General features: G+C 39.5%; 1 protein-coding gene across 4 annotated transcripts; it reads left to right on the top strand.

Moving 5' to 3' along the window:
- The first annotated feature begins 46,240 nt into the window (after positions 1 to 46,240).
- On the top strand, positions 46,241 to 284,448 carry LHFPL6 (LHFPL tetraspan subfamily member 6). 4 transcript variants are annotated; one of them, XM_055317474.1, is made up of 5 exons: positions 47,283 to 47,462; positions 47,808 to 48,061; positions 48,433 to 49,011; positions 253,052 to 253,150; positions 283,332 to 284,448. In XM_055317474.1, exons 3-5 carry the CDS (start codon positions 48,627 to 48,629, stop codon positions 283,448 to 283,450), a joined length of 603 nt encoding a protein of 200 aa, XP_055173449.1. In that variant the 5' UTR covers positions 47,283 to 47,462; positions 47,808 to 48,061; positions 48,433 to 48,626; the 3' UTR covers positions 283,451 to 284,448. The 4 variants fall into 4 exon arrangements, with proteins under 4 accessions (XP_055173451.1, XP_055173449.1, XP_055173450.1 ...); XM_055317476.1 differs by lacking the exons at positions 47,283 to 47,462; positions 47,808 to 48,061 and adding an exon at positions 46,241 to 46,367; XM_055317475.1 differs by lacking the exon at positions 47,808 to 48,061.
- Positions 284,449 to 287,483: the final 3,035 nt, after the last annotated feature.

The following is a 287,483-nucleotide window of genomic DNA, read 5'->3' as shown; positions in this document are numbered from 1 at the left end:
CTGACAAAATCACTTATCCCAATTCTGACAAGTAAAGAAGAAATGCCCCAACTAGCAAAAAGAAAAGAAAAGACCCTAAAGACTCTATGAATTCAATAAATACATAGGATTAGATGAAGAAACTTAAAGTGCTACTGAGGGAACATTAAGAAGAGGGAGGGAGGGACCAAGAGAAAGAGAAACTGGAAACAATCAGTGTCCATCAGTAAAGTACTGAAAAAATAAATTATGGTCCTTTCACTCAGTACAATGCTATGCAACTTATCTGCTATGAAGGAAATTTAAATACTAATGTGGAAAGAATTCCAAAATATAATATGTAAGGAAAGCAAGGTCCAATACAGTGTATATAGTGTGATCCCTTGTAGATACATGTAAATTTAAGCTTTTTCATTTTTTTCAGGATGGTATTCCTGTGCAAGGGAGGCTCTCACTTTTTATTTTGTACTTTTCCAGATGGATTGAAAATTTCTAATTTTACCCATGTGCTACTGAATATATTAACAGAGATTATTAAGGTAGGGGTAATTATGGCCTACTTTGCTCACTAAAACTTCTCTGAATTTACAATTGCAAAAAAAAACAAAAACAAAAACATTTGAAAATTAGAATAATATGTGGTAGTATGAAGATGGAAATTACTATACAATTTAAACATTTAAAGCCATTTGTATGTTTTTAATCGTTTAAGTATCATATGTTCTATAAGACTATAAATTATAAATCAGGTGCCAAAAATCAGTATTTTTCAGAAGTTAAAATAAATACTTGGGTGAGCTTCATTAGAAACATGTTATATATGTATATATATATATATATATATATATATATATATATATATATATAAAGTTGAACATAAAGGCTTTCTTTTCATGAAAATGTGAAAGATAATTGTGTATATTGAGCCCTTTAATATACTAGAGCACTAAAAGAATTAAAAGGCTCTGATTTAAATACTAGAGCACTAAAAGAATTAAAAGGCTCTGATTTAAATATTTTACTTTAATGGGAAAATAAATACATGCATGTGAAAGAGTAAAGCATTCTTACATACCTACAGAGGAACCATGCTGTGGAGTAAAATGTGGAGATTCTTACCTTCCAAGTAATGGTTGGAGGGCCCTCTAAAATCCCCTTCTTCTCCTTCAGATGATTATTTAAACTTTCTTGCCCGGGACCCCTGGGTGGCGTGGCGGTTTAGCGCCTGCCTTTGGCCCAGGGCGCAATCCTGGAGACCCGGATCGAATCCCATGTCGGGCTCCCGGTGCATGGAGCCTGCTTCTGTCTCTGCCTCTCTCTCTCTCTCTCTCTCTCTCTCTCTCTCTCTCTGTCTCTCTGTGTGTGTGACTGTCATAAATAAATTTTAAAAAATTTAAAAAAAATAAAATAAACTTTCTTGCTCTTTAGCTTCTGAAATAAGTGGAAGTCATATAATAGTGGTCACTGTGACTTCATCAAAATATTATATGGCATTTATTAAGCCACATCTAGTGAGTCATAGAATTTTCAACCCTCTATATTTTTCACTGTATTATTAGCAAGGCACCTGATAGTTAACCTTCAAATTTACTGATAATCAGACTCAATGCTAGATCTTTTTAATATACTATTCTTGACAACTACCCTGCAGCATAATGATCATTATCATATCATCATGTATTTAGTACTCTGTTATTGATAGGTAATCCAACACTAAGAAAATCTTTCCAAGGATATATGGCTAACCTTGGATCACATAGTTAATTCTAGGTAAATTGGCAGTTAGTTATCAAATTCTATTACTGCTTCCTCAGTTTTGGTTTTGAGTTGTGCACACTTCTCACTTGAAATGTAGGCAAAAACTTTTGCAGCTAAACATTCAAATCTGTTCTATACTGGTATTGATTTGACACTGTTCCTAATATCTTCACAATAAGACCAGCATTATTTTTCTAAAACAGATTTGGTCCTATCATTCTTTGCTTTAAAAACCATGCCAGTGGGATCCCTGGGTGGCGCAGCGGTTTGGCGCCTGCCTTTGGCCCAGGGCGCGATCCTGGAGACCCGGAATCGAATCCCACGTCGGGCTCCCGGTGCATGGAGCCTGCTTCTCCCTCTGCCTGTGTCTCTGCGCCTCTCTCTCTCTCTCTCTCTGTGACTATCATAATTAAAAAAAAAAAAAAAATTTAAAAAAAATAAAAATAAAAAAATAAAAACCATGCCAGTATTTATTGAAGAAAAGAACTGTTTAGTATGGTACACACAGGCCTTCATAATCAGATCTTACATTATCACTCTAGTCTTATTTCTATCCATTTGCCTGTGATTGCAACACTCTAGCCACCTGTGTTTTCCAGGCAACAAACACATCACAAACTATTAAATCTCCATATGTTGGCTCATACAACCCATTCTTCTGGGAATGTCTGCTCGTCTGAAACTAGTGAAATCCTATTTGTCCTTCCATATAAATTCTTCTGTTTGTACCTTCACAAAGCTCCCACTTCTCCTTGGGGAAAATTAGTTCATTCCTTAATAAGATTCCCATAGAACTTAATATACAACACCTATTATAACTTGTTATATGATTTTTAAAAACTGATTTATATACATGCTCTTCTCCCACAAGTCTCTTAATACTTGGATGATGGAGACTATGTCATTCATTTTTGCCTTGCTAGTTCCTGCCATGATGTCTTGTACACACTTGCTTGTTTACCAAAGGCTTACTGAATGAAAAATATTGAATGAAGTTTTACGGCTTTATAAGTTAGAATTCTTAATTGCAATTAATAGGAGTTGCCTGTGGATGACTTAAAGAGGAATTTATTTAACAAAAGGATACTGGCTAAGTCTCAGAAGAAGAACCATGCTTGGAAAAGAGGGAGAAACAAAAGGAGACAGGGCATAGGTAACAACTGCCAAAATCACTCCACACAGCAGCTCATCATGGATTCCACTATCATTATTGCTGAAGGCTGGGATCCACAGGTCACTGCACCCACACTCCTGACCTTACACGTAGGATGCCTCTATGGCACAATGGCCAATGCTGTCTCTGGAGGCCATATTGCTTAAAATTTTACTGTTCCTGGAGAACGCCCCACTGTCTCCGCTTTTTGTGCCACTTTCTCTTGTTTCAAAGGCTAGGATAGGTGCTTCTCATTGGCAGAGCTTAGGTGATAGATTTGTGCCCATTGTCAAAAGAGCTGAGAAAGTGAATAATACTCAAAAATAGAATATTCATGTATATTCATATACTGTGTAACCCCACTCTCACACATATACTCCAATATATATGGCAAATATCCACCCAGTTTATCCTTTCAGGTGGATAATACTCAACATGTACTCTTCCTCCCATACTCATCCTTAAAAAAACATTTTTGTCTAATTTAATGCAATTTATTTTTCACATAATCAAAACCTCACTTACTTTATCCTCTAGGGAACAACCTAAGATTGAATCTTTTTCTATTTAGCTCAAAATCAAATTTCTCTCTGGCTTTGTTATAGTCTTTCCCCAATATCCTGTAACATGTGGATTAAGCTGTAAAGTAACCACCAAATACCCATCTTTTAAAAAATGTTATTAAAAAAAAACCAAAAACAGAATAGAAAACAGGGTTAAATGTCAGTTTTTCTGTCTGCAAGTGTCACAAAGCTGTCATTGGAATTTATTATTTCTGTTCTTTCCATCATCCCTTTGTCTTCAGTCAATACACCCCTGGATCAAAGTTCTTTATCCATTGTGGTGACCCAAAGTGCCATGCTGAAAGAAGCAGGGCATTTGATGGATCTGGCTGTATTAAGTTACTGTACTTTTTAAAATTATGCACCAGGACACGGAAGTCCTAGGAAGTACTCAGAGAATTCTTTAGGTTCTGTCCTTATTTCTTTCTAGCTATACTACATAGTAAAACCCAACCTCCCCTTTATGGTCAAGATTAGTTACTTGGCACAACCATATAACTCCATTTTTTGTCTGTTCACAAAAGAGGCTCAGAGTAGAAATGGTTGACACTCCGGTAAGTTTATTAGCAAATCTTATAAAACCTTAAAACTGCCCTTTGGATTCAGTGTTCATGCTGGAGTTCTCTTTCAAATATGACCATATTCATGTGGGTGTGGGACTGCAAGTGATACATGTGTAGAGGTGAAACATTCATTTTAATGCTTAAAGTTACATAAATCTTTTCAAGAAAAAAAAAAGTGCCACTAGGAGTCTCATCATCCATTTCAGCTGGAACAACTGTTCCTACCCCTGATATGTGTAAGATCTCTTTCCTAGGGCCCTGACACTTTTAATGACAAGATGTAAGTTATCCAATATCATACATCTATTCTCATACTTTCAGAAGACAGCAGACCTTCAAGCAACACAGAATTCCAGAGTCAGCATCAGCAGCAGTGCCAGACTTGGAGATAAAGAGCAACATTTTTGAGAGTGAGTAATAAATATAGTAAGAGATGCTATTTCTACCTACTTCCTTTATCCTTAGATCATATATTCTGGCTATGAGAGAAACAGGACAAATACTGAACTCCAATTTAGAGAAAAGCATGTACCCTAAACTTATGAGATGTTATCTTCTGGCTGTTGTGGTAATGAATCAATAATAGTTTCTATCACTATTTTGTAGTTACTTCTTCATAATGGAGTATATCATAAGACTGATGAATTTCATAGGCATTACATCATTTCTTCCACTGTAAAGAAGCAACACTGCACGTGAAATTATAATGGTAAATAAGGCATTCAGTAAGTCCATGAATGGTAGTAAAAGGAGGCAAATTCTAGTTCAGTAGAACAAAATTATTTCTCCCTACATGAGGGAAGGAATCTAATTATGCAAAGGCTACTAGTCTTTCTGGGGCTTGTTAATATACTAGAGACTCAGATTTGGCTGCAGCTGGGTAATTTGGGCACTCAACAAAAGTGTTAGGCAGATAAAAGGAAATTCACATTTTTGCAAATGCCATTGTCACCGTTTTACTTTGATCTTGGGCACAAGTGAACAAACTTGTGGGTGGTTAGGAAGGATGACTGACATCCATAGAGTTGGTCATTTCTTTGTTTGATTATTAAGAATTTCCATTGCAGTGAAGGCCACATGGTCCTCCAAAGCCTTGCCATTAATATAATTTTTTAAGATTTTATTTATTTATTTATTCATTTATTCATTTGAGACACAGAGAGAAAGAGAGAGAGAGAGAGAGAGAGAGAGAGAGCATGCGCCCACATGCACAAGCCGGGAAGAGCAGGGGACGGGAGAGAAGCAGACTCCCCTATACAGGGCTCAATCCCAGGACTCAGGGATCATGACCTGAGTGGAAGTCAGATGCTTAACCGACTGAGCCATCCAGACGCCCCATTCATACTTCTTACGATTTGCCTTTCCTGCTCAGTCTTCAATTTTTAGGTGTTAAGGCTTCTCACTTTGAAATAATATCCTGATTTTTCTGTTCTCTTTGGTATTTCATGAATTTTGAAAGCTGCCTCAAGTGTCTCATTTTATTTTTGATTCAGACATATTTCTTGTAGTTGTTCTTGTCCTTCAGTTTGTCCCTAGAACTCTCTGAAACCTTAGCAGTCATGGGTGTAATGATCTCAAACCTTTTAGCAACAAAAGGATTTCAAGTCTTCTTTAAATGTAATTGGGTGTAATGATCTAGAACCTTTTAGCAACAAAAGGATTTCAAGTCTTCTTCAAATGTAATTGGCAGGAAGGATAACGGTGTGATTGATCTACCAGAGGCATGGGTAACACCTCTTGCCCTTTCTTCACTAAGTAAAACTCCCTCTTCACCCGTGCAGCCTCCTCTGGGCTGCCTGCATCACTTGGAGTTTGGGGGCTGCAAAGTAACAGACAGGGTAACTTACTGGAAGGATAAGAAGGCTCAAGGGGCTGAAGGGAAGGCTGAAGACTCCACTGGGAACCAGTAGCAATAGAAGATCCCAGTGGCTAGAACCACTTGGTTATTGGGACACTCCTGCTAGTTCCGTTTTGCTTGTTTGTTTTCATTTTATTGTTGTTGCTTTTAATTTCGCCTTTGCTTAACTTTAGAAGTCCTGAGGCAAGTCCACTTCAACCACATGCCCAGCCATTGGTTAGGACATCATGATTTACAATCCTTACCTGACAGCATGCAATACCAGAAAGATAGTTCTGGCCAACCTAACAGCTCTAAATTTGTGATCTGGGCAACAGATAAGGAAGCAATCCAAATAAAAAAGGTGTAAAATCAACTAGGTAGTAATATTAGTTATAGCCACAGAACAGGGGAGTGGTGAGGACTGTCCTACAGATTTCATTAACTTTGAGCTGACAGCAGAGGTTAATTGCAAATGGGTGGGGTAAGAGATATAATTAGACAATTAAATTTATGAAGGAGATACAGTAAGAGTTGTGTCAGAAATTATGAAGAAACCTCCCCCCTTGTAAATAGGGCCAGCCCTAATCCAGAGGCAGCCCATCCAGTCTTCTTCCTGAAATTTTAGCAACTAAAAGCATTCTGTTTACAATAAGAAAACCGTTCCCCCACACACACACACCCTGATTGGAATGTCCCTGAATAGGTTCATGTTGACCCTCCCCGAAATCAACCTGGATGCCATGCGACTCCCGCGGTTCTTTTGTCTTTAGGCAGTTTCTTTCCTTTTGCCTTTTAAAAGATCCCTGTAATTGCTAATCGGGGCTCTTTTCCTCCTCGGAGGTGGAGAGCCCATTTGCGCAAACGTTCAATAAACCCTCTTGCTAATTGCATCTGCCTGTCTGGGGTCTGGGTCTCTGGGGCGTCCACCGGGCCACGTTGGCACCCGTGAGCCAGGGTCCAACAATTATAGTAAAAATAAAATGGCTAAGAATAGCCAGATGAAACCATTTGTGAGAAAATGCAAGGATTTGAAAAGCCTCCTTTCTATTTGAATAGGTTTGATATTTTAACAGGCAGCTCAGGTAGTTATTCTGGAAATCACCACTAGGTTCCAGGTCCCTGTCCAGAATCTCTTATCACCACCTGAAATTTTTTAAGAGATGATAAAAAATTTAGTAACATCAGGAAGATATAAAAATAACCAGAGAAAAAATAATGATAAAATCAAATCCTTGGAATCAATATATCTATACCAAATTTGGAACATCAAGGGCAAATCTAGGTGACCACAGCTGCAGAAAATAAATGAAAGAGAAAATGGGAAATTGAAAAGTATATAATTGTCTGAAAAATGTGTGTGCCCTCTTCTTAAATCTGATATATTTAATCTGGCATGTTAAACTTACAATTTTAATTCAAAGTGTTTTTTGTAATTTTAAATTTAATAGGTACAATACTATCTGATAAATTTTTAACAGTATTTATTAATTTAAATAACTCGGATCATCAAATCTTTATTATTAGGTTTATTAACTATCATTTAGGTACTTAAGAAAATTTTTTGTGTTAGATTTCTAATTCCAGTTATCTGTTTAAAGTACTTTAGAAAACCAGATATATTAGGTATTTTTTAAGTTGAAAAGTTTCAGCTAATTAAAACAATCACATTTATAAAGACCTTAAATATTTAGGAGAACATACAATTTGCATGAATTTAATGTGAAATGTGAAACATAATATATGACTTAAATTTATAAGTTGTACTTAAATGCTTGGGGAAATTTAATATCTTAAAATTAGAAACTAATTGAATATTAACTAACAATCAGAAGATTTCTAAGTGGATTTATTTTGTATATAAGTTGTATCTACAACTTACACTTAAAAGTTATTATGTTGGGGATCCCTGGGTGGCTCAGCGGTTTGGCACCTGCCTTTGGCCCAGGGCGCGATCCTGGAGTCCCGGGATCGAGTTCCGTGTCAGGCTCCTGGCATGGAGCCTGCTTCTCCCTCTGCCTGTGTCTCTGACTCTCTCTCCCTCTCTCTCTATGTCTATCATGAATACATAAATAAATACATAAATAAAATCTTTAAAAAAAATAAAAGTTTATTATGTTGACTATTAATGAAAATGAATACAGATGTGAGAATTACTTTCTATTTTTTTAATTTTTTTATTGGAGTTCAATTTGCCAACATATAGCATAACACCCAGTGCTCATCCCGCCAAGTGCCCCCTCAGTGCCCATCACCCATCACCCCAAACCCCCGCCCACTTCTCCTTCCACTACCCCTTGTTCATTTCCCAGAGTTAGGTGTCTCTCATGTTTTGTCACCCTCACTGATATTTTCACTCATTTTCTCTCCTTTCCCTTTATTCCCTTTCACTAATTTTATATTTCCCAAATGAATGAGACCATATAATGTTTGTCCTTTTCCAATTAACTTATTTCATTCAGCATAATACCCTCCAGGTCCCTCCACATCGAAGGAAATGGTGGGTATTTGTCATTTCTAATGGCTGAGTAATATTCCATTGTGTACATAGACCACAGCTTCTTTATCCATTCATCTTTCGATGGACACCAAGGCTCCTTCCACAGTTTGGCTATTGTGGACATTGCTGCTATAAACATTGGGGTGCAGGTGTCCCGGTGCTTCACTGCATCTGTATCTTTTGGATAAATCCCCAACAGTGTAATTGCTGGGTCGAAGGGCAAATCTATTTTTGACTCTTTGAGGAACCTCCACACAGTTTTCCAGAGTGGCTGCACCAGTTCACCTTCCCACCAACAGTGCAAGAGGGTTCCTCTTTCTCCACATCCTCTCCAATATGTGTTATTTCCTGCCTTGTTAATTTTCCTCACTCTCACTGGTGTGAGGTGGTATCTCATTGTGATTTTGATTTGTATTTCCCTGATGGCAAGTGATGCGGAGCATTTTCTCATGGTCTTGTTGGTCATGTCTGTGTCTTCCTCTGTGAGATTTCTGTTCATGTCTTTTGCCCATTTCATGATTGAATTGTTTTTTTCTTTGCTGTTGAGTTTAATAAGTTCTTTATAGATCTTGGAAGCTAGCCCTTTATCTGATAGGTCATTTGCAAATATCTTCTCCCATTCTATAGGTTGTCTTTTAGTTTTCTTGACTGTTTTTTGTTTGTTTTGTTTTGTTTTGTTTTTTTGCTGTGCAGAAGCTTCTTATCTTGATGAAGTCCCAATAATTCATTTTTGCTTTTGTTTCTCATGCCTTCATGGATGTATCTTGCAAGAAGTTGCTGTGGCCAAGTTCAAAAAGGGTGTTGCCTGTGTTCTCCTCTAGGATTTTGATGGAATCTTGTCTCGCATTTAGATCTTTCATCCATTTTGAGTTTATCTTTGTGTATGGTGCAAGAGAGTGGTCTAGGTTCATTCTTCTGCATGTGGATGTCCAATTTTCCCAGCACCATTTATTGAGGAGACGGTCTTTTTTCCAGTGGATAGTCTTTCCTGCTTTGTCGAATATTAGTTGACCATAAAGTTGAGGGTCCACTTCTGGATTCTCTATTCTGTTCCATTGATCTATGTGTCTGTTTTTGTGCCAGTACCACACCGTCTTGATGACCACAGCTTTGTAGTACAACCTGAAATCTGGCATTGTGATGCCCCCAGCTATGGTTTCCTTTTTTATATTCCCCTGGCTATTCAGGATCTTTTCTGATTCCACAGAAATCTTAAGATGATTTGTTCCAACTCTCTGAAGAAAGTCCATGGTATTTTGATAGGGATTGCATTAAATGTGTAAATTGCCGTGGGTAACATTGACATTTTCACAATATTAATTCTTCCAATCCATGAGCATGGAATAGTTTTCCATCTCTTTGTGTCTTCCTCAATTTCTTTCAGAAGTGTTCTGTGGTTCTTAGGGTATAGATCCTTTACTTCTTTGGTTAGGTTTATTCCTAGGTATCTTATGCTTTTGGGTGCAATTGTAAATGGGATTGACTCCTTAACTTCTCTTTCTTCAGTCTCATTATTAGTGTATAGAAATGCCACTGACTTCTGGGCATTGATTTTGTATCCTGCCATACTGCCAAATTGCTGTATGAGTTCTAGCAATCTTGGAGTGGAGGCTTTTGGGTTTTCTATGTACAGATCATGTCATCTGCAAAAAGGGAGGGTTTGACTTCTTCTTTGCCAATTTGAATGCCCATAATGTCTTTTGTTTTCTGATTGCCGAGGCTAGGACTTCCAGTACTATGTTGAATAGCAGTGGTGAGAGTGGACATCCCTGTCTTGTTCCTGATCTTAGGGGAAAGGCTCCCAGTGTTTCCCCATTGAGAATGATATTTGCTGTGGGCTTTTCGTAGATGCTTTTAGATGTTCATAGATGTTGAGGAATGTTCCCTCTATCCCTACACTCTGAAGAGTTTTGATCAGGAATGGATGCTGTATTTTGTCAAATGCTTTCTCTGCATCTATTGAGAGGATCATATGGTTCTTGTTTTTTCTCTTGCTGATATGATCAATCAGATTGATTGCTGTATGAGTATTGAACCAGCCTTGCATCCCGGGGATAAATCCCACTTGGTCATGGTGAATAATCTTCTTAATGAATTGTTGGATCCTATTGGCTAGTATCTTGTTGAGAATTTTTGCATCTGTGTTCATCAGGAATATTGGTCTATAATTCTCATTTGGTGGGGTCTTTGTCTGGTTTTGGAATTAAGGTGATGCTGGCCTCACAGAATGAGTTTGGAAGTACTCCATCTTTTTCTATCTTTCCGAACAGCTTTAGTAGAATAGGTATCGTTTCTTCTTTAAACATTTGATAGAATTCCCCTGGGAAGCCATCTGGCCCTGGACTTTTGCGTCTTGGGAGGTTTTTGATGACTGCTTCAATTTCCTCCCTGGTTATCGGCCTATTCAGGTTTTCTGTTTCTTCCTGTTCCAGTTTTGGTAGTTTGTGGTTTTCCAGAAATGTGTCCATTTCTTCTAGATTGCCTAATTTATTGGTGTATAGCTGCTCATAATAAGTTTTTAAAATCGTTTGTATTTCCTTGGTATTGGTGGTGATCTCTCCTTTCTCATTCATGATTTTATTAATTTGAGTCTTTTCTCTCTTATTTTTAATAAGGCTGGCTAATGGTTTATTTATCTTATTAATTCTTTCAAAGAACCAACTCCTGGTTTTGTTAATCTGTTCCACAGTTCTTCTGGTCTCTATTTCATTGAGTTCTGTTCGAATCTTTATTAATTCTCTTCTTCTGATGTGTGTAGAATCTATTTGCTGTTTTTTCTCCAGCTCCTTTAGGTGCAAGGTTAGCTTTTGTATTTGAGTTCTTTCCAGTTTTTGGATGGATGCTTGTATTGCGATGTATTTCCCCCTCAGGACTGCTTTTGCTGTATCCCAAAGATTTTGAATGGTTGTATCTTCATTCTCATTAGTTTCCCTGAATCTTTTAATACTTCCCTAATTTCCTGGTTGACCCTTTCATCTTTAGCAGGATGGTCCTTAACCTCCACGTGTTTGAAATCCTTCCAAACTTCTTGTGATTTAGTTCTAGTTTCAAAGCATTATTGTCTGAAAATATGCAGGGGACGATCCCAATCTTTTGGTGTTGATTAAGACCTGATCTGTGACCCAGTATGTGGTCTATTCTGGAGAAAGTTCCATGTGCACTTGAAAAGAATGTGTATTCAGTTGCATTTGGATGTAAAGTTCTGTAAATATCTGTGAAATCCATCTGGTCCAGTGTATCATTTAAAGCTCTTGTTTTTTGGAGATGTTGTGCTTAAAAGACCTGTCGAGGGTAGAAAGAGCTAGATTGAAGTCACCAAGTATAAGGGTATTATTATCTAAGTATGTCTTAACTTTGGTTATTAATTGATTGATATACTTGGCAGCTCCCACATTCGGGGCATAACTATTCATGATTGTTAAGTCCTCTTGTTGGATAGATCCTTTAAGTATGATATAGTGTCCCTCTTCATCTCTTACTACAGTCTTTGGGATAAACTTTAATTTATCTGATATAAGGATGGCTACCTCTGCTTTCTTTTGAGGATCATTTGAATGGTAAATGGTTCTCCAACCTTTCATTTTCAGGCTGTAGGTGTCCTTATGTCTAAAATGAGTCTCTTGTAAACAGCAAATAGATGGGTCCTGCTTTTTTATCCAGTCTGAAACCCTGCACCATTTGATGGCCTCATTAAGCCCATTCACGTTCAGAGTTACTATTGAAAGATAAGAATTGAGTGTCATCATGATACCTATTCAGTCCCTATTTTTGTGGATTGCTTCCTTGGACTTCCTCTTTCTTTTATGGGATCCCCCTTAATATTTCTTGCAGAGCTGGTTTGGTGGTCACATATTCTTTCAGTTCCTGCCTGTCTTGGAAACTCTTTAACTCTCCTTCCATTTTGAATGAGAGCCTTGCTGGATAAAGTATTCTTGGCTGCATGTTCTTCTCATTTAGGACCTTGAATATATCCTGCCAGCCCTTTCTGGCCTGCTAGGTCTCTGTGGAGAGGTCTGCTGTTAATCTAATACTTCTTCCCATAAAAGTTAGAGATCTCTTGTCTCTTGCTGCTTTAAGGTTCTTCTCTTTATCTTTGGAATTTGCAAGTTTCACTATTAAATGTTGAGGTGTTGAGCGGTTTTTATTGATTTTAGAGGGGAGGGGGATCTCTCTATCTCCTGGATCTGAATGCCTGTTTCCCTTCCCAAGTTAGGGAAGTTCTCAGCTATGATTTGTTCAAATACACTTTCTGGACCTCTGTCCCTTTCAGCGCCCTTGGGAACCCCAATTAAATGTAGATTTTTCCTTCTGAGGCTGTCATTTATTTCCCTTAACCTATCCTCATGATCTTTTGTTTTTCTCTTTTTTCCTCAGTTTCCTTCCTTGCCATCAACTTGTCTTCTATGTCACTCACTCTTTCTTCTACCTCATTAACCCTCATCATTAGTACCTCCAGTTTGGATTGCATCTCATTTAATTGATTTTTAATTTCGGGATGATTAGATCTAAATTCTGCAGTCATGAGGTCTCTTGAATCCTTTATGCTTTTTTCCAGAGCCACCAGTAGCTTTATAATTGTGCTTATGAATTGTCTTTGTGACATCGAATTGTAATCCAAATTCTGTAACTCTGTGGGAGAGAGTATGGTTTCTGTTTCTTTCTTTTGTGGTGAGTTTTTCCTTCTAGTCATTTTGCTCAGTGCAAAGTGGCCAAAACATGTTGTACTGGAAAAAGGAGAAAAATAGAGAAGAAAAAAAAGGAAAAAAAAGGGGGGGGGAATAGAAAACAGAAAACAAGGGGTAGTATTCTCTGATTCTATATACTGTAAATCCCTCGACTTCCCCTGGAACTTTCCAGTGCTGCTTGGTCAATGACTTGCTTTTCCCCTGTCCTTCTAGCTGGTCTTCTGGGGGAGGGACCTGATGTGCTGATTCTCAGGTGTGTGTACCTGGGGGAGCTGCCCAGCCCCCTGCCAGGTGCACAGGCTCAGTGGGAGCTGTTTATCCTGTGAGGCCCCTGCTCAGTCCCAGGTACAAGGTGACACCAGGAGGAACATCAACAGTGGTGGCGGTCAGCTCTCCAACTCTGGAGTCAGCTCCAGCAGTAATTACCACAGCTCCCAGTCCTCAGGGGCCTGGATGCTCCGGGGTCGGGGGTGCCAATCTGCACAGCTCAGGGCCGCCCAGCGGCAGGAGCGTCCTCGCTGTTCTGTGTCGTCCCAGCCTCCACCTGTCAGAGGGGAGCACCGGATCCTGAGCTGTGTCCCGGTGCCCTGGGCTCCCGGGCCTGCACCGCTGGAATCGCTCTCCCAGTCTGTGCACCCCCCTCCATGCAATCCGCCACCTGAGCCGTCAACACCGAGCTGCTCCCGGGGCCCCACCGTGCGTGCTGCAGCCCTTTAGGGAGCTTGGCCGCCGGGTGTGGCCACTCTCCCCCAGGGCCCAGGTCCTCTGTTAGTGCCCCCGGGAGCCTGAGGGCATCCCCGCCCCTCCTGGGGTCCTGCCCGAGCTCCCTGCCAGCACCTTTCCGTCGGGGAAGGTTGGTGAAGCTCCTGCTTCTCCGGGATGGGCCTTACCTGTCCTGGGGACGCTCCTGGGCGGCCTGAGCCCGGCTCCTTGCAAGGCCCCTCCCCCTTGGATGCTTTTTTATTTCTTTTTTTTTTTCCGTCTTCCTACTTTGATAGAACCGCAAACTCTTCTACTGTAGGATTCCAGCTGTTCTCTCTTTAAATCTCAGACTGAATTCGCAGGTTTTCAGGATGATTTGAAAGTTATCTAGGTAAGGACAGGTGACGTGGGGATCCTAATCTTTCGCCATCTTGCCCCGCCTCCCCGAGAATTTCTTTCTGATGCAAAAGCTATCCATATACATTTAAGAAAAAAAAAAAAAAGAAAAACACAAAAAACAAAACCTCAATTATCAAAAAATAATTCTCCAAAACAATTGATGTATTGTTACCACAGGAAGGGAGAATGAAGCTTGATGGCCCAAAGCTACAAAAATTCACCACACTGCGTCTAATCTGGAACTCAAGAACCTTAGTCCTCCATGGAGCCCATTTGAAAACTACTAGTGAAGTGGTAGGTGCTCTGGTCTCGGTGTCAGAAAACTTGATTTGAGTCTCACCTTGACACAGTATGACATCAGGCAACTCACCTTTGGCCTGCAAATCTTAGTCTCATCTGCAGAATACTGCAGCACCACCTGAATCACTAAATAATGATGATCTGGTGAAATAAAATATGTGCAAGACTTAGTATATAACCTGTAAAGTGACACATACTTGCCACGTTTATTCTGAGCTATTGTACACCACAATCAGTGGAACTAAACAATGATCTTTCATTTTTGCCCATCTTATGCAATGGTTTCACATTTTCAGGCAAAGCACCTGTAGTTTCATGCATTTTCTTTTTTTTTAATTTTTATTTATTTATGATAGTCACACACACACACACACAGAGAGAGAGAGAGAGAGAGAGAGGCAGAGACATAGGCAGAGGGAGAAGCAGGCTCCATGCACCAGGAGCCCGACGTGGATTCAATCCCGGGTCTCCAGGATTGCGCCCTGGGCCAAAGGCAGGCGCCAAACTGCTGCGCCACCCAGGGATCCCTTTCATGCATTTTCTATCCTTTCAGCTTCAAGTTCCATGGGGCACACACATAAACACGCACTTTCATAGTAAGTTGTAAGCATCCTCATACTTTCTGGAGCTCTGATTGTGGCCTCTTTCCCTATATGTATTCTCCAGAAGCAAGCTGCTATGGTGTTTATTTATCAATTCCCATAGTCCTCATCTGCAGGGGTGCCAGCTAGCCTCTGTCATTTAACACTTACCACACTTAATCACTGGATAGTAATGTCTCCAATTTAAATAGCCACAGTTAAAATTGTCATTGTTGCACTTCTGTGCTGCAGCTTTAGGATATAAAGTATGTATTTTCTCTTCATTTTACTTGGCCTCCTCTTGTTGCCATTCTACATAGACCTGCCTAAGAGCCTTTAGCTTTTAATTGACTGCTATTGATTTTCTTTTCAGAATATATGAGCCCACGACCTCTTAGTTAAATTAAGCAGTCCACCTGTCACAGGGAATCTGATCTCTGTCGAACTTCTGCTTGAGTTTCCCAGGTACCTATACTGTGCCACCCTGTCCTCTGTGCCACATTCTTTTCTTCCCTTGGCTGGCAGCATGTAGTCACTCTTTTGCTCTTCTCCAGAGCCTCATCTTCCAAAAATGTTCCCAGCCAGGCCAGGTGGTCCTTCCATGTACTTGCAAATCACCCTACAGATGGTTCTGTAATAGCACATCTCCCATTATATATCATTATCAATACATTTTTATTATCCCCACAATCTGTGAGCTCCCTGAGGATAGAGACAATCTCATTTATCTTTGAATACTTGGCACTTTGTGCAGTTTCTGAAATGCAGTGGGAGTTGATTAAGCATTTTTGGAGCAAATTAAAAATTAATATGAATAAATGGATAGACTGATTTATTTAAATAAACTGTGACCCAAATTGAAGAAAGTCTTTTCCATTCTAAAACAAACTGAAAACATAGCATTTCTATATTTGTCAAGTTCCTCACCCGGCATTCAGTTATTTGGAGGAGAAACTCGTGGCTACCTTTGGTTTGCCTCTGTGACTCCGCTCATTTTCTCCAGTAATGCATCACTTATTGGAGTCCTCTAGGTCTTACCTCCACAATATCTACAGCATCTAGCTTCTTCTTCCCACTTCCACAGCTTTCTCCTTTACTCAAGTCCTGAATTATCTCAACAATTTATCAGTCACTTCCCTTCTTTCTCCTTTACAGTTCATTATCAAATAATCTCTTTTTTGGCACATTGGTACCATTTTTTCCCCTCCAGTTCTTGATATTTCTTGATGCATTGATGTATCACTTCCTGGATCAAATCCTTTAATAAAACCCTAGTCCAAAATGTAGAGTAGTAGTTTCTTAAAATTTGAAAAATGATCACCCCCTCCCAGGTAAAACATTTTGAGAATGTGCTGTGTAGAGCTATGCACATATTTATAACTGTATGTTTAAGTTATGACTGTCATGATGTATTAGATATGTTCTTAAACAGGCATAAAAATGTAAAAAGTTGAGCTAAGGGATAATAAAAATATTTGCATAATTACTTTATTAATGTTTCAAAGAACTTTCTTGCTCTCTAAGTTATATCACTAATATTATATATATTTATTTAGTAAGCATATAATATAAAATTTATGCTTAACTTTTTTATGTGAGTAGCTTTTGTGTGTATTTATACATATTTATGGCATATATATGGTTTATTATTTCTGGAAACTTTGGTTAATACTTTGGTTAATACAGTAACTGAGGTTGCTGTTCAGTTTATTTCAATGCCTACTTTAAGGGCTATCATGGAAAAAAGAAAAAAAAGCTTCCAGATTTCACAAAGACATAATGTATACCACACCATTCACAAGAAGGTTCACTGTAAATAAAATTGGATCTACATCCATATTTCAAATATGACTTTTTGGAAGATATTTCTTGTTGGATCTATGTTTTGTAACAAGACCAAAGAATATCTTGCCTTTAGTGTAAAAGGAGTGTCAGCTCTGCCACTTTTTCTTTATCCGAGATTTTATTATTAGTATCATCTTCAATCTGTGGGTTCTTAGAAGGAATCCTTTAAAACTATAAGTCATTTTGTGAGTATGCATTTAGTTAAAATTAGATGATGTAGTCTGTCAGTTCATTTACCACAGCTCCCAAATCTGCAACTCCCTGAAAGGTAGGTAGTATGCTACAGTGAGCAGCTCACTGGAAACTAGCCTCTCAGCATTCTGGGGCACCCTCTCTGCCCTCAGAATGCCTCCCCTACTGTCCATGAAATAAGACATATGACCTTGAAATATGGTTAGTGAGAGAACCAGTCAAGAGGGTGAATTTTAGTAATGCTTACTTTTTTTTTAGTTTTTAAGATTAAAAATTAAAACTCACTGAAGTTTTGATGTCTCCTCACACCCCAGGGTATGCTCTTACATACCTCTCAGAGCTCACACCCCACCTTGGAGAACACTGCTGTCTCTAGCTTCCAAGTACTCTGTAATTTGACCCTAAGCCATCTTAGAAATGAAACCTTTTATTTCACTCACACCACTGCACCATCTTTATTTTACGCTGCACTCCAGGTGTTTTATTCCTTATTTCTAAACATACCCGATATTTTTGTCTCCACTGGGCATATGCCCTCCCTTCTATCCTGAATGTTCTCCCCACTTTACCACAGTATCTCTACCTATCAAGTTTCTCCTCCATGAAACCTCTTTCCATTTGGGTGTAGTTCCTCTGAACTGAACAAAAGTTCACAGAACTTGAAGATTCTCTTTGGCACATGAATTAGAAATAATTATGTGCATGTATTATCTCTTCTATGAGCAGATTATAAACACCTTAAGAAAAGGCACTGGGGTCTCATTAATTTTTCTGTTCCTAACAATCATCCTACAAACTTCCTGACATGCAGTACACATGCATTAGGAGTCATTGTGATACTATAGAACAATATGAAGTTGGAAATCATAAAGACCTGACTTGCAGAAGAATTAGCATTTTTGTGAAAATTTTGGAAACAAAATTACCTTCCATCATTTAGAGCCTCCCAATAAAAGAATAGTTATACATTCATTCTCACCGGAAATGCCAATAGGAGCCAGCTGATAACCCCTCAGGGACATGCAAAAGAGACTTTTCCATTTGGTGGAAATCAAATTAAAGTTCCTTTCAGTGGCATGACTCTATGATTTGGAGGAGAAAGAAATACCAAATCTCTAAAGGTGATTTCCAAAGAGAAGGCTGTTACATTTTAAAAGTCATTTGCCGGGGAGGGGCAAGATGGCGGAAGAGTAGGGTCCCCAAGTCACCTGTCCCCACCAAATTACCTAGATAACCTTCAAACCATCCTGAAAATCTACGAATTCGGCCTGAGATGTAAAGAGAGACCAGCTGGAACGCTACAGTGAGAAGAGTCCGCGCTTCTATCAAGGTAGGAAGACGGGGAAAAAGAAATAAAGGAACAAAAGGCCTCCGAGGGGGAGGGGCCCCGGAGGAGCCGGGCTGAGGCCGGGGCGAGTGTCCCCAGGACAGGAGAGCTCCGTCCCGGAGGAGCAGGAGCTGCACCAACCTTCCCGGGCGGAAAGGGGCTCGCAGGGAGGTGGAGCAGGACCCAGGAGGGCGGGGATGCCCTCGGGCTCCCGGGGACACTAACAGACACCTGCGCCCCGGGAGAGTGCGCCGAGCTCCCTAAGGGCTGCAGCGCGCACGGCGGGGCCGGAGCAGCTCGGAGGGGCTCGGGCGGCGGCTCCGCGGAGGGGGCTGCGGGGCGGGAGCGCGAATCCAACAGCGCAGGCCCCGGGGCACAGGGCGCCGGGACACAGCCCAGGATCCGGCCTCCCCCGGGACAGGCAGAGGCCGGGAGGGCCCAGGACAGCAAGGACGCTCCTGCCCCGAGCTGAGCAGATCAGCGGCCCCGCCCCGGAGCCTCCAGGCCCTGCGGACAGAGAGCCCCATAGTTCCTGCGGAGGCTGAATCCAGGCTTCCAGAGTTGCCATAGCAACTGCTGCTGTTCCTCCTGGGGCCCCACGGGGTAAACAACCCCCGCTGAGCCCGGCAGCAGGCAGGGGCAGAGCAGCTCCCCCAAGTGCTAACACCTGAAAATCAGCACAGCAGGCCCCTCCCCCAGAAGACCAGCTGGACGGACCAGTGATACTGCCCCGTGTTCCAATACAACTTGTTTCTGGCCACTCTGCACTGAGCAAAATGACTAGAAGGAAAACCTCACCTCAAAAGAAAGAATCAGAAACAGCCCTCTCTCCCACAGAGTTACAAAATCTGGATTACAATTCAATGTCAGAAAGCCAATTCAGAAGCACTATTATACAGCTACTGGTGGCTCTAGAAAAAAGCATTAAGGACTCACGAGACTTCATGACTGCAGAATTTAGATCCAATCAGGCAGAAATTAAAAATCAATTGAATGAGATGCAATCCAAACTAGAAGTCCTAACGACGAGGGTTAACGAGGTGGAAGAACGAGTGAGTGACATAGAAGACAAGTTAATGGCAAAGGGGGAAACTGAGGAAAAAAGAGACAAACAATTAAAGGACCATGAAGACAGATTAAGGGAAATAAATGACAGCCTGAGGAAGAAAAACCTACGTTTAATTGGGGTTCCCGAGGGCGCCGAAAGGGCCAGAGGGCCAGAATATGTATTTGAATAAATCCTAGCTGAAAACTTTCCCAATCTGGGAAGGGAAACAGGCATTCAGATCCAGGAAATAGAGAGATCCCCCCCTAAAATCAGTAAAAACCATTCAACACCCCGACATTTAATAGTGAAGCTTGCAAATTCCAAAGATAAAGAGAAGAACCTTAAAGCAGCAAGAGACAAGAAGTCCCTGACTTTCATGGGGATGAATATTAGGGTAACAGCAGACCTCTCCACAGAGACCCGGCAGGCCAGAAAGGGCTGGCAGGATATATTCAGGGTCCTAAATGAGAAGAACATGCAACCAAGAATACTTTATCCAGCAAGGCTCTCATTCAAAATGGAAGGAGAGATAAAGAGCTTCCAAGACAGGCAGGAACTGAAAGAATATGTGACCTCCAAACCAGCTCTGCAAGAAATTTTAAGGGGGACTCTTAAAATTCCCCTTTAAGAAGAAGTTCAGTGGAACAATCCACAAAAACAAGGACTAAATAGATATCATGATGACAGTAAACTCATATCTGTCAATAGTAACTCTGAACGTGAACGGGCTTAATGACCCCATCAAAAGGCACAGGGTTTCAGACTGGATAAAAAAGCAGGACCCATCTATTTGCTGTCTACAAGAGACTCATTTTAGACAGAAGGACACCTACAACCTGAAAATAAAAGGTTGGAGAACCATTTACCATTCAAATGGTTCTCAAAATATACCCTAAAAACTATAGAACACTTCTGAAAGAAATTGAGGAAGACACAAAGAGATGGAAAAATATTCCATGCTCATGGATTGGCAGAATTAATATTGTGAAAATGTCAATGTTACCCAGGGCAGTTTACACGTATAATGCAATCCCTATCAAAATACCATGGACTTTCTTCAGAGACTTAGAACAAATTATTTTAAGATTTGTGTGGAATCAGAAAAGACCCCGAACAGCCAGGGGAATTTTAAAAAAGAAAACCATATCTGGGGGCATCACAATGCCAGATTTCAGGTTGTACTACAAAGCTGTGGTCATCAAGACAGTGTGGTACTGGCACAAAAACAGACACATAGATCAATGGAACAGAATAGAGAACCCAGAAGTGGACCCTGAACTTTATGGTCAACTAATATTCGATAAAGGAGGAAAGACGATCCACTGGAAGAAAGACAGTCTCTTCAATAAATGGTGCTGGGAAAATTGGACATCCACATGCAGAAGAATGAAACTAGACCACTCTCTTGCACCATACACAAAGATAAACTCAAAATGGATGAAAGATCTAAATGTGAGACAAGATTCCATCAAAATCCTAGAGGAGAACTCAGGCAACACCCTTTTTGAACTTGGCCACAGTAACTTCTTGCAAGATACATCCACGAAAGCAAAAGAAGCAAAAGCAAAAATGAACTATTGGGACTTCATCAAGATAAGAAGCTTTTACACAGCAAAGGATACAGTCAACAAAACTCAAAGACAACCTACAGAATGGGAGAAGATATTTGCAAATGACGTATCAGATAAAGGGCTAGTTTCCAAGATCTATAAAGAACTTATTAAACTCAACAGCAAAGAAACAAACAATCCAATCATGAAATGGGCAAAAGACATGAAGAGAAATCTCACAGAGGAAGACATAGACATGGCCAACATGCACATGAGAAAATGCTCTGCATCACTTGCCATCAGGGAAATACAAATCAAAACCACAATGAGATACCACCTCACACCAGTGAGAATGGGGAAAATTAACAAGGCAGGAAACAACACATGTTGGAGAGGATGTGGAGAAAAGGGAACCCTCTTACACTGTTGGTGGGAATGTGAACTGGTGCAGCCACTCTGGAAAACTGTGTGGAGGTTCCTCAAAGAATTAAAAATAGACCTGCCCTACGACCCAGCAATTTCACTGTTAGGGATTTACCCCAAAGATTCAGATGCAATGAAACGCCGGGACACCTGCACCCCGATGTTTCTAGCAGCCATGTCCACAATAGCCAAACTGTGGAAGGAGCCTCGGTGCCCATCAAAAGATGAATGGATAAAGAAGATGTGGTCTATGTATACAATGGAATATTACTCAGCCATTAGAAACGACAAATACACACCATTTGCTTCAACGTGGATGGAACTGGAGGGTATTATGCTGAGTGAAGTAAGTCAATCGGAGAAGGACAAACAGTGTATGTTCTCATTCATTTGGGGAATATGAATAATAGTGAAAGGGAATATAAGGGAAGGGAGAAGAAATGTGTGAGAAATATCAAAAAGGGAGACAGAACATAAAGACTCCTAACTCTGGGAAATGAACTAGGGGTGGTGGAGGGGGAGGAGGGTGGGGGGTGGGGGTGAATGGGTGACGGGCACTGAGGGGGACACTTGACGGGATGAGCACTGGGTGTTATTCTGTATGTTGGTAAATTGAACACCAATAAAAATTAATTTAAAAAAAATAAAAGTCATTTGCCATATTTCATTTACCATTTCCATTCTTATTTATTGACTAACTCTTATATAAGATGCCATTTTAAACACAAGAAGTGTTTGAATTTTAGGTTTTGGTAAGTTTGTTCATATTGCATATTAACTAGTTTTACATATTAACCAATTCAGTAATTGATAATAAATAAGCCAACTTTAGAGGATTGGCTATCCTGTTGATAACAAGAATTATTAAATCAATTAATTCAGTGTAATATCATCCAGCCATGTTCTGTAGGCACAGACAATGAAGGCAACTTAGGTAATGGAAGTTACATCATTTTTTGCAGGACTGGTTTTTTCATCATCCATACTCAGTTTTTTGACTACGTAGCAATCAGAAAAAAGTAGTTACGAACACTGTCTATGACTAAGACTGTTGCTAACTAACCTACCAGCAGAAAAGCATAAAATACACAGGCACATGCACACACACACATATACATGTCAATGGTGCTTGAAACACTCATCATGAGGGTCTCTTCTGAGAGATAATGTGCTGGTACACTTTTTAATTAAAGCTGATGCTCCCTGAAGTTATTTGTGGTATTCTTATAGTCTAGCTTGAGAAACACAAAGGATGGGTTATGAGATTAAGAAATAGTAAGAGTGAAAGGACCCTGAAGTCGCTTGAAAATAGAGAAACACCCATGATGTAGATGAGGTGGAAGAGAGGTCATATTAATTCAGAGTCATTCATCATGACTACACTATGCATAACCACCCTTAGCTCCTAAAGAGCCCCAGCCCTGGGAGTACATGGTCCATCAGCAATCAGAACCAACCTTTTAGAACGTTCTAAATTCTGCCACCTTTGGACACCAGAGAATTCACCTATCAGTGAGTCTAATAAAGAGTACAGACAATTCTCCATTTTATTTAACCAAACCTTTAAATTACACTTACCTACCATGTTTACTCAATCATCTTCCCCATTTAATTTTCCCCAGTACAGTGGAAAGCACAATTAACTAACTCAGGATTCAGCAAATCATAGTGTAAGCTTTTTAAAGGTGTTGATTTTTTATCTTTGGCACAGACCCGCTGCATCTCTTTGGAGTGAGAGGGAGGAAGATCCATGTTAAAAAGGAAAAAATGAACAAGGAAGGAAGAAAGGAAGGAAAGGAGGAGGGAAAGGAAGAAAGAAAGAGAAAATGTTTTAAAAGGAAGGAAGGAGGAGGAAAAGAAATGCTCCCTATGTAATTTTTACTATTAACCAATTTTGGAAATCTCTAATTCAGTGGTTTTTCAAAGTGTGGTTCCTCCATCAGAAACTTCAGCATCATCTGGAAACATACTAGAAATGCAAATTCTTAAACAACATTCCCCTCCCGTGCCCCAGACTCAGGGCATCAGAAGCTCCAGGGTGGGGGCTCAGCAATCTGTGTTTTAGCAAGTCCTCTAAGTGACTCTGTGACACACAGACACTAAGGTCTGTATTTTACTGCTCAGGCTTAAAATTAAAGCATGTGTGTTTTTTAGTGAAGGCATATCCAAATACGACAGGCCCCAAAAAGAAGCTTCATCCCTGCTATAATTTTGTGCGCTCTTTCCCTTTCACTCTGGCGGTCTCTCTCTCTTTCTCTGGTTCTCACAATCTTAGGGAGATTATGAAAAAATAAGTAAACATAAAAAGTGGAATTTGTATTATGGTTAATGCATGCATGCCTCAACAATTTTCTTTGTTTATAGTTAAGAGGACTTGAGGTTAAAGAACATGTGGTATTCACCTATATACCCTACTGCAAAGATCAGTATAATGCCTTACACATTCGTATATATTTATTAATGAACATTTAAACTATTGCCTTATAGAAAGCAAGTTTTCTGTTTGGAATTTACAAACACATCCAGTTAGGGTGGCGGATCTTTAATTTCTGTTCTGTGGGCACATGCTCATCTAATGTGACAAATATAACATGTATGTTTATAGCTTAAACATAATGGAAGTTAATTATCACAATCAAGAATAGCAATTCAAACTAAGTATCCTACTAGTTTGTGATCAACAGCATAATTTTCCTATATGAAGGAAAATCAGATTCTCAGTTCAGTCCTAAGTTCTTAAAACTTTAAGTACTTAAGTAAGTACTTAAAACATGATTCAGTAAATCATGGTTGATAATGATAAAATTGGTATCAGGGTTATCATGCCTTTAAGTAAAGATTCATCAGAAAATTTTGTATCATTCCTGGCAACCTAAAACAAATTTAGGCTGGTCAGATAATTGGAAAATATTTGCTAATAACTAACATACTAGAAAAAGTACATAACATGTTTTTACTGAAATATGATGGGATTTTTAAAATGCTAAGACCATACAATCAAACACATGCTTAATAGCATTTTTTTCATGATCACAGATTTATGGCTCAGTTAATCAATATTTGAATTATATGTATGTAACTCCATTGTTAAACCATTTCCCTATAACCTACAAATTAATATTAATGAGAAATCCAATAGCATTCAGCAGCAGCATTCTGTCACTGTGCTAGAGTAATTATTGATTTTAATTTTAAATATTAATGCAATGCAATTTTTTGTCAGCTTAAAGCAATAATTGCACAGAAACAGCAAGACCTAAGTCAGGTGAGATTCTATTGCAGGAGATTTGATAGCAAAGCTGTCAACAGTGACTGCTTAGCAAAACTTGAATTGTACTCTCCAGCAACTGGCATATGATTATGAATGATTACATCCCTCATAATGAATAGCTGACTCCTGGGGTTATTTGGTTTGCAGCTTTCAGCCCATCTGTTTAAAGAGATGGAGTGGTTCCTTCTGAACAAGAAATTTGATCATGAAACTAAGGAACAGAGCCACCAAAACAGCTGGTGCTTGGTACCAGGAGAGAGAAAAGATGGGGAGGAATGACAATAGATGAACAGCAATCGTTGTGAAGTCCCAGCATCTTAGTGTGAGAGATCTGATAAAACATGTACCACATATTATTGAGCCCAGCCATACTCTTTATTCTGAAAGAGGCAAAACAGTATGCTCTAATAATCTCAGGTTAGAGAAAACAAATTTCTCGTGAATCAAAATGAGTTGATTCCAAAGCCTGATTAACAAATTATAGGACAAAAAGCAACCGGATCCTTTCACCCCCACACAGGGGCCCCAAACTAGGAGGGAAGGAAAGGAAGGAAGTGCCGCTGGAGCTTGGCTAGCCCAGGGATTGCAGACAGAGGTGACCACAGACCCTCCCACGGATGCTTAGCACACACTGTTATGAACCATCCCAGATGGTTACTCCCCCAGCCAGTTACTCTCCTCTCAGCCTTCTGGTAGTCCTTCAGGCATAGGAAGAATTGCAGTAAATTATCTGATAGTCTTGCAAAAGATCCTCAGATCCCACTCAAGTTTCACTAAAGACATAGTTCGGAATTGCATGATGTCTTTAGTTCTCAAGTCTCTTTATTCTCCTCCTGTCTGGGACAGTTTCTCCACCTTTTCTAACTTTTATGACTTTAACACTTCTGAAGATTATCAGCCAGTTATTTTATAGAATGTCCCCACGTTCTCTGTTTCCTCATTCAGTATGTGTTATTGGTAGATCTATCACTGCAGTTGTTGTTATGTTCTTATTGCATCTCAGGTGGTACAGCATTTTAATTGTCCAATTTACTAATGGTGCACAACTTGATCATTTGATTAATGTGTTGTCAGTGAGTATTCTTCACTGAAATATTATGCTTTTCCCGTTTATATTTAATAAATGTTTTATAGGAAGTAATTTGAAACTATGTAAATATCCCATTTTTTGTCAAACTTTAAACTTGTTTGTTTAGGACTTAGAGTTTTTTTATTTTATTCAGTGAGTCATAATCCATTGCTATTATTATTTATTTTTATGCTCAAATTATCTCAGACTTGGCCAGTGGGTAGCCATCCAAATTGGTTCCTGTGTCTTTTGATACAATCCCATCTGAATTTGTGCTTGCTTCCTGTCATAATACTATATTCCAGGCTCATCTCATAATTTCCCTGCCTACATCAATATCTATATATCCATTTACATATATTGAAAACGTGAGTTCACATCAATCATTTTATCTCCAGTCAACACCACGGGGATCATTTTAGCTTTCTATCTTTCTGTGATTATAACTCCCTTCTCAAACAGTAAGAGACTTGGCCTTAACTATCCCTAATATTACTTATTTGCTCAGTCCATCCTACATAAACTAACAGAAACTGGGCAAAGAATTTAGGCAGGCAATTCACAAATGAGAATATCTAATTGCCAAGAAGCATATAATCAGAAATCACTAATAATCAGAAAATGCAAATTCATGGGCACTTGGTTGGCTCCATTGGTTGAGCATCTGCCTTCGGCTCAGGTCATGAGACTAGGCTCCCCACTCAATGAAGAGCCTGCTTCTCCCTCTCTCTCTATGGTTCCCCCTGTTCTGCTCTCTCTCTCTCTCTCTCTCTCTCTCTCTCTCTCTCCCCTCTCTGTCAAATGAATAAATAAAATATTTTTAAAAAGAATGCAAATTCAAACCACAATGAAATTTCACTACACACCCAAGTGGGTGAGGATGGAGAACACAATATCACTTTATGCTAGTCAGGTATACTTTTTATTTTTATTTTTTTAAGTAGGCTCCATGCCCAGTGTGGAGCTTAATGTGGGGCTTGAATTCATGACCCTGAGATCAAGACCTGAGCTGAGAATGAGAGCCAGAAGCTTAACTTCCTGAGCCACCCAGGCGCCTCTATGCTAGTCAAGTATAAATTAGTCCAACCATTTTGGAAAAGATTTTGGAATTCATTATAAAATTTGATAGAACAATTCCACTATTAAAGTACATTCAAAGAGTGATTGATCTTTGTAACGAATCAAACTGAAAGCTACCTGAAAGCCCATCAACTTCTGAATACATGAATAAATTGTGGAATATTCATACAAAGAAACATTAGACAGCGATAAAAAGGAACAAACTCCAAAAGATACCCAACAACACAGACTAATTTCACCAACATAACATTGAGCAAAAGAAGGATGACCTTAAATGATGGCATCATATGAGATTTTACAAAAAACTAGACAGAACAAAGTGTTGACAGAGGTGGTAAAACTCAGTTTGAACAGTGCTTGTTGGAAGAGGTGAAGGAAAGAATTATATTTGAGGAAGGGCAGGGGACATTTCTGGAATGCCATAATGCTCTACTTGCAATTTTCTATAGACATATTTTATGGTTTAAAAATGTTCAAAATTTATCGGCCCTTCCAGATGCCAATAATTAATGTAAGGTCTTCTTCTGTGATGTATCGGATTCAAATTCTTAGTCAGTCTTATAAGCTCTCTTAAGTCAGTCCTAATTTATTCATCCAGTCTCATTCCTTAGTTCTCTATGATATGTATTCTATAAACAACCAAGTCATTGCCAAAGAAAAATTGGGAAAAGTCAAGAACAGGCAATTCAGAAAGAAGAACTATGGTAAAAACCACTTTAAAAAGCAATTAAATAAAGATGCAAATCTTCAATATTGATTCCTTACTTATCAGATTGGCAAAATAATGACAACATCCAGTATAGTAAAAGTGTGGGGAAATAGGAATGCCCATTGAAATCTAGATAAGAAGAATAATGAAAGAAAAACATTATAATTGGGTGATAAAGAAATCAGCTGAAAGCAATGAAATGATGTGAGTTGAAAAATATACCCAAGAGGCAAAAGGGAGAAACCAAGTTCAATCAATACTGGAAAAAAGAATATAAGAGAAATACCAGATTGTGCAATCAAAGCAATACATGAACTTATATTTTTTTCCTTAAAGTCATCATCCTTTTCCCAAAGTGCTTTGACAATGGTCGGTTCCCTCCTTGTTTGACTCTAAAATTCTTTGGCAGGAAACAGGGTTTCCATAAAAGAAATTTAGAACAGAAAAAAAAAAGTCTAATGATGAAGTTAATCCTCGAATAACTTGAGATGGGAATTATATATGACCCTTCTGAAATACAAATATTGTCTTGATTATTTCTTAAATCTACCAAATATAAGCAATGAGAGATTCACTTAAGCACTGAGAAGTCCAGCAGAGAAGTAGCTAAGTGAGAGTAGGTAGGAGAACAGAGGATAGTTCCAGGGAAGGAAATAACATGGTCAGATCTACTCACAAAGCTAACTAAATACAGGCAACATAATGACAAAGATTGTACTTTCTAGTCTTCCAATTCTCCATGTCTAGTTTGGGGCTCCCTTCTTTTTGTCCTTTTATAAAAGAGTTAAATACACTAAGGTAAGGCTGTCCCCATATTGTCTAAGACTTCTCAGGGAAGTCTAGTCCCTTCCACATTCCATTCTTTGTAGCTATTTCTCATTCTTTCAAGTTCCCTCTGCTGAAATCCTAATGGATCGACATTATCCCTCTCAGTGGATGCATTTTAACCAGGACTCTGTCGAATTAAGGAGGAGACTAGATAATGCTCTTTAAGTTGTCAGAAGAGATATATATGGTGGGGCTTTTGTATGAGTTCCATTTATGAACTTCATCTACAAGTAATTCTTGAATCTTCCTCAGTATCTTGGCATCTGGAAACTGGAAACTAAACGAGGGAAAAAAAATTCCATCAAAGTGAGACAGTCTCCATATTTTTGTCTCAAGATTTATAAAAAGAACAATGATTGCTCATTGGAACTATCATTAGAAGTCAAAGTCAAGGACTGCTCAAAATCAAGTGATGAAATAGAAGCTTTAATTTTAGAACAAGCCAGGTGGCTTTCTCCTCTAATCTGATATGCTCTGTTCAGTTAAGGAAGAATCCTATCCTCACATCTTATCTATCCAACAGTTTAAAAGGATCCAATGTTATCATTTACATTAAGACTTACATCACTAATAATAAATGTGTTACTTTCTAAGAGATATTTGCATTTTGAATAGAGATAACTCTTTTTTAGTTAAGAAGAAGAATGTTCAGTGCTGGAATTTATGGAGATCAGTTCCAGGTTGGAGGACAAAAGTCTCTTCTCAAAAACTATTGGAACAGGTTTATTTTGATAGTAGTCTTGACATATTACTTAAATCAGAGGTTGCAAACTGGCACACATGGACCAAATTTGGGCCACATACATCTCACTTAGCCAGCACAGAATTTTTACAAAATCTAAGTCAATACTTAAAACTTAAAAATTTGAATTTCCAGCCTCTCTCTCTCTCTCTCTCAGGAGGAGGAGGAGGAGGAGAAAAGAGTATTTTTATTACTGTCCTTTTTTTTTTTTTTTTTTAAAACAAAGGTGAATGTATTGCTTCTTTTTTTTTTTTTTTAAATTTTATTTATTTATGATAGGCACACAGTGAGAGAGAGAGAGAGGCAGAGACACAGGCAGAGGGAGAAGCAGGCTCCACGCACCGGGAGCCCGACGTGGGATTCGATCCCGGGTCTCCAGGATCACGCCCTGGGCCAAAGGCAGGCGCTAAACCACTGCGCCACCCAGGGATCCCTTATTACTGTCCTTAAATTTCCATAAGGCAACAGTCATTTGGAACAAAGATAGTTCTGCCTCTTTCAATAGGCCATGAACTTTCCAGTTTGCCACAATTCACATCACATCCTTGCTCCCATGCAAATACTGAGGTCAAATGTCAGTTACTATTTATTATCAAGCACCATTTTGCTTCCAGTAGAAAAATATTCATTTCTTTGCATTTTCCAAAAGTAGAAAAATAAGAGACAGAGAAGGCCATTTGACTTTTCCTATATTCAGGCCTACTTTACTCATTTCTACTTATCTGCAGGTCTCTGTAGGCGTTTGAGTTTGAGATTTTTAATTTAAGTAACTTAGCATGCCTTTACACATTGAACCATTCGACCAAAAAAAAGTTCAGAATGAAACATATTGGATAGAAAAATTTGTAAGACAAGAGATGGGAGAGTCATTTTATATATAGCAAAAATATGAATGTATATTTCTAATATTTATTATCTCCCCCTCCCCCCAAAAAAAAAGGGAAAAAGAAAGCATGAGAAGTACTATAGAAATGCAGAGGTGGAGAAATGTGCTCCCTGGATACAGAGGGAATCCTAGAGGAAGGACTCACAAAGTAATTATTGAGTCAAGCCTTAAAGGATGAGAGGAATTTTTCCCAGCAGAGAGAATTTTATCACTTCATGATGAAGTCTGGGAGTAAATACTGGAACTTATTCTTTCCCATTTCCATTTTTTTTCTTGTGCCATTCATTACAGTTTTCCACACTTGAGTCCTCAATGTATGAGTTCCATTTATGAACTTCATCTACAAGCAGGATAACATGGGTACATGAAATCCAACAATATCGCTGTCAGTCACACCCAACAGAAGCATTTCTATTAGAACTTGCAGCTGACAAACTAAGGGTGTAGAAAGAGTCCTGTGGTTGGAACTGCTTCTTCCTCCCTCTGTGACTTTGAGCAGGATGAAACTTCTTTGAGTCTTGGCTTCCCCTTCTATACATTGTACATGGAAAAATTTCATCTCTCTTGTCTTGCAGAGCTCCTATGGAAGCTTAAAGGAAAGTATATGAAAATCCATTTTAATCTATGACATGTTCTTCAAATATGGGTATGATCCTGAAGAGTATCCAGCATAGAAATGGACACACAGAAGGTACTCGATATTTTTAAAAAATAATTTTTTGTAAAAAAATAAAAAATAAAAAAAATAATAATTTTTTGTTTGTTTTGAATACTTGGAAATTTACAGAAAATCTGCAAAGAGAGTTCAGAGTATTCCTATATATCCTTCACCTGGTTTCAGTTTTCTGCTAATGTTTTCATCTTACATTACTGTGGGACATTTGTTAAAATGAAACCAACATTGACACCTTACTATTAGCTAGACCCCAGATTTATTTGGATTTCTGCTAATGCCCCTTTTCTGTTCAGGATCCCTTCCAGGACACCCTATTGACTTAGTCATGTGCTTCCTTAGTCTCCTCTGGTCTGGCAATTGCTCAGTCTTCCTTTGTTTTTTAATAAGCTTGGCAGTTTTGAGAACTATTAAACAGGTGTTTTGTAGAATTTTCCCCAGTCTGGGTTGCTCGGTGGTGATTAGACTGGGGTTGTGAGTTTGGGGAAAGAATACAGAGGTGAAGTGCCCTTTACTCACATCATATCTGATATCCAAATGTCACTGGTAACATTCACAGTGGTCACCTGAAGAAAGTGTTGTCAGCTGCCCCTCTCCCACTGTAAATTACTATTTTTTCCATTCCCTACTCTACCTTTGTGAGCCACTGAGTCCAGCCCGCCCTCAAGAGAGTAGAGGTCAGGGGGCAAATTCCACCTCCTGTATCTACATACATTATTTGGAATTCTTGAGGAAACTTCATAGTTTTTGAATCATCAAATAATAGAAATAGAAATTGATGTGAGATTCATTTTTTATTCCCTGCATACTTAAGCTCTGGTAAGAATGCTAAGATTAGACTTTAAGCCAACCTGCAGACAATGGGTGAGGGAATGAAGAGTCCCTAAAGACCTACAAAATCCACAAGATAGAAAATGAGCCTCTTTATGCCTGAGAGTTAACTGTAATTGCAGCCACGTCAGTGCCAGGGAGCCGAGCTTCCTAGTGTGGCAAGCCATACTGCAGGTCACCAGCAGATAGCGCTGTTGAATAACAGCCGGGCAGTTTCCTGCTGCCAGGCTGTACGAGTAGCAGGGTGCTATACTCAACTATTTTAGTTTGCCCCTGGAAAGCTATCTCTAAATTTTAATAATAAAAATAACATTTATTTGGTTTCTGAAAACTGATCAAGATACTGTCTGTGGTTTCTATGGCAATTCTAAAGCCCGAAATCAATTTTTATGGGAACAATCTCTTTATGTGATTGTACCCAGATGTTAGGCTCTATTCTCACAATGGTCAACAATGTGAAGAATTAGGAGCTCCTAGATATTTTTGCAGACTAGTATGCTTTGTATTTTACCCACAAGGGTCATTAATTGTATTAGCTAGAACTGGTATAAATCAGGAAGGGGTATAACACTTATGAGCTGATGTTTCTTAATAAGGATTTGGGGATGATCTTGACATGTCTTCCCCATAGAACCCAAATATATATGTTCCCCTAAGCCAGATTGTCAATAGACTCAGAGATGGGGAGCGAAAAAAGGAAAGAAAGAAGGGGGAGGGCATGGAGTAGAATCGGACTTGATTAGAGGAAAGAAAATAGACACAATCTAGCTTTGGGGGGACTTCAGCCTCAGATTTCCTGAGTTGAGAGAAAATGTGTATTTCTACGACATCCCCAGTGTTCACTTTTCATTAATGTATTAAGTATCAAAGATGATTTCCACTGGAAAACTTTTTGGGGCTACCATTTTGTAGTATTTTATATCCCATATGGATTGAATTTTATAGTGTGTCAAAGTTGGGGTACATTTTGACAATTTTATTTATATGAAAAACTTAGTCAAAATCTGTCTTCTTTTTTGAAAGAAAGTATGGAAAACCTAACAGATTGTGTATTGAATAATTATGTTTAAAAAGAAATCTCACCTTAACTTTTATACAGCAATCCATCTTAAAAAGACATACCTTTTTTGGTAGGTTTGAATGTGTTGGCTTATTTGTTTCTGAGAGAATTCTAAGAATAGAAAAGAAGTCTCACTAAAATAATGGTTCAATTGCTTCTATGTATTGAGCAGTGACTATGTGCTTAGCACTGTTAAGTACTTTACATACATTATCTCATTTAGTCTTTAGAATAACACTATGGCAAGGTATTATTATTTCCATTTTACAGATAAGCAAATTAAATTTTATAGAGGCTAAATAACCTACTTATCCAAGATGAGAAAAACCAGTAAGTGGCTGAGCCCAGAATCTGGCTGCTCTAAATCATAACAGGCCTTCCTCCCCATAGGATTTTTTTTTTTTAAGATTTTATTTATCTATTTGAGAGAAAGAGGGAGCATGAGCAGGGGGAGGGGCAGAAGGAGAGGGAGTGAATCTCAAGCAGACTCCCTGCTGAGTGTAGAGCCCAATGCATGGTTCGATCTCATGAGCCTGAGATCATGACCTAAGTCAAAATCATGAGTTGGACACTTAACTGATTGAGTCACCCAGGCATCGGCCCTATAGGAGGTATTTCCATGGCTAAATCAAATTCAGATCAATCTTAACTTGGTGGCAGCAAGTCATTATGCTGTATCTTATACTTCTATTTATCTTTATTATATATCAACATTTAATCCAAGATACTCTAGAAAATATCTAGAGTAAAACCAAAACCAAACAAAAACAAAAAACAAACAAAAAAAACCCCTAATATCTTCATATAAAAGAAGAAAAGCAATTGGATTTAGGTACATTATCCTTCGTTCTGACCCTCAAAAGGGTTTTGGTCTTTGCATGCTCTTTGGCAAATTAATTGTACCCCGAAATTCATCTTAAAAGGGTATGTCGGGGAGCCTCAGTGTCTCAGGTGGTTAAGCTGCCTTTGGCTGAGATCATGATCTCAGGGTCCTGGGATCGAGCCCTGGTGTCAGGTTGAGCTTCCTGCCTAGTAGGAAATCTACTTCTCCCTCTCCCTTGGCCCCGCCCCCCTGACTCATGCTATCATGTTCTCTTGCCCTCTCTCAAATAAACAAAACCTTTTTTATAAAAGGGTGGGTCAGACATTCATTGCAGGTTTGAACATGTTGGATTTTTTGTGACTTAATGAATTATAAGATGGCAGAAGAGAAATTCTACAAAATCTGTCTAGGGAAGGGAAATGATTCAAAACTGATGGCTTAGATTAATTTATCACATTGGAAAGCTTGACATCAGGTTGTTCTGACATTACCCAGTACTGGCTAGTGCAACTTAACTGTTTTTAAGGCTTCAGGGTGTTATTATTATTTTTTTAAAGATTTTATTTATTTATTTATGAGAGAGAGAGAGAGAGAGAGAGAGAGAGAGAGAGAGAGAGAGAGAGACAGGCAGAGGAGAAGCAGGCTCCATACAGGGAGCCTGACGTGGGATCCTGGGTCTCCAGGATCAGGCCCTGGGCCAAAGGCGGTGCTAAACCACTGAGCCACCGGGGCTGCCCAGGTGTTATTTTTATATGTGTAGGAACAAGAAATAGGAAAAACTTAATCCCTAGCAAACGGATGCCTCTTTCACCTGTATACCTCCTGGGGTTTGTTGAATCCTTGAGAAGTTTACCTCATATAGTTTTGGCTAACATGTTACAACAGGGCAATTCCAGATACTGGCCTGATTGGCTACTGATAATCATGTTCTCAGTCTCATTACAAAACCATGCAGGTCTTTTTTTGTTTTGTTTTGTTTGTTTGTTTGTTTGTTTTTGGAGGAGAAAACAATAGGATGATTAGATCCTTTGTTTTACATTGTAACTTGCTTAAGGTCAAGCACAATTTAGCAGCTAAATAGAACCCAGAACTGCATGTTCCTGACTTCAAGCTCCATGTTTAGATCTCCTATTAGAGTTTGTACCTCTCTTTTTTCTGCCTCTTTACAGACTAAAATGAAGGTTAGGAGCATCAGTCAAAACCCAAATGTTTATTCTCTGTCTCTTCTGTTTAACTCAAAGGCTCCTTTGAATCAAGAAGACCAAGTCTTTCCCTTCTTCACCACACCATCATTGTTTTCCAAGCAACACTCAGGCTCAAATAAGACTTAGAAGACTTTTGGATCAAAGGAAAGTGGTAAGTGAAGACTTAAAATTTAGCAGTGAGTACATTGTCCATAATTTCTGTTTATGCATGATGGCTATGAAAAAACAATAGCCACCTATGTAAAAACAAAAGAAGAAAAAGAATTGAATTGGCAGGGAGTTTATAGCAAAGATAGAACTTGGGCTTCTCTTAGCCTAATGCCATTTTCTATATACCAGTGAGTGAACCAAGTCTGCTCCCATGTTAATGTGTTAGGAGTGGAGATACTGGGATGCTAATCAATTTCTTTTTTTTTTTTTTTAAGATTTTATTTATTTATTTGTGAGAGACACACAGAGAGAGGCAGAGACATAGGCAGAGGGAGAAGCAGGCTCCCTGTGGGGAGCCAGATGCAGGACTCAATCCCAGGACCCCAGGGTCATGCCCTGAGCCCTTGAATGAAGGTAGACATTCAACCACTGAGCCACCCAGGTGCCCCAATACTAATCAATTTCTAACAGAAAAGTCACACAAGGCTGGGCTGTAATCCAAGTCACCCATAAATATCTTTTTTTTTAAATTTAAATTGAAGTTGCCAACATATGGTATAACACCCAGTGTTCACCTCATCATATGCCCTCCTTAATGCCCATTGCCCAGTTACCCCATTCCTCCACTCACCTCCCATTCTGCAATTTTCTGTTTGTATCCCAGAGTTAGGAGTCTCTCATGGTTTATTTTCTCTAATTTCTTAAGAAAAACTACTGAAGTTCCAGTCTCTGGTTTGCTTTCTGCCACCAGGAGGCCTTTGGTATAAAGAAATAAACATATAACATTCAGGGAAGTCACATTCTAACATAAGCACTACCATTAATTCAAGATCTACTCCTCACGAGATATCAGAAAGGGAGACAGAACATAAAGACTTCTAACTCTGGGAAATGAACTAGGGGTGGTGGAAGGGGAGGAGGGCGGGGGGTGGGGGTGAATGGGTGACGGGCACGGAGAGGGACACTTGACGGGATGAGCACTGGGTGTTATTCTGTATGTTGGTAAATTGAACACCAATAAAAATTAATTTATTAAAAAAAAAAAAAAGATCTACTCCTCACTAAAATGAATAAGTTGATTGGTTCATTTCACCTCAGACAAGTGGTCGGGCGACAGAGAACAGCCTTCTTAGGCAAAAGCCTGTCCATGGTTAATGTGCCATGGGTTAATGTGCCATGATGGAACTGATATCTGGGTCATAGTCTAGTCTAGATCCAGACTCTGAATCTGAGTCCAGGTCTTTGACTCCCCATTTAGCATTTTTTATTCAGCTGGATGCTCTGGGTTTTGATTTTGATAGAAGCTGGGTCTGATTCATCTTGGAAAAATACCTTTTTTTTTTTTTAAGACAGCAGAGTGGTGTATCTTATATATTCTTTCTTAAACCACTAATGTGGGCTTATTATTTTAATATTTTGGGTCAGAGAGTCTCTTAGAAGATATGGAGCTCATGGTAAATGGATGAAAAATTGTTTTTAAATCAATGTCCCTTGGAACATAATGTAATAATGTATTTTAAATAAGTTTGTTTTCTTTTTTAAAAACCAGTCTGAGGTTTGAGCCAGTAAACACCTAAGGAAGGTGCAAATCTAAGTCTCTGAGCAAGAGAACTATTTTTTTTTAACTGGGTCTCAAGAAGGGGATATTATCATAGTGCTTCTGGCTGTGATCACCCCCAGAGAATGAACACGAGTAAGACAAAGGAGACAGCTGAAATGCTCAAACAATACAGTGAAGAGACTTGTTTCCAAGGGCAACCTGAGAAAGAGGTGCTATGGGGTCCAGAAAAAGTTTAGGGTGCAGGAAGGAGCAAATGAAGGAGGGGTCCAGGAAGAGAGACCCGACTGGCCATGACAAATGGCTGTAGGTAGGAAGAAGGTAGCCACCCCTGTAAAGCTCCCCACTGCAGGGGGCTCTGGGAGTAGAAGGCCCAATATTTCATTTTAGGTTAATTGTTTGCAGTGCTAAAATGCAACCCTCTCCCAGGTCATCCAGGAAGCCATTAAAAACACTGCCACCAGGCAGCCCCGGTGGCGCAGTGATTTAGCGCCGCCTGCAGCCCAGGGTGTGATCCTGGGTGTGATCCTGGAGACCAGGGATTGAGTCCCACATCAGGCTCCTTGCATGGAGCCTGCTTCTCCCTCCGCCTGTGTCTCTGCCTCTCTCTCTCTCTCTCTCTCTCTCTCTCTCTCTCTCTCTCTGTGTGTGTTTCTCATGAATCAATCAATCAATCTTAAAAAAAAAAAAAAAACAACACTGCCACCTAGTGCAGATAAAGATGAAGAGATCTTTTACCAATTAGGGTTCCAGAGGAGAATCTTGGGGCAAGACTCTGTGAGACCCACAGCTCAGCATGAAGGGACAAGAGATTCTCCAAGCAACTTGCAGAAATAGGTAGGGGGCTCACTGGATATGGCTTGGAGCCATTACAGAAGGGTTCAAGAGAAAGTTGACCCCAGAATGCTACAAGGGAACAGAAAAGAGTCTAGTAAGACTTCAGACCAGATCTGGGTTGTAGATATGCTCTTTGAATGGACATGTACTGTGTTGCAGTTCACAAGTTTTTGAAATGTATGTTCCCTTCAGGGACAACTCCTACCCCTCCTTACTCTGATCTGAAATATGCTTCTTCCTAAGCAGTTCAGTCCTGTGGGTTAGATTTAGTTATTTTGTGTTTCAGAGAGCTCCTTCAGTTGATAATAGCCTCCCACTTCTATTAAACATTTTAATTATGTAAGTGATCTAGGTTATTTGAGGCAGATTAGAAAATACAGATAAGCCAAAAGAAAAGTGTCTCAGTCTTACCACACTTTACAATGTATATGTAATTAAAAAAAAATGTATATGTAATTGCTTGTTTGAATTACAACAGTTAAAACTTTACCTGCCCCAATCAAGGAGCAGCTGATTTGGTTAATATAATTGTAGCTATCTAAGGATTTCATGTTCTGAACTTTCAGTTGTTATAGAATGGAAATGTTTGCAAAGCACATCCTAAAATTTAGCACCTTTAAAGAACATGAGATGTATAATGCTGTCTTTTTTTTTTTAAGATTTATTTATTTGAGAGAGAGAAAGAGAGAGTGAGTGGGAGGGCCAGAGGGAGAGGGAGAGAATCTCAAGCTGACTCCCCAATGAGTGTGGAGCCCAAATGGGGCTTGATCTCATGACTCTGAGATCATGACCTGAGCCGAAACCAAGAGTTGGATGCTCAACCCACTGAGCCACCCAGGCACCCCTGTGGCCTTTTTGAGGATCTGATGATATTCTTCTATCAGTTATGGTATCAAGTATTTTTTATGGTGTTTATTCAGCACTGTTCTGATCAGCTTAGGTTCCCACAGGAGGATACGATTGACTTGTTTGAATGATTCTGTGGGCTGGAAGGGAGCTGAAAACCATTAGGTTGAGGACCAGGTGAGGCACAGCTGATTTGGCTAACAGGGAAGCTAGTTCGGTGACCAGCCTTTCCTTCTGGGTGGGAGGTATATCTGGCAAGAGTACGGGACTCACAGCTAGGCCTTTGGGGCCTACTGAGGCTCAACGTTATCAAGGCAGCCCATGAAATCTTAGGCCTGACCCTCCCTGTATGCGCCTGCTGTGTGCTCAGCAGGAGGAATAAGGTGGAGCTTGAAGAGCTGGCAATCAAGTTTAGGACACAAACTCACAACCAAATAATTACACTGCATTGTCATCAGCTCTACATTAGAAGCATGGAGGAATGACTGGCTAATTGCCGGGGGCCCTTGAAGAAAGGCATCATATCCAACATCAGTTATGATTGCGAGTGGTTACTATAGGAGCTGGCAGACGGCAGAGAAACATAGCTCATTGCCCTGCACACGGTGAATGTCCCTTTGACTGCTAGTGCTTCCAAGCTGACATGTCTTTTTCATGGCCCGCTATTCCTCACGTAGTAACAGTTTAGCCACGGGACCCATATTTTCCCATGCCTCCCAGACATGGTAACAGCCCTATGCTTATGCCTTCAAGGTAGAAGACACAGAATTGATATTTATCCCTCTCTCCCTGGAAACAAAACAAAACAAATAAAAACCAAAACAGAACGGTTGTCTTCTGTTTTTCCCTGCCCTGGTTCCTCTCCTCCCCCCTCTTTCTCTCTCCCTCTTCCTCTTTCACTCTCCCCCTCTCCTCCCCTCCTCCTCGTTCCTCTCCTCCCCACCCCCAGCTGTTATCATCCCCATCAACTTTTAATGTCTGTCTGCTGAACTGCTTGATGCTGTATACTGCTCTTAATTCTATTTTTATTCCTGCATCTTCCGTTCCTTGTCACCTTGCTCATGCTATTTAGCTTTTAACCTGCAGAGAGATTGATCTTCGGAAGACATAAGGAGCCAAAGAGCGTTCTCCTCTCTTCTACACGTGTACATATGTTCTAGTTGGCAAGTTGACAAAACACAATCTTTGACTCTTCAACTCAGTGCTAACTGCTGGAAGTCAATTCCTGTCTTTTCTCTCAACCCCATTAGTACAGACTTGATGCTGCTGCCATATTGGTCACAAAATAGTCTTTTTTTTTTTTTAAGATTTTATTTATTTATTCATGAGAGATAGAGAGAGAGAGAGCCAGAGGGAGAAGCAGGCTCCATGCAGGGACTCCAGGATCACGCCCTGGGCCGAAGGCAGGTGCTAAACCACTGAGCCACCAGGGAATCACAAAACAGTCATTTTTAATTAGTATTTCAACATGCTTACATTCAGTTTGTGATCCTGATAGTCACATCAGGATCTCTGATGGGGGCCAATAAATAGTGCTTCTCTTCTCCGATGCAATGTGGACAAATTGAGGGAAAAAATAGGCAAGTGGAGACCAAAAGATCATGGTTATTACTGAGGGAGTCTAAAACAGAGGATGTAGCTTAGCGAGAGGTAAACAGGCCTGCTAAATGGGCCCCTGAGTTTAGCAGATTTGCTAACTCTCTAAGGCTTGGCCTCTCTAGAGTCTTGCCCTGTACGGGAGATTCACACATGTAAGAAAGGTACTGCTAACAGAGCGCACAAAGGGGGTTCCTCCCAGAGCCTCCAATTACTCCAGCTGCTCAGATGAGTCGAGAGAGACTAATGCGCATTTAAGAAAAAATTCTCCTGAGGAAAACTAAAGCACTGGGGGGAAAGCATTTCTCCTCTACTATTTCACAATAGCTGTAATGTGAAATTGTGTACTTCAGAAAAACCAGCGTTTTTAAACTACTCTTTGTATCGTAATACTAAATTAACTGCTTGAGTTTTGGTTTTTCTTCTCTTAGATCATTCTATTAGTATATTCAATACTTGCGACGCACCTTATTTTGATGAAGGGGATGATTTACAAATTTAAAGTGCTGTAGAAACACATCTTTGTGAATTCTCTCATAAGGTATGACTGATTGGTAGCAAAGAGTATTACAAAATAATTCTTATCTCTTATCTCATTGTACTTATCTTTCTACATATTCTGGGAAAATTAAAAAAACAAAGGGTTGCAGAAGGGGAGGTGGGTGGAGGGATGGGGTAACTGAGTGACGGGCATTAAGAAGGGCACATGATGAGATGAGCACTGGGTGTTATACTGTATGTTGGCAAATTGAATTTAAATAAAAATTTTTTAATAACCCATAAAACACAGTCATAACACTGAAAAACCCGAGGTGATTTTTGCTACAAATAGAAAAAAGAAGTTAAAAGTAGCAAAAGCATGACACTGATTCAATATTAAACGTAATTATGTACTATCTGAAAATGCTCACTGGGTCATTTAGCAAAAAAATATATATAATGTATTGTGGACATTTTCCTTTTAATGACTTAATGTGAAATATTTGCTATGTTAAATGCAATTTGACACTTCACATTTTTTGCTTATGAATAAGTTATTGATTTAAAATTTGTATGCTGTTTTAGTCATAAAAGAATAATACAGAAAAATTATATGACACTTTAGATTGCTAAAGTAGTCTGCAAACTTTAAATGAATAATGGAGACAGCACCCCTGGGAGAAGGCCACAGACTCTATGCGCCTTATTTCCATGAGAGTTCCTGGGGAGTAGTCATACAAATCACTATGTTTAGAAATTGTACATAACTACACACACACAAAATTTCTACAGGGAAGAGGGTGTTTGAATCTATCAAACACCTGACAGAAAGCTCATAGAAAATGAAATAGGCAAGCCTCCTATAATAGGATGTTAGGGCAGCTATTGTAAATGTATGCATAAATGTGTATGCAGAGAGAAAGAGAATACTAAAAGCAATACATGATCTCACCTAGAGACTACTTGAAATGGAGACCAGGAAACCTGAGAGCTCACTTGTCCTTTGAGTTCTTTTTCCCTTCTATAAAAGATGGACACAATGCAGTAAAATACTATAGAAACACCCATTTAAATTTGTCTTAAGAATGGATTCATGGAGTGCCTGGGTGGCTCAGTGAGTTAAGCATCTGCCTTCGGCTCAGGTCATGATCTCAAGGTCCTAGGACTGAGCCCCTCATTGTCAGGGTCTCTGCTCAGTGGGGAGTCCCCTTCCCCCTTCACCGCCTCCTGCTCGCATGTGCTCTCTCTGATAAATAAATGAAATTTAAAAAAAAAAAAAAACAAACCAAGAGAGATTCATGAAGGGCAAGGGTAGTTCAGAAACACACAAAGGAAGAAACGGGCAAAAAGAATGAACGTGCCATGATTGCTAATTGTTTATTTCACACCCTCTGTTCTGAGAACTGTGATGAGTTTTGCAGCTAGTGGAGCCACTTTTTGGGTGTTTCCCTGCATCTGTGAAGGAGCAAATGCTATATTCTGATAGAGAACTGATAAACTGTAGGTCAGGAGCAGTTAAAGAACCCCCTCCTCCCAGGCTCTATTTAGAGCCTCACTTGTGTTATGCACTGATTCTCTTTTACATCCTCTACCTTCCTGCATCTCTCTCTTGCTGGCCTGTATTCAAAGGTTCTTCCTGTAGCAGGTCATTTGATAATGCTGAGAATTTGTCTTGTTTAATTTCTTTTTTTTTTTTTTAAAGATTTATTTATTTATTCATGAGAGACACAGAGAGAGGCAAGACACAGGCAGAGGGAGAAGCAGGCTCCCTGCAGGGAGCCCTATGCAGGACTGGATCCCAGGACCCTGGGATCATGACCTGAGCCAAAGGCAGATGCTCAACCACTGAGCCACCCAGGCATCCCATGTCTTGTTTAATTTCTTAAGGTTAGGACTTTAAGGGGAAGTATTTTGTAAACTATATTCATGGCTATTCCTGTTTCTATTGCCAGATTTTAAGAAGCATATACCAATACATGACAATGAATGCCCACTGTAACCACCATTTGCTAGAGAAAGAATTGTTCCCTAGCACTATTCTGTCCTTTCTCTGCCCTGCTTAGTGTCTTTGCACTCTTCTAATCCATTTTACCATGGTGCTGGCTCTGGGACCACAAGAGAACAGGTCATCAATAGTCTAGCGGGTGTATGTTTGTTGCCAATAACAGGAACTTAAACAACTAAGAGTTATTGGTTTCACCCAAAAGATGTCTGAGGATTATAGAGCAGCCTAGTGAATATATACCAAGGATCCAGATTCTTGGTGCCATTTTATTCTATCATTATTAGCATGTTGGCCTTTGTCATCATCCGTGTCATGCCATGGCTGAAGAATGGCTTCTGTGCTTCTGGGTGCCATCATATCTGTTTTCCAGGCTGGAAGAAAGAGGGAGAGAATGGAGGGTGCTGGCACCACTCCACTTTCATCTCATTGGCCAGCACTGTCACCTGGCCACTCAAACTTCAAGGGAGGCTGGGGAATGGAGATTTTAGCTTTCACTGCTTCTATTGGAGAGAAAGAGTTAGAAGAATGTACTTTGAAACAGGCATTGTGGCAGCCCTGGTGGCACAGTGGTTTGGCGCTGCCTGCAGCCTGGGGTGTGATCCTGGAGACCCGGGATCGAGTCCCACATCGGGCTCCCTGCATGGAGCCTGCTTCTCCCTCTGCCTGTGTCTCTGCCTCTCTCTTTCTGTGTCTATGAATAAATAAATAAAATCTTAAAAAAAAAAAAGAAACAGGCATTGTATTAGCCAAATTGTGCTTTTTTTTTAAGATTTTATTTATTTATTCATGAGAGACACACACACACACACACACAGAGAGAGAGAGAGAGAGAGAGAGAGAGAGAGAGGCACAGATACAGGCAGGAGAAGCAGGCTCCCTGCGGGGAGCCCAATGTGGGACTCGATCCCAGGACCGCAGGGTCACGCCCTGAGTTGAAGGGAGATGCTCAACTGCTGAGCCACCCAGGTGTCCCCAAACTGTAGCTTTTATCACAAATGTCAACTGAGAGGTTTCCTATCCAACCTTTCCCCAATGGTCAGAAGTGATTGATTCCATGGTGTTTCCTCTATCCAACTATCATACTCCTTCCCTAATTTTACATAACATATCATATTTGTTTAAAAATTAAATATGCGGGCAGCCCAGGTGGCTCAGTGGTTTATTGCTGCCTTTAGCTCAGGGCCTGATCCTGGAGACCCAGGGTCGAGTCCCAAGTTGGGCTCCCTGCATGGAGCTTGCTTCTCCCTCTGCCTCTCTCTCTCTCTCTTTCTTTTTCTCTCTGTGTCTCTCATGAATAAATAAATTTTTAAAAAATCTTAAAAAAATTAAATATGCACTCTGTAGGCTGTACTGGAACAAGAATAATAATCACAATGATATTGATTTGTTCATTAATTCTCTCAGGTAATGTTCAGTTATTGGATCTTTATCTTTAACAGCGAAGCACATGGGTACAGTTCTGTGTTCCCTGTCACTGAGCATATGTCTTATCTGGACAGTGCTTTATCGATCAGGAATGCTTTCACTGGTGACAAGCAGAAGATTCAAATAACAGTAATTTAAACCATTTTAACAATCTATAATTTGCTTTTAAGAAATTTAAAAGGAGATGTGTGGCCCCACCATGTTAGGGTGCTGGGATTATGTCTCTGTGATTCCCCTCATGATTGAAGAAGGCTGCCACAGCTCCAAACACATCATCCTTCAAGAATGTGTCCAAAGACAGCCATTCTCTTTTATCAGAGAATACAATCTTCCCTAGAGGCCTCCTCGGCAGACTTATTGGCTACAAGGGTCATGTGGGTCACCACTAGCTTTAGGAGAGGTTGAAAGGGAGGTATTTACCTAGTGAACAAGGTGAAGGAGTTGGGAATTAATCTTGAATGGCCAACCAGGAGTGTTACCATAGATGCCTTACAGCTACATGATCTCATCTTATGACTCAATGGGACTACTGTCCTACACACTAGAAACTCAAACTTGGAATAAGAGGTAGGAGCAGCATTCTGCTATGTGGGAACTTCTGGTTGGGAAATAATTTAAAGATCCTTTGAAGTTGCAAGTTTAATACAAGGGTTTTAAAGATATTATAATGCATTTTGCCTATAAAGTATACATGTAAGAACCCAAGGAGTAATTCAAAAGATTTTGTAGTTTGGAAAGATAATTACATGGTGGAATGAGAAGAGAAATCAGAATACATGGATTCTAGACTCAGCTTTGGTTAACACACTAGAAGGATTCTGAGCCTCTGCTTCCTCATCTGTAAAATGTACTTGAAAAAAATCAGGTGATTCCTAGACTCCTTCTCAATAGTGCTATGGGCTAGAAGAATGTTAAAAACCTTCTGTTACAGAGGTACCTAGGTGGCTCAGTTGGTTGAGTGTCTAGCTCTTGTTTTTTGCTCAGGTCATGGTCTTGGGGTCATGAGATCAAACCCTACTTGGGCTCTGTGCTCAGCATGGAGTCTGCTTGAGATTTTTTTCTCTCCCTCTCTCTCTGCCTTTGCCCCTCCCCCCCAAATACAATTTTAAAAAACATCTATTACAGTCTCTTTTTATAAATGAAAGAACTCAGGCTTGGGAGGGTCACCATTTGTCCAAATTCATTCATCTAATTTAGAAATTTGGGTCCTAGCATATAACACACTATACTTTAACAAATGTTGATATTGCATCTTTTTTTTTAAAAAAAATATTTATTTATTCACAAGAGACAGAGAGAGAGAGAGAGAGAGAGACAGAGACAGAGAGAGTCAGAGACATAGGCAGCAGGAGAAGCAGGCTCCATGCAGGGAGCCTATGTGGTACTCGATCCTGGAGGATCATGCCTGAGCCAAAGGGCCATCCAGGCATCCCTTGATATTGCATCCTAATAGACCTTTTAAAAAATTCAACCTCTTCGTCTACTGTTTCATTTTAGGCAGAATCTCTCCAGTAGGATTTTACTCTATTTAGTAGAAATCAGATAATGAGTTATTTTAAAGCCCACATTTTAGCTGTAAGTTCTCAGAGTACTTAACCTCTCTGTAAAATAATAATTACACCTCCTTCATAGTCTTTTTTCCCCTTCCTTTTTGAGGACTAGATAAAGTAATCTGAGGAAAGTTAGTGTAGGGATTGACACAGCAAAGATGTCATCCCAGCCATCTACCTCAGTGCTTAAAACTTCCCCAAGCTTGAAAAATGTTCCAGACCAATTTCCCCAGCAGGTTGTGTGGAGGCTGTCCAAATCTCATGATTGTAATTTTGTCTTTATATGGTTTTATCTTCTACCTTCACATTATATAGATCTGAAGGCTCTGGGTAATAACTAAGGGCATGGTACATAACTGGAAGTCAGACCCATCATTTGCACCACCGCGGAGCTCAGTAACCAGCGATTTGTATGAGACAATTTAAATCACTTGAATCAGGGATTCTGAACCTGGTGGATGGGCCACAGGGGAACAGGGAACCACCTGACATTTCACTGAAACAGGTTTTCTTAACCTCAGCACTATTTACATTTTGGGCTAGGTACCTATGGGGGGTTGTCTGGTGCATTTTAAGGTGTTCAGCAGCATCCCTGGCCTCTATCCACTAGATGCTAGTAGCACCTCCCTCCTCATGATAATCAAAGCCTTGCCAGGGGCACCTGGGTGGCCCAGTCAGTTGAGTATTTGAGCCCATCAGGTCATGATCTCGGGGTCATGGGATTGAGCCTGGGCTGGGCTCCCTGCTCAGTGCTGACACTGCTTGTTCCTTTCCCTGCTCCACGTTGTTCTCACATGTTCTCTCTCAAATAAGTAAACCAAATATCAAAAACAACAACAACAACAACAACAAACTTCAGATCTTGCCGGATGTTTCCTGGGGTGCATCACCTCCCGTCTCTCCTTTGGGAACCACTATGATAAAGCTTAATATGTATATGTGTGTGGTTTTTGTTTTTTTTTTTTCTGAGAGGCTTATCAGTCTCTGCATATTCTTAAAAAGTTCTATATGACCTCAAAAGGGTTGGGGCGGATTACTGAAATCCTTTCCATGGGATAATGAGAGAACACACATCTCCAGCTGTCGTTGTGGGAACAACGCACAGAATCATGGCTAACTGAAATGATGCTATTTACTATGAAATGTTATTCATACCTATGCATTTATTACTTTCAACTACTTAAAAAAAAAAAAACACTTCACACACTCCTCTGGGGAAGTGTCTGCTTCGCATGTTGCTATTCCCAGATGGCGGGATTCTTAGGACACGGTCTTCCGCCGCCTCGCACCGTCCCCGTCCCGTCCCCGTCCTGCCCGCAGCTCTGGACTCCGGAGACGGTAAGCGCAAGGGGCAAGCGGAAAGGAAGGAAGGAAAGAGAGAGAGAGAGAGAGAGAGAGAGAGAGAGAGAGAAATCTCGCGGCGGTATTGATTGCGGGTGGCTGGATGGGGAGGTGCGGGGAGGGGGTGGGGGTGGGGTGGGGACCCTCGGGCGGCTCCGGGGCGTCCCCGGGGGCTCGCGGGCTGCCGCCTCCTGCCCGCCCCCTCGGGCCCCGCGCCGCCGCCTCTCCGCGCACCGGCCTTGCGCGCTCCTTGCAAGGGCCACGGCGCAGGCTGTCCTCGGGCCCGAGGGCCGCTTCCCCGGCGCCCCGGCCCCCTTCCTCCGCGCCGCAGCCCCCGGCAGCAAGCGGGCGCCGGAGCCGAGCCGAGCCCGAGCCCGAGCCCGGCCCGGGAGCGCCGAGAGGGCGGGGTTGGGCCCCACCTGTGGGTCCGCGCGCCTCCCGCCCTGCCCGCGGGGGTCGCCGTCCGCCGGCCGCGGAGAAGGGGAGGGGGAGGGGGAGGGGACGGGGGGAGGGGTGGGGAGGGGAGGGGCGGCGCGCGCCCCGCCTGCCAGGGGGAGCTCCGCGGCCCGCGCGTGGCCCCCGCGCCCCGCCGAGCCGCCGCGGGAGAGCCTGCCCCTCCGGCCGGACGCCGCCCTCCGCCCTCGGCCGCGGGGCCAGCGGCGACGAGGAGGGGCGCTGCGGGCGCCGTGGGTGACCCGCCCGCCAGCCGCCAGCCGCGCGAGTAGGCGCCGGCGCGGTCCGCTCCGCGCTCCGGGTCCCCGCCGCGGCTCGGGCTGCGCGGGCTCCGACCCCCGGAGCCGGGCTGCGCGCCCCCCGCCCCTCCCCGCCCCTCCGGGGCCCACGCTGGGCTCGCCCCGCCCCGCCCGGCCCCCCAGCTGCAGCCGCGGCCCCGCTCCCCCCTCCCCTCCCCTCCCCGCCGCCCGCCCCTCCGCGCCCGCGCCCGCGCCCCCCAGCCCCGGGCCGGGCCCACCGAGCTCCTCCGCTGCCGCCGACGCCGGCCGCGGTGGGCAGGATTCAAAGAAGAAAAAAGTGGTGGAAGCTGCCCGGGAGGGACGCGCCGGACTGGAAACGGCGGCGGGTGGAGAGGAGACGGTAGGGGCGAGGGCCGGGCGGGGGAGCCGAGGGACAGGGACCCGGCTGCGGGCACGCAGGAGCGGCAGTCGGGGCCCGGGGGCCCGGGGGCAGGGCTCGGCCCCGCGCTCCTCCCTGCGGAGGCCGGCGGGACCGCTCGGGACCTTCCCCGCGGAGAGGGGCGGGGGCAGCCCGCGGGGAGCCCGTGCGCGCTCGGCCGGGTGAGCTCCAGGCGGAGCCCCGGGAGCCGGGCTACTTTTCAGACTAGACGCGGGGTCATTCGGCGGGAGACACGGGCCTAGCAATTCTGCTGGAGCCAACGAATCAGAAGGAAGTCACGCCTGGGCTTTGTTTCATTGACACTAGCGGAAAGGTAAAGACGGAAGGAAGGAATCCACACAGACCACTGAACGAGCCCAGCGAGCGCCCAGTAGCTCCGTCCGTCCGCGCTGGGAGCCCGGACGGCCCGAAGCATTTGCTGAATTCACGGTGCTCTGCAATCGCGAGGACCGCCCTAATTATTTTCTTCGGGCTCATGCACAGTGAATGCACCTAAAGGGACACGGAAAAGTTGCTACAAGTTAGGAACATGGACTTGCAAGCCAAATAAACAAACCATGGTATGGTTCACTTTATTTTAATATTTGGAATTATGTTTACTGGCAGTAAAAATGCTACATTACTTTTACCGCGAGCATGCGAAACGAATTCACTGACTTGGCAAATAGAAGCCATGCATTTCTTTAAGTAAATAGCTGTCAGAGTTAATCTGGGAGCATTTATAGGACATAGAGGCTTGAGAAGGCTTTGAGCTACTTTGACAAAACCTGGACTGTGGAGAAGTTTACAGAGAGAATTAGTTCTTCCCGCTTCTGAAGTGTTGAGGCAAGTTTGGACGTTTTATTAATGAACAGCTGCAGACCAACTGAACTGGTGGTGTCGCTTCTCTAAAGACCTTTAACTTTTCTAATGTTTATCATTGTTTTGCCAGGGACCATCATCTTTACTACAGAGGATGGGAAGTTGATGGCCAGTAAGATTGAAGATCCATTCTGTTCCTAGACACCCCTGCCCGCATCACAGAACTGTGGATTGCCTGCCGTTCCCCGGTGGTTGCACACCTTCACTCACTCCTGCAATCCCAGAACAGTTACTTTGGGTCCTCTTTGCCCTATCTGTTGAAACATGGCATCCAGCCTGACTTGTACCGGGGTGATCTGGGCTTTGCTCTCCTTTCTTTGTGCTGCCACCTCCTGTGTGGGGTTCTTTATGCCTTACTGGCTCTGGGGGTCACAGCTGGGCAAGGCTGTGTCCTTTGGTACTTTCCGGAGGTGCTCCTACCCTGTGCATGATGAGAGCCGGCAGATGATGGTGATGGTAGAGGAATGTGGGCGCTATGCCTCCTTCCAGGGCATCCCCAGTGCAGAATGGAGGATCTGTACCATCGTGACAGGCCTGGGCTGTGGCCTCCTCCTCTTGGTGGCTCTCACTGCCCTCATGGCTTGCTGTGTGTCGGAGCTCATCTCGAGGACCGTGGGAAGAGTGGCTGGAGGAATTCAGTTTCTGGGGGGTAAGTGACTTGTTCGATTTGACTTGATTACTGGAATCCCAGAGCAGTATTGAAAATTATGTTCCAGTTGTCTGCAGAAATCCTTATAATTGGCACTTGTAATGCTCTGGAGAAAGAGACATGGGATAGCTTTGGAGATAGCCTGCCAAAGTCAAGATTTTTTTTTTTTTTTTTTTTTATCGGAACTGTTTTACAACTTCAAGAGATCTTAATTTCTGACCCTCCTTAGACATATATACATCATTGGCCTGCTAAGGACAACCTATATGAGGCAGTAACATTGAGACTGTTTAAATGATAGTTTAGATTTTATGACTTCCTGCTCTTCTTGTTCAACAGTAAGCAATTAGATTATCTGTGTCTTACTGGCGTCTTCAGGTCTTTAGAGATGAAGTAGAAAAGATCTTTGATTCAACATTGCTGTTATAAGCGTTTAATTCTCTTTGGCAGGTGTAAAATTGACCCTTGCCCAGTCTTAAACTATATTTCTAAATAAATGACTACTGTTTTAAATGAGAGATCAGTTTTACATGAACGAGTGTAGATTTCACTATGCTTACAAATACAGCTATAGGCGTAATTATCTTGTTAGGATTTAACTTCCCTGGATGCTCTTCCTGTGAAGGAAAAAAAAAAAAAAAAAAGCAAATACTGTGTGCTTGTCCCAGATGGACTGGAGAGTCTCACTAACACCAGAAAAGGTTTGATTTCTATTTGGGTTTCCTCCAACAAGTATTACTTCAATATCTCTGGTCATATGGTTTTAATTATACTTTATATATTTTCCACTGTGCTTTTCACCTCCATTCTTCAAACTGACGGGTTGAACTTGTCTGATTTATAGTCCACCCTGCTAAAATATGACAACCTGCGGATAGCACAGAATGAAGGGAAATAGGAAGCCAGGAAAACATATAAAAATGTATTTGTAACTTCATTACAAAGTAAAAGTCTGTTCCTCTTCCATTTGGGGTTTTCTTACAGTCTTGTGAAGAATACAGAAGAAGAAGAAAAAAATTAAAATGGATAGTTCTCGGGTAGGCTCTGTATATTGGAGGAACCCCAACAGATGATTGTGGGTTATTTGATACAATGCTTTCAGGTAACATTTTGAATAAGAAAATCCTTGCACTAAAAAGGCAAGGGGCAAAGAAGGTTTGTGTTTTAAAATAAATGACAAGAGTTGTTTGCGGTTCTTTATTCCTCTACTGGATGTAATATATACATTTACATAGAAGTAAAGTAAAATGATTAGAAAACACAAAGAAGTTGTTGAAAGCTGAGATATAAATACAGAATTTGAAAATTCTTCGATACCACAGATTTCAGAAATAGAATTAATGCCAGGAGTATTTAAAAAAAAATTTTTTTTCTTTAAGGTTAAACTTGATTTGCTGTTTGTGTTTCACTTGGCTCAGGAAAAATGCATAGGCAGTTTCTTTTTCTCCGCTTATGGTAAATATCACTTTCCATTTTTCCTTCATTTTAGGGCAGGGACTGCTATTATTTCTGGCAGAACAGGAAAATACAAAGAGAAATCAGTTTTTATTGATTATCTTTAAATGTGTAATGAAGGAAGGCAACAGTAAGTGAATCTGAGACCCATGAGATTTATGCTTCCCTCTGTAAGTGATGTATAGATTTTTTTGGAATAATATAGAGCTAAATGCTCTGTCTTACAGAAAACTCAAAGGGAAAGATCACTGGGGAAGTTATGTGTATTTTTAAATGGACCTTTTCTCCCTTTGTACATGCTTTTCATGAACTCTGCTTGGCAAGAGTCACTGACATTAAGCTAGGACATAGTTTATTATTAGCAGTTGGTATTCTCTCATTTCTCATATATCTTTCTCCTACCTGGTAAAAAATAATTATGAATGTAAGACCTAAAAGGTTTTTCTGATTCAGACCTCTTGAGAGCACAAGTAAGTAAATACATCCCATTATTCAAGTTAATAGTAAATTTGAAATGAGAAAATAACCTGAGTTATGGACTAGGTTCTGAAAAATCTGCCATTCATCACTATTGTTTAATGGTAGACGAGTTGAAAAACAGCCTCAAAAATAATTATTTCCATTATTCATCTCATAATTGTTTGGGGTTTTATACATAAAAACTTAAGTGATACATAATTTTATTTTATGAAGTGTTTCATAAAGTGAGTGGGTTTCATTAAAAACTGCAAAATACCAAGCTGGTGAGTTCTTTGAATTCTGTAGGTGGCCGTGCTTCAGAAATACAGTCAACATGCAGCGTACTCTGCTATAAGGCGGATTCGCTTACTAAAAATGATTCACTCAGAAGGGTTATGTTTAGCTAAAGTTAGAGTTGCTCCAAAAACAACAGGAAGCAGAAGAATGGTAAAGTACAGAGGCGTCCTGCTTAACCCTGCCTGCTGTGTTTAGAGTTTGCACATATGGTGTAACATCAGGCAGTAAAACCCCTGCAGTACTTTGGAACTAGTTAAAGGACAAAGTGTCAACCTTAATTTTGAATTGTCTTGCTATGGTTGGTTAGAGGTTAAAATGTCACCTGTCAACTGGCAGAGCATAGCAAGATAGAACTGTTGCATATGACATTTGCTCCCATAGAGGAGTCCTTCAAGGAATCAATGACTTGTGCTTTTCTTGTGGCAGCTTGTACATAAACTTTAATTGCCACATCTCCATCTTACATTTTAAGTCATGTTTCCGTCATAATTTTTAAAAACTGGCTTCAATGGAGTTTTACTCTCAGTTGAGTTTTTAAAAGGCATGCAGAGAGCCTTGGAGAAGTACAGTGTGGAATAAAAATGGGTGCATGCCTATTGGATGGTGATGGTGCTCTGAGAAAACAGGTTTTCACGTTGGATTTATATTTGTTGAATATAAAATTGTGTGCTTTCAAATAGTGTTGTAGTCATGAAGTCCTCCCACAAAGTTTTTAAACATTAATGTCACACTTTTTAATGCATGTGTTGGGAAAATGCCTGACTTGCGTGCCCTGTAAATAAAACATGGGGGAATGTTGTAAAGACATATCAGGTCTGCTGTAAGTTCTGTAACTGGTGCTTGTGAATGTCAGGATCTGAATGTGTTGATTTTTGCCCTAAGGAAGTACTGTTGCTGCTGTAATAAGGGGGCACGGGAGGGAGTCCTACATTTATACTCTTCCACATTTATCCTGAATGTGTGTCACATGTATGTATAAAATGGGTAGAGGATGCTAATCGATAGCAAACGGTGACCTTTCCAGTTTGGAGGGTGTTCTGTTTCTAAGAAGCCAGGGGAAGACCATCTTCTCAGCTAATTGATAGTTAAGTGCTGCTGAAGACAGTAATGATGATGAAGTGTTCCTCTGAGCATCGCTTTCTCTGTCTGCTGAAAGCATCATTGCCTTTCCAGAGTCCCTTCATGGTAGGGTCCCACCTGGACCTGTCTGTCATCCCTTTACGATGAGGGCTTGTGACTCTCCTTCCCCTGCTCCATGTTAGGCCTGACTTGTCACATGATATGCCACATTATGCTCTCCTTCCTTTCTGGTTATCTGTCGAGTGACCACTGAGGAGTAAGATAAATGAGAAGTGTTGGCATATTAATGGGCATACTGGCTTTTTAGTGACTGTATCTTAACTGAAAGAGGTTGCTCTGATTTTAAGAAATCAGAATACTTCTGAGGCCAGGTGGGGGAGGAGGCAGGGCTCTTTTTCTTCCTCTTTGAGTTACACCTTATGATTGCTTACTACTGTACTCCTGCTCCTTTCGTCTCCCCCCTAACCAACAAGGTAAAGTCCGGGTGAGTTGTCTTGAGATCTGAACCTACAGTTCTCAAACTTTACCATGCATCAGGATCACCCGGGGCTTTAAAAACAGATTTCTGGGGCCTCCCCAGGAACTTCTGATTCAGTAGGTTTGGTGAGCAGCCTGATACTTTGCATTTCTAACAAGTTTCCAGATGATGCTGGTTCTGAGCCCATACCTTGAGAACCCTGTTCTCGGTTAACCATTTCATATTATAGAAGTATGGGACTTCTGGTAGATGGTTTACTTTCAGAACTTAGTTGATATTCAGTTGTGTTACAATCTGACATAGATTTCTATAATTGGGCTGTGGAAAGATACCGTCTGTGTAGCGTCTTCTTAGCTGAGGGACGTCCTTGTTACAACTCTCCTGTTTTTGTCACAGAGAATCATTTTCCTGAGGTTCTCGTTCTGAATACATACTATATACATGTTATAATTATGATATGTATGTTATATAATATAGACTGTGTGTGTGTGTGTGTGTGTGTGTGTGTGTGTGTGTATACTTTCATTTACCATTGCCCTATGCCGGAAACAAGATTTTATAGATGGAGAACTCAAAATAACACCTTGACACACCCTCTGTAGTTTTTATGCAGTGGGTTTTCTGTCATGGATTGCCAGTTGAAAGATGTGAAGTCTAAATTGCAGACTGGAAAGATGGGCAAAGACCACCCTTGATGAACTCCATGAAACCACGTCTAGCAAAAGCAAAGATTAGGCCTGCAGGACACTCAGGAGCCAGCCGGTCAGAGCTTCTGCCGGTAGGCAAGATGGCACTTAAATTGGCTTCGACTAAGGTAAAGGTCTCCTGGTCTTAGCCATCTCTAGGGAAAAAGATGATGTGTTCTGCCTGAAGACAGGTACTTTCCAGGGCCACGAGCCACACCTTTCCTCCCAGCCATATGTCCCACATACACTGCTTATCTAGAGGTACAGGGTGCAGATGGAAGCTAGGCAGTGTGGCAGTGCGAGCAGGGCTTTGCCAGCCAGGAAGGGGCGAGAGGGGTCAGCACTGTGGATAACCGAACCAAATGCCACAGGTACTGTCCACTCTGAGCTCTGGACTCGTTAAAGGCAGGGATGTCAATGAATTAGCTGATTTTTTTTTTTTAGCTCATCTTTTTAAAGATCTAAAACACCAAATTTTATATGTTTGTATTTAATGTTTTAAAATTACATTTTCAAATAGTCATGATCACCATGTAAAGTTTTCTTGTACATTTTTTTTTAACCCAGGAGAACTCTTATTTTATTTTATTTTATTTTATTTTATTTTATTTTATTTTATTTTATTTTATTTTATTTTATTTTTTGGGAACTCTTATTTTAAAGGCTTACTTTGAAAAGTTTTTCAAGGTTTTCAAATTTTCCTGTGAAACTTTCAAGTTCTCCATATCAATAATTAACGTCAAAATTCAGTACAATGCTCTTTGAACTCTCTAGTGGGCCTGAAAGCACCCTGGGAGTTTATTTCTCCTGGGGGGTCCAGCTCTGACCCCGAGAATCTGATTTGGCAGGTCTGGGTGGGGCACAGGTAAAGCACTTTTAACAGAGTCCCCAAGGGTTTCAGAACACAGATGGTCCCCAGGCCACATTTTGAGAAACATAACCGATTTTGTTCACTTCAAACCCCATATGATATCAATATTTGGGCATAGGCTTACGTCTACTGCTAAGCTAAGTGTGGAGTATCAATCTCCTTCTATCCATAGTTACCTCGGGGATAATGTGATATGTGCAGTAAAATTTCACGATTAGCAGGAACAGACCAGTTTATAGCTGTGTTCTTTCTGAGCTCACAGGTCTTAGGTGTTACTGGTGGACATCAGCCCTGTGTATACACTCAGAAAGCAGAAGAACCAAATCTTCCATGCTATGCTTAGATAAAGACTATTTTGATTTGTGACTCCACCTGCAAATTTCAAGTCTGCCATTGTTTCCTATGCTGTGTTTGCATCCTGCAGCTGCAAATGCATTGTTGCTGGTTTATGTTCTGTTTTTGTTTTTTTTTGGGGGGGGGGAGGGGGAGGAGACATTTTGATTAGTTACCAGACTCCTTTGAACTTCACCATGAGTCTCCTCCAGTTGTGCTTTAAATTTAGAGTGGAAGCTGCCAAGAGAGAAGCAGTCTGGGATCATCTGACCCAGAGTAGTAGAAGCCAGGTTTGCATGCGCCCATTGGCTAGGCCTCCCCTGCCCCATCTTGCAGACACAGACGTCATACAGGCTCCAGGAGCTCTGGCCCTGTTCTGAGGTTCACTCTGTGACTGCTTACAGCCACAGCTGCTGAACAGTCCCAACTGTTCTGTGGTCCAGTACTGAACTGTTGGTTTCTTTACTGCCAAGTGTACTCAATTTTTACCTGTTTTGAGTGACAGGTTTTTTACTTCCTAAGTTTATATTTCTGAAAAAAAATGCTAATGGTAGTAATTAATTAAGATGGTGGAATAAAGGGTTATTCATTGCACTTGGGCCTATCATGCAAACAGCTGTGCAAGACCTTTAACCTAGAATTATTTCGATTGATGTTTTTGACAGGGTCCAAGTCTTCATTTACTTTCTACGGAGTAGAGTCTTTCTAAGAGAGTCGTTTGATTTTTAGCTTACTTCCCTTTGTTATCACCAGCTAACATACCTGTAGCTAGATACCACTGGAGCCATACTAGGGTTAGTATGGGTTAGTTAGCCTCTCTGACGCAGAGATTGCACACTGGTGAACTGTTATATAAAAGTGTGTTGTCACAAAGAAAGCAAACTGAGGAACGTGATTCATAACCATTCCCATAAAATACCTCAAAACACATACTCTGGAGAGCTTTACATCATCCTATATGATATCATGAGGTGCATATAGTCATTATTGGTACACTGTGAGTACTTGATCTCTCCTGCTACCTCCAGCTGGGTAAGAGTGTCTTATGGCGTGTGCTGGGTGTGGTCAGAAGGAATACCAGAATACCAGCATCGGTTCAAAAGTTATTCATGAATGTCATTAAAATTCATCTTTTTTTTTTCTTAAGATATCACCCTCCATGTGTTCTGAGGACACTAATTCCTGGGTGTACCAATAGATGTTTACAGGAAAGAATAAACAGGAACAAGTAGATTCGAGAAACATTTGGTTATGGGAAGTTAATCCATTTCATTACAGCAGAGAATTCAGTATGTTGTCGATTACCATCTCCCCAGAGGAATGGGGACAGCATAGTATTAAGTGTTTAATTTATTTAGGCCCAGCGCCCTGAAGGGACCAGTACTGTGTGGAACTTATTCTGTTCTCATTTTACCCCATTGAGGCAGGCAATTTATTCTTTCTCGCAGCTGAGAACACTGAACTTTAGAGAGTGACACCCAAAGGTATCTCATTAGTTTTTGTTTGTGCTGTGAATGCTATCACCCATGATAAAGTGTTCGTTGAAATTCCACCTTGTATCATGCAGAATTCAGAATATCTGACCATGGTGGATCATAATGTCTTTCAACCTAGGTAAATATTTTTTGTTGTTCCTTGGTCCTCCCTCTATGTTTGTAGTGTGATAAAACCACTTTTAGTAACATGACTTGGCAACTTATTGCCAGTTCTCAAAAAATGCATTGCAGGGGCACCTGGATGGCTCATTTGGTTAAGTGTCTGCCTTTGGCTCAGGTCACGATGCCAAGGTTCTGGGTTGGAGTCCCATGTTGGGCTCCCTGCTCAGTGGGGAGTCTGCTTCTCCCTCCTCTTCTGCCCACCCTCCTCACCCTGCTTGTGTGTGTACGCTCTCTCTCAAATTAATAAATAACATATTTAAAAAAATGCATTGCAGGTTAACAATAATGTGATATGCAGGAGAGACGCCATTAGGGGAAAATGCCAGAACACTTGACTAAAGTTTTTTTTAACAATTACTTAACAGAAGAATGTTATCTTCCATTATTATATGCTGACTGAGTTTCCTAGTGTAAGTACCCCAGCGTTAGAAGCCTTTGTAATAATCCTTTGTTAAGGCTAAAGATAATGTTAATTCCAGAGGACACATTTCTTAGATAACAAAACCAAGGACCTTGTATCTTTCTATAGAAATGAAGGATAATGTTTGACATTGTCAATCTTTATCATTAAAATGTTTGTGATAGAAAAAAAGAGAGTTCTAGGTAGATCACTCTGAGAAGTCTAGGTATTTATTAGGGACTTCTGAATGGTTATTTTTAGAAGATCATGAGGTTTCAATGTTGTTCTAGTTCTGGTGCATTGATATTGCTGACTAATTATTGTGGGATCTAGGTATTTTTTCTTTATACGGTAAATGTCATACTGGCTAGTGATTTGGTTTTACAGTTCATGAAGCTCAAAGGTAATGTAAGCTCTGGAATGACCTGATTATAACTCTGGTAAATAATTTACCTTTCCTGTGTCTTATACTTTCAATAATCAAGCAGTACTAGGTACTTTGATATACTGAAACATGTATAAAAATATTGTATAAAAAGAAATTTCCATTTTATGGTTCTCTGTTTTTCTCATATGTCTGATGCCTTCAAATAGCGCAGGAACCAAGATTTATGATTTTCTTCTGGCCCTACAGTGACTGGAATAGTAAATGACATCTTACAGGTTCAGTTAATACTTGACGATGAATTATTTAGTTTTAATTATTTTTTAGCAACATTTTTATTTATATGATGTGATCTTGTTCTTTTCTACCTCACAGAAATATTTCAGAGATGAAATAAAATAATGCCGTGAATATGAAGACATTTAAAGCAGTGTCTCCTTATGATGTCTCTGAATAATGTTAGTCCTTTGGGAAAAAAAGTGTTCTGTGTTGAAATGATGCTGCATAATACAACTCTCTCTTCAAGCACATTTTAAAAGCTCTGGGTGAGCTTTGTTCATTTTCTGCAATAAAGAAACCAGCTGCTATGGTTTAAAAAATTTTGGCCACCCCACCCCAAATCATTTGTTGAGGTCCTAATTCACCATGAGATGGTAGCAGTAGGTGGGGCCTTTGGGAGGTGATGTGGTCATGAGGGTGGAGCCCTCATGAATGAAATAAATGCCACTGATAACAGAAATCAGAGACAGCTTCATTTCTCCTTCTGCCCCTCAAGGATCCAATGAGAAGAAGGCTCCCATCCAGCCACACTGACACTTTATTAAGTTTCTGGTATTTATAAGCCATTCAGTCTGTGATATTTTGTTATTGCAGCCCCAGTGGACTAAGATACTAATCACAGCCTTACGCTGTGATTCACAAACTTATTTGGGAATAGCAGAATCCTATTTACCTGTGATAGGCAATAAGATCTTTTTGAATTAATAGACAACAGAATAAGCTTTGGAAATGTTGAGTTAAGATACATTGTAAATCCAGTGGACTAGTGTTTATGGACATTTAACAGTATTGAGTGCCTATTATATGCCAAATAACGTCTAGCCGTTTGGATACAAATTGAGATAAGGTCCCTCCTATTAAGGAGCCCACAGTCTTTTTTACAGTTTTTTTTTAATTGAAGTATACTTAACATTTAAGTTGTATTAGTCTTAAGCGTACAACATAGTGATTCGACAATTCTATATATTACTTGGTGCTCACCACGATAAGTATACTTATCATCTGTCACCAAACAACATCATTACAAATATTATTGACAATATTCTCTATGCTGTACTTTTCTTACTCTTGACTCATTTATTTTGTAACTGGAAGTTTGTATTTCTTAATCTTTTTTACCTGTTTCATGTATCCCCACCCATCCATCTCTCCTCTGGCAATCACTAGTTCTCTATTTATGAGTCTGATTTTTTTTTCTGCTTATTTGTTTTTTTATATTCCACATATAAGTGAAATTGATGATATTTGTCTTTCTCTGTCTGAATTATTTCACTTAGCATAATGCCCTTAGGTCTTCCATGTGTCACAAATGGCAAGATTTCATTCATTTTTATGGCTCAGTAATATTCTATAGTATATATTTACCACGTCTTCTTTATTCATTTATTGGTGGGCACTTGGGCTGCTTCCATATATTGGCTATTGTAAATGATGCTGCAGTAAACACAGGAGTGCATAGTTCTTTTCAAATTACTGTTTTTGTTTTCTTTGGGTAAATACTCAGCAGTGGAATTACTGGGTCATATGGTATTTCTATTTTTAATTTTTTAAGGAACTGAGGAGCTCACAGTCTTGTGGAGGGAAACCAACATGTAGGGTGTAATTACAATCTAAAGGACTCGTGATACCTACACACACTTCCACATTTTATTGAATACAGTGATTGACTGATGAGTCTCACTCAGCAGCCAAGCCAGGTGTTTGCCAGCCTCATAACAGTGTGCCAGTTATTTTCTATCCTACGCTTCTCCCACTTGTCTCTCTATTGCAGGAGTCCGCATTTCCCAGAACTCTTGGCACCTGGCGTCTGGATCATTTCAGCCAATGGGAAGCCCTTTTGGAAGACAGGAAGCAGAGAGAAGCCAGGGTATTTCTCCCTCTCTAGCTCTTCCATGGGTAGTGTCCGTGGCAGCAATTGTCTCTTTTCTTGGAATGCTCTACCTTTTATGGCCCCAGCTTCCTTCAGGAAGCCACTGTGATAATTCTACTCCAGCTCAATTCTTCCAGCCCCTGGTAATGCCATCTTTTCCCAGCATCACTCCAGTTTAATGCATGGCAGCAGTTTCCTGCTGTCACCAGTTTCTGGGTCGCCTCCTTATCTCCTGTTTGGTTTTTTGGCTCTTCCATCATCTGTGTAACCAATTTACTGTGCTATATTAAATCATCCATGTTTAAAATACCTCAGGACAGCTTCTGCGTCCCTAGTTGGACCTTTGCTAAAATACAATACATAATTCAAATTCCTACCTCAGGCAAGTGGAGGATCATGTCATACTGTGAACTTTTGGGATTTGTAGTGAATAGACAAAAATCACAGATGTTTAATCAAGAATCGCCACAGTCCACTGAAGTATGAACAAAATGCTGGAGGGACACAGCAGAGGGAATGACTTTCTGTCTGGAGCGGTCTGCAAAGGCTTCACAGCAGAGGTGCTAGTTAAGCTGGTTCTGGAGGGTGAGCAGAAGATTCCCTGGGCCCTCAGGCAGGGGAAACACCAGGTTCTCAAAGCCAAGGAGTCATGAAAAGATCTGATGTGAGTTCAGAGAATGGTACCATATTATAAGGAATGGGGGCAGGTCTGATGCGCCCCAAGATGGAAGTGGAGACTACAGGTGGAGTCAGGTTTGTGGAAGTCCTTGTTTATATTCCATGGTGAGGATTCTATACTAACCAAACCAAAGCTCTTGAGTGGTTATGGGTAGAATTGACTTAGGAACTGTATCATCTGTAATCTAGTAGCCACGAGGAGTAAGATTGATTTGGGGAATAGCCAAAACCAAGGAAAGGGAGTGAGAAGCCTGTAACAGCAGTCTTAGCCAGAGGTGGTGGGAGCTTTACTGAAGTTGCTGGAATAAAGAGAACAAGAGTTTGAAGACATTTCTGAAGTAGAAGGTAAATAGGTTTTGCTGCTCCTCTTTTTAAATGGATAGATGAGTGAATGAATGAATGTCTCAGTAATATTGTATTTCTATTTATATAAGAAACCAGGCCTTTTCAAAACATTTTTTAAAATAATAAGTATTGTTGTCACCACAACAATGTATGTACGTAGATATAATTTATTACACAGCCCCACAACGTGGATATTTCTGTTTTAGAATTGTGTGTATGTTTGTGTGTTAATGAGGGTTGTGGACTGCGCTCAAGAGTGTTTGGGGGCTTCAGAGAGGAGGATTGTGATGACATCTGAAGTCACTGTTGGTGTTATTAAACTTTGCTGGCTTCTCCCAAGCATTCTCCTCTTCTGTCCCTAAAAGTGCAGGAACTAATGAATGTGTAAATATATAAACAAGATGTAGGTGTAAGATTGATTGCATACATCTCAGTTTTGTAGAAATTGTTGACATTCCCAACTATGCCTTTATTTTATTTATAAAGAAATAAGTGAATGCTGTTGTCAACAGGTTTATGACAAAAATTGCTGTCAGGTACCTGTACTAAATGACTCTTGTAGCTTCAGACCTGATCGATTCCTGTCCTGGCTTAGCTAGTCATGGTACCGTTGCATATTAAGGCAGAGCAAGAGTGGAAACTAGGTATTGCTTGAACCTATGAGTTCATATTCTCTGTGATTATTATCTATCTTCCCTGAATCAGCTGCATTGAGGGCCATGAGGCACCAAATGTAGTTTTGTCATTCCGGTGTAATTTATCATTCTCGTATATTGGTCATATCAAATTTGGAAAAATAATAGCCCTTATACTCTAAAATAGTATAATTCTGTGATTGAATCTAATCCTCACCTGTTAGAATGCTTCTTAGTGAGGTGAGAGTCACTGTGTAAAATGCGGATGTCTTCCTCTCAGCTCTAGAGTTGCACTAAAACATATACCCTCATGTTATCTTAGGTTGACATTACCTGGATCATCCTCTCAGCCAGCCATAAATGTGCCATCTATATGGGTAGCAAACAGATAGCAGTCAATGATGTTGGATAGAATTAGGCACATACAGGAAACATTGGATTCTCTACGGAATCATGACTTTCCAGGGTAAGTGTGGCTGGAACAGGCAAATGGTTCACAGAGTCCAGATAGCTTTTCCTCACTCCTGGCTACAAATGACTTCCCATAACAGTCCAAGCTCCCCATATTATTTTTCCTTCCTATGTGTACACCATTGTCTTGGATACAAATATCAGATTTTCCATGTTCTCTTCATGTCTAGAAAGGACCTACAAGGACAGTTATTATTTTCTATGATGCGACATATGCTAGGATGTCATTTTTTTTTTCTGTTTGTTTTGTTTTTCCCATTTGGTGTTACATAACCTAATTTAAATGGAAAATTGTAATCCTTAAGTAAAGCTAATTCCTTTATGGTCTCTATAGTTATTTCTAAGTAAGAATTAATTCCTCTAGAAGTGTTCTGAGGAAGAATATCAATTTTAGCTCCAAGGGAAGTTACCCTGGTGTTTACAAGGCTTAAAAGTATAGACAACATGAAGAAATATTTACTATAAGTTGTGCTTTTCTCATTTATTCAACAAATAATTTTTTAAAAAGATTTATTTATTTATGATAGACATAGAGAGAGAGAGAGAGGCAGAGACGCAGGAGGAGGGAGAAGCAGGCTCCATGCCAGGAGCCCAATGTGGGACTCGATCCCAGGACTCCAGGATCGCGCCCCGGGCCGAAGGTGGCACTAAACCACTGAGCCACCCAGGGATCCCCTCAACAAATGATTTTTAAGTGCTTGCTCTGCGTCGGGCTCTGTTCTAGCTGGAGATAGAATGCTGACATGGTAACGTATGGTTCTTGTCTACCTAGAATTTTAGTAAGAGAGATGAACATTAATCAAATACTCCCCCAAAATGAATATAGAGATACAAACTTGATGAATGTTAGGAAGAAAAAGTATATCATGGACAATCATGACCTAGATAAGGTGCCAAGGAAGGCTTTCTAAGACCTGGCAGGTTTGAGTTGAGGCTTGAAACGTGGAAGAGGAGGAGGGAAGAGCATGCCAGGGAGGGAACCTCAAAGCCTACCAAGTGAGCATGCAGGTTGCCCTTGAGGCACTCAGGGCAGAAAGCATGAGGGAGGGTGAGTAGACGAGGCTGGAGAGGGAGAGGCTGGAAGGATTAGTGTTAAGGATCTGGTACTCGAGATATTCCTGAGATCAGAAACCAATAAAGAATGTTTGTGCAGGGAGATGCTGTTTATCCCTGTTCCTGCTTATATAAGAACTCTGTTCATTTACGGCACGTTACTGGAGAGTTAGTTGAGAGGTAGCTAGCTGGAAAGCTCCTGGATTCTTTTCATGTATACTAGGCCTTTTGAGGTAGAGGTAATAATCATTTGTATATTTTGAAAAGAGAAAAAATCATTGTGGAATTTTTCTGTGTATTATTTGAATACATAGGTAGATCCAATGTCTAGGTATTTGGTTAGGGGATAGAACTGCTAAAATTGTGCACCCTTCAAAGGAATGGAATGGAATGAAAAATGAGTGGAAAAAGGTACCAATATGTAATTTTTTTCCATGTTGCTGTATCTATTATGTTTACACTTTTCCTTCATGGCATTTGGTACACTTGTGATTACTTAATCTTTACAATTATGTGTATAATGCCTTTCCTAATTGGTTGTAATACCTCAAGGACAGGGACCTCCTCTGTTTTATTTACCACAGTATCCCTAGAGTCTAACAAAGTGCCAGAGAGAAAATAGGCAATGAGAATTTTCTGTCTGCTTGATACTTAATATAACGTGCTCTGTTTGGAAATCTACTGTATATATATATATTTTTTTTTTAATTTAATTTTTTTTTTTATGATAGTCACAGAGAGAGAGAGAGAGAGAGAGGCAGAGACATAGGCAGAGGGAGAAGCAGGCTCCATGCACCGGAAGCCCGACGTGGGATTCGATCCCGGGTCTCCAGGATCGCGCCCTGGGCCAAAGGCAGGCGCCAAACCGCTGCGCCACCCAGGGATCCCCTACTGTATATATATTTTGAGTCCAGTTCAACTTTGCAGCTATTGATCAAGCTCCTGTTTTGCAGAATGGCACAGGTACTAGGCCCCATGTTAGATACTTACTGGAATCTGACAGTGTCTGATGTCAAAAGGCACAAGCTCTAATATGAGAAATTTTACTGACAAAAGTGATACAGGTGCTAAGAGGATTCAGAGAGATGTTATTTGGTTGATGTCCTCAGGATCTTGTTTATTGACCAGGCCATGGAACAGGTGAGCTTCTGCTAGCCTTAGCTAAACTTCTCTATAGACCTTGAATCTTTTCTCCTAAGCCCATTGAAAAAGTAAAAAAGGACCAAGGCAGGGTACAATGACTACTATGAAATGTTTTGCTACTGATCCAATGCTTTCATAAAATGCTTTCCCAATCATTGGAGGTCAGCCTAGGTGGCAGCATGATCACTGAATTATGATCTTCTCCTACCTTGCTTTATTGGGTCCACTCTTGGCCTAATTTCCTTGTTTCCTTACCCTCCCCATCCCTCAGTAAAATAGAGTCTCACCAGACTGCACTTCATTTGAGTGGGCCTTAGGGATCTACAGAGTGAGGCTCTGGACTCTAGGAAATATAAGATATAAAAGGTAAGATGGAATATAGTCAATGTGATTTGGCAACTGATTGTTGGTGAGAATGAACCTCATTGGTAACTCTCTATTTTCATGTCTTTGTGCCTCTTGGAACAAGCCTGCCATTATGAAGAGTGAGGTGTCCGTAGGAGGCATGTTTTGGGAGGCAAGGTTATGAGTTTGGTTCTGGACAGTTTGTGGTTCAGGTTCTGTGGGACTTTAAGGTGGAAGGTCAAGTGGGTGGCTGGTTAAATGTCACAGTTAAATACATAGATTCAGGAAAATATGTCTTTGAAAACCTTCGTATGAGAGAGTACTACTTCATTTACTTTTAATACAGCATGGCTTAAATCCTGACACTTCTTTTTGCCATGTGGCAGTCCTGGTTAGAAATCAAGCTTCTAGCTGTGTCTAACTTAATCATTGATTCTACACGCCACCCCTTGGACAGTGTCAGCTGCTTAACGGCTACTCTGCTGGTGAGATTAGAGAAGCTTGCACTTTGTAAAACTAGATTTTGTCTTTCTGGAAACGAAATCACAAGAAAAGCCAAATAGGAAAAAAAAATTCTATATGGTATTTGTTAACAAAAAGGTGCTTTGGAGAAGAAAGAGTCTAGAAATGACCACATAGTTAAAAAAAATAAAAAGCAGAAGTGCAATAGTTTAACTTTTTTTTTTTTTTTTTTTTGGTGTCATGCATAAAGATGGCATTCTATTTTGATTGCCTGGTGGAAGAAAGTCAGTTTATCTCATCCACCCACTGGTGGCTATCCTGATTATAGCCTCCTGGTAGGCCACCATTTAGAATTCAGTTTGGCTGCCTGTGCCCTTGACACTCAGTAGGTTTCATTAAATTACACAGCAGTGAGCTCTTCTTCCCTGTGTGGCACCGTTTTATGTACATTGAACTTCAGTGTAATTTCAGACAATTATGCTTTGTGTGGAGTGGTTTTACCATAATCATATCACTGTCCAGTTAGGGCCGATCTGGGACTCTGAATCTGATGAGATTTTAAGATGGTAGAAAATATTGGATGAAGGAAATGTTTTTATTTCTCTATACTTGCTCTATTTAGCTTGTTAGGCTTGTAAATTGTGGCAGATTGTTTTTGTAGCATTACTTACAGCATAAGATTAGAATAACAACAGTTTCCCCCACATGGGATGCTTCAGAATTTTACATGCAATCAGATCCTGGAAAAAACTGTGTCTGTGAGACTGTAAGTAAATGAAATGTTAGTACTTTTCTTGTATTAGCAAGTCTTCAAGTACTGCCTTCTGTTCATGTGTTTGCATTATTCTATGGCCATATGTTGTGTGAAGCAAGTGAACACAGGATCTATATGGACAGGGTTGAACTCCATCACTCATCAGCTTCATGATCTTGGGCAAATTACTGCCACTCAGCCCCAGTTCTTTCAACTAGGACTAATAGCAGCCCCAACTCATTGGGGTTTTGTGGAATTTAAATATGTGTAAGTCATGTAATACCTTAATATAATAGATGCTCAGTAAATGGTGGCTATTACTCCTAGCTCATTTGGCTTAAAATTTCAAACCTAACTTTAACTTAAGAAGCTAATATGCTTCATTCATTACACACATATTTATTGATTCCTGCTCCGTGCTAGGGAATATTCTAGCTAACGAGGATAAAGTAATAAGTAGAAGCAGATCAGTAAAGACCTATAAAGTGAGAGCTTTGGCTATATTTCCATCTACTTTTAGCTTGCTTTGTACACTCCTGCGTTTCTTCAACCAATTGAACTAATAATCTTATCTAACTGGTGTCTTATTACTCTGAACCTCATAAACAGACTTTGTATCTGGTTGTATTTGATAGATTATTATTTGAAGTGAAATTGATATTTGTATAGGTATTCTCAACAACTGGCCAAGTGGGTTCCTTCCCTCTCTCCTTCCTCCCTGGCTTTTCTTTTTTTCTTTTCTTTTTCTTTCTTCTAAAGCATATGCCCCCATATTGTGGGTTTTCTCCATCACGGGGAAATTTTTTTATATGATCTGCAGATTCTGTGACATTTCTTCCTTTAACCCTCCACGTCTTCTCTGATACACCCCCATGTATTTGTAGCCTGATTACTGCTGTCTATATTTTTATCTCTTTTGAATAACCAGAGACTAACTGAAAGCAAAAAAAAAAAAAAAATGTTCTTTAGAGTTCCAAGTCAACTAACGTCAGCTACTTTTAATATGGCATTTTGTAATATACAAACAGTTTTGTACACAGTTTCTCCTTTAGTCTTAAAATCCTGCTGCAGCTTTGTTCTGGAAACTGATCACTACTATGGGACACAAAGAAGTAAATGTAATACAGGTCTGTGACCTCAAGGAGTTTATAAATTCATGGCTTTGGTCACTCGACTCTCCCTCAAAAAGATGTCATTGTTATTCTATCAACAGCAGGCTTCAGTACTGTGTTATATAGCCAGATCATTACTTTATCTTTACAAAATGAACCTTGCCATTGATATTTGCACGTATGTGTTGAAGTGATGTTCTCTAAGATTAGAGCTCAGTACAGGAGTTGGGGAGTTTTCATTTCTGATCCTCAGGGGAATTGAGCTGAGTAAAATAAAAAGAAAATATGTTTGATCATTATATATAATTCTTTAAAAACTACCAAGTATATTGTACAAGGAAGATGAAATGTATTTTGGTATTGAAGGTAGAGATGGGGCAGAAGAATGTGCCTTAACCCAGTAAATTATTTTGACATCAGAGGCTGAATCCTCTAGAATGACGAGATATTTTATTGTCTTGAATATGCTACGAGAAAGTTACTGTTAAATGTAATTATGTGGGATTGAAACATGCTACTATTACAGTCATGATCTCTGAGTAATCACTTTAAAAGTCATTTGGCATTAAATATTGGCATTAAATATTATTCTCAATTGGTGTCATGGCACACCATCATGTTATTTCAAATGACCCCAGAGGACCTGTGCCAGTGGTGAATGTCTGTCATTCTGGGCTCCCTTCCTGCACACCTGCCTTCCTCCCATCCATCCTCACGTGGCCTCCAGAGCAATCCTCTTGGCTGTGATCATGGACCTTCATTAAATACCTCTGTTGCTCCCTGTAGGTGAAGGACCTTCTCTGCTGTGTTCCCAAGCTCCATTTGTCACATTACTGCTCACTGACATCCTTCCTGTGCATCCCACTTTGACCAAACGGGATTTTATTGTGTTTCTTGTGCATTTTCTACATAATCCCACTTTTGTGCCTTTGCTGACACTGTTTCCTTCACCCTCTTTTCCTTTTTACCCAGACCCAGAATCTGTCTTTCAAGGACTGATTGGAATGTTGGCTTCTTCCTAAAGTCTCCTCTGATTGTACAACTTGAGAGAATCCTGCCTTTCTTGAGTTTCTTTGGAACTTATCTTTTTTTTTTTTTTTTTTTCTCCTGGTGGAGGCCTGGGGAGTGTGCTCTCTACTATGTATGTTTGCCAGCCCTCCAGCTATAGTCTCTCAGCACACTCTGTACCTGTCACCATTGTTGCATTCATTTGGCTGATATTTTGCTTAAAATCATCCTGGACAATTATAAACCTAGGTATTCAATTTGGAATCTATGACATGTTTGCCCGGTGTTCTCTATGTTACTCTGTTATTAATCTCCCCTTTTCTTTAGGCTAGGTCACTTCTTGTGTCTAATACTCTCATGCCTCATAACAGAAGACAGATTCCATGGAATTTTCTGTTTTGGAGGCCAATAGGCCTCTGCTGAAAATAAAGATCTGTTTAAATGTAGATATTCCTGATCAGGTTAATTTCAAAAGATGATCTCCTGTGGCCTCTGGGTGGCTCAGTCAGTTAAATATCTGCTTCTTGATCTCAGCTCAGGTCTTGATCCGAAGGTTGTGAGTTCAAGCCCCATGTGGAGCCAACTTAAAAAGAAAGAAGATGGTCTTGTTTTACCTGTTCCTGTTTTAGTTACATTCAAACCAGCAGACAGCACTAAAATAGCCAGCAATAGAAAATGCTACTGTGATAGTTCACAGCCATTACTCCATGTTGATTTAGGCATTTTTGTCAGGGTCTTTAGTAGGATGCTTTTGTCCTGCCACTCCATGATGATTGATTCAGTCGTTTACTTTAGATAAAAACCAACTTGTTTGCCCCTCTTCTGAAAAGGAAAAAGAGAAACTGTCAGTGATATGGGTTGAGACATGCTGCCAGTGTGTATTTTAAAGGTGGTGAATGTAGGAGTAAGACTACTTCTTTTTATTTCGATCTTTATTAATGGAGAGCATGTCTTATCTGGTAAACTCCCAGGGCATTCTTGCTTCCATGTCACCAAACATTTCTATTTCAAAATCCTAGCAAATGTAGCTATCAATATTGGGGCTGTTGGGAGGAAACCCATAAGCCATCAATTAATGTGGATAATGTGATATTCGTTAGGGCTGCCCTGCCAGACAGTCTGGTAGATGATCACAGTACACCTAATGGGCAGTAGCTCTTGGGGGTACGTCAGACTCAGCTCTTTGGAGATAAGTAGAACACTTGAGTGTGCCCATTTGGATGCTTTCCTTTAATTTGTATTTTAAAATTCTTTGTGCTCCTTTCCAAAATGGTAACTTTTCAGATGTGTAAAATGATTTCCTGAAACTGTTAGCTGCAGGTGGCCCTCAAGTGTTACCAGGCTTTGCTTAGTGCCTCGTCAGTGTGTAGCATGGAGGAAAGAAGGAGAAGGCTCTTTAGAAAACTCAGAGGAGCAGCAAAGTTGAGTATATTTTTTTCAACGTAGGACTAGATCCTTTTTAACTGCCCCATGGGATTTTTTTTAATAAATTAATTTTTTATTGGTGTTCAATTTACCAACATACAGAATAACACCCAGTGCTCATCCCGTCAAGTGTCCCCCTCAGTGCCCGTCACCCACTCACCCCCACCCCCCGCCCTCCTCCCCTTCCACCACCCCTAGTTCACTTCCCAGAGTTAGGAGTCTTTATGTTCTGTCTCCCTTTCTGATATTTCCCACACATTTCTTCTCCCTTCCCTTATATTCCCTTTCACTATTATTCATATTCCCCAAATGAATGAGAACATACACTGTTTGACCTTCTCCGATTGACTTACTTCACTCAGCATAATACCCTCCAGTTCCATCCACGTTGAAGCAAATGGTGGGTATTTGTCGTTTCTAATGGCTGAGGAATATTCCATTGTATACATAGACCACATCTTCTTTATCCATTCATCTTTCGATGGACACCGAGGCTCCTTCCACAGTTTGGCTATTGTGGACATTGCTGCTAGAAATATCGGGGTGCAGGTGTCCCGGCGTTTCATTGCATCTGAATCTTTTGTGCCCCATGGGATTTTTGTTCAAGTTTTAGATGTCTGTTTAGCATTTAAATATTTTTTCTTATTTAAATGCTATTATTTTTCACAGTTCCATTTTTTTTTTACCCTGTTAACTCCACGGGGAAGACTCTGTTTTATTAAGAGTTTCTCACATCTTTAGTACCCAACATGTCTCATCCACTGAATGGATGATTTCTATTCTGTTAGTAAGGAGGGAAGGATAGCTGATTAATAATGTTCACACCTCTCATACAGGACTGGTGATATAATTTGCAGGGTCCAGTGGGGAAGGAGAATGTAGGGCCCCCTTTTCAGAAATTAATAGGAATTTCAAGATGGTGGTGGCGAAGCACTGAGACTGGCTGTGGCCCCGTGCAGCTCCACAGGCTGCACACCATGAAGCTGCCCTGCTCTAATGCAGAGAGGAACCAGGGGTTTGAATCCCCATCTTTCTTGTTTTTGCTTATGAATTAAACATATTGTATTCTCTCATTTCTAGTTAATAGTGTGAAAGCTTTGTTTCTTTGATTCCTTTTTTTTTGTTTCTTTGATTCCTAATGAGATAGTAAGACCAAGTGCTTAATAACTAGTACCTGTCACAGCACAAATTTGAATTAATGCTTAATTTACCATCTTTGAAGTCAGCTTGTGCCAGTTTTCTTAGCATAAAATGTAAAACAGCAAACTCCACCAACCTGAGCAATCTGTTCTCATCCATGGTGCTAGTATTTTACTGACTTCAACTGTGTTGCACTAGTAAATCATTCTGACCCAAATCTAGTCTGTATGAACTCTAGTAAAATGATTATGAATTTGAACAGTGAAAAATGAGCTTATTTTTTCTGTTAGCTTTACATAGGGATGAGTGTAAAATGGGGTTGCCAAAGAGTCACTTGTCCCAAGAAGAGGTAAGGGAAACCTTTACATTTAAAATAATCCCCTGAGGTAAGGTTTACTTTACAAGCGAAATTGAATTGTAATAAAGCAAAAGGAAGAGATATCTCTTCCAGGGCTACTTGCACCGTACATAAAGCTGAATGCAAAGTAAATGCTGGCCTCTCTGTGGTCTCTGAAGACTTACAAGTAAATTGGTGATTTCTAATCAGACTTGTCAGCATAGATTATCCATCAGCTGCTAAAAGTAAATCTGAAGATCAGGAGCTGCCCATAATCTGTACTGGGCTGCCCCATCGCTAGAAATGAGCCACAAGGAGAAACTGTGCAGCTGGGCAGAGGGAACCGGACAGGGCAGAGGAAGATGCATGCTCCCTCCAGACCTGGCCGTCGTGTCCTTCCCACCTCCCAACTTGAACTTTTTGAATGCCAAATTGCTACCAGTGTCCTTTGCTGCTTCTCATCCTTTAGTCAATTGCCTTTGTGACATGTCACTTATGACCAAAAGATAAACCTTTTGGGGGTGCCTGGGTGGTACAGTCAATTAAGCATCTAACTCTTGGTTTCCAATCAGGTCACGATCGCAGGGTCGTAGGATTGAACCCCATGTGATGTTCTGTGCTCAGTAGGGAGTCTGCTTGAGATTCTCTCTCCTTCTCCCTCTGCCTTTCCACTTGTCTGTGTGCTCTCTCCCTCTAAAAATAAGTAAGTCTTTTTTTTTTTAAGGATAGACTTTTTGGAATTAAAATGAGGCTGAGAATAAATTTGGCCACCTATGCTTCTTGATTTCTGGGCATAAAAAGTTAGTATGAAGGAGGAAAATGTGACCATAATGATATGTCATGGCTATCTGTGGATTTTCATGATACTAGTCTTTAATTTGTATTGATAATGAAGTACTAGTAGATTGAGAAAAATGATTTTAAAAAATCATTACTTCACCATATGCTAAAGTGTGAAATGCCAGTAAGTACACCAGCAGCTTCTGAGATGATTGTTCTGTGTGCATTAGCTGGATCACAGTCCGGGGTTTATTAACACATTGTCTTTCTGCCTTCACATCTATGCTCTGTGCTCTGCTAATTCCGGGAGAGGTAATATAGCTCTGGTCACCCACGTATGTGATCATGATTGTATTTTCATTTGATGAAGCAGACCAGGGAGGAGGCAATAGAAGTAAAACCTGTTGGATCCACCTCCTTACCTGAGAAAGGAAGGCACCACATCCTGAATCCTTCTCGTGCCTTGCCCCCACTATTCATGAGCAGTCTGTCAGCAGGGACCTCACCTGGTCATCATCCAACTAAATACGGATACTGGACCTTGCTCTTCAATGGAGCTGGAAGAACAAGATTTAAGCACACAAAAACAGATGAATTATCTAAATAATATGAAATATCAATTATATACTCATTGTAGGCTGGACACTTTTATTTGTAATCTGTACCCCATTTCTGTAAGGGAAGATTGGCACTATTACACAGATGGGAAAGCTGAGGTTTAGAGGGGTCAAGAGCATGGAGCAAGCGAGTGACCAAGCTGGAATTCAAACATGAATCGAGTGAGCCCCAGACTGTTCCTCTCCCCACTATAGCATGTTCCTTCCCTCTCCATGACACAGATGAATTGTGGTAAAACTGTTCCTGTTCTGTTGAGACACACCTCAGTTTCCCCAGCGATGATCGGAGAAGGTGCCATGAACCATGTGTAGATTTCAAATGAGGCCTGGGAACATCTATGACTTGAATAATTGAGAAATTGAGGAAAAAAGATTTCAAGCTTCCTTTTTTATATTTTATATGTATTTCCTATAGAGTATCAAAAAGATGAACTCATAAATATTATGAACTCATAAATTATAGTGTTAGGATTTACTAGATTCAAAATTATTTCAAATACTTTCTTATAGGGCAAAGTAGAATAAAGAGGCACTGTCATTTAAAAATTCATAGATTTAAAAATATTTTTAAAGAGTTTATATAAATCGAGACTTATAAATTTTCTATTCATGACTGGTTGCTTTTCCTTAGATGCAGATATTTACTCTTAAATTTAAACTGTTTTAATAATTATCAGTCTCTCAAAATGGTCTCCTTTGTATTTTTTTAAGCTTCTAAGTATTTCTTTCTTTTTTTTTTAAAGATTTATTTATTTATTCATTCAGAGAGAGCGAGAGAGAGGCAGAGACACAGGCAGAGGGAGAAGCAGGCTCCACGCAGGGAGCCCGACACGGGACTCGATCCCGGGTCCCCAGGATCACACCCCGGGCTGCAGGCGGCACTAAACTGCTGTGCCACCAGGGCTACCCCGAGCTTCTAAGTATTTCTTAATCTTAAAACAAACTATATAGGAGCAGTTCTCTTTATAAAACACATTTAAAAAGATGTCTTTATTTTGAAGGCTAAGATCTGTTATATATATAATAATATATATGTATATTATTTACAGTAGTATATATTATTATAAAATAATCTACTCCAGGAATTAATTTGTTTCACCTACTTGTTTTTTTTTTCCTTAATAGATATAGGAGTAATAAGAAGAAGTAATGAATTTTTTAAAAACATTTTATTTATTCATGAGAGACACAGAGACATAGGCAGAGGGAGAAGCAGACTCCCTGTGGGGAGCCTGATGGGGAACTCAATCCCAGGACCCCAGGATCATCACCTGAGCTGAACCACTGAGCCACCCAGGTGCCCCAGAAATAATGAATCTTTATTCTCCATTTTCTCCTATTTTTACAAGGAAAACTCCATTGAAAAATCTATCTATCCCCAATATTATTGCACGTAGGATTGTATACCATACATTTTTAGAAATCTCCAAAAATTGTACATATGGCTTTGGTTAGATGAAAACAACCTGTGTATAATACTCTTAGTTTCAATCCTGGTTATTTTTTCTTTTATGAGTGTAAGCTGCCTAGGAAGTTTGCCATCATCAGACATTGGATTGTGTCCCTTACCTTTAATCTCAGTGACATCATTCATTACTTTCCTGAACTCCCTTGCCCTAACTCTATGACCAGTGGCTGAAAGATCACATGGACATGGAGGAGTAGACACTAATGGTCACTAACTGACATTTTCCATTAATCCTGTAATTAGGATCAAGATAGCTTTTTTCCACTGGTGTTTGATGGCGCAGGCATGAAAGCTCACAAGGTTAAGGTTTGGCAATTTGTACAGTAGTAGCTGAGGTTTAGTGTGGAAGGTGACGATCACAGCTAAGACAGGAAGACAGAAAGGTAGAGGAGACACAGAACAGTCAATATACTATAGAAATGAGCAGAAGGAAGACAAGTGGCCAAGACTCCCCTTTGCAGAAAATCGGACTGTGATGTGTTGGCCTTTTCAAAAAAAAGCTTTTGCCTTTTAGAAAGAGGTTTTTGAATAGCAGGTGATGAAATACTGTATAATATTGTTAGGTCTGTCACCTCTATAGGTCTGTCACCTCTGAATTAGGGCTTCTTCTTTAAAAAAAAAAAAAAGATTTTATTTGTTTATTCATGAGAGACACGGAGAGAGAGGCAGAGACATAGGCAGAGCTGGAGAAGCAGGTTCTTGTAGGGAGCCCGATACAGGGCTCTATTCCAGAACTGCGGGATCATGCCCTGAGCCAAAGGCAGACGCTCAACCACCGACGCCATTCAGGCGTCTCTGAATTAGTGCTTCTTATGTCACACATTTATAGGTTTATGTCTGGGCCTTGCATGTGTGTAGGTGCACATATTGCTGGAAAGGGGTCTCAGATTTTCATCTTGACTCCCAGCGGGGACTGTAACATACAAAGTTTTAAAAAACAACTCTGAGCCTTAGGGGAGTAGCTCTTTAGACTGCTCTGTGTCTTAAATGTTTTATTATATATTTGATCAGATGCAGCTTTAGAGGACTTTCAAGTATTTCTATTAAAGCTTATTATCTTGCTGTCTGATTATTACTTATGTAAGGCACAATACTACTCTACTTGCGAATTCCTCGTCCTGTGGTATAATATTCTCCAGTTTATTTTCCTCCTTAATTTGTTTTTTATTTAATAACATATTTAATAAATATATCCAAAGGAGTATCATTCTACCATGTAATAAATATAAAAGTTATTAAGGACATATTTACATTCTTTATTTCATACTTAGTCTGTGCAATTCAGTGGTCATGAAAATTGCAAAATAACCCATAAAAATGTGAGAGATACAGTTTTAAGAAAAAAGCTAGACACAGATGTGAATGTGGACCTTGAACATTGCTGTGCCATCCTATTTATTCATCAGGTCAAGAACTAGAGTAGAAAATGGAAAACGGAAGCCATGATTTCTTGGGGTACGAAATTGTGAGGAATTGCCATTCCTCATTTTTTAATGTGCTAAAAAACACAATGTAAAAGTTAACATCTTTTTAAAAAATGTTTATTTATTTTAGGGAGAGTAGGGGAAGGGCAGAGGGAGAGGGAGAGAGAGAGAATCTCCAGCAGACTCCCTGCTGAGCACAGATCCAGAGTTGGGGCTTGATCTCATGACCTCTAGATCATGACCTGAGCCAAAATCAAGAGTCAAAAGTTTAACAGACTGAGCCACCCAGATGCCCCATAAAATTGACCATCTTAACAAGTCAGTTGTATTAACTATAAGCACCTTATTTTGTAACTGATATTCAGAACGTTTTTTGTCTCACCAAACTAGGACTCCATCTATTGAACAACAATGTCCCTCCTCCCACCCCCTGCAACCACCATTCTGTTTCTGATTTTGATTTTGATTACTCTAGGTACACCATAAAAGTAGAATCAGGTGGTGTTTGTCTTTTATTTTCACTTAGCGTGATATCCTCAAGTTTCATTCATGTTGTAGCATTTGACAGGATTTCCTTCATTTTTAAGAATCAATAATATTCCCATTGTGTATATATGCCAAATTTTCTTTATCTGTTCAACTGTTGATGGGTATTTAGATTGATTCCTCCTCTTGGCTATTGTGAATAATGTTGTACCCAATATGAATGTTTGAGATTCTATTTTCAATCCCTTTGGAGATGTACTCAGAAACTGAGTACATGGATCCTGTGGTAATTCTGTTTGTAGTATTTTAGGAAACCTCCATACTGCTTTTCATAGCAGCTGCACCATGTTTCATTACTACCAATGCTGCACAAAGATTCCCATTTATCCATATCCTTGGCAGCACTTGTCCTTTTCTGTTGTGTGTTTATTTATTACATTTATAACCTTTTATATATATTTTCACAAACATTGATTCTTCATCCTGATTTGTAGAAGGAGTCATCTCTTGAGAGTTCCTAAAAAGAATAAGCTTGGCTAAAATTTGGACTATCCAAAATAGTTTTTTGTTGTTTACATTTTCAGTCGAATGGTTATATGGTTGTCCTAATGGGAATTGAGGCTTCTTGTTTACTGTATCTGACTGGATGAGAAGGGAAAGAATATAAACCGTGAGTAAAAGAAATTATAGGGTTTTTCTTACTTCGAACATTCCCTTCAAGAGATATCCTCATTTATTTTAGGCTGTGGTCTGAAACACTTAAAAGGAAAATACCACCATCACCACCACCACCACCACCACCACCCACACACACACACACACACAATTGTTACCAGACTGATATGACTTAAAATGAAACCATCTTATATCTGCCATATCTTCAATCTGGTTAAATAGTTTCCACAAATATTAATTATGTGATTATTTTCCAGCTTAGCTCTTTGGTTATCATTCTATCATATAACGTTCTACCTCCACCTCTTCTTTTCATTGTTTTTATGAATCCTGCTGGATATTTAAAAATTATATAAGTCTTCTAAGGCATGAAGTAAGATTTCAACTCTAGATTTTTGGAATGTAGAAGAAATCACTGTGGGAAGTATGAGTTTTCCTTGCTTCATGTCCCCAAAGCCTTCCAAGAACGTGACAGGAATGAATGGGAGATGAAAATGAAGAATGATCAGTTTACTGCTGATAGGTCCCGATACAACTTTGGCTCCCTGTGTTCTGTTTCTGAAGAATTAACAAAGCAATAAAGAATTTTGGTTGAAGAGGGCTTTGGATTCAGAGTGCCTTTAGGTTGTGACAAACACTCTTTACGATTTAACCTTGTAAGCTTAACTTGACAGACAAGGTCCTCCTTAAGGCTCTTTTGAGGGACTTGAACTTGAACTTGATATGATGGGGATACATTGAAGGGTTTAAGAAGTATAAAGTTATTGTTATGTGTGTTTCAGGTAGATGCCTTCTGTAGAATAGATTTATAAAGATCCAGGGCAGAGGATCATTAGGAAACCAGTGGGAGAAAAGATGAGGATCTAAATTAAAGCAGCATGAGAAGTTGAGAAGAGGACTTGGATCTGAATCTGTTGAGGAGAGGAAATTATCAGGGCCTGGTATTGAGAATGAGGCTATGGTTGTGTCACCAACTAAAATAAAGAGTTCAGGGGGTAAAGGTATATTGAAGGAAATTGGTGATTTCAATTTTGAATACTATTCTGTTTGCAGTGGGGATGTCTTGCAGGCAACTAGACAGGTGATGGTTACACACAAAGGTGACATTGTGGCAAGATATAAATTTTGTACTTGTCAGTAGCCAGTGATGTTAAAGCTTGTGAGAGTAAATGAGATCATTAAGAAAGCAGGTAGAAGCCCATAGACCACTAAGCATAGTGTATGCTAACTAAGATATGCCTTGTAAGAGTTACAAACATGACATTACAAGAGTCCAGGAAAGGTCAAGGTAAAAAATACTTTTTTTTTTTTGGGTGGATGATGAAGAAAAGTTTAAAAGTAGCACGTGTGTGGGCCTTTGACCACGAGGTAAATTTTAATAATAGAAAAGATTAAAATATTAATAGTTAATATAAACTATTAAAGATAACTTTCAGGGAAGGAGAGAAGAATCTGTGAAGGTGGAAAATTGTAGAATGTGTTTGGGAACCGATACACGGTATAATTTGTTGGTGTGATAAATATAAAAGGAGTAAAGAAAGATTACACTTGAAAAGCTAAATTGGAGATAGAAACTACACACATGGTTTTACATTATGCCCTTGTTCCCCTTCTGTCTACTATTTCATAGAGTTATGGAATTTTATTTTATTTTTAAAGATTTTATTTATTTGAGAGAGAGAGCACAAGTGGGGGAAGGGGGAGAGAGAACGGGAGAAGCAGATTGCTTGCTGAGCAGGGAGCCTGGCATGGGGCTGGATCCAAGGACCCCAGGATCATGACCTGAGCTGAAGGCAGACACTTAACTGAGTGAACCACCCAGGTGCCCTGACTTACGGAATTTTAAAGAGATAGACACCTAAGAGTGGATCTATCTCTGGCCATTCTGAGTCATCACTTCTAGGCAGAGTCATCCTGCACTTGAACAAGTGTGAAGACTTCTAAAAATTGTTTCACCCATTTTACAGCCATTCTGTTTATTTGTGTTTTCATTATTTCATTATTTAAGCTTGTGCTTTCCTCTCACTTCTGTTGTTTCTAGTTGGACCTCTGGACCTCTGTACATTCAAGAAGATTAAGATATTAATTAATAGCACTCTTCTAAAATTATTTTTCAATCTGTTTGAACCTGCTTTATTGTCCTGCCATCCAGTCTACATTTCTCCATCTTGACCATAAATAATGTTATCAAATATCCTGCAAAAATGAAGACACATTATGTCTGTAGCATTTTCTTAACTCATCAAAACTAAAGATGAGGTGAATTTAACAGTTTATTTTTAGTGCTATAGTGTTATTTTCTGGTAAACTTTCTCTTGAGTAAATCTTTTAGACCATTTGGTTAATAGTTAAATCTGTAATTTTTTGAGGGGTTTGCAATGTAAAATTATTGATCAGCTTTTCCAAAAACTAAAGTTTTTCCCTTTTGAAAATGAGAGCAATCATTTGAAAGATTCTAAGACCTAGCTGTCTAGATTGTGCTTTTTGACATCTTTGTCATCAGTTCATTGGTAATAGAGCCCTTATAAATTATAAACTCATAAATCACCATATTTGACACATATTAAAAATATTTGTAAAAACCTTTGTGGATAAACACTGCATAGTTTGAAAACCCAGAACCATTCTGATGTTTATAGTTTCCAACCACCATCCATTTATCCATTCATCTGTGCACCAGCAAGATTTATTTGATTTATATTTACTATGCCAGTCACCAAGCTAAAGACTAAGGATATTGGTGAGCAAAGCAGACATGATCTCTACTCTCACAGATTTTACTTGGCTGAGGTTTTAAATTTTCAAGCTGTAGTGAAAACCAGTATGGAAAATGGTTTAAAGCACCAATGAAAATGGTTAACTGTTCAGGTTGTGGACAATAGGTGAAGGCTCAACAAAAAACCCTTTCTGCTTGTTGAATCTTCTTATCATTGCCTGATAAAGTCAGCTCGATTCTAGGCAGTAAAGCAAGATTCCTTCCCTAGAGGTTTTATTAGCCTCTACCTAATCTGGATAGAGCAAACTGTGGTGGAAGGGATGGGGGAAGAGCTAGAGCTAGGAGCTTCTGAGATGGGCCAGAAGGCATTTTGACTTAATGCCATCATACCGAAGAGAGTGAAATACAAGATATGAAAACAATTTTTAATGCTTTCCAAATTTATTTCTAGGATAAAACATTCTGTTTATAGAACTGAGATAAAACTGGCTAGTTGGTATATGTAGCTTTTAGAAATGATTTGATTTGGATTAGACTTTTCTATTCATATAGACAATATGTATGTGTGATGCTTCGCTTTATTGACATAGGTTTATACTTTTTTTAAGACTAAAATTGAAGCAACATTTTCAGAACTGACCAAGTGATTGTCCTGAATAAACTGAGCAACTACATTCCAAACACTATGCAAGTTTACCCAACATTCATATATCATGAAGAGTGTTTTTCTTGCCTAAGTTTATGTTGTATATCCTATTCTGGGCTTTTGTATGGCCTATTTCAGCTTTGTATTGCTTTCTTTCAACATTTCATAAGAGGCAATATTTCCTATTCTCTATCATTACAAAAACTATGACAATACATGCCATGCATTTAAAGCAACAAATGGGGGAAAAAAAGGGAAAAAAATAAAGCAACAAATGGCTATCTAGAAATTTTCTCTACCCAACGCTACTTTCATGTATAAAATTTAGTATGTTTTGGCTTTTATGGAGTTTAATGATAGGGGGAAAAGAGCTCAACAATGTAACTAAGGCCATTTGTTCAAGTTCTTCCCATAGTGGAAAGGAAGAATGAAAAGTTATATTAATGAAGCATTCTCATTATTCTGGAACAGATATTGGCAAGCATTTTTCTGTAAAGGGTCAGATAGTAAATAAATTTGGCTTGTGGGTCCCTGGGTCTCTGTAAAAACTACTCAAGTCTGTCTTTGGGGTGGGAAACCAGCCCAAAAGCAATTTGTAAATGAATAGCAATAATTATATTCCAATAAAACTTTATTTACAAAAGCAAGCTGCTGGCAGGATTTGGCCTCTGCTGTTGTTTTCCTGATCCCTGCTGTAGAACCAGTTTTAAATGGTCTGTCAGCCAAATCTGCCCTAAGGTCTGTTTTTTGTATTGTCTTAGAGCTAAGAATGGTTTTATATTTTTAGGGTTGTTAAAGACTGAAGAGGGAGGGGTAGGGGGAGGGGATGATTGATTGATTTTTAAATTCAGTGATTCATTTCAGAGGTAGAGTTCAGTGGTTCCTCAGTCTTTTTTTGGTTTTAAAGATTTTATTTATTTATTCATGAGAGAGACAGTGGGGGGTGGGGAAGGGGAAGACACAGGCAGAGGGAGAAGCAGGCTCCATGCAAGGAGCCTGACGTGGGCCTCCATCCTGGGGTTCCAGGATCATGCTCTGGGTCGAAGGCAGGCGCTTAACCCCTGAGCCACCCAGGGATCCCGGTTCCTTAGTCTTATATAACATCCAGGGCACATTACATCATGTGCCTTTCTTAATGTCCATCACCCAGTTACCCTATTTCCCATGCCCTCCTTTCCAGTGACCCTCAGTTTGTTTCCTATGATCAAGAGTCTCTTATGGTTTGTCTCCCTGATTTCATCTTATTTTATTTTTCCCTCCCTTCCTTGTAATCCACATGTGAGTGAGATCATATGATAATTGTCTTTCTCTGATTGACTCATTTCACTTAGCATAATACGCTCTAGTTCCATCTATGTCATTGCAAATGGCAAGATTTCATTTTTTTGATGGCTGAGTAAAATTCCGTTGTGTGTGTGTGTGTGTGTGTGTGTGTGTGTGTTTGACATAGAACTGAGAGACCTTATGTGGTTCACAAAGCCTAAAATATTTACTGTTTGGATTTTTATGGAAAATGTCTATTGATCTTTACTCCAAAAGACTGTGTACTTTTTCCTTGATAATTTCAAATTATGGATTGAATTTTATGCTCATTTTCTATTTTCCTGTGGTTAAAGTCCTAGTAATATGGAGAGAAAAAAAAAGCTTCTTATGTAGAATTTAAAATCTTGATAATACATTGAATATCAAAAAAAATTACATTGATAGTTTAATTTGGTCACTTCATTCTTCTAAAATTTAACATTTTACAGAGAACTTTTTATTTTTATTTATTTATTTTAAAGATTTTATTTATTTACTCATGAGAGACACAGAGAGAGGGGCACAGACACAGGCAGAGGGAGAAGCAGGCTCCATGCAGGGAGCCCGACGTCGTGGGGTCTCCAGGATCATGCCCTGGGGGCGCCAAACCACTGAGCCACGTGGGCTGCCCCTACAGAGAACTTTTTAATTGTAAATTATTCTGTTACCCGAAAAATGTTTTTAAGTGGGCATATAGAACACCATTACTGCACCTGAAGTTTGGACTTTTCTAACCTTTATATGGGACCAAGCATGTTCTGTCAATGCCAAGACCTTTTTAATAATTGAAATGTTTAGGGGCAGCCTGGGTGGCTCAGTGGTTTAGTGCCACCTTCGGCCCAGGGCGTGATCCTGGAGACCAGGGATCAAGTCCTGCATCAGGTTCCCTGCATGGAGTCTGTTTCTCCCTCTGCCTGTGTCTCTGCCTCTCTCTCTCTCTCTCTGTCTCTCATGAATAAATAAATTAAAAAAAAAGAATTGAAATGTTCTTTGATGACAGGCAAAAAATAATACTAGTTAACATTTATTCAGTGCTTCCTATGTGAAAGGCACCTTGCTAAGTGCTTAGCATACACTTTCTCACAATTGTCCTGGGAGATGAGTGTGATTATAAACCCCCAGTTTTGAGCCCAAAGATATCAAGACACAGCAAAGTTAAGCACTTTTTCTAAGGTAACACAGCAGCTAATGGCAGGTGTTGGACTTGAACACAGGTTTTGGACAACTTCTCCAAGTAGAAGTTTCACTTTCATTTTCATTCAATGCCTTTCAGAGCTCACTTATCCTTTATTACTTCATCAATCTTTCATAAAACTTTCACACGTGATGCCACAATAGATAATATATTCGGGGAGTTATTGAGATACTATTTCTGCTTTCTAAGGATTTATTATCGCAAAATACTGCTTAAGGGAGGGAAAGCAGAGAAATTGGTTGCTTTAATAGAATATAAGGAAAGGGAGGAGCTAGCCTATTAGCAGTCAAATGTTCCTTTGTTCCTTTCTCCTAAATATAATTTCCTTCCTTTTAAAAGGATGGTGAACACTAATTCCATATGAAGGCTTCCTCCTGTTTCTACTCTAACAGGATAAAATCATACATTGACAGACACATTGAACTCTAGAGGTGTATAGTTGCCATAAAAATTATTCACAGTTTCTTGAGTTTCCAGAAGCTTTTTCTGCATTTGTTTGAGTTTGTGCTTCAGATGTATTTTTGAGTGGAATAGTCTAAAAATTAAGTTAAAATATAAACAAAATGGCCTTCTGGCTTTTCTTTCATTTGGCTTTTTTTTTTTTAACTTGACAACAAGCTTTCTCATTGTGTTTCTTGTGCCCCACATCACTCCTCTAAGCTGGTTTGGTCCTGGAATCCCCGTACAGTGGGCTGGAACTCACTGGCCTGGGAGCCCAAGTGTAGGTGGCAGAGGCAGTGAGTCAACAGGACTGGAATTTGCTCACTTCAGAGTGATAATTCTCATGCAAATAGTTCTCAGATTTTAAAAAGAAGGGCTTATACTTTCAGATTGACTCTGCCAGGAATTTAGAGTTTTACTAGATTATACAGAGACTGTTCTTTTATAATAATCACATGTTCATTCAGAAATAAGCCAATTAATGCAGACTAAGAAAAAACCCCACCGTTCCCACCAACATCCCTCTCAAACTACCCTTCACCTTCCTACTCAGTTTTTTTGGTCACTTCCTCCTCATTCAGTAGCTTGTTTTCTGCTGCTTTTTGTGCCAGCATTTCACCTTATTTTAACTCCTACACAAATATAAGAACCACAACACCAAAATTATAGCTGGAGCTTCCTTTTGTACTTTTTAAGAACTGTATTGTCATATGTAATTTGCAGTAAACTTGAACTCAAAACAAACAAAAAAGCCTAAACAAAAAAGGACTTCTTTCTTTTTGACCAGAGTATTTAGAAATGATGCTCTTTATGACATAAACTGGATTGTTTTTTGAAAAGAACACTTTATTCCTCTGTGATGAGAGCTATAGTATGTTTTAATTTAATGACTTCTCATCTTTCCTTTCTTGGTTTCTCTGCTTCCTGGATATGGGATGAGCTGGATGGCATAATTATTTCAGGGTAGTGTGTTTTTTATTCTAAGTAAATGGTATCTTTTAAATGGCATGGGTCATTTTGATCTTTGGAGTATTCTTAGGACATTGGAATGTGGAAGAAATGTTTATACTTTGGGATTGCCACTTATCCAGAGAATTCAGTTTTTAATATATTGCCCTTTATTTTTATTTTACTTATTATTGAGGAATGCTAGCTATATAATATCAAGATATAATAAGGTATATAGCCAGGTTTTCCAGAACCTTGCCCCATCAGCATTTTTTCACTTTGTCACATTAGAGTTGGTATATTGCCCCAGTTCCCAGATGAGAATTGCTCTCTGGCAGAATATGGCAGTGGTATTATTTAACCCGTTGTGCAAAAAGCTTTATGTTGAAATAAGCAAATTTAATCTTTAATCAGTGTTTCTCTTTCCTGAGAGTCCAAACTCAATGCACTTGGCCATGATTAGATGCTTGCAACTTGTTTATTTCCCAAAGGCAACCAAAATAGTGTAACTTAACAGTGTAGTTTTATGGGAGTCTCATTTGGTGCCACAGAAATTCTTTCTGTTATGCAGTTCACCTCTAGGTGGGGTCTTTACAGGTGATATATTACAACCACAATTAAGGGCTATTATTCAGTGCTCTTGAGTTTGTACTGCATGGGCCACTCACTTACTACCATTTAGAAATTTGAAGAGGCCAGATGCTTGTTGTTCTGCCCCAGTCTGGATGACACAGTCTAGATATATAGACAGATAGATATTTAATACTCATTTTTTCCTTTACTGTCTTCATTTGGAAGGAGTCCAAAGAGGTCACCTCATTTAACCCTGGCAGTAGACTTTACCATTTTTAGCAAATACTCCTCATTAAGCACTCCGTATTTATAATGGTGTATTAGGTGCTCGATTCAGAGTGTGCTAACTAGAATTTATCCCTGGACTGAATTTATCTACTGATTTGGCTAAATTTGTACTCTATTTCTTTAAAAAAAAAAAAAAAGAAAAGAAAAGAAAAAACTCTCCAGAGGAAACAGCTCAGAATTTCCTGTATTTAATGACTCTCCATAGCAGGAAGCCTTCCAAAAGCAAGAATAGCAGCCTATGTTTACTGAGTGCTCATGATGGGCCTGGCCTGGTTTTAGGAGACTCACATCTATATTACACTGTTTTGGTTGCCCATGGAGAATAGGCAACAAGTGTGCACTCTCTTACTGGATGGCCCTAGGGGATGATGTCTATTAACCTCTTTTACAGGGTAGGAAGCACAGGCTTGGAGAAGTAAAGGAACATGCTATTCTTTATTCTGAATTTGGTTTTCAATCCCCTGAGTTAGCTATAACACTTTATGACCCGAGATGGTAGCTATAATCTGTTACCCTGGTAGGAATAATAAAATACAGAGACCTGATAGTGGATTAATAAGGATGTGATGAGGAACGAAAACCTCCCAATCGTCTTAAGAAATGCTGCTCCCAGGAAAGTAAAAATTATGTTAAGTCCCATACCTCTGCTTTGCCTCTTGTTTTATTCTGATGAGCCAAGAAGGCATTAAATATGCAACAGTGCTGCTCTTGAGAATGCTTCTAACTTGCTGACTTGTAAGCATTTACCCTTTAAGAATATTTTTGGTCCCTTGTCTAATTATCTAACACCCATATTGAACTGTATAAGTCACTTATCAACCTATAGGACTCACTTTTTCTAGTCATTTAGGAATGTGTTTGCTTTTTACCCTCTGCACAAAGGTATCTTCCTATATTTTGTTTCTGTCATCAACAGATTTAGTGGCTTTGGAAGAATGGACTATTCCAGAAGAGGTTCTCTTACATCCTTCATCCTTGTACTTTTCTGGATTTTTAAAAAAAATTTGATCTTTATAATTTAAAGATATTGAGGATACCTGGGTGGCTCAGTGGTTGAGTGTCTGTCTTCAGCTCAGGTCATGATCCCGGGGTCCTGGGATTGAGTCCCACATCGGGCTCCCTACAGGGAGCCTGCTTCTCCCTCTGCTTATGTCTCTGCCTCTCTCTCTGTGTCTCTCATGAATAAATAAATAAAATCTTTAAAAAAAAAGAGTTGTTGGAATTTCTGCTCCCTTTTATTTTCATTTCATCCTGACTTTTATTTTTATTCAGGCTTGTACTTAAAAAAGCCATTTTTGTTATTGTTGTTTTATGGGAAAATTTAGAGATGTTGTGTGTGTGTGTGTGTTTCTAGTATTGCCCTGTGACCTTTATGATTCATTTAATGAGGAATTTAAAAAATTATTATTATTCCTACTGAATTCATTATCAGCTAGCAGTCATCAGCCTTCTGCATAAAATATTTTTTTTCTTTGAATACCCTCTATTTCCCCTCTGTGAGGAATTTATTCTCTCCTTGATACGTGGGGACAAATTACATTCATAACAGCCATTAATGATAATGGGAAGACTGTGTACATCTATGATGCATTGAAAACTAAATGACACCCTGGTGGGTCTTTTTGTCTATCTTACCTTACCAGATTTTGTTTGGCAGCATGTGCTGTCAGCTGTTTAATACGCCTTTCCTCATATTTTTCCCTTTACTGTATGCACATGGCATACACACACGAGCACATGCATGCACAAATGTGGTCTTGGAAAATTAAGAGATAAATGAAACAAAACATGATTTTTTTTTTTTTTCCATAGACAGCCAGACTGTATGTCTGACTCCTGGGTCTTTCCTTCATGCTTCCACCACATCACTGGCACTTCTCAGACTGGATGAGGAGTGCTCTTTATTTGTTGGCTTCTCTGTGAAGGCACGAACTGATCTGGTTAGTCCTCCTCTACGTCTTTAATTCTGACTACACTGCATGGCACGGCCCATGGTGGCTGTTCAGTAAGGTTTTACTGTGTAGAGGAATAAATGACTGCATGAACACTAAACGCCAAGTGTCTGCTAATCTCACCTGGGCGATTTCCTAATATGGAAATAAGTGTCATGTGAGATATTAGATAAATACTTGTTCTTATTTATAATGCATGGAGTATTGTAGCAGGAAATGAAAATAAATATGATTTGGACCTCATCCTGCTAATCACTGGCTGTATGAGTTTTATGAAATTTTCCTTTTCATTTATTATTTTTTTATTTATTTATTTGAGACAGACGAGAGGGAGAAGCAGACTCCCTGCTGAGCACAAAGTCTGCCCTGGGGCTCGATTCCAGGACCCTCAGATCAGGACCTGAGCCAAAGTCCGTTGTTTAACTGGCTGAGCCACCCAGGCGCCCCTAGTATTAGGAAATTTTCTTAAAGCCTTAGCCTCAGTCTTCTCATCTGTAACATAAAGAGAGTAGTCGCTATCTTAGAAGGTTGTTGTGAGACTCAAATGAGATCACACATTCACTTTGATTCAACAAACATTTACAGAGTATTCGCTCAGTGCTGGGTCCTGTACTAGTAAGATTCCACTCCTCTTATCCTGAAATCCATAGCCTGGGAGAGAAAGTCTCCTTCAAGTCTAAAGCACACCGGAGTCAAAGAGACCTCGTTAGCAGTGTTGACTGATAATGCAGGTCTGCGGAGCACTGGAGATACCTGGGAGATGTCCACACCTCAGATACAGAGGCCACACACAGTCTCAATGCTGGAGCCAACATAGAGTCACAAGGCTTAATGTAGCTGTTGCATGATATGTGTAAAACTGCTTTGAAAACAGCCAAATGCTGTATACCATGTTAGGTAATTTCCATAAGTTAAACTAGATTGTGCTGGAATATTCCCAGGTAGTAAATGAAAAGAATAAGTCTTGTAGATGAGAGGTAGGCTTGTAGACTTCAACAGTTTGGAGACAAACAGCAGGAATTAGATCCTGGCTCCACTAGAAGGATTTTACCTACTAGTTATATAATCTTGTGAAAACTGATTTACTTTCTATATCTTCATTTTCTCACCTGTAGAGTGGAGGTAATAAATACTGTCTCAGAAGAATTATGGTAAATCATTTACTCACTGAAACATTTACTTAGACAAAGCTTGCAGTTTGGTGCTAATGGGAGGTGTTTGCTAACATAATTATTAGTAATGTTGATTTTGAGCTCATACAAACTCTTGCCTAGGAAATAATCTAGACAGCACCCATGTTGATATATTTTCAATTGCCTGTTCTCCCGTTTGATATTGTGATCCCTGTATAGACAGAAACAGCTCAGTTGGTCTTTGTCGCAGAGACCACCAGTTGTCTGATTCAACAGTGCTCTAAGAGAGTTTAGAAGGTGTTTTGTAAAGAAATGGGAAGGATTTTCTTAAATGCTTAACATAAGAAAATCAAAGAAATGTTTTCTCCCAAGGGAAGAGAAGATAGAGGACTGCCATAGTAAATGTCCAAGGATTTAGTTCAACAAAACATATTGGATGTATTTGAGGAGGTTCTCTGACTTAACCAGCTCTAAGTTAGATGGCTTTTTCTGTGTTCTGCAGCATGAGGTGACCATCTGCAACACAGGACTGGTCACATTTTGCCTCTTCCACTGGACTTTGAGCTTTTTAAGGCAGAGACAGTTGTCTTCCTCATTTTTGATTTCCACTGCCTGGAGCAGGGGCACACAGATGGCTTTCAATAAATGGCTTTCATCTTCACAATTATTCTGTGATATATATTATGCTTGCTGGAAAGGAATGATGCTGGAGGAGGTGGGGTTTAAGAAGTTCCATCCCATTTGCCTTGGGAGATCTGCAGTGTCCTCTTCAATTCGTCTAATTCTGATCCTGTGCCCTCTTTTAGATATTGTTTTTGAGATCTAAGTGCCTGTCTTGAACCCTATCTGCATCCACATCTTGTTACCTGGTCATTAGGCCAATCACATTGGAAAAACGACCAGGTCTCCTCCATAAATCCTATTCCCAGAAATCAGAGGCTGCCTCTGAATTCCAGTCTGGGAACAGGGCCAGTAGGTCTCTGCTATGTGTAGCTTTCCTGGAAAGGCATCTCCACCTGTCCCTAGAGGAGCGGCACTTGGTGCTCCTTTGGCCTTGAAGCTGATATCATCCTTGCCACTCTCCGTCACTGAGAGAAGTTACCATTTCCTTGGATACTGTGTTTGGTCAGATAGATGGGCCTCTCATCTCAGCACCGAGAGTGACACCTCTCCAATGGGAGCTCTGGTTCCAGGCTCTGCCCCTCCTAGTCTGTTTTGTCCAATTAAACTTAATGGACCAAGACCAAAAGCATGATTATATTAAATTAATAGGAATTTCATTAAAAGGAATGCTTTCTAGAATGTTCCTCCTTTTCCAGGAAGGATTTTAAAAGCTCAGAGCTGCTTAACTATATGCAAAGAGAGTGGCATTTAGAGATCAGAAAACATCATTAAGAAAATGATAGATTCTTCCTTTCCTAAAATAAGATATCCTGCCTAGTATTGGGGAGAGTTAGGAAGATCAAGGGTTTCTACTCTCTATGTATTTCTACTAAACAAAGATATTGTCAGATACTCTCTAACTTTATTTTGTATGCCAGCATATGACTGAAGCCCAAATTTGTGTCATAATTGTTTTTATGAATAAATTTATTGTGGCTCTTTTTATGGCATCAGTCTGTCATCTAGTAAACAGAAGAGATACGTGACTTTGAAGCAAGTGATATCTGTGAAAATAAAATATTTTAGCATATGAGAGCGTGTTAAGTAATGAAAAACAATAAAGGCATTATACATCTGAGAGGTAACTTCTAGTCATGCACTGTTGAGGTGCTTTTGAATTTTCTTGAGGATGGTGGAAAAAGGGAAGTTAGGGCAGCCCCGGTGGTGCAGCGGTTTAGCGCCGCCTGCAGCCCAGGGCGTGATCCTGGAGACCCTGGATCGAGTCCCACGTCAGGCTCTCTGTATGATGCCTGCTTCTCCCTCTGCCTGTGTCTATGACTCTCTCTCTCTGTCTCTATGAATAAATAAATAAAATAAAAATCTAAAAAAAAAAAAAAAAGGAAAAAGGGAAATTAAAGTTTGTTTGGTACCTGCTATTTTCAGGTCACTGAATGGACATTAACTCGTTCAATCTTTACAACCTCCAAAGAGGAAAGAATTATACTCACTATTTTTCAGGCAATGAAATGGAGATTGGATAACTTGTCTAAGGTCCCACAGCTCATCTACAAAGCTATGGTTGTTTCATTCTCCATAAGACCAGCATTTTAATATTTACATTAGCACTTTGGTTAGCTTGACTGCGTGGTGGAAATGGATTGTTCTTATTAATTGAAATTTCTAACTAATTAAAGGCCATTAAAATACTCTATTTTTCCACCTTTAAAAAATCTTTCAAAATTATATTGGTGTCTTGCTGTCTCTTAAAATATATTTTGCATAATTTAATATTTAAATTTTTTGTTGAAAATCTTTCATTCTCTTATATTTATTATTGTGAACATTAGTTTCAATAAACTAGTATTTAAAAAGCTCACTGAGGGGTGCCTGGGTGGTGCAGTTGGGTAAGTGTCTGAGTCTTGGTTTCCACTCGGGTGCTCTTGGGGTGGTGAGATCCGCCCACATCAGGCTCTATGCACAGTATGGAGTCTGCTTGAGATTCTCTCCTTCTCCTTCTGTCTCCACCCCTGCTTGTTCTCTTTCTCACTCTCTAAAATAAATAAATCCTTAAAAAAAAAAAACCCAAACAACTCACTGAAGTTTATTCCTAAGTTAGTATCAGCCACTCGTTTAACAGATGAGCAAATAGGAATGTAGAGAAGTTAAGAGACTTTGCTCAGGGTCACTATGTTTCTTTTTAGAGGGGAAAGGTACATGTGATTACAGAACTCTCTTCTGAAGATGATATATGCCTGACAATAGCTATTGCATGAGTCTTGGTATCAACTTACTTTCCTCTTCTCTTTACAGCAGCTTTTAAAAATAAATGGTTTGCTTAAGAGAGCTCTGCTTTTTGAGGTTTTACTGTATTCAGAAATTACCCTTCACTTATCTGATTCTGCCAAATATGCCAGGCAGACCAGGGTGAGAACAGAAAGAGGTTATAACATTATAGGTCCTGATTCTAAATGAATTTAACATAGCCTATATTAATAGGAGTGAAGTAGCTGATGGTGCTTTGTGATGTTTAAGTTTAGAATTTTGAAGGAGTCAAAAACTAACTTTCTGGTATGCATAAGTTTCCATTTCTGATCATGAGGCAAAAGGATTTATTTGCCCCACATCTAGATTGGTCTTTTGGCCAGAAAACTAAATTTACTCTGAACAGTTCCTCTTCACTCTAGGATCCCTAGCATATTACATTTGACATATTAAGCGCTGTGCTGGGCATATGAGGGGTAAAGGGACTCATGTGCCATGCTGTCAAAGAATTTATAACCTTCAGGTATTCAACTAAGCATAGATTAAACTAATGAAAAAATTACTGTATGTTCAGAGGAAACATACAGTAATTTCAGGGATGTTCAGGGGTCAGGACAAATCCACCCAAGGCATTGGAGAAGAGGTGTGAATGGAGGGAACTTCAAAAGAGGGTCTGAGAGCAGTCAGTAGTGGAATTGGTTGAGAGTTTGGTAGGGAAGAGAGGCTGAAAATAACATCGAGAGGGCACAGAGATAGGAAAGAGTATTGGTAATAATTCCAGCTTGATGTTACTGAAGAAGTATAGAAGGATGCAGTGGGGAGTGATTAAGAGAGAAGACTGGGATCAGATGATGGAGCATCTCGAATCCCATGCTAAGCTGTTCAGAGCACTCTAAAGGCAACTGGCAGCTGTTAAAGCATCTGAGATGGGGAATATGTCCTGGCATGTGTCTTACTGAAATAATGATGTCTATTTAGTAAGAAAATAACTCTGCTTTAGTGACTAAAGAATGCATTAAAGAAAGGAATGAGGAAAGGAAAGTTTTGAGAAGACAACCAAAGTACCTTTACCAGTGGAATGCAGAAAGGATGGAGAAAAGCAGATGGGTTTGAGAACTGCTTCTATTCAGAAGCTATAAGACTAAGTAGGTGACTGATCATGGGAAATATGAGAGAGGCCAAGGTCAAAGTACATTGATGGTGGTAGTGGTAATTGAGAAAACACAAGGGCAGAAAAAGAGAAAGATACAGAATGAAATTAAAGTTTCTTTCTAAACTTGGAAACGTAGGTGATTGTGTGTGTCAGTGAGCCTGTACTGTGTAAGGAACCATTCCCGAATTTCATGGCAAAAAATAACCGTATATTAATTATGCTCATGAGTTTATGTGTTGGCAAGGTAGTTTATCAGGTCGCACCTGTTCTCACTCATGTGTCTGCCATCTGCAGACAAGTTGCGTAGTGGCAGGTTGGTATAGGGTGGTCTCAGCTGAGATTGCTCTTCTTTATCTGTTTCTTATTATCCAGCAGGTCAGCTCAGGCTAATTTTCATGACAGCAAGGTGGAATTCCCAGGCATGCATGGCCTCTTGAGATCTAGTCTCATTACTGGATTCTTTTGGCCAAAGCAAGTCACAAAGTCCAGTCCAACTTCAAGGGGTCAAGCTGCAAATTTTCATTTCATGGAGGGTAGATACAGGGTCGAGTGAAGAATGGGGCTGTTATTTTAATCAATTTGCCACAGTGATTATGACCATCATGATTATTAAGTGGTTATCAAATAATTTAAAATTGTATTCTATTAATAGTATTAATCTGTTCTCCAATGAGAGTTGAAATGAACAATCTTGTAATGTAAGCATAAAAATGTTGGTATTTATTTAAACTCACTTTTTTTCGAGTTATAGAAATATTATCCTGTCTTCCCTTTGATTGGTTTATGTGGCTTCCTATTTCTGCATTTAACTCCATTCAAAAGCATTAATCGAGTTTTCCCCTTTTATTTAACATTACCCACAGAAAAATAATAGTTAAGTATATAACCAAGCCTGCAAGTGTCAATCCCACTCTTGGTCACCACCTCTAAGAAAACATCCATTAAATAAAAAGAACTTGACTAAACGAGTAAACTCCCCTCATTATCTCTAGAAGCCCTTCATTTCATTTGCTTCCAAAACTGCATGGGCTGCTTTGTAAGATGTCACCCACTGGTGAAGGTGTGCTTCTTCTCTGTAATTCTTCTGTATCATTCTTATTAATGATGTTTTGCTAGCCCCATGCAGAGCCTTTGAATAACTTTCCCAGAAAAGACCACCCACAGTGAAAATATTAAGCCTATCCAGTGGACTTGAATGTATTCCTTATGAAGTGGGATCTATGTAAAATAGATCCTTGGAAAGCAATTATTGTTAATTACAGGCCCTTTCATCACAGCTTTTGATCTTTTGCATGCACCAGTACTCAACTACTGCTGGTCCTGTTGGTGACAGTGGGAGCCCAACAATGGTCTCAATGCCATTAAGAACAAAGGGACTTTTTGAAAAATATTCAGTTTACCAATTACTGTCATACACATAGTCTTTGAATGTGATCGTGTGTGTTCCTTTGGTTCATAGATTCTCCTTATATTAATGCTGGCCTCTGGATCTAACAGGCTTCCAGGGTATGTGTTTAAGCTGACTTGTTGACATTGGGGTTAAGTTATCCATGTGTATCATTTGTTTTGATCAAAAAACTTTGAGAACGAGATCATCATGTGCTGTTTCTGATCCATGAAGGGAATGGTACCTGACACAGAGGGTACTGATTTTTAAAATTTTATCTTCTCATGAATTTTTTCTGATGTTTGAATAATTGCTCTGTCCAAAAATAATAATAAATAATTGCCCTGTCTGGCGATAAATTTGGCCCAGGCCAACTATATTTAACTAATTCACAGATATTAAGGAAGTTAACCAAGATATTCTGAGTCATTATCAGGTGGAAACTTTTAAGTATAGAAGGCTCTCATTACGTTTGTAGCTGAAAAATTAAAAATACAAAAATATTACATTTTATCTATGTCTTAAGCACATTCTTTAACATGTCAAAACTTGACTTTGGGGAATGGAGTGAGGGATAGGCAGTGATGGAAAAGAAGATGCCAGAAAGAGAAACTGAATTTCCCCTTAGAAAAAAAAAAATCAAAGACCTACGTAAAGGGAGAGACAAACTATGTCCTTGCATCAGAAGAGTCAATATATTGTTAAGGTGTCAGTTCTCTCCCAGTTGATCTATAGATTCAGTGCATTCCTAATCAAAATCCCAGCTGGACTTCTTCTAGATTTTGGCAAGTTGATCCAAAAATTTAAATGGGAAGGTAATGATACTAGAATAGCCAACGCAATTTTGAAAATAAAGACCAAAGTTGGAAGACAACTATTTGATTTCAAGTTTTAGTGGAAAGCTGCATTAATCAAGTTGGCGTGGGACTGGTAGGAAGACAGCCACATAGATGAATACAACAGTCCAGACAGCCCAGAATTAGACCCATATATGTGTGTGAGAGAGCAAATGATAACAAACAGGGTAAAAGGTCAGCATTAGGGGTAAATTTGGGTGAGTGGTATGTAGATGTTCTAAGTACTGTTCTTGCAGATTTTCTGTATGTTTGACACTTTTTAAGACTTTTTTAAAAATTCTACTTTGCTATTAGAAAATCTAATATGTTTTAAGAAAGTTTACAAGAATGAAATAATTTTGATTTTGGAACATTTCTCTTCAATAGGCAGTTAAATTTCCCTCTGCATATGCTTTTTAAAAATATAAAAGCCCATCATTAACATAATAAGCACATGTAAACTGAATTTATCTGATTCCTAAAATGATAATAAATAGACCCAAAGGTAGTTAATAGCTTTATAATTGTGTCTGGAAATGCATATTACTGCATTACCTCTTACATTTGTTAAAAAATGCTTAAAAAGTGGCATAACACCCCTTCAGCTCTAAAAAAATGTAATGATAAACCCCATATATTCATAGGTGTTGTATTTGTGACAGACCACTGGTAATATGATATCTGGGGAGAAGGTGGCTAGTACTATCACTCTAATATACAAATTAAAACCCATAAGAGAGGGATCCCTGGGTGGCGCAGCGGTTTGGCGCCTGCCTTTGGCCCAGGGCGCGATCCTGGAGACCCTGGATCGAATCCCACATCGGGCTCCTGGTGCATGGAGCCTGCTTCTCCCTCTGCCTATGTCTCTGCCTCTCTCTCTCTGTGTGACTATCATAAATAAAAATTAAAAAAAATAATAAAATGTTAGCCATTTAAAATTAAAAAAAAAAAACCCATAAGAGGAATGACTATTTTTCTGATAGGAAATATAGTTGAAATTTATTTTTAACATCATGTTTATTGAGGTATTATTTACTTGCAGTAAAATTCATTCCACTTAGTTAACCGTTGCACGAGTTTTGATAAACACATACAATTGTATACCTTCTACTGCAATCAAGATACACAACAGTTCCATCACCCCTCAGAAGTTCCCTTAAGTCCTCTGTAACTGATTCCTCCACACACCCCAGCCCCTGACAACCAGTGATTTATTTCTGCGCTTATAGTTTTGTTAGTATAGTTCTGTGCCTAGGGTAGAATGTCGTGTAAATGGAATTATGTAGTATATGACCTTTTTCGGAAAAGTTTTATTAAGATAAAATTCAGTATCATACAATTTACCCATTTAAAGCGTAGAGTTCAATGGTTTCTAGTATATTGACAGAGTTGGGCAGTCATCATCACAATCAATTTTAGAACATTTTCATCGCCTCCCACAAAATGCCAATACCTGTTAATAGTCACTTACCCTTCCAACCTTCCCAGCCCTGGGAAACCATTAATCTACTTTTTGTGTCTCATGCAGCCTTTTGAATCTGTCCTCTTTCACTAGTCATAATGCATTTGAGAGATTCATTGATGTTGTTTTCTATTGACAATATTTTGTTTCCTTCCATTGGTGAATAGTATGCCATCTTATGGATGTACCACTTTGGTATTATATATGCTGGTTGAAAGACATTTTATTTTATTTTATTTTTATTTTATTTGTTATTTCATTTCATTTTTGTTTTATTTTCAGTTTTTAGGGATAATGAATAACACTACTAAAAGCATTTGCCTAAAAGTTTTCTATAAACATACATTTTTACTTTTCTTGGGTAAATGACTAGGAATAAGATTGCTACATTGTATGTATATGCTTAACTTCATGAGCCAAACGGTTTTCCAAAGTGACAGTACCATTTTGTGTCCCATCAGCAGTATATGAGAAACTCCGATTGCTCTGCACCCTTGCCAGCACTCTGTGTGACCTGTCTTTCTAATTGTAGCTGTTCTTATGTGGGTGTAGAGGTATCTCATTGTGGTTTTTGTATTGTAGCTAAGAAATCTTTGCTTCACCCAAGGTCACAAAGATTTCTTCCCTATTTTCTTCTAGGAGTTTAATTTTTTGGATTTGACACTTAGGTGTATGGTGGAAGTCAAAGGGTTTGTTGTTGTTTTCATATGGACATGCAATTATTCCAGTATCATTTGTTGTGAAGAGTATCCTCTCTCTGTTGAACTGACTTTACACTTTGGTTGAAAAATCAATTGACTATATATGCAATTTCAATTTGCATTTTCCTAATGATGAGTGAACATTATTTCATGTATCTATTTGCCATCTGTGTATCTTCTCTGATGACACATCTCTTCAGAATCTTTGTTAATTTTGTAGTAGGAATGTTTTAGTATAATTCTTTGAGAGATTCTTATATTCCCTAGTTAAAAGTCCTGTATCAGATCTGTATTTTGCAAATATTTTCTCAGTCTGTGACTTGTCTTTTCATTTCTTGTGAACAGTATTTTACAAAGAGTAGAAGAGTTTGTTTTTGATCAAGTGTAATTTGTCAATTTCTACCTTTATGTAGTGTGCTTTTCATGCTCTCAAGCTGGTTCCTGCATCCTTGTGACAGAAATGCATAATTTTTTTCAATTATTTCCTTGTTTTCTAATATAACAAGATGTCCCAGGTCTCACCTTAGACTTTCTCTGCCCACCCTGGAGTCAACCATCTCTCCAGACAATCTTTGGTTTCCTTTACTGAGGCATGGTTTTAGGGAGGCAGAATTTTGGTGATTTTTAAACATTTTAAGAGGGTTTGAAAAATCTCTTTCCTCCCCAAACACTTACTGTAGATATCTGAGTAACTCTGCATAATAATTTTGGGCATGAATTTTATTATGAAGTTAGGGAACATGACTTTTCCTGCCAAGAAATAATAAGGAAAAGGACAGCCCTGGTGGCGCAGCAGTTTGGCACCGCCTGCATCCCGGGGTGTGATCCTGGAGACCCGGGATTGAGTCCCACATCGGGCTCCCTGCATGGAGCCTGCTTCTCCCTCTGCCTGTGTCTCTGCCTCTCTCTCTCTGTGTCTCTCATGAATAAATAAAGTCTTAAAAATAATAATAATAAGGAAAAAATAAGGAATAATAATAATAAGGAAAAAAGGCTATGAGATCTCTTAAGACAGATCTTAATATGTCCCATAGATCCTAATCTACCTCAGTTGCTAACTATGTAGAGATGTGAAGCATCCAAATAGTGAGAATACAATAGAAAAGATCACTGGTCCTTTCTATATTTTAAAAATGTTCAGATGATTCTTTAATTTGAGATTCTACTACTACTTGTAGAACCTGTTGTTTCCAAAGCTTTTCTTCTCACATTTTCAGGATAACAACAATCAAACAAACCATAAAGGGACAGTCTGTGGTTCCTAAATTTGCTCATTGGTTTGTCATTGGGAAACAGTGTCTTTTTCAAATTTCCAATGTATATTCTCTTATTAAATCATTTGAAGTGGATAATTTCCTAGGTAATGTTTCCATAATGCTATTTAATTTAAATGAATTGGATTACCTGGATGTACTCTTTGGAAGCAATCTTTCATAATACTTTGTGAATATTTCCAGCCCTTCTTATCTTGCCTTGGAATTGTTTTATCTGAAAGCTAAATTTTTGTTGATTTTCTAGAGAGTGCGGTGGAGTATGGTGAAGGTGGGTAGATGTAGATCTGTTTTCTCCCAAAAAAGAAAATGGCTTAAGTTTACACTAAGATATGGGATTACACAGCATTTTCGATGTTGGGGCATTTTGGCTTTACTTAATCTATCAATTCTGATAATTAAATAATTTCTATCAGAGTGATGCTTCATTCTTAACAATGTTAGAAAACAGAGGAAGGAACAGATATTGAAAAACAAGCTTGGAATCATTAGGGATGCTCTTTGATTAGAAAAAAAAATGTGATTTCAACATTGGATTTGTTTCAGTTTAGCAGCATCCAACAGAGAAGCTTTGTTTCTCAGTTGCTGGTGCTGCTCCAGGCTTGCTGTAGTATCTGTTTTGCAAAATGTTCAGGAAATGTCTGTGTTCATTGTTTCACTAGTTTAGCTAATCTGAGCATAGTGGGATCACTGTTTCACTAGTTTAGTTAATTTGAGCATAGTGGGAATGAATTTAAAACTAGTTCCTTGGACAGAATATATAGAGAAGTGCCTGGCTGCAGACTGCACTACCCATCTTAGCCAACAACACAATAAATGCTTGTTATTGGTGGATTGAGTGGTCCAGCAAGTAGATTTTTATCTCTTTTTTTGTGCTAAGGCACTGTGCTAGGTATTGGGGGCAGAAAGATGAATGGAGCAATGAGTGGGTAAAACAGATATGAGAAGATAGGCAGACAAAGACACAGAGGCAGTTTGTTGGACACCACAGAATGAAATATAACAGCCTTGGGATATTTTTACTCTCCCAAGAGTAAAAAGCGCTTGGAAATGTTTTCCAGAAAACAAGGAAATTAAAGTTGAAGAACTAGTTGGAGTTAGCTAGGACAGTGGGATGGGGAAAGCAGAATGTGGGGAGGGAGCTGCAGGAATTGAAGTTTAGAGGTGGAAAGTAGCACAATTTGTGAAGGAAGCTACTAAGTGGCTTCATGCTGTTAGGGTAGAAAATTGGAGGCAGGGGATGGTATTGTATGAAGTTGGGATGGTGGGCAGAGGCAGAGTACAAAAGGATTCATAAGCCATGCTAATGATGTTTACCACCAAAAGCTATAGGAAGCCCCTGAAGGGTGCCAAGTTAGGGAAGTGACATTGTTGGATTTACAATTTAGGTACAGCTCTGGATTGGAAAATAACAAGATTGGAAACCTAGTAATTTGGTAGGAGGCTTTTATGGAAGTCAAGGAGCAGGTGGGCAAGACTTGGAATAGAGAATTAGAGGGAGGGATAGAGAAAGGACAAAATAAAATAAAGGAGAGAGATGGAGTGGAGTCAAGAGTGACCCCAGGTTTCTGGTGCCTGGGGCTCTGGCTGTATCTGGATGAGAAGGTGTAGATTAGTGTCCTGGTTCTCAAATTTGTGTGTCCATCAGAATCAGCCAGAGGTTTAGAAAACACAGATGGGGGCAGCCCGGGTGGCTCAGCGGGTTAGCGCCACCTTCAGCCCAGGGCGTGATCCTGGAGACCCGGGATCAAGTCCCACGTCGGGCTCCCTGCATGGAGCCTGCTTCTCCCTCTGCCTGTGTCTCTGCTTCTTTCTCTCTGTGTGTGTGTGTCTCTTGTGAGTAAAATAAAATCTTAAAAAAAAAAAAAAAAAAGAAAACACAGATGGCTGGCTACCCTCAAGCTTCAGATTCACTGGGTTGGGTGGACCCAAGAATTTGCATTTTAACAAGTTCTCAGGTGATGCAAATAGCAATCTCAGGAGCCACTGGATTGATTATTGTTCTCAGATTAAAATATATATCAGAATTCCCTTGAGTGCTTTTTAAAAAGGCAGATTCCTGGGCACCCGGGGAACCCAGCCAGTTAAGCATCCAGCTCTTGGTTTCAACTCAGGTCATGATTTCAGAGTCCTGAGATCAAATCCTGCATTGGGCTCCGCACTCAGCAGGCAGTCTGCTAGTTCTCTCCCTGTGCCTCACCCCCACGTGCTTGCAAGCCTGTGCTCTCTCTATCCTTCCCTCTCTCTCAAATAAATAAATACATCTTTGAAAAAATGAAGGTTCCTATGCCCTAAGGTTAACTGAGTTTCTGTTTCTAGGGGTCAGCTCAGGAATCTACATTTTTTATAAAGACCAGAAGTGATCTCTCATGCTGGTGAGACCATAGACCACATTGAAAAAATACGGAACAAAACTGTGGTCTGGACTAGGGGTGATCTCAGAGGCAGCCAGACTTGGATTACCAGCTGGTCATCTGGCTTCCATTTTCTTATCTGTAACCTCATAAGTTTTAACAATCTAATAGCTAATATTTATTGTGGGCTTACTGTGGGCTAGGCTCTGTCTAATCACTGGTGTTCAAGGGTCTCCCACATGCTGTTCCCCACTTAGGCGACATTCATGTCATCAGTTATGCATAAATGCTAATCCTGTTTACAATATATGATTTAAGACTTTCCCAGCTTTATGAAGTAGGTACTATTCTTATTCCCATTGCTGAGGTGATATAACTGAGAGAGAGTAGTAACTTGTCCAAGATCCCAGAGATAATAGATTCATGCTTATCTATAATCATACAGTTCAGAGTTACTGAGTTCTTAAGGGTGTGAGGTCTGGCATCCTGACACTGGAGGGGGTAGAGCCGTTTTGGAAGGTCGACGCTGGTGGCAGGTGCTGAGGAAGCACTGTGAAGTAGCAATCCAAGGAGAAAGGCCATTCTGCTGTGTGTGTGTGTGTGTGTGTGTGTGTGTGTGTGTGTGTGATTGTCCATTGTTGCCATGTTTTCAGAGGAAAGCAGCCTTGGATATTTTTTGCTGCTAGTTCATGAATTCATTTCATCCACTATATATATACATTTACAACTCAGTAAATTTTTATTGTGTAAAGACCACATACCATATACTATCCAGGTGAAGATAAAGGATATTCCCAGCACTCCAGGAGGCTTCCCAATCTCTCCTTCCATTCACCCCTCCCCACTCCACCTGCCCATGGTAACCTGTTCCATGCATTTTAAATGGGCATCTACTATGTGATAGGTGCTTTTCTTGACACTGGAGCAGATACAAAGATGAATAAAGTGATCCATGCTCTCTAGTAGATCAGAGCTCAGAAATAGAAATGAACACATAAACAAATAATGGTATAACTACTCCAATTGATATATGTACAAGGGGCAGTGAGAGAAGATGATCCACATGAGCTAGAAAAGACTGTATTAGAGATGAGAATTTTGTTGGACTTTGAAAGATAATAGATAGGATTTGGAGAGGCAGAGTTACATGATGAGGGCTCCCGGTAAGGAGAACACCAGGAGTTAAGGCCCAGAGGCATGAGTAATTAGTAGTGGGTTATAGAGGGCATAAAATCCTTGTGATTGCATAATTGACAAAAATGTCACACAGGTCGGGGACAGCATGTGGAGGGCCTTGAATACCAGAATGATGAAACATACTTGCAAAATTTAATTTGTTGATTTTTTTTCTGTCCAAATTTTTTCATAAAGAGTGTCAAAGAAATGACAGGATTTGATTTGTGTTCAAGCTGTGTCTTGGCAGCCACCAAAACCAGTCTCCCCCGTTGAGGTTGTCCGTGTGATCTAACTCCTCAGCAATGGCCGAGATGGGGAGGCGAGATGGAGGGAGCTTTTAGAAGCAGTATCGAGTTTCTCAAGACAGCGTAGGTTCCCATGCTGTGAACCTTGAGGGCCACCACTAACACAACCTGCTAACCTGCTAACCTGTAGCAGAACTAAGCCTTTACTTATCTTGTCAGATTTACTCACCTTGGAGAGAAAGTATACCTTTAATGTTACTGTTTCTCAGTGACAGTACTTGATACATATTAGCAGTTCTTGTTTCACTTTAAACTTTTATTCAGAACTGAAGTGCTGAAGTGTGTGAGTGTCCTCCCGGTTCATGTGTGTTCTAATGTTTGTTTGAAAAAAATTGTAAATGCATTTGTTTACTTCCTGGTAAGCATTCTTTTATCTCAATAATAATGAAAGAGCTATTCCCAAATTAGCTAAGCAGAGATTGGACAATTTAAAATACTTTGAAAGGAGTGTAACTTTATTATTTCTCCATGAAAAGATTTTTTCCCCCCAACTTCTAGGTAAATACTGACCAATGGAAGCCTATTTTACAGAAGGATGCAACCGTTTTACAATTAAGATATTAATTGCTAACCCCCAAAACTCCACTTGGGTGAAAATTTATTGTATTAAGTAGATTACATATATCCCCAATGATTTTATTTCTTGTCAAACAATCCTTTCTGCTTGGTTACAGCAGAGATAAATCTCCCCTCCTCTCAACAAATTTACATAAATTTCAGAGCACAAGTTATTGTGGAAATATAATAGTATATCTAATAATATATACATTATGTTCCAGGTGAATAGCATACTTAGAAGCAGATATTTTAAAAACAACATATTTCTATAAACAACTTTCTCATAAGACTTAACAGTAGTAATTTCATTCTTCTATCTTTCCTTATGTCAGTCAATTTAAATTAAGAATGCCAAAATAATACGTAGAATTAATTAGAAGACTCTAATGTATTTTTTTCACAATTCTTCTATTTAACTGCCCAGTTTGAACCATAAAGTATATTACCATGAAAAAATGTGGCCCTTATATTATAGCTTTGTATTTTATTTCAAGTACTTTTATGACCTTGAAACTTGGCAGGAATTCTACTCCTCCACCCCTGCCCGCCCCCCATTTCCAAAGAATTTATCGTCTATCTTAACTCTGTAGGTTTTTTTCCCTAAATATTTGAGCCATGATTTAGGTTTCTTTTTATTAATAGAGAATCTATATAACATGAATTTTCTCTCAGTTTTTATTCATCATCTCTATGAAACTCTTTTAGGAACTAAATCTATTCAAGCTTCATGACATGCGATATGCTATAAAAGTTTATTACGTGCAGTTTTAATGGCAGAGCACAAAGCTGGACAGACTAAAGCTTTCGATTATAGGTAAACTTATAATAGGTAGTCTGAACCAATGGTGCAACTTAATTAACTCTCTAAATATTTTATCTTGGCTTCTCTATTTCTTTCCTTTTTTTTTTAAAGATTTTATTTATTTATTCCTGAGAGACACACATGGAGAGGCAGAAAGACATAGGCAGAGGGAGAAGCCGGCTCCCCAAGGGGAGCCCAATGTGGGACTTGATCCAGGGACCACAGGATCATGACCTAAGCCGAAGGCAGACTCTCAACCACTGAGCCACGCAGGCTTCCCCTGGCTTCTCTATTTCTAATGTCTTCTTGAAGAGATATCTGAGTTTGGGGGGATCATTCTTTCTTGAAGGATTACTCATTTATGAGCATCCTGATAGACACGTCTATTATAATTGAGCCTGTACCTGCATGATAAGAGATACTGAACTCTCCTATGCTGTGTGCAGGTTAAGTCCAATTTTCACAGCGGCTTAGCCACTGATGGTGGTTTATCCAGACCGACTGGGAAACTATATTTACTCTCCCACACCACTGGGCAAATGCAGCATTTTGTACAGGAAAATTCTGATTTGCTGCATAGCCAATGTACCAAGGACCTGAAAGAGTGAATTTGGTTTCAGTGGTGTAGTGAGGTAAGGGTCCAATGACTATTTCCACTTGTCTTCAAAATCTGGTCAAGGGTTAATCAGTCCTAGAGACAGAGATCTGGTGAATTTGGCCCATAGTTGAGCAGAACCTTCTCAGAGTTGAATTTTCTTCTGATATGGTTATTTTACTTTATAGTCACACTGATTTTATTTTTTTTAATGAATTCTCTGAGTCACATGATGGAGAAAAGACTAGGTGAATAGGAAAACACTTGCCAGATATAATGAATCTCAAAGGAGAAATAAATGCTGCTGTTCCAAATGCAATGGAAAAAAAGAGCTAAAAAGCTAAGGTAATTCCATGTGGTATATTGTGGCAAATGATTATATTGCTTATGAGCCCAGCATCTATTTTTAAATGAAGAGGATACATTAGAGGTCAGTAAACTATGGCCTGTAGACTCCTGTGATTGTAAATAAAGTATTGAAACAGCCACATTTGTTTATTTATGTATTGTCTATGTTTGCCTTTGTGCCACAGCAGTAAAGTTGAGTAAAAGCAACAGCCTGTATGGACTGTGAAGCCCAAAATATTTACTCTTTTTCCCTTTACAAAAGAAGTTTTCCAATCCTTGGGTTAGATGAATAACCATGTGGCAAATGAATAGATCACATTTTATGTGCAGATATTTTAATGTAAGTTGTAGGGGGATCCCTGGGTAGCTCAGCGGTTTGACACCTGCCTTTGGCCCAGGGCGCGATCCTGGAGTCCCGGGATCGAGTCCTGTGTTGGGCTCCCAACATGGAGCCTACTTCTCCCTCTGCCTGTGTCTCTGCCTCTCACTCTCACTCTCTCTCTCTGTGTCTCTCATGAATAAATAAAATCTTTTAAAAAAATAAAAACAAAGTAAATTACAGATATCCTCATATTCTTCCTCTAATTTCTTCAATGGATATCTCAAAAGAAAAAAAAGACATTTTCTGTATAGTCAATTTAAAATTATCATGCCTCACAAAGTTAATAGTAATTCCTTAATGTAATTTGATGCCAGTTCATATAAAAATTTCTGAATTGTTTCTAAAATATCATTTACAACTTTTTTGCCCAAACTGGGAGCCATTTGGAATTATACCTTGTGTCTGGTGTTTCTGTCTCTCAAGTCCCCTTCACTCAAGGTATGTCTTTTTTCATGACACTGACTTTCTGAGAAGGCCATGTTATGTTTCCAGTAGAATGTTTCACCTTCTGCCACATAATCTGATTGCCTTTGAGGGCTATCGACTCTTATGTCTGCCCTGGATTCACTGTCAACTGAAAGTTAGATCTCAACTGAATTCTGGTTAAACATGGTTGTCCAGGAATCATAAGAAATGATCCTCAAATCTACATCAGATCTGAAAACTTGTGCCACCATTGGTCACACTCAGATTGAACATCAACTTAGTCAACAAGTTATTTGAATAAGAAAAATGGTGTCTAAAAAGTCAAAAGCATAGTGCAAGCAAAGAGTTAGAAATGGAACTTGCAATCTAGCGTTCATTTCTTGCTCTCTGTACTGTTCTGGGCTAATGCTCAGTATGGTCACCTGACTTTGACTCGCCATTGTCTTTTTTTTAATACAATTTTTTTTTTATTTATTTATGATAGTCACAGAGAGAGAGAGAGAGAGAGAGAGAGAGAGGCAGAGACACAGGCAGAGGGAGAAGCAGGCTCCATGCACCGGGAGCCTGACGTGGGATTCGATCCTGGGTCTCCAGGATCGCGCCCTGGGCCAAAGGCAGGCGCCAAACCGCTGCGCCACCCAGGGATCCCCTTTTTTTTTTTTTTTTTTTTATTTATTTTTAATACAATTTTTAATTTTAATTTCAGTATTAAAGTGGTTTTCAAAGTGGTTTTGTCCCTGGATCCCACTCTGAATTAATGAAGTCCTGTAGTGATTATTTAGTAGAGTGGGCATCGACGTATTTTCCTGGTAGTTGTGTCCCATGTGGGTTCTGAGTTGTTGAGAGTTTTGCTTATGTGGCATTTCTTCCTTTGTTTTTTTGTTTGTTTGTTTGTTTGTTTTATTTTTTTAAAAAGATTTAGTTATTTATTCATGGGAGATGCAGAGAGAGAGGCAGAGACAGGCAGAGGGAAAAGCAGGCTCCGTGCAGGGGACCCAGTGTGGGACTCGATCCCAGGACTCCAGGATCATGCCCTAAGCTGAAGGCAGGCGCCAAACCACTGAGCCACCAAGGGATCCCCTTATTTTGTTTTTAAGTCAAGTAATATGAGAGAGAAAACAAGAAAATAGATCAAGATCATAAAGACTAGTATTAAGAGTGAAGGAAGCTGAAAGGAGTTATGATTGAGATAAAGAGGGAAACCCAAGTTCTAAGTTAACAATTGCTTTTATGTAATTATAACTCTTTCAATGAAGTGTTGGGGCATTGAAGTTTCTTAACGTGGGTGGTGTAGAGGCTCCTTCTCTGGCATGAAATACACTGGACGTGTAAGGATAAATCTGCCTAAGGCTGATAAACGGTGGAACCTGTGACCTCTGATGCTGGACTTCCATTGTGTTTGTCTGTTTTCTAGTTTGCCTTATAACTCCTATTCCTTTGGTTCTTGAACTTGCGTTTTGTAGCCCAGGTCTTGTATTTTGTGCATCTTAGCTGAAATCACGTAATATTGTTTGATGCGTATGTTTTGAAACTTGTAGCTCCAATGGCCTAATCTGTCCCATCATTTTCAGGCAGGAATGCATTTATGGGTCTTGCAAGAGGAGGGACAGAGTGAAGGTAGAAAGACCCTGCAGAGAATAGTGAATGAACTTTAGAAATTCCCACGGGGCTCCCATCAGTAGGAAAACAGTTAATCAAAATGACACCTACACCTAACTCTGGGAAATGAACAAGGGGTGTACTGGAAGGGGAGGTAGGCGGGGGGTTGGGGTGACTGGGTGATGGGCACTGAGGGGGGCACTTGATGGGATGAGCACTGGGTGTTATGCTATATGTTGGCAAATTGAACTCCAATAAAAAAATTTTAAAAAAATATAATAAATAAATAAATAAACAAACAAATAAATAAATAAATAAGGCACCAGGGGTGCTCATTGGTTGAGCCTCTTGGCTCTGGTTGTGATCTCGGGGTCCTAAGATTGAGTCCCACATTGTGTGCCCCGCAGGGAGCCTGCTTCTCCCTCTGCCTATGTCTTTGTCTCTCCCTCTGTGCCTCTCATGAATAATTAAATAAAATCTTAAAAAAATAATAAGAAAAAAAGAAAAACTACAAAAACAAAACAAAACAAAACAAATGACAGATGTGGGCAGCCTGGGTGGCTCAGCAGTTTAGCGCCGCCTTCAGTCCAGGGTGTGATCCTGGAGACCCCGGATCAAGTCCCACATCGGGCTCCATGCATGGAGCCTGCTTCTCCCTCTGCCTTGCTCTCTCTCTCTCTCTCTCTCTCTCTCTCTGTTTCTTGTGAATGAATAAATAAAATCTTTTTAAAAAATGACAGATGCAGAAGTATAAGCCTGTCAGAGGGACCATGCTGTGCAGCTTTGTAATGACCTCAAGGAAGTGTCTGAGCTTTTCTTGGATATTGGATGTTTTAGAATAGGTGTCGAGAGGAGATAGCTAAGGATAAGGAGTTGAAAAATAATCATACTTCATTGTTTTAGGACAACTGCTGAAAAAGAAACTATCTCTGTGCATGAAGTCTTAGGTAGACAAAAGGTTAAGTCAGAACTGGATTCATTCTTGGCTGATTCACTACTGTTCTCGTTCAAGTAGAATGTGAACTGCACTCTCCTGGTCGAGCATTAAAGACAGCTGAGTTGTGGGAGAAACACTAGTGTTGATTAAAATGAGACAAATCAGGAGAAGGTGGAGAGAACTACTGGGCTGACTTAAGTCTGATGCCTGTGAAAGAGAAGGGGAAGGAAGTAGTGCTGGATGAAGAGACCCTCAGACTTCAGTATAGTTCTGAGAAGACCTCATAGAGGCCAGCGGGGAATCCCTGAGCATGAATTGTCCATTCGAAGGGTACTGAACTGGGCAAGAATGTGTAGACTTAGTATTATCCTTGCAGTGCTCAATCATTGGCTGGGAGAGACTTGGGGAGCTGTGGCTCTGGCAATAGGGCAGAGGGCCTGAGAATGGCAACTGGCATCCACTACTGACCCTGAACCCCTGTGAGTGTTGCAACTCCACAGCTGCCACAGATAGGATTGTCCATTAAAGCAATCTCTGTCACTCCTTTCTTCACTCATGGTTTCCATGTCCTTATAGGATTGCTTGGCTGTGTAAATTAACAAAGAGAATGACACTTTGCAATGTATATTTCTTTAGCATTTTAAGAGATTGCTTCTATGTTTTGATAGTGCATGTTTACTATGTTTTGATAGTGCAAGTTCTGCCTGTGAATTAAGGGCTGTGATCTGACAAACAAGTAGATCTTCAGCTAACTGGATAATCTATAAAGAGAGTGACAAGATTACTGTGTCTTGTTCCTTTCCTACACAGTGTTAAGCAGAGTGCTAAGGTAGGTAATCAATTAATGCTTTGTGAATGGTTGAGTAAATTTATTCTGATCTCTACTTGCTTGATTGAGCTGTTTATCTAGAATGCTGATGGTCTCTGTCTCATCCCATGCCTCTTCTGTCTTGTGTCCTGACCTTAAATGTTTATTCAGTGTAATAACAAAGAACAGGTGATTATGACTCAAGAGAAAAATTACAGCAGAAGAAAGATATTTTGTCTCTAGCAAAGCTTCAATTTAATTCCTTATTTGCTTCAGTTTAGCTATAAAATATAACAGCATACATCTTTGTGTAGGTCAACTTCAACCAGGCAAAAATTGATAGCTAGTAAAACAGAATGTGTGTGCTACCCCTGAATTCATAGAGTAACCTGATCAAGTGCCTGATATTCCAATTTAATGATACATAATGACCCTCTTTCCCTATTAATATAGCTAAAAAAATATCTACCCTTCTGTTCTTTGGAATATTTACTGAATTTCTCCCAAATGATATGCATTTTCATTTTTACAATGCCAACGAAATCTTTAAAGGAAGACAAATGACTGGAGTCACCCAGCCACTCTGCTATATTGAGCTCTGACCAAAGAAAAGGGACAGAGAAACCAGGTCTACAGAATATAGTGGACAATGATGTAGATTAGTGTTAGGAGTTGATTGCGTCCCTCAAAAAGTTATGTTGAGGTCAACCCCAGGCACCTGTGAATATGACCTTGTTTGGAAATAGGATCTTTACAGATGTAACCATACATCTTTGAAGTTCAGATGAGGTCATATGAACGAAAATGGGCCCTGATCCAATATGAATGATGTCCTTATAAAAAAAGGGGAATTTGGAAGACACAAACCCAGAAAATGCCATGTGACCATGGGACAGATTACAGTTATACCACCACAAACCAAACAGTGCCTGGGGCTACCAGAAGCTGGAAGAGGAAAAGAAATACCCTCTCCTAGATGCTTGGTAGAGAGCATGATCCTGCCAAACCTTGATTTCAGATTTCTAGCTTCCAGAATCATGAGAGACAATTTTTGGCTGTTGTTTTAAAACACTCAGTTTGCAGTTTTTTGTTATTTGAATTAGCGAGGCCTGGATATGGTTCGTAGTTTTAAGTGAGACAGGACATATAGGTTTCCAGGTATGGAATGGATAAGTCATGGGCATAAGAGGTAGAGCATGGGGGAATATAGTCAATGGTATTGTAGTAGTGACAAATAATGACAGATGGGAGTTACACTTGTGGTGAGCACAGTATAATGCATAGTTGTCAAATCACTATGTTGTACACCTGAAATTAATGTAATATATGTCAACTACACTCAAATACAAAAAAAAATTAAAGAAGCAATCAGAAAGGAAGGTAAAGTGAATTTGAATTTGATGTTAAATGACTTTTTAGACAGTTTTAAAACAGTATACAAGCATCTCTTGCTCTATTTACCCCCACCTACCCAGATCCCCTTTAAAGGACATCTGTTACCACTTTCTTGGGCATCATTCAGAAAGTGGACAATGCATTTATATACATATAAGAATATCTATTTTCCTTTCCCATCTCCTTCCAACAAATGACAACATGCTTTTTACACATTTTGAACCCTGTTTATCATTTATAATATAACTTTGAAATCTTTGCATGTCAACACAGAGCTACTTTGTTATAGAGCTACTTTGTAATGAAAATATTGAAGGGGCGCCTGGGTGGCTCACTTGGTTGTGTCTGCCTTCTGCTCAGGTCATGATTCCAGGGTCCTAGGAGTGAGCCCCACACTGGGCTCTCTGCTCAGCAGGGAGCCTGCTTCTCCCTCTCCCTCCCTGCTCATGCTCTGTCACTATCTCTGTCTTTCTCTCAAATAAACAAAATCTTAAAAAAGAAATATTTAAATTTGACTTACATAGAATTCTTAGTTTATGAAATCCAATAATTATTTCTGTTACTATTACTTATTATATCACACAATCATGTGAAATGCTTAATACTACCCTGTTTTGAACACTTCCATGGGCTGCGCACTGTACAAAGTATTTTACTTGTTCTTTAATGGGGGTAGGACTAACAAGAAAACGTCTATTTCCTTGGTGTAAGAACATAAAATGAATGTTTACTATTAGAACTGGATCAAGTTCCATTTGAATGGTAGCCTCCTGAGAAGAATGAAAAATGGAAATTTTTATACGTAGTCCTGATTACTGCCAAACTGCCTCAAGGTTAGTTATATGTTAAAAGTCTTCTCTTGTCTTTTACTTGTCATTGCTGAGAAAACAGTATTTCTTTGGTGCCATAAATTTAATTTTTCTTTCTAAAGAATTTATGCTTAGCAAAGCAGGGCCTGGTTTTGATTTTTCTGAAGGTTCTTAAGTAGGATGAAAGCAAGGGTACATATGTATTTTATACTGAGATTGTGAGCCAATTATACCTACAACCCACTGTGCCACCCTAGGATTACTATGACGATCACTACTATCCTTAGTTCAAATATGGGTTCTTCATTGGAAACTTGACAGCTAAGAATTGAAAGGAGGTAGAATGTTGTCTGTTTTCCATCAGCACCATAGCTAGGGAGTTTATACTGGCTTCCTTTGAAGCTAAGTGTGACAGGTGGCCAAGTGCTGTGTCATTAATGGATGTAGATAGATGTGGGGTACTTCCAGTCCCTTGAAAGGAAGGGGTGTATATGCCTTTCCTGTTTCATTTACTGCTGCTCAGATACACGAGTGATGGTGGGATCTGGAGCTGCCACCTTGGACTCAAGAGGGAAGCCACATGTTGGGGATGGCAGGGTCACCCCACCACCATAGAATCTTCCTCAAGGGAGAAATAAACTATCTTGTTTAAGCTCCTATATTTGGGGGGTGTTTTTTTTTTTCTCACTATTTTAGATTGTGCCCTAATTAATATATCCATAGTCCCAGTTACTGGAAAAAAACAAAACAAAAACAAAAATGAACAAACAAAAAAACACTAGGCCATCCACATCTTTAACCTATCTTTTGTATATTCAACATACAAATTACTGGTGTCAGAGCAGCCTACATTCGAAGATAACGTTTCTCATTTCCTTTTAATTTTGTGTTTTAGAAATGTCTATGCCATGAAATAAGACTGGTTAGCACTGAATTAGTTACTTTTGTTAATATTTTCCAAGCTGCTTTTCAAGAAACCTGTATGGATGTGTTGTGGATTCCATACCAAATTCTAGGATGAAGGATGGATTCCCCCACACCAACAAGCAGTTCTCCAACACTAGCTGAGTGTCCTATAATCGATTCAATTCTGACATGATTTTCCCAGAGATAGCATCAGTTTCCATAGGTAAAAAGTTCAGTCCTATAAGCCTGCCCTCCACTGCAGATGTCCATCGCAAGCTTAGGTTGTTACCTGTGCTTCTGACTGACGGGCTATCAACCAGTTCCCATGGCCCCCTCCTTGTGTTTGATTACTTTGCCAGAGCAGCTCACGAAACCCCAGGAAACCCATTTGCTCATTAGCTCGCCAGTTTATTACAAAGGATAGAAAAGGATTTGAACTAACAGTCCAGTTAAGAGATACATAGGGCAAAAGTCTCAAACAAGGAACTTCTGTCCTGCTGGCATTTGGGGCCCACATGGTAGCACGTGGAAGCTTCTACTTTTGAGTTTTATGGAGGTTGAAAAATAGAGGCAAGGGTGATTACATCACTGACCACTGTCCACCTCCAGCCCCTCTCCCCTCTCCAGAAATCAGGAGGTCAGACTGAAACTTCTACCTGGCTGTTGGTGGTTGGGTCCCCTGGCAAACAGCCTGCATCCTTAGGTGCTTTCCAAAAGTCATCTCATTGACATAAACCCAGTTGTGGTGTAAAGGGTCTTTTTATAAATAATAAGACATCCACTTCACCTTTATGGCTCTGACACAATTTCAGAACTGAGGACAAGAGACCAAATACTATAACAAAAGCTACTCCATTGCTCTTGCTGCTCTGGAAATTTCAAGAGTTTGGGGATTTTATGAGCCAGGAACTTTGAGTGCTATAAACCAAGATTTATATCTATTATAAATCACAATATCACATGAGTGTTCTTCCAAAACAAGGAGTAGGGGATGATTTGAAGGCAGTAAGTGTGAGAAGTATTGGGTCAAATAACTCCAACCAGTTTCTATTATGAGAAAGTAATACTGTTGGGATGCCTGGGTGGCTCAGTGGTTTAGTGTCTGCCTTCAGCTAAGGTCATGGTCCCGGTGTCCTGGGATCAGGCTCCTCTTCAGGAGCCTGCTTCTCCCTCTGCCTGTGTCTCTGCCTCTGTGTGTGTGTGTCTCTCATGAATAAATAAGTAAAATCTGGGCAGCCCGGGTGGCCCAGCATTTTAGCACCGCCTTCAGCCCAGGGCGTGATCCTGGAGACCCGGGATCGAGTCCCATGTCAGGCTTCCTGCATGAAGCCTGCTTCTCCCTCTGCCTGTGTCTCTACCTCTCTCTCTCTCTCTCTCTCTCTCTCTCTCTCTCTCTCTCTCTGTTTCTCTCATAAATAAATAAATAAATAAAATCTTTAAATAAAATAAGTAAAATCTTTAAAAAGAAAGAAAGAAAGAAAGAAATACTGTTGATCTGCCAGCAAGATGACATGGTACTCCATGTTTTCCGTGGATCTCTTTCTTTGAAACACGTATTAATGTCTTGTAGAACCAGTGTTCTTCTGACATGTAGCTTGAAATTCCAGTGTTACGTGGTTTCCAGCTATCTTATATTTTACTGGTCAATGAACCAACTGTCTCTTTTAAAGATAACTATGTATCTCATCCATTTGGGGTTGATTAAAATTTTATCTCATGGTTGGCAGCCATATTTCTTTATTTTCAACATCTGGAGAAGTTCTTCATATTTGGTCCCATGGGCTATATACAAGTAAAAATATTAGTATTTGTCTTCATAAAAAGAAAATGATGTAATATGTTCTAATAAGGATTCATTTTATCCCCTTCCCCTTTATATTATTTGGATTATCTGTAAGATTTTATTGGCAAAAAATGGCTATGCTTCCACAATGGTCAGTTGAAAAACCATCACTGGTGTTAATAGAGCAGGTTGAGGTTGTATGGTGGAGGGGTGACTTTATGCTTAATCTGGGTAAGCGCTTGGGAGCCACTGCAGGTTTCTGATCTGGGCAGGATTATAATTAGTGTTGTTTAAGAATAACAATCTGACATCAGAACAAAAAATGGTTTGGGGTTGTCAAATCCTGGAGGGAGGCCAGATTAACCAGGCAGGAGGCCCCTGCAATCATCTGGGGCAGAGGGATGGAAGGGAATTTTCAGAATTTCCATGTTCCACAATCCTGTTGATATGATATTTTTTATAGAGCTGACGTGGGCTTTTAGAAATATAAACCAATAATAAAAGATTAAGAAGTAGAGGCACATGACTACACCTGGGACTGTATCTGTTTCACAGTTGCCTTTGGACAGCTGCTTCAGAAGGGCATCACATGGCTCCTCACAGTCTTAGCACCGGTCCTGTAACCTGTTGTCCCAAACTCTCCTGTCTTGGGCACACTTGTGGCAAAAGGCTTGAATTATGAAATAATATTCTGGAAAGTGTGATTTGTTCAGCACAAGTTATTTACTCTGTAGTTGAATTTCTCATGCTCCTAATGCAATGTTTGAATCTCCGTTAGGAAATTTGCAAAACCTCCAGGCCACGCATAGCCGTTGTTTGGCAGTTGACAGAGAATTGGGGTACTTGCAAGGAATCTACAAGTCTAACTACCTAAAACTCAAGGTTTTGAAATTTCCACTTGCAATGTGGTACTTCTGTGTGGTACATTTTTATTTCCAAATGTATATGCTTGCTTTGGCCCCACAGCAATGTTTTGATTTGAGTTGTCTGGAATTTTCCCAGAGCTTCCAAGTACATTTTATTAATTTAAAATAACCTTTTCCATTTTATTTAGAAGTGCTCTAATTTCTTCTTTGTTTTTAAGAGATTGTGTGTCCAAAGGGAAACAAAATGTAAGCACAGCTTTCTATACAGAGATGATGAGATTCATTCATTCTCATCTGCATAAAAAATATTTCTACCAGTATAGCCTCTTTTCCTATTACAAACCAGAGGCAATTTATCCAGAAAGAAAAGGATGTTTCCTGATGGTATGGTCCATATCCAGATGTTTTTAATGCTGGCTCTTGGGACACCTGGGGGGCTCAGCAGTTGAGCATCTGCCTTTGGCTCAGGGCGTTGATCCCAGGGTCCTGGGATCGAGTCCCACAACAGGCCCCCCTCAGGGATCCTGCTTCTCCCTCTGCCTGTGTCTCTGCCTCTCTCTATGTGCCTCTCATGAATAAATAAATAAAAATCTTTAAAATAATAATAATATAGTAATAATAATAATAATGGCTCTTAAGTTATGCCAATAAACTTTCCTCATAGAGATCATTTGGGAAAAGCTGTGATTTGTTCATTAGCTGTAATACATAACCCTGGCACGAGTTAACTTGCAAATAATTTGTACAAAGCTGAGGCAGTTAGGTGTACTTTGCTTGCAATACTGTAGATATCTCATGAATGCCACCCTTATTACAATTTTTTAGTTAACTGAATGTCTTTCTATCTGTAGCAAGCAGGAGACAGTGGTTTCAGGTGGAGTTTCTGCTTGATTCTATTAGCAGAAGTATAGCTTTTTAAAAATTTTTTTAAAAGATTTATTTGAGAGTGAGAGAGAGCATGAATGGTGGGGAGAGGTACAGGAAGAGGGAAAAGCAGACTCCTCGCCAAGCGAGAAGATTGATGCAGGGCTCAATCCCAGGACCCTGAGATCATGACCTGAGTTGAAGGCAGATGCTTACCTAACTGAGCCACCCAGGTGCCCCTCCAGCACTATAGTTTTGGCAGTGAATGCCATTTGGGGAACCTTCTTTGTCTCTTGACATTATGTAGTTGGAAATTTGGACTCTCTCTGCAACTTTTAGGCTCTTTTCCATATGGTGTTTCCCTAGGTCTAGTCAGAAGTATGTGGTATCATTCATTCATTTAACTTGTCAGGATTTCCATTTGCCTAATGCACCATTCATGTAAATATGAAGAGGATGGTGTGCTTTGGATTTGTGGGATGTGATGACATTGATCTTGATTACCCACACTATAAACCTCCAGTGATGGAGTGTCATCTTATCCCCAGTGAGATTAAGTTCAAATTCTTATGCACAGGCAGATGTGATGCTCCATGGTGTGCCCTTTCCCATCTCTCCAGGCTCCTCTCTTCCCACTGCCCTCCTTACCTTCTTCCAGCTCCAGAAGGGAAGCTAGACTTTTCTGAGGTATGTATATCCATACATATCTCTGATTTAGTAATGCTTCCCCCACTTGGTGTTTACCTAAAGAAATCCTACCTATGCATTCAACAATTCAAAAGTTATTTCCTGAGGACCTACTGTATGTCATGTATTGTGTTAGAAAGTGCTCAATTACAGTCTTGAATTGGATAAATTAATTCTTGGAGAAACCTCAGCATAAAGTTATCTCTTCTACTGGGTACTTCTTACAAAACTTCCTTTAAATTATCACATAGTTTTCGTTTACATTGTGTTATGGTTGCTCAGTGTATCTGCATATTTTTTTTCTTTCTAGACGATAAGTACTCTGAGTACAAGATATTATTTTTTATTTATTTCCCAATAAATAGCTCAGTGAATTGGAAAGAGTAAAAATTAGAGTAGAATAGACCATTTGAATTCTAGCTGTACCTCTTACTAGCTGGGCAGGTTAATTAACTTCTCTAAATCCTGGATTCCCCATTTGTGTATTGGAGATGAGAACATCAAATTAAATCAATTCAACAAAGTTTTTTTCTGTGTCCTTAAACTTTAAATGAGAACATGTTTGTCCATGCTTCGTTCAGCACCTTACCCACTGAGTATGAACATATGAGGTGTCCCCCCCATTAGTAGTGCTCTTCTTCCCCTTTGCTTGTGACTTTCAACATAGTAGGAACTCCTGAATGTTTGTTGAATAAATGGACAAAACACATAGGGTATCTATCACTAAATATGTTTATATAGAAATTAGGGAATTGGCATGAATTTTATGTAGTATTTCTTGGCTGTGGCATCTCTGCTAATTGGGTAGAGGCAAATAGCAACCTTGCCCTCTAGCTGTCCTAAACAGAAACTAACTGGTGCTGCCTTAAGCCATCTTTCTCTCTTTTGACAAGAGAGAGCAATTATTTGAAAATCTAGTCATATACATTTTTCTCCTTCCAAAGCATGTAAGCAACACAATAAATACATTTTTTTATTCATTCCATGTTAATTCTTGTTGCCAAAGAAGAAAAATAATTTAAAGGGAATTACAGGAAGAATATCTGGGGACCTAAAAATAAAAATCTCGTTTTTATTTTATGCTTGTCAACAGGGGTGACAAATGCAAGAATTGTAGCTCAGATGTACAGGAAGCAGCTCATAAATTCCATTTCTCACTATGTTTTATCTTGCCTGCCACTTTCCCTAAAATGGAACTAATTTTAATATCATAGAGAAAGATGGGGAAAATCCACCTTTATTTGTAAAGGTGACACTATGGTGAATGAACATTTACAGGGACACTTGTCTATTTTAGTATCTGGTTTCTGGGATAGAGGGATACTCTGCAGCTCCGCACTCAAGCCCTTCAGGATGCTACTGGGCCTGTCATCACTGTTCCTCTCAGGGGTCTCCAAGATGCTGTTCAGGGCACTAGGAGGTGATGTGGGACCTGATTAGAAGTCCTTTAATTTCTCTTGCTAACTCAGCATATACAAAATTCAGAAGCCTCATTCTTTTCAACCAGAGGGGAGAGGAAGCATTTAAGTTAAGAGGTAGTAGTAAGTATCCCTGTTGAGAAGCAGATTCAGCCTATTTTAGGGGGTAGGACAGGACTAGACTTTATCAGGGAGTACAGAGCTGCCTTGGACTCTGAGGCATATAATGGAGAAGGTGCCCAGTAGAGCTTCTGTTTGAGTTCTAGCTTTAGTTATAGCGTGGGCCACTGGGTCCTTTTTCTTAGCCTCAACAAAAGCTTTTTTGTAGGGTCATCTCAAGTGGAAGGAGATGAGATTATGATTCAGAAGTAGAGCACGAGCTGTTGAATCTACACAGAATAGGAGACAGGTCCGATACAAATTTTCAAGCTTGAATTTATATTCTAGCTTAAAATTTTTTGACTGCAAATCTTATTTCTAATAGAAGTAACTGGAAGTTCCTAAGTCTGGAATTCTGACAAGTTGGTCAAACCCCTGGCATGTGCAGTAAAGTTTCTGGTATATAAATAAAGACAAGTAGGAGAGTACATCCCCATCCTACTGATTTTATAACCAGTTTGGGAAGGCTCAAAGCAATTGGTAAAGCTATGTATCAAGGACACAGGAAAATAACAACTCTAAAACTAGAAGCATGCCGCAGTTTGATACCAACATGAGGAAGCTCTTGGGTTCAGTGCAAAACTTGCAACCTGACATGGACTATTGTGGTCACAGAGCATGAAATCGTTTCTGGTTCTGGCAGCATAGAGTTGCCTGTGGAATTGACCTCAACCAGGTAGGTCTAAATCTTCTAGTACATATCTGTGACAGAAAACAGGGAAAAAACAATCCTAGACGTGTTGTCAGCTGCCCAAGGAGAAATAATTTAGATCTCACCAGACTATAGAATATATACTTTTTAAAATAACAGATTGAGCCATGTTGTCTGTAGTATAAAGGTAAACAAGAGAAATTTCTTATTAAAATAAAGTTAGCCATAACTGAAATTGTTTATAGTCTCCACCCTAAGTACTATCCTCATATCCCATGAAGCACCCTTTTCTTATTGCATGATATTATATGTGTTTTTTGTTGAAAGTGGACCACTTTGGGCAATAGCATGAAGGCCAAAGGCTTCTTTGCTAAGAAACAGACGTGAGAGCACGGTGGGTTAGGGATTAGTTGAGAGAAGAAAGGCACCGAGGAGGATGCGTACAGCCACCATTTAGTAAGAAATGATTGGATAAAGGAAAATATAAAAACTTTTAATACTTTTTAAGTATATCAAAAGTCAATGAGCCATTTAAGTACTACCACTTAGTAGAATTTATTGTGTACGATTATATAGTAGTCCTTGTACTAGGGACTTGGGATATGATTGTAGCTAAGCTCTTGGGGCTTGCATCAATCAATCAATCAATGTAGGTGTGGTGTCTGTTGAACAAGATGAGAGTTAGATCTCTCTCTGTTTGATGATATGACAATGCATATACTTATTCCTGACCAACACAAAGATAATATTATGAAACAATGTTAGCAGAGGGAAAGATAATATTATGAAACAATGTTAGCAGAGTTTTCATTGTAACTGGAAGGACTTGGTTCTATCTAGGATGCTGCTTTTGTTGAGAGTTAGCACCTGTTAGATAACATTCTTTTTCTGTGACTGGTCAGGAGTATTTCTTTTAACCTTTCTATAGCACATGCTGAATTTTAAACAAAATGAGAAAAAGTTGTTATTACAAATTAGAAACCTTGAGACTTTTTATGAGGATTATGCTTTTACTGTGTTGGTGATAATAAAGTCATTTGCAAGAATGGTGCACTTGTTTCTATCATTCAACTATGAGAGTTTCCTAATGGATCAACTTAAAAAGAGATAACACTTCTTGAATACATAATATGACTTTCAGGTACATGTCTTTAGCCTGGCCATCTGTATTTTATATCATCATTGTTCTTTAGTGTCAAAGTGTGTACAGAAGAAGATGCAAGGTGATGTAGGCACTTAAGTAGACGTTTACTGGTCACCCCTCTCCCCACCTTCCAGTGTCTTGATGTGATGCTTTTTAAATCACCTCTGGAATGGCTAATCTGCAATTAGTGCATAACAGTAAACTTACTATGGCTGACATGAAGGCTTAAGATAATATTAAATGCAGAGAAACTCATTACCAAATTGGATAATATCCTTCCAGAAATACAATACTATGACAAAAGATGTTCTTATGGAAATGAGTTATTTTATTATCTCCTTTAATATAAAAATGAAGTCAGAAGGAGAACTATGTCCCAATGCTTTTCACTTTTGAAATCCAACTTTAAAAAAAAAACAATACCTTTCTTAGGCAGTGACCCCAGAAATAAACTCATGATGAAAATATGTAATGAAAATGACTTTTAAAAGGATCTAAGAGGCAGAACTATGATTCATGTCTGGAAAAAAAAAAAAAGGAAATATTAAGGAAACAGGCCACTCAAAGGGTTATGCCATGACTGGAAAGAAAGCAGCTGACAGCTGCTTTGGTCACTTTCTGCCAATGGACCATGGCTCTTCTCCAGCTTCTTTGCAGAACTCAAATGCCCTGAGCATTTACCAGAGATGGTCTACAAATACATTTCTCTTTTTCTGCCAGTCATGTTCTCTTGCATTTCTGCCAGCTGGGCTTATTTTCTAGCAATAAATTTTTTTGCAGCAGGGTAGCAGAGTTGCCACACCTGGTAGATAATCAAATTTTATTCAAGAAATTTTGTTTCCTTTGTTGATTTTCTCATCACTCCATATATTGCAGACTTAGAACCCCCAGTGATACGCTATGTTAGTGCCCCCTTCTACTGATTTATGACATTTCCCATGAAAGTAGTTCATGGTTTCTGTGCCTAGCCACGTTAAGATTCACCTTTCCTGATGGCCATGAGAACAGGGGACCTGTGGTCTCATTTCCCACTAAGCCCATTGTTGCATAATAGGTGTGGAGAAAGGCAGTCAAGGTGGCTGATGTTTATGCCATTCTTTCCAAATGCTCTTAGCTCAAAGAAGACAGGGGTTTTCTAAAAGTCAAGGTACCTTTCTTCCTTCATACAAAGGTACTGTTTACAGATCAAAACAGTAACTGCAGAGTGTTCCGGAGGGTTGAATCAAGATATTCTTCTCTTTCCTCTCAGTGGACCTTTGAGTCAGGCAATGGTACCATCTCCACATATGCTAAGTTTCTGCAAATTACATGAGATAAAATTGTAATGAATTTTGAAAGGCGTCCTAACAAATGTAGTTCCTATGGAGCCACTTAGAATCCACCCCCCCCACCCCCCAGTTTCCTAGCCCGTGCTTGTAAATTGCAACATTCCTAAAAAGCTGCTGATTATACTTATTTGGAGGGAAATCCAGTCTATACAAAATCAGTATAGATGAGATCTTCTTTCATATAGCCACTAAAGAGACATTTGTTGAGTATTTAATTCTCAAAGATGAAGCACCATTCCTTATGCATAGTCCCTTAGCTTCTTTCTTTTCTAATCTTAGCTTGTGTTTCATGTTTCATGCCATCAGTATGTTCTTTACATCTTTAAAGTATGACCTGTTTGTATTTTAACCATACTATTGTCAGCCTTTGCTTTTTATTATCTTTTATTTGGACATGTGGCATCTTCACCTGTCTTCTAATATGACTATTCAAATATCCTTTCTTTTCAGCGTGATGATGATGTTAATGCTGCTTCAAAGTTCACCCAGCACATTAATGGAGTTTCTCTTTACTCTCAAGACTTGAGTCCATGAAGCTCTTCTCTGTCCTTCTCACATTTGTTTTAATACCTGCCACCTGAATTCTAGAATTTTTACTTGCTTTTTCATCTTTTGTGAAATAAATGGGCCCTATATGGTTCTACCTGCTTCAGACCAGAGCTGCTGTGGTGGCAGACAGTGAAAAAGTAAATTCTACTTCTAGAATTTCTCTTTCAGGCCTTTTATGTTCTTTTTGACATTACTGTGGAATGTTCTCCAGAATCCAGTCCCATAGCCAAGTTCTCTGACCAGTGAGGAGTCCAGTTGGCTCATTTCTCCTATGCTTCAGATCTTCATATCTATTAATGCAGCTAAAGCCTCTACTAACTTTTTAGTAATCATGTCACATCATTGGCTGGTGTTGAGTTTTCAGAAACCTAAATCCCTTGTTATATGATGACAATCTTAGTAACAGTTTCTGTTATTTTCTGTATAACAGGAACCTTAACATGTATCAGTTCCAAAGTATAAGATTATATAGAGGATTAAATAAAGGCTCAGAATAATTATGTAAATTGTCCAACACGATGCACTTAGCACAGATCAAGGCAGGGTTTTTTTTCTTCTTCTTGCAAAGACTCATGAGATTGTATTTCTCTCAAAACCTATATTTTAACACTGCTGATTCCAGGTCTTTATACTTATTTATATGATATTCCAATTATGTTAGTTTCAACCTATTCTTTGAGGCTGAGTTTGTCATGTTATTGATTTTCTATTCCTCTCATATTTTTGCATCCTCCAATGACATGATAAATATCCTTCTTTTCCTGTCTTAACATTACCAACAGGACCAAGTCAAGACAGGACCAAAAACATAGGAAAGTTGTCCACCACCAGAAGCTTTCTATTGGGGTGACTGTCCATTACGGAACATATTTAGGTTAGCATTGAATAACAATCTGTGATTCCAGATTAACTATACTGTCATTCAGCTCATATTTTTACATTGTCTATAAGAATTTAATGCAACTGAAATCAACAAGAATGAGGAACTGGTTAGATTCTATGAAAAGGACACACAGAGCAAAACATAGTCTTTTTGTGGTTGGAGGAGGAGAGGAAACAGACATGTACACAGGTAATTATAATTAAAACATGATTAATTTCCTCTCAGCTAAAGACCTAGCAAGATTTAAAATAAGAGCAGATCTTTCTTAGGGGAAGAGAGTACTACATCTAAATGGGGATATACCAGTTGGATCTTAAAGGTGATGTAGAAAGCTGTGTGGATGGAGAGAATGTCACCTGTACATGTGGAGATGGACTGGTACAGGCCATGTGTATGGAACAGTAAGTCATCTGCTTTCACTTGGAAGCATGAGGGTGCATGATGGGGTTCAGTGTATAATAATGTTGGAGAGGTCAGTCATGGACTGTTTTGGGGAGAAAAATTTTTTCTCTCTACTTTTCAAGATTCTCTTGGCTGGTCTAAGAATTAAATTGATGACTTGGGACAAATTAATAGGAGAAAATCTAATTAATTACATACAGATGAAGCCTCCATAAGAATGTGAGTACCACAGGCAATTGAAGCTTATATGCTATCCAGAGCTAAGGAGAAGGAGGCAGGTATCTGGGACTTTAAAGGAAGAGAGACAATTCACAGGAAGATGGAGAAGAGTAAATGTTTGGTAAACAAATGTTTGCTGGGCCATCCAGAAACAATGGAGCACAGAGGACTCTAACAAACATACTTTGCTACATTCCTCCCTGTCTACCACACCTAGTTTTTGTTATATAATAGTTATCTATGGTGATAGCTCTCTCTCTCTCTCTCTCTCTTTTTTTTTAAAGATTTTATTTATAGACAGAGAGAGAGAAAGAGAGAGAGAGACAGGCAGAGGGAGAAGCAGGCTCCATGCAGGGAGCCCAACGCAGGACTCGATCCCGGGCCTCCAGGATCACACCCCAGGCTGCAGGCGGCGCCTAACTGCTGCGCCACCGGGGCTGCCCTGGTGATAGCTCTCTTACTGGAGCAGGTCCTTTATCTAAATTCTTGTGGGCAATGGGGAGGAAAGTCAAAGTTTCTTCCTGAGCCCTCCATTTCTTAAAAGTAACCAACCTAAAATAATCTACATTCCAAAGAGATGTAGTTTACTGTGGCCAATTTTGCTCCCCTACCACAGACATGGGGGATTTTTGTCATGATAAGAAGCTTTCACTTCAACAGTGTACTGATCAGGAGCATGGACTCTGGAGCCAGACTACCTGGGCTTGAATCCTAGCGGTGTAACCTTAGGTAACTTACTAACACCTGCTGTGCCTTGGTTTACCTGTCTGCAAAATGAAGTTAAAATGTCAATCACCTTTTAAAGTTTTTGTAGGATTGGGCAGCCACAGTGGCTCAGTGGTTTAGCGCTGTCTTCAGCCCAGGGTGTGATCCTGGAGATCCAGGATCGGGTCCCATGTCGGGCTCCCTGCATGGATCCTGCTTCTGTCTCTGCCTCTCTCTCTCTCTCTCTCTCTCTCTCTCTCTCTGTGTGTGTGTGTGTGTGTGTCTCTCATGAATAAATAAAATTTAAAAAAAAATAAAGTTTTTGTAGAATTAAATGAGTTAACTTACACAGTGCCTGCCAAATGGTAGGTGCGAAGTGCTTGTTAAAGAAAGATTTCTGTCTTTGGAAGAAGAAAGTGACATGACAAAAGTTGCATAGCAAAATGCTCACTCTGGCAGTGGTTAAGAGTGATGGGTTAGTGAGAGGCTATGTATAAGCAGGAGGTTGGGGTACGGGAGAGGTTATAGTGAAAACAATTTGAAAACCAGTGGAATGGGCAAGAAATAATGAGAGACGGTCTCAAAGAGAATACTGAGAAGGCTACTTCATTCAGTATTCTATTCATTGCCCTTCATTAATTGACTCATCCTTGTTGGTTGATCAGAATTAAGTCTCCTCCACCTTCTGAGGAAAGAAGTTATCAGCACAGTCAACAGCCAAGGATCCTTAGACTGCTCTGCAGTGGGCACAGTAAGACATGTTACTGACATTTGGAGAGATGATGACTCTTTATCATGACTATGTTTTACTTTTGCAATTCAAGGAAAGCATCCAGTTCACTGCTTTCTGTGTAAACATGGTTAATAAACAACACACAAACTCCACACAGCATTATCTTATCAGCAGTCCCATTGCTATGTAAAATCCTGTGCCTGCTACTGACCAAATGATATGAACCTGATAATCCAGCCAGAAGTTCTTCATATATAGTAGAGAAATTTGTGAGTCTCATATTTTAGCTTCTAAATGTTTTTTCATCACATGAGATGTACATGAAACACACATCCAGCAAAGGAGAGGTTAACAGTAGAACCTGACTATGTAATGTTGGTATTTCAGGATACTCTGAAGTTCTGCTTTCTAAGATTCAATTCAAGATAAAAGGAGCCCATAAGTATTGTAATGTGCAGCCCTGGATAGTGAGGTAGTTTAAAAAGAGGGAGTCTTCAAACTTAGAAGAAGTATTGATTGAAGGTCTGAGTGAGGGCCTTTGTTTCTGTGTCTGATTTGTCTAGTGATCTGTCTAAAAGGCTGCAGGCACCTTATGCTACCTTAGACCTTTGAAGGTAAGACAGTTGTTAAAAGAAAGGAGCAGAACTGGTGTCCATGTAGACACAGTTTTAGGATTATGTAGAATTTGAATATGGGCCTCTGTTTTCAGATCCTGCCTGGGTCCCAGCATGCTCTTGATTTTGGGTCCAGTTGTCTTTTCTCTATAACTAGCACTGCACATGCCCCATCAGTGATCCTTTCCAAGACCTGCAGTCATTCTCTATGCTGGCTGCACAGTAAATCACCTTCAATGCCAAAAAATACCAGTGCTCCTGCTCCATATGGAGAGTCTAGTGTGATTAAATTGGTAGGGGGTCCAGGTGTTAGTGATTCTAATGGGCAGTGAGCATTGAAAATCTCTGCTTTAGAGACCATCTACAGCTCAAGCAAGAGGGACCTAAGCAGAATGAGATGAACACTCTTTGGCTTAGCATTGCCACCATTGTTGCTATTGCCTGGCCTTGATGTGGCTACATTTTTAAAGCTGGTTTATCTACCAACATGAAAGACTCAAATCCCTTTTGACCCTACTTTTAATAATGAGAGTCCTGCTTTCTCTTCTGTGGTTGAGGTCACAAATTATTAATCTTCCTAGTTCATCACAGTTTCTGGAAGACCTAAACTTTTTACTTTTTATTTAATTTTTTTACACTGGAGGAATTGTAGCCTTGCTTGGTAAATTGCCACTAGAATTCCCTGGTGTCAACTAGATGTTCCAAATGGTACTACAACTGAATGTCCCCTTTCATATTCCACTTTGGGTAGTTTTTTTTTTTTTTTTTTTTTTTAGAGATTATTTATATTTATTCACTCATTTAGTCATTCATTCAGAGATTGAGAGAGAGAGACAGAGTAAAAGTACATATGTGCATGGGGTGGGTGGAGACAGAGGGAGAAGAAGAGAGAGAACCCCAAGCAGACTCCCTGCTGAGTGCAGAACCAGACGCAGGGCTTGATCCCACAACCCTAAGATCATGACCTGAGTCAAAACCAAGAGCCATTCACCGAACCACCCAGGTGCCCCTGCTTTGGGTAGATTTAACAACAGTTTAGGTTTTTTATTTATTAATAATATCCCGAATGGTAATGCTAATAATATCCCGAACAGATAAGGTAATACATATATTGCATATATTACCTTATCTGTCCTTACCTTAGTATTTGTGGATGTTCACTCTTTTGACATAGAAAAGTATGGGGCTCATCTAAAGGTCATAGGAGGAGTAGGAGTGGATTAGAGCTTCCATTCTCAGCCTTGATGACATATTTCTCATGTATATTGCTTAGCTTCACAATTTTAGCTGGTGGAAATACTTAGAAGAAAACCTATTAGTGTTTGATAAGAAAGGGTTTTGTTTATTGCTAAAGCCACAGAATGATGAAATCCCTGGTCTAACTGATTTAATATCAATTGCAGATGGGATGCAGGGGAAGATGTAGAAGGAGACGAACTAATGTTTGATATCTCTTAATATTCAGAGCATTAGGAACTTTGATGCTGACCTAAGTAGCAATTTGAAGAAAAAGTCCTTGCTGGCTCCCCATTGAAAAATTCATATGCTCAAAAACCAAACAAATAAAATAGTGACTCTTTAGAAGAGATATATTGCAGAATTTCTGTCATTAGCAGACTCCTCAAACACATATATATTTGAATTGGGCTTGCAAAATTTATTATGTAATGTATGTAATATTTCTATGGACATGTTTGTAATCTGTGATTATGAGGCAACATGGTAGAAACATTGTAACAATATATTCCCTGATGGAATGTCTCTGGTCTTCCAGGATTTGACTATTTTATATTAAGTGATTTTCCTGAGTTGGTTTCTTTTTGTTATTGTAATTTGTTTGAAGGGAATTAGACAGAACCTGGCTATATTATAGTTTCCAAAAAAAAGTCACTAAATAGCTTTGAGTATGCTTTCTGAGTGAAAGCCCCTTTTTATAATGATATACATTGATTTGACAAATCTTTTGACAGGCATGTTGAACTGTGACCCTGGGGAGACAAACCTAGTTGAATCAGCTCATGGAAGTCATGAGTTAGGGAGGGCTGGGGTTTGGGTTTCAATGAAAACTGACCCTGGGGAGTGTTATCTGACTTCCATTTCTTTTTTCTTTTTTAATCAAATAGCTTTCAGTAGTGTTTTGTTTTGTGATAGCTCCTTTTACATTTTGGCAAGACAAAAGTGCTTCTGAGACATTTGGCTTTATGGGTCATGATGGGTAATACTCATGTTTTTGAGCTTTTATAGGGTTAACTATTTTGACCATATTTTAGCCCTAAAGAAAACAGAATATTGTTAGGATAATAATACAAGTGAATGGACTTTGGCCTACCCCTCTAGGTTTTTTAGTTATATGTATTAGTTTGCAAGTTAACATTGCTGGCATGCATGATTACATCCTAAAATTTTCCCTGGGCCAACTGTATCACTAAAGTAAAATAAGCAAAACTATATGGATCATGTGAAACTTATATGATCAAGATAGAAAGCCAGTTTTCTCTTAACAACTTTTTAGGTACATAAATTGATGATACACTTATTTCCACTGTGTACTTAGCATGTATAGACATAGTTTTAGGATTGTGTAAAATTCGACTACTTTGGAGAGTATGAAGCAAGGTAATAAACCCCAATTGTAAAATATTTACATGTTTTAAATAGTTTCTAACATGCTTGGGTTCTGACTTTCCAAGTAGCTACTTTGCTTAACACCCGATCTATTCATCCATTCCCATGTTGTAACCAAATAAGCTTTGGTTCTGCTTGTTTGCCAGTTCTCTGGGTAGAATGTTCTGTTATGGACTGGATGTTATTCAACATTGTCCAACCTCAGGGAGCATCAGCAGACACACCAATTTGGGCCTCATCTCTGGAGATTTTGATATATTAAATCACAGGTGATGTGCCTGAGCATCTGCATTTTTAAAAAGCTCTCCAGGTGATTTCAATGTATCTCAAAGCTAAGAAACTATTACTCAAGTAAAGACCAAACAGGTATGGCCTTTAGAGACTTTTCCAAGCCTGAGATTCCTTATAGGCTGGTCCAGTGTGAGATGTCAGAGAGCTTTAGAAAGATTTAGAGAACCTATGAAGATAAGTTAACAAACAGAAAAATATATGAGACTTCTTTATCATGCAGAACGATTTTCTGCAGAGCTATTTCTAATAGAAAGCTTCTCTAGTACATTCAAAATTTAAGTTGTCTAAAAAAATTAAGCTATTGAAGTATGCAAAGACTGACATACAATTTTTTGAAACACAGTTACTGGGAACAGTAGCCAGATTGGCTCAGATCTCTTCTCTTTTATTTACCAGAAAAGTTCTTTGGGACCTGAAATGTTGGCTCATCAACACTTCAGGATCTGGGAAAGCTGACTGTAGGTTTGCATTACCATTGTCACTGGGTGGTTCTCATGTTATTATATTCAGCAAACATGAAATACATTTTTCAACAAAGATATAGCAAACATGCAAAAAATTTTATTATTGGTCTCTCCTCTCAATCACAAATATTTTTGCTTAAGGGATTTTTTTTTCAGTTTGCCCCCCTCCCTACCTTCCCTTATCAGCACTCAAGAGTTGGTGTGGCTAGGAAGACAACATTTTGTTACTGAATGAAGTCCCTTCACAGAGGACTTTGAACTTCAGTACTCTAAAGCATTTAAACTTTATTTTGAAAAGGGGCAAAGCCAATAAAGCAGGGAGGTGACCTAATTAGATTTTCACTTTAGAAATATCCACCTATCCTGGATGGATTGGAGGAAAAGAAAGGAGATTCAAAGCCCAGTTAATAGATTATTTCAGCAGTCTGAGCTAGAGAAGATGATGTAGGCCTACCTCAAGCTGGGGTGGGCAGAGTGAAGAGATGGGGAATGAGGATGTGGTATGATCACAGTAATTTCTCCTTCCTATCTGGATCATTCTGAGAGTAAAAGGAAGCACTATTAATAATTACCCCAGGACATCAGGCATCAACTGGAACTGTCCCAGTCAAATAGTACTAAGTGTGGAGAGAATAGAGACAACTTCTAGGGATTTTCAAGAAGTTGAGGAGAGCTGGACGGAAATTTGGATCTGGAAAATATCTAGGTTGAAGACATGTATTTGGGATCTTCAGTATAGATAGTAGTGATAAAGGTTAATGCTTGGCTTACTTAAGGTTATGTCAGATTTTGAATAAAGAAAAGAGAGCCAAAGACCCATATCTATTTGTGAAATCAGTGTCAAAAATAATTTTTCATCTGATCCTCTTGAAAGTCTTGAATGCTCAGAGCATGAGCAGATATGATTGTTGTTTCCCACACCCCCCCCACCATGCGTGTTCACCAGGTTAACAAGTGGTATCTACATTTATCCTCTTTGTACTTCATTATTTCTTTCCTTTCCAATCAGCGAATTGCATTTTAAATAGTCTTGGGTACTCAGGAACTAATTATATAATGTCGAAGTGTGAAAGTTCTCATTACCCCCCTACAGTCTGCAGTGTTTTCCTTTGGAACCCTCAGAGCACTTGGCAAGCCTCTCCCTTTCACATCATTGTAGGGTTCCTTTAAAGCAATTTCTAGGAAAAGGTATTATTTTGGGATCACATAGGGAGATCAGGATAGGTTGTTTGTTTGTTTGTTTGTTTTAACCCCTTTCCCTCCTTAAAATTACATAGCACACTGTATTTCCAATATGGAAGATTTAAATTGCTGTCATGTTGTGTGCTTTACATTAATAGAATGCTACTCGGGCTGATTTAAGAGACTTTGTGTAATATGCTGACCAGGTGAAGTGACACAGCTTCCTCCTGTGCTGGCACTTTTGATGTTTGCTTTGTGTTTTGACTGTTGTCTCTGAGATTATGAGTTACTCCAAGAAGCTCATCAGAGGAAATTAAAGCCAACATCTGATTTTCATCCAGGTTTTTGTTTTATTCAGTTTTACTCTTCAGCTAATTGAGGCTTACAAAGGTCAAGTGTCCTGGCCAACATTGTCCTGCATGTCAGTGTCTTATCATCAGGTGAGTTTTCTTTTAGTCCCTGTTGATTCCTGCATTATACATTTGTCAATCTGTTAATTAACATCCAAGTCATCCTTTTGCTCTCCTTATGAACTGGCTATGTTTAAGGGCCCTCAACACCAGTGGGACTTTATGGGGAGTCTGCATGCTCATGCACATTTATCTGCAAATGAGAAACATATAGAGATCAATTATGGTAATCTCCTGCATAGCAGATGGCAGCTCTCTAGGGATTTGTTACCTCATGCCAGCAAAATCAAGCCGTGGGCTGCTCAGGCTCACCACTAGGATGCCTGTGTGGGGTGGGATGATAAGTCATGTGCTGTCTGGTATTTGAAGCTGGCACAGCAGAAGGCAGAATGGCCTGCAAATAAATTACTTCATTCTAGGGGCACGAAGACTTTACCAGGAGAGAAATGTTTTGCATTCATTTCCTAGAGGCTGCTGGAAGTGTGGCATAGCTGTTAGACTTCTGTTCCTGCTGCTGTGAAGGGCTTTGTCTGCCCAGATACCAAATGTGAAGCTCACAGGAATCCAGCTAGCCGACTATTCCAGAAGGATTAGACAATAGGAACCCTTAATTAGCCTCCACAGTCTTGAGTCTTCTAGAATATGCTAGAATGCAAAGGCACTTTGAAAAATTCCTCTGTTGAAATTTAATTTAAACATATTAAGTGAGTAGCATGAATAAAGAGAATGGTATACTGTGATTACGTACAACTTTTGGAGTATGAATTCATCTAAAACTAGACACTAGCTACAGTTCTCTCCTGTGAAACTAGATTCCGATAGTAATTCATTATTTTTGTGAAAGCAAATGTGTTCTATTATTGGTCTCCCCTCTCAATTAATAACACTTTTTATTTAAACAGTTTCTTCAATTTGCATCTCTCCCCACCTTCCTCCATCACCTCTCCCATGTTGGTGTGTCCAGGAAGACAATGTTGGTGTTAACACTGAGGGGCTCAGTGCCGGCCCCCCACCCCTTAATCACCTACCTCCGTAGATTGCTCTGCTGCAGGGCAGAGATAGAGAGGGAGACAGATAATTTAAAGCAGTACTTTCAAATGATTATCAAACAAAGGCAAGCATTTAGGAAGCTGTTAAACCAGAGAGAAATTCCCAAGAAGGATAAGGTGACAGCCTTTATCTTGCAGTAAGGGCAAATGGTAAAAATAAAATGTCAGCCTCAGCACATTTTGTGTCAATTCAAGTGACTGAAGGCCAATCTGACGCAGTATGTGTTTGGATCATACACCATGAAACGCATGATCTTGTTTCCTGATGCTAACTTACAGCTTTGTGTGCTTCGGGCTTTATTTTGCTTTCTGGAAAAATCCTGGACCCTTGATGGAAAAGTGGGCAAAAGCTGAAGTGGCTGCACTGAGTTTTAGGGCACATGACTCCTTAAAGGCAGCCAGGCTTCTTCCTGATAGGGACTGCTTGGTAAGTGGAGCCAATGGGCAAGGACAATATTTTGTCAGCTTATCAAGGCATTTCTACGGAAGACAGAATGTCACTGTCAGATTCCTAATCTTGGGGTTGGGATGGATAGTACCTTCTGGAGACTAAAGGATGAAGATCTTCTCCCAAGTAAATATTTTGAAGTCAACTTTCCAATGATAGTCACGAGAAAGCTGCATAACATCAGACAGAGAGAGAGGCCGAGACCTATGCAGAGGGAGAAGCAGACTCCCTGTGGGGAGCCCGATGTGGGATTCAATCCCAGGGCCCTAGGATCCTGACCTGAGCTGAAGGTAGATGCTCAACCACTGAACCACCCAGGCAGCCCTGAATTAGTGATTTAAATAAAATCCCAAGTCTTACATTAAAAAAAAATAAAAATAAATAAAAAAATAAAGTATAAACCAGAATAAGATTCTTTGCAGGTGAAGTGGACAGAGATGTTAGAGGTGCAACCACTCCATTTAAAGGGGTTTCGAGTCTCATCAGGATCATATGAATGTAGTTCAACGGCAGTGGCTCAGGCAGCCCTAAAAAGAAGCTGTGAGATGGCCTTGGTAGTTATCTATTGATTTTTCTATTCCTGCAAATGCCTAGAAAATGCCCATGTTCATCTTACACATTCTTTGGTCTTATTTCATATTTGTGGCATTACAAGGGGCTAGGAGTCCTTACTTATCCTTTAGCATTTCAGTGTTTGTCTATTATTTTTTTTGGCTGGCTGGAATTAAACATTTTACATCACTGTTGTCTTCTTGGTTATGTTCTTCAGAATATTAAATTCTTTCTTTACTGTGCAAGTGCAGAAGTGCATTTGCATTGTAGCCGGTGCTTTGCTGCTCCTTCCCTGCTCCTGGTTTTGGAGCTCTGCTGAGTTGACAAAGAGGTGTGTCTTGCCCTCCATCTACCCCCTGGAGCTGGAGCTCAGGTACCTTCACTGAATAATAATGAGCATGCTTTGTGGCTTGCACTTCTTTGATAAACCTTGTTTTCACATGTAGTATGGTGTTCCCGCTTAGGTTATTGTGGTACCCATTTGTAACAGGTCCAAGCAGGGGTGCCTGGGCACCAGTGTCAATGTCAGATGACTTTTCCATTGTCAGTGTAAACGGTGAGTGGACAACTCAGATTGCATGAGAGGAGACTACCAGTCATTGCTCTGCAGGTCTGCAGGTTCAGTGAAACGATGAGGCTCTCCTGTGCCTTCAGGAAACACCCTGACACTTCCAGCTTTGTCACTTATCGCCTCACCTCTTATTTTATTCCAGTTTATAGTCCCTTCCCAGTCCAGTGATGGGACTTGACAAGTCATCTTTCCAATCACTCAGTTCACAGAAGAAGGAAATACCTTTCTCACTGTAATTCAGCCAGTTTAAATACTCAGTGTCTAAAGCTGGACCAGGATGTGGGTCTCCTGACCCTCAGTCTCATACACCCCTCACTCATCACTCATCAAGCAGAGTGTAACAACCAGAAGTAGAGATTATGAAAATTAATTGTTTGGTTTCAAGAATCAGGTTGGAGAGTGGGCTCAGGACGGGCCTATTTGGTCTGTTTGACTGGTTTTCAGAGTTGGAAAGAGGGGCCATTTCTTGGGTATTGCACAAGGCTCTAAGTATTATTCTTTAGAACCCTTTTCAATTTTGCTTGGAGAAACCTGACCTCTTGCATTCATTATCAGTCAGGAGACATCTTCTTGGACAAGCCATTGATTTTTTATTTGCCTTAGCTTCCTCATGTGTAAACCAGAATAATAGTTACCATATTCCTACTGGTAAGAGATGATATGAGCCATCTGCTCTGCCCTGAGTTTCTTGTGTAGGAGGCTGTTCACTCTGAGGCTGATCTAAATCAGTGGTTCTTAAGGTGTGGTCCCCATAGCAGCAGCAGCATCACTTGGCAACTTGTTAGAAATGTAAATCTTTGGTTGGATCCCTTACCTGCTGTATCACAAATTCTGCGGTAGAGTCTAGCAATGTGTGTTTTAATGAGTCTTCCAAGTGATTTTTCATGCACACTATAGTTCGAGAACCCTGATCTAAATAATTCTTTCTGCTTTCCTAAAGCATAGAAAATACTCATGGAACTCAGAGAATTAAAAAAGAAACACATGAAAATAGACCAATGATCACAGATCACTAATCATGATTTAAACTTTAGGAAGGAGAAAACAAATGTTCTGTAGCTCTATTCTATGATTTTATTATTAGCTATGGTGCGGGGTGGGGGGTGGTTTGAAATTCTGTGTCTGTAAGCTCCGTAAGGCAGGGGCCACACCTGACATGTTCCCTATTCTTTCTCCAGCATTTATCATAGTACCTGGAACATGCTTGGTACTTAATATTCTTTGAAGAATGAATGAATGAACATTAAGAATGCTTTGCACTAAAACATGTGGGAGAAGAATAAAATTGGACAAGGAACAAGTTCAAAGTCCAAGTTTGATCCTCTAGCTGGGTAGATTTTGTTGAGTTGCTTCCTCTGGACTTGAGGGTCCTCAAGATGGTCCTTAACCATCTTTGCAGTGGTAAGATTGAACTATACTTGCTATTGGGAGGACCTGCCCACCCCACCCCCGCCTCTAACAGTGAATCATCTGTTAAAGAAGGTGCAAGGGCAAGGTGAGTGTGGATGAAATCTTCAGCTCCATTAAGGCTTACTTTAATTAGCCCTTTTCTCATGGGGTTCCCATATCTCCATCAATCCATCAAGACTTTCCTTTTCTACAATATTGATTATATTTTACTCTCTGCTGTCCTTTGCCCTCCCCCAATTTTTTATAATTACATGCCCCTTAATTGAAAGAAATGGAATATATGTAGATTAAGGCTATTGAGGGCAGGGACTAACTGTATATATTATTTATCCCATAATATCAATATGCTAGTATAGTATGGATCATATAACATAAATACTTCCTGAGCGTGGTTGGAGAAAGGCATTACTGGAACTAAAGAGGGTCACATAACTATTGTGATCATAAGGGCCAGGATGTTAAAGCCCTGGGTATTAGATCTTGACTTAGAAGATGTGACCTTAGGCATGAAATTTATTCTCTCCCAAGTTCAGTTTCCCAGCTGTAAAGTGGAAATAATACTTTATAGAGCTATTGTGAGTAATAAATATGGAACGTGAAAGCGTCTACTACAATGTCTGGTGCATAATATGCACTTAATAAAGTATGGTTTACCTTCTTCATTTTCACATTTCTCCATGAACTAGCTTTCTTTTTTTAAGATTTTATTTATTTATTCATGAAAGACACACAAGGAGAGGCAAGAAAGAAGCAGACTCCCTGCAGGGAACCTGATGTGGAACTCCGTCCCGGGACTCTGGGATCACACCCTAAGCTAAAGGCAGACACTCAACCACTGAGCCACCCAGGCATCCAGTAGAACATGTACATTTATTTCTTTAGTCTCAGAACTCTCTATCTTTAGGTACTTTTAGCCCTTAAGATTTCCAGAGACTGTTTTGAGAGATTCAAATAAAGAAGGCCACTGGAAGATTTGGAATAGAAATACAACCAAAAGTGTGTACAAGCGTGTAAACTGTGTGTAGAAGATGGTGCAAACTTGGGAATCTAAGTGATGAGGGCTGAGAAAACTTATTTGATGATTAGAATAAAAGAGTTATTTTAGGTCAGAATTCCATGAATGCCATAAGAAGCAGCATTCCCTTTGACTTCCAAATGGAAGTAATTTGATTTGATCTAAAATGCTTAAAACTAATCTAGGACACTCTCCCAACCAACATTTCCAGCTAGTAAGCTTCTAAGCTTATTTAATATTCTTCAAAAAATGTCCTTTGAGCTTCCAAAGGAAGGAAATGGGGGTCAGCAAGGGCAAAAGCCAGGAAATACTGAGGATATTTTTGTCTTACTGCACCAAACACATTTTGGTCATAGGTCTTGATAATTGTGGTCTCTCTAGTGGCCATAAGTAGAGAAATGAAAGTCTGAAAGATGAAGCATATGACTGGGTAGTCCTTTCCAATCATGCCTGCCATCCAAACCCTGCAAACGCAAGGGATAGTTCTTAGAACAAAACTGTCAGGCAAAGAGCCTGCATTCTTATATCATCTTCTTCCAGATTCCAACATCCCAGGCCAGTGAAGCTATCCTGTTTTAGAATTGAAGAGCAGTTGGAAGATATGAGTATTTTCCAAAACAACTTCACAGAATAAAATAGAGAAGGAGGACAAGATTGGCTTAATCATTTTGTTAGTGAAGACAAAGAGAGAACTTTGATTTTATCTCTTTCATATTTTACATACTATGATACTATGAAAGGAACTACTTGATGTTCAGGCAGGGAAACAGACAGCCACAAAGATGGAGCTGCCACCATCAGATGAGAAGTTACATGAAGCCAGGGCATTAAGCATGAAGAAAGTAAGGATTGGGAAGTTGTTGGAGTCATAGGTAAACATTTAAAACTCAATAGGTTCTTTGCATTATGTCCTCAAATAAAAAAACATTTTAACATCTCACCCTACATGAGAACTGGAAATCAACAGGTATTATTAGTACATGGTCTCAGGGAGAGTCTTGTGAACCCTGTGTGTGGAGAAGGAAACCTTCAGAGAACCCACAGGCATTGGCTGGATTGGGTGAGAAATCAAACACGGATGTGCTCTAGAAAGTGCTGGAAAATACTGAAGGAATGACAGGAAGTTAAAATGGAAGGTTCAGGAAAGGACCCTATATCACTGTTTTATTAAGAAGCATTTCTCAAAGACAGTTCTGCACTGTTTCTGTTCCATGAGGCAGATACCTAACAGTAGACAAAATCTTACTATGGAGCACCAGAAATATAGATAGCAAGTACCTTTTCAGTATAACTATGAATCCAGAGAAAACCAGGCATTAAATTATTGATTGATTCCAAGACATTACTAAAATTCAGACAAAAATAATTTTTCATTATTTTCCTAACCTTTGATTTCTTGGACTTTTCATAGAAACAAAGTAGCCTGGCTTGAGGTTACTCATTTTTCATAAAGCAAAATTTCTGTAATTATTCATAAAGTCAAGCTATTTGATCTAGAAATTTCAATTTCTCCCTGTCTTTATGTTGAATCCCTTGTTTTTGCCTCTTATCTTGTCAGGAATGGTGATTACTTTTCTCTTTTCTTTTCTTTTCTTTTCTTTTCTTTTCTTTTCTTTCTTTCTTTCTTTCTTACCAATTTTAATCAATTGATAGAGGTTAGGAAGGAAGAGTGCCATGATTGATGACCAATGCCTGTGGATTGGAGGAAGTATATTTTTTTCATGCCTTGCAGTTTATTCTTATTTATAAATTTCTAATCAAGAATGATTGCTGTAGGGACACCTGCGTGGCTCAGTGGTTGAGTGTCTGCCTTTGGCGCAGGTCATGATCCTAGAGTCCTGAGATCGAATTCTGCATCAGGATCCCCACAGGGAGCCTACTTCTCCCTCTGCCTGTCTCTGCAGAGAGGTAGGGAGAGGGGTAGGGAGGAGCAGGCTTCCTCTGGGGAGCCCGATGCGGAACTTAATCCCAGGACCCCAGCATCATGACCTGAGCTGAAGGCAGACACTCAACCACTGAGCCACCTAGGTGCCCCTACTTAAGTTTTTCTACCCAGGAAGAAAATTTATCAATTTCTGTAAAAAAAAAAAAATTACTTTTAATTAATTTCCATGACCCCTAGCTTGTTACTCTCTTCCCTATTCTATCTTTCTTCCTCCTTTTTTTTTCTTCTGGATCTGACCTCTTGATTAACATAGGGTTTGGTGAAGAATTTAAGGCACAGATCCAATAATTTCAGATCTATATAAAAAACACAGTTTCCTAGGTGTCTACCATCCCCATCTTGCAGTGTTAAAATTAGAATCCTGGAGCAAGAAGAGAGACAGTTTCTTCTAGATTTGTTTGAGTCTCTAGTGACATACCCCTGGCAAGGGACAAAGCAGTGCTCTTGGCAGTTACTATAGACATTTCTGCTCCAGTCTGCCCCAGGGTAAAAGTAGCATTTCTGAACAATAGTGTCATATGAAAAAAGGGTCTTAAAACTGGAAGAGAACAAAAACAAAGGTAAAGGAAACTGGGGAAATGTTATTTATAAATCAGCACTGCCCAGAGTGTATAGTTTGATAGACTGAACTCTGCCTTTAATGGATGTTATCTTTAGTTTTTTGATCTCTAGTGAGGTGCTCTGATTGTATAGGACTCCAGAACAGTGCACATACACTGTGTGACCATTCACTTTTACAGTGTGCAGAGCCATTGGTAACTCCCAGCAGATGGGCGATTGAGTGGGCGTCAGCCTTCTCTCAAGATATTCTGTAAGCAGAGTTCCTCTCATAGAGCCTTTTCAAAGTCTGGTACCTTGTTAGTTGTTACTTTAATGTTGTCTACTTTATGCTGTTTACCATCTTTGTTTTAAAATCTCTTCCTTGGGCAGCCCCAGTGGTGCAGCGGTTTATCGCCACCTGCAGCCCTGGGATCGAGTCCCACATCGGCCTTCCTGTGTGGAGCCTGCTTCTTTCTCCCTCTGCCTGTGTCTCTGCCTCTCTCTCTCTGAATAAATAAATAAATCTTTAAAAAAAATCTCTTCCTTATTGATCATCTTGGCATTCTTAATGAAAAAGAATTGGAAGAGAAGGATGCTTTAAGATAGTCACAAAACATTTTAAATAGTCAAACACAGAAGAGTGAAATAAAAATAATCAAATTTAAAAATACATATGCAATAAAGAACTTAAGCCCACACTTCATGCCATATGCAGAATTAACCCCAAACATATTCAAATGTAAAACCAAGAACTATATATAAAACTTCTAGAAGAAAACACAAGGAAGAAATACTTATGACCTTGTGTTAGGCTAAGATTGCTTAGATACAACATCAAAACCCTGATCCATAAACATACAAAAAAATGACTGAATCTGACTTTGTCAAAATTAAGAATATCTGTTCTTTGAAAAACATTGGGAGAAAATATATGTAAATAATATATCCAATAAAGCTTGTACCCAAAATATCTAAAATCACTCAAACTCAACAGTAAAAAACAAAAAAACAAAAACAAAAAGACACAATTAAAAATGGGGAAAATGTTTAAACAAAGAAGATATATGGTTAACAAATAACCATGTGAAAAGATGTTCAATATCATTTGTTATTAGAGAAATGTAAATTAAAACCACAATGAGCTATCATTCAAGCCCGCTAAAATGAATAAAGTTAAAAAAAGACTAACCACACTGCATGTTAGTGAAGATGTTGATGAACTGGACCTTTCACACTCTGCTGGTAGCGATGCAAAATGGTGCAGCCACTTTGGAAAACAACTTGGCAGTGACTCAAAAAGTTAAATATACGCATACTATATTTCCCAGCTATGCCATGCCTAAGTATTTACCAAAGAGAAATGAATGCAAATATTCATACAAAGACTTGTATATGAATGTTCATAGCAGCTGCATTTGTCATAGTCCCAAGATGGAAGCAATCTAAATGTTCATCAGCAGGTAAATGGATAAACAACTGGTGGTATATCCATATATTGGAATATTATTCAGCAAAAAAAGGAATGAATTTATGATATATGTGACAACATGGTTAAGTCTCAAAATAATAAAAAATAAATTAAAAAAGTCTCAAAATAATTATGCTAGGTGAAAGAAGCTAAACAAAAAAATAGTGTATCCTGCATAATTCCATTTATATAAAATAAAAAGGCAAACTAATCGATAGTGCGAGAAATCAGATTAGTGGTTGCCTGATCCAGGCCAGTATGGAATGGGAACAGGGAGGCATTATTACAAAAGATTGGTAGGAATCATGATGGGCTGATGGATATGTTTATTATCTTAATTATAGTGATGATATTACTGTTATATAACATCAAAATTGATAATATTGTATACATTTAGTAAGTCAGCTTATTGTATGTCAATTGTACCTGAATAAAGCTGTTAAAAAGAAAGGGAAAGAAAAGGGAAGGGAAGGGAAGGGCAGGGATGAGAAGGACAAAGGAAAAGAAGGAAAGAGGAGGGTGAGGGGTGCAGGAAAGGCCTGGACCAAGAGCCAGAGACCTGGGCTGGGATCTCAGATCTGTCATTTACTGACCATGTATCTGTTGTGAGTACATTGCAATCTTCGAGCCTCAGCTTTCTTATCTATAAAATGAGGCTAATAATATCTATAATATAACATTCATCTCATGCACAGATAATGTATATAAAATTTTTTTGCAATATGCCAAAATGGTCAGTAGTTATCGAGCATTATTATGAATATTATTGACAATACTTATGAAGCAGATGCAGCAATTTGGGGCATTTCACACCCACCTTGAGAGGAAATGTCTGGAGTACCCTAGGGTGGGAGGGATGATAAGATGGGTATGGGGAGGAAAGAAGACGCAGGGGTGCTCATCTTTGGCTATGAGACAGAATATAAACCCTGAAACTTGTCAGACCACTCATCACACAGGAAATGTACTGCAGCTGCTCTCCTGTTTGGGGTCTACAGGTCCCAGCATGCAATGCTCCAATTTAATACGGGCCATGGAGCACTGCTTGTAGGGACTTGCAGTTTCTGTGGGCTACCCCCAGTAGAGGAACTGAAGCAGAAACAGGCAATAAATTCTTAATGCATTGCACAGATTATGCATCATGTTATTTTTGAACAAAAAGCCACATTGTGTTTTCCTTGTAAGTGAAAATACATTTATGCTTACCAAAAGATGACCACCTATCGCTTGGATACTGTAGAAAGCTCTTATAAACATAGAAATGTTTGTAAAGAATTTGTTTGTTTAGAAACATGCAAATACTGTTCCAAAAAAATATCTATAGTTCTTCTTTCTATTAAACATCTAGTCCTTGGACAGCTCAGAGTGTGGAAGTAAATGCAAAGCACTAAGCCAGTCAAATCTAAATCAGACTTTAATAAGGGAATGTCATATTTCATTTATAAGCTTCTCTTCACCTCCTTTTCTTGTGTTGTCAAGTGAAAGAAAAGCTAGCTTTATAATTACATGGCTGCTTCAGCTTCAGATTATACGTGAAGTCTCACATTATTTTTCCACACCTTTCTCTCTCAATCCTCATCCCACCCCCTCCCTTCTCCATCAGGCGCCCCCACCCCCACCCCCAGCGAGGCTTCCTTTGGCATACTTCCTTCCCTCCTAAGGGGCTGCCAGAATGATGCAGCTCTGTTGATGAAGCTGCTGGATGGTGCTGGCCCTTATTAACTTAGGGGTGACAAGCAAAAAAGAAAATCAAATAAAATATGACAATTGTGAAATGTGGGTCACTGGGGACCATCATCCTAGCCTAACTAGGTAGAAAATTAGGTGATTTGGTTTCCACTGCTTATCGGGGTGTGATATCAAATGGAACTTAACTTTGACAGATGTTTACCCTTTTTCTTTTTTTTTTAAGATTTTATTTATTTATTCATGAGAGACACACACAGAGAGAGAGAGAGAGGCAGAGACACAGGCAGAGGGAGAAGCAGGTTCCATGCAGGGAGCCCAACGTGGGACTTGATCCTGGGACTCCAGGATCAAGTCCTGGGCTGAAAGCAGGCACTTAACCACTGAGCCACCCAGGGACCATTCAGAACATCCCCACCATTCAGAACATCCACCCCTGAGGTTGGTTCTCAAGATTGGGCTTAGTGTTCGCCACTGAACATTAGGATCCTCAACCCTCGTTAACAACTTGGCAAAGATGTTTGCAGCAGTAACAACAGAGCCCCATCCAGTTAGGTTTTGCGGTAGCCTCTTTTCCTCCTAGTCACGGGTAATGGCCTCATTGGTCACAGAATAGGAATTAAGTCCATGAAGCCAGTACTGAGTATTGGAGACCATCATATTGTTCCCAAGAAAGTGGTATTGTAATGAAGATACCATCTAGGATCACAGTGTGGAATGGAGCTATGTTACTTTGATTCTATTTCCTGCAGTGATACACTTCGGTTATTTTGTCTGGGTCACATCCATGATAAGGTGGTCAGTTTTGATTGTAGGCTTGATCTGAATTTAGTGGCAAGGGATAGAAGGAGAGATGTGTCACAGATCCTTAACAGTGACTAGTAAGGACTGAAGAAATTTTGGATAAATCTATTGTGACAGTAGGTCACATGGAATAGATGATAATGTTTTCATTTCTCCTGTAGACAAAATATTATTTAGGCAATGCTTAAAAGTAGATATTATCGTTGACTCTATCACTGGAAACTTATAGAGAGAATGAACGTATGGGAGACTCTCAGATTTGTAAGGAACCAAGGGATTTTTTTTATTCTCTCCCTGACATGTGAATCCTGCAATAGCACCACAGCCTTCCTTTGGAAAATATTTGGTGAGAGGGAACTCATTACCTCAATGTTACTGGATAGTTCTGTTAGTTCATCTTTCTTAGAGCCAAAAGCAGCCTCTCAGAGTTTGAACCACTTGATCAAACTCTGCATTCTAGAGCCTCTGAGAAAGTGAATCCTTCTTCTGCCTGAGAGCCCTCAAGTTTTTTTGACAGCTCTCATATCTCCACCAAATTAATTTACCTAGTAAAAACTCCTCACTTCTTTCAGTAGTGTCTTGCCAAATCTCCCCTAGGGTCTTACACAACTCTTTGCACATAGTAGGCCCTCAGGGAATCCTTGTTCTGAATCCCACTGAGATGCTTCTGACTATTGTATTCCATTCAGATTCCACTCTATACACCACAGAGACAGCAGTGATTCCTGAGTTGTTTTGATGCCAAAACATCTATACACAGTTGAATTTAAACCTCCTATTTCCTCCAGGAAGGATCATGACTGATCCTCCCGCAGGTGGATGTCCCTTTCTCATTTTAATTTTCACCAAATGCTCAGAGAAGACTATTTAGGAGAAAAAAGGAGTCCGTATAAACCGATCTAAAATGAAATATCTAGGAAGAAAACTCAAGCTTTGAGTAGAAGTTCTTTTATTCTCCCTACTTGATGAGAAAAAGTAAAAGTCTTAGAATAATTTTATTTTATTCAGTTTTTATTTTTAATATTTTAATTTAAATTCAATTTGCCAACATATAGTATTAACACCCAGTGCTCATCCCATCAAGTGCCCTTCTTAGTGCCTGTCACCCAGTAACCCGATCCCCCCATCCCACCCCCTTCTACAACCCTTTGTTCATTTCCCAGAGTCAGAAGTCTCTCATGGTTTGTCTGTCTCTCTAATTTTTCCCCTCCTAATTTTTCTAATTCAGTTCCCCTCCTTCCCTTATAATCCCTTTCACTCTTTTTTATATGAGTGAAACCATATGATAACTGTCTTTCTCTGATTGACTTATTTCACTCCCCATAATACCCTCCAGTTTCAAACACATCAATGTAAATAGTGGGTATTCATCTCTTCTGATTCCGTTATATATATATATCACATCTTCTTTATCCATTCATCTGTCGATGAACACCGAGGCTCCTTCCACAGGTTGGCTATTGTGGACATGGCTGCTAGAAACATCAGGGTGCAAGTGTTTCGGTTTTTCATTGCATCTGTATCTTTGGGGTAAATCCCCAGCAGTGCAATTGCTGGGTCGTAGGGCAGGTCTATTTTTAATTCTTTGAGGAACCTCCACACAGTTTTCCAGAGTGGCTGCACCAGTTCACATTCCCACCAACAGTGCAGGAGGGTTCCCCTTTCTCCACATCCTCTCCAACATTTGTGGTTTCCTGTCTTGTTAATTTTCCCCATTCTCACTGGTAGGAGGTGGGATCTCATTGTGGTTTTGATTTGTATTTCCCTGAATGCCAGTGATGCGGAGCATGTTCTCGTGTACTTGTTGGCCACATGTAGATCTTCTTTGGTGAAATTTTTGTTCATGTCTTCTGCCCATTTATTAACTGGATTGTTCGCTTCTTGGGTGTTAAGTTTGATAAATTCTTTATAGATCTTGGATGTATGTATGCCAAAACTTCTGATTTTATCATCTTAGCATCTTTCTTATTTGCTCATGGGCTGTCATCACGTATAGTTGTTTGACATCACTATGGTCATTAACCTTTGGAGGAAGCTTTTTATCTTTGACTGGTCAAGCGGAGCATTATGAGAATTGGGACCCTGGCTTAAATAGGCACCCAGCAATTTATCAGCAAATAAGCAACAGAATTTTAATTATGGGGCAGCCCGGGTGGCTCAGCGGTTTAGCGCTGCCTTCAGCCCAGGGCCTGATCCTGGAGACCTCGGATCGAGTCCCACGTCAGGCTCCCTGCATGGAGCCTGCTTCTCCTTCTACCTGTGTCTTTGCCTCTCTCTCTCTCTCTCTCTCTCTCTCTCTCTCTCTCTCTCTGTGTCTCTCATGAATAAATAAATAAAGTATTTTTTTAAAAAAATAATTTTAATTATGTCAGTGCTTTTCACTGACCAAGTTGCAAATTATAGCTAACACTTCAATAAAATAAATTAGAATAGAATTGGATTGGCTGTATTGGAGTTCATTAACAAAGTGAGGTTAAGAGTTGTATGAAGTTTTGTTTCTATTATATTCATTAATTCAACATGTATTTACTGACCACCTACTATATACCAGGCACTGTTCTAGGTTCCTGGGATATATCAGCAGACAAGCAAAGATCCCTGACCTCATGGTGCTTACCTTGTGAGATGAGAAATTGGTGGATAAATAATAAGCCTAATAAGTAAATTATGTGGCATAGTAGAAGGTGATAGTGTATGACAAAAAGAAAAAAAGTGACATAAAGTAAATGGTATTAGGAATTACAGGGGTGGGACATGGTTGTTGTTTTAAATCAAATCAGGGCAGTCCTTGCTGAGCCACAATTAAACAGAGACTTGCAGCAGATGAGGGAGTTGGCCATGTGAATACTGGAGGAAGAGTACTGTAGGCAGTGGGAACTACAAGTGCAAAGGTGCAAAAACAGGAGTTCCTGGAATGGCAAGGGGCCATGTGTTTGGAGAGGAATGAGTGGAGGGTGAGAGTGTCCAAGAAGTAAAACATGGACCAGATCCATATGGCACGATAGGCCATTGTAAGGATTCTGTCTGCTATGCTGAATGAAACTGGGGACTGCTCAGGGTTCTGAGCAGAGGAGTGGCATGTATATGGACTATGATAGAAATGAATCTGGGTTTCTAAGGAAAAGACTAGAAGAGATGAACATGTCATGAAAGTATAATCATCCCTTTCTGTTTTCAGTGTGTTGGAACAAAACATAAAGCTTCATAGAGAGTCTCTTAAATTTTGCAGTTGGTTTACCAGGCCTCAGTGAAAATAAGAATCAGTGGGAGCTTTTTAAAGATCCTGCTTTCCAGCCTCATTCCAGATCTACTGGAGTAATATGTGTATTGTTAATAAGCGCTCAGGAGATTTTTTTTTAAGGATCAAGAACATTTGCAAATCATTGACTTTTTGAAAGATCTGAGTTCAGGTCCTACCACTTCTTAGAACTGAAGCTTCATCAGATCACGTGAGCTAGAGCCACAAAGACCACCTGACACGGTTACTTTGAGGTGTTCTTCATCAATCTGTGAAACACAGTAAACACTCAGGAAACAGGAACTATGTTAAGCCCTGAACATTTCTCAAGTGCAGCATTTGAGACTGGGAGTAACTGGTAAAGGATTCAGAAGGGAGTGATTTATAAGAAAATGAGTTCTGCTTGTGAACAATTAATTAGTCACACTGAAGGTCTATCATGCTGTTTGCTAACTGCTCTTAGAGAGTCATGCAGGCCTGCTGAAATCTGTAAGCCCAGGTCCCCTTTGATCTGGCTAATTATAGTGAAGCATGAAAAAAATGTTAATTGCTTGACTCTTGGCTCCTGTTTTCCTGAGCAACATGCTCCTGTACCCTGGCTCACTCTGGGCCAGCCACTTGTCAAGCCTCTGAACACACGGTTTGATGCCTCTTCAGAAACTCCACAACCACACTAAGAGTAAATTCCCAGCCTGTGCTCCATGGAGTGAATGAAAGAGAGTAGGAGACAATGAATCTTGTTTTCTTCTTGCTTTTGGAAAATGCCATGAATAACTATTCTCTGCAGTGCTGATGTGGTAGAGAATTCCACAGGTAGAGTCCATGAGAAGGTTTAATGTATTTCATAAGAAAACCGTTAATGATTGTCAGGGGGTGAGAAATTAGGGGCTATTTTAGGCCTGGAATTGGATTTGTTTCAATGCACAAATTTTAGAAAGTCTAAAAATTGAATTTTAACTGAACTAGGTTGAAGGAGAAAGTACATTCTATGATGGAAGGAAAAAAAATCTGGGTTGTTCAAAGAAAGATGATTTCCAATATTGTAATAGAACAAAGTAATAACATGAGATGGGAGATGGATAATATTAGAGCCTGTGCTGTAGTGAAAGGTGTATTCACCTAAAAGATATTGAAAGTTAAATAATGTCTGAAAGAGATATTGCCGAGTGAAAAGAATCTTGGGCTGGGAATCAGAAGACCATCAACCTGCTGTTGTCAACAGCAATGATGACACCCTCCTGGAATGACAGTCAGAATTCACTGTGCACTGACTCTGTGCTGAGGTCATGAGAAGTGCTTCAGTTTTAACGTTTGCTTGTGAAGTAAGGACATAAGTTCTATAATTGCCCATGCTACACATTAAGAAGGGATACTTAGAGTGAGGAGTTTGATCAATCAGGGTCTTCCAGCAACATGGCAGATCTGGATAGTCATCTATCCTGTGTGGCTGCAGAGTTCATATTCAGAGCTTTGGGGTCTGTTGCCACAGATCATAACTTCACATGATCATAGAGAAGCAGACATGGAGTTCTGGATCCATAACTCAGAGACATGCTCTTCTCAAGTACAGAATGGAGGGAGGAAGGAACATGCCTCCGGCACAATCTTTCTCCAAAGTATAGTCCTCAAACTGGGGCCTCAGCATCACTTGGGAATGTGTTGCAAGTATACATTCTCATGCCCTACCCCAGACCCACTGAAAAACAAACTCCAGGAGTAGTTCTGAGCAATCTGTGTTTTCCAAAGCTTTCCAGGTGGTTCTGATGTTTGCTCAAGTTTTGAGAACCACTGGTTTCAGGGTACAATCCAGATTTCTTGTCCAAGCTGAGTTTAAAAATACATATTTAATATCATACCAAATACTGAGTTTGGTTTTGGTCACCATATTTAATTTGTTATGAAATTCAGATAAAAGAGCTCGGGGATTTGTAGTTAACAAAAAGAGCAGGGTAGATTTCAAAAGGTTGAGAACACTCATTGCACAGTTCCTGGTCCTTAAGAAATGTGTTGTTTAACTAAGTGATCAGCATCTCCATTAATCTATCATCAGAGGGATGCCTGGGTGGCTCAGTGGTTGAGCATCTGCCTTTGGCTCAGGTCATGATCCTGGGGTCCCAGGATCGAGTCCCACATCAGTCTCCCCACGGGAAGCCTGCCTCTCCCTCTGCCTATGTCTCTGCCTCTCTCTGTGTCTCTCATGATATGTAAATAAAATATTTTTAAAAATCTGTCATCAGATGCCTGATGAGGGAGTACAGGGAATGGATGCACCGATGGGGCGTAGGAGGAAGAAATCAGTTGAGTTCTGAAAGCAGCCTCGAAATATACAGAAGACTTTTATTTGAGGAGACAGTACAGGGTTTGAAGAAATCAAACCCAGGTCCAGGAGGGGCAAGGCCAACAGAAACTGGCATATCTACAAGGAACCAATTGGAAAGAGAGAAGAGCTTGGAAAGGAAGAGGAGACCAGTTTGTACTTTGCAGGTAAGTCTGCTAGAATGTTGAACCAAACAACCCAGGAGAAGAGTTCTCAAGCAAGAAGACCCCATCAGAGGTGTGTGGGATTGATCAGTCAGGAAGGCTTCAGCTGCAAGAGCCAGAAACCTGATTCTGACTGGCTGAATCTAAAAGGGAGAGTTTGTTGACTCATGTCATTAATGTCTAAGAATAGTCCAAGGGCTTCAGCAAGGTTATTACCTATGAGTCCCCTTCTTGCCATTCTTTATGCCGCTCCCTTCTCAGGGAGGTACCCTTCTTATGGCAATAAGCTGGTAGCCAGGAGCTTCAAGTCTATATCAAATCCCCAGAAACCCAGGCAGTGTCCTAGAATTGAGCTTTGGGTTCAGATAAGCTGGACCAGGTCCATGCCCATCCTGGAAGGGGGATGGTCAGAGCCTCTGACCCCTCCACCTCATGGACTGCATACAGCAGTACAAGTAGGTTTCAGAAGAGGGGCTGCCTAAGTCCTGGGCAGCAGGTCTGTCCTCTGTAGGGATCCTAAAGTGAGGAAGGTTCAAGGAAGGAAGGTCAGCAACGAGGTTCCTGTCATGATTCAGGTACAGATTGATCAAGGCTGGGCTCGGAATGGTTTCTTCAAAACCTCTTGAAGAGAACAAACTGACCATCGCGGAAAGAAATTATCACCATGGCTCTCATAACAGTGCAATAAAAGAACACCACCTTCTTGTCATGCCGGGAGCATGGGAGAGAGGTAGGTTGGTGCTCTTATCAGCCATAGTGGAGTTAAGAAATTTGGAGACACGGCAAAGCCTCACAATTGCACGCCAGGAGGTTTGTGTAGTTGCCAGTGTGAGTGCCGAGAGACTCCATCAGTGCCACGGCCAGAGACGGGAACTGTGGACATTTGCTCTTGTGTCCCCCCTCCTTGAGTTCTTAGCCCAGACAACTGGCAGTGCTTACATGCCTTTCTGTCAAACCGCATACCTTGGGGCTTGTTTATCCCTTCCCAGTGTCACACTGAGCTTTGAGAGCTGGGCTGCTTTTTGGATTCCTAACTTCACTCCAATTACTCAGACCTGCAGTCTGTACTGATTTCCTCTCCCTGATTTGCACCTTTGAAGTACATAATTTTGGGAGAAAAAAAAGTGGCTAATACGACTCTATCAAGTTACAAAGTACCCCTGATAGTCCATGTTCTACATGTCAATGGAAAACGTGCAGAACGTTGGAAGCAATTGCACAAATGGAATGTGACACACTCATGTTAGCCAGCTTCGGCTCAACACTGCACCGTGTAGGTGCTTGCAAATGCTCTTCATCTTAATGGGACTGTGCACTAGGGAACAAAGTTTTCAGCTGATTCTTCAGAGGGCCTTGAATAATTCCGATTTGGGGAAAGTCACTGAAACTCTGTAGGTCTCACCTAGGACCCAGACCACTTATTTATCGTCTGTGGGATTTTGGAATCCCAAAATTTTGGAAGATTTTTTGGAAGAATTACCAAAAAAACAGAGTGAAATACTGTAAAATAAAGTGATACTAAAATATTAGATATGCCATAGGGTAATATAATTTTAGAGCAAAATGGGGATGTTTGATGGCTTTTTAGTCTTATAACTGCTAGGCACTCTAGCTGAGGTTGATTTATCATGGTTCATGGCAGAAGCTCCAGTTGTAGCTAAGAAGAGCAAAGCTTCCCAAGCATGCTGGCACTAAAATCAGACGGTGTCTTCATTAGAGTATTAATCGCAGGAGAAATGGGAATTAAACTTGGCAACACGACAGAGAAGCTGACATCAGAGTTATTAAATCGAAAAGATTGCCACTCAAATCAAATCAGATAATGCCATTATCATCAGCTCAGCACTCTTAATGCTGTAAAGAGAGTGGAGAAAAGAAACCCTAAGTTAAACAGCTGTGTGCTTCTCCCCCTATCTTTGGGAGTGCTGTCAAAATACCAGAAGACTAAGTATGAAATCAAAGCAGGAAGTCTTATGACTGATTGACTCCTATACAAATATTAAAAATTCATTAGCCACACAAAATTTTTCCTCTGGCTGTAAAAAAGTCAAAAAAGAACATCTTATTGCACGAGAGAAGTAAATTATGATAGTAAGTTTTCTTAAAAAAAAAAAAAAAAGCATCCTTGGCTTTTCCGACGGGTTTGTTCCTCATGCCTGAGAGCATCTTTAGAGATGTAATGAAATTTCTACTGGGGATTTCGTTCAAGTTCCTGTAAATAGAAGCATTCTCTTTTTGTTTCTCTCCCTCAATCAGGGTGAAGTCAGTAAAAGTGGAGCCCACGTATCAAGAATAAAATCAGGGACACCTGGGTGGCTCGGGTTAAGCTGCCTTCAGCTCAGGGCATGATCCTGGAGTTCCACATCAGGCTTCCTGCATGGAGCCTGCTTCTCCCTCTCCTTGCGTCTCTGCCTTTCTCTCTCTCTCTCTCTCTCTCTCTCTCTCTCTGTCTCATAAATAAATAAAATATTTTTTAAAAAAGAATAAAATCAGCTCTTTCAGACCTGTCACCTTAACTTTTTCCTTTTATAGCGTTTGCAGTCAATGCCAGTAAATAAAGCCCTTGTGGTTTAGCAATCACCCAATTTCCTACCTCACTTTTGCCGAGCATTACCATAAAATCTGACCCAGTGCCCCTGTCTGCCTCTTGTGGAGACAGTAGTAAGTGGGGATTTGGCGTAAAGCCCATTAATAGATTTAGAAAGTAGTTTACTTGCTCAAGATCATGAGCCGAATGGTCTATCACTGAATCCATACTCCCTCCTGAAGTTTAATTGTTCAGAGTTATTTTTCTGGCTCCAGCCAGATGTTGGAATTGGGATAAACCTCTGTGTTTTGTGTTGGAAACCGTTATGATTCCAGTTAGGTTTCATGGGGCCATCTGCAGTCTGCACAGCAGAGATGCTGCCCGTGCTGTGCCCTTTGCTCTGGGGATTACACTCCACCCAGAGCTCCTGGAAGGTAATTCCTGCACTTCATGCCCATCGCTCATTGGAAATGCCTTTGGCACAAGTGACCCCTGGATCTCTGTAGTAGCCAGCAGGGCCGATGTTTTCAAAAATAGGATGTCATTAGCCTTTTCACTAATAGATTGCCTGCCCTCCTGTGATAATTGTGTTAGGTCTAGCTGCTCACAGAGCTTCATACTCTTTTCTACACCTCTCTACGGTGAGTTCACCAGTAGAGAGCAATGTATGCAGAAGGGTTGTCTTTCTTCTGCAGGAGGGATGTCTGTCTTTGGCACACAAACACTTGGTCCTTCTCTGCATTTGGGAGGCATAAATGACATGCATGCATGCATTTTTGAGGTGCTGGGTGGAAAGAACATTCTTTGGGATCTTTTATATCACATCTCATAACACTGGTCTCATCAAGTATCAAGGGATTGAGTTGGTTGAGCTCTCCATCTTTTTTTTTTTTCCTTCTCATCTAATCTTAACTTTCTATAGAGTTCCTATTAATTGAACCATGTGCCAGACACTTTATATCCATTCCCTTATTTTACTATATGTTTGCCCCGAGAGGTTGTTTCCATTGGCTCTAGGTAAAGAAACTGAAGCTCAGAAAAGTAAAGTGACTCTCAAGGTCACTGGCTGGTAAGCAATTGAGACAGCATTTCTTTCTTTCTTTCTTCTTAAAGATTTTATTTATTTATTCATGAGAGACACACAGAGAGAGGCAGAAGGAGAGTCAGGCTCCTCAAGGGGAGCCCAATGTGGGACTCAATCTCAGGACTCCAGGACAACACCCAGAGCCAAAGGCAGACGCCCAACCACTGAGCTACCCAAGTGTCCCAAAACAGCATTTCAATTCCAGGTCACTTGGTTTCTTAAAGCCTGGGCTCTTTCCACAGCACTGTTGGTCCCAGTCTGGAGGTACAGCGGCATAAGCTGGCAAGTTACTAAAAGAATCCTTGAGTTACAGCATAGGCTTTTCCTATTTCCAGGCCAGACTTGAGACCTGGCACTTAGGAGGCACATTACAAATATTAATTTGATGACCAGCAATTATTGAGATAGTAAGCAATCTATAATGTTTGGGTTACGGGATGACCATATACTTATCAACAAATCCCAATATGGTTGTTGAAAGGAGATCCATCCTATTCTGTGTTAGTAGTACAACTCTTAGCTTTTCATTCCCAGCCTCTTAAAGGGGCATTGTTTCTTTTTATGCCCATAACTGAAATGTTGTGATCACTCAACAAATGCTTTGAAAACTAGAAAGAACAAGACAAGTGATATTATTCTTATAAACCATGATTTACTAGATGCACTGAATTCTATTAAATGAAATCACAGGTCAGAGTGCAAGATGTTGTAAGCTAGCAATGTAGCTTAGTAAGGAGGTTCTGGGAGATCCACACCCTGAAACCTAAAAGGATCCATCGACTTGAGATATACTCTCATGTTTATAAAATGTGTTACAAGGTCTCAAGGTACAGTGAATGTACATGGAAAATAGACTTCTGGTTGGAGTCACGATGTCTGCTTCGGAAGGCCTCTTTTTCTTTTATTTAGTTCAACTGTTTTCCATCACTCCCTTCTACCAACAGATATGAATGTGGAGAGCAAGGAGAATCTGGGGTGGGAAACTGGAATGCAGTCATTACGTGTTCTAACTAAATGCCTAAGAATGACATGAAGTGTAGTACTATGAAGGTACAGACAGTTCATAGTCACAGAGCTAAATGACTTTCCTGCTTCCAGCTCATGTAATCAGTGGTACAAACAGTGTGCTAATAAAAAAAGGACAATTCTGTACTAATTAGAAAAGGAATGCTCATGGGACACCTGGGTGGCTCAGCAGTTGAGCGTCTGCCTTCGGCGCAGGGCCTGATCCCAGAATTCCGGGATTGAGTCCCGGGATCAAGTCCTACATGGGGTTCTCCCCGGAGAGCCTGCCTCTCCCTCTGCCTGTGTCTCTGCCCCTCTCTTTCTGTGTCTCTCATGAATGAATAAATAAATAAAATCTTTTTTAAAAAAAGGAATGCTCATAATCTCAGAGAAACATTACTCTGGCACTAGATAATCCTATTCTGTGAGGGCCACAATACAGTAAGTTGGAACATTTTATTCAAATTGAATCTTAAATGATTGTGGAACCTAATTCAAATGAAGTACTCCAGTGAATCTATAGTTTTGTGAGCTACATCTATTAAAAGGGGGTTCTGTGAATTATTATTCACTTTGATGTTATTGGGATAATTGTTGACATTAGCTAGAAATGGCTTACAAATAAGAATGTAAACCTTATTTTGATCATGTAAACAGTGTTTGGAGCAGAGGTTAAGCATGATGGAGCTGAATGGGAGTGAGGAAGAAAGAGGAGCTAGGCTCTGGAGGGAGACTGCCTGGGTCAAAATCCCATCTCTGAAGCTTTCTTAGTAAAAGGACCTCAGCCAACTTACTTATCCTCTATCCTTCAATTTTCCCATATGTAAGATAGTGATATTAACAAGCTCTTAATTAATATTTTTTCATTGGCAAAAGGGGACATGAATGATGAAAAATAATGGGAACTGCTTAGCACTGTGTCTCCCTTAAGGGCAATACATAAAGACAGCACTGGTAATAGTCCTGCAAGTGATAACAACGGTTTTTGAGGCTATTATGCCTCTGCCATACTTCCTGCCTTCTCACGTGGGAAGCTGTTCTAGCATGTGGTCATGACTGTAAACAAATACCACCTGCCCAGTGTAGTGGAATGGTCTTATGGGAGACCACTGGCAGAATCAGAACCCCCTGCGTGGGACCTAAGGTTCTTTGACATGTTTAACACAGTGATTTTGTTTCTAATGGGAAGCAGATGAAGTTAACGTTCTATGATTGTTGTCTAATGTTTTAAGCAAGGTCTCCAAGTCCTTGAGGGATGAGAACATGTGCTGTGTTGAGAGCCCCCACGTCTCTGTTTGCTTAGAGCTCATACTCTCTTGCTTCTCTCTATAGGAATAGGGACAAACTTGTCTCACAGTGTTCTAAACAGCTTAAGTGGGTAACCTGGATGTCACCATGCTGTCTTCTCTGAGGACATTGTGACAGCATTAGAGCACTCTGAGGTCTTACCCACAACACTCAGTGGTCTCCTTAACAGACAAGCTGTGGAAATATTGGGGTTGGGAGCGAATATAATTACTGTCTGGTCTCTCAGCCAAGGATAACCATTGCTAATATTTCTGTATTGTACACCTGAAACTAACACTGTAAGTTGACTACTCTGGAATTTAAAAACAAACAAACAAAAAAAAAATTGTGATTTGTGTGTGTGTGTGTGTGTGTGTGTGTGTGTGTGTTTACTGTGTACTTCCCAGGCTTTTATTTTTACTCTCTCTATGCATAGGTTTTGGCTTTGGTTTAAAAACTGGAGCCTGTACTTCCTATGTAATTTGATATCATGTTTTTCACTTACTCTCAGAAGTATTTTCAGTCTTATTTCAAATTTTTCGAAAACAACTTTTATAAGGTTTAATATTCATGTAATATAACTTATTAATATTCTTTTATTATCTGATGTTAAAGTAGTCTTACACTATTGTAAATAATTCTTTGATGCTCATTGAGAACTATTTCCTTAAGATATTTTCCCAGAAGTAGGTACTACCTATTTTAAGTCTCTTGGTACAAATTGACAAATGACAGTTGTATTGGAAACAATGTAGATGGCCAATAGTAGGGGTATGGTTGTATAAATTATGGCATTTTCACATGACAGAATATTATGCAGCTATTAAGATTGTTTTAGAAGAATGAGAACATTGCTCATGCTATGAAGATTTGTGATATTTGGAGAAAAAGGATAGATACATAGACACAGAAAAAAAAGGGCATAAGGGAAATATCTCCACAGTGAATGCCTTTGGTTATAGATTTTTGATGACTTTTATTTTCTCCTTTATTATTTTAGTGCATTCCAAAGTTTCTATAAAAAGTATGTACTGCTTTTATAATCAGGAAATTGTTTTTCTCAAAGCATTAAACTAAATGTATCATGGTGCTAAAGCTCTATCATTCATATGAATCCTTTGACTTTTTTAAAGCTCTTGAGCAAAAATAACACTACCAGCTTCACTAAGAAAGTGAAAGTTCAATTCTTCTAGCTATTCAGTTCATATGCTCTGCTATTTTTATTTTTGGAGCAGTCAAGGAATGAAGTTACAGAGGGAGCCCACAGTTGCTACCCTCACATATTAAAACATTTTCCCAAATTCAAATCTTTAAATGGTGGGCTCCAAGCTGCATATACATACTGTGTTCATTTAGTAACTCATTTATGTATTCATTCTGAATTGTTTACTTTGAGTACTTACAGTGCTAGGACTGTACTAGGGACTAGGAGATAGAAAGATGAATGAATATTCCTGTCTTCCAGAAAGTCACAACTTCAGGTACTTTAACAGGCACTTGAGTCATGCCAAATTTTTAGGAAAGTTACCAGAAGTAACTTGAATTTCTGCCTTCTGCTATGTAAACATTTTTAAATATTATTTCTCTTGATTTCTTTGACATCTTACCTGTGCAATATTTCTTACTTGACATCTGTGCTGTCCAATACAGTAGTCACTGGCTACATGTAGCTCTTTAAATTTAAATTAACTACAATTAAATAAAATTTTAAGTTCAGTTTCTTTGTCACACTAACCACATTTCACGTACTTACTGGGCATATGTGGCTTGTGGCTACTGTATCAGTCAGTGCGGATATAGAGTATTTCCACTATAGCAGAAAGTTGTATTGGACTGCTGTGTTCTAGAAGGAAGTATATCGCTCTCCTATCCTGCCACCCCCACTCCACATCCTCACAAAGTCCTTCTTATGCTTTCATTATAGCCCCATATGAGGACTCCAGGGATTTCCCTCACAAGCGATCCTGCCCATCCTCATTAGACAGATAATCCTTACAGGGATGTGATGAACTGTAACTCCCAAATTAAAAAAAAAAAAAAGTTGACTTATTCCTTGACTTCCAAATAAAATCCAGACTCTTCAAGCAAGCCTCCTATAACCCATCCTTCACCCCACCCCCCCAAGGCCATATCTAAGACTTCATCTAGTGGCAACCATTCCCTATCTCCCAGGCTCCCTCTGCTCTCACTTGTCTCTGCTTACCCATCATGCTAACCCAGCTGTCAGAAATGCCATTTTCCCTCATCATCCAGACTAGGAAACACTTCAAATGCGACCTCTGCCATGAGTCTTTCTTTAATCCCCATTCAGAAATCACCCCTCCCCACTTCTTGCTTATGGATCAGAATCTGTCTGTGCTGCTTACATGACATTATTGCATTGTATCGTATTTCTTGCCCAATCCCTTTTTCCTCTTCTAGACTGTAAAGTCTCAGAGTAGTTTAAGTGTGCCATGGTATGACTCACAGATTTGTGTCGATTAAATGTAGAGGCACGTACCAGTCACTATATTTTAGTTGCAGTATTCAGGTGTGTTAAATATCCATGTGACTCTTATTCTAGTGAAGTTTGGGTTGATTGTCCATTTTAAAGAGCTAATATTTTGCTCACATGCCTGATGTAATTGGAAGTACTGGGATTTAATACTGATCTTTTTATAGGACTTCTAGAAAAACCAAGGCCCATTAAACATGGAGAATTGCATTAGCAATAGAAAAATGTCTAAAGCCAAATAAATAGAAATGAGTAAGGAAGAGCTGTAGCCTTTAGCAGCTGTAATCTTCAACCTTAGTTTCCAAATAAATGAGTAATTAAAGATTCTTTGAGGCTTTGTGGTGTTATTGTTTTAATTGCTGCTGTTATCAGTTCACATATCATAGTTGCAACTTTGTGAGACACTTGGCTTTATGGCTAATGACGTGGCCACAGTTGCCGCTGTAATTCTAGCATTAGGGACTACTTACTTCCCTAACCCCTCCAGCAAAGCTGCATTCACTGCATCCAGCATCATTTTTTTTTTCCACAGTGGAAATGGAGTTAACACAGAGATAGACACACACCTGAGAAATACCTTCCCACTGGCCAAATTAGGCCTATCTCTCCTTTGGTCATCCTATTAAGGCTTATCTATCCATGCACCCATTTAGAAACTATGATTTTGTCCACCCTGCTTTATTCCCCTAGCTGGCTTTTTTATGAACATATTCCCCTCCTGTTTTGTACTGTATTGCATCTGTTCTCTCTATTCAGGGCATAAAAAATACCTAAGCAGTGAATAGAAATGAGAGAGGTAGAAGAGGCTGAGTTGCATAGAATCCTCTTTATTCCATAATTTTATCTGTTTTGTTGTTGTTGTTAACTATTGCTCTTTTATTTGTTGTCTCCAGCTTCCCAACTTTTGGTACAGAAATAGCAGTTTTAATTTTATATTTAAGTTGTCTCTTTAATTTCATGTCTTTTGCCTTTTCTTATTTATGTGCACTGATTTTTTCTTGTTGTTTGTTTGTTTTGCGACTCTCTAAACAGAAGTTTGTACTTTGCTCCAGCTCTCCAACAGTTGCACAGAAAATCATTATCATTCTTTCAAAAAACCACAGCTTTCTCCATTCCTTTAGTATGTTTTTTATTTTTTAATTTTTATTTATTTATTTTTTAAAGATTTATTTATTTATTTTAGAGGGAGAAGGAGAGACAGAGGGAGAGGGATAATCTCAGGCAGACTACCTGCTGATTATGGAGCTTGACTGGAGGCTCAATCTCATGACTCTGAGATCATGACCTGAGCCAAATTTGTTCTTAAAGATTCTATTTATTTATTCATGAAAGACACGGAGAGAGGCAGAGACATAGACACAGAGAGAAGCAGGCTCCTCACATGGAGCCCAATGTGTAACTCGATCCCAGGACCCTGGATCACAACCTGAGCTGAAGGCCGATGCCCAACTGCTGAGCCACCCAGGAGTCCCAACCTGAGCCAAATTTGAGTCAGACCCTCAACTGACTAAGCCACCCAGGCACCCCCTTTAATATATCTTGTAAATACACATAAGTATGAAAAGTCATGGAATCATATTATTATATACCTATTTTAAGATTCATAGGAGCTAATAGAGCATCAAATTCAACCCCTTTGAAGACATATTGGCCTAGATACCTGAAGTACTTTGTCTAGCACCCCTCCTGCTCAGGGGCCACACTGGGACTAGAACACAGGTCCCCTGACTTCCAGGTTAGTGCTCCATTTTAGAAATTCTTTGGTTCTAGAAATAGAAAAAATTATCAGCTTTGCAAAGCGATTCCTCAGGGTTGTATAGTAGTATCCTAGATCTCCCAGTGGTTAGTGTTCAGGTCTTAATGCCATTGTTCAATGACTTCCGCACACCAGTTACAATGTGGACATCAACCACAACCACTTGATGAGATGCCACAAAGCCTTCCACAGCAAAGAACAGATCAGGACTCAACAAACTTTGCTGGCAGATCTGTTTTTGTAAGAAACAACAAATTGGAGTCTTTAAATGATATTGCGTCGATCACGCATGAGAGATGGGGCAAAATGAAAGTAAACCTAACAGATAAAGGAAGGTATAGGAGCCACATAAACTGATCAGATTTCCGTTAAGGAGGGTTTTGCCTACAACTTCCATGTTCATGATGAAGGACATAGCATCTGAAATCATCTACAAAGTCACCGCTTGAGTCCAAGCGGTATGTATTTGTGACAATGTACTTTTGAAATTTTGTGCCATGATAAATATCCAGACTGTTTTAAAATGTATCAGCACTGTTCATTGCATGCATGGTCTTGGAACTGAGAGTGCTAAACTTGGCTGATGCTACTCTTCGGGAAGTGTGGTCCCAGGGCTTGGCACCAGTGCTGACAGTCTAGTGCAGTCATGTGTCAGCATAAAGTTCATTACAGTTAAGAATGTACTGCATGATCTAACAGGACGTAATTAGAGCTGCATTTAGTAGTTAAGATTCTCTCCATATGGCTAGAGTGATCAAAGCAGGTTTGTCTAAGCTGAAAAATCTGCTTAGAAATTGCATCTTTGTTGGGAGAAAAGGATGTGAAATGGTGGAGAGTGAGAGAGGAGGACATGGTGACAGTGTTAAAGGTGGGATTGGGATAATAGGAAGAATCACCTTGCTGGTTATCCATTACCTATACTCAGAGCTCCCATTAAAACTCTCAGAGGCTGATCTTTTACTTGGGTACTTTTATAATTCTCACCAAACTGGATAAGATGCATTAAAATTGCTTTTCCCCCTGTTCCTTCCTGAGGTAAATAGCAAAAGCTATTGTATTTCTTTGAATGTTACCTAATGTCTTGCCTGCAAAGTAACTTGCATGCACTTAACTTGCAAAACCTCTCAGGTAATTCTATGGACCATATATGTTACATTAATGTGGGAATTTGCTAATGGTTCTCAGATGCTTTAAAGCCTAAAAGCCCCTTCCAAGCCCAATATGATGAATTCATAAAACACTTCAGTGTGGTATGTAGGTGCTAAGCCTTAATATTGTTGTTGTCATTATCTTTCTTATTTCACAGTTGGACATGCTAAAATGCAAGGAGGTTAAGTGCTTTACCCAAGGTCACTTAGGAAACTAAAAGTGCAGCTATAGCAGGACAGGAGAGCTCCAGGCTGAAGCACAAGCCTGTCTACTAAAAAATGGAGGAGTTGCTCTTTTGTCTACTAAGAATCAAGCCCAAAAGGCACTATAAAATTTTGAGAACTGAAAAATCTCTATTTATTCCATCTCTGGAATTTGAAATGTCAGAGGGGTGCAGAGTATGGCCCAAATGGGTGGATGGTCTGTTGGTCATTTTAAACACTTTTTGTGAGAAAGCTTTCTACAGTGACCGTTTCTCTCTGTGTGATAGTTTCCAAAAGCTTCCAAGGTTGTATGTTTCATTTCTGAGAAGCAGCTCTCATTTCATTGATCAGTGAGTTAAGGTAAATATGCATTCATTGAGCTGTGTGTTGACCCTTGTGTAAGCAGTGGCAACCTCTGAAGATAGTAGCATTTGTATAGACGTCTCTGTTGTGTGCCGAGTAAGAATCATTGAATAAATTAACAAAAATATCCAAACAACTTTTAGTACGCTTTATAAGCAAAGACACAATTTCAGTTTTTTCTTTGGGATTGCCCCCTTGTTCTAAATTATTGAGGGAGAGTAATCCAGCGAGGAGCTACCCTGTTTTCTCTTTTGATATTTGACACCTGGTATGTTACCATTTCTTTCTATTCTGTACAAGGGGCTCAAAGTAACCTGTATCTCAGGCTGGTAAGAGTGCATTTTCATTTGTAATTACAGATTGTGATGCCTGTCCTCTGACAAATCCATCTTTAGACTAGAGAAAGACATTCTGACCATAATCATCATGTTGTCATCAATACTCAGGGACCACTGGGATAATGCTGCTTACATTCCTGTGTCTGTTCCCAAGGGTCCCCTGGGTTGGATTTGTATGTATACTACCCATTTATAAGTGATAGCACAGGGTTGTGACACATTTAAAAAAAATAAGCTATACTTTGGTAGTGCTTTTACTACCAGCAATTGCATTGCTGCAGTTGGCCTTTCTATAGAAACAAAAATGATGCTAAAACAAAAACCCCCGACCAAAATGGAGACACAGTCAATCTACCTATTGAGCATTGCACAGGAAACAATGAGTGATGCAAGGATATGGAAATTTTTAGGTCCTTGTGCCCCTAGGGATTCCTCTTCTATCCTCCACTGGCTTCCAGTCTCATTAGGAAAGAGAATGAGACCTGTAAATAGTTACACCTGACATTGAGAAAGCCATGTGGAGAGGGTTTGGGGGTCAGCCAGTCTTGGGTCCAACCCTTGTGCTACCACTGACCCAATGGACTTTGTGGTCTTGAGCATATTACTTACCCCTGAGCCTTTGTTTTCTTGTCAGTAAAATGGGAATAATGATACTAGAATGGTTGCTGTACAGATTAGAAACATTGTAAGGGACCATACATAGCCCAGAATTCAGCAAAATATCAATACATGCCAACTGATACTATTACTGATAGTAATCATGGCATAAACCAGTGTGTGCTAACTGCCAAGTTAGTGATACAAGTGTAAGTGCTGTAGGAAGTCAAAGCAAATTGAATTTCGTTCATTACAATTTCTAAATTGTTAAAATTGGGCTCATTAGCCATTTCTTCTAGTTCCATCCTGATTTGTTCCCTGAAAACACTGATTTTCATAGCTGCCTTGATATTAGCTAGCTCTTGATTGTTCACCATGGCAGGGGCCAAGGAATACACAAATAGAGGAAGTTCCAAAGTAGAACATGAGGAAATCTTACTTTAGTCTTTTTTTTTTTTTAAGATTTCATTTATTTATTAGAGACACAGAGAGAGAGGGGAGAGAGAGAGAGAGAGAGAGAGAGAGAGAGAGAGAGAGACAGGCAGAGGAAGAAGCAGGCTCCACCCAGGGAGCCCGACGCCAGACTCAATCCCAGGTCTCCAGGACCATGCCCTGGGCTGAAGGTGGCGCTAAACTGCTAAGCCACCAGGGCTGCCCTTCAGTCTGTTTTCTAGTCCATTCTTGCATTTACCAGAAACTTAATAAGTCATAAAGTGAGCTTTTTAATCCTCCTTTCCCTAGTTCTTTCCTGTTGTCCACGGTGCTGCTAATGTCTGCTGAAATGAAGAAACAAGAAGGACTATTGGGTGGGAGAAGAACAGATTTCCCTTGAATCATTTATAAATTATAAATTAGATAATGAATTGTAGAATAATTGAAATAGCCAGACCCATTTCTCTGAATTGGACATGCAAACAAGATTTTTAGAGAGTATTAAAATGCTTCTAACACACTGTTCAGTTACAAAATGGTGCCAATGACACAAACTAAGAGGTACACCCCGAACATTCCTTTTTGTGTTTTGTATGCAACGTGGGTTTTCCTGATGATTCACCTTCCTATATATTTTGCTTAATCTAATATTAAATGTAGTTGGTATTCCCTGAGCAGTAACTGACTAATGAGGGGGAAGTAACCCTGAAGGATCAGAGGGACCAGTAGAAACCTTTCTGGAATTGAAAATTGGCCACGGAAAATCCACAGGCCTATAGGAAGATAATTGTGAATTGACTCTAGACAAAAACTGCCATGTTTGGTCATTTGTTTTAATCACTGTAAATATCAGCAAGTTTTATCTTGCTATGCAAGGAAGGGGGAAAAGCCCATCAGCCATCCTGAAGGTTAGGGTGATAGTAGGGAGTCACATATACAAATCTCGAGGGGACTTGCTTCCCATCACACAGAACTGCACTCTCTCTCCAAAGTGAGAACTTCAACCTATAATAAAAAATAATCTTGAGAATAGGCTATTGCAAATGTGGATGAACAAAGGCTGGTATTTAGAACCCTCATAACCAACTACAACTTCCTCTTCTGATGCTTTGTTGTTGTTGTTGCTGTTGTTTTCCGAGGAAATTCACATGAATTGGGGAAGAAAAACCCAAAAGGAAAAGAAATCATCTTATACATGAAAGGAGGGTTGAAAAGAATATAAAGAAAGGAAGAAGAAAGGAGAAAGGCTGCTGGTTTTCTGTCAGTGGCTGCCTTTCCCCAGAAGACCTACCCTGTTTATAATTCAGCGTCAGGTGTTCACTGAAGAAATGACTTGTCTGACCAGCCAGGGTTTCTTCTCATTAAAATTTCTAACAACTGCAGCAAACTAAAGTGAAATTTAGGAAACTATTTGTAGAAAATAGAACTGGAAAAATACCTGAGTAATTGTGCTCATCCAAGTGAATCTTTTAAAACTGAGAACAAAGGGCTACCTGGGTAGTTCAGTGGTTGAGCATCTAGATGCCTTTGGCTCAGGGCATGATCCTGGGGTCCTGGGATGGAGTCCTTCATTGGGTTCCCTGCAGGGAGCCTGCTTCTCCCTCTGCCTGTGTCTATGCCTCTGTCTCTGGGTCTCTCATAAATAAATAAATAAAATCTTAAAAAACAACAACAACTGAGAACAATAATTTATTACTCATCTATGAAGATAACTAATAATTCTTGTGGCTGTGGTCAGTAATATTCTCTTCCTTACGGTATGCCAGATTTTAAACTGCCTTAAACATCTAGAGTCACTTATAAATGTAAAAATGCAAATTTCAGTGAGAATCAAGCCACTTTCTTCTATGGCAGGAATACAGTGACAGATATTCAAAAGGAAGTAATGATTGGATATCCTAGCCCCCCTCTGCTTCTCAGTCAATAAGCCATATACATTGGCAGCTCTGACTTCCTCCTCTTTGCATTGATTTTTTTGGTGCTTATATAAAATCCTAAATTGGATCTACTTGGATTCTGAAGCTGATGAAGAAAACTGCATCACTATTTCATCTAAAAAAAAAAAGTAAAAGGAAATCTATACCAGGAAACTGTATGTTTCATAACATCATAAAATGCTTTTGCCTGAGGCAGAAATGGATGAAAAGCAACAAGATGTGGCTTTGTTAAAAAATTGTGACCAGGCAGACAGGGGTTTGGGATAATGTAGACTGATTGATTGATTGATTGTATACGTGACATTTTTGTGTTAGACTTGAGTCAGCAGTGAAGGAAAGTTCTGTTTTCTAGTTGAGTTCCAGAATCATAATACTGGTGCATTTTCTTGAGCCCTTGCCCCAGACACAACGCATAGAAACAAAGAGTTAAGGAGGGAAGTGTATTTGATAGCTTGAGAGCTGGAACAGCGCAGGGATTGTGCCATAAAAATATTCCCTCTTTTTTTTAAGAAAGATTTTATTTATTCATTCACGAGAGACAGAGAGAGAGGCAGAGACACAGGCAGAGGGACGCGAAGCAGGCTCCATGAAGGGAGCGCAATGTGGGACTCGATCCCATGTCTCCAGGATCACACCCTGGGTTGAAGGCGGTGCTAAACTGCTAAGCCACCCAGGCTGCCCCATATTCCCTCTTTTTAATATATGTTCAAATAAATCTCTTATGTAACATTACTATTTTTAAAGTCTTCACATGTTTCCAGTGTAGTTTTAAGTTTCATTGAACTTTTGTTTTATAATGTTTGTTTTCATTCTGAACATAATATATGTTCATTATAGAAGCTTTGGAAAAATACAAAAAAAAAAGTGTTATAACACCAAAATTCACCAATAATCCAGTCCATCAGAGATAATTACTGCTGAGATGGGAAAGGTAAAAGATGGAGGCTCCCCCACTCATCTGCCAGAACATTCACCACTTGACCCGCATTGTACCTGTCCCACTGTGTGCTGACTTCCCTGCAGTGGATGAAGGGACCCCCTCCACTTGAGCAAGCCCTGTGTCTAATCCCTCCTCCTTCAGTCAGCTTTCATACCTCCCGCCTTTTTTTTTTTTAAAAAAGAGATTTTATTTTTATTTATTCATGAGAGTCACAGATTGAGAGAGAGAGAGAGGCAGAGACACAGGCAGAGGGAGAAGCAGGCTCTATGCAGGGAGCCTGACATGGGACTTGGTCCCAGGTCTCCAGGATCACGCCCTGGGCCGAAGGTGACGCTAAACTGCTGGGCCACTGGGGCTGCCCCATACCTCCCTCCTGTAAGGAAATTCTACATTCCCTCTCAACTACTACTACTACTTCACTCACTTTCATACAATTGAGTGTTCTATGTTTGCTCTTCTTGCTCCCTTCTCTCCCATTCTTTCCTCATCCTGTTCCAAATGGATCTTATTTCTTCACTATTGTATCAAAACTGCCATTATCCAGGTCACCTATGACCTCAGTGTTGCAAACCCAATAGTTAATTCTCTGTCCTGTTTTATTCAACTTCTGCACTATGTTTGGCACATTGATTACTTCTCCATCTTGAAATAGTCTTTCAGGTCATCTTGCAAGCTATCAATGCCCACCCCACCCCCCACCCCCAGTCTTCTTGATAACCAGCTATTCTTTTTATATTCTCTGCTCTACCTGTGAATTGGGACAGAAGCAGTTCTTCTCAAGTATTCTTTATTTTCACTTAATTTTTATGTGATTCCACCCAGAACTATGTTTTTAACATTATCCATATCCCAATAATTCCTGTTTTTCACCAGCTCTTCACTGAGCTTCAGATAACCAGCTGCCTACCAGGCACTTCACTTGGTATGTCCAACAAAACGTGGTCGGAGGACGCCTGGGTGATCGAGTATCTGCCTTTGGCTCAGGTTGTGATCTCGGGGTCCTGGGATCACGTCCTGCATCTGGCTCCCTATGGGGAACCTGTTTCTCCCTCTGCCTGTGTCTCTGCCTTTCTCTGTGTGTCTCTCATGAATAGTCTCTGAAGACAAAAAAAAAAAAAAAAGAAACATGGTTAGAGTGAACATTTCATTCTTAAGATCCACATTCTACCACCCTGAAATACATCTTTCTCTTAGCGATCATCACAGCATGGCATCACCATCTAGTCATAGCTCTACATGTTGGGGTCATGCTTGATGTCTCATCCTGCCTCCAACTTAACCTCTACTCCATCAGCAAGTACTCCGATGATGTCATACCCCTGTTTAAAATTTCACAATGAATTGTCACTAATTGAAATAAAGTGCAGACTCCTCACTCTGGCTTGCACAATCTCACCCTTGCCTACTCCTCTACATGCATCCTATACCAGTCTCCCTACCTTCTTGCTCCCTCTGTTCCAGCTCTGAAGAGCTCATTTAATCTAGGGGGTCTTTGCCTTCATGATTACTTATTTCTCTGTTTCCATACATCTTCCCATGCTGGCTCTCCTTACTGTTTAGGAACCATCCCAGATGTCTTTCCCCCCAACCAACAATTCCTAATTGCACAGCCTAAAGTAGCCTCACCCTTCCACTTAACTTCCATCACTATACCTGTGATATTTTCTTCACAGAATTTACCTGTTTCTGAAAATATCTTGCTTTCCCACTCTACATTCAGGGAATAGAAGAGAGTGCTTGGTATGAAACAGGTGCTTAATAAATATGGGCTGAATGATTATTGAACAAATATTTTGAGGTATTTCCTCTAGTCCATTTTTACTGTGAGCGAAAATACTATTTTTAACCATATCTTCTTTAAGTTTTCATGGCCTGATTTTTCCAATTGCCATCATAAAATTATCATTTTCTTGTGTTATTAGACATATTTTACAAGTATTCTTTTATTATAAAACTGATACAAGTTAGTTGGGTGAACTTAAAAAATATACAGGTAAAGTTAAGAGAGAAAACTTCGTAATACTCATGAATACATATGTACTTAAAAACATTAAATTAAATTAAATTAAATTATTCATGCTAATAAATACAATTTTAATAGCTGAATGGTGGTTTGTATGGCTATGACATATTCATTATTCTATGTTAATTCCAGGTTTTCAATATTAAGAAAACAGTACAATATGTATCTTTTTTTAAGTTAATTTATTTTATTTTATTTTTTTTGTAATCATTACACCCAGCATGGGGCTCAGACTCATGACCCCAAGATCAAGAGTCTCATGCTCTTTTGACTGAGCTAGCCAGATGCCCCAATATGTACCTGTTTTTTAACGTTTAAAAATAATTTTTAACTCTGATTCTAAAATTTGTTCTTTTAATAATATTGATAAGAGATAAGCTTGTAGTCTTGTTGAGTTTACTCCATGCTAATAATCATAATATGATGGCACCACAGTTGCCTGGTTCTGCTTTGAATTACCATGTACAAGTCTGTCTCTCTACTGGGATTTTTTCTTGAATTAAAAAGGGTAACCTCTTGAACCAAGGTTACCACCCTCTGTGAATGGTAAAACCCCCACAAAGATATTCCTATTGTGGCATTTTCTCTGAGGTCTGTTCACAAGCCACCAAGACATTCTTTCTGGGTAAAAGTGAGTGGCCTTCATCTAAAGAGGTACAGCTCGGTATCCCTCCTTCTTAACAATGCTGGAAAGGACCCTTTACCTTGGGATAACAGTGGACATATGACAAGGCAGTTAGGAAGAATTATAGTAAATAAATACTGTGCATGAATTTTAATGAATTTAGTGTCCTCTTAGTATGCAAGTTATGTAGTAATGCTTGTGCATTTATAGGTACAGTCTGGGAGTTCTTTCAGTGGTTATTTTATTAATTATTGTATTTCCAGCATTTAGCACAGTGCCTGGCACCCCATAGAGGCTCAAAGAATGTTTATAGTTTAGTTCTGGTTACTAAAGGAAAATCCAATAAATAGCCAATTGACTCCACAAAGCCTTCTGTGGATATTCTGATTCCATTTAGGTACCATTTCTCATAACTTCTAGTAATCATGAGGTTGAGCATGCCTACTCCTTGAGGGGAGGGATATTCACTTTGGAGAAGTCCCCTCCCCTTCTTCCTTAGAATGATGCTGCGTGTAGTAAGTGCTCAGTAAACACCCAGCCATCTTTAGTTTGGCTTGGAAAATGGGAAGACTCTCCTCATTTTGGAACGCTTTTTTTAGTTTAATTCCTCTCAAAACCAGATATTGTTTTCCAGGTTGATGCTGTTAAATTGACATTGATTGGCTTGCGTCTTCATAATTTCATCATTTTTAAAGATAAGTTTAATCATGACTGTTAGGAAAATCAGTATATAGATGATTCATGCTTGCCGAGACCATCATTATTAGCTACCTGTTGACTCCGTGACACCCTACTAAGATGCTTCTCAAAAATCACAAGAAGAGCTAAAACTAGAATCAAAAAATCATTTGGTCTTTATTTTTTTCCTTCCAAAGTGTCATTTTCTTTTCATTTAACCAGGTAAGCAAAAGACAACATGTTTAAACTAGGGATGAACTCTTGCATGCTATGAAAATGCTCTTTGGTTAATGTACAGAACCTTCTTTCCTTCTGGACAGTGTCCTAAGGCTGGGGAATTCGGTAACAGGGTCATGTTCCTCTTCACAAATCTTCCTTGGGACAAAGAGTTTGTAGATTCAGATCTACTGCTAAAAATATTATTCCGTAGTTCCCATGGTAGATTTCAAACAGAATTCTAACAATACTTGTGAATAAGTCTCTTCCTATGAAATCTACTCAGAGAGGCAGAAGCGCATGAAATATGATCATAAATAAGCAATGTGGTGCTGACTATATACAATAGTGGTTAGGAAAAGGGGTGAACCGATCCAAAATGGAATAGCTGGAAGAGGCTTTGGAGTCATGGTGATAGCAGTTGGAGGGTGGGGTGAGTCTAGGCATGAAGTGCGTCATCAGCTTAAGATGCAGGGGGCTGGATCAGGGGTAGCTGGTGGGGGTGAGGTCAGGGAGAAATGGGGAGATGGTTGGGTTGGCTGGACAGCGAGAAGGCCAGTTCTGAAAGCATGGAATGATTGCTGGGGAGCAAAGGGAAATGAGATTGAGTTTTTAATGTGCCCAAACCTCTCTTTAACTACTCATGCTTGAGATTTACAAATACTGTCAACAGCTAATCAAACATTCCTTTTATGTAACTGCTCTTTTGCACTGGAGCAACAGGCTTCATATTTAATGAGACTGAAAGACTGTGCATTTCATTAAGACAGTACTTTTAAGCTTAAGAGTCTTTGTTTGCCATCATCTTGAAAGGAAGAAGCTCCTCCCAGGTTCTAGAATATTGAGCACATATATGGTTTACAAATTCTGCAGACCAGCAATATTTTTTTTACCAGACTTATGTTCCTAGCAATGCTACAATTGATATAAATTATATTGGAGCTTGAGGAAATGCATTAAGAATGCACTTTGCTCTCAATTTGGTTTTTATTAAAATTTTTACTTACCTTCACCAGAATGTCCTTAGGCTCAGCTACTTTGCCAAATTCTTGCTAGATCTTTAGTAAGAATTTAGAAGTTATGCCAAGGTGGTCCTCTTTGGCACATGGTATCTTATTTTAGTTGCAAGCCCTTATTCAAATTGTAACTATCTAATTGAATCTAAAAGAGAACTTATTTTTTATTTTGTATTTCAAATTTTTATTTCTAATTTAATTAAAGCGTTTTTAAATAAAAGTAGGTATTCTCATACAGACTAAAAAAAAGAGAATAAGGGTGCCTGGGTGGCTCAGTCGGTTAAATGTCTGCCTTTGGCTCAGGTCATGATCTCCGGGTCTTGGGATGGAGCCCCACATCAGGCTTCCTCCTGAGCAGAGTCTGCTCTTCTCTCTCTCTCTCTCTCTCCTTCTCTCTACCCCTCCCCACTGCTCATTCTCTCTCTAACAAATAGATAAATAAAATCTTTAAAAAAAGAGAATATATTCTCCATTAGGTTAAATACAATATTGATCATGTGTGTTTGCCATAATTCATTAATAGAAATAGTAAATAATCAGTGTATAGAAAAAGGTAATTCATTTTTTTCATTTCGATGAAATTTTAAAAGTTACTAGTAATGTATAGTCAGGACACAGACCTCCTAAGTCCACACCATTCCCTACATGATTTTTCATTTTTTACATTGTGGAACTATTTCCTATGTGGAACTATTTCCTGGATAGTTGTTCCAGTCGAGGGTGATGCAGATTCAGCTGTTCATTCCTGGTGGCAGTGCCATGTGTCATCATGTGTGCTGTCACTTCATAGTGTGGGATGGATCCTCTGACTTTCTTAACTGGTACCGGTTTCTAGAGATGCTTCATTTATGCTTTGATCGTGGTAGCCTATTGCTGCTACTTTATGTGGGGGCCTTCCCATGGAGCTGACTGACCCCTCCTAGTAGTGGTCTCACCAGGATGCAGGGGCATATCATGGTGCCATCGAGAAGGTGGGTGCTGTTCTTGTGTGTGGCTGTAGATAGTGTCTATGGCATTCAGGGGCCACCTGGCATCATCTGTCATGAGATGGACTGTCACTGCAGTACTCTTGCAGTTTTGGTGGGCGTTTTAAATCACTGTTTTTTGACATTAGTGTCTGCATTAAAAACAACAGAAAAGGTATTTCTCGTTTCTTCATGGTTTTATCAAAAAATGGATCAACTAATCAAATTGAAAGGGCTGATCCTCCACTTTGTTAGTACCATGAAAAGTTATTAAGTATATCTGATCTTCTTCTTCTTCTTCTTCTTTTTTTTTTTTCATAACACTGAGATTGATTCTCCATCATGTTCAGGATCAAGTTCATGCTCTTACACATGGTGAGCAAGGCATTTGTGGTCAGGTACCTACACCTCCATCTTCCCCCTAAAATTTCTCAGTCACTCCATGCTGGTGCACACTCCCCTACCTGTATCTCACAGATGGTTCCTCCTGCCTGGTCTGCCACCACCACCCCACACTACCTCTCCCCATCTGTCTGCTTTATGATTCTCCAAGGGTGGTCCTGGGCCCACTTGAATCAAGATCAGATGGTAGGCTTATTCAAAACACAGATTTCTGGATCACATCTGGACATATTTTATAGGGTTCTCTGGGGGAGCAGAGTTGGACTCTATTTTTAACTCATTCAATGTAAAATGTGAGAACCACTGATCTACAAAATAAATCCCTTCTTTGAAGAATCAGTTTTGCTGTTGTCCATTTAGGAGGCCCTTCCTTAATTGTCAGGGTCTCTCTGCTCTGTGCTCACGTGGAGAGGGTCTCTCCTCTCCACACGCTCCTGTAGCATCATGCGGTGTGAGATGATTTACTGCCTGTGGAATGATGTCTGTCCTGCCACTGACTGCCAGTTCCCTATGGGCTGGGACATCATCTGAGAGTTCCCTTTGTCTAATACTTAACACAAGGTATTGTGCAAAGCAGGGATTATGAAGTGTTTATTTATTTGTTCATTGTCAACTCAGCATTGGTGTGCCATGGCATTGTATTAACCTAAGAGTATTCTTTAAATTAAAGTCAAACTGATTTTTCAAGTTGGCTCTAGAGGGGCAAGAGACAAGTAAAGAAGCATTAGTTTCTTCTTCTTAAAAAGAGATTCTATTTAAACAAGTGAGGGGAAAATAGTAATATTACTTTTTAAATTAGGAGATAAAGACCAAGTATGAATGAAAATAAAAAGCTGTTAGTAATTTGTCTTGCCAAGTTTCTTTGTATGTACAACTTGGCACATGGACTCAGATCAGAAAAAATGGAAAAATGAGGACCAGCAAAACTGTCTTCATGAAACTTAAAAACATTATGCATTGTTATTTTAAACAAGCCCATAAAATAGAAAAGCTGTATTATTACAAGTAGACAATTTGTTCCTTTTCTTTCTAACATGGTATTACTGAACCTTTTGTATTACATCTTCACAGATCACAGATAACAAAATGTTTAATAGAGGGTCATAAAAAGGCATACCTATAAAATATCTATAAGCAGAGGCTTTGTGGCAGAATTCTTCTAGTTGCAATTGCAGTTTTATTCAAGAAGATAAACTGTCCAACATCGCCCTCAAATCAATGAGTGTGTGTTATATGGTTACCCTTCCATCAAACTCTGTCCTCACCTATTGAGGACATTTTGTGTAATGTGGTCATCAAGTTCTGGGAAGTTTTTTTCCTCCTCATTCCTCTTTTTGCTTCTCTAGATGAGCAGAGAAAGAAATGAATTGGACTTAACATGCTCCTTAGTCATACGAAAAGCATCCGAAGGAAATTCTGAAGTAGCGTTGATGGTTTTATTTGACTTTCAAGCTGCTCTTTGCCCAGGCTCAGTTACATATCTAATTACAAACTTGTCTCTGTGAGAATTTGCATTGGTAAAGGAACTGGCCTAGGAGTTATCTGTTGATATTTATATCCTCATGTAAATACCATGCCGATTTAGAACTGTCTTCTTGATTCAGGTGAATGCCTGAACTTGGGTATCTCAATCATTCCAAGTATTCTTTTTGCAGAGTACTAATACTAACACTTGTGAATGATTTCGAGTTCTGAAATACGTCAGTGGTGTTTACTCTGTAACTGGATATAGTATCTGGCTCACATGAATTCTAAATAATACAATTGTTGTGTGTTTTACGTTCTACCCCTCTCCATTGAAAGGTTTCATACCGAATATCAGTATGTGACAGGTTCACATCAATGACTCGAGAATGACTTGTATCAGTGAAATGAGGGGAGCTGTGGTCAATGTGCCTGAAAGAAAAGAGGACTTCAATGAGCTCCACTATATCGAGTCTTATAAATTAACCTAATAAAAAAAGTGAAATTGGACACATTCATATTGGAAGAAATTAAATTAAGCTGCAGTAGCATTGTCAGGGACGAAAGCAACACATCCTTCACATGAACTATTATTGACTTTCTTTCCTTCATTCTAGAATTTTCAGGAACTCACTGATTTCTTGCAAGTTTTACAATTAATGTCTCAGCATGGTTGAGACATTTGGATGGGTAAACACAAAATGTATTTGTGTTTAATTTGTGTATGTATGTGGGGGGGGGCGGTGAGAGAGACAGAGACAGAGAAGGAGATCTTGTATCTTTCTGTCCTTATTCTGGAAGAGTTGGGCATTTCCCCGAGATCTCTGGTTCTCAAGGCACACCTGATTGAAAGTGGCAAGTGAAGTGGCATCAAGGCCTGGCTGGTGTGGATATGGAGAGGACCCTAGCCATCTTCAGAACTCTCATTTGAGAGGACAGCTTGGTTAAGCCCTCCATTTCTCCCTGGGCATCCCATGAGCTCTGCCCCCAGCCCACACATCTGCATCCCAGATGGTGTGAGGGTTGCACAGCGCTGTTACCTGGAGATACCCATCCCGGCTCTGCTTCAGCTGGTCCCTCCACTGTGATCACCACACCCGGAATGCAGAGTTATCACTAGAGCCCTAATATCTTCAAGAGATTTCAGTTACATTTGCAGGAAGAGCTGTACCGGTGCACAGATGACTGGTATATAGAACGGGGAAACCGTTCAGGTTCATTAAAAGAAAAGAAAATGTTCCCCTTCTCACTGCTGAGCCTTGGCATACTCCCCAGGAAATAAAACAAATGGAAGCTGTGTATTGTTTATCAGACTTTAAACCACAGTCCTGAAACAGTGACGATACCAGGAGAATAACAGGAGGGCAGGAGGCTGGCCTCTCCCCCACCTCTACTGTGGGGAAGAGCCTTTGGAAAACCAGCCAAAGAGGAAGTGGTAAGGGTGCTAGTAACTACAAAGGGGAAATGCTTGGAGGCATTTTAAATTGGATTAAACTAATCTGTGATATTAGTTTCTATCTGATTCTTTTCTCCTGTGCAAATGACCGAAGAGAACATATTTGGGAAAGGATAGGGAACTGCAGGGAGCAGGCACGTGTAGAACCCCCTAACAGTCTAGGGTTTGAGAGATGACGTGAAAAAAAAATGAATTGAAAGCCGAAAGACCTGGAAGTCCCAGGTCCAGTCTCAGCTCTGTCACCAAGTTACTGTGTGATTGTGGGAATACTACCTCACATGTCTGGAGTGTTTATTCCTTTCCTATGATTCGAAGAAAATAAATGCCCCTCATGTATCCCATCCACATCATTGTTCTGGAGAGGATAGAATCATCTGGTGGTGAGTTGCTTAAATTTTGAAATAAGTCCCTTTTTTATTGAAAATAACTTTGGATTTTGCTAGGAGGACGATGAAAAAGAATGATATGATGTTTGCATTAGTTTAAAGCTTTATGCTGGGATCCCTGGGTGGCGCAGTGGTTTAGCGCCTGCCTTTGGCCCAGGGCACGATCCTGGAGACCCGGGATCAAATCCCACGTCGGGCAATCCCACGTCGGGCTCCCGGTGCATGGAGCCTGCTTCTCCCTCTGCCTGTGTCTCTGCCTCTCTCTCTCTCTCTATGTCTATCATCAATCAATCAATCAATCAATCAATCTTTAAAAAAAATGATAAAGGCCAGGCAGAAATGCATGATTACTTTCCAGCAGCTATAGAGGGATCTGTTTAATATTTATTGCCTATTATGGAAGAATGAAAGGATAAGTGAGAAGAATGAATTAAAAAATAAAGAACTTTCAGGGAGGCAGTAGGAGAAAGGTGACAAGGGTGTATCAGAAACAGATGCACAGATCTGCTAATACTGATCAAGAAGTTTGCACTGTGGGAGATAACAGTGAGGGAGATAGATTTGGGCTTATGTGGATTGATGGAAGAGACAGCAGTGGGGTGCCATTTCAAGGGTGGCAGTGTTTGGGGAAGCCTTTAATGACATAGAATGTAAGGAATATGGAACTAAGAGGAATGAGTACTGCATTAACATGACAGGCAAGAAGAATCCTTAACCCCGTGGACATGGAGACACCCTTCAAAACGGATGAAAGTGAACCCTCTCTCCATGCAACTAATGCCTCTCTTCTTCATATTGATACAAACTAGCATCCTTATAATGCAATGCCTCTGCTCTCAGGCCACCCTGCAGTTCTACCCCCTTGAGACCATGTAGAAGAGCTTTGATTTTTTTTTTTTTTTGTCTACATACAAATGGTTCAGATATCTTCAAACAAGAATTATGAAATAATTTCTCAGTTTGTCTTTTCTGGAGGAGCATCCCTAGTACTAGGGTGTGCTAAACATTCCTTCTGGAATGAATTGGATGTCAGGACAGAGGGCACCAATATGAGGGATATGATCTCAGGACAGTGGGATTCTCATTTCCTTTAACCTAACATTGCAATCATTGGGTAAGAGCTATTTGAAACCATGGAATAGGTTGGGTAGTTTCTAAATTAGGGGAGTGAGTTCTTTAGCAGCCATAGAGGTAGGAAGACCATAGAATTTTTGAGCTTTCACTCACTTACTCTCTCTAGAAATCGCCTTGCGATTCAAAAGGCTTCTTAAATATAGATTGAGATGCTCCTTGCTATCACATGTCACTCTAAAAATTAGTTTTTGATAAAGGCATTAAACTCTTAGAATAGAAGTAATTGCAAAGTATTATTTTATGGTTACTGTCAGTAACATGGTGGGTCTTTTCTCTTTGTGGTTTCTGATATCTGTGAAATCCCATGAGAATAAGGAATTGTTCAGGTAATCAGATCTTCAACTCTTCCTTTATTGCCATAGCAACCACATCTGTCTTCACCACTCAAGTTTGTTAATCAATGATGTTCTCTGATTTCTGTTGTTTGACAGCAGCCATCCCTGAGGATTATTGCCTTTTTGTTCTTCTTTAGCTTGTAAGTGCTCCTTTCAGAAGAGAGTATTCCCAGATATAGTAGAAGCAGAATTATCTGAAGGACTCCTTCAATATGTGAATCAGCGATCTCATTCTGGGATAATTAGCTTGAGTAACAGTTAAGGCCATGTTCCCTTCCACCCCCACCCCCCGACTGTATGTTACTGATTAAGGAGAGAAACAAGTTCACAACATCCAGTTCTCTGGAAACATCATATACTCTATTTCTGCAGTGACCAAATATTCAAAACTCAAATCAAGAAATTAGATCTACAAAAAGACTTTTCCCTCCAATGTTTGAATTTATTTACATTGAAACTTTCAAATGTTACAGAAATAAAGTCATCCTTAAGTTTTAACTTTAACTTATAAACTGTTAAATAGGATAACAGAACTGCCGATTGGTCTTCTTTACATTTTTTGCAGCAGTTTGGTTTAAACCTTTTTTTTACATCTATTCTTTCCTATGCAGCCAAGTACTACAGTTCCTCCAAAATCAACATTAATGGTCTTTTTTTAAAGCGATGTAAAACATTTCCATCCATTTAAAAAAAATTAATTCCAACATAGCTAACATAAAGCATCATTTTGTTTCAGGTGTACAATATAGTGAGTCAACAGTTCTGTACCTTTCTCATGCTTATCATGATAAGTGCTCCCCTATTTCACCCACCTCCCTACTCACCTCTCCTCTGGCAACCATCAGTTTGTTCTCGATAGTCAAAAGGTTATTTTGTTTGTCTCTTTTTTCTTTGTTCATTTGTTTTATTTCTTAAATTCCACAGATGAATGAAATCGGATAGTATTTGTCTCTCTGACCATGTTGTTGCAAATGGCAAGATTTCATTCTTTTATGTGGCTGAGCAGTATTCCATATAGATATACCACATCTTTATCCATTTGTCTATTGATGGCCACCCGCTTTTATAATTTGGCTACTGTAAATAATGCTGCAGTAAACATAGGGATGCATGTATCTTTCTGGATTCATGTTTTCATACTCTTTGGGTGAATACCCAGTAGTGGAATTACTGGATCATATGGTTAATTCTGTATTTAAATTTTTGAGGAACCTCCATTCTGTTTTCCACAGTGGCTGTACCCCCTCATTTTGTCTAACTGGCTGTGTCTTTTTCTGTGTTAAGGATGTCAGCTACATATCCTGCTCTTGAAAGTAGTGGCCCTATGGAGAAGAGGTCCTTTAGTCTCCATTTTAGCCTTCAGTCCAGTCATTTGCAATGGCTTTCTTTGCCTGTTTGTGGACAGGGTTTGGTTCCTGTGTTGTTAGTGGGCCAGTCTGGGGCCACCTTGGGCTTGAGTCAGACCAGGTATTTGCCAGAGATGCAGTAGCACCGAACTGCAGGAGAGATGGGGGCAGGGCACGTGGTGTTAGCTGTTTGTGCAGGTCTGCTGTAGGAGAGGACCTGGAGTGGAGGCTGACTGGCGGGGGAGCATGTCTACCAGAGAACACAGCGGTGGAGAACACTGTTAGCAAGTTAGGTAGCCAGGGTTGGCACCATGCTGGTTGTCTCAGGTGTCTGCATGTCCAGGCTGGGGGGCAGGGAGGAAATAGTGTGCCTTTCTCCTGGAGAACTCTTCCAGTGTTCCCTGCCTCTCTAGCACACACTCTGAAATAAGGAAGCAAATCGCCCTCTTGTATACCCCAAGGATTTTTCGAACTCATGCTTCTATGCTGTTCTTTGTGGGGCTGTTTGTTGTGTTATCTTGTTAAGAGTGGGGACTCAGTTTCCCCTTCTTCTCCTTGCTCTCCTACGAGCCTGCTGTAAAGTTCTAGGTGTTTAGCCCTACTGATTGTTAAGACTTCATAAAATTCAGCCTCTCTGATTTTTAAAGCCAAATGATATGAGATTGATCTTCCTCATGTGGGCTCCCTGGCATGAAGTCTGCCCTTCTCCCTTGGCTGCTCCTGTGGTCTCCCCTCCTGCAACAGTCCCCTGGGTCTGTTTAGCTCCCAACTGTGTCTCGACCCTTCCTACCCTCTGTGATGCGGCCTCTTATCTACCTTTATTTATGGAGACTGTTCCACCAGTCTTTGAGTCCTTGCTGGGTTATTTACACTGATGTAGGTGTTATTTGTTGTATCCATGGGATGAGGCGAGCTTAGTGTTCTCTTACTCCAACATCTTCCCTGGGAATCCCAATATTAGTAGTGTTCAGCAACTATTAGGGTCGTGTGTTTATCTTTAGTTTCATTTGACCTACACCTTTGTTAGTTATTTTCTCCATGTTGGTCTGGGTGAAATGTGAAATGATGACTGTCTTTTGCTCTTTTATACAGGGTGTGTTTGTTAGCACCAGTCCCTCAATTCATTGATTTGCATAAAATTTGCCACTGGCAAGATTTAATTGTCCCCAAAATACCATTTTAGTTTGAAATACCCACCTATTCTCACTGATTCCTCTATGCTGGACTGGAGTTTTTTGTTTGTTTGTTTGTTTTTTAATGCATCACTCCTTTGAGTTCTAATTCATGAACTATTTTATCATTGAGCTTATAAGAAAGAAATGTAAATCACTGACCTACTTGAAAAGTCACCTTTCTTTGAACATCTCCTTATTTCATAATTCCCTTTTGTGCCTGACATATTTTACTTGGATAGAGTTTGTGAACATATATATTATGATTCCAAATCCCAGTTCTCACCAAAGCCTTGAAGAGGAACATATGAGGGCTACCCCATCACAATGAAGGCCTCCATGTCCAATTAGCCTCAACATATTAGGGTTGTTCAATCTGTGTATCTAGAAAGCCTACAGCCAGATGGATGGGAGTAGCAGGCTAGGCCTGCAGTGTGCACTTATATCTGGGATCCATGAATCGAGGTTTGTTCACTTATGCATGGCAGTCATCGTATGGGTATGGTACAACAGAGTGCCTCAGGGAAACTGTGGTTTCAAGGGAGTTCCTCACTAGTAAGGATGAGAACCATGAGATTCCACACCCTTCCGCCCTTTTCTAACTTGCCTGATTGAAAATCTCTCGCTGAAATCTTCAGACCTTTTGCATTCTACTGTAGAGTGTTCATACCTCATGGGGACTCATGGACTGTCACAGGCATCCATCCACCTAGAGATTAAGGTACTATGACCATTAGCCCTACCCAAATTAATATGCAAGGTTTGTGTTAATAGGGTTTTGGAAAGATTAGATCATTTTACATTAGATCCTATTTTGTTATGTTAAATGGTTTTATACTCAATATAGGTAGCCAAGGTGGCCTCTGATCAGATTCCATCAACTACATCAATATCAGTGTTGTTTACCCAACATAGTAGGATCCACAATAGATCTTAGATCCACTGTCCTAGTTTTGAAAATGTATAAATGACCAATGATTGTTTTATGGTTGGGGAGAAGCTGTAGGGATGACAGTAAGGGAGACTGAAGTCTTATGAGGTTGAAATCATTTGGCCGGACTCATAACAGCAGCAAAAAGGAAGGGAGGACAGTTCGCCCTCATAATTGATTCTGTGCTCTTGTCATGACCCAGAATTTTGTCAAACCATCACTCTTAATAACACTCTTAATCTGTGTTGACAGTTGGGATGGAAACCCATTTCCTGTCACAGGCTTAGATGCCTTTGTGGGTGAGGTAGAGTGCACTTGTGTAGGATGAAAATTTCCCTTGGGGACTACTTCCCCTTCCTGAACATTCTCATGAGACCCTTCCTCCAGAAGCAGAGGGCATTAGCCAGTAAAAGCTTATATTATATAGCTTTTCCTTAAGGATAACCATGATAATACCATGATAATACCTCAAGCCCTAACCTAAAGAATAATCTTAAGCCTGTCAGTAGTGACTCTCATCTTGACCTCACAAAAACTTCAGTTCCTGAGGTTTTTGAGGGTCAGAATAAGCAGAGGAAAAGACACCCTTAGAACTTGGAATCCCACAGATTTGGGTTTGATTCTCGCTTTTACCATGTACTGTTTGTGGGACTTAACTGAATTTGTTTCCTTATCTATGAAATAGTGATAGTAATATCCACTGCCCACTTCCTAGGGTGACACAGTGCTAGAAAGTACATAGCCTAATATGTGGCATTTACTTCTTACTTAATGCAGGTTTGGTCCCTTTTTCTAAAAGTCCTTGAATGACATCATTTTAGGGACAGGATGGCAGAATTTGGGAATGTTTGTCGAGAGAAATGATTTTCAACATTCTGACAATTCTGTGACTAAAAGCAAAGGCCACATATTTTCAATTCAATAAACTTTCCCAGAGACATGGTGCATGGGAGATAGTAGGACATATGTTAGGGGGAGAAAAAGAAAAGGAAATCAAAGTAAAGGAATTTTAGCTATAGTCCAAAAGAAGCTCTATCCAGGGAGAAATGTTTTATACTGACATTTTAATAAACAAATCCTTGGGAGAGTGTTTCTGAGGGTTGAGCTATCTCTTCTCCTTACTCTAAGAGAGTGTTAGCACACTATCATCCCTCGGCTTTCTGAAGAAGAAGATGAGGGGAAAAGTGTCCACTCCATCCACAAAGAGTTACAGGATGCACAGTAAGAGAAAGCTGACCTACTCAGTAAGAGCAAGTTCCCTGCTCCTTGCAGGCAAGAAATTCTCTGTGGCAGCCCCACCTCTGCTAAGCACAGACCTTCGATGGAGGACTGAATTTGCACCATCTCCAAATGACAGACCCCAGCCATGGGGCTTTTTCCCACAAATCCTAGTCTGCTCTCCAGTATGCTGTTGTGAGTTTTCTAGGTTTGGTTTTTTTTTTTTTTTTTTAGTTTCAGGGATTGCAAATATAGTAATAGTTGATAACATGACAATGTCTGTAGGAAGCTCATATTAAGGGAGGAAGAAATTCCAGCTGGACATTCCACCTCTGCCTCCTCCCATCCCTTACCCTGGTATATAATTAGATAAGGATCTTTTTTTTTTTTTTCCTTCTGGGCATAGATTAGCCTAAGCATCTCTGAATATAAACCTCAGCTGTAAAGAAAAACTTGCCCAGGGGATAGTTCTCCAGATGGGCTGTTGACCATGGAGTAAGGCTCCCCATGACTCACTGTTGCCCAGGTAGCTGTAAACACATACAAATAAGGACATTTATTTTTAAAGCATTGGCAGGACCACAGAGAGTCTTTTCTCCCTATTAATATTTCCAAAGAGCAAACTGAGTATCCACTCCAAGGGTTCTAACTCCTACATAGAGCATCTGTTAAGAGTTTAAATCACTTAGGAGCACAACTCTCAAAATAACCAACACTGTTTGTACTTGTTTTGTCATAAAATACAGTGTATTAAGTGCCCACAAATGTTATCCTGAGTTCTGTACCAAGTAACTGAAAAGAACCAGCTATTGCTCTTTGAGAAATTATAATTCAGAATTGCAGAAAGCTGCTGCAAGCCTTGAGCTAGCTGCATGTTTGTTGTGTTTTCTCTTCTCCTGTTTTAATACTGGCATGCAGGCTGTCTTTGCAAGCCTATACCTTTGATATTTGCACCGTGATTCTTGCTGAATTGTCTCCCTTTGAGCAGTTGTTGGAAAGCACTAAGGAAAGCTAGAGAGGGAGAAGCTCTGAGATGTCAAGCAGGGATGTCATCTTTGCCCCAGAGGAAAGGATTGTAGCTTCTTATTGATCAGAAGGTTTTTTGTGATCTTATTTTAGATCATCAACCATGGAATCCTTGAGCCTTAACTTGTATGAAGGTAGACGTAAACTTTACTTTTTCTTGAGCTTGCCATGGCTTCTAGGGTTTTATCAACTAGACTACCAAGTGTCCTGTGTGAAGGTCTGGTTAAAACACCTGCCAGTTTCCAGAGATCGATTAGTCATAGCATGGGAAGAGAAATGTCAATCAGTGCTCAAGGGATTTATTGAATGACACAAAGTAAGTTAAGAAGAGAAGGGATTGAGATATATAAAGATGTATTATCTTTTTAAAAAAAAATCTGTATATCACATTCTTCCTGATTACCGTGAGAATCTAAAAGAGTTGAAGGTACAGCCCAGGTGGCTCAGGGGTTTAGCGCCGCCTTCCACCCAGGGCATGATCCTGGAGACCTGGATCAAGTCCCACCTGGGGCTCCTGGCATGGAGCCTGCTTCTCCTCCTGCCTGTGTCTCTGCCTTTCTCTCTCTCTCTCTCTCTCTCTCTGTCTCATGAATAAATAAATAAAATCTTAAAAAAGAAAAAGAAAGGTACGTTGATATGTCCACGCCAGTTAGCATATTTTTGAGCCTCCTGTAGGTGACTTCTTGCATATCAAATTATTTGCTGAAACAAGACACATTTTCTTCTGAAAATGTTTAAGTTCCAGGTTATTGAAGCCTTTTCTTGTTACCACAAATTATTATCTTTAGGTTCACATGATTTTGTTTGCGGCCTTAACTCTGGGGGACCCTCAGGCTGTCTCTTGTCAGGCTGAGGTTTAAAATTCTAAGCGGAATTATGAAGACATGATATTTAGGGAATGGGAAGATAAATAAGAGTATATAACTGGAAAATTACTGTATCCAAAAGGCCTATATTCCTGTAGTTAAATAAAATCTTGCTTTTATACTTTAAACGATTAATATTGGAGGATAGGACAGCAAGTGGTTACTTCTCCTTAGTGTTAAAACGCTGAAGGTTACTGATAAATCAGCTCTCTCCAGGCACGTCCACATCCTGAGTAGAGCTGAATCCCTTGTGGTTTTGTGTCCCCAAGTGCTGGCATAAGTGCTCAGCAGGGGGTGTGCTCAGTATTTGATGGAAGCTAACAAAAGAAGGGAAGGAGAGAGGGAGAAAAGAAAAAGGATGAGAAAAAGAAAGAAGGGGGAGAAAGTGAAATAAATGGACTGGAAGAGAGTTTGTTAAAATACATGAGCGTGCGCGCACGCACACACACACACACAGAAATTAAGGGACTTGTCTAACTCACACTTTTGCTCATAGACCTGGAACCAGAATACAGGTATGTCCTTATACTTCATCTCCCTCCTGTCTCTCTGCATCACAGAGGGGAAACTATTCCATAGGCATTTTGTATTCTTGGAAAAGCATTATAAAAAAAAAATGCATTAATTAAAATGTCCCTGGAAGAGAAACCATGCCTTACATTGAGTTATTTAAGAGAGCCAAATAAGATTTTCGAAAGGCCCCAGAAAGGTTATATTTCATACAAGGGGAAAAAATATGTTGAGAACATCTGGGAAGAAATTCAAGTTATTTCTCTGGTATTTCCTTAAAATATGATAATTTTACAACAAAGTAATGCACTGGCAGGATCAGCTGTCAAATTCCCATCCAAATTTGGACTTCTCATCCCTTCTTAGCTTCATTTTTTTCTTTCCACATTTGTAATTTCCATATTTTTCTTTTCTCTCTGAACCAGTTCTGCTTGGTTTCCAACCCTGCTTGCTTTCACGGGCCTTGGTACTCATTCTCACATCTCTTATTTTTCTTTCTACTTTTCCTTTGCTATCATGCAGCTCTTCCTCTGCTTTTCTCTAACCTCCTTTCACCTGATACTTTGTTACTGGTTTAGTCATCAGCTTCCTGTCTCTGATTGGCACTGATCTTCCAGCCTCCAGGGTTTACTAAGGCCGACTGCCGCTGGAAATCTGACATAGGATGAAGCTCTTTCTCCATTATGTAATTTAATATATCCAGAACAGCTGTTATTGCTGGGTGCCCCCCCCCCCCGCCCCATGAACATTTTTTCCACCAAAGGAAAAAAAAGGTGCTACTGGATGATGTTCATGGTGTTGGAAAGTAGTTTTGCTTGGGTTGAAATGGACATTTTAGGATCTGGATTTCTGAACACTTTCTTCTCAAAATCTCAACCTCATCATGTAATTCTGTGGTGGTTTTCCCCAGGATTATGCCATTTTCTTTATTAAAAGCATATAAAGAGAAATATTTACATAGTTTTAAGTTTATCTATTAAGGTATTTCATGCAGTAAAATTCGCCCTTTTAGTAGGGTTGACCTGATGACTGTTGCTAACACTTCCCTTTGTTTTACCACCACCACTCTCACAGAAGGATTCCCTCATCCTGAGAAGTTCCCTTGTGTCCTTTTATAGTTAATCTTCACCCTCTACACACAGGTCTGCTTTTTGTCTCCGTGGTATTACATTTGTGCAGACAAAAGCTTTCGTTGCTTTTGGATAAATTTCTAGGGATGGGTTTGCTGAGTCATATGATAAGTTTATCTTTAATTTTGTAAGATATTGCCATACTGTTTTCCAAAGTATCTGGATCGTTTTTCATTCTCAACAGCAAGATATGAGCAGTCCACTTATTCCCAATCCTTTCCAGCACTTGATATTGTCACTCCTCTTAACCATAGCCAGTCTAATGGGTGTGGAGTCATATCTCATCATGGTTTTAATTTATATTTTCCTAATGCCTAGTGATAATGGAACATATTTTAATGTGTTTATTCCCATTTGTACACCTTTCTTTTGTGAACTGCTTGTTCAGATATTTTGCTTATTTTTCATTGGGTTGTCTACCTTCTTTAATTGTAAGAGTTCTTTATTCTGCATATAGGCTATTTGTTGGACATGTATTTTGCAAATAATTTCTCTCAGTCTGTTGCTTATTTTTTCTTAACTATAGCTTTCAAATAAAGTTTTTAGCCTTGAAATCCATTTTAGCAATTCCTTCTTCTATAGTTTGTGCTTAAGAAATCTTTACCTAATCCAATGTCTCAAATACTTTTTACTGTATTTTTTTCTAAAATTTGTATCTATTATATTTAGATCTATGAACCATTTAAGTTTAATTTTTGAATGTTATATGCGGTTCAGAGTCAAGACTCTTTTGTGTGTGTGTTGGGTTTTTTTCATACAGATATCTGGTTGATTTAGCATCATTTGTTGAAGTCTTTTTTCTCCATTAAATTACATTTATTTCCTTGAATCTCTGGGTCATGACAGGGCCATCACTTGGTCATATTATACTAATTATATATTTTTTATTCAATTTTAAATATTTTGTTAGAATTTTTTTTCTATTTGTCTTTAGTTCTCTTGTAATGTCTTTGGCTTATCAGGCGTCAGGATATTAGTCTCATAAAATGAGTTGGGATGTTTTCCAATTTCCTCTATTTCTGAAGGAATTAGTTAGGATTGACATTGTTTCTATCTTTGTTTTCAAAACATAAAGATAAACCCAAAGAGAATGATATACTCAGTGTAGATATCCACATACCTCCCTCAACCCTTTATATCTTTGGGTTTGTTCTAGAACCTTAGGTCAAAAGGGTCATGTAAGGAAATTCATTGATCCCTTGATGTTACCAATTTGTCAAAAGTAAAAATTTGTGTTTTTGTTATCTGTGATTATCTTTTTACAGATTTGGGAGTAAAGTCAAATCTTTGAATCATTTTTGAAACAGTCCTTTGAAACAAAAACAATCATTTTTGAAATCATTTTTGAAGTTGGAAAAAGTAAGTGTATCATCAAAAACGTTCAGTTTTCTACCAATTACAAGTTATCTCCAGGAAGACTGGGCTATGGTTGATTAATAAGCATCTTTAAGACACTGACACTTATTTACATATGAGTACACCTACGTAAGAAATGGCTTTTGCTCAGGAACTTTTGTTCTCCTCTTGCTCACTAGTAGATTGGTCTTGTTTCCCTATCTACCATGACAAGTAATGCACTACAGCTTTTCCACATTCAGCCTCTGGCAGTCAAAACTCTAGGAATCACCAGTATCCTTGAATGCATTTGCGTCCTTCATAGAGTATGTAGGAGATGAGGATTTTTGCCCTACCTGTGGATTTCAGAGGCATCCATATGTACACACAAACAGTACAGCTCCTAGTAAATTTAATCACATATCTATGGTCATTTTATTTTTCATATGTGTTTTGTTTATTTAAACAGCAACTCTGGTAGTGTGATTTTAATGTGAATAGAAAGAACAAACTTCTTTTTCTTCCCCTCTCATGTTAGAATCTTATTTGCCATTGATGACTGGAGCAGATGAAGTAAATGCTTCGTAACATTTGATAAATGTATTTACATCTACCGTGAGAAGTAACAAGAGACTTGAAAACCTTGCTCCCTAGTAAAATAAAATCAGATTATTGTTCTCATAAACCATTTCTCTTCCTCAGGCTTCTGAGCAGGAGTCATTGCTGCTGTGTCAAGCATGACTACTCTCTCTGGAACTAATGTAACTGTTGGTCATTATTTTTAATAAAATGGAAAATAGGGGCTATTATCCAAATAATTTAATTAGTTTTACATTGAAAATATTGATGCTATGTGACAACAAAGTCACACCTTTTCTTCTTTGATGAGAGCAGAGTATATCTTTCTATCTGGTTATTTCAGGACATGCTGTGTAAACTACGACTTCTCAACCTTCTGTGTTCCTCAGTGACTAACCCAGGTAGGGTTAGGGGCTGCTGCCTCTCACCACTTTGTAGCTGCGGTAGGTGGCGTGTTCTCTGGACTCTGGCTGCTTAGTGAATGTTATTAAATAATTAATCATTGAAAACCTGAAAACTACTGGACTTTTACTAAACAGAATCTCCAAAGTACCACAATGAGAAGAAGAAAGTGAAGGGCACTCTACAATGATACAATGATTATATTTATTTTCCAAATGAGTTAGAATGCCATCAGTGGCACACATTGTGACCTTTCAGATGAAAATGTTGTAAAATAGTATCACTAGGAAGCCAAAATGATGAATATGTACAATAATAAATTCATTCTGTCTACAAAAAATAGCTATTTAAAGTATTTATGTTAATCAGGTGGTGCTAAAAATGGATTTATAGAAAGAAGAACTTCAATCTTAAAGTGAACCCAACTCTTTGCCCGACATCCCTTGATTGAAACTCTTAAGGACAAATTATAGAGAGAAGATAGAAGTATTACCAACCCAGAAGACTAAATGATATTGGGTTATGTTTTAAAGTTTAACTATAGGTCTTGATAGTCTTGGTTTCATTATTCTGGGCTCTTAACCCATCCTAGAGAGGTATACTATTTTACAATGGAGACAGATAAGAAGGTTATACTGATATTTTGAGATCTAATATTCCTTAAATTCCTAATTTTACATCAGTTGTTGAATCTCCACAGGGATGGAGGCAGACTGGATTGGATTATTCAAAAGCAATTGACAATTCCAAAATCAATTTCATTTGCTTGGGGAATGCAGTAAAAGAGCTCAGTTGAGGTTTAGCCAGGGGTGCACATGAAGACACTCAGAACCTCTGGCCTTGACCTTTTCCCAGTTCTCTCTGGTGCTGGTGGTTTAGTTATTGAAAAGAAGGTCAGATTCTTCTTCTCTTCAAATACATCACACACATGACTTACTTGTTGAGTTCTTTCTCCAGTCATAGTGAAGGCTTTCCATCTGTCTTGTCCAACTCATAGCCCTGGAGTTGAATTTAAGAATGGCTGAGTGGGGATCCCTGGGTGGCGCAGCGGTTTGGCGCCTGCCTTTGGCCCAGGGCGCGATCCTGGAGACCCGGGATCGAATCCCACATCGGGCTCCCAGTGCATGGAGCCCGCTTCTCCCTCTGCCTGTGTCTCTGCCCCTCTCTCTCTCTGTGACTATCCTAAATAAATAAAAATTAAAAAAAAAAAAAAGAATGGCTGAGTGGAGGGCAGCCTGGGTGGCTCGGTGGTTTGGCGCTGCCTTCAGCCCAGGGCATGATCCTGGAGTCCTGGGATCAAGTCCTGCATTGGGCTCCCTGCATGGAGCCTGCTTCTCCCTCTGCCTGTGTCTCTGCCTCTCTCTCTCTCTGTCTCTCATGAATAAATAAATAAAAATCTTAAAAAAAAAAAAAAGAATGGCTGAGTGGACTGCCGCTTCAGGGAAGCTAGTGCCAAGGCAGAAGTAGAAATAGTCCGTTTCCAATTATGTGGCTTGCTTCTCATTCAGGTTCTTTGTACATCAGTTTGTACTCTTTAACATGGAATAATAATACTTGCCTTGCCAATGTCACATGTTTTAATGAAAATTAAAGTATTAACCTAAGATTTTCCTTTTTAATTCAGCACTATAAAAAACATGCTACATAAAAGTTTTTATTTGCTTTTCAAGCTAAAGTGTTCTGTATTTTTAGAAGAAAGACACTGCATGAATTTAAATGCACAACATGATATACTTCAAGGCTTATAATAGAAGTACTACATATGTAGGTTAATTAATCTATCCTAATTAACCTAATGCTGCCTTTTTACTGCACCCATGTACATTCAGTGACACATTGCATATTTTATTTGAATAAGTCTGATCTTAAGGCATAACTACAGTGTTATCACTTTGAGTGGAGCTCTTCAGTGAAAATTGCACTAAGTAGAAGATAAAGCCAGAGAAAGAACTTCCTTGTATGCTCCTCTGCCTCTGTGTATGTGAGTGTGATAAGTCAGCAGGCTTCTCTTTATCCTAAGTATCCATAAAAAGCCTTTGAAAGGTTAGGATTCCAGGGAGACTTCTTTGTTGCTGGCATCTCCGTTTCTCCCAGGCTGCCTGCAGCACATGCATTTATTGCCTCTCTGCAGAGTAGCAATAAGATTACACTCTCTGGAGGGAGGAAACTAGGACAGATGGACAGAGCCAGAGGATGGGCCAGAATATTCAAGAATAGAGCCAGGGAAACAAAGAGTGGGAGTTACAGAGAGGAAAGGACCAGGATGTCCTGTATCATAATTGAACTCCCTTTCCAGTGAATAAAATCGATGAGTGGCTCTGTTTAACTTCTCCCACATTTATGCACTGGCCACCGTTCCTGCTGCCCTCACTTTAGCTTCAGTTAGCCTTCAACATATTAACTCCGGTATTTGAAGGGAAGACCAAAGGAGACAGCAGAAGGGAAATAGTGTGTGTGAGACGCCCGGCATGTGGACATCTGAATGGGCCACATCACAGTACTTGTACAAAGTCCTCCTGTCTCCCCATTCCAAAAGCGTATGACATTGGTGTTTGCAAAGAAACAGAAGAGTGTCTCCCTCACTGCTCAACCTTAGATTTTAAGACATTATTGTCTAATTGACAATTGTGCTTTAACTTTTGCGTCAATTATAATGTATGATGCCCCTCTTCTTCTCTAAACTGAAGGCTGTATTTCTGAATTCAGCAATTTGTATCAAAACCCAGACTAACTGGCTTATGTAAGAGTTTCTCTTTGAAGAGGAAACATTGGACATTATTAAAATATTAAGTTGTATTAGTCCTCCATAATCTAGGATGGCTGAAGATTTTTTTTTTCAGCACAATTTACTGGTGGATTCTCTTTTTCTGTGAAGCTTTGTCTGGGTTAAATCTCAGGTATCCTGTGGAGTGCCTCACTTCCCTCTGCAGTCTGGTAGGGAGTGAGACCAGCTGGTGTAATTCGATTGACCTGTTTTACACTCTCTGATTCATACTCCTTTTTTTTTTTTTTTTGTAAACATGATGTAGCTGTACATAACGAATTTTCTTTGGAAAGCTTTTATTCCTTCAACATGTAGGAGTCTGCTTGGGGCTCCATGAGGTCAGTGTTCATTGAGTTCATGGCCCTGATCCAGAAATAGTTCTTCAGCCCATCTATTTTTAAAAGAGATCAGTACGCACGCATGCGGACACACGCCCTATGTTTCATGCTTCCACTCTCTATATTACTATACTGTTCTATCACTATGTGTAGATAGGATTTCTCTCCCCCAACTTAACAGGAATATTTGAATATATTCAAATCTTCAGGAATAAAAGTGAAGAGTATAATTTGATAAAGCTGAAAACAAACAAATAGGAAAATAAAACCTATTTGGTTTAATTCTATGAGACTTGTTGGAAAGAGAATATTAGCAGTAGGAACACTTGCTAAGAGAACATGTTAAGAATTAGATGGCCATTACAATAACATGCTTGATTATAAACCACTCTATGTACTTTCAAAATGTACTCCTTTAATCTTCTGAATACTATACACGTCAGTACAAAAGCTCATTTCATAGTCAACAAATAGTATGACCATTGGGTGTAGTGGAATCTTACCAACACTTGTCTCTTTGGCTAAGCCGTGTAATAGGTTGAACACAGGTCAGTCGATCAATTATTATAAAGATGATCAATTATTGTAAATCTTGATCTTCTTCAATCAAAAAGCATACAACAAGCTAGGGAAGAAATTTACCTATAATAAAATAATGCCATTTGATATTTCTTTTTCATTGCCAGTCACGCAGTATCTTAGTTGCTGAAGAATAAACCAAAAGTATTTTGTTTTACCAGAGCTCTGAGCAAACTTAATAATTTCTTCCATTGGCTCTGCAGACTATTCATAACTAACCTATGCTTTCACTAAATAAGTAAACAAACAAAATGGAACTCATAACGAAGGGGAAAATCTGACAATTTCCAGTTCAGCTTTGGTGCAGATTTCCTGGGGGATCCTAAGCCGACAATGATCCATTTTCTGGATAATAGGAATAAAATACTATCTAAATATTAGTGTGAGTTAAAATTAAATTCTTCATGCTGAATTTGTGGTAATTGAATGTCCTAATGTATGACTTTTCAAGTATCAACTATTTTTTTTCATCACCATAGTTTCCATTAGAATATCAACCATACTTTTCATTCCAAGGCCTCCATTATCCAGTTACTCTGTGTTTATGATCTAATCTAATTTTGTAATTGGCCTAAGTAAAATAGAATATAGAGAAGATAACAGGTCACAAAATGGTCCATAATGCTTTGAAATGTACACTGTTAGCTATAGCCTTATGAACTTGTTGATATTTGACTGTTTTTGACCTAGAAAAATGGCATTCTCTTAGCTCACACTGCACTATTTAATGGTTCAAGTTAAGAAGCCACCTACTGAGTGCTTTCAGGGCAGAAATTAGTATTGTGATGAGAGCATGAACTTTGGAGTAAGTCAGTCCTCTGTGTTTCTGTCAGACTGATCCTGTAACTCTAAACTCTGGCCAAGTTATCTATCTTTCCTGAGCCCAGATTTTCACTGAGAAAACAAAGATAACAAGACCTACCTTTCTCTTCTATTTTGGGAATTAGAAAGAACATACGAAAAAGGTCTACCATAGTATATAGAACTTTATACCAAACTAATAAATAAGATTTGCTTTGCTTTTTTTACTACTTCTGTATTCCAGACACCGCTAAATATAAGTATATAACTAATTAAAAATTGAATTCAGGAAAAAATCAGTTTGAATTTCAAGAATGTAAGCATCTCTCTCAATAGATAGGTAGATATAGCCATCCATCTATCTGCACTTGCACACATATGCACATACAGGCAGATATTGTTTTAAGCCCTTTATAAGGATAACTTTCAAAAATGACTTCGCACTTTCATGACCTGTTAAATGGACTAACCAAACAAAATATAAACTTTTCTGGATAATTGAGACCTCTCAACGGCCATCAGTTCTGTCACGTATATAAAACTGTGCTGTCAGCAGGACTTATTGGGTTGTGGTAGATCTTATTGCTATCTCTCCCAGAATACTGTGCTTTTTATTTGCCAGTTTTAGTAGATTTTCTATTTTCTCTACTATCATGGCCATTATTTCTCTCTGCTCTCATAGCAAGTCCTAACCTCACTTACTTATGGCTTTTAGTATTCTTTGAATTTAGAAAATAGGTCACTAGGTCTGTCATATTTTTAGATAAAGTATAAAAGCAAATAATCTTTAAAGTTGGTGGCACAAGAGGCTCTTCTCCAAAGCACAGTGGAGACCTTTTTACTTCTATTTTGTGACTTAATTCACTGATTCTCAGTTATGCTCCAAAAATGTGAGATCGCCAGATTGATATTTATGGATAAGTCAGATTTCAGAGTAAGAAACCAGGGATGGTAAGACAGACTTCTCAATTAAATGTAACCAATAAATCTGGTCTTATTAAAACTCTGTAGCTTTGAGATCTATGCCTTCTGACCATTCCTGAGAAGTGGGAGGAGATGCCCACAAATATGAATGTGTAATTCCCCGGGCCTGCTACAGTGGAAAAGATTGGGCATTTGGTAAGAGGGTCGTGCCAGGAATTACAATGAAGATAGGAAGGAGATGCCAAGGGGGTTTGGGCTGAGGGAGGATGAATGGAAAAGCAACCCCAGAAAACTCCACTTCCTTTCCTTTCTTCCTCCCTCCCATTTATCCTTTCTGTTTCTCACTTTCCAGCCCTTTCAAAATTATGGAGAGTTTATGGAGGGTACAATGGGCCACCTATGTACCAAGTAGAGGATGCCACTCCCTCTTCTGGTTCCCTTTTCTTTCTTCCTCTGCCCAGTAAGAACTTACCCCTGAAGTGACTGGTTCAGGTGAGAAGTGGGTGGTGAAGACTGAGCTTGTGAGAACATAGTCATTGTACTGTCGAGGAGGTCTGAGGTCCAGGAGCAACAGGTTAGGGGAAGGGGTGTCCTTTGTCAGGCTCTCTGGGCTTACAGATCTTAGCAGTTAGGGGTATGGTGCCATTGCTTCTCATTTTGGACATACTGTGTCTTTCAGTGAATACTCTCCAACTCAAGAATTTGACGTCTGATTTTGTCTATTGGGTGAAATTTAATGAACCTATGAAAAATTGGCACTTCAACTACAATCTTTTTAAAGACCCTGATTCCTAGATTAGATATAACATCATCAAAGAAAAAAAATAGCAAAGCATAGGCACTATTACTTCAAGAGAATATCAAAATAAGATTCATGTGTATTAGGATACTCATACACCACAGGGTGCTAAATGGGAGCACACTCAGAATCAGTGCATGTTAACTCTGTGCTTCTAGAAAGGGTCACCTCCGATTTGTGGTTTAAAAGGATTTGGATCCTAATTAGTTCATTTAATAGTCTGTGGCTAATTAAGTGAGTTGGTTAGAAATCAGCCCTCAAGAGCCTAAGGTCAAGGGTTACATTTCCCTGTGGACCAGTTTATCTTCTCTGTTTCATGGTCATTGATCACACTTCTAATCCCTTATTCAGGCAACTGGCAAAGTTATGTAATTGATGATGGAGAATTCAGTATAAATGAATGAAAGTAAAGGTATAACTGTAGCAAAATGATTGCATGTGTTGGCAGGTCAAGACGGCGCACTAGTCATGATCGTGAAGTTTGCTATTGGGCAGGACCTACATGAAAAGTGTCCTTTGTCACTTTATGATAGAGTTTTTGGGAGAGATGTTTCACTCCTCTGAGTCTTAGTTTCTTGATCTACAAACTGAGAATGAAATCAGCCTCACGGGGAGGGTAAGAAGATTATCAAGATGTTAGCTGCTGTACACACGGTGAAATATGATCCTTGTTTCCCCTGGCCTACCACCCTTGGGGTACATTTTCTCCAATCCCAATATCCCAGGACCCCTTCCCACCCCTCCACGCTTCACTGCTGCAGATGGCATGTGCTCAAGCCCTATGCCCTGCCCTGGTTCAGGCACCTGCTGTCCTAAGCCATAGACTGGCAAGAGCTTGCCTGTGAAGGCAATTTGTTCAATGATTTCATTTATCTAATAGCACCTTTAAGCTAATTGGTTCTTTGTGGTGGGAGTCATATAGCACAAGGAAATGATGGGAGTCTCCCAGACATGTATGTAAAAGATAAATAGGCCCATTCTGTTGGAAATTGCATCAGTGGGCTCAGGGTTGCATCCAAATCTCCTCATCGCATCCACATTCTCAGAGCTTGCCAGGTATTTTGATCTTCAACTCATGTCCGCGTTTGTTCTCATAAGGAACTACCCTGCACGTCTCCTTATGTATAAGTTTGTTCATCTTCTAGGAGAGGGTTGGAAGTAATAGGGACCATAAAAACGACTCAGCATACAAATTCTAAATAAGATCAATAAAATATGATGGAATGATGCTTTTTTAACTCTGCTTCTAAGATTATTAGCTCTTTTTGTGTGTGTGTGGAGAGAAAAATGCAAATATGATGCTAATTATGAAGGCCCATCTGTTATACTTAAAGCACCAGAGGGGGAAAAAAAGACTAAATGTAAAGCTGTTCTGCAGTACCTTGCCATCTTTGAGGACCCATTTTGGGGAAGCTGTTTTTATTTCAAACTTTGATGTCCTCTAAGGAAGTGGGTTTCCTTAAAGGATGCTGAGCTGCTGTTTGAAGAGGTGAGGTTATTCTGACTGCACCACCTTTTGCTTATTTTATTCTGCAGCAAACATGTGGGCTGTACCAAATATGTATTTACTAGATCAAATAACTCTTTGGAAAGGCCTATCATGTAAATTATCGAAAACGAGTACTACGTAATTACAATCCCCAGAGTACTTACTCAGATTATTTGTCTCTTTTAATATCCCACCTGGCAGGGATTCCAAAGAATACCAAAAGTTTATTTATATCTGCTTGGCCTTAGGACTGGGCCCTTTCCCATTAATTTTGGTAAGGTCCACCTTAGTAGCTGGGTGGGTAAAGAATCCAACTTCTCGCATCTTATGTTTTTAATTGGCAAAACTGAAAAAGTTACTTTTTTAAAAAATTTTATTTACTTATTCATGAGAGACAGAGACACTGGCAGGGGGAGAAGCAGGCTTCTTGAGGAGAGCCCGATGCGGGTCTTGATCCTGGGACTCCAGGATCATGCCCTAAGCCAAATGCAGATGCACAACCACCGAGCCACCCAGATGCCCTGAAAGAATTATTTTCAACAGGTCTTTACAAAGGCCTGCGGTAAAGAGCATCTCTAAGTACTGCTAAATCCCCAAATTGCCCTTAACCCATTTTCAGTATGTGATGTGATGTCATTAGGCCTGGAGATAGAGATTTGGAAGTTACTGATGTAGAAGCACTGCTAGAAGACATAGAAATGGTCAGCTGTTTGAAACAGGGGACAAAGAGCCCCAGTTCAGGGACTGAGCCATGAGGGCCAGCCACGATTGAGGACAGGAGTCTATGGAATGAGTCCCTGAGTTTTCCTCACAATAAAAGCCAAGGAAGGAGTTTTCAGAAGATTGTTGCCAGTGGTGCCAACAACGCAGAGAAGTCTGGGAGGGTGACACTGCAAAAACTTAAAAGCGAAGAAAAGAAAGAATAGAATTCCAGAGGTGGGGATCCCTGGGTGGCTCAGCGGTTTAGTGCTGCCTTCAGCCCAGGGTGTGAACCTGGAGTGCTAGGATCGAGTCCCACATCAGGAGCCTGCTTCTCCCTCTGCCTGTGTCTCTGTCTCTTTGTCTCTCTGTCTCTGTGTGTCTCTCATAAATAAATAAATAAATAAATAAATAATAAATAAATGAATAAATAAATAAATGAATTCATTCCAGAGGGACGCCTGGGTGGCTCAGTGGTTGAGCATCTGCCTTTGGCTCAGGACATGATCCCGGGGTCCTGGGATCAAGTCCCACATTGGGCTCCCTGCATGGACCCTGCTTCTCCCTCTGCCTGTGTCTCTGCCTCTCTCTCATGAATAAATAAATAAATAAATAAAATATATAAAAAAATAGAATTCCAGAGCTCAAAGGCACCTCTGAGATCTTTAATTCTTACTCTTTGCAGTGTTAACACTCAGACCAAAAAAACTAAGGTCAGGAAGGGGTAGGGCACTTGGGCAAAGCCCCACACAACTGATCAACCCCAGATCCCACATCAGTGCTATTTCCGGATTCCCAGCCTAGGGCTTCTGTGGCTTCCCAGCCTGCTCTACCTTTGTGGCCAATTGGTTCCCATGCTGTCCCTTAGGAGTTCCAGAGTTTTGGTTAGAATGATATTTTAACATGATCACAGTTTTTCACAGAGTGTTTCTCTCCACATGGAAACATTAGTGTTTTTGTCATTGTTGTTAAAAGTTGCCTAAGACCTTCTTTCGTTGCAGAACTTATTCATAGTCTCTTAATGCTGAGAGATGTGTTTCCAAAAAGGAGATAAGGAGAATTTGGGATAACAATGTTTTACACAGCTTAACAGTATACTTACTGAAATTTTCAAGCTTTGTCAATTTGTTTTAGATGACTCAGTTCTCTTCTTCCCCAACCACAGAAGACTATTTGATATTTACTGAAAGAAGTCTCTTTTTTTCCCCCAGAAAACCTAAACTTGATAAATGAGAAAATTTAAGCAATGTATTAGTAAGGGAATATGTTTTTCCTCTCATAACAAAAACTTCAAGTGGGGAGGAGGGAGGCATAAAATGAACTGCCTTGGGCCTACAAATTTCTATTTCAGCCATATTTTAAGCCCTTAGTGGGCTTAATGGGCTCAAGTTCCTTTTTTTTTTTTTAAGCTCTAACTTCTTGATTAAATGACCACCTAATAACCAATGCATTTAATCAAGCAGATACCAAGCACCAAAAAACGATGTACCAGGAGATTGTAAAAAGAAAAAAAAGAAAGAAAGAAAGGAAAGGTCCAGGTATCTGCCCTCTGTGTTTGAAACAAGAGTATGGAGTGGACACCCCAAAGCTCTCATTTCAGGCACCTGGAGAGATACTGTAGAGTTGGCCGAATTTGTCCTCAAGCCTGTCCTCCTACCCTCCTCCTTATATTCACCCCGTCTTTGTGAAGTGTGGCACATTCCTGTGCAGGCTCTCCAGGTGGTCCTCTCTCAAATATCCCATGGCCATCTAGCCTACACATTGTGCGGTCTCTGTCCCTTCTCTCTGAAGCGATGATGAAACTGCACCACTTTAAGCTGTGTGTACTCACTGATTCATGTGGAAAGAGCTATTGGATGAAGTGGGACTCGAAGAAAAATTGACCGTTACCCACTCTACTGATGTCTAAGGAGAGCGGGGCCAAATGGCAAATTAATGGCTGGAATTACACCAGTAATACTAATAATGGAAGTACTGGAACACTGGAAGCATAGCATTTTATATTGTAATAACTCTGTGAAGTTCCTCACTTTTTGGATGAGGAAACTGAAGTTTACAGAGGTTATGAAACACAGGCAGGAATATAAGCCTCTGGCCTGTGAAACGAGAGGATTGAAGAAAAATGAAGAGGACGATGAAGAAAGAAATCTTTCTTAACTAAAACTGTCATCATGTAGGACACAATTCAGTTATGCATTTGCTAACAGTTTGTTGGCTTTTACATAAGCAAGCTGTACTCATTTTATACAGATTTTAACAGAACATTAAAAACAAACAGATAAAATTACAATTTTACAACTTACAGCAGCTGTCAACATTCAAGTACATCTCTGTCAGTCATTTTTTAGGGGGATGCATGTTGTATTTTATTTGGGGATCTTTCTGGACATAGTTTCTTACAATATTCAGTGGCTACATAAGCTTCTATTACATCACTAGTTTTCAGGTGATTTGGTCTTAGGACCCCTTTATACTCTTAAAATTATTGAAGACTTCAAGTTATTCTGGCTTGAGTTACAGCTATTGATGATTACCTTAGTAGAAATTGGAACTGAGAAAGGATTAAAATATTAATTAATTAATTAATTAATAATCGTAAAGCCAATACATGCTAATATAAATATATTTTTCCAAAACAAACCAAAAAGTGATGATTGACATTATTTCACATTTTTGTAAGTTTCTTTAACATCTGGGTTGATAGAAGACAGATTCTTATGTTTGTGCCCACAGTCTGGCAATATATTGTTTTGATTGAATGACTATATGATGAAAATCTTCGCTCATGCAGATACGTAGCTATAGAAGAGAACAGTATTTAATAGCATCAGATAATAATGAATATCTGTTTTGAAGCTATGCCAAACTTGGCAAGTGGTGGTTTCTTAAAAGTTGGTTGAAATATGGAGAATTCATGAACTTTTCATACTCTATTACATTAAAATCCATCCTCTTGTCTTCCATCTTGAATGGAACCATTACCCATGTGTAAATTTGTGACATTGTATATTAGTCATTTGGAAAACTGATTTACTGAGTTACCTACACCTTCCAAATATTGATACATGTCACTTTACAATATATAAAAAATTGTATTTATTACTATCACTAACAACTCCATATGAAAGGTCTTTCAGTATTGAGAAGATGTCAAGCATACTATGACAGAAACAAATTTCCCAAAACTCTTATTTTTACTTGAAAGTTCAAGTTTTAACATTGGCAAAAGATGCTGTCAACACTGAGCTCACTTTTCCTCATTGTAGAGAAAACGTCTGCCAAATCCTCAAGTCAGAACAATACTTTGTCATTTGTTTTTTTCTGGGGGTTTATGAAAATTAAGTTAGTTCAGCTTGAAACTCCAAATAATCAATCACATAAGTGCTTTACCATAAGACGACTATCCTGCCTCTGGGTGCATCCCCCCATTTTCTCATGTAGAATATGAAAAATACAAGTACTCAAGGTTGATATGCAGTAAAATGAATACATCTTAATTCTTCATCAAAAATGTTCTAAAGTGACACTGGCATTTTCCTTCATTTGCAAGTGCATAGTGAGGAAGACTGTGTATCCCCAGTATAGTGTACGTTGATGTGGCCTCCTGTGCAGTCTGGTGTTGTGACCTTGACTTGGGCTAAGGTGCCTGCAGTTTTAGTCGTGGATATTTTTGCACTGCCAGTGCGAATGTCAGCACACTGAATAAGACTCATAGTGTTTTAGTGTTATTATAGAAGATGAATGACCTCATGAATTCCTTGTCAGTGGTCCACAGACCACACTTTGAAAACCATGACAGTACACTGAAATTTCAAAATTAATTCTATCAATCTCCTATGTTGGGAGCATACCAGTTATTTCTAAAACTGTAAAGATTTTCTTGGGATATGTTTCTAGAAGTGGAAGTGCTGCATTGAAACAAATAAATACTTTTCAAGCTGCCCTTTAGAAAGTTATACATAGGCACTCATAGCATACTTGTGTACTTCACTTTTATATGGCCTTTCTTAATGGTATAGTTTCCATGCTTAGGGAAAATTTCATTTGGTACCAAAATGGTTAAAATATTTCCATCAATTTGACCAATATGTAATATAAGGTGAAAATGATGACATTGGATTCACTCATGCTGTAAATGCTTTGTAGAGAAACTGTGTTAGAGCAGAAAGCATGATACCTTCTTTGTATATTAGCTACTCGACTTTTAACTTCTCAGATCTTTCATCTCTAAGATGTCAATAATAATGAATTTTCTTTCAAAGATGCTGAGAGGTCTCTTAGCTGAACCCATAGCTACCGCTGAGAGTGCAAATCAAAGATTCCATTGGTAGGGGTGGTGGCAGAAGCTGGGATGAGCAATGGGAAGCAAAAAACCTGATGCGAGAGTGGTTAAGAGTCACCAGAAAAAAAGAAGGTCAGAAATAGGGCCAAAGAGTCAGGGAAACAGGGAGCAGAAATCAATGTGTTGACCAGTAGAAGAAACAAGGTTTAAACCAAAGGAGGCCCCTGGTGGCTGCTGGAGCTGGATTATAGGCCAGAGCGAAACAGATAGGAATTTCCTATACTTTCAGGCTGAGTGAGAATTTTCTTGCCAACATGACAGCCTTTAGCAGCATTTGGCTTCAAAATTTCATAAAATCCGATGTCACTCAGTTTTCACTCAACTTGCCAGTTTTGTTGTTATCTCCAGTGTCATATTGAATTTTTGGTAATAATCGTTTATCACTGAATATCAGATTGACACTAATTCTTTCTCTAGGGTCTTCTGTACAGATCACTGAACAGATGTGCGTCACTGTTACAGCTGTGTGTAACCTTGTCAGGAATTTCCACTGACATAATTGCTGCTCTTTGGAATTTATTAAGCACCCCTCAACAAGATAGATCATCAAAGATCTATATGGATTACTTTACTCTATATAAAGCATCATTAAGGACAGAATTGTGCATGCACATGTATTAATACAGTTATAAAATTCTTAATCACAAGAAATGCCTATTATTTCCTGTCTTAGCTGTGTTAGGGTTTCTTTTATTTTATTTTTTAGTTTATTGTTACTCTTTTAAGTGAGAGTTAAATATACTTTATAGTGAACGTTAGTTGCCATTTGGAGGGAAAAGGATTACTCACCAAATTAGTTGTTTTTGAAACGTAATTATCATAACATTATGCTAATTTCAAGGTAAGAGCTTAGATGGCCAGTTCCTTAATATTACAGATTAGAAAAACTCCAGTCAGCAGGAAAATGACAATGTCAGCGTCCTAACTAGAAATCATATCTGTTTATTTTAGTATCAGAAAGCAAAAATCTTAATGACTGGATAACGTGAATGGATTTTTGCCAAATGTGTTCCTTTGCCTAATGGGACGATAAATTGAAAAGGGTTTTTACTTTTTCTTTGGGTATATGTCTATTAATCCATAGGATATATATTCTACATTTTGTTTCACCCTACAACATTTTAGCCACAGAAATTAGGGTAAAACCAAAAGTATATTCAGTCAGTATCAGTTGATTGGTGGATTGATTAACTAATTAATTGTTTGATTTAACAACCATATATTGACTGCCTATCATGTGCCAGGCTATGGTCACAACCCTGCAGAAACAATAAGTAAAGCTGATAAAAAATCCCTGAAATCATGGTGTTTAAGTTCTGGGAATGGTGTGAAAAAAGGAAAAAATGATAAAATCAGAAAGGGAAGCAGGAAATACCAGGGGTGAGCAGGAGTTGCCATTCTAATGGAGAATTGAATTTTAGCAAAGACTTGATGTAGGCAAGAGAGAAGCCCTGCAGATATCTGGGAGGAGAGCATTGTAGGCCATGGGACTAGCCAGTGGTGAAGGCCCTGACGAGGAATAGCAAGTATAGGATGGGGAATTGGAGGTGGCAGGTGGAGCGGGAGGGGATAGATGAAAGGCAAACCATCAGAAAGTTTGAGCAAAGAGTAATGTGATATATCTTATATTTTAATAGAATTACTTTTGCTTCTGGGTTAAAATTAGATTGTAGAGGGCAAGAACAGACACAAAGAAACAAGTTAGGAAGCATTGCATTTAATTCAGGTGAGAGATAACAGTGGTTCAGGTCAGAGTGATAGTTTGGAAAGGGTGAGAAATGGCTAAAGATTTGGAAAACAGAGCCAACAGGTTTACTGACAAAATCAGTTTTGGAATATGAAAAAAAAAAAAAAGCCACCAAGTGCACCTGGGTGGCTCAGTAGTTGAGTGTCTGCCTTTGGCTCAGGTCGTGATCCCAGGGTCCTCGGATCAAATCCAGCACCAGGCTCCCTGCATGGAGCCTGCTTCTCCCTCTGCCTGTGTCTCTGCCTCTCTCTATCTGTCTCTCATGAATAAATAAATAAAATATATTTTAAAAAAGAAAAGAAAAAAAAGCCACCAAAATTTTCTCCAGGGCTTTTATGTAATAAGAAACTGGGAGGTTGGAGTTTTCATTAACTTGGATGGGGAAGACCATGTGTAGAATAGTTTTGGAGTAAAGTGAGGTGAATGATTTAGACCAGATACTCAGTTTCAGATACAAAGTTTGAGATTTCTGTTAGACATCAAAGTGAAAAGAAAATATGTAAAGTTGAGAAGAAAGATGGCTACTTCAGTCTTGGGGTTCAGATGAAAGAAACATGTTGGAAATATAAGTTTTTAGGTGTCAGTGTTTGGATGCTGTCACATGCCAACTTTCCTAGGAAGCAGACACTGAGAAGACTTGCACCAGAAGTTTATTGACAAGTACTCCTGAGATCAATAACTGTAAGAAGTAAAGGAAGCAAAATTGCACAGAAGGAAAAGTTAGGTAGTAATAAGATCGTAAAGAAGCACTTCCACTGGGGCACTGGGGTGGCTCAGTCAGTTAAGTGTCTGCCTTTAGCTCAGGTCATAATCCCAGAGTCCTGGGATTAAGCCTCAAATCAAGCCCTACATATGTCTGGCTCCCTTCTTTCTCTGCCACTGCTTGTATGAGTGTACTCACTCTCTGTCACTTTCTCAAATAAATAAAAATCTTTTTTTTTTTTTAAATAGAACTGCTTCCACTAATCTTAAGGAGAGCTTTAGATTTAGAGCATTTAGAGTTGGAATGACCGTGCAAAGTTGTCATAATTTATATCTCCCACATTAATCAGTCATTAGATGCCCAAGAGTGTGACCCTGAGTGAGTCAGCTCTCTTTGGTAGGGCAATTCCTTGATAGAGGTGAGGAATAAGTTTTGAGGCATCAACCATCAACAATTCCAGCAGGCGAGGAAATGAGTGCTGCAGTCCTAATGAGCAGGGGATCTGGTACCAACATCTACTGCAGATAGTATTTAACTTGATGAGAAGAATGAGATCACTACAGAAATGAATGCAGCTAGAGAAGACATCCAAGGACTGAGCCCTGGGCATTCTGAAGTTAGAAGTTGAGGTGATAATGTACAAAGAGCAAAGGGCTCTGAGAAGGGTAAGACAGTATTTTCCAGTGAGTGCGAGGAGGTCCTACAAGCCAAGTAAAGAAACATATTGCAAAGAGACAGTGATTACTATGTCAAATGCTATGGAGAGATCAAGTATAATGAGAACTGACAATTGACCTCCAGACTTAGCAAGACAGAGGAAGTTGTTAACCTGACAAAGAGTTGTTTCAGTGGAGTGGTAGGAATGAGAGCCAGACTGAAGCAGGTTCAAACGATAATGGAAGAAGAGGATTTGGAGAGAATGCATCTATACCATTCTTTGGAGGATTTTTGTCGTAAACAGAAGCAGAAAAATCAACATCAATAATCACATTGGAGGTGCCCGGGTGGCTAAGTCAGTTAAGCATCTGACTCTGGATTTTGGCTCACGTCATGATCTCAGTGTTGTGAGAAGGAGCCCCACATTGGGCTCCATGTCCAGCGTGGAGTTTAGGATTCTCTCTCTCCCTCTCTCTCTGCTCCTCTTCCCTCCCCCTCTCTCATGTGCTCTTTCTGTCTCTCTCAATCTCAGAAAAAAAAGAAGCAATCACATTGAATATAAATAGTTTAAACTCTCTAAATACAATGCAAAGATTGGATAAAAATAAGACGTAGCTATATGGTGCCTACAAGAAATGCACTTTAAATATAAAGACATAAATAGGTTAAAAAGATGTGCCACATTAACACTAATCAAAAAAATTAGAGTGGCTATATTAATAGCATACAAGCAGTTTTCAGAGCAAAGAATGTTGTTAGGGAACAAGAAGATCATTTTCTAATGACAGAGGGGTCTGTTCATAAGGATGACCTTACAACAGTCCCAAATATTTATGCACCTAATAGTAAAATTTCAAAATACATGAGGCAAAAAGTGATAGAACTGTAAGGAGAAATAGAGAAATCTACAATTACGGGTGAAAGATTTCAATACCTTCCTCAATAATTGATGAAACAAGGATCCCTGGGTGGCGCAGCGGTTTAGCGCCTGTCTTTGGCCCAGGGCGCGATCCTGGAGACCCGGGATCGAATCCCACGTCGGGCTCCCGGTGTATGGAGCCTGCTTCTCCCTCTGCCTATGTCTCTGCCTCTCTCTCTCTCATTCTGTGTGACTATCATAAATAAATAAAAATTTTAAAAAATTAAAAAAAATAATTGATGAAACAATTAGAAAACCAATAAGGATATGGAAGACTTCAAGAACACTGTCCATCAACTTGACCTAATTGACACTTTTAGAATACCCTACCAGTAACTACACAAAGAATACATTTTTTTTCAATGCAAAAGGAATGTTTACCAAGATACACCATATTCCAGACTATAAAGCAAATTTTTATCAATTTAAACAGATTCAAGTTTTATAATATATGTTGTTTAAACACAATGGAATTAACTTAGAAATAAATAACATAGATATCTGAAAATTAGCAATTATTCAGAATAGAAAAATATTTCTTAATAACCCATGAGTCAAGAAGAAATAAAAGGGGAAATTAGAAAGTATTTTTTGAAAAGATTTATTTATTTATTTATTGAGACACAGAGAGAGAGAGAGAGGCAGAGGGAGAAGCAAGCTCCATCTAGGGAGCCAAACGCAGGACTCGATCCTGGGTCTCCAGCATCCCACCCTGGGCTGAAGGCGGCACTAAACCGCTGAGCCACCTGACTGTCCTAGAAAGTATTTTGAACTGAATGAAAATAAGGACAAATACATCAAAATCTGTGGGATGCTGCTAGTGTGGTGGCATTTAAAGGGAAATTTACCCTAATAGTATATTACTCTATTAGAATAGAAATGCCTCAAATCAGTGACTTCCATTTCCACTTCAAAAACCGTAAAAAAGAGAGTAAATGAAATCCGAAGTGAAGAATGGGAATAATAAATACCAGAGTGGAAATCAATGAAATACAAAACACAAAACAATAGAGAAAATTGCTGAAACCAAAACCTTGTTTTTTGAGAATGTAGATAAAATTAATAAAACTCTAGGCAGACTGAGGAAAAAAAGGAGAGAATAAGCTAATTACAAATATCAGGAATGAGAGACATGATATCACTAAAGATTTTATTGGTATTAAAAGAATAAAAAGGAAATATTTTGGATTACTTCATGCCAATAAATTTGACAATTTAGATTAAATGAAAAATTCCTTGAAAAACATAAACAACCAAAGGAGAATTAGAACAGATGAATAACACTATTTTTTATTTTATTTATTTTTTAAAGATTTTATTTATTTATTCATAAGAGACACATGAGAGGCAGAGACACAGGCAGAGGGAGAAGCAGGCTCCCTGCAGGGAGCCCGATCTGGAACATCCCAGGACCCAGGGATCGTGGCCTGAGCTGAAGGCAGATGCTCAACCACTGAGCCACTCAGGCATCCCTGTATCTATTTTTTAAAACGAATTTATAGTTAAATACCTTCCCTGTAAGGAAGCTGTAGGCCCAGTTGGTATTACTGATGAATTCTGCCAAACACTTAGCAAAAAATAATGTTAATTTTATAAATTTCCTCCAGAAAATTGAATAGGGTGGGCCTGTAAGGCCAGCATTATCAGGCAAAGACATTACAGGAAAAGAATACAGTTTACTATCACTCATGAGCATAAGTGCCAAAGGTCTTTAAAATTGTCAACAAACTAGGATTCCTGGGTGACTCAGTAGTTGAGCGTCTCCCTTTGGCTCAGGGTGTGATCCTGGAGTGCCAGGATCAAGTACCATATCAAACTCTTTGCATGGAGTATGCTTCACCCTCTGCCTATGTCTCTGCCTCTCTCTCTCTGTCTCCCATGAATAAATAAATAAAATCTTTAAAAAAATAAAATAAAATTTTCAACAAACTATATTCAATAATATGTAAAAAGTATAATATATCAGGACCAAGTGGAATTTGTCCTAGTAATGCAGAGCTGGTTTAACACTCAAAAAATCAACCAGTGTAAATTACTTTATTTTTAAAATTTAACAAAAACATATCATTTTAATAGAAGCAGTAAAAACTTTTGACAAATCCAATATCCATACCTGATAAACACTCCTAGCAGACTAGGAATAGAATGGAACTTCAGTGGCCTAATAAAGATCATCTACAGAAAACCTATGGTTCACATTTTTAATGGTGAACGATTGAATGCCTTCCCTGAAGACCAAAAACAAGACATGGATGTATTATTCCTCCCTTTCATTGAACATTGAACTGGAGGTTCTAGCCACTGCAATAAAGTAAGAAGAAGAAATATGAAGCATCCAGATTAGAAAAGAGAAAAGAAAACTGTTTTTATTCTCAGGTATCATGTATGTCTACATAGAACATCAGAAAGAAGCCCCCCCAAAAAAACTTCTTGAACTAAAAACTGAATTTGGTAAAGTTGGAGGATACAAGATCGCTATACAAAATATAATTGTATGTTTGTATTCTAGCAATAGACACATACATGGACAACTGATTTTGTACAAAGGTGAAAAAGCAATTCAGTGGAGAATATAGTTTTCTCAATAAATTAGGCTGGAACAAGTGAATAAAATTGGACTGGATCAATGGGATATTTATATGCAATAAAATCAACTTCAAGCCATACCTCACACCATATACAAAAAAATTAACTCAAAATGGACCAAGACCTAAATATAAAACCTAATACTGTAAAAATTATAAGCAAACATAGGAGAAAATCTTTGTGATCTTCAGTTAGTCAAAAATGTCTTAGATATGACACCAAATACATGATCAATAAAAACAACACATTGATAAATTAGACTTAAGAAAACTAAAAATTTTGTTCATTAAAAGACTGTTAAGGAAAAAAGTGTGATATTTATACAATGGAATATTATTCAGTCATACAAAGGAATGATGTGCTGATAGTACATCATGGATCAACCTTGAATATATTGTACTAAATGAAAAAAGCCAGAAGAAATAACACTGTATCATTGTACTCACCAGAAATGTATAGAATAGGGAAATTATAGAGTCAAAGTAAATTAGAGGATACTACAGGCTGAGGGAAATGGGAGTTAGGCAATTACTGCTTTTGGTTACAGAGCTTCTGTTTGAGGTGATGAAGAAGTTTTGTAAATAGTAGTAATGATTGCATATCACTGTGAATCTAATCAATGCCACTGAATTGCAAATAGTTAAAATAGCTAATTTTTATGTTATGTATACCATGGTAAAAGTAAAAATAAGAAAACACTGTTAAGAGAATAAAAAGACAAACCATACAGGGAAAAAAATATTTGTATGTCATATACTGACAAAGGACTTGTGTCCAAATATATAAAGAACTCTCAAAACTCAATAGTAAGAAAGCAAAAAATAGATAAACAGTCCATTAACAAAAATGGAAGAAAGATTTGAACAGACACCTCACCAAAGACAACGTGTGGACAGAAAGTAAGCAGATGACAAGATGCTCCATATCATTTGGCATTAGAGGAACGCAAGCCAAAATCACAACGAGATGGCATCGCACAGCTACTAGAATGGCTAAAATTAGAAATGGACCCTAAAATGTGTGGGTGTGGTTGTGAATGTATTGGAACTCTCCTACACTGCTGATAGAAAAGTACAATGGTAAAGCCACTCTGAAAAAAGTTTGCCAGTTACTTAAAAAGTTAAACATATACCCACCATATGACCCAGTCATTCTACCCTTAGAGATATTTTCTCAAAAGAAAAGTAAATATACATCCGTACACAGACTTGTATACAAATGTTTCTAACACCTTTGTTTGTAATTATAAATGGAACCAACACAAATGTTATCAAGAGGTGAATGGATAAGCAAATTGTGATAAAATCATACTCTACAATAAAAAAAGAGTGGATTGCTGACATAGGCTAAAACATAGATGAATCTCAAATAATTATGCTGAGTGAAAGAAGGCAGACAGAGTGCATACTCTATGATTCCATTTATATAAAACTCTAGAGAACACAAAATGCCCTGTAGTAGCTGAAAGCCCATCAGGGGTTGCCTGTAGGAGAAGAGGTGCACAGGGAAACTTTGGGGAGTGATGGATATGCTCATTATCTTGATTGTGGCCACGGTTTCATGGGTATGCACATGCCCAAGTTTATTAGATGGTACATTTTAAATATGTGGAGTTTATTGCAGGTCACTCACACCTAGTAAATTTAACTAAAACAATATAAGGGTACAAAATAAAATGTTAATAGTCAAAAAAAATGCTAACATACTTCCCCCTATTACTTTTAAAAATTTTTTTATTTATTTGAGAGAGAGAGAGAGCTCACGAGAGAGGGAGAGAGAGCATGAGCAAGGGGGAGGGGCAAAGACAGAAACAGACTCCCGCTGAGCAGAGATCCCATTGCAGGACTTGATCCCCGGACCCCAAGAACATGTCTTGGGCCAAAGGCAGACGCTTAACCAATTGAACCACTGAGGCGCCCTTACCCCTATCACTTTTAAGAGTTCTGGGAAATAATCTAGGAATGTAGGGTACCCTCCAAGTTTCATATCAATTTATTACAGATAGAAATGAGATAAGATAGCCACATAGATTCCAGATCTCTGAAATTATACCAGGATACAGTCATCATTTTGAAAAATTAAAACATTTTTTAACTTAGTAAAAATCCCCATAATTTTAAATTCGATGTTATCTCACTATTTATTTATGGGAATGTAAAGTGGCACATTAGCAAGTGATAGATTTTTCTGTAGCTCTGCTTTGCTATTTTCTTTACTCATGTGTATTCACGCAATATTAATGTTTCCTTCACAGACCGCATGATGGTTATCAATGTGATGAGGCTGAGCTCCTGGTACAATTATTGAGAGCTTTATTTGGCAGCCTGTTCATAACTACTCAGTATTTCTCACATTTACAACTTTCATTTATATAAGCTGAAAATATAATTTTTCCCTAATTTTCATTGATTTTCCAAATCTAAGATCAAACAATTTTTAAAAAATCTTTTCATCTTATTATCAAATTTCACATAGTTTTGTTCATATTTTCATTTTGATACATAAGTCACTTAAAGATAATCCATGATTTTATGCGGCTATTTTGTATGGAGCTCTTTAAATATATATATATAATGTATATATGTATACATATGTGTGTGTGTGTGTGTGTGTGTGTGTAGTGGTTTACAGAAACAGAGATGTCACTTACTTCCCTTCTATTGCCTCTATTGTAGGTCATATACACTCATCCCTGATTTACTGCTATAATCCCCAACTAGTTTTATTAGGTTTAGTTTCTACTTCTAATTGAATTTTAGCCAGAGTGAGCATCCTGAAATGTAATCACGTCCCAGGACTGCCTGGAGTCCTGCAAGTACCATCACTTTTGGAAAAAGAATGCAGACAGTACACCATGACTCATATAAGGTCTGCATGCCTGGCTGGCCCCACTCTATCTCATCTGTCTCTATTCCCTGTCTCATACTTAACTCATTCTCTGTTGAAATTCCTTCAGGTCTTTTTCACAGATACTCTTGTCCTGTGCCTGGGATCACTCTTTCCCACCTCGAATTCTCACTTATCTCTTATGTTTCAGCTCTTATATTACTTTTCCCTAGAAGCCCTCCTTTTCCCACGATGGCTTTATGCTTCTCCTTTGTGCATCCTGAAGCACCCTGTGTTCTTCCTGTCAGAACCTTTATTAGAGAGTTTGAATGCTCTGGTAGCTGTTTCCCCCACTATACCATGGGCTGTGCAAAGTTGGGGACTCTTTCTTGATCACCATTTTATCTTCCAGTCCTGCCTAGCATATCTGGTATATGATAGGGGCCAAATGACAAATGAATTATCTAGAGGGTGAGAAAAAGGCACACATGACAAACTAAATGGATCTGTGATAATTTTGGAGCAAAAAGTGAGGACTTCTGTTTTCTATTTAGAATTAAAGATGCCCAAGCCCTTTAAAAAAAAAAAAAAAAGGCTCAGTGGTTGAGCGTCTGCCATGGGCTCAGGGCATGATCCTGGAGTCCTGGAATCAAGTCCCACATTTGGTTCCCTGCAGGGAGCCTGCTTCTCCTTCTGCCTGTGTCTCTGCCTCTCTCTGTGTGTCTCTCATGAATAGATAAATAGAATCTTAAAAAAAAAAAAAAAGCTATCCAAGCCAACAAAAGGAAGGCTACACATAAACACAAGCTAGCTTAATTAGCTTGATGTGTTTATTTCTTTAGATAAGTGATCATTATTCTACTTGTACCTTTTAAAATTAAGCCAGCCTAATTCCACTTATACAAGGTACCTACTATAGTCAAATTCACAGAGGTAAAAAGCAGAATAATGGTTACTGGAGTCTGGGAGGAGGGGAGATTAGGAAGTTATGGTTTAATGGGGACAGACTCAGTTTGAGATGGTGACAAAGTTCTGGAGGTGATGGTGATGGATGCACAACAATGGGAATGTACTTTTTTTTTTTAATAATTTTTTTTTTATTTATTTACGATAGTCACACAGAGAGAGAGAGAGAGGCAGAGACACAGGCAGAGGGAGAAGCAGGCTCCATGCACCGGGAGCCCGACGTGGGATTCGATCCCGGGTCTCCAGGATCGCGCCCTGGGCCAAAGGCAGGCGCCAAACCGCTGCGCCACCCAGGGATCCCAATGGGAATGTACTTAATGCCGCTGAACTGTCCACTTCATGGTACATTCTTCAGTCTTATAGTCAATTCATTTTGAAGTTTGAGAGAGGGGACAAGAAGGAAAACAAAAGACACAGAGAGACAGTCATTGAGAAATGCAAGGCGAAAAAGTTCTAAGGAAAACAGCTCAGGTCACTGGGTTTCTTTAGACAAATATAGATCATGCAGCTTCTATGTTCAGAAAGCTGCAGTATTTGAATAGATTATCTCAAATTACTATTTTCCTCTGCTATTTTAATGAGCTCTTTACACCTAGAGAATTCACCCATGTTAATTAGGAAACCATGTGTCTCCCCACAGCAATGATGGATTAGGAGATGAATAAGTGTCGGACCAGGAGAGGGTGGAAATTTTGGTCCTGATGCTCTGATAATGAATTAGACACTAAGAGTTTCCATCTTATCCATGAGACTACAGATGATTCTGTGGTCACCACCAGAACATGAGATAAATTAAAGAAATAAGATAAATGAAGGTTCTTTGTTAATATAATTCTCAGCTATAGAAATTGGCATTTGTGAAATCCCATGTAGGTTGCACTTTGTGACCAACAGTCCGTATAACTTTGAAGATTTCATTGCATGGTGTGTTTGAAAAGTATATGCTTCAAATGTTCCTAAAATAAGACTTAGTCTTTGGGTATATTGAAGTAGTATTGATATTCCAACCCAATAAATTTGTGTATAATATTTGTTGTAATCTAAGTACTGCAAAAGACCCATTGAGAATTACATACAATGGAGCATCCTCTCATTGATTCATGGATCCAGTAAAAGATAACACAAATAAAGCTCCTGACCCAAAACAAGTTGCTGCGGGAAAGGAGCTAAAATGAAAGCTTCCCAGATACGGGTATATTTTTATATGCAACTTGCGGCTACCACCCACTGTATTTTCTTCTTAAACTGAAATACACAGCATCATTTTTTTTTTTTTAGAATTAATACCTAGCGTTAAAGCACACAAGGTTGTCTGTTGCCATTTATATAAAAAATAATGGTAGCAACATAACTTCTTTCATAACTTGCCATTTCTTGGTACTTGCTCTCAGATAATCGACCAAAATTATCTCTGACAAGGTCATCTCCCAAAGATTCACAACAAACAAACAAACCCAAACCAACTTTTATATTTACTCCATCCTTTAAATTACTGTACTAGTCACGCGTTAAGACAACCAGTCTACCTGATTGTCCTCTATGTGAAGTCAGATCCCTCAAATTGGCTTTGTCAGAGTATTTCACCTGGTGAGGGAACAGAAATCAAATAGGTGATATAAAAGGTTTTGTTTATACAGCTAGCCTTTAAATTACAGCATTCCAAAACCACTTTTCAGCCTTCCTCCATCCTTCCTCCAAGGTCTTTTTATTGATCTGTTATGGGTTGAGTAGAAACAGATGACAATTGTGAGTTTCCAAAATGGTCCCATTAATTTCTCCATTGTTTACCAGCAGGAATGAAGTTGGGACCTTGAATTTGTCAGTCCCAATAGTATGGGATCTTGCCAAGTGAACGTTCATTTGGAAACGATGATAATATTGATAGGAAACATCTGATTTTATAGATGAGACAAAAAGTGAAACAGTGGACTATCATTCGCCCAATGAAATCATCTAAATGACATTGAGAATGGTTTTTAAATCCTTTCAATAGGTTGGATCAGTCAAAGAGCTGGAACTGATTTCATCACAGTCTATGAGTGATTGGTGTGTTATGAACCTAAGGCTTAAATGTTTGCAAGTTCAACACTTAGCAACATTTGTAAAAATGATCTTAATTCTTAATTCTATTTGGCAAAGTACTTTACTTTTTGAAACAAACATTTTCATCATTAGGATTTGTAAACCAATAAGCAAATAAGTCTAAGCATCGCTTTTTTGAAGCGTGTTTTGAAGTTTTACTTTAAGTCTTTTGACTTTTATCCACAATTGACAGCCTGTCTGTTGGGGATATAATAGGGAAGTAAATGGGCACCCACATTTGTGATATAGTTTTTTTGTGTGTGATAGGGTAGACATTTATAGATATTGCTACCACCAGAAAGAAGAATGCCCTTCTGGCAAAACAGAAATGATAAAATAACTCCCTTGCAATTCTGCAAAACTGTTCCCTAGTTTTGAGAAAAGAATAACCCAGACTCAGAATTTAAAGACAAGATACCAGTATTTGTCAGAACTGTACTGTAGGAGAGGAGGAGAGTTCTCTCAGAGACAAATAACCCCAGACTACTGGTACAACTGAGGACGTGCTGGGCAAACACAGAGTGTAGAATTCAGGGCAATTTTTACCTTGCTTCCATGGTTTGCAGCAGTACACCAGGAACATTCTCTTTTCCCGCCTCTTGTCATATTTGGCTCGCACAAGTACCTCATCCAATGAAAGTAAAAATACAATTTTTTCAAGCCTTTCAAATAGCCTTTGAAAGTTTTCTAACTTTTGCCAAAGCTTACCTTCCCTCTTTTTGCTGAAAGTCGAAGGTGTCATCTCCCCTACCCCAATGTCAAAAAGTTCACCACCCTTGGTATTCACAAGCCAATTTTTGGTGGGCATCTTAGGTTATATTATGTATAAGAGAAATCCTGTAATTTTGATGAGTTAAGAAAACTGGTGTGGTAGGTCCCAACTTCTGGCTATGAGCACTCTCTCTCTCCTCTTTTCTTCCTTCAGAACAGTTCTTTTAAATGGCAAGGTCTTATTTCCCCCCATAATAGTAGCAACATTAACTGCTACTTACAGAAAGGATATGCAAAGAGTGAATCAACCCAAAGAGGTTCAAGTTGAAATACAGATCACACTTGGGTAGGCAAAGGCATACTCTGTATGTTGAGAATTTTTGATAACCCAGACACATAATCATTAGACACTTCAAAGCCTTTGGGAAATAATTATTTCTGAGGATGTGGTTTGTTTCAATTAGGAAGAGAAAACTGTGGGAGAACAGTGGGTGCAGACCCCAGAGAGCCTAATTTGAAGAAAGCTTGCCTGATAACATACAGGGGCAGCTAAACAAGTGCACACAGAGCTGGTGATCCAGACCTTCTAGGAACACACCAGCTATTATGCTATTATTTTCCATAAAATCTCCTTGTGCCTTTGGTAACTTTATTGAAAATCATCACTCCCTCCATTTTTACTTCTATAAAGTACATACACATGTCTTATTAACAGTTATACAACATACTTGGATTTTTTAAAGCATCTCTAGAAGAAGTTTTAGCTAATTCTAGCCTGTATTGGTAAAGCTCAACTTAGGTAAATACCCTCAAGAAAAAAGAAAGTTTCCGAACTCTTTGTAGGCAGGGGAATGTGTGTGATGCTATTTTAAATTTGAGACAGGTCAGTGCAAAACTCATAGTGATTAAAAATTTCAGTAAAAATGAGGATCTATAAGGAGTTATGAACCTAAACCACTTTGCCCAATTAGGAAAGTCACAGCTTTGGCAAGAAATTAAACATGTCAATTAATTTCAGAAGACTCTTATTTTACACACAGTAAATGAGGAATTTATTAGTTGTAAAGCATTCAGGTGAAATAAAATAATATTTATTTTTTATTATTGTAAAATAATTCTTACTTTAATTCTTTAGGTAAGAGTCATAGCACTTTATCTTACATTTTCTTCCCAGAGGAGAGGATGGGAATACCAAGTAGGTGTTGAAACCATTTCTCCAAAGCAGCCTGAAAACGCTCCTCTCTTTCTTTGTTCACTGATATAAAAGACGTTGACCTTAGATCACTGTGGTCCCACCAGTGACATCAGCTTAAACTTCCTGTTGGGAGGATATGGGATTGTACTTGTATCTTACAAGAAGCAATTAGTCCCAGAGGAGAGAAACAGCCAGTTATTATGTGTCATTTATTTCACATTGAAGAGGATGTGCTGTCTTTTGCAAGCAAGACCGAGATCAATCCAAAGGGAGTGTGGAGTGTCCTTGATTTGTGGGACTGGCTTCTTAATGAACTAACGTTTAAAGTGTAGACTGACCCACTGTTGATAAATGGAAAAGCTTAATTCACCCGCTATTTCTTTAAAAGAGGGGAGTGTGTTATATTTTTGAAACATTTCAGAAAAAGTGAATGCATTGAATCTTTATACTGCTCACTGGGCAGCGCCTTCCACCTCTACTCTACTGGCAACTCAGAATGAACGTCACTACAAAGTCCTCAGGGCTGGTTTGCCACAGTGGATATTTTATGTTAACGCAACAGATTATGAGAGCATAAAATAGGAAAGGCGAAGCTCTCTCATTTCCCACAGATAAGACAATATTGTGAGATTTCTGTGAACAAATCAAATATTGTATTTGGATTACTGAAAAAAAATGCATAGCTGCTACTTGGAGCTTTCAAGAATCCTGCCTTAACAGGGAGGGTCACACCAAAGTCTGTTTAAAGTGTATGATGATCCCATCAGAGGCTGCACACGTTCAAACTAATACTAGCTTCTCCAATTTTTAATATGTGACCACGTGCGTTATAAGGAGATTCCTGGATGAAATGTAAAATATGCATGAATCTATTAAAAATAAGACAATACGAAAATAAGACATGGCCAGTTCTATTTTACTCTGGAATCTGTTCTATTGCATCCTAAGTAAGTCAAAACCTTACTCTTTTTTCTGAATTCTTATTTTAGAAATCAGAGTATATTTCTAGCCAATCAATTATGTAGGTTTTGAATCAATTACACTCCATGTGGATAAATGAGAACACCTAAATTAATTTGTTCTTTAAGTTCACTGAATATTTATATGTCCCTGCAGCATTTCCCCCCCCCAAATCTCATAAAAAAGAATCAGCAGTTAATTCAGCCTCTTCCCCTACATTATTCATAAGGAAAAAAAATTATTATAGACAAGACCTTGTCAAAAATGGCTTGTTTATTCCATTCACTCATTCATTCATTCGTTCATTCATATGTTTATCTTGCCCTGACAAGGTCCAAGCAAGCGGTGGGATGGGAAGAGTAGTTGTGTGTTTTGTTTTGTTTTGCTTTAATTTGAGCTTATTTTGGAAGATGTTGTGTAATGCCTTTGGCCTTCTTTTGGAGCAGATTTGCCTGTGGATTGGGGGCTGGGGCCCAAGAATAAATCCTCTTTCTCTCCCTTCATAATGCTCTAAATCTTCCAACAATACTGACTCAATGACTCCAAGTCCCATGCCTTTTTCTTCCTTTCTTTAGCTTTCTAAACATGTTTGTGTTATGAATCATACTCAGACACAGGGCCCTTTAGAGGGCTGGGCTGAGTTTCCTTGTCACCACCTCACTGAATTGGAATGCAGCCCACAGAGTGGCCCCTGCCCTGGCCCAGGAGCTCCTCAGGGGCTGGGCGAGAGTTCATTGATGTGCTGAATATCACAAAGACTTAATTCTGCACTGAAAGGTTAAAAAGAAAGGCGAGGGGAGGGGGAAAGAGAAAGGAATAAAGATGAGTTCTGTGGAGAATGGTCGATTCAGCTAATGAACTTTTGCAGCTTGGCTACCAGGGAAGAATTTTGCTGAGGGAAACTTTATCATTGATATGACTCCTTTCCTTTTCTCTGCCCTTTTGAGAGGGAGGAAAGTTAGAGGAGCTGCTGGTTAAAAGCTGAGTGGGAACAGAAAGATACTTTTTTTGAAAACGTAGAACAAAAATTCTCGCTTTAGCTCCCAGTACATGCTTTGAGGAATGTAAGCATCTGGTGGATTTGCTAGCACAGCCCTAAGTATTATGCAGCTGCTATGACCTAATTTAGTCTTGTTAATCCAGGGCAGAGGATTCAGGACTTCCCTCAGATGTCTCTGCACCCTGGCTGCCAACAGACAGTGCCTTTGGGAGAAAAGCTGGGTTGTTAGTCTTTATGGTAAAGTCCAGTCTCCTTCTCGCTCAACAGGCATATATGAATAAGCCGGGGTGGTTTCGAGGCAGAGATAAGACACTGATAAGAAGTGTAATAAAGCACCTTAGCCTATTCTATCTCTCTTTCTTTCAGGAGTTAAGTATCTCCACTCATCTCTGAACTCTTAAAATCTGCAATAACCTGAATGTATGCACAGGATAGAAGAAATCTACAAATGACACTTTAAAGCAAAAATGTATTCACGTTTACAAAAACAACCATGTGATTGTACAAAATGTATTCATCCTTCAGATGCCTGTGACAAATGTTTATATGCCTCCAGTAGGCGACAAGATTAAAAATAGGCGCTGGGCCCAGCAGAACTGAGGTTTTAACAACTTGCGGAGGAAAATTTGATTTGCATGCCATTTACAAATAATTTCTACCACCCCTGACACCAGAGTTATAAAAGTCTTCAAAACTGCACAATGACTTTAGGACTTGCCTACATTTGATTTATAGTCACACAAACTGCAAAAGAGAAAAAGCTGACATCTTCTCCTTTCTTGCAACTAAATAATGCATCATACATTAAGTAGATGAATCCGACATTAAATAGATGAATCCGACTTTTTTCCAGCTTCCAACTTTGGACTCTATTGCCCAAATATTAAGAGGTTGTGTGGGAAAAGAGCCCAAAGTGGGGCAAAGAGAGAAAACATTTTATTCTCTTTTTATCCTTTGCACAGCGCAGTCCTAAGTATCATTGTGTAGCACCACAGGTAGGCAGGACTATTATCTTCTGCTTTCAACTGAGAAGATGTAGGATAAATGAAATGGCCAACTAATGCAGCTAATATAATAGAGTTTAATACCCTCCTCTCCTTTTTAATTTTAACATTATGAGGTTTATTCATTCATTCAACAAATAAGAACTGAGCATCTCTAATGTGGCTGGCAGCCATTGTTCTAGATCCTTGGGATATATTAATGAACAAAACAGATAAAGATACTAGCTCTCTTGAGGTTTATATTCTGGGACAGAATCTTGGTCTCATAACCTGATTCTAAAAGAGGTTCAGATTTTCCCCTCTAAATCTTGATATTCTTAATCCATATAAATTCAGTTCATATGTATTTTATTTACCATTCCCATTGCAGTGTCTGTATGCTCAGTGCTCTACTTTCAGATGTTTCCTAGGGAAACTGCATAATCTCATCTTTGGGACATTTCTTCAGCCTATATCCATTCTGTTTCTCATTCAACACTTTCCATGCCCAGAGAAATAAGAGAGGTGACATCTGAAGGGTCTTTCTAGTCCTTATTATGTATATTCCTAAGTATCAAATATCCTCACGGGCTAGGTAAATATTTTCTTCTCTGCCCTCATTTCCTAACGTACTTACCAAAAGTCAAAGAGATAACCTGCCTGCAAATAAGAAAGACTTGAGAAGAGTCAAACTCACCACTTAGACTATGAAGTTTGGCTGTTTTTTGTATTTATTCTCCCATTCCCTTATTCGTTCATTTATTCTTCACCCAGTTGACTTTTGTTTGCTGTGAACCACTAAGTAGAGCAAAAATAAACCAGATAGTCATTGCCTTCTGGAACTCAGTCTGGTCAGGGACCAAGATGTTTCTTTGCAAACTCAATTCCTGACTCCAAGTCATGAATGACTTAAGTGTTTCTTCAGCTGGCTTCTATATTTTTTTCATATCTTTGTGGCCAAGTTTTCTTTGTCGTCAGAGTAAAATACCATAAACATATCAATTACTGATTTGAGTTGTTGGACATGTATGTGTGGACATATCACATGCACACACATACACACATGCACACACACAGATTTATTTTTGTTGAACTACCTTTTCTTCAGCTAACTGGTGTGGCAATACAGTGATACACAAGCCTTTCAGAAATCCAACGGGATTCATGCCCTACTGAATCATTTCATTCTACACTCTGTGTCAGTTCCTGGAAATTAACAATAGACTACTTCACTTTGGTCTCTGATCTCACCAGCTCAGCCACGGTATTTTTCCAGATGTTTCCTTCTTGGGTTGCTATTACAAAAAAACACGACACAAGTTAAGCCAGGCCAAGTTGGCCTGTCCCTGGAGCTGAGGAATGTGCTTTTCCCCAAATAACCTGGTCATGGGCTACATAAGAATTAGAGAGAGGGAGAATCCCAAACTTTCAAATCTGAGTGATCCCTTCAATATTAAGTGTTAAGAAAAATACCATGCCCAATGTCTTCACAAAGACATTGTTTCAGCCTGGTTTTAGTAAATTATGTTTTAAATTAGTTAACGTGCTGATTTTTTTTTAAATCTAATCTACCCTAACCTGACACTCCTAGAATTTAAGTACCATGGGGGAAAAAAATCTTTAACTGCTAAAGGATTATGCCATTTAGGTGTTTGGGCAGAGATAAAACAAATAACTGACATTATTATGCTATCTATAAAAGTTTCATAAGCAAAAATTTTATAGCATGTTTTAACACAAATAACAAAAATAGGAGCCCACAGCAACAGGAACTTGAATCACTCTATGTGAAATTAACTTGACTGCTCTAGAAAAAAGAAAATCAAAATGAAAGAAGTGTCCCAAGAGAGATGCCCCGGAGCAGGGACTCATTGTTCTACCTGCACTCTAGCCAAAATGGCCCAGGAGAATGTTCTTAGATATTTTTAAAGCATATGCCCTAAAGCTTGCTGTGAGATCTTAAAAGTAAATTCTTGGAAAATGGCAACAACAGCCAGTACCCGTGATAGGCTACTCTTGAGTTGTGGTTAAAATCTGACTCTAGAAAGAGTTATATATGAATGTTGACACTTCTCACAAGCAATGCTTATTTTATTAGTGCTTTCTGATTTGATGTGTGCTATTACTAAAACATAATATTATATACTGAACTTGATTTCCAGAATAGGAAATATCTTTTCCAGGTAGGAAATATCTTTTGAAATGTCCATATGTTCTCTACTGTAGCAGTTCCAGTCCCAAGTGTATTCAAAACAGCAATATATAGATATGTGAATGAAAAGACAGAGAGTGTTCACAGAAGCATTTTTTGGTAGCAAACAAAAACTGGAAGCTATTGAATGCCTATCAGCAGTAGAGTGGATAATACTGTGATATATTCACATATGGACTGGTATGCAGCAATGGCAATAAGCCAATTGTAATGAAGCTCAGCAATAAGAATGACATAAACATTTCACAACCATAAAGTTGAGTGAAAGAAATTGTAACAGAAGAGTACATAATTTATGATTCCATTTATATAAGTACAAAGACAGGCAAAACCAATCTAGTGTGTTAGAAGTTGGGATAATGGTTACATGTGGGGTAGGTGTTGATTCAAAAGGAGCAGAAGGAAGTCTTCTGGGATGCCAGTCACGTTGTTTTGTGATCTGAGTAAAGGTTACGTGGGGTATTCAGTTTATGGAAATTCTTTGAGCTGTGCCCTGATTATGTGCACTTCTCAATATTCATGTAAGATTTCAATACATTTGTGCAAAAGCAAACGTGTTCATTCATCAAAGAGTAGCAGTAGAAAAAATCCATTTAAGACATCCTACTTTAAAAAAAGTAGCTCTGGGTTTGAAGTTTAAATAGAAACATACTTTGTGAATATTCAGATCTTGTTTTTTAACTTTAAATGGTAGAATATTTTACTGATTGCATGTCAGTGTGAATACATTGTGTAGTTATTATTTGACTAGGAACTCTTCGAAGAGTTAGTATAAAGTGGTGCTCAATAAAAGTGCACTGAATTGAATTAAAACAACAAATGCTACTTTCCTTTATAAAATATTCTGAATTTCTTTGATTAGACATTATCTTTCCCTTCTTTAGAACTCCACAATATTTTGTATTCCCTTTAGGGTTATGTATACTACCTTGTATTATACTTAATTTTCTAAATACCTTGGGGCAGAGTCAAGTCTCTTACTCATTTTTGAATCTTCTATGATAATGTAGACCGTCAATATAGTGGTGAGGTTAACAGCTTGTGCATGAGTGCTAGACTGCATGGGTTCAAGGCCTCTGTCTGCCCTTATAAATTATATAACTTTGGGTAAACAGCCTTTCTGTGCTTTAATTCCCTTCTTTATAAAATTAGGATAATCGTGGTATTTGTCTCTTAGGGTTGTTATAAAGAGTGAATGAATTAGATGCATAATTTATGAGAATAGTTCCAGACACATGGTAAGTGCTCAATAATTGTTAGTTTTTATTTTTGGTCATTGTCATATCGTGATTTTTTATTGTGATTCCTGAATGAGAAAAAGAAAAGAAAGACATTGAAAAGACCTAGCAGGGGAGCCCCGGTGGCACAGCGGTTTAGTGCCGCCTGCAGCCTAGAGTGTGATCCCGGAGACCCTGGATCGAGTCCCACGTCAGGCTCTCTGCATGGTTCCTGCTTCTCCCTCTGCCTGTGTCTCTGCCTCTCTCTCTCTGTGTGTGTCTCTATGAATAAATAAATAAATAATCTTTAAAAAAAAAAAAAGACCTAGCAGTAATAATCAGTCAAGTCATATATCAGAGGTAGAATTTTTGGTAAAGATTGTGTCTGCCTATTCCCAGCTACAGCTTTTTTCCTGATATTCTTCAAATATAGTGTGTTGATATCTTATAGTTAAATGTATCCAAAATGTTCTAAATCAGTCTGGTCATACACACTAATTAGGGTTATTTTTGGTGAATGTTGGTGGTCTCCTGATTCAGTCAGGAAGATTAAACATAGTAACAAATCAGCCCCAGTATGAATAATTTTGAAAGGCAAAAAAAAAAAAAAAGGCTTATTTCTAGCTCACATTACAGTCCAAGTAAATATTACTATTCAGCTTTCACATGATGGTTGAAGGACCCAAGCTCCTTCATAGAACCACCATTCCCTGAGCCTCATCCTTGTCTATATCTGGAACCTGGAGGGGCTGCATCTGCTTCTTAAAAGCCATGAAACAAAATGGCACATATTCGTTACCCTCATATTCCGTTGGCCAGACTTCAGCTGCTATTGACGACTTCCCATGCAATTGAGGAGAGGCTGGTAAATGTTTCAGTGTGTGCCCAGGAAGAAGAAAGTGAATTTGGAGAACAATTAGCAGTGTTTGTCAATATAAACTGAGGTAACTGAAAGTTGTAGCTTTTCTCCTTGACAACCCTGGTACAAATACAGAAGCATACTCAAACACTTTTTTCCCACACGTATATTTATTAACAATCAGGCCCTAACAATGATAGTGTCTTTCCTGAGGCTCATCAAAATCCCAGCACTCTGTCCTTTTAGATATTTCAACCACAGCGGACCTAAGAGAGTCCCTTTGAGATAAACACAGGAGGACAGGACTTCAATTAACCTGAGTGATAAAATCTGGCAACCAAGGTCCTACAAATCATGTCTGGATACAGAATGTTGTGGAGTCAAGTCTCAGAAGGCATTTCAGAGACCATACACAGCTCACTAGACTCTTCCAATATGAACATGTTAGAGTATGGATGTCTCTATATTCTATGCAATTCACATCCCTAAAGCACCAGTAACTTCATTAACCCAAACCCTCACCTCTTATGTCCAGTTTGCCAATTATAAAAATTTCTAAGGTTAGTGCAGTGATAAAAATGACTAAAGCAAATCTGTAGCAGCCACCCTGCGACGTGGCCTTTTGATGAAACACCAGCTAACTACACTTGAAGTGTATATTCTAGCTATAGCAACTAATCGCCCCTAGGGTAGAGAGTAAACAGGGGGCTCGCATTTACCTACCGCCCATGCGGAAATATGTTTATGGTAGTCGACGTACCATTACGAAAAGTAAGTTTAGCCTTTTATTCAAATATGCATCTAGGGATCCCTGGGTGGCGCAGCGGTTTGGCGCCTGCCTTTGGCCCAGGGCGCGATCCTGGAGACCCAGGATCGAATCCCACATCGGGCTCCCGGTGCATGGAGCCTGCTTCTCCCTCTGCCTGTGTCCCTGCCTCTCTCTCTCTCTCTCTCTCTCTCTCTCTCTCTCTCTCTCTGACTATCATAAAAAAAAATAAATAAATAAAAATTTAAAAAAAAACCTGGAAATTATTAAAAAAAAAAAAAACAAATATGCATCTAATAGAGATGCCCACCTGGGAAGGTTTCCCTCTAATAAACCACTTACTTAGAATTCCATGGTTTAACATGTAATAATTACCTGAAATATGGAATGTTGATTGGAAGCCAAGCAGCTGTGCTCTGCTATGAGGAAGTTGTAGATTCCTGCCATTTTTTTTTCTCTCTTCAAAGATTAATAGGGAACAATGACTTCCTGATTCAGTAATCCTCAGAAAAGAAGGAAGTAATGAAATGTTAACATTCTTCAGTGACTTTGCTTTTGGAAAACATCCCAAAGCCACTGTGCGCTGATTGATCGTCTCAGCAGGAGTGTCCTCTGGGATGGTTTTATATGAAATACTTGTGTTTAGGTTGTGCTACACGGAGCTGCGCCTCCCTAGGATGTGGGAAGTATCTGTTGTGAATGTATTCATACATGTTTTCAGATATGGGAAGTAGTCTTGTCTTTTCATGATGGTCTTTTGTTACTTTTGTATCTCTCTTGCTGGTGGGATGGGGAATAGAGAATCTCTTTCCCCAAAATGGTATTTGAAGTGATGTTTTCTAGATTCTAGACAGGAGGTCTTTTTCTAAATTGTAGCATTTGTTTTCAAGTTCAGTGGTGGGGTCCCAAAAGGGTGTTGGAGACCACCCCACTTGTGGGGGCTGCTCTCTTCATACACTATGGTATTCACCATGGCAATGGGAATAGAATTTTCAGCTCTATGAGCTCTTCTGCATCCTTAAGTAAGCTTGCATAATACTGCAGGGGACAAAGCAGTTGCCCGCTGAAAGCCAAATGAATGAATAAATTTGGCCTCAGGATTTTTGAACTGTTGTGAAAGACTTTTTGTTTCTTGGCTTTTTTTTAATCACAATTTTTTTTTTCTTCAGACGACATTCTTGTTATCCAAAATGTGATGCATAATTCAGATGGGTACAAATTTAGCAACATAAAAGTCATAGATAAAGTATGTGGATATCTGAACAATGATTTCCAGTCTATATAGTCTTTTAAGAAATTTGATCTTACATGAAAGTTTCCCTGTTAAATATTTGTTTGGCATTTGATGCTGAGCATGCTCCAGGACAGATTATTGTGTCTGGAACAAAAATGATAAACTTTCCAGAAGCTGGACTAGAAATCTTGCCATATATTGAATAGCATTGAACACTACTGAATTATTCTTGTTCTAGTAGATGCCTGAGGCCAAAAGGAACCTGTTGTTGCAGAACAACTTATGTTGGATTGATTTTGTTTTGCTTTGTTTTGGTCACATTATCTCTTTCCTAACCAAGTACCAGTTTTAAATACCATTACCCAAAGGCCATTCTCAGTTTTATCCAAATAATTTAGTGGTTGCTTTAGGAAACATAAAGAGTTACTGTGTATGTTGAACTCTCATGTCAGATTATGTACAGTGGAAAGCAGGCATTTAACTCTATAAAGCCTAGTTGACCCAGAGACATATATGAGTCTCTAAAGTGCATCAGGGCTTAGAACACAATGATGACCAAAAATACCTGTCATTGCCAGTCATGTGTAGTATTTCAGTGCATCTCAATTTGAATTGTACAGTGTTTAGAGGTCTGGTCAGATGAGCCAAGGAGTTAGGTCTTGAAGAGAATTATGAATCAAAAGCCATTTTGGCCTGTAGATCTAGGTATTATTGTCAAGATCGGCTCCTTAAGACCACAAATTCCTTATACTTTACAGTATATGAAGCCACTTTCCCACAATACCACACAAATACATGGCTACTTTTGTTGTTGTGATGGCTCTTTAGAAAACATTCAGGTTGTTTTGTTTGGTTGGAACAAGCCAAATGAGAAGGTTTTATTTTCTTAAAGATAACCAATTTACCCAAATCAAAAAATAACATACACTTTTCTTCCCTTGTATTACTATTAAAAATATTTCTCTAAATTATATTTCTGGCTATGGTGCTGAAAGCCCCAAACTGGACTCATTTCCTTTTTATTTATTTATTTTTTTGAAGCTGCCAGGCAGAATGTTATATAATGGCATCAACTAGTTGACTAGTTGTCTTTCATAGTCCACTTCTATTTGAATTTCATTTTTGTTTTTCATAATTAAAGGCATAATAATTCAATCTAATCATAAAGTTAAAGGTAAAGAATAGTGTTTATTGCATATTTCATGCAAAACATAGGAAAGCACCATAACAAAATTATGGGAGGATGCATTATTTATTAAAGCATTTTATTTTCCTGTAATGAGAACTGGAAAGTCTCTGGGTATTTATAATTGGCTAAATGCAAGTAGTAATACTGGAAGATCCATGTAAGGATCAAATAAATTACACTTAATTAAAGTGATTATGCTAGGAACTTTATAACATTGTTTTTAATTTGAGTATGAAGAGTTATGTTCATTAATATGAATAATTCTCTGGTCTTCTGATCTGATAATCTGAGGTAAGCTTTCTGCCTACATTAGGGCATTTTAGTTTAGTCTATAGATTAAACCACTAAGAAATAAAATAGTTTCAATTTATGTAACTGTCTTATTAATAATAGCTCACTTAAAACTTAGCTATTTCTCAGCATGATTGAATGGTTTATTCAATAGTTTTTGGCATTTCTAGAATCACATATATATTGGGTTTTTTATTAATTAATTAATTAATTAATTAGCTTATTTATTTATTTATTTATTTATTTAGTTATTTATTTATATTTGAGTATAGCTGACACACAATGTTACATTAGTTTCAGGTGTACAACATAGTGATTTAAGAACCCTGTGTGTTATGCGGTGCTCACCACAAGTGTAGCTCCCATCTGTCACCATACAATGCTATTATAATACCATCGACTATATTCCCTATGATTTACTTTTCATCCTCATCCCACTCCCCTTCACTCTTTTGACCATTCCCCTCCCCCACTCAACTCTAGCAACTATCAATTTGTTCTCTGTGTTTATGGGTCTGTTTCTGCTTTTGTTTGCTTATTGATTTGTGTTCTTTTTTAGATGCCCTGTATCATGAAATCATATATTTGTCTTTCTCTGTCTGACTTATTTCATTTAGCATAGTACTCTTTAGGTCCATCCATGTTGTCACAAATGGCAAGATCCCATTCTTTTTTATGACTGGCTAATATTCCATTATATATATGTGCATATGCATATCACATCTTCTTTATCCATTTGTTTGTCTATTGATCGACACTTGAATGTCTTCCATATCTGGACTATTGTAAATAATGCTGCAGTAAACATAGGGATGCATATATCTCTTTGAATTAGTGCTTTCATTTTCTCTGGGTAGATATCCAACAGTGGAATTTCTGGGTCATATGGTATTTCTATTTTTACATTTCAAAGAAACTTCATACTGTTTTCCACAGTGGCTGCACCAATTTACATTTCCACTGACAGTGCACAAGCTTTCCTTTTCCTCCACATCCTCTCCAACACTTGGGTTTTTTATTAACTTGCTATTTCTTGTCTTTTTGATAGTAACCATGCTGACAGGTGTAAGGTGATATCTCATTGTGGTTTTGATTTATATTCCCCTGATGATGAGTGATATTGAGCATCTTTTCATGTCTGTTCATGTATACATATTGTAAATATATGTTGTTTTTACTCACTTAATTTCCACTGCATTTTGAAAAGGATTTGAGATGGCTGAGTATGAATATCCTCCTGCTTCATATTATGGCAGGTATACAGATAAGTAGTCTCTGGCATCCATTTTTACTCCTTGGTTATTATGCAGAAGGAAAGCACAGTGCAGGACACTGTCCCAGACAGGCATCTGGCACCTTTCATTAGATCTCAGAAAGGAAATGCCCCTTTCTTTCCAAGAAAATCCAGTACTGTTTATCTGTCTCTAATAATTGGTTTGATGACTAATTAAATAAACCAACTTTTGTAAAGTAGTTCTTGAAGAAAAAAATTGATAGGTCATAAATCAGTGAATATTAAGGTGAACACCCTTTTAAACAAATATTTATTATATAGAAGAGCATTGCCTTCATAGCTCATGACATTCATTTCCTATTTGCAGCTCAGATCCTTCTTTAAATTGCAAGCAGATATTTTTCTAAAGCTTTTTGGAGTCATTTTCCATAGCAAAGTTTTGATGACATGACCTAATTCTTCCAGTTTTCAACTGCTTGGCCCATGCTCCATTTGGCACTTACCTGGGAAGGATCAAGAAAAGTTAGTGAAGTTGTTTGTAGGTGAAGGTCTGGAAAATGGAAAAACTTGCATACTGGAGGGTAAAGCCTTTGCCTGCCCCAAGGTGAACTTCATGCTGAGCTGTGTCTAGATTACGAGGCACTCAGGAAGTTGGTCTGGAAGAACCAGATTCTACCCTAGATATTCTTAGGCAAAAGATCTGTAACAGTAAATGGAGAGACTGGAAAAACCATTAACTACTTAGTACAGACTTTTTTATTTTCTTATTTAAAAAACATTTTTTTTTTTAGAGTGGGGAAAGGCGGAGGGAGAGGGAAAGAGAGAATCTTAAGGAGGCCCCACACCTGGTGCATGAGCCCAACCTGGGGCTTGATCTCATGATCCTGCAATCATGATCTGAGCTGATATCAAGAGTCAGACTAAGCCACCCAGGAGCCCCCAGTACACTTTTTTAAAAAGGGAAGGGATTCATAGAATCCAATGAAGAAATTAAGTATCTATGCAATGCAAATAAACACAAATAAATAGAAGGGAAACAGTGAAGAATGTTAGCTTTGAGCTTAATGTGGGTTGCCAAATTCTGTCAGTAAAGGAAAATTAAATAAAGATATTACTTGAATGTGGAGATCTGGGCTACAAGATCGCCCTGTTTGAAGAGCATAGTCTTGAGATCCATGTTGCCCTAGTGAACTTCTTAGCACATTGATGATGGTAGAGAGATAAATCACCCTGAATCTCTTACAGTCCCAGAATTTACCTCGAGGCTAAAACCTGCAGTTGATAATCAGTCACTCCCACTGGAGAATGTGGCCTCATCCATCTGTTTGTCAGCATGACAAAATTGTTTAAGGTGATTTGATTGTCTTCAAAAGACTCAAAATTAAAAAAAAAAAAAAGGTACAATGTTGAGAAGACTCACCCCACAATATTAAGTGTTTTGTATAAAGAAATCTGAATGTATTTGGCATCTTAAGGGTTGAGTATCTTCATTGAGCCCCATGATTAAATTAAGATATGAGTAATTGACTCATTCAGGCTTGTGGTTTTAAATTGAAATACTAATAAGTATAAAAACAATATTTAATCATTTATATAAGTTAAGATTCACTATGTTTAAGGTTTCGTTTATTATATTTACAAGAACTGATTATGTATGTGGTAGAGTTTGTTCTCAAACAATTCAAGGAATTAAGGAAATTAAACATTATAAATTTGTAAATGTGGTTTTTGAAGTGTTTATGAAATTTGATTAATAAATGAGAGTAGTTATTGATCAAAGATCCCTCAAAAGGAATTGTTGATAGTTGCTAAATTTCTCAAGAGACTAAAAAAATGTAATAAATTGTATTTAGGCACTTCAGGGATATTTATTTTTTTAGAATAACTTCTAGATTATCTTAACAGTGCACAAAAACCGCCCTGGGAGATACTGAAAGTCACACATTCATACTCACCTGACACAGTTCTTCCTCAAATGGTGTATTGTTTATTGGAAAGAAAAGGCACCCAACTGGACATTTTACCTAAAGTCTCAAGGCTTGATTGGGAAAGAGTATCTGCTGCCTTTTAAGATATGGGACTCAGCCGGACCTAAGTGCAACTGTGCTGAACGCCTTATTTTCATTTCCCATTCATCCTGAACTCTGGGGAGCTTGTTGACAATGCAGAAAAATAAATTAATGTCAGTCACACATACGAGGCCTCTTTAATGTTACCAGTTGAAAAAACAAGTTGGACAAATTCCATCCTTTGCTTTAATAGGATGAGTCCCACCATTAACTCAGATTTTGCTTCTAGAAAGGGCTGTGGCTGCCTCCAAGCAGCTCAAACTAATCTTGCTTGTCTTTCATTACTACTTTTACTGCATGCCTTCTTTCATTCTAGAACTCCCTAAAATTTATTCATACTGTCTCTCTGATGTGGCCAGTAAACGTTACCTTAATTTGCAGCACCTCCTTATGTCATGAGGCAAAAGAGTCTGAGAACTTCTTTTGGTCTATTTGTTTATATGTTGGCTTGTTGAAATTAGCAAGAATATTTGTTGCCCCCTGCCCTTAATTTGGGTTCTGAAGTTATCTATTCATGCCAGACCCAGGAATTGTGGTTTGTAGAGACAGCCCCCAAAATGTTTACATCGCCAAGGATTTGAGTGGAAGATAAGAAAAGGAATGTGAGGAGAATAAATATTTTAGAGCACACAAACAAATCTCTTTCTGCTAACATGGCTCTATAATTCATTAGGCTAATCATTTAAATATCATCCCAAAGACTTGATCAAAATTAAATAACGATGACAATCAGTTTTCAAGATGGAGATACTTCTTTCACATTTTATGAGTGAATCTAGTTTTCTGATTCACATAAATAAAAGGCTGTTGATTTTGGCAGATGCTGTGTGAAGTTCAGGAAGACTTTGCCAGGTGATAGAATTAAAAAATCTGAGCAAAAGAAGGCAAAGTTGCGACGAATGGTGACAGTCTGTGCTGTATGATATTAATTTGACTGTGCCCAGGTTCATCCACAGAAGCCTGGGAGAACAAGTGTCCAAATACAGGCTTTACCCATCACCTTATACTCACTGGCACTTCATCTAAGTCCTTGTTTTTTATAGTTCTGCCTTACTCAATTCTCTTAAGATCCCATATGCATTAATCCTATTTCCAAACAGATTACAGTTCCCTCCTATCATCCCAAAGTACCTGTTAGAAACATAACAGCTATCAGCTAACAATGTTTGGTTAGTTGGTTCGTTTTAATTGGGGGGGGGGTGGCAGGGGGACCTGGTGGCTTAGCAATTGAGTGGTCTGCCTTTGGCTCAGGATGTGATCCTGGGGTCCTGAGATCGAGTGCCACATTGGGCTCCCTACAGGGAGCCTGCTTCTCCCTCTGCCTGTGTCTCTGCCTCTCTCTCTGTGTGTGTCTTTCATGAGTAAATAAAATCTTAAAAATAATAATAATAATTGGGGGGGGACAGTTTCAGTGAAGTGGTAAATGTTGAATTCATTGATTTACTCGTTATTGACAAACATATAATGAACACCTCCTATGGACCAGGCATGGGCCTAGCTGCTTCAGATGCTGATATTAGAAAAACCAGTCAAGGTGTTGGCAGGACATCCACTCTAGGAGGCAGACAGCACCAAAACAGAAATGGCACAGCTAATTATAACAGAAGAAAACATCAAGAAAGCTCTAAGACATGAGAAACTAAATTTTAGAGGAACCTAAGTTTAGGAACAACGATTAGTAAAGTCTGTGCTAAGAAAAATGACTTTGAAGCCAATGGTTCCCAAATGACCTCTTAATGGAATCAGGTAGGGAATCTTTAAAAAATACAGATGCCTGGCTCCCACCTCCAGATGTCCTGACTTAATATGCATGGGATATCCAGGCTGTGCGGTAGTTTAGAGACTGTTAGTTTAGTTTAGTATGGGGATTCTAACGCACAGCACAGTTTCAGAACCAGTGATTTAAGATGAGACCCGAAGGGCACATCAGACTTGACCAGGATTTTAAAGCTCCTTGAAGCAGGGAGGATTGGACTCGGGGACTAAAAGAAGACTCTTTGTGGGATTAGGGTATAAAAATGGGGCAGTTGCCACCTGACCTAAGCCAGTTTGGCCATGCAGGACACTGAGGTTAATTTTGTAAGACCAGAGCAGTAACTAAGAAGTCCTAAATAGAGAAGAGAAAGCTACTGCCTTATCACCTGCCTACTCGGTTATAAAACATACAGATTTCAAACAAAATTTTACCACGTTTGTTTAATAAACATCCTGTAGTAAAGCAGGCACAAAATAATTCATATGCTTTATTCCTTAAGCTCTATAAAATCTCAGCTCTCTGTATTTCTAGGAGAGCTGACCTTACTTTAGAGGAAAGGTATACTTGAGACAGAAACCACAGCATTTACAAAGAGGGATTCCATGCCTTCTACTTGACATTGTAAATCAAAAATCCTTCTACACAAATGGCTGGGCATAGATCCAACTAGGGATCAAGCCACAGGCACCATTCCTCCAAGAGGTACAGGAATCAGGCCTAAGGGATCCAGAATAAAGGCCAAGCTGGATTCTTAAACCTTCATGCAACAGCGGGGCCATAGCTAATTTATTTCTTCTCATGTACATATTTTGAATACCTGAGATGTCACCTAATGAGATCATGTTATTACATCCATTAGGCTAATTAACGAAATATTACTTTGACCAATAGAAACACGTTTATTTGGTATTGGCAAAGTTGCTGCTCTTGATTGCACTACAGATAATGGTAGGGCTTGTAGTAACTAACTCTAGACTCTGGCTCTTTCTGCAACCTCTCACCCTGGCCTGGGCATTCTTCATAGCATGTTAGCTAATGACTTCTGGGCATGAAAGTTTAAACCAAACAGTATATGTACAATATTACACTGGTTATATATAATGAAGTACGTTACAGACTTTGTAATAAGGGAGTAGTGGTTATTTCTAAGCCTGGAAAAATTGGAAAAAGGAGGCAGGGATAAAATTTTTCTTGGATAGGAAAGCTGATACTGATTAACTTCCCTTCCTGCCTATTTATAGAACACAAGAGCTTATCGAACGCAAGGACAGAAACTTGGAAATAAAGGAAGAGGCTGAAAGCTGGTTGGATGTTGCCTTTTCTAAACGGGCAAATGCCTTCATTGTCTGGCTCTGTGAATGACTTGAACTGCCACTTGAGAAAAGCATTGCTTCTTCCAGGTCTTACACTATATGGATCCCTGTTTTTCCTTAGTTGTTAATATCTGGGGATTTCAATATTATTACGAAACCTCTTGGATCTAATGATCAAGTTGTCTTGCTCTCTCCCTGAGTCATTATATACCCTGCTGGGGGGAATTCCAGGAGCCCTTGGCCCAATTCCAGTAATGAGGTGCCATCTTTGATCAAGAAAAATCAAAGTAAAGATCTGAGTACCTCGGGACTCACAGCCCGAGTCTCTCTAGCAGACTGTGGGAGCTGCTTTCCTACAGTCAGTTCAAAAGACAAGGCAGGGATTTTGAAATCTGTGTTTGATATCTTTTTGATACTGCTAGATTCAGCTGCTGGCTAGGCCTTTATGTTGCTCCCGGTAGTGGAAATATTATTATGCCTACTCTCAATTCCAGGCACTCTTCTGCTGTTGTTGCCAGAGGATTCTTTTGCCTTCAGAGCAGATAATTTAAGAGTCACTTTTCATGAGTCAGCATTTTCTCAGCTCTTTTGTATTACAGATAGAACCTGTGATCCCAGTCTGTGTCCTCAGTAGAAGGATAATGTGGGCCACATATGTCACTTCAAATTTTCTGGAAGCTGGAATTCCAAGAGCAAAAAGAAGCAGGAATTAACTTCTATAATACTTTCTTCATAATACAATATATCCAAACAGTGTCCAAATGGTGTCATTTCAATATGTAGTTGGTATAAAAATTATTAATGAGGTTTCACTTATTTTCTTATTGTTTGCAACACATGTTTATTTTACACTGTTGGCGTATCTCAGTTTGGACTAGCCACATTTCAAGAGCTCCGTAGCCACGTGTAGCAGTGGCTACCATGCCCGAGAGCAGGAAGTTTAGAGACTATCACCAAGAAATCTGTTATCTCAATAATGCATTTCCCATTCCGCTTATCGTTTGAATAGATTTTTTAAAAAGCGTATGCTTGGATCCTTCCCTATTTCCTGGTGGTTCTCAGGACCAGTGGCTCCTATTTTTGAGATGATGGGGTTAAGGGGATGCTGGAGGCAAGCTAACTGGCCGCCTAGAGTTCAGTCGTGTGACCCTAAAGCCTTTAACCTCACACCCTATTTTAGTTAACCGTTCACAGCAATACAGAAGTGATGGCAATTAGACCAATGGCTCGTGGTGGCAGAGGATCAGCAAACCAGGGGAAGTATGAGAATGATTCGGCAGAAGAACTCATGATAGTCTGGAGAAACCTAAATTTTAAAAAGTTTGGTAGGAAAAGGCTACACGTGTAGATCTTTAAAAACCTGAGATTTTCGAGTTGCTTATCTTTCTGCTTTAGCACCAGTCTAATAACAATGACCTGAAAGAACTGGTGCAAGTGGAGACCACCTTCCACCCCCCTTACCACGTCCAAGGGCATGAGACAGGGAGGTGGTGTTTGCCTGCTTCTTCTAGTGTCCTTTATCTGTGTGATCACAAGACAGATGAATTTCCCCTCTTCAGTGAGGGCAGCGCTAGAGGGGAGTCGAGAAGCAGGAACTCATCCTACTCATTTTCTTCTTTTCTAGTTTCCACTTCTCATTCTTGATGATCTAAGTGGGTTTACGCAAATGACTTTGGCACTTGTGAGCACTTCTCTAAAAGTTCAGAGATATTGTAAAATGCTCCCATGTTCGAGAGAACTTTGGGGGCTCTGTAATTGTGGGACCTCCAAAGCTCAGTGTGTCTGCTGTGATCTTTGTGGTCATGCTCCACGTCATGAGGAAGCCAGTATGTCTACTGGTGTTCTTTGCATGATCTGCTATGTCTGCTCTGATCTTGGCAGTTACATCCCACGTAGTGAATAGGCCAGAACTCAATGTCACATAGGCTCTATGAACAAATCATCCAACTTAGTTTTCTATACATTAATTATAGGATAGCATGTATGTTGAAATTATCTTTTTCTGTGATATTTGCTCCCTGTTTATTTCATTAGTGGTTAAGCTTGAAATAGGTGAAACTGAGACATAGTATTGAAAAGGAATGAAAGAAGTTTAGGATGAACCCAACAGTTGATGCTGACAGGCATTCTGGTGCTCAGAAGATACAGAAGGGTCCTACTAATGCCAGCCATCCTTATAATAGTCTGAAAGGTATTCCTTTTAAAACAACACTGTCCAACAGAACTGTCTGCAAATAATAATGAAAATGTCTTATATCTGTGCCATCCAATACAGTTGCCACCAGCTAGGTATCACTAATGAAGATATGAAATGTGGCTCATGTGACTAAAAAACTGAATTTTAACTTACATTTGATTGAAGATGTCAAATGTGACTGGTATGACTGAAAAACTAAATTTTATTTTACATTTGCTTGAACTTAGGCCTAATTTTTTTTTTGAGTTAACATTAACAGAAAATACCAATTGAAGCAAAAGGTGTCATGCTGAAATACACATTATTGTCATTCTACTTTTTAAAGTAGACTTATTAATTACACATTATTTTGGGGCTGCTTTCTTATATCAGATTTTATTTTCTGTATTTCTTTATTTTAACCCTAGAAATAAGCACCCTGTGATCACCAGATTTCCTCCAACCTCTTGCAGGTGCTGGTAATGATGCAATTTATCTTGCCTAAGATGCAAGAGGCAGCATTAGGCAATATTAGCCATAACACTTTGACTCAATGAACTTTTCTTTTCCACAGCTTGATCTTTATAGAATCTAATCTAAGACCCCATGTTTCTCCCCCTTTCACAAGATGTAGTGATTCCTGCCTTGCCTTCTCAATTCTGCTGTTCTTAGCTGCCAATCCAGATAGACTACATAAATGTTTTTGATGAGAGTTGAGGAAGAACTAGTGCACTTCCCTTCTAATTTTGGTTCCTTCTTAATGGTCACTTTTTTCTTCTAATACTAACTAATATACCTTTCTTGCTGGTTTAGAATCTTCTGTCTTGGGATCCCTGGGTGGTGCAGCGGTTTGGCGCCTGCCTTTGGCCCAGGGCGTGATCCTGGAGACCCGGGATCGAATCCCACGTCAGGCTCCCGGTGCATGGAGCCTGCTTCTCCCTCTGCCTGTGCTCTGCCTCTCTCTCTCTCTCTGACTATCATAAAAAAAAAAAAATTAAAAAAAAATCTTCTGTCTTAACATCCTTCTGCTCAAAGAGGCTAAACTCAGTTTTTTTTCTGACGCTTTCAACTATTTTGAGTAGAAATGAATATGTGGATACACCTTAGACTGTGATTTCTCTATTGTCTCAAGAAGATGGCTGCAAGTAGTATAGAAATGTGGTTAGTTACAAATTTTAAGGTAAGCAGCAGAAAAAAGCAGATTGAGTGTTAAGCTGTTTTGGCTTGCAAACACTTGTGTTGGAACTTTGAAGTCTTTGGTTGGAATTTTTATAGCATCTGAGAAACCATAGGGTTTTTAAATACTTGAATTCTTGCACTAATTATTGGCTCAATGAAAGACTTCCAGTTGTAGGGCGGGTTGGCTGCACACATGTCAAATGCACACAGAAGATGCTCTGCTGTAGTAGAGGCTGGTGGCTCTTGGCTGAATGCCGTCAATTCACATCATCCCAGAAGGCAAACTAGTATCAGCAAATCTTCCAGGTTGCTAAAATGTAGCCTTTTGCTAAGTTACTTCAAATATGGGCTAGTAAAGATTGAAGTGTCTTATTCTACTCTAAGTACAGAAGAACTTAGCATTTAGCAAATTGAGAAATATAGTTATTAACGTTTCTCATTATGGTAAATTAAAGGTAGAACCTCCCAGGTCAAATCCAGAGAACCCAATGGTACATAACACTTTTGTTTTTGTTTTCTTTTTTCTAACCTCTTTCTCTAAAGAGCCCAAAGAGAGGCACCTGGGTGGCTCAGTGGTTGAGTGTCTGCCTTTGGCTCAGGGCATGATCCCTGGGTCCTGGGATGGAGTTCCACATCAGGCTCCCTGCATTTAGCCTGCTTCTCCTTCTGCCTGTGTCTCTGCCTCTCTCTCTGTGTCTCTCATGAATAAATAAATAAAATCTTAAAAAAAAAAAAAAAAAAGCTCAAAGAAATCCACTGATCTCTCTTGAATCTTTGCTTAAGATCCATGAAGGTGCTCAGGAGATAGAATTGCTTATCCAAGAAGCCCAATAAGAAAACAGGCAAAGAAGCAGCAGCCCTGTTTAAAATAGGGGTTATTGTTAAAGTTCTTTCTTCTTCAGTTTCCTTGAGTATTTTTCTCTTACACATCTCCAAGCCATGGCAATCCTCAGAGGAATCACAATGGAACACAATCTGAAAACTGACCAAAAAAATTGCAAAAGGGATCCCTGGGTGGCTCAGCGGTTTAGCACCTGCCTTTGACCCAGGCAAGATCCTGGAGTTCCAGGATCGAGTCCCGCATCAGGCTCCCTGCATGGAGCCTGCCTCTCCCTCTGCCTGTGTCTCTGCCTTTCTCTCTTTCTCTCTCTTTCTGTGTGTGTGTGTGTGTGTGTCTCATGAATAGATAAATAAAATCTTTAAAAAAAAAAGTTGCAAAAGATGTAGCGTAGTGACGAAATGTCTACTGAGAGGCTGAGATCCTAAAACACTTTTTGTGGCATTCTAATGCCACTTGGCAAGTCTCTCTCTCTCTCTCTCTCTCTCTCTCTCTCTCCACACACACAGATACACACTCATGCATACTGAGTCTCTTAAGCCTCAAGATAATCCAGGAGTACAGGCTTTAAGTGCATGGTAATTTCAGAATAGATTGGGTCTTTCTGAGCAGCCTCTCCTGACCCCTCAAAAAAAGAGGTGGAGGGTGGGGGAACAGGGATAATTTTCTTCTACTAACCGGGACCTGCCAGAAATAGGGTGTTATGGAAACATGAGCTTCAAAATAAAAGTCTGTATATTGGAAGAAGAGAAACTCGACAGTGTTGAACACAAGAATTCAAAGAGGGAAAACACGTGGCCCACCTTGAGATGAACCCGAGAAAAGGAGGCAAAATGACCTTTCTTTGCCTTCTTCATGGATGGCTTGCAAGGGTTAATTAAGTAAAAATCTACATTTCTTTGAGCCCTTCCGAGAAAGAAGCTATTTAAATATAAATTATGATTACACAGCTTGCATCTCACATGTCAAGCATGCATGGTTAACTGTCTGATATGTCAGTTGTGCTTTTTCCAGATGATAAAGATGAGCATCCCTGACTGCCCTGAGTTCTTTGACTTAGTGGTAAGATGATAAGGCAGAGATGTATGGTGCTATGTGTGGCATCCAAGCACAGTTTCCCTCTGTGAACCTCAGCATTGTGCTTAGAGAAACTGGATTCCCTGTGTATGTCTCTTTCGGGAGGCATTGTCAAGAAATCTATGCAGTGGAGATGGAGATGAAGGCCTGGAGTTGATTAGTAAACTGAAAAAAATTGTTCTTTTTTTTTTTTAATGTACTTTCCTTTATCAACATATTACCTCAGATGGTTAAAAAAAAAAATTGAGACAAGAAAGTATTATTTGACTGAGCACAATAGTTTCCTAAGGCTAGTATAGGAAAGGATGGCATGCTGGATGGTTTAAAATAACAGAAATTAGTTCTCTTGCAGTTTTGGAGATTGGAAGTCTGAAATCAGGGTATTGGCTGGGCTCTGCCCCTTCCTGAATGGTCTAGGGAGAAGCCTTCCTTGCCGCCTCCTCCTCATTTCCAGTGCCCCCAAGTGTTCCTCACTCCCATGTCTGCAGCCATCTTGACATGGCTGTCTTCCCTCTGTGACCAGGTGTCTTCTTAGAAGAAAACCAGGGATCCTGGATTTAGGGGGCTGCTCTACTCCACTATGACCTCACCTTAACTCATCACATCTCCAGTGACCCTATTTCCAAATAAAATCACATTCTAAGGTATTGGGATTAGGACATACGTCGTTGGGGGAAAGGGGACATGATTCAGCCCATAATACCAGATGAGGGTAGTTTCAAAAATATTTAATTAATACTTAATTATTTAATAATTTCAAAAATATTTCCCTCATAAAAGATCATTTGGAAAGCCCGAATGAGAGCGGGAAGAGCTGCCTGTCCTGTGGAAGGAACGATGGATCCCACGGCCTTTCTGTTCCCCTGTCCAGATCTCCTGGCCCCTTCCCCCCAACTTTGGTGTCTGCATGCTGTTTAGACACTATGGAGATCCCCCCCAGGGCTTCCAGGGGCACAGCATGGAAAGCTATGGAAGTAGAAGTGCCCTTAGGTTCCTTTCTCAAATAAAATCCCATTCTGGGACAGCAGTAGCTTTCAGGAGCATACATTCTAAAAATAGTCTGTTTGCAAAGCTTGTTTGAAAGCAGTTGCATTTCCTTTGTTAATTTTAATTATAAAGAAATAGAATCTACTCAGAAAGCAAACCTCCTCCAGAATCACCTTAGCGTTGTCACCAGCAGCCATTTCAAACAGAGCTGGGTGAAAAACTTAGTGGAGATGCGGGTTGATTGTCTTTTCCCCTGAAGTTAAACACACACATAAAATCGTGCCCTGCAGTTCACCCTCTGGCATCTAACTCTTACCTTTCATGAAACTTGGGAAAGTAGAAACTTCGCAGCTAGTCCCATCTATGAGATGGCACCAGGTCCACCAACAGAACCAGTTACTCCCCAACAGAAACCCCGACAGTGGCTCGGGCTACAACCTTCCCCAATGACAGAGCGCCGTGGGAATAGCCGCCCAGGCTCCCGGGAAGAATGCAGACCCACTTATCAGCCTTCGGGAGGCTGCAATCTCCTTGGCAAGGAGAAAGATTGTGTTTTTTGGATGGCTAGATGCTGCTGGAAGAGCAGGCTCTGGGAAAGAATACACAAAACAGCCCAAGGGGAAAGTCCTGATGTTAACTCCATAAAAGGAGGCTTTAGATGGTCTCAGCTGATCCATATTTTTAGAAAATTGTTTTGACTCAGCCTGCCTGACTATAATACTATTGCCAGAACCAGCAATGAAAGGGAGATAAACACGGTGTTGTGATTTTTCTTTTTATGCCTCCCTGGGAGCCCTTGGTAGTACAAATCATGCTTGACAGCCTTTGATTAGCACCTGCTCAGTTCCACTAGGGAAAGGAGACATTTGTCTGAGGCTCTATTCTCCCTTTGTGAATAAGCTAGAAATTTCGATGTGGAGGATGGTCCCCCCTGGAAGAAGCTTGGTCTAAGCCATCTCTGTTCCACCACAGGACACACTGCCCTGAGAGAGGCAGTGGCTGGCATGGTGGAGCAAGATGGCGCCTTTGGGGCAGGCTGCGAAAGTCCGAGTCTCACTCATAGGGTAGTGCTGGGTGCTATGCCCTGTGCCAGTCAGATCAGGTGCTTTCTTTTCTGTGTTAATAGTGTGGTATTGCAGAAAAGGGTATTGGACAGAGGGACAAGAAATACCATTCATTTTGGATTTCTTTACTGACTTTGAGCATGTCACTTCATCTCTGAGTGGCAGCCTGCATTCATTCTTCCAGCTGAGCTCCACAGAAGAGGGTGGTGATGCACTGCGCATATGTGAAGGCACAGGGTAAACCCCAAATATCTTTTGGACCGTGGATATCTCACATCATCTTGGAGAAAGCATTTTTACACACAAAAAATAAAGCTATCTGTGAAGTAGGCTGGAAAATCCCTTGGTAATTTATCAAGAAGAAGTAAGGAAGACCTGTGTCAGAGGAGGACCCAGTTAAGGTAGGACCTCTGACTATATGATATGAAGCCCTTTCCTCTTCTTTTTTTTTTTTTTAAGCTCTTTCCTCTTCTTTAGGAATGTTTTGGTGGAAAGGTTGAGAAGTGCTGGAATAGATCGCCTTGATGGTCTTTCAGCTCTTACATACGAGAGCTTAATTCACAACCATAAGACCTTTTTGCCTGCTAAGTTAGGGCCAGTTTCCTTGGCACAGAATTAATGATCTCTGCAAGAGCCACTGACCCCATCCTGGCCGCTTGACCATCCCTGTCCTCTTCTTGATCCCCACTTGCCCATCTTCCATGCCCTTTTCTTCCCCTGGGATGACCACATCCACTTACGAAAGCCATCCACTTCGAAAGCCCCTCTCATCCTGCTAGAGATTTCCAGCCAAAAATGAGCCAGTTTCACTGGCAGTCATTGGTTTTGTTGCTAACATGGCACAAGTACAAGCTCAAAGTTCAAGCTTGCTATTTCTATGTTACTTTTCTTCCTCTCAAAGGCTACAGTGAATGGATCTTCTTCAGGTTTTTTAAAATTCCTCCATGGCAAAGAGCCCCATGTTTTGTACAGACCCAAAAGCCCACCAGCTCAATTCATGAAGAGAGATTAGTATTGTTCTCTGTGTAGAATTCCTATTCAGTTAACTAAATCAGCAGGCTAAGAATGAGAATCCCCGATTCTGTCTTCCACGAGTTCTACTCTGCAAGATGCAGCATTGACTCATTTGGGGGGTTGTTTCTACATTCATTTTATTAAACCTCTTTGGATAATCTATTTGAAAAAGATATGAGTGATTTCACTGAAAGCTTATGATAATATTTTAAATACCCAGAGTCTGTTTTTTTTCATTGTGAAATAGTTTGTAATCGTGTTTAAATTTGTGTTTTTAAATATTTTATATTTTCTAAAAATCAAAAAGACACTTAAGACAGAAAGTGGTATTTTCAAAATAGAATTAAAGAAAAAAATTGTTTTAAATTGACTGAAAACAAATTTTCAAGTACTTTCAAAACTTGTTTGGAACTGATCAGTAAATCACAGATGGAAAAGTAAAAAGTTTCAGTTATCCTTGACATTTCAAGAGGGAAAGAAAACAGAAAAGGAAAATCATTATAGTTGTCTCAAAAAAAAATTGCTTCCAAATTGTTGTCTGTCAGCTATTCCAGATGGCTTTACTATTTTTTAGTGGAATTGATGATATTCTAAAAAAGACCTAAGGAAAATAAATGAGTTTTTTCTTTCCTGATATGCCAGAAGGTAGGTGAAGGAAAAAAATATCTTTAAAGAAATGTCTATCTTAAGTCCACTGGTCACCTGCAATACCTCAATGGCACTCATCAATGATTTTATGGTATATTCATGTGCTCCAGTTTTTTAGTGGTGAAAAGGGTGCTTTAGTGAGTATATAAGTGGTAAAAATAACATATATCCTAAGCCAGAAAGTTAGTAAAAACCTAATATAAATGTCTTATAGTCTAGTCAAAAAAACCCACATGTGTATTTATGATCTCTATATATTATACTCAAATGATAATATAGGCTACGTCTGTACTTATATATGGCTTGTATATATGTATATATGTGTGTATGTATATAAAATAATCCTTATAGCAGCTCGATGAATGGATTTTATTCCTAATTTACTGATGAAGAAACATTATCAATAAACTGATAATGTGTGCTCATCAGTAAAGAGAAACATCATCTTCCAAGAGAAAAACAAGAAAGTTACCCAGGATCCCAAAGCCAGAGAGACACATGGTCATATCCAAGGCTGTGCCCTAACTCACCCTATGACACTAGAAGCAGTTTTGGGGAATGTGTGAGGTGTTTGATTCTCACATCGAAACCAGTTGTAAAGACAGAGATTTCAAGCCTAGTCTCTGCTCTGGTAGTCTGTCAAGACAAAACATCCGGACAACTTCAGGCTCCTATTGTTTTGTTGGAAAGCTAGCTAGTAATATCTAGAACTTAAAGAGAAAGCACTACCTCACTGCACGGTAGTCTTGTTTTCATTACTCCCTACAATTTTCACTTTATGCTTCCTCCATGACATTTTCAAAAGGATTTTTTTTTTAAGATTTTTTTTTATTTATTCATGAGAGACACACAGAGAGAGACAGAGACACAGGCCGAGGAAGAAGCGGGCTCTCAGTGGGGAGCCTAATGCAGGACTCCATCCCTGGATCCCAGAATCACGACTTGAGCTGAAGGGAGACGCTCAACCCCTGAGCCACCCAGGCATCCCTTTCAAAAGTATTTCAAATACTCTTCAAATTTGCTTGAGTTTCGAGCCTTCAAGTGACTCACTGTGGCAGGTTGTATACTGCACAGAAGCCTCATCCCTCTCAATTTGTAGAGTCTTGCACTAACTCTTCATTTCAGCACATGTAGATTTTACTACTTTTTTAAAATATGCCTGGCATCTAACTGTAGTGTTGTCAGGGCCCCTGATTGAAGTACTTAAGGACCTTAGAAATAGGAAGATAAATCATTCTTATCCTGACACTATTTTTTTAAGTCAAGTAGAAATAAATGAACAGGGTTTGGAGGCATAGAATCTATTTGTGGGCACTTGATGTATTGGTTAAGGAGAGAGGTTTTTGCTCTGCCTCCTAAATATTGTTATGTTAGAACTGAAGCTGGATCCTAAAATAGCACTTAGAGGGAAGGTGAAGGAAAAGCCCCAGGGAGCTCATCACTCCCTTGGAAGGTGTCTCTATCTGAGTTCTCCACTGTCTCGGGTAATTTTATGATATTAGGATGTCAGAATTTGAGAAGGTGATGTTTTCCTTCAAATACATTGTCCTCTCTGTGGGCTTATCCTGAGTGATCTGCAGGACACCCTCCCCCTGTCACGTGCAAACCTGCCAAATCACCATGCACTGGAGCAGCTACCATTCCCTGGGCAATTGGGCCTGCATCTCTTGGGTCATCATGCCATCCCTGAGAGGTGCAGGGGGCTTTATCCACATGGGCCATGAGGGAGATACAGAGGTTCAAAAAGTAAGTGACCTGCCTAAGGCTACCTCCAACCAGGGCAGAGTCTGGCCCCACACCAGAGGGCCTCTGGCTCCCCACCCTCCTGCCATTTCTCTACTGTAGCCTTCCAAGTCAGGACCCTGTTTGAGTTAAAATCTAGCCAAGTCCCTTCTTCAGACTCTAACTTTACATAACAATTAAAGCTTCCTGCATTAATATTTTTTGCATTCATATGAAAAGACTCATTCTCTAATTTCCTTCTCAGCCGGCAGTCTTGTCTCTCCTTTCTTCAAGGGAATGTGGCTACTCATATCCCACTAGTTCCTCAGACAGCTGGCCCCCAGTGCCCTGGCCCCCCAGGCCCGGCCCCATAAGTCCCCTGTGTGTGCAATCATCAGGGTAGTCCCTCACACAATCTGCACGAACTAGGACAGCTTGATCCCATTGTTGTCTCCAGGCAAACCAGACACAGCCCCAGATCCACTCCAATCCTTGCGGCAAACTGTGTGCTGTGGGAGCCTCTTCTCCGGCTGACTCTGCACTACTCAGCCCTCAGTCGCATCACCCATGTGGCTGGTGTCAGCTCACCTGGGCCTCAGGGAGAATTACTCAGGGGGCGGAAGGGGGCATCCATGCTACTTCCTATACCCGGAGCACATCACTTACAGGACTGAGGCAAAGGAACTGGGAGTAGTGTTTTAACAGGAATCAAAGGCCTTGTAGGCATGTCAGGAGAAGGGTTGGAGGGGGTTGGGGATGGCATTCTGGTTTCTGATGTGTCACCTGGGAGACTTCAGACCTGTGGCCCCATCTGCCCCACAATCCCAGAAGTTCTGTAAACCTGTCCCACAAAGGAACGCGTCCTGGGGGTGGCGCACTTGGTTTTCATAGAGCCACTGTTGAGGAAATAAATACAAATGTCTGGAGTATTGTCTTCCCCTTCTCTTTCCTCATTATTTCATAAGAGGGAATCTACTTTTAGATGCCCTGCACGGTGACGGGACGTTTTATCTCATCCTCTGGACCACCCTGTAAAGAGGCCCTGGTATATCCATCTTACCAATGAAACTCTTGGGGTTCAAGTTTAAGAGACTTGTTCAGTCAGTGTCTAGTAAGTAACAGACCCAATATTCAAATACAGGTGAGACTCCAAAATCCTGTCCCTCACAGTATACTCCCTGACTGTTTATCTGAATCCAGTCAGCAGTTTGCCAAATTGGATGAAACTGCCCAGGGTCTAGTTTGGAATTGACACTACACTTTCAAAGCGGGGTTGGGAGAGGTTCAGTTTACAATGTAAGTTAAGTTTACTCACAGCTAGGTTTTTTATTTCTTGCTTTGTTTGCTTGTTGTTGATAGGATATTGTTAGAGCCTAGTCCAGTGCTCTCAGGACACTTTCATGTTGAAATGTGACCATTGTTCTTTCTTTTTTTTTCTTCTGTTGGGGGGTAGTGGGGATTCGAAGTGATTCAATTTGTACAAAACAGCAGTGATCCTTAAGAGAAAACATGTTGACTGAAAACTCTGAGCTGAGTGGCTGGGCTGGGCTGGAACTCTTTATGTTATTACCTTTCTGGGCTTTGTGAAATGACTCCTGAAGTTCTTACAGGTATTTCCGGGTCAAACATACTAATGTTTGCAATTCTAAGACAGCAGGTCCAGTGGTACAATATCAATATTAGTACTGATACACATCTTAAGCACAGAAGTGGGCACTTTTATTAAGCCATGTGTTTCTAATAAAAATATTAAAGATATGGATATCATTAGGTTTGTTATATAGATCAAAATCTGAGCTCAGAGAATTCAAAAGCATGCTGCGTGAGGTCACACATCTGATTAGGTGATGTTAGGATTTGCACCTGACACAATCAACTTCAAAGCCTGCTCTATACCCCACTCAACCCTCAGGGCCCGCAATGTGGTCCTGTACAGCCAAGAACGTCCCACCAGGAGCTGCTTGGAATCACAGGAGATCCAGCCCCATCCCAGAAATATAGAACCAGAATCTACATTTTTAACAAGCCCCCAGCTAGATTGTGTGCAGGTCAGTCTGAGAAGCCCTGCATTGAGCCACACTACTCTGGAAATGCAGGTCCATGTCTTTGTTCCTCTCCTGCTCTAACACTATGGAACACCTTAGCATCAGTGAAAATTAGCATTTTGCTTTTTGTTTCAGAGGTGTAGTTGCAGCACTGAGCACTGTCAGCTCCCTTTCCGCAGTGTTATAGCAAAGACAATGAGCCAAAGTGTAGAAATAGGCGTCAGGAACCCTGAGTTCATGGCCTGGCTCTGCCTCCAGTTATCCACTTGAAGAAGCTCAGATCTCACCATCTGTCTGTGAGTCCCGTCCCTTCATCTACCAAGCAGGGACACCGGTTCTGGCTCTACCTATTTTGCAGGAAGGCCAAAAGTGTCTTTAAAAGTAACGTGCAACAAAAACCAAAATGAAATGGAAGAAAAAAAATATTATTAGCCTTGGTAGTAGTATATGAATTCCTCATCTAAATGGCGTCATCAAGCTGTGGCAGTTTCATTTGTTCCTACTAAGATTTACATGGCTGATATGACTTTTGGGGGCAGGTGATCATTGCTCATCATTACAGGAAGGTGCCCGCTGTAACCTTCCTGCTTTCTGTCTAAGAAGATGACCTTCTCTGAGAGCAGAGGACCCGATTTCCTGCAATTGAGTATAAGCACACATTGGCTTGAGCCAAGTCCTCCAGCCTCTCCCACATGTAGCACAAAGTTGAACACCTGACAATAGAGACCATTTGTTGTCCTCTTACTGTAAGGTACTGTGCCCATCACTTTAATGAACTATCTCATTTAATCTTTGCAACAACTCTAAGAGGTAGAGAGTTTCCCCATTTTACAGAGAAGGAGAACTGAGCCCTAAAGAAGCAAAGTGGTGGAACTAGAGTTTTTTTTCAGATTGAAATGAGGTTTTATTTTATTTTTTTTATTGGAGTTCAATTTGCCAACATATAGCATAACACCCAGTGCTAATCCTGCCAAGTGCCCCCCTCAGTGCCTGTCACCCAGTCACCCCAACCCCCCCGCTTACCTGCCTTTCCACTACCCCTTGTTTGTTTCCCAGTTAGGTGTCTCTCATGTTTTGTCACCCTCGCTGATCGTTTCACTGATTTTCTCTCCTTTCCCCTTTATTCCCTTTCAATAATTTTTATATTCCCCAAATAAATGAGACCATATAATGTTGTCCTTCTCCGATTGACTTATTTGACTCAGCATAATACCCTTGGAACTGGAGTTTCTTTACTAGGGTTAGAAAGATGTTGCTTTTAGTCTGATGTAATTTATCAGAAACCTGTCACATAGAAATGGCAAAATGTCCCCCAAAGTTTCTTTGTGTGAAACAACTTTTTTTTCCGACCAGTGATTGCCTAGGACTCTAAAAAGAGTAAAGATGACAAGTCACTCATGGCTGAAATTAGCTTGTGAAGTTTTTGCTCTGAGTGAAGAAGCAGGTATTCTGATGTATGTCTTTTCTTGTCTTCTGACCCATGAACTGGAAAAGGAGAAGAAATAAGAATCAAGGAGCCATTTTGGAAAGCATTTTAAGAAAATCTAAAGTATGCTCTCTTCTGCAGTATGATTTTGGCAAAGAAAGGGTCTAACTGTCATTTGTAAAAATAGTTTTGATAGTTCAGAAATGATCATATTTCTATTTTATACTTTAGTGTTAAGATAGGATATGCTTTCCTTGGCTAAACTTTTGATGATAAAAGAATCCATTTTTCATCTTGCTGCCTCTTTGAAGAACACAGAGTTCTTTGTGTGCTAGAGCCCACATCCAGGTTTTCCCTCACTGGCGCTGGGGGAAGAGGGATTCTGTAGAACTCTCTAGAGCCCTTGCCTTTGGATATAGACAGTAGAGTCAATCCTGGAGAGATGATGACTTGCTTTCCTTCTTGATCTCCTGCCCTGTTCTTCCTTTTCTGTTTTTTTCTTAAAGGTTTTATTTATTTATTCATGAGAGACACACAGAGAGAGGCAGAGACACAGGTATAGGGAGAAGCAGGCTCCCTGGGAGGAACCTGATGCGGAACTCGATCCCAGGACTCCGGGATCATGACCCAAGCCAAGGGCAGATGCTCAACCTCTGAGCCACCCAGGTGCCCCTTGCCTTTTCCATTTTTATATATGCAGGGGTTGGTACATGTGTGGATACGGGAAGTGAGCCCAGAGCCTGGACCGTGAACACTTGGGGATTCAGGAAGCATTAAAGGGTAGAGTTTACCAATATTGGCTTCCAGCTCAAACAGTCCTGGACTTAAGTCCCGGTATCTACCACTTAATATAGCTTCATGAGCATGAGCCTGCTTCTTTTTTTTTTTTTTTTAAGATTTTATTTATTTATTCATAGAGACACAGAAAGAGGGAGGGGCAGAGGAACAGGCAGAGGGAGAAGCAGGCTCCACGCAGGGAGCCCGATGTGGGACTCGATCCAGGGTCCCCAGGATTACACCCCAGGCTGCAGGCGGCTCTAAACCGCTGCGCCACCAGGGCTGCCCCGAGCCTGCTTCTTTAACTAACTCTCAGTCTCCTCCTTTGCTAAATGAAGGCAATGATATATTTATTTTATTTTATTTATTTATTTTTTAAATATTTCATTTATTTATTCATGAGAGACACACAGAGAGAGGTGGAGACATAGGCAGAGAGAGAAGCAGGCTCCCTGCAAGGAACCCGATGTGGGACCTGATCCTGGGAGCCCAGGATCACACCCTGAGCCAAAGGCAAATGCTCAACCACTGAGCCACTCAGGTGTTCCGATATTTTATAAGTATTATATAATTATGCTGGGGCTTTTGTAAATACTAAATAAATCATTTTGCTATTTAACATTTAACAAATATCACAAACCAGTGAGTTAGTTGCAAGTAAACATCTGGTAGAGTTTTTGGCTTTCCAGGAGATACTTATGAATAACTACAGCAAGGTAGTAAGCCCCAAATAAATGTTATAGAGTGCATCACAGTGGGAGCCCATGAGAGGGGGTAAAACCTATAGCTCAGCTGTTGAGGTGGCCAGGGCAGGCTGCCTGTTGAGGCTTCTGGACCTTAACAGCTGGTATTTTCATGGCAGAGTCTGAGCATAAGGTAAGGAGTGAGACTATCTCAGTCAAAGAGAAGGGATTCAACTTCCAGAGATGAGAAAATTCAAGACATATTCAAAGAACTGATATCCCCAGTCAGAAATGCCTTTGGGACTGGTCAGGGCACCTGAGCCACTTTGACTTGGCTCTGTGCCAGTTGCCCAGTTCAGTGCTGACACCTCTTTCAATTATTTGAGACACAAGAGATAATGGACTTGCTGGTGAGAAGTCCCCTTTAGTAAAATATGATGTTGACGATATCCAACACAGCTTAGCTGTGGCTAAGTTCAAGTAGCAGGTGGCGAGTGTGCGACCTTGACATGGCCTAATGTCCAAGCACTGGGATTGTGATAGGTGGAAAAGAACCCTGGTCTGGAACCCAGGAACCGTGGGATTGATCTGGGTTCTGTGTCCTCAGACAATCCTCTTTCATCCTCTGTACCTCACAAGAGCTTGCATAAGCCTTCTTCTTATAAAATGCTTGAGTGCTGTTGACCATTGAACAACACAGGTTTGAACTGCATAGCTCCATTTATACATGGACTTTTTCCAATAAATATAGTACTGTACATGCATTTTTTATTCCTTATAATTTTCTTAATGGCATTTTTTTCTCTGGCTTAGACTTATAAGAATACAGTCTATAATACATATACAAGGTATGTATTAATTGACTATTGTGTTATCTGTAAGACTTCCGGTCACCAATAGTCTATTAATAAGTTAAGTTTTGAGAGAAATCAAAAGTTATACACAGATTTTCAGCTGCACAGGGTCAGTGCCCCCTGACCCCTGTACTGTTCAAGGGTCAATTGTAGCTTCTTCCTGATGGCCCTTTCAAGGTCTGAAGAGTTGTAATACTGGTCCTTGCTTTCATTTCCTCCCCACCAGTGAATTTATTTTGGAAAAGGGGGTGAGAATAGACTTGTGTACATAAATTAGTATATGGAGCCTTGGAGATGGAAATGTGCCAATGTCATCCAGAGAAATCCAGATAACGGGCTACAGGAGTAAGCAGCGTGCATGAGAAGAGTAAAGAAAACAATTTCCCTCGTGCTTGCCACAGAAAAGAAGATAAAGGAACTGTAGGATGGATAAAAGTATCCAAAAAACACAAAAGATGAAATGATGGGAAACGCTGGTGTGACCACAGAAGGGGCAATAAGTGGAAGAAGTCACAGTGTAAAAAAAAAATAAACTGTGGAAAAGAATGGAGCAATAGTCATGGGGAAAAAAAAGTGAGATCACATAAAAACTTTCAAGAGTGCCTGGAAAAAATAAGGCTTTATGAGTCTCACAGGAGGACTCTGTTCTTACCACCTGTGGAGAGTAATTGGCATTGGCTGACTAGAGGTTTGTTTTGCCTTCTTGGCAGGAGCCGAATTGTTATGTTAATATTCCTCTGGCTACGTGTTAAGCACCGACTTTGAATAAAAAGAGTTTTGCAGAAGGGAAAATTGCCAGCATCTGGTTCTTACTTTGACCACTGAGTTCTTTACGAACTTCAGACTTCACACTTGAATTCTAAGAAATAATTAGTATTATGGCAGATATTTCCAGCATTGTGTGAAAAGGAATGGAGTTTCCGGTAGGCACTCTCCCAAAGGTAGTCCAGGGGCACCTGGTGCAGGAGTCCCTTTGGTGATAAAGGTAGATGTCTTTTATTTTTTTTCATAAATTAATTTTTTATTGGTGTTCAATTTACCAACATACAGAATAACACCCAGTGCTCATCCCGTCAAGTGTCCCCCCTCAGTGCCCATCACCCATTCACCCCCACCCCCCGCCCTCCTCCCCTTCCACCACCCCTAGTTCGTTTCCCAGAGTTAGGAGTCTTCATGTTCTGTCTCCCTTTCTGGTAGATGTCTTTTATAATACAGCCTCGCAGCACAGCTCCCGAGTGCTTGCATCTTTGTATTTATCTGTGCTCTCTGTTCTCCATTAACACTGGCTTCTTCTTAGACGTCATTCCACCAACCTGGCTCTTTAACTACTGGAATTGTCTTGAACAGAGTGAGACCAAACCCTAGGGTATTCAGGTTGGGATGGCATCTTGGTCAATGAGTTCTTGAAATGGAATTTTTTTCATTTCTGCTCAGGTCATGATCCTGGGGTCCTGGGATCCAGTCCCACATCAGACACCCCATTGGCAGCCTGCTTCTCCCTCTGCCTGTGTCTCTGCCTCTCTCTGTGTGTGTCTCTCATGAATAGATAAATAAAACCTTAAAAAAAAAAACCAGAATTTATTGAGTCATTTCTTGGATTATTTTTTTCATTATTTGGGGGAAGCAACATCTCTCTGAATTTCTAAGACGTCCTACACGGTGACCTTTTTCATGGTCTGTTGCCCCGGATAGCGGATTTCAACTAGGTGCCAGGTGAAGACTGAAGATTGAGGTACTTTACACCAATTTGTGATTTACTCATGACTCCTTTAAAGTACAAAGTCCTTAGGATTGCAAAAATAGATTACTTCTTAATTACAAAGGAGCTGTAGTTGCAAATGATCTCAGACCTCCTCCACTATTCCCCTCACCTCATTTACCACCTTCCTCAGGGCGTTGCTTTGCTTCACAGTGTCTTTCCTCACTTCCACTCCTATACGTACAGGTTTTCCCAAAATGTGATAATGTGACTATTTTTTTCGTGACATCTCTTATGGTAGTGACAAAGGAATGTGGTGAAAATACCACATAATTAAGCTCTTGGAGTTTATAAACCATCAGATTTATAAATCTAATAAAGAAAATCCATGTAGATGATATAAAAGTTTGTGAGCCAGAGATTCTCACTGAGCTGTTTGCTCCTCAGGAGTAAACTAGGGGACTAGAGCTATTAAAACCTATTAGGTTACGAAGATATCATTTGGGCAATCACCTCAAGTTCCAGAATATTCTCTGAGCCCCATTTCAGCAGGCAACAACTAGGATGTTTCTAATTCAGGGATTTTCAGACTGTTCTTCCATGAAATGTTAATTTCTACAACATGGTTTAAGTTTTAACAGGGCTAAAAGTGAAAAATAACAGATTTCTTCCTTTAAAAAGATGTTCTTGGGGCGGGTCCAAGGTGGCAGCATAGGAAGACCCTGAACTCACTTCCTCCCACCAGTACACCAAATCTACACAGACATATACATCTCCTCAAGAAGAACTGAAGGCTGATTGAACAGCTTCTGCACAACAAATGATAGAAAGACCACATGTAGAAGGGTAGGAGAGACAGAGACACTGCAATTACAGAAACCCCACCTCTGACTCAGTGACCCACAGGGTCCCTGAGGAGTATCACCAAGGGCCCTATGGGCAGACTCCTACGTCAGGGCACAGCAAAAAATAGTGATTTAAAAGGGCAACCAGACTATAAGTGAAGGGAATCCATTTACTAACCTTACAGCACCCGCCAAATAGGAGAGGAACTGCTGGAACTGTCTCCAGAGTTGGAAGACCAGTGAGTACCATTTTTCACATCACTTCCTTCACCTTGATCACATGGGCAGAGGCAGGGTCCAACACTCTAGCTGACCTGCTAGTCCGTTAGGCCCTGGGCCCCTGGCTCACATTACCTCCAGCCATTCTATGGAGTGGCCCTGGTGAGGCACACCAGAAGCCCCTACTCCCATATCCAGCCCAGCTTCAGCCGTCCTATCAAGGTGGCCCTGTTACTCTCTCCAGCTCTAGACTTCCTGTCAAGGGAACCCTGCCCTCTTACTCTGGGACCCTTCACCCACTTGCCTGTGCCTGTTCCATCTCCAGCCAGCTTGCCAAAGCCACTAGGCACATATAGTCTACACAGGGGATGTCCCTACACAAGGCCACTTCTTTAAGACTGGGAGAGGTAACTGTTCTGCCTAAGTCGTTGTCATAGAAACAAACACAAAAAGTCAAACAAAATAAGATAAAGGAGTATGTTTCAAACAAAAGAGCGAGATAAAACCCCAGAATCCAACCTTCTTGAAATGGAGATAATTTATCTGATAAAGAGTTCAAAGTCATGATCATAAAGACAGTTATTACTAGGGAAAAGACTGGAGGAACTCAATGAGGGCTTCAGCAAAAAGTTGAGAAATGTAAGAAAGAACCAGTCAGAGCTAAAGAATATAATAACTAAATGAAAAATACACTAGAGGGAATCAATAGTAGATTAGATGATGCAGAAAAACGGGTCAAGACAAATGAGTGGAAATCACTCAACCAGAACAGAAAAAAAAAAACGAGTTTTAAAAAAATGAGAAATGTTTAAGAGACTCCCTTAAGGCAATATCAAGTATACTAACATTTGCACCATTGGGATCCCAGGACAAGAAAGAGAACAGATCAAAGAATATATTTGAAGAAATAATGGCTAAGAATTTCCCTAACTTGGGGAAGGAAACAGACATCTAGGTCCAGGAGACAAAAAGAGTCCAAAACAAGATGAATCCAGAGAGATCCACATAAAAGTGTTCAGAATTGAAGGAAAGGTAAAGAGTTTCCTAGATAAGCAAACGCTAACGAAGTTCATCACCAATAAACCAGTCACGGATAAATTCCTAGAAACACACAAGTTTCACACAAAAGTATGAAGAAAATAGAAAGTCTGAATAGATCTATTATATGTACTAAAATTGAATTAATAATTTAAAAATCCCTAAAAGTACAATATCACAGGACCAGATATCTTTCAGGTGAATCCACCAAACATTTAAAGTAGAGTTAGTACTATCTTTCTCTATTATTCCAAAAAAAAATTAACAGGAAGGAATGCTTCCAAATTCATTTTATGAGACCAGGATTACCCTGATGCTAAAACCAAACAGAAATGCCACAAAAAAAGAGAAAACTGTAGGCTAGTTTTACTGATGAACATAGATGGAAAAACAAATTATTAGGAAACTGCCTTCAAAGATACATTGAAAGGATTATATACCACAATCAAGTGAGATTTATTCTAGGGATGCACAGTGGATTTGCATCTGCAAATCAATCCGTGTGGTACCCCATATGAATGTGATATATCACATTAATAAAACCAAGGATAAAAATCATATGATCATTTCCATAGATGCAGAAAAAGCATTTGACGAAATTCAACATTCATTTTTTGGTAAAAATTCTCAACAAAATGAGTATAGAAGGAACATACCTCAACATGGTAAATGGCATATATGATAAAACCACAACTAACATCGTACTCAATGGCAAAAGGCTGATTTTCCTTTAAGATCAGCAATAAGACAAGGATGCCCACTCTCCCCACTTTCATTCAACATAGTATTGGAAGTCCTAGACACAGTAACCAGGCAAGAAACGGAAATAAAAGTGATTGAAATTGGAAAGGAAGAAGTAAGCCTGTCTCTACTTTCAGATGACATGATACTGTATACAGAATACCATAAACACTCCACCAAAAGACTATTAAAACTAACAAATGAATTAAGTAAAGTTTCAGGATGCTAACAAACAGAAATATGTTGTATTTCTATATACTAGTAGCAGTCTGTCAGAAGGAGAAATTAAGAAAACAATCCCATTTACAACTGCACCAAAAATAATAAAATATCTAGGATTAATTTAGTCAAGGAGGTGAAAGACCGATACTCTGAAAACTATGACACTGATGAAAGAAATTGAAGATGGCACAAGTGGAAAGATATACTGTGCCTATGGATTGGAAGAATTAATATTGCTAAATATCCATACTACACAAAGCAATCTACTAGTTCATTGTAATTCCCATCAGAATACCAGTGGCATTTTTCACAGAACTAGAACAAAGAATCCTAAAATATTTATGGAATCACAAAAGACCCCAAATAGCCAAGGCAATCTTGAGAAGGAAGAACAAAGCTGGAGGTATCACACTTGCTGATTTCAAACTATACTACAAAACTATAGCAATCAAAAGAGTATAGTACTGGCATGAAAATAGACACATAGATCAATAGAGTACAGAGACCAGAAATAAGTCCATGCGTAAATGGTCAATTGATCTATGACAAAGGTGGCAAAAATATACAATAGGGAAAAGACAGTCTCTTTATTTAATAAATGGTGCTGGGGAAACTGAACAGCTACATGTAAAAGAATGAAGAATTTGGGAAATCAGGAAATGCAGGGGCAGGAAGAAGCTACAGCTGATGATTTGCCCCTAGTGGGTGAGGAGGCTGCCTGGAAGTTACTCCCCAAATCTTATGTCTACTGTCTGTGAAAAGGCATGCCCCGGTGGCAGCTGCCAACAGGGAATTGGTTTATTTCTCTCTTTTACCTTCTAAATTCCACACGAAAACTTCTCCTTGACAGGATATGAACCAGAATTCCTGCCAGCAGAAGAGATTTGAAATGTAGTTTCCTGATCTCTAGCCCCACCTAGACAGTATCTAAAAGTAGTGATTATTTTGATTACCGAGCAGTATCCGGCTGAGGGTGTAAGAATCTGTCCAGCCCAGCACCCTCTTGATGGTCTACAATAACCTTCTCCAATGGCACTGTCTGCAACGGTGAAAACGGTCTCTTTGCCAGGTCCGGTATGGTAACCCAAAGCACCCTGTGGCTGTCAGGCACTTGAAATGTGGCCCGAGCAATTGAAGAAATGAATCTTTAGCCTAATTTTAGTAAACTTAAGTTTGCTGCAGGGAGCCCATGGCTCCTGCTTTGGGCAGTGCAGATCTAAACTCTCTTTGGTCCTGTGCCTCCTCTCCCATTCCTTTAAATGGAAGACACTGCCTGATCTGCCCCGAAGTGTCCTGAACTTGCCAGTTGAATATTTGTTGTATTTATGGTATGTTGAATGCGCTTGTTAAAATGACTGTGTGATGGATTTGGGGAGGAGGGTTTTTACTGAGTTTACAGAATTGATCATCTGACTGCTTTTTGGCCAGCTGACTAATAAACATCGCTGTATATTTCCCTGAATTTAGTCTAAGACTTACTTTCTCCAAAGAGTACAACAGCAGAAAGGTAGTGAGAGGCCACCGGTATTTACCTGTGGAACCTAAAATTGCAACAGCCAATTAGACTGATCAGTTTGCAACATATATTCTTCTCCCGGAAATGTTTCTCAGACCTTTATAATCTGCAGTACTCTAGCAAACATTAGCAGAGGACAAAACAAAGGCTGTAAAAATGTTAATACAAAAATCCAGATAAGCTAGTTGCCCTCCCCTAACACTTTTTTTTTTTTTAATGTGAGCTATGTCTATGGTACTTTTTAAAAATAATCATACACGGGATCCCTGGGTGGCGCAGCGGTTTAGCGCCTGCCTTTGGCCCAGGGCGCGATCCTGGAGACTCGGGATTGAGTCCCACGTCGGGCTCCTGGTGCATGGAGCCTGCTTCTCCCTCTGCCTGTGTCTCTGCCTCTCTCTCTCTCTCTGTGTGACTATCATAAATTAAAAAATAATAATAATAATCATACACTTAACAAAATTTCTTATGTATAAAATCGTTCTTAATTTCTATGCTTGAATCTACATTTCATTGTGTCACCAAAAAGCCCAACATTCTACAAAAGAATCCTGACTGCCAAGCATTCTACAGCTTAGAAAACCACAGATTGGGCACCTGGGTGGCTCAGTGGTTGAGCATCTGCCTTTGGCTCAGGGCATGATCCTGTGGTCCTGGGATCGAGTCTCACATCAGGCTCCCTGCAGGGAGCCTGCTTCTCTCTCTGCTTCTGTCTCTGCCTCTCTTTGTGTCTCTCATGAATAAATAAATAAAATCTTAAAAAAAAAAAAAAAAAAGGAAGAAAGAACCACAGATCAACTTGCTCCTTTCTGTTTAGTTTCCCAAAGTGCCTGGCATCATACGGGACCAAACAGCCACTTTCGTGAATATGTGACACATTTTTCTGCCATCTGAAAAGGATATTAGCGAACAAGACTATTTATTTATTTTTATTTTTTTTTATTTATGATAGTCACAGAGAGAGAGAGAGGCAGAGACACAGGCAGAGGGAGAAGCAGGCTCCATGCACCGGGAGCCCGACGTGGGATTCGATCCCGGGTCTCCGGGATCGCGCCCTGGGTGAAAGGCAGGCACTAAACCGCTGCGCCACCCAGGGATCCTAAGACTATTTATTTTTGGTTGCTTGTCAGAAAAAGAGAAAACTGATGGTCTGTTTTTTCTAAAGATTTTATTTATTTACATGAGAGAGGGAGAGACTACATGCATAAGTGTGGGGAGGAGTAAAGGGAGAGGGAGAGACAGAGTGCAGAGCCTGATGTGGGGCTTGATGGCACCATCCTGAGATCACGGTCTTAGCCAAAACCAAAAGTTGGATGCTTCACCAACCAAGCCACCCAGGCCCCCCAAGAAAACTGATGGTTTACATGTTACTATTTTTCATTTTTTCTTACATTTGAATTTTTTTCTATCTTTCTGCGTTTGTCATTAAAAAACTGCTCACAAGTTCTCAAAAAGTGGTGTTATTTATTAATTTAAGAGCTGAGTATTATGAAAATGAGACCACATTATTTATTAAACCTTCATGGAATTCAGTTTACATAAACTTTGGCTCCTCATCATCTTTTTACATGATGGTGGATAACACTGGCATTGTTAAAGTTGTCTTCAGAGTGCTGCAAGTTTTGTCCTAAGGGGAAGAACTTAAGGAAACCAGTCACTGGGGGACATTTGTTTAGTCAGCAAAACCTTATATTGTTGCTTTCTGGGTTATTCTTCAGCCTTGACACAATTCATATTTATGCAATTGCATAGGAGGCTTCCTGGAATTCATAATTTGCACTTTCAGTGATTCTTTGTAGGTACTCTCTCAGATCACAGCTCCTCTGCATTAAATGGTGGTTTTACCATTGACCAAGGGACAGACTGGAAGGTGGGACATTTGTGTCAGTTCACAGGGGATTTTTCTCCACACCATAGACATTGGAGATGGTTTGGAAAGCAGTTCCTCCTTAGGTGCCTGTAAAGAAACAACTACTGGGGCACCTGGGTGGCTCAGTGGTTGAGATCTGTCTTTGGCTCAGGTTGTGATCCCACATCAGGCTCACATAAATTTATAAATAAATAAATAAATAAATAAATAAATAAATAAATAAATAAATAAATAAATAAATAATTTTTAAAAGGTTTTATTTATTTATTCATGAGAGACCCCCCCCCACACACACACACACAGAGGCAGAGGGAAAAGCAGGCTCCATGCAGGGAGCCCGATGTGGGACTCGATCCCGAGTCTCCAGGATCACGCCCTGGGTTGAAGGTAGTGCTAAACCGATGAGCCACCCAGGCTGCCCCCCCCCCTTTTTTTTTTTTAAAGAAAAGAAACAGACTACTTCTATGTATGGGCTATGTGCTTGAGTCATCTGCCAGGGGAAGGGGCAGAAGCAAAAGGGAATGGACAGGAACTTAATACAGAAATATTGGAAATGTCTTCTAGAGGCACTTGGCCCCCTATCATTCTTCCTCTCTGTTACCACGTTAGTGGATTTTTTTCATTTCAGGGGCTCTCTCATCATCCAGCACCATACAATGCACATCCTATCAGACAGGGCTGGTGTTCTTATCAGATATGTGTGCAGTGGTCCTGCTGACTCCCCACACTTGTGGGACTTACAGATGATGACAGTAGGCTCACTGATATGACAAGATGTTACTTTCTGATTAGCCCTTAGATTCTGGTGTTGAGTGCTTAAGCCTCATCCAGCTTCTTATCAACCGGTATTAGGCTTTGATATGAAACTGAAGATGGGCTAATCAAAAGCTGTCAGTCCACAGTGTGCTGCCTTGATAACTTCATTTATTTTTTTAAGATTTTATTTATTTATTCATGAGACACACACACACACACACACACAGAGAGAGAGGGAGAGAGAGAGAGGCAGAGACACAGGCAGAGGGAGAAGCAGGCTCCATGCAGGGAGCCCGACGTGGGACTCGATCCTGGGTCTCCAGGATCAGGCCCTGGGCCAAAGGCGGCGCTAAACTGCCGAGCCACCAGGCTGCCCGATAACTTCATTTATATTAAAGTAACACCGCCACTTTCTTCATTTCAATCATCAAAACTTTTGGTCTGAGCTGCAAGGAGGACTTCAGTTATATAAGTATCTGTCTTCTAGAGTATTCCTGAGATGATGAACCCTCTCTTTTCAACAGAGTATAATAGCAGGTGGTACAGTTAATAGATCTAATAGCCAAAGTGGTCCATGAAAATCTTTATGTTTTCTCTGCCCCTGGTAAAATGGAATGATACTGAAACATTCTATTTTGATTCTTAAATTGGAAAAAAAAATCTAATGCATGATGAAGCATAACCCATTAGGCACTTTTGCTTGCTCTTGATTTACTTGTTAATACGAATTGATGGTGGAATTGGTTGGATATTTACAAAAGTGATTTAAAAAGCTTCGGAATCATATTTCCTAAACAGGATTTGCAAGGCTTTTAGTACTTTAAAAGGCAAAGTTGGAACCAAACTGAGCTGTCAGTTTTTTGTTTTTTCTTTTCTTTCAGGCAGACTTGAAATTGTTCATGGAATCAGACTGACCTTGGATTGCTCACATGAGCCCTGGCCGGTGCCTTCTAAAAAACAAGCACCATGCTCTTTTGCTTGCTTTCTCTAGAGATGCAGAAGAATACTGCTAAAGCCCTAAAGCCCTCTTGGCTTATCTCTTCGCAGGCCTGCTGATCGGCGCTGGCTGTGCCCTCTACCCCTTGGGCTGGGACAGTGAGGAAGTCCGGCAGACTTGTGGCTACGTCTCTGGCCAGTTTGACCTGGGTAAGTTTTTTTCATTGATGGTACTTCTTTTAGAGAAGAACCTTACCTGACCTTTCATAGAAGTGGAATGTGGAAGAGACATAAGGAAGAGAACCATACGGTGTATTGCAGCCAGTGGTCATGCGTCACCACACGCATACCTTCGTTTACCTGTTTGTTTCGTGAAGTTATTAGCAACCTATTGTTTGCCTGGGCTGAGAGGAGTAATTGTAGACACACAGATAAGAAATCGACCCTGCTCTGAACAGTTTATATTCATTGATCACTTCGTCCCAAATCATGTGTTTATTACTTATTGCACGTGCTAAAAATAATTCTGTGGAATTTACAGGCTGCATGAGGAGATAAAGCAAACAAACTCACCAAGAGCTGAGAAATCCAAAGCGATCTCACTCCAGAGTAATAATAGACAACTTTGTGGAGGGGCTGGGTCTTGAACACAGTGATACACGTGGGTTGTCGGGCAGTACACAGAAGCACCTGGCAAGTGAGAGTACCAAACAGCAAAAGCACCAGGGAGCAATCTGAAAAGTCCCTCTGGGAGACCTTGGTGATGCGGGAAGCAGGGAGAGATGTTATCGAGTAGTCAGAAGCTCACACACTGATGAAGGGAACCTCACGGACTTCAGTTTTCTGTGTACTAATCAGGAAATTTCGAATATTTTCACTTGTAGCTATAGTGTGTTCTACTCAGCAATCTAAAAAAAAAAAGGTTGCATGGTACTACATGGTTTGCATAACTCATGCTAATTGATTTATTTTTCGCTTGATTGATAAACCTACATTTATTTAAACACTTCCTTATTTCTTTCTTGTTGGGTAATTCATCTATTCCAGTTTCTGTTATTTTAAGGCACATTATAATGAGAAATTTAATGAAAGTAAGACTTTTCTTTATTGAATTATCTCATGAGGATTTTTTTTCCCTGGAATTGGTGTTACTACATCGAAGACTACTGCCAAGTGATAGCAAACACACTTTCCCCTCATATAAGGACAGACAGATTAAGTTTTTGACCTGAAGTGTATAGTGGGTTATTAACTTAAAGATTCATGTTTTCCATTGAATACTTCATTCTAAGAAGAAATGTTTGAGGGAGTTGGTCTAATGTCAGTATTATATCCCAAATCATTTCCAAGTTTGGTGTCAGAACTTCTGTGAAAAAAACTTCTGTCAGACACTGAGAAACATGGACAGATGTGGTGCTGTATCAAAGTTCTGTGAATTTGAAAACAAAGCAATTTTTGTTTGACTCTGGATGACAAACACCCTGCTTCCCCGAAAATAATACTGGTTCTTTGGGTGGAGAAGTCAGTACATTTAATACCGCTGATGTGCATTGATTTGAAGAAGACAAGAGATGTCTGACTGCCCTTCTGCCCTCCTTGCTGAGGCTAAGGCTTTCCCGTTAGTTCTCTGTGTAGTGTATGATTGCCGTAAATGCAGAGAAGGGGAAAATGCTGGCACAAAACTGAGTGTCAGCTTGGTTTTTGTTTGTTTGCTTGTTTGTTTGTTTTTCTGTTTTTTGTTTTGCTTGTTTTTGGAAAGCAAACTGTGCCCAGGGGAAATATTTTAACACGGTGTTTGGCATCTTTCTTTCTCTGGTGTTTGGGACATACTTGGCTGTTTCACACATGCCTCAACTTCACTACGATACTGTTCTTGATGATCTCTTACTATTGTGTGTTGCTATATTAATTAGAAGGTTATAATGAAACCTGTATCCTGTTTTCACAATTTTCATTATGGCATCCCAATCATTTATTGCATTGTGGATTAAAAATTTGAAATTCAAGCTTAAAAAAAAAAGAGCTTGCCTCTCCACTGGTAGTAATAATTTCTTATGTTATTGAACTCACTAAACCATTTTAACAATTTAAAGATTATGGTGTTTTCATTTTTCCTGTTTATTTTTAAGTTTCTTTTAGTTGGGTGATGAGGGGAAAAAAAAACAAAACTGACATCGTCTACAGATAAGATGAGTTCTAGGTCCTATAAAACCATCCTACATAACTGCTTGTTTTCTCTCTAAAAAATTGTTACCATTCCTCTACACTGATGAAGGCTGAACTTCAGTGAATGAATAAAGTCACAGAAAACAGGGCTAACCTGGTTGAGCCTAGGACTGGAGCTGGGAGCCCCAGCAGGCTCTTTAGGGGGAGCGCTCTCAGTAAGGATGCTCTGGGCCCCAGCTTTCATGGCATGCGTGCTGGTTACCACACACACTCTGCCTGCACCGCTTCTGAGAACAGGAGCTCATTGCTGCCACCTCTCAAAGGAGACAGTGTGGGCAGCACATTTTCCTCTCGAAGGTTGGGAAATGTTAACGTTAAAATTCACGCTCTCCTTATTGTGGGTCGTGAGTCACTTTCTTGGCGTCCCGTTACTGAAATGTTACTTTCTCTAAAACACACCCTGAAAGAAAACATCGCTTTTCTTTTTTGCATGGAAGGTTATTTTAAGGAGTGCGTTCATTCAATTACCCAGCCAGCAGGTATTCACAGGGCACTCACAGGCTGCCGGGCCCTGTGCTGTTGCTGGGGGGATGGCATCAGCAAGGCCACTGTCCTCAGGGAACTAAAGAACCAGCAAGGCAGACAGATGTGCAAGAAGCAACATCCACAGGTTGGGTGTTAGAACTGAAGAATGTCAGGCATTGCAACGGACAGTGTGGCTGCCTTGCTAATATTGTTTCGTTCTGGTTGGTCATTCTAAGCCAGAGGCCGAGAAACGTCTCTTTGAAGAGTGGGCCAGGGACTGTTTTCAGCTTTTGGAGCTATGTGGTCTCTGTTGCAACTCTTCAGTTCTGCGTTGGTAGCAGGAGAAACACTCCATGAATAAATGGGTGTGACTGAGTTCCCTAAAATTTTGTTTACAAAAACAGATGGTGGAGGACGCCCGATTTCCACCAAAGCATACCCCTGATGCTCCAGAAACAAGTTCTTTTCAGATATGCTCATTTGTTGATCCCTTCAGCCACGGGGACAGCCAGTCTGGACCTAGGGCAGAGACTAGACTGAGCAGCCACATCCAGTTATCCTGGGATGCTGTATACATGCTATGCCTTCCTCGTTGTGCCGTGTTGTGAATGGGTGGCAAACTCTCTAAATTAAACTTGGTCGTCTTACTTCTTAACACTAGCTTGGGATGAGAAGACTTAAGCCCATTTGGACCAGTGATTACTAAGGAGTTGTGTCCAGAGACTTTTGGGGAAAAGGGGAATCACATACCTAAGGGAAAGGCACCTTCTGGTGCCATGATCCCCCTCCCTCCGGCAGCTGCCTCTGATGGGTAGAATGGCAGGAGGGAGCAGCCTCCAGGGATAGGGCTGGGTAGAGCAACCAGCTGAGGCTCAGCCGCCTGGTGAAGCAGACCTTGCCTAAGAATTTTCAACCTTGCTGAGACACAGTAATTCATTTCCTTGTTGGGTAATGTTACAGGCATCTCTTCTACCAGCAGCTAAATGCAGCCTGACTGCTATTTTATTTAGTTGCTGTATCACAGTTCAAGGGGACTTGACCTCCTCTGAGGGCTTCCTAAGGAAGTATTATTTTTAGCTGAGCCTTCAAGCCTGTAAAGGGTTTAGGTAGATAAAGGGTGAGTATGGGTGTGTTTTAGGTTGCATGGTGGGCAGGAACGAGAACCAGGAAAGAGCCCAAGTAGGAGGAGGTAGGCCATACTGGAGGAGGTAGAAATACTGGCTGGGGAAGGAATGTAGGAAGGACCTCCTAGGGGAAGAATATTTAAACTGAGTCCAAACACATAAGTAGTAGTGAGGCAAGAAACAGATTTCATAGAAACTCACGTTTGTGGTTTCAATGTACTGTGGTAGGAATCTAATAGAATCTAGTTTTTAAAATGCCGTTTTCCTTAGCAAGGAGATTTGGGGAGACTTTTTTTTATGTGTGCCTTGAAAACAATTTTATAAGGCTATTGATTATTTCTCAAGCATGTTACTATTACAAAGTGCAAAGCTTTGCAGCAATTTCAAAAAAAATACTCACTTTTACAAATCCAGGATGGTTACTGTTTACCTTTGGATCATTCTTATTTATGAAGAAGCCAGGAGCATGTTTGAATACACGTATTTTCAAACCAGGGAAATGAGTACAAGCAAGCTGCATAATGAATTCCTAAATTACCCAACCAAAATTGTACAGCTTGCCTTGACAGTAGCTTTCAACCTTTAGCATTAAAATCAGAGGCAGACTTGTTTGTCTCATTTGTGTTTTAAACAAGTATGCCAGGTGATTCAGGTGCAAGGGATCAGCAGCCATACTTTGAAACAAAATTACCTAATTTATATAGAAAATGATTTTTAAAAAAATTATTTGAGTTGACATACAATGTTACATTAGTTTCAGGTGTACAAGATAGTAATTCAACATCTCTATATATAATGCTGTGCTCACCACGAGTGTAGTTACCATCTGTCACCATACAACACTGTTACAGTGTCATTGATTATAATCTCTATGCTGTGCCTTTTATTCTCACGTCTTATTCATCCCATAATTGGAAGATGTACCTCACACTCCTAACCACCCCTTTTGCCCATCCCCAAATCCCCTCCCCTCTGACAACCATCACTTTGTGCTCTGTAGACAAAGTTATTTTTTTTGTGGTTGCTGGAATTTAACATTCATTTTGTTTTATATAAATCAAGGAGCTTTAGCTTTAGGTTACAAAGATCTGATTCCAACTAGATGAAACAAAGAAGATATTTACAATCTTTTATTATAGGAAGGCCAGAGCTAAGGTGAGCTGCAGACTTGACTGATCCAGGGGCTCATAAATGTTGTCCAGGGCCCAGGTTTTTCCTGAACCAGAGACCTTCTACTTACAGATTCTTCTCCAACCCTGGCCCCACCATCGTAAGTTTGGCTCCATCTTGAGGCTAGTTTTCTTCTCATAGATGATTGCATTTGGCGCTCGTAGCTTGTTCATGTCAAATAAGAGAGGGTGTTTTCCCCTAGTCCCAGTAATGGAATAAAAGTCTCACTCCCCAGTCTAATTGGACCAACTTGGATGAATTGCTGCTGTCAGGGGAAACCATGTACAAATTGGCTTCTTATGGTGGAGCATGGATGTGTTCAGAGTTTAATAGAAGCCCATCTTACTGAGAAGCAGTGGCATTTGTAAGTGGAAGATAAGGCTAAGAACAGAAAAAACATCTCTCTCTCTCTCTTCTCTCTTTTGTTGTTGGCCTTGCTGCCCTGTGCTCCTTCCATCATGAAGCCTGTGGTTGTAGGCTAAGGGTCAGTAATGGCTTATGCTGTGCAAGTGTTAACAATGCTAAATTTATTTTTTGCATTTTAAGAGAACAAAACAATACAAATGATAAGAATTATATGTAGTATATAGCACAGTATCTTCACATAATAAAAATCTAGTAGATATTTGCTGTTATTATTCACATTATTTGTACAGGACCATTTTTGATAAATATTTGTTGATTCATCTTTTTTCTTCCCTTTACATTTCATTTCATAACAGTAAGTTTGGATTTACACATTAAGCATAAGGTCTTTATAATCAGGTTGTCCAATTGATTTAATTCATGCCTCAGAGATATTCTCATCCACCCAACTTTTCTAATTATATCATGATCAAAAGTAGTGTTTCAACTAATTTGCCTTGCTAATTTGCCAACTAAATTTGAGTAATTATTGCTTTCATTTTTGCTATTTAATTTGATTAAGAAGCCATCATGTTTCCTGTTCTTGAAATTATACTCATGGCTTCTCAAGAACAGTACCATAAACTCTGCAACTCAGAGCCTCTCAGTGTTGAAAAAGATGAGAGTCTGTTTCTTCCAAATTTTCAATCCAGTGAAGAAATCTCTTCTACTCTAATCTGTGACCTTGTCACATGTCTTTGGACACATCTCTTTGACTCCTGATTCATGTTTTCTCTCCTTTCAAATCTAATTTGTCCAGGTTGCTAGAAGCCATTTGGAAGGTCCAAGAGGAGCCTGTGTTCCCTCATGTAGCATGCTAGTGCAGGAGGATGACAGAAAAATGGAGAGGCCGCTGGGCACCAAACCAAGCCCCAAACTGAGTAGGCCCATGGGGACTCAGGGGAACACTCTGGAATGTGACTGTGACTCCAGGTGATGTTGGAAAGTTCCAGAGGCTGAGGAAGCTCCATGTGGCCAGTAATGAACTTATGGAGCAGCATCCAGGCACCTTCAAGGGAAAAACAATCATCTGTGCTGGTTGCTCAGCCTTCTTAGGGGCCTCTTTTCATGAGAAGAAGTGTTTTCTGCATTCATTCTAGAAAGTGAGAAGAACCAATTCAATTCAGGGCCGCGAATACCAGTGGGACCATGACAACAAGAGTAGACCATGCACATATCCACTTTGAATTATAGCTTAGTAAATGCCTCTAGTTCTGCTTTAGGAAAAGTACCCCTTCTGTATAATCATAGATCCAACTCCGTCTGCTTCCCTAAACACATCTTTGTAGGTTCCAGATGAACCCATGGGACAGGAATTTTGCAACTTCAGTGTCTATCTCAGTGTTTAGCCCAGAGAAGTACTCAACAGATTTATTATTCAAGAGATATTTATTAAGCATGTTTTTGGCACATAGGATGAAATCATGAATTAAGATAAACATGATTCTTATGCATGTCACATATCTGCCATCTACGGAATGGTTTAAAAAAGGGAGAAAGGGAAGGTGTGGGATGGAGGGAGGAGAGAGGAAAAAGAGAAACAAGAAAAGGAAAGAGAATGAAAGGGAAGGAAGGAAGAAATCCTATCGCTAATTTTTGACCTCTAAAAAGGAAGCCACCATTTATGTTTCTGTAGATACTTGGCCAGGATATCCTGGTGAGAATTATGGCATTACTTTCTAAAGGAATATGGCTTAACCATCTCCCAGAAAAAAAAATAATAAAGTTCAGGGTCATAGTTTAAAGAACAAAATGCCCTGATAGAGGAAAAAGAAATAGCTCTATTTTTTTTCCGTCTATATCTTTTTTCGTTTGGTTGTTTCAGAGCAGGATCATCCTCAAACCTGTATTAAGCCTTCTTAAAACCCAATTCAATGGCTTACAGTGATGTGCAGCAGTGGAACTCAGTGATTGTAGAAAAAGATAATTTTCCTTAAAAACCTGTGGGAAATCATATTTCTTAAGATATGGCCATCACACTATTGAGAAGAATAGGATGGTCTCCCTTTTAAAGATTATTAATTGTTTCAATGTTATCCCCTTTGTAAAAACAAAACAAAACAAAAAAGATACACCTGAATGGCATGCTATTCTAGATATAGTGTATTTAAGGAATTTAGGAAATTAAACTGCCATTCTAATTATTCTTTTGTATTAGGTGCTCTTAACTATCTCTTAGTATGTTCCACTCAGATATTAATCTGGCAATAGAAAAGCATGAATTTAACTGTTTTTGATGTTTTGGATCCTCTCTCAGGAATGAACTTTGTTCCCCTGACTCTATCAATGATGTCTCTAAGAAAGAAAGAGCAATTAACGTAAATCGGCTATATGAACATCATCTTGAATAAATCTGCAGATTTTATTAAAATTTCTTAGTAGTTAAGGATTTGGAGAATAATCTGCTAATTAGGAAGAAGAGCCTATCCCCTCCTATCATACCGAAGTGCACCCCTTTCGATAATGTAATTAATGCAGCCCACTTGAGAAGTCAGTCAGTCCCCTACTTGCTCCCTGCCCTCAAAGGGATTATAGTTGAGAGATTTGTCACAGATTTCTTAGAACATTCTCTTATTAAATAGGAACACTGAAGAAAGACCTTCCAGTGTTGTTGCTGGGAGATTTGTCTACATGAATGTTAGAGTTCTTTCAAATCTTGATGTTATGGTTCTTAATCTCAGGAGAAATATTTCTGCCCCAGAATTGAGAACTCATGTGTTTTGTAACCTGTGTATTTTTGCCTCTGTTAGTGGGTCTTCTGTTAAGAAATGGCTACATGTAAGCATTATTGATTAACAATGCATCAAAAGTGTTTTAGAATAAGACCAAAAACATAACAAAGTCATCAAAAGGCTGAACTGACTTCTAATCTGATTTTTAACCTGTTGGAATGTTGACAAAAACTATTTAATATAGAAAATTTGTAGAGCAAAACTCATTTATGAGATCTTTTCATGAAATTCCATGTGAATGGATTATTTCAGAGTATTGAATTTCCCCCCTCAAAGGAATAGTTAATGGGAAAAGTGCGGACTGGTTTCAATCCCAGTTTCACTCTCTTCTAGCTGGTTGATTCTGGACAGGTTATTTGGCCTCTCAGAATTTCTCTAAAAGGGAATGACAATCCCTATTTCACAGGCCCGTTGAAAGGATTAAATGTGATGAGAGTGCAAGGCCCTTTAAACATGGAAGACCTACAGTAACCATTAGTTCTTCCTTCCTGCCTGAAAGGTCAACATATTTCCTATTTTAATCATGTTGAAACAGTTTAAGTATGTAGATGTATCATAGCCAGAATCCTTCATTTAGCCAGAATACATGAAACATAGAAAAGTCTTTAAAAGTCTTTTAAAAAAATCATTAGCGATTGTGGTCTCATGACTCAGACGGAGTCATTCCTAAGAGTCATGGACCTTTGTAGAATGATTTAACTTTACACTAAATAACCAAATAACCAAGAGTGAAAAAATTGAGTTCTTTCTAGCTTTTTTTTGTTTTGCGAAAGTTTTATGTCCCACTGTCAGCAATTATTCACTGCAGTTATTAATCATGCATTTCTCTCATTTCTTCACATCTGGTTTGTATGCTTTCTAACTTAATCATAATAAACCACCTTTAAATCATGCTTTTCAAAGAACACAGTCCAGGGCACCTGGGTGGTTCAGTTGGTTATGCATCCAACTCTTGGTTTAGGCTCAGGTCCTGATCTCAGGGTTGCAAGATGGAGCCCTACACTGGGCTCTGTGTTCAGTGCAGAATTGACTTAAGATACTCTCAACCTCTGCTCCTCCACCTGGTGCTCTCCTGTTTTCTCTGAACACAGTTCAGCTCTATTTCTGTGCACCATGTATCTTTGAAGTACTGATTTTTGTATGCTCTGGGCAGTTTTATTTTTCCTTATTTCCTGATTTGGGGTCATGTTTTGGATAGCCAAGAATATCAGCTACATGATATCTGGATAGTAAGCTACTTTGGTTTGGCAACTGGATATTTTGATGACACTGGTAAATGAGTTCAGTGTTTCAATAAGCCTTGTTCTGGGGATTGATATATTCAGATCATTCGAGGGTCCAAAGTCCATTAATAGGCTTCAGAGATTTCTGACCCCACTGAAATTATGTGCAAATTTTATATGGCTATGTGTACATGCTGTTTTCTGGAGAATTTATTCATAGCTTTCATACAGTATTCAAATACGTTCCTGACACCTGAAGACTTAGAATCTCTGCTAAACCACATTTGGAAGTGTGACATTAGGAAGCTGAGAAACTTGATCTCTAGACTTTCCCTGCCAAACAATCCTCAAATATCACACACACACACACACACACACACACACACACACACACACACACCCCATCCCAGGAAACTAGAGTGCCACTGAACCCTTTTGACTTGATTTCATTACCTGTGGAAGTGTTTGTCAGAGGGATGTTGTAGGGGAAACATCGTACTTACAATAAGCATTATTGCAAATAGATGCTCCCATATACCAATTCTACTTTGAAATCATATTGTAAAAATGAGTGTTCAACCTTCCTAGTGAATTGAATATGTTTCCACTTAGACTGCTAGCCCGTTTCATTGGTGCCATTATCAGGAGACAGCTCTTCGGCGTGTCCCAAGAGCTTCTGGTTCTGAACTATCTTGTCAAAGATGTTTGTATAATGAGCAACCTTGGAAGGTATTGAATCGTTCTGGAGCAGAGGACAAGTTTGTTTCTTGTTTAGTGTAATGACGATAATGTCTCCCTCTGGGGCAAAATTTGGGCAGATTTGTTTGCAGCCTATTTTAAGAAACTGGGGTTCCCTAAGCATGGGATTCCTCAACTGTGGCCCAAACTCACTGTTTGCCACATCAGCCCCCGTGCAATGTGGGAGGCAAGGGGATGGGTGCAAATGTGAAGCTCAAGCTGCTTCCTGTGCTGTGAGTGATGTATACCTCCATCTCTGACTTGGGAGTCTCCTGGCTTTTCTAGCATCTGTGAAATTGTGGCAGTTTAATTTGCTAGCTTGCAAGTAGAGTAAAATCTCAGACTCTTGATAGTTCTTGACATCACTGTTATAATGCCTGTGATTCATTTGAAAATGCTTTGGGATAAAAAGAGTGAGATGTGTATCAGCTAGGAGAAGTCACAACTCAGGTGCATCCTTCAGAACAGATACTCAAGGCTGCTAGCACAGTGCTCTGTTATCCGTATCTCAACCAAAACCAGAAGCTTTGCTATTAGTGTAGCCATGTCAGAAATGGATTTTTATTGGTGGAGTTAATATCTTACTAATTAACATGATAAATGTTAAAAATGGGTTTCTACCAATGAGATTAAAGACATTCAAGATTGTGGATTAATCCAAAGAGTTAAAGATACTCCCTATCCTTGTGTGAAGGGATGGAAACATCCATCCAGGCATACAGCCATTATTCTAAGTCCCAGTGATATGAAAAATATCTAGCAGCCAATTTTTCATAGGCCCTAACCAATCCAAACTAAAACACATCCTGGCCACAGCACTAGAGCAGACTCCCTAGGGACCCTGCTCTGCCAGGCACTAACTTTGGTTGCTGGAACATGAGGCAAGCATTCCCTAGAGTTCTCAGAGACAGAGAAAGGACACTTGGGGAACTTGGAGAAGTGAATGTTTACCCACTAGTACCCAGAGGTACATATTTTAGGATTTTTAACAACTGGTACAGCTTCACTAAAGCATTCCAGCTATGTGTTTGCTGCCCTTAGGAATGGCAGCCAAGGCTTGATCATCCCTAAAAAGCTCAATTTCCAGTATTTATGTGGAGGATTTCTGGTTGTTTGTTGCCAAAGGGAACCAAATCCTGCCCTAAAACATCACTCCAGTGGTTCCCTCATGCAAAGTGGTATTTCCAAACACTTAAAGGATAGAGAGCTAGCTAGGCTTTGACTTGCTTCCAGAAAAGGCTGATAACCTGATTTGTGTCTGCTTTTTGATAACTGTTTCTTGAACATCTCTATGTGTAGCAGCATTTGGTCTGAGACTTGTTTTCATTCTAAACTGGAAATGAGGTTGTAGGAGAGTGGTTACCAGACACCATCCCTCACACTTTTTCAACATTTGCTGTAATTTACTAGAAAGTCTCAAGGTTGTGCTTGACCAAATTGGATTAGGCTTGTCCCCAAGCAGCCACCTGACACATAAGGAGGGATCATCCAGGAAAACCTCTTAGATGGAGGGCAGAACCAAGATCAAACCCATGCTTGCTGCAGCCCATTTCCATTTAACTGGATATAGAGAGGCTATTCAGAGGCTGCTTGATGGCAAGGGAAGCCTGACCAACAGAGGAGGGCAGATAAAACACTATCAGAATGGAGTGCGGCAACTCTTCATGTGGATTTGCTGGAAAATTGGCCGCAGCTGCAGGCTACACTGAAGACTAGCAATCAGAGAGAGTCTAGGTCCCGTCACACTATCTTTTGGGGCCATTTATGAGTCAGAGGAACTAATAAACAGCAGCAATAGACAGAAACTAAAGGATACTCTGTCACCATATGCTGAATAAACACCACTGGTGACCTCAGCCTCCCCCCACATGGAAAGCAGATTCTGTGTCAGTTGACAGCATGATCACAAAGGCCACCAGTGTACATTGTGTATCTAGACCCAGTGTGTGCACCTTATCACCTTAACGATGGCATTATCTCTAGTAAAACTTTCAGGATGGATTTGGTGCTAAGAGCAGAGATTAATAACAAAGATTAATAAAATTAAGTCTCTGTGCTAAAGAGACTCAGATGGCCAGGAAGGACAGAGGGAAAACCATTTTTTTTTATGTATAAATCTTGCAAATGTTTATCTTAACAAAAATATTTACCGGGATGCAGAGCAGAGGTCCATTTGATTGGTGTGATCATAAGAATTCAGATACACTTACCCTACTATTATGACCCTTAAGCTGAAATTTGATTATATTTCTAGAAGCACCAGGGTAGTTATTTTCTTTTACATCCCTTTGTGGTGCAGGCCTGCTACATAGGCAGAGCATATTTGCGACCTGTTTCACAGTTAAATGGTTTTTACCAGAATTCAGGATGGGATGATGCAGGACGTTGAATCAGTGGAGAGGTTAAGATGGGCAGGAAAAACAATAAGCAGGCTTAGTGTGGTAGGATCAGGAAACACGCCTGACAGTCTTGGTGTGAGAGGAAGTGAAGCCACCTTTCCTGTGCAAAATCACCCGAATGTCTATTATTTTGATCTTCCAGGATTGTTTCTCTGATTGACCCATCTCTACTCTGTTCTCTACCTCCACATAACACAGCTCCTTTTTTGTTATACTGTGCCAAAATGTATGTAACATAAAATTTATCATTTCAACCATTTCTAAGTGTGCAACTCAATGGCATTAAGTACACTCACAATGTGCAACCATCATCACTATTTCCTATTTCCAGAACTCTTCCATCATCCTAAACAGCATCTATATCCAGTAAACAATAACTCTCCATTATCTCTAACTGCCAGATCCTAGTAACCACCGTTCTATGAATTTGCCTATTCAAAGTACCTCACATACATGTATTCCTACAGTATTTGTCCTTTTGTATCTGCCTTCTTTCACTTAGCATGATATCTTCAGAGCTCATCCATGTTGTAGCATGTGGCCAAATTTCATTCCTTTTTTAGGCCTGAATAATACTCCATTAAATGGGTACACAACATTCTGTCTATCTGTTCATTTTTTATCTAGAGATCTAGAGTTGTTTTCACACTGAGGATTTATTTATATTGACACAAAGTACATCTGTTCCACTGGTTTGTTGGTAAAAGAGATTGTTGGTGTATCCCCTCCCTCCCCCAACTTTATAATTATTTGCTTTGGCTTTGTGAATTTGACTTTAAAGTACAGGTAGGTAATGATGTGGTGGACATACTTATTACCCAGATAGTCCAGGACTAAATTTTTGGTTAAGAATAACCCAGCATCAGCACCCTGCTTTAGATTGGAACCTGGAAATTCAAAATTCTAAGCAAAGAGAAAGCTCTCCTACTGAAGAAAACACATTCAAGAGACCAGGGAAGGGGACTTTTGTCTCCCGAGCTACGGTATCCTCATTGGCAAAATACAGGAGATGACTGATGTCAAGGGTGTGAGCATGCCACGCGACAAATCCATCCTGCTTGTTTTTCAGTAACTTTTATTGGAACGCAGGCATGCTTGAGTGCTTACTTGGTGTCTCTGGCTGCTTTTGACCTAAAAGATTTACTACCTGGCCCTTCCCAGAAAAAGGTTGCCTTAGATGGTCCTTCTCTAATGTCCCTTTGCTCAAAAACCTGTAATGCTGCAATATGCTAGGCGGGAGGAGGAGAAAGGAAGAAAAGATAAAGTCACGAGGACACAGCAACGGAGGTGTGATGCACTGGTTCTTGACAAGGCTTCGAATGTAGAAAAGCCTCTGCCCGTTCAGGCTGAGTTCCTTGCTCCTGACTCTGCGTCCTCCTGCCATGTCCTTCTGCCTCAAGCACTCACAGCCTGACTTGCCAGGGATGACTTTGATGGTACATAAACTTTCTGTGGGTTTTTCTTATGGAGCATATGCTTTGCTCATGTAAAATCTGTATATCGGCTGGATTTCAGTGGGAAGTGTTGTTTCCCATGGCGAACTATATACAACCTCTAGCCTGGAGGCACTTTGTGGATGAAAAGGCATCAGGCATCAGTGCCGCTCTGGTCTTGGCCTGGTGCGTCCTGGAGCTGATGGAGTTGGTGCTCCACTTCCTCCTCACCTGGACACCTGTATTCTGCACACATAGGCCCTTCATTTAACATTTCATACTATTTTATGATTCATGCTAAAATGTCCTTTTTATGCGAGTGAATTTAATTTGCAGGCTGTTTGCTTTGTTGGCTGCGGTTGACAGTTGTAGACTGGTTGGTGGGAACCAGGTGAGATTTTGTCACCTGGGATGCAGCTAGAGAGCAGGGACTCCTCAGATACTCTGCTGAATGCTGTACTCAGCAGAGCAACATGCACAAATGGAGTGGAAGAGGGTAGATGCATATTTTCACGAGGCAAATTACACAAGAATTGCCATTATGCAGATTCCTTGCTTGGCCTGCCACATGACCAACATATTCATTGAGTTCTTGCTCTATTTACATGCATGAAAGTCACCCACTCATTTTATATCTTTATGTATGTCTGTGTGTATATATATGTATTTATATATGTATGTTTATACATATATAGTTAATTTTATAGTCATTTGATTTTGATTTTGACATGAGCTCAGATTTATAGAAGAACTATAAAAATAGAACAAAGAATTCTTATATACTCATCATCCAGATTCCCTTAATATTACATTTTATCATATTTGCTTTATCATTCTCCCCTGCCCTCCTGCTCTTTCTATCTCAGATATGATGCCCCTCCAACCCTAGACACATATGGGAATAATTCCTAAAAGTAATGTCCTTTTACATAGAATACAATTACCAAAATTAGAAAATGAACACTATTATCTAATCTGTAGCCCTTATATTGATATATTTTAAGTATAGACTTATGCATGAGAGAAATGGAATTTATTTGCTTTTCTCATAATGAGTATTACTTGTTCTGGATTTTATTTCTGTGTTGTGACTTTCCATTTCTGAAAATAACAAACACAAAGTAGTATTTAAACTCTCCAGATGCTAAAAAAAAAAAAAAAATACTTGCTGTCCAAACCTACATTATGATATTAAAACATATTAAGATTTCAGGAAAGAAAATTTTACTAGTAATAGTAATAACAGTAAATAGCAATATCTTTTGTCCCTGATGTATGATTTGGGCTTGGACTACTGACCTTTAGATCAAGTCTAGCTACCATTCTGGGAGCCCACCTCTTTTGAGAATGAGCAACTGTGCTGCTCAGATAAGTATGAGACCTCAGATAAGTATTATCTGGGAAATCCCTCAGTGGATGATGGTCATTTCCATTGGGGGATAGTACACAGCACTTGAGCAAAAGTCTTCTTTATTCTTCAGCTCCTCACCCTATAGGTCAAGCTAAAACATTTCTATGGAGACAAGGGAGACACAACAGAGCAAGTTAAAATGATGGCTTTTTAGCACATGTTTTGTGGGACTCCAGAAGAGAAATGCATACTATCAGATAGAATTAATTGGTAATTCTGAAAGGTTTTTTTCCCTGGCAACCTGAGACCTATAGGTCCTGTAGTCATATATGAGTAGAGGGCTTGCAGTCATTGGCTCTCATGGACTCCTCTGGAAGGTCCTCTCCTCTACTCCTTCTGCTCTGGCTACAGAATTAATGAAGCTGGACTGGATAAATTTACAAGGCTGACATGTATTTTCCTATCAAAACTTAGGGACACCTGGGTGGCTCAGTGGTTGGGCATCTGCCTTCAGCACAGGGCATGATCCTGGAGTCCAGGAATTGAGTCCTGCATCGGGCTCCTGCATGGAGCCTGCTTCTCCCTCTGCCTGTGTCTCTGCCTCTCTCTCTCTGTGTCTCTCATGAATAAATAAATAAAATCTTTAAAAAAAAAAACTTACCCATACCTTAGATATGATGCTGTTATGGGCTCTTTGTAGATGCCTATCTTATCTTTTCCAGAGAGTAAATCCCTATTCCCTTTGACACACATGGTGGTGAAAATACTTACTAATGCCATGGTTTAAGTATCTCAGTCGTTACCAATGGACATGTCTGCATTTTATCTTTTGTGTGTGTGTGTTTTGGGGGGGGGGGCTTCAGGTTCTGATTCGGTTATTTATTTATTTATTTACATTTTATATTCTGATTATTAACATCCTGATTAACTCTGTGGAGAAAGTAGTGTAAACAAAGAAGATAGAAGAATCTGTTAAGACATTTCTTGCCTCCTCTTTTTTGTTTAAGTGACTCCAGTGCTCAGAGCTAGATCATTATTCATTGAGGCATGCTCTGTGTTTGGGGGAAGATATATCATTCGATTTCCAGAGAGTTCAGGTCCTACTATTCAATATCCTGAAACTGGGAATGAGGGAGAGAACAGGTAGATACCGTCAGCCTACTCTATTTGAGTCAAAAGCCACAGTCCTTGAGGAGAAACACAGTGCCCACCCACTGTGGTACTGCTCTGGAATTTGAGGTGTCAACATGGCCACCCCTTGCTAGGATGTTTTGGGACATTCAGTGCTTAGGATTTAAGGGATTCTCACATTACACATACCTCCCCATTATCTATTTTTGGGGAAGTACTAAAAGGGCGTGTGCGTGCCCCAGATCTGCTTGCAGAAACCATAAAGCACATCCCCACGGGGTACACAGAATATATAACTGGGGCCCTGATTGCCTGGGTAGTGCTGTCTGTAAAGCATCCAACTCTTGGTTTCCATTCAGGTCATAATCTCAGGGGGTGAGATGGAGCCCCACGTCAGGCTCTGTGCTCAGTGGGGAGTCTGCTGGAGATTCTCTCTCTCTCTCTCTCTCCCTCCCTCTGCCCCTCCTGCTCATTCTCTTTCTCTCAAATAAATGCATAAATCTGTAAATAAATAAACAAACAAACAAACCCCCTGCAGCTGTATACAGGACAGCCCTGATAAGCAATGTGAGTTTATACTTCTAGTGATGAACCGATGGACTACAAGTATGGGAGCTGGAGAAAGAGGCATTCTTTCTTCCTCAGTCTTTTTTTTTTTTTTTTAAGATTTTATTTATTTATTCATGAGAGACACACAGAGAGAGAGAGAGAGAGGCAGAGACACAGGCAGAGGAGAAGCAGGCTCCATGCAGGGAGCCTGATGTGGGACTCAGTCCTGGGTCTGCAGGATCAGGCCCTGGGCTGAAGGCGGTGCTAAACCACTGAGCCACCCGGGCTGCCCTTCCTCAGTCTTTTTATTTCTCCATTTTTTACCCCCACAACCAAGATTGAGCATTCTTCTCTTTTCAGTCATACAAGGTATCATTTTAGCCACTTGTTCTTTTAAACATTTGAATTAAAGCTTTTGTATGTTTTAGGCCGAAGGTTTGAAACTTGTTTCTTTTTTCACCAGTGACACCTTTGTTGGGTCACTTCACAAAGGAGCAAATGGAATGGGTCCTGTGACAGATTCTTTTTGTTCTTGATTGTTTTGGGAGTTTTGTTGTTGTTGTTGTTGTTGTTGTTAATGTGTATGCAGACAAGATGTCTGAATATGAAGAGACATGAAGGAGTTTATTCGAGAAGCAAGACATATCAAACTTCTGGGCGAGGTTTTTAAGAGGACAAAAATCTTTGTCTCTCCTCTGGTCCTTCCACCTGCCAGCCCTCATTATTTATATGGCAAACAGGATGAAATTGAAAATGTCTGCTTCTTTTCTACATGGGCTGTGCATTTGTATCTTAACATAGTGAAAATTTTAAAATATCGCAGAGGAAAGATATTCTCCTTTGATAAATGCAGTCAGTGGTTTTATTTATATCTGAACTCGGGCCCTTGTAGCCACAAGTCTGGGAACATAGCAGTGATCAGTAAAGAAAGAAGGAAGCTGGGAATAGGTGGAGCTTGGGTTCAAATGCAGAGCCCAGGAAGGAAGGCCAGGCACACATGGAGTTGTGTGTCAGACCACATCAGTGAGAGGATGGGACTGCTGAGCTACCATGTTTTGTGTTGTGCTACAGCAACAGTATAAGCAGTGGGTGGCACTGTGGCCACATCTCTGCATAGGGGTGAGAATGGCATGATGGCTCCTGCCAGCCTGCTGAGGGCTTACTGACAGCACCCCAAGAAGGGTCTAAACACACGGCTTGGGGCATGTTCATAGCCAGGTTCACATCGAGTAAGAATCAGTTATCCACATTGTCTAGAAGGGATGGGGTTGCCCAGAGAGTGCTGCTTTGGTTCTGTCACCTCAGGAATTGGGTGCCAAGTTAGTCAAAGGTAGGCCTTTAATAACTAGAATTGTGCAAGGTGGACACGGGGACATGGAGTCTTCTAAGGAGACCCACGAATTCAAAGGAGTAAAATATATTTCTTGTTGGCGTGTAAGTTCTAACAAAGACAAGTACTATCTAACAAACGGGGAAAATGCATTTGATGTAGAACACCCTACTACCTTATCTGAGCACAGGAGAAAGTTCTGGGATCAGAGTCTGACCCAAGTCAAGTTGAAGCTTCACCATTTACTTGAGATACTAAATAAATTACTTACCTTGTATGGCACTCCATTTCTACATCCTCACAGTGGGAAGAACTCTGGGAAAATACATACAGATTTGCTTCTCTGATTTCTGGAAAGCATCAGAGGCAAAAATGATGAAGTGAGATGACACCTGGCTCACAATCTGTATACGTGACGAGTGTTATATAGTTATTAACTTCAGATTCCTCTTCTCAGCCCAAGTACTGTGTCTGATACTCATTCATGCCATGAACGTATATTGATCATCCGCTGTGGCCTGGGCATTGTACTGAGCACCAAGCTACCAGAGGAGAGGAGGCGTGGTGGCCCATGGTAGGTTCTGTAATGTTAATGACACCAATTATTGCAGCAGATGTTAAACTGCCATTTCCTCCAAAGATGAAAAGACCTCTGGAATTCCATTGTTAACTAACAGTGAGGCTGGATTCTTTCTACTTTTTCTTCTGTCTCTATTCCTGACCAAAGCTGGACAAAAAAAAAAAAAAATGAACTTGAACCTCTCCGAAAACACCAGCCACACCTCTCGCACCCCATCTCCTCGGGGCTGCCCTGGAACGCCGCCACAGCATCTTTTCCTATTGACTTAGCAGGTGGCTGTGGTTTGCTGCCTTCTGCCCATTAACCTCTGTTTTATCTGTCAAGAATAGTATTCCCCATTGTTGAAAGCAGCAATTTGCCAACCAAGCAAGCTTGGAGTCCTGTCTGATGGAGCATTACACAGAGCAAAAGGGAGAGTTTAAACAGATTTGCTTCTCTAATTTCCTGAAAGGATCACAGACAGAACTTGCCCTCTAGTAAAATGCTTTTTGTTTGCATTATCATAACAAGCATTTATTGCCACGGCAGGGGGAGAGGGAGGAGGAGCTTGGAAGAAAGGCCCTGCATTTCCTGGTTTCATTTAGTCCTGTTACTACTCAGGGATTATCATGCTGTTTAAAACATATAAACTTTCCTGATAGCCTACTGTACTCAAAAAAGACTTTTTCCTCTTATTATTGTAAAACATGGTGCTAATTTCTTACATTGAGCATGGGGGTTTTAACAATGAAATCATGCTCAAAGAGGGAAAAAAAAAATCTTTTCTTTTTCCACTGAAGAAATTCAAGGTACAGTGTGTCCAGAGTGCAAGCTGGAAAATCTCAGAACTCTCATGAACTCTAGATGTTTTGTATTTATATTTATGTTTCATTAAAAAAAAAATCCCTCTGTATCTGGTCAATTTCATCCAACTGAACTTATACAAAATATATGTGTAGAATATACAAGGGATAGTTTCAAAATAAAGCAAATGATGTGAGTGACTTGAGAATCAGTCTTACTAGAACATAAACCTTGTTAGACCAAAGACCCTGTCTTGTTTACTGCTGAGTCTCTGCCTCCTGTAACATTGCAACACATATAGTGGGTGCTCAGGATTTATTGACAAATGTTGAGTAGCTTTGTTGTGCCCAAGATTGTGAATCCGAGAAACCACCGAGGAGCTGACACCGATGCAAACACACGAGGGTTGATTTACAAGCTCGAGCTTGGGTCCAAGTGTACCCGACACCGCGGAGCAGGGACTTGGACCCCGAGGTGGGTTTCAGCTTAGTTTTAAGGGCTGGTCTGGGGACCTCCAGAAGGGCTGGAGCAATTCCTCAAGTTCTGTTTACATTTTGATATGGGGCCTTCAAGGGCATTGAGCTCTGTTCTCATTCTAATAGGGGCTTCCTGCCCTTGGCTTGGGCTCCGTTTTTATTCTAATGTGGGACTTTCTAGGACATTAAGCTGTAAACTTTTGTTTTTTTCCTGTAACTGAAGTAATGTAAATTTCAGCTCTTCTTCACAGGGGCCTGGGATGGCCGGTCGGTCGTGTGCTAACGCTGAACTTAAAGTGGAATGGCCTTAATTTTCTTGGCCTCCACAGCTTACATTTCTAACTACTAGTACAGGTGAAAATTCTGGAGAGATCAAACTCTGGAGATGTTCATACCCAGCCCCATCTCTTGCTTACACCCCAAGTGGCATTCATTTCTTTCTTGAGCAATACTTGAACAAGAGCTAAATTTGCCCATATTTCTCCATTTCTCAGTCCCCATGTGCAGGTACACTCTTCTCTGCCCTCTCCCATTTCTACTTGGCTGGCGCCTGCTCTTTTTCCAGTCTCAATATATATTTCACTTCTAATTTAAGGTTCGATTTCACTGACCACACTCTAAAGATCCCTTGTGATTTGCTGTCTTGGCATCCTGAAATTTTTTTTCTTAAAAGCACATGCCTTGATTATCATTATATAATTATCTGCATAATTATTGTTTAGTACTTCCTTGACTAGACAAAACTCCTTGATAGCAGGGACTGCATTTATCTTGTTTGCAACAAGATCCCCAGCACCCAGTGATTCCTGTCAGGTTTAATCCGATCGGTAGTGAAATGCAATAGAGAGTCAAGGCAAAAGTTGGTCAAAACAGGCTTGTAATGGGACGCACTCGTGGGCGAGGTTCCACGGCCCACAGGGGAGGGAGAGAGCGGGGAAGTCGCGGCCCAGGAAAACCGCAGCGGAGTCTATAAAGAGTTTTCTGTGGGAAGATAGGGGTAGGGCGGCAAGGCGGCATTATTAGGAGGTTGCTGGCCTGGGGTCCGCCGTTTTGAGATCCCCAGTCTCGCCAGCCCAACAATTCCTAGTCAAAATAGACTCTTAATAAATTCTTGTTGAATCAATGAGCGAATTGAGGGAGAAAGGAAGAATGGGAGGAAGGGAATCAAGAATCAGACTTAATGTTCCTGTAGTTTTGCCTAAATCCCATTGACACATCTTGATCTTACCAATATCATCTTGATATTTGATATTCACCATCTCCTGCTTCTCAAAAGATATTTGTGTGTGTATGTGTGTGTGTGTGTGTGTGTGTGTGTGTGCTTTTTTGTATATTCTTTTGAGGGTCATTTGATGGGCTTAGGTATATTTCTAAAAAATATAAATAAAAAATCTAAATACCAGGGTAAGTCCATATTGATTTAATGATTCTGTATTTTATGAATTACTAAGTGGAAGTCTTCATATCTGAAATAGAAGATTTTTTCATAAATCACACTGAACATTAGTTGCATTTTGGATCTGAACCCATTGCTGGATTTAAATCACAACATATATAGATTATGTACATAAATTTGCATGTATAAGTAATTAGTGACAATATCTGATGATATCCTCAAACATTTTCTTTTCTTATGGCACACTTTTAAAATAACTTCATTTAGCCTCCTTTCTGTTTTCATCTGATAAATAGCTGGTTTGATGAGTTGACTACATGTTTTATGACACAAACAAGGGCTCCAGAAACAACAATTATTAGAAATAATACATACATACTCACCAAGACATGGAGTTGGATTTGCCACCAGGAAGATAGTAGTCTAGACATCTGGTGTGAATGATGTAGGAAATGTTGGGGTTCAGAGCCAATGGTTAACAAAGAATTCTTGAGGGATACGTGGGTGGCTCAGCAGTTTAGCACCTGCCTTTGGCCCAGGGCTTGATCCTGGAGTCCGGGGATTGAGTCCGGCATCAAGCTATCTGCATGGAGCCTGCTTCTCCCTCTGCCTGTGTCTCTGCCTCTCTCTCTCTCTTTTTCTCTCTCTGTCTCTCATGAATAAATAAATAAAATCTTTTTTAAAAAAAGAAAGAATTCTTGAGACATCTTCAGTGGAAAAAGGTGTTTTTATTAAAGCACAGGGATAGGATCCGTGGGCAGAAAGAGCTGCCCTGGGGTTGTGAGGAGTGGCTGATTATTTACTTTCAAGTGGATAGTGTGTTAGGGATAGTGTAAGTCCGTAAGGAATTTTGGAGGCAACATTTCCAGGACCTTGAGAAGGCTAGCTATTGTTAGGAAAAGGTCATTTATTACTGTTTAGTAAAACCCTAGCCACAAGACCCTTCGGATGTATATCAATGGGGTATGCTTGGGGGATGATTGCCAACATATATCTTGAGGGGTAGAGATAAAGGAAGTTTCCAAAGAAATTTTTTTTTCAGCTCCTTATTTTTTTTTTTATTTTAATTTATGATAGTCACACAGAGAGAGAGAGAGAGAGAGGCAGAGACACAGGCAGAGGGATAAGCAGGCTCCATGCACCGGGAGCCCAACATGGGATTCGATCCCGGGTCTCCAGGATCGCGCCCTGGGCCAAAGGCAGGCGCCAAACCACTGCGCCACCCAGGGATCCCCCCAAAGAAATTTTTATGTGTTTAAGGAGATTCCCTGGATCCTGGGGGGTTGGAAGAATTTAAGCTAAGTTTGCCTTTTGCGCCTAGCAAAGTATTAACATTGAGGCAGCTGAGCTCCCAGAGGAAGGTCACTTTCCCTGTTTCAAGGACTTTGCCAAGGAGTTCTAAGTAGTAAGGACATGTAAATTTTTTTCTTTTGTCTTTGTGTCCCACCTCACTCAAGACTCTGTCCTGTAGGTCTTTCAGTGACGATAGGGCCTGGGTGGGGTGGGTAGGTGGGTGGGGTGGTTAAACCTCTAACAACTGAGACCTCACAGACCTTTATTAGGAAAAAGATAAAGCAAGAAAGATTTTGTTCCCTTGCTCTTGTCTTAAATCAGGTTCCCCAGAACAGATCCTTAGATGAGGATTCATATTCAAGAAACCAGTAAGGAAATGGGGAGTAAAGTAGTAAAAGAGTAAATGTGAAGGGTGCAATTCGAGGTGAGGTCCCGGCCTCAGTCTGAACTCACTGGGACAATGGAACATTCATTCCACCAGACAGTTTGTCTCCCCTGGAGGTGAGAAAGCCGGCTTTCATACTTCTGTATAGTCAGTCATTGGCTGTTGGCCACACCAAGGGCCCTTAAGCTCTCTGAGAGTTGGGGCAATGTGGCTCCACACTCATGGGTCCTCTGCAGAGGGCACAAGGGTAAGCTGTTAGAAGAGCACGATCAGAAGCTAAGGGTGAGAACTCAGGATCGCCTAAAGGGTATAAAGGAATTAGATAGAATACCTATATGGTCTGCTCCCAGCTTTGCCAGTTAAGAGCCCCTATTTTCTGTTGACTTCCCTGGAGGCAAACACTCTCTCTCTCTCTCTCCTCTCTCTCTCTCTCTCTCTCTCTCTCTCTCTCTCTCTCTCTCTCTCTCCTGGGTCCTCAGTGGTCAATTATTTAGTAACTTCTTTTCATCTTTATTTAGTATACATGGCCACTGTCACATGGACTATTTTCAAATAATTGCCCTCACCAGTTACTTTTTCTTGAATAAGTGTCAATAATTAATAAAGAATTATGTACTCTGCTCTTCCTGTTAGGTCACAGAACTGTGTGTAGGTCAATACCTTGTTATTAATGAACAATCAATTGTGTTCCATGTTATGAGCCCCAGGCTGAATGGATAACCCACAAATTTTGCTGGCTTCTTGAAAGGTTCTAAACCTCTTGCCATCTCTTTGCTACCTATTAATTCTCCGTCCTAGATTTATTTAATCCAGCTAAAGAATAATTAAAAATGGAGATTATTCTCCAGCCACATTTGTAGATGGTTACCAGAAAATTTGGTCCATGAACAGGACTCTGTTACTCTTGAAAAAATACTTCCTGAGTCTGTATTGATGGAGGTCACTGTGCCAGTGAGACCTACCCTGACGTGGAGATGTAATCTTTCAGGATCTATTAACCTGTTAAATTTAACACACTCTGTAAATGCTATAAAGTTGGTTTGGGAATTTCTCTCTGACAGTTCTGTGCCAAAATAGGACTAGAGTTATTCTATATAATAAAATTCCAGATTTACTCTGTTTTTCAGGGACTAGCTATTTGCCTACTTTGTTTCCTTTCTTTCTGTTCCTCTTTTTCCTTGCCTTTCATTCAGTGTTTATTTAGTGAGTACCTGCTATGAGCCAGGCACTGTTGTAGGGGTAGAGAAGAAAACATACAAATGTCTCCCCTAATTGAAATTTTCATTCTAGTGGAAGAGACTGAAGTTAAACACACACACACACACAATATTTACAAACCATGGTAGGTGCTGCAAAAGCAATAAAGTGAGGTAGAGAAATAGTGTGACTTTGATGAAGTAGGTGAGGGCTGGGACATATCTTTACAGAGCTGCCATTTCAGAAGGAGCCAGCTGTCTAATGATCTGGAGTAGAACTTTCTGAGTAGAAAGAATAATGAACATGAAGCACCCAAGCCAGCAACAAGCCTCATGAGGTCTAGAGAAGGCAGACAATATGTCTGAAAGTGGACAAGAGGGAAGTCAGTCATGAGTTTTGAAAAGTAGGCAGATATCATTCAAGGCCTGATAGGCCATTGGAAGGAGATTGGGTGTTTAACAATTCATTTGAAAAGTTTAAGTAAGGCAGTGCCTTAAGATTTATCTTTAAGAAGGTAGCTGTCTGCTTTGCTGTTGGTGATAGCATAAGCAGAAACAGGGAGACAGGAAAGCAGTGATGGCAGATGAGATTTCATGAGGGTGCTGCAGGCATCTGAGGAGCAGTAGCACAGAAGATAAATATTGGAGAGGCAAAGGACTTGCCACTTACTAAGGATGAGTCTTGAGCAGATTATTGCATTTTTCTTGGCTTTAGTTTTCCCATCTGAATGTACCTATCACATCATGTTCTTATGAGGATTAAATGCATTAACATTTACTCCCTGTAAAGCTCTTCTAACAGTTCAGATCAAGTAGCAATCAATACGTATTTGCTGTTTTTAAATTGTTATTAGATATGGAGAGAGAGAAATCAAGGATGACACCTAGGGTGAAGACTGCACATAGTAGCCTATTTTCTGTCCCTGGGTAGTGTACTCTTGATTTAATCCTGCTGCTATTGCTTTATGATGACCACAAGCCAATGACTCAGTTAGCTTTGCCTGATCTCACCTTTTATCTGTACATGGGCTGCATGCTGACTACCCCTCCAGTAAACCTCAGAGAAGATATGAAGTCAAATTGCATGCTACATTTAACAGTCGTTGTATTTTTCAAGAGAAAAGTTACTAATGAACAAGATAAAATGACTGACTTGTTTAAAAAAAGGATATAGTTTTCAATCTATGGCTTATGCGTTGTATGACTGAAATCTAAGATTCTAGGTGTATGTGTTTATATCTACTGTAATGTATAAATGATAGCAAAAAAAAAAGGAAGGAAAAATGTTGTTAAAGCATTTTCTGATAATACCCTAAGACTGGCTAAAAGAGGGATTAAAATTAGAGCAGAAAAGACAATGTTCGATGAAAGATATAGAGGCCTTCCATACTGTGCACACAAAAAGAATAAATTGAATGCTGTAAAAAAATTGAGGAAGGGAGGATTAATGAATGCAGGAACCTATTTTGTTCATTCAAATAGGATATTCTGGGTCAATGACTTCTTATTCTTGAACACAGAACCCAAGTTTGAGTCCTGGCTCTGAAAGGCATCTTGGTTGCTCTTAAGCTTGGGCACTTATGGATAAAGCTGCTAAAAACATCCATATGCAGATTTTTTGTGGATTTAAGTTTTCAGCTCCTTTGGGTAAATACCAAGGAGTGCGATTACTGAATGTAACATTTTGCATCCTTACCACTGTTGTGCCCAAGATTGCAAATCCGAGAAACCACCGAGGAGCCGACCCCGATGCAAGTACACGAGGGTTTATTAACAAGCTCGAGCTTGTGTCCAAGTACACCCGACACAGCGGAGCAGGGACTTGGACCCCGAGGTGGGTTTTAGCCTACTTTTAAGGGCTGGTCTAGGGGACCTCCAGAAGGGGGGGGGGATTTCTCAAGTTCTGTTTACATTCTGATATGGGACTTTCTGCCACGGGCATTGAGCTCTGTTCTCCTTCTAATATGGGGCTTAACTGAAGTAAGGTAAAGTTCAGCTCTTATTCACAGGGGCCTGAGATGGCTGTACTTATGCTAATGCTGAACTTAAGGTGGAATGGCCTTAATTTTCTTGGCCTCCACAACCATCAACGTATAAGAGTTCCTCTTGGTTCACATATTCACCAGCATTTGGTGGTGTCAGTGTTCCAGATTTTGGCCATTCAAATCAGTCTGAAGTGGTATCTCATTTTAATTTGCACTTCCCTTATGACATATAATATGGGGAGCATCTTTTCATATGTTTATCTGCCATCTGTATATCTTCTTTGGTAAAGTGTCTGTTAGGATCTTTGGCTCATTTTAAAAATCAGGTTGTTTGTTTTCTTATTGTTGAATTTCAAAGGTTCTTTGTATATTTTGGATGAGATTCCTTTATCAGATATATCTTTTGCAAATATTTTCACCCAGCCTGTAGCTTATCTTCTCATTCTCTTAGCACTGCTTTTCACAGTGCAGAGTTTTTTTTAATGTTAATGAAGTTCAGCCTTCAATTATTTCTTTCATGGATTGTGCTTTTTATGGATTGTGTTATATCGAAAGTCATTACCATACTCAAGGTTAACTAGGTTTTCTGTTATGTTATCTTTTAGAAGTTTTGTAGTTTTATGTATTACATTTAGTTCTATGACCTAGTTTTAGTTAATATTTGTGAAGGCTGTAAAGTCTATGTCCAATTTCCTTTTTTTTCTTTTTTGCATGTGAATGTCCAGATATTCCAGCACCATTTATTGAAAAGACTGTCTTTGCTTCATTTTATTGCCTCTGTTCCTTTGTTAAAGATCAGTTAACTATATTTATGTGAGTCTCCATTCTGTTCCATTCATCTATGTGTCTGTTCTTTCCCCAGTACTACCCTGTTTTGATTACTGGAGGTTTAGAGTAAGTCTTGAAGTTGAGTAGTATCAGTTCTCCAACTGTATTGAATTTTGTTCTGTATTATGTTGGCTATCCTGAGGGTTTTGCCTCTCTTTATACAGTTTATACAATTTTAGAATCAGTTTGTCAATATCTGCAAAATAACTTTCTGAGATTTTGAATAGAATTGCACTAAATCTATAGGTCAAATTGGGAGGGACTGGCATCTTGATACTATCAGGTCTTCCTATTTGTGAACATGGAATATTTCTTCATTTATCTAATTCTTTGATTTTTGTTCATCAGAGTTTTGTAGATTTTTCTCATATATTGTATGTATTTTATTAGATTTTTACCTAATTGTACATATTTTGTTAGATTCATACCTAATTATCTCATTTTGGGGGGTGCTAATATAAATGGCATTATCTTTTGAATTCCAAATTCTACTTGTTCATTACTGGTATTAGGAAGTGATTGACTTTTGTATATTATCCTTATGTCCTACAACCTTGCTATAATTGCTCATTAGTTCCAGGAGTGGTTTTTTTGTTTGTTTTGTTTTGTTGTTGTTTTTTTTTGTGGATTCTTTCACATCTTCTATATAGACAATCATGCCATCTGCAAAGACAGTTTTATTTCTTCCTTCCCAATCTGTATACCTTGTATTTCCTTTTCCTGCCCTATTGCATTAGCAACAACCTTCAGTAAAATGTTGCAAAGGAGTGGTGAGAGGGAACATCCTTGCTTTGTTAGAAAGGCACAACACAGTACAATGGAGCAGTCTTCCTCTGCCATCTCTTTTACCCTGAAGATATTAATAAATTATGGGACTTTCTTATTGAAGTTTAATGTTAACCATATCTAAGCAGTTTCATCAACATCATTGAAATGGCAATCACTCGAAATTCTCCTGAATTTCTTACAGGTACTAATGGAAATTAATCTGAAAATAAAAAGCTTTAAGTTTATCACCATGAAGTATGATATTAGCTGTAAATGTTTTTAGATATTCTTTGACAAGTTGAGAAAGTTTCCCTCTATTCCTAGTTCACTGAGAATTTTTTTTAATCATGAATGTATGATTTTTTTTTAAAATCATGAATGGATGTTGGATTTTTGTTAAAACCCTTTTTTTTCATCTATCAATATGACCTTATGATTTTTTTCTTTTAGTGTTTTGATGTGATACATTATATTAATTAACTTTTTAAAAAAGATTCATTTACCTATTTTAGAGAGAGAGCAAGCAGAAGGGTGGGGAGGAGCAGGAGAGAGAGAATCTCAAGCAGATGCCTCACCAAGCGTGGATTCCTGATGTGGGGCTTGATCCCACAACCCCAAGATCATAAACTGAGTCAAAATGAAGAGTCAGACACTTAACCAACTGAGCCACCTAGGCACCTCAGTATATTAATTGACTTTTGAATGCTGAACTAGTCTTTTATATTTGGGATAAATTGTACTTGGTTGTGTGTTTCTTTTTATACATTGTTGGATTCAATTTGCGATAGCTTGTTGTGAATTTTTGTATCTCTGTTCATGAGAAATACTGGTTTGTAGTTTTCTTGTAATTTTTTTGTCTGATTTTGGTGTTAGGGCAATGATGGTCTCATAGAATGTTAATGATTTCTGCTCTAACTCATTTATTTTCTTCTGCTTACATTGAGTTTAATTTGTTCTTCTTTTTTAATTTCCTAAAGCAGAATCTTATATTATTGATTATAGATCTTTCTTCTTTTCTAATATATAATTTGATGCTATTCATTTCCCTCTAAGCACCATTTCCATTGCTGTGTACGAATTTTGATAAGTTGTGTTTTCATTTTCATTTAGTTCAAACTATTTTAAATTTTGTTTGAGATTTCTTCTTTGGCCCTGTGTTGTTTAGAAGTGTGTTGTTTAATCGCCACAAATTTTCGTATTTTCCAGTGATCTTTCTGTCACTGGTTTCTAGTTTAATTACATTGTAGGCTAAGAATAGATAATGTTGATTCCTATTCTTTTAAATGTTTTAAAGTGTGTATTATATAAGATCCAGAATTTTGCTGCATTTTCCATGTGGCCTTGAGAAGAATGTGTATTCTACTATTGTTGGTTGAAGTACTCTAGATGTCAATCAATTCAGTTGATTGATATCAACTATGTCCTTACAGATTATTTTCTGCCTGCTGGATCTGTCAATTTCCAATAGAATGGTGTTGAAGCCTCCAACTATGATAATGGGTTTATCTGTTTCTCCTTGAAATCTATCAGGTTTTGTGTCATGTAATTTGATGCTTTGTTGATAGGCACACACACATTACGGATTTTGTCTTCTTGAAAAATTTTGTCTTCTTGAAAAATTCACTCCCTTATCAGTATGCAATGCCCATCTTTGTGCCTGATACCTTTTTTTGCTTTGAAGTCTGCTCTCTCTGAAATTAAAATAGCTACTTCTGCTTTCTTTTACTAATTATATTTTTAGAATTGTGGGTGTGCTATTATTACCAGTAGTACTAATCCAACTCTGGTCAGGGCTCATTTGAACACTTTTCATTATGTTCTATGAGAACATATGATGACATTTTAATTTAAAGAGGAGTATTGATCCCAGAAGAATCTGGGAGTTTTTGTTCTTCAATTCAAAAGGTAGAGTGTAAGTCATTTGGCAACTTTATATAAATAGCAGTATTCATTTCCACATCATCCTTCAAATGGATCTCCTCCACAGAGTGGCCCCTTTGCAGAAAGACTGTATCTATATTTTGATTTTTTTTCATTGTGCATATGAGTTTGGATGATTTAAATTCGGACTAGTACTTTCATCTCTTCTATCCTGATTGCTATCATTCCTCCTTTTCTTCACCCAAAAGAGTGGGCATTGATTGGTGGAAGAGAATAGGCCTCTATCTTGTATCTTCTTAGCTAGCAGGAGGGTAGCTGGGGGAGGTCCTTTTGAAATGCACACAACCATTATGGCTTTCTTTAGTCTTGAGATAGCTTTTAGCACTTGTTATCATTCCATTTGGATGAGTATGCCACATTTTTTAATGGGTATTTCAGTTTTACTCCAGTACACCAGGTTCATACACATTGGGAGAAATAATAGAGCATCTGGAAAATTCATCCTGATCTGTGCCTGTTTTCTCTCCCTCTCCTGTGTCCCTAGGTAAGTGTGAGATTGGCTGGGCCTACTATTGCACGGGAGCAGGTGCTGCCACCGCCATGCTGCTGTGCACATGGCTGGCTTGCTTCTCAGGCAAGAAACAGAAGCAGTACCCATACTGAGATGGAGCCACCAAGAATAAACAGAGGAGAAGATAAACCGAAGGGGTCTGGAGAGAACGAACATCCAGCTACTTTAAAAGGTGGAATAGTGGTTCTCTAATCCATACAGTGCAAATGAAATGAAACCCAGTGGTATGATAAACATTATGTAATGTCAGAGGGTTATGCAAGATTTACAAAAGAAATGGCGAACATGGAAAAATAGAGAAAAATGGACCAAAGGCTAAAAATATTGCAGGGTGTTGAGTATTTCTATTCCACAGAGTATTGTTAATGTAGATCACATACACACACAGAACAAACCTATATATGCAAACAAAAGCTTTGTTTTTTTTTTTTTTTTTTAAAAAAGACGAGGACTCAGAAAATTAAAAGGGCTAGTAGAAACAGTATTATGTTGGGAAGCAGGGTAACCCACAGATGTTCCCTGTAGGTCATGGCACTTCTGAAAGCACATAGAGTCGAGTCATGCGCATCCACACACATGCCCACACACAAACATAGACATTGTTGCACAGATTGTATGGGAGGTTTAGCAATGCATTACTCCTCTGTTTTCTTTTTAATGTACACTTAAAATACAGTATTATCACTTTATAAAGCATACATTAAACCTAATAAATGGACCAATAAGCCACTCTATCAGTATTTTGTATATCCTGCATATGCAGACATATAGAGTTAAGCCTTTGTATTTCAATATTATTCAAAAATATTCAAGATCTCTTTGAGTAGCTTCTGCTATGATATTCTTATGAAGTAAAGAGGCAACTTCCTATCCACTGTAGGAGAGAATTCAGTTGAAGGAGTGAGAGTAATGAGAGACATTTTCCATTCATTAGATCTTGCTTTCTTTTGTTCATTATTGTACTGTGCTGTACCACATTTATTTCAGTATTCATTTTGTATTAAAAAATTTTAAAGTGCTATTTTGTTTGTATTTGAAAAACTCTGTGAATAAATTCTCTTTGATCAATAAACGAGCCATGAAGTGTTAATTCAGACTGGATTTGCTTCTTTAATTTTCTAAATATAGTCTTTCAACTCCAACAGTCCTGTAAATTTTCCTTTTCCTCCTAAATCCTGCCATTAATTCTCTCTAATCACCCAACCAACCATTGTTTTAGGCATACAAGGTATTAAAGGTAAGAGTTCCAGCTTTCAACTTAAATTCTTTGCAACTAGAATTCTAACTACATTTAAATCATGACCAGATTCTCATGAGAGAAGAATTTCAAGTCTATTTTTGGATTGACTTTGAGAATCTGGACAATATTCGGACATGGCATAGGGCAAGGAGAGCCTGGGCAAAGTCTGGGCCAGCAGTGTCCAGGAATATGCCAGCGTCATGACAAGCCTCCTGTGACTTGCTGCCGCTCCACCTTCAAAAAGGCACTGGGTTTCCTTAGTACTTCTGAGCCAGGGACAACTTCACACCCCTCTCTTTTACGGCTCTTGGCCATTTGAGAAAAATTATCTCACATGTCTGCTCCCAGAATAAAGCTTCAACTGAAGTGAAGGATAAGGACATCACCCCGTAGCAGAACCTACACTTCCAGGAGCAAAGATTGCATCTTGGGTAATGGATGTATTATTTTCTTAGGCAACCCTGAGTTACAACAATCCAATCCTTAAAACTTCAGTGTCCATTAGTTTCTAAATTGTGTACTTTCTGAATGGTGGCATTGCACATTCTGGTTATTTATACGTGTAACTCTATTTTCTATTCTTTCTATCCATATTTATCAATTTAGTTTGAATATCTGAATGTCACATCTGTGTTGTGCCCAAGATTGCGAATCCAAGAAACCACCAAGGAGCCGACACCAATGCAAGTACACGAGGGTTTATCTACAAGCTCGAGCTTGGGTCCAAGTATACTCCATACAGCAGAGCAGGGACTTGGACCCCAAAGTGGGTTACAGCTGGGTTTTTTATGGGCTGGTCTAGGGGATCTTCAGAAGGGATGGAGGAATTTTTTCCATTCCAATATGGGGGAAAGTGTTGGGGAGTTTCTTAAGATGTGATATGGATTCTCTGCCAAGGGCATTCTGAGCTTTATTGTCTTTCCGATATGGGATTCCCTGCCAAGGACGTTCTGCAGTTTTTCCTGTAAAGTTCAGCTCTTATTCCCAGGGGCCTAAGATGGCTATACTTGTGCTAATGCTAAACTTGAGGTGGAATGGCCTTAATTTTTCTCGGCTTCCACAATCTGCTTCTGATACTTTTAATCACCTAGTGTGAGGATTTGTGCTGCCCTGGAAGAACAATACAAGAATCTAGCCAATGAAATTCTGGACTTTCTAAGGCTTTGTTGCCATGGAAAAAAATCATTCTGCTCTCAAATGCTTAATTCATAATGGGCTGAATGTCCTTTGACTGTGTCTCATTGTCCACTGAGCAGGGGCTTCTCCACTTTGTGGTTTCCTGAAGAGAGGAGATTACACTTTGCTTACTCAATGAACCCATCATTTTTATTGTTGCTGGTGCTTTTCAAATGTTTTTAACTACACCTTCCTGTCAGAATAGTATTATGATTTTCTAGCTCCCATTATCAAGTGGGATTCTCTATGGAATTCATTAAGATTATTTCTTGGACAGATTTAATGATGACATTGTCCTTTTTATGTGACCCATATGATTTTAGACATTAATGTACCTCACTAGAATAAAAAGCTGATTACTCCAACAGGATGCAGTCAAATGGCAAACACTTACATCTTGAGTTCTGACTAGTCATTTGTGTTTTGGGTTCAAGATGTCCCAGCATTTAATAAGGAGCATCTAATTTATTAAGAATTACCCAAAAAATCACATATACTTCCTTTCAAATAAAAACAGGATTCATGAAATAATAACAACAGCAATAGTAAAATCTGTGAAACGTGTCTATTCACAGACTGCTCATTGATGTACACTTACTTAGAGGCAGAACCCCTCCATTTTCACAACCTCATAAAGCTTTCCTCTCTTGTACATGCTTGTGAGGTAAGTGGGGAGATTTCCTTGTTTTCAGAAAATGATATGCAACACGCGAACTGATGAAATTGAACCAACTCTTCCAATTTTCAACACATTCATTTGTATATTGGGGTTATAAATGGTCCTTAAGCACCTGCTACTTGCTAGGTATTTGCTATACTTGCTAGGTATATGCTAGATATAAAGCAATCCATAAAACATGACTCCTGCTCTCAAGTTGGCCCCAAGCTTGTAGGGAAAAGGGAAGAAAAAAAAAATCAGTGATTTCCATATCCTATGATGCCAAATGACTCTCAAGAGGGGGATGGAGGAGAGGGCAGTTCCACCTGGGTAAAGAATTCTGCATAAATTAAAAAGGCATAGGAAAAAAAAAAGAGAAATTACAATTTCTGCTCTTCAAAAGACATTATTAAGAAAATGAAAAGGAGACTGGAAGTTATATGTCTGGCGAATAATAATAAAAAAATTAAGAAGTCAATTTTTTTAAGTGAATAACAACTTGAATGGGATATAGGACAAAAGAGGCTATACAAATGCCAATAATCATTTTGAAAAGGTGCTCAACATCATTGGTGAAGAAGAAAATGCAACTTACAGCCACAATGGAACACCACTTCACGTACACTAGAATGACCAAAATAAAAATGTTAACAACACCCAACATTACCAAGCATAGTGATGATGCATGGTTGGAAGACCATTAGGCAGTTTCTTACAAAGCTAACAAAACTAATTCCCCTCCGAGCTATTTACACCAAAAGACAAAAAACAAAACACTTCTGTCCACAAAAACATTGTATAAAAATGTACATTTCAGTTTGATACATAATAATCCCAAACTGGGAACAGCTCAAATATCTGCCAATAGATAGAGAAATTGTGATATATTTAAATAGTAGAATACTACTCCACAATAAAAAAAAAATGTACTTCAGATATACATGATGGCACAGATGAATCTCATATTATGTTGAACTAAAGAAGCCAGACATACAAGCAAAACTAATATATCATGATAGAAATCAGATCAATGGTTAACCTGAAGGCATTA

This window comes from Nyctereutes procyonoides, unplaced genomic scaffold (assembly GCF_905146905.1).
Source record: "Nyctereutes procyonoides isolate TBG_1078 unplaced genomic scaffold, NYPRO_anot_genome, whole genome shotgun sequence".
Taxonomy (NCBI): Eukaryota; Metazoa; Chordata; class Mammalia; order Carnivora; family Canidae; genus Nyctereutes; species Nyctereutes procyonoides.
This window is presented reverse-complemented; position numbering and strand designations above follow the sequence as displayed.

Coding starts and splice junctions, on each gene's coding strand:
- LHFPL6 (XM_055317476.1), top strand. CDS start 48,627: ATGGCATCCAGCCTGACTTGTACCGGGGTGATCTGGGCTTTGCTCTCC. Junction 49,012..253,051: donor AGGAATTCAGTTTCTGGGGG/GTAAGTGACTTG, acceptor ATCTCTTCGCAG/GCCTGCTGATCGGCGCTGGC. Junction 253,151..283,331: donor CTCTGGCCAGTTTGACCTGG/GTAAGTTTTTTT, acceptor CTGTGTCCCTAG/GTAAGTGTGAGATTGGCTGG.